Genomic DNA, 288,358 nt, shown 5'->3' with positions numbered 1-288,358 from the left:
GCCGTTCTGCACATCGCTGTTGTACGTGCGTCATTATTTGCCTGATTCTGGCCCACCTGTTAGCTTGCACAATTCTTGCCATTCCCCTTCAACCTCGCATTAACGAGCTGTTTTCACCCCCACAGGACTGCCACTGACTTTATGTTTTTTGTTTGACGCACCATTCTCAGTAAACACTGTCATGCATGAAACGTTCAGGAGGCCAGCCATTTCTGTCTTACTGGAACCGGTGTGCCTGGCAGCGACAATCATACCAAACTCAAAGTCACTTAGAACAGTCGTTTTGTCCATCCTAACGTTCAATCAAACAGTAACTAAATGCCTAGATTCCTGTCTGCCAGCTTTATATTGCAAGCCACTGCCACGTGACTCACTGTCTGTAGGAGCAAACTATTTTTGTGAACGGGTGATGTACCTAATAAACTGTCCACATGACCAAGTATGGTTGACCAAGTATGGTTGTAATTAACTGTGTTGTGTGCTTTGTAGCCCACAGAAGAAACATAATAGAGTCTACTTGGCTGAAAAAGGTTGTAGAGGAGGTGCTTCACGAGGAGAACGATTGGAGTGAGCTAGAGCTTTGATACTGTCTCAATGTACTGTCCATAGTAAGTGATCCTGTCTAGGTATTATTACTGATCTATGCTCTGTCATAATGAGCTGGTGTCTGAGGTGACTGATGAGGAGCTCGACATCACCGAGGGCATCCCTGTGGCCTACAACATCCCTGAGAAGGTCAGTACCAAACAACACTTTTAAGAATACTGTATGGTGAGCACTAGCCACATCGCGAACAAGGCTTCCCTAAAATGTGAAGCCTGGGGAAGTTCCATTGCAGTAATAAAATTATAGAGGGGACGGAACCCTGTGTAAATCAGTGACGTTGTTGTTAGTCGCAACAGTTTACGTGAGGACAAAAATGTCAACAAAACAAGCCCTGGTGACAAAACATTTTTGAATGTTTGCAGCAAGCTGGTTTTCACAGCATTTCTCTTATTTTGAGATGAGCCAAAGCTACAGCAAGAGGGGAGAAATGGTCAACAATGCTGGCCATATCAATATTTAAAAAAAAGTTTCTTTAGAGATATTTGGCTGTAAAGGCTAGCATGAGGGACACAATGAGGTTTGTTTTGAGAAAAGTCTACTGACCTTGTAAGCTACCTAGGTATAACTAGCTAGCTACCAGCTAGTTCTATTTTTCCCATGATTATAAAGCCAACAGTTTTTATAAAAAAGCATATCATTGACCTAAAAGGATAGTCATGTTCACCCAGTCCCTAGTTTATCCATATGTAACAGCTGTCCAGGTAAGACAAGAAGACTGGTCTCGGTACCAGTGTAACAGATGTGATCGTACTTCCTAACTCTCTTGTGTTGTGTTTTTTAAAGAAAGGACTGTCCAGCCAGCAAGCCCAGCTGATCTGTAGTTTATTCAAGCACAAATACAGTATTTAATTTCAAAGAACAAATTTGTAATAGTTCCTATTATGCAATTGTTTCTATTCGCCACCAGATGACAATATATCCCCACAACCTGATGATGTTGATTAATTTCCTTATATGAACTGTAAATCAGTAACATTTTTTAAATTGTTGTGTTTATATTTTTCCTCTGTGTACATGACAATATTAAATTGTCCTTATAGTTCACAAAATGTTTGGTCCCACAGGCTGTCCCAATACATAATGACATGAAAGTTAATTCTGACAGTGTAAAATGCCCTTAGTTGAATCTAAAATGTTGTAGTCTATACCCATCTGAAGAAAAACAAAGTTATTAATGTGTTCAATAAGATTTAAGAATCTCTCAGGTGACCCTATTTACATTTTAGGGGACCCCAAGTTTGGGAACCACTGTATCACTAACCTCTCTCATTGCTTGCTTAAAAATGCTTCCTCTCTCTGTGTATCTCCTTTGCCACCTTCATTGCAGCCTGACTATTTTGTTATGAGAACTTATAGCAGACCATCAGTCGATTATAGCTAACATAACTTCAGTCAACTGCTCTTGCTGAGGCCAGGCTCCGTTCAAAGTTAGCTTCTAACTTCATCATTTTAGACAGCTAGTTATAGCTAGCTACCTGGCTAACAGCGAGAGACCTTGAGCTACCTAGCTAGCTAGCTAGCTATCTGACTGAACTATCAGCAGAAATTTACCAGTTGTACATTCATTATCTGAGAGTCAGAGGGGTTTTGTTTGAGGGATGTCTGTTGACACGGCAGGAGTCGAGGGATATTAAAAAAATCCCATAGTCACCAACATCTCTCTCTGCTACCAAAGTAGGTCTCAGCTGAGGTAGTTTGTTTCACCTATTGGCCCGAGTCGTGGGCAGAGTTTCCCATTGAATGGAGTGGTGAATGTGGTGCTAACAAGGCAAATTCAGGGGAGAAGGTGAACATAACATTTTTTTACCTTTATTTAACTAGGCAAGTCAGTTAAGAACAAATACTGACTTACAATGACAGCTTAGGGACAGTGGGTTATCTGCCTTATCAGGGACAGAATGAGAGATTTTTACATTGTCAGCTCAGGGATTCGATCTAGCAACCTTTCAGTTACTGGCCCAACGCTCTAACCAATAGGCTACCTGCCGTCTACATGAATCATTCATGATTTCACTCGTTCGAAAAGGTAGGTGCGATTAGAACTCAGATCTAGAAGCCTTCTGGACATTGATCAATGCTGGGAACTAAATAATATGTGGGTAAATTATAACTAACAAAATAACTAAGGTGAGTAAATGTTATTTCACAAATAAAAATGTGCATAAATGGCATTTACGTGCATTTACCCTCCACAACATCCCTGGATGGGTCTGGCAAACCCATTCATAAACATCAATATCCTGCCAGGCAAGATTGAAATAAATTTGCATGGCATTTTAGCTATCAATGTGATAATTTGGCGGCAGTTAGTTCTGTACCTACCTTGTTGCAGTGTGGGTGGAATGAGCAAGCTAGCCTGGCAAATCATACATCAGGGAAATCTTGAGGGAAGGATGTTCATATGATAGGTAAGATAAACAAAATCTTGCAGAGAGCCTAGCCTACTCTTTAAAAAATATATAAACTACTGGAATCAAGACTTAAAAATAACTGATATTGGTAAAAGATGGAGGGAATGTTAGTAATGTTCTAACTCATTTGGAATTAACGAAAATGTACAAAAGAAAATGTACATCGGTGGGACAATAAGGTCTGTTTTTTATTTTGAATACATTTTCTATATGTAGAATTGTATTTTTTGCTATTGTGGGGTATTGTGTGTAGATTGCTGAGGATTTTTTGTTGTTGATTTAATACATTTTTTAATAAGGCTACAACGTAACAAAAGGCACTGTGTGGAAGCAAATACTGTAGGTGTCTAAATGTTCATTTTAAATGCAAATTACATCGACAGCTATATTCTACCATGCATAGTAACAGAGTAATGGCATTTTGGAAACATTTGTGAATGTGGAATAAAAACTTGGTGTTGATGTCCTTTCATATTCTTTCATAATATTAATAATACATGTTTACACTAATAATATGTATTTGATTTTTTATTTTTTTTTTTTACAAAATAACCACCTTAACAAAACAGCCATTGAACAGCCATTATTAAATAAAGCATAGTCCATATTTCCATAAAGGCAGTTAGCTACAGTACACTTGACAGGTTTACAGGTAACTCCACTACACTGTTCCATCTCAAAGCAGCATCAGGAATACTGATTGTGAACCTTGGGTGACCCTCGTCTGTAATTCGGTGATTCCTCATGTCATCTCTCCTTTCCCTCTTCCCAAAATCTGGGAGGAGGGAGGAAAGGAAGATGACAGAGAAAACAAGATATGGGGTTGATGACAAGGATGATGTTGAGCTCATAGTGCTGAACAAAAATATAAACTCCACATGCAACAATTTGAAAGATTTTAGTTACAGTTCAAATTGTGACAAACCTCTTCAAGGTTAGGAGAGTATGTCACAATTAAGCAGGAGACCGTCACCAAAATCACCTACAAACCTGACTCACAAGGAATCGATGACAACACTTGGTATGTAAAGCATAAACAACACATTTTCATTATTATTTAATTTACCTCCAACATGATTGGCACTCTGTGGCTTGTTTGGAATACCACAACAAGTCAACTGCTTGATTGATGAAGGCATGTCATCCAGCAAAGGCAGCTACGCAGTCATCAACTACATGCACTATTTCTTCACCAACTACGGAGTTGTGGAAACACATGTGGACCTGAATTGACAACTGCAGTGCCCAAAACAAGAACAAGTTTGTGCTCTGATATTGTGCCTGGCAGATCATGCACAAGCTTCACCACAGTCTAGATATACAGCAACTGAGACCAAGACATTAAGGAAGATAAAGATGTGAATGGACTTGGGCACACAAGTCTGACCTCAGGTTACAATCATGAGAGGGAATACAAATTACCACAGCATCATGTGTAAGATATTCAAATAGAATTCTCTGTTCTTTCCCCTGTCTCCCAGTGTGAATGAAATATTGACTCAGTTGTCTCCTCTCTCATTAATGTAATAATGATGTGGAGGAGAGAGGCCAACACAGACTTTAATATCCCAGGAGAATTAAGAGTAATGTTTATTTAAACTAGTCAATTATTACTGCATGTCCATTCATATTCCGGGTAGCCATTTGATTAACTGTTTAACAGCCTTATAAGCCATAAGACTGCTGAACAATTAATCAAATGGCTACCCTGTAGAAGCTGTAAAGTAGCCTTTTGATGCTAGACTTGGCGTTCCGGTACCACTTGCCATACGGTAGCAGAGAGAACAGTCTATGACTTGGGTGCTGAAGTATTTGACCATTTTTTTGGGCCTTCCTCTGACCTAGTATAAAGGTCCTGGATGGCAGGAAGCTTGTCCCCATTGATGTACTGGGCCATACGCCCTAACCTCTGTAGCGCGTTATGGTCGGATGCCGAGCAATTGCCATACCAGGCGGTGTTGCAACTGGTCAGGGTGCTCTCGATGGTGCAGCTGTAGAACCTTTTGAGGATCTGGGGACCCATGTCATGTCTTTTCAGTCTCCTGAGGGGGAATAGGCATTGTCGAGCGCAAGACTGTCTTGGTGTGTTTGGACCATGATAGCTTTTTGGTGATGTGTACACCAAGGAACTTGAAACTCTCAACCTGCTCCACTACAGCCCTGTCAATGTTCCTGTAGTCTACGATCAGCTCCTTTGTCTTGCTCACTCTGAGGGAGAGGTTGTTATTCTGGCACTACACTGCCAGGTCTCTGACCTCCTCCCTACTGGCTATCTCATCGTTGTCGGTGATCAGACCTACCACGGTTGTGTCGTCAGCAAACTTAATGATGGTTGTGGAGTCGTGCTTGGCCACGCAGTCATGGGTAAACAGGAAGTACAGGAGAGGACTAGGTACGCACCCCTGGGGGCCCCGTGTTGAGGATTAGCGTGGCAGACTTGTTGTTGCCTACCCTTACGACCTACCCTTACCACCTTTTGTCCAGGTGGGAAAGGGCAGTGTGGATTGCAATTGTGATTGCATCATTTTTGGACCCAGTCAAGTCAGCTGCCTGATCTAAAGCTTGGTCATAGAGTTCTTGTAGGAAATTACATTGAGACTTCATTTGGTTTTTATGATGTCCCCCAATCCTTTACCTCCTCTTTCTCCCAAAATAATTACACCCCCCTCCCACACACACGCACACACACACGCACGCACACACGGTGAAACCTTAGCCAGGTGGCTGCTATTTCCATGAAACATCCCAAAAATAAGTCTTCTCATAAAATCGTCTGTAGCGTCCGAACGGTTTGGCCTACAAACTATGACCTCTCTATTAAAAGATGAGACTCTCCGGAACGTGTACGTGTACAGCCTCAGAAGACTCGTCTAAAGGTCCCCCGGTACCAGTAAAAAAGATTTATGGAAGTACACTAATCAAATCAAATCAAATCAAATTTATTTATATAGCCCTTCGTACACCAGCTGATATCTCAAAGTGCTGTACAGAAACCCAGCCTAAAACCCCAAACAGCAAGCAATGCAGGTGTAGAAGCACGGTGGCTAGGAAAAACTCCCTAGGAAGAAACCTAGAGAGGAACCAGGCTATGTGGGGTGGCCAGTCCTCTTCTGGCTGTGCCGGGTGGAGATTATAACAGAACATGGCCAAGATGTTCAAATGTTCATAAATGACCAGCATGGTCGTATAATAATAAGGCAGAACAGTTGAAACTGGAGCAGCCACACGCCCAGGTGGACTGGGGACAGCAAGGAGTCATCATGTCAGGTAGTCCTGGGGCATGGTCCTAGGGCTCAGGTCCTCCGAGAGAGAGAAAGAAAGAGAGAAGGAGAGAATTAGAGAACGCACACTTAGATTCACACAGGACACCGAATAGGACAGGAGAAGTACTCCAGATATAACAAACTGACCCTAACCCCCCGACACATAAACTACTGCAGCATAAATACTGGAGGCTGAGACAGGAGGGGTCAGGAGACACTGTGGCCCCATCCGAGGACACCAAAGCACAGCCCCCACACCACTAGAGGGATATCTTCAACCACCAACTTACCATCCTGAGACAAGGCTGAGTATAGCCCACAAAGATCTCCGCCAACCCAAGGGGGGGGGGGCGCCAACCCAGACAGGATGACCACATCAGTGAATCAACCCACTCAGGTGACGCACCCCCTCCAGGGACGGCATGAGAGAGCCCCAGTAAGCCAGTGACTCAGCCCCTGTAATAGGGTTAGAGGCAGAGAATCCCAGTGGAAAGAGGGGAACCGGCCAGGCAGAGACAGCAAGGGCGGTTTGTTGCTCCAGAGCCTTTCCGTTCACCTTCCCACTCCTGGGCCAGACTACACCCACTGAAGAGATGAGTCTTCAGTAAAGACTTAAAGGTTGAGACCGAGTTTGCGTCTCTGACATGGGTAGGCAGACCGTTCCATAAAAATGGAGCTCTATAGGAGAAAGCCCTGCCTCCAGCTGTTTGCTTAGAAATTCTAGGGACAATTAGGAGGCCTGCGTCTTGTGACCGTAGCGTACGTGTAGGTATGTACGGCAGGACCAAATCAGAGAGATAGGTAGGAGCAAGCCCATGTAATGCTTTGTAGGTTAGCAGTAAAACCTTGAAATCAGCCCTTGCTTTGACAGGAAGCCAGTGTAGAGAGGCTAGCACTGGAGTAATATGATCAAATTTTTTGGTTCTAGTCAGGATTCTAGCAGCCGTATTTAGCACTAACTGAAGTTTATTTAGTGCTTTATCTGGGTAGGCGGAAAGTAGAGAATTGCAGTAGTCTAACCTAGAAGTGACAAAAGCATGGATACATTTTTCTGCATCATTTTTGGACAGAAAGTTTCTGATTTTTGCAATGTTACGTAGATGGAAAAAAGCTGTCCTTGAAATGGTATTGATATGTTCTTCAAAAGAGAGATCAGGGTCCAGAGTAATGCCGAGGTCCTTCACAGTTTTATTTGAGACGACTGTACAACCATTAAGATTAATTGTCAGATTCAACAGAAGATCTCTTTGTTTCTTGGGACCTAGAACAAGCTTCTCTGTTTTGTCTGAGTTTAAAAGTAGAAAGTTTGCAGCCATCCACTTCCTTATGTCTGAAACACATGCTTCTAGCAAGGGCAATTTTGGGGCTTTGCCATGTTTCATTGAAATGTACAGCTGTGTGTCATCCACATAGCAGTGAAAGTTAACATTATGTTTTCGAATAACATCCCCAAGAGGTAAAATATGTATATAGTGAAAACAATAGTGGTCCTAAAACGGAACCTTGAGGAACACCGAAATGTACAGTTGATTTGTCAGAGGACAAACGATTCACAGAGACAAACTGATATCTTTCCGACAGATAAGATCTAAACCAGGCCAGAACTTGTCCGTGTAGACCAATTTGGGTTTCCAATCTCTCCAAAAGAATGTGGTGATCGATGGTATCAAAAGCAGCACTAAGGTCTAGGAGCACGAGGACAGATGCAGAGCCTCGGTCCGATGCCATTAAAATGTAATTTACCACCTTCACAAGTGCCGTCTCAGTGCTATGATGGGGTCTAAAACCAGACTGAAGCATTTCGTATACATTGTTTGTCTTCAGGAAGGCAGTGAGTTGCTGCGCAACAGCCTTTTCTAAAATGTTTGAGAGGAATGGAAGATTCGATATAGGCCGATAGTTTTTTATATTTTCTGGGTCAAGGTTTGGCTTTTTCAAGAGAGGCTTTATTACTGCCAATTTTAGTGAGTTTGGTACACATCCGGTGGATAGAGAGCCATTTATTATGTTCAACATAGGAGGGTGAAGCACAGGAAACAGCTCTTTCAGTAGTTTAGTTGGAATAGGGTCCAGTATGAAGCTTGAAGGTTTAGAGGCCATGATTATTTTCATCATTGTGTCAAGAGATATAGTACTAAAACACTTGAGTGTCTCTCTTGATCCTAGGTCCTGGCAGAGTTGTGCAGACTCAGGACAACTGAGCTTTGAAGGAATATGCAGATTTAAAGAGGAGTCCGTAATTTGCTTTCTAATAATCATAATATTTTCCTCAAAGAAGTTCATGAATTTATCACTGCTAAAGTGAAAGTCATCCTCTCTTGGAGAATGCTGCTTTTTAGTTAGCTTTGCGACAGTATCAAAAAGGAATTTCGGATTGTTCTTATTTTCCTCAATTAAGTCAGAAAAATAGGATGATCAAGCAGCAGTAAGGGCTCTTCGGTACTGCACGGTACTGTCTTTCCAAGCTAGTCGGAAGACTTCAAGTTTGGTGTGGCGCCATTTCCGTTCCAATTTTCTGGAAGCTTGCTTCAGAGCTCGGGTATTTTCTGTGTACCAGGGAGCTAGTTTCTTATGAGAATTGTTTTTAGTTTTTAAGGGTGCAACTGCATCTAGGGTATTGCGCAAGGTTAAATTGAGTTCCTCAGTTAGGTGGTTAACTGATTTTTGTCCTCTGGCGTCCTTGGGTAGACAGAGGGAATCTGGAACGACATCAAGGAATCTTTGTGTTGTCTGTGAATTTATAGCACGACTTTTGATGTTCCTTGGTTAGGGTCTGAGCAGATTATTTGTTGCAATTGCAAACGTAATAAAATGGTGGTCCAATAGTCCAGGATTATGAGGAAAAACATTAAGATCCACAACATTTATTCCATGGGACAAAACTAGGTCCAGCGTATGACTGTGACAGTGAGTGGGTCCAGAGACATGTTGGACAAAACCCACTGAGTCGATGATGGCTCCGAAAGCCTTTTGGAGTGGGTCTGTGGACTTTTCCATGTGAATATTAAAGTCACCAAATATTAGAATATTATCTGCTATGACTACAAGGTCCGATAGGAATTCAGGGAACTCAGTGAGGAACGCTGTATATGGCCCAGGAGGCCTGTAAACAGTAGCTATAAAAAGTGATTGAGTAGGCTGCATAGATTTCATGACTAGAAGCTCAAAAGACGAAAACGTCATTTTTTTTGTGTAAATTGAAATTGTAAATGTTAGCAACACCTCCGCCTTTGCGGGATGCACGGGGGATATTGTCACTAGTGTAGCCAGGTGGTGAGGCCTCATTTAACACAGTAAATTCATCAGGCTTAAGCCATGTTTCAGTCAGGCCAATCACATCAAGATTATGATCAGTGATTAGTTCATTGACTATAATTGCCTTTGAAGTAAGGGATCTAACATTAAGTAGCCCTATTTTGAGATGTGAGGTATCATGATCTCTTTCAATAATGACAGGAATGGAGGTGGTCTTTATCCTAGTGAGATTGCTAAGGCGAACATCGCCATGTTTAGTTTTGCCCAACCTAGGTCGAGGCACAGACACGGTCTCAATGGTGATAGCTGAGCTGACTACACTGACTGTGCTAGTGGCAGACTCCACTATGCTGGCAGGCTGGCTAACAGCCTGCTGCCTGGCCTGCACCCTATTTCATTGTGGAGCTAGAGGAGTTAGAGCCCTGTCTATGTTGGTAGATAAGATGCGAGCACCCCTCCAGCTAGGATGGAGTCCGTCACTCCTCAGCAGGTCAGTCTTGGTCCTGTTTGTGGGTGAGTCCCAGAAAGAGGGCCAATTATCTACAAATTCTATCTTTTGGGAGGGGCAGAAAACAGTTTTCAACCAGCGATTGAGTTGTGAGACTCTGCTGTAGAGCTCAACACTCCCCCTAACTGGGAGGGGGCCAGAGACAATTACTCGATGCCGACACATCTTTCTAGCTGATTTACACACAGAAGCTATGTTGCGCTTGGTGATCTCTGACTGTTTCATCCTAACATCGTTGGTGCCGACGTGGATAACAATATCTCTATACTCTCTACACTCGCCAGTTTTAGCTTTAGCCAGCACCATCTTCAGATTAGCCTTAACGTCGGTAGCCCTGCCCCCTGGTAAACAGTGTATGATCGCTGGATGATTCGTTTTAAGTCTAATACTAATACTTTTGAACAATGTGTATTTATGGAGACTGTTTAGTACCAAAAATAAGGGGTTAAATACATGTCCAAAAAAAATAACAAATGTTTTCTGATCTTACCACTCGAATATGGGACAGGCACTTCATAAAAAATTCCTTTCGATATTTTGGGGGGACTGTTGTTCCATGTGGTGAATTAATATGTTATTCAATGCGCTTGTACGTGCTAATAACAGTAAGGTCAAATTACATTTTTCATAATTGTTTTAAATAAAAAAATGTATACTTCAAGGGGTCTTAAAATTGAAATAGCTAAATGATCCTTGGCATGACTAGCCGGCAATTCCATATTGCTTATTGACATTCCTCTTGTCAAGATGTGATAGGGCAGTGTGAATGAGATGGTGATTTGCGTCATTGTTGGATCTGTTGGGCTGATATGCAAATTATAGTGGGTCTAGAGTGTTGGGTATGGTGTAGTTGATGTGATCCTTAACTGGCCTCTCAAAGCACTTCATGATGACAGAAGTGAGTGCTATGGGTGATAGTCATTTAGTTCAGTTAACTTCTGTGTGTCTATCATAGACTCTGCTTGGCTAATTCTCATTGAGTTCACTGGACATATTAATCTGATGATGTTCAGTACAACCCCTTTACTTGGGAGTCCGTGTAATTATTTTTAATCGCAGCTTTTTTTGAACTGGTGCAAAAGCCGATATGAACGAAACCCAAGCTATGCTGCTGCCACCCACCTACGGGACATCTGAAAAGTGCCTGAGGGCAGGATGTTTAACTGATACCTCCTCCTTCTGTATGTTCTTTAAAACCCTAGGTTATCATTGCTTTTTTAGATGTTTTTTATGGAGGTGGTGTTCTCTGGCAGAAAGAGGTTAAGGCCCATTCCACACGCTTCACAATAAACGGCATGCTTTGGTGTAAACATAGGACACCTCTATATCATGGAAAAGGTTTACCGGAAAAGCACAGTGTAAAAAGTGTGTGTTCAGTTTGTTCAGCCATAAGATACTATTTACTGGAAATAGGTGCTGGAAAGCAGCCTTAAACTAGCCTTCAGGGAGCTGTTTTATAGTCCATGTTCAAACATGAATGAAAATAGCATAGTTTAACTGAAGTGGCAAAGACAAAATCACTGAAAAGCATGGGTAAAGTATGGAAGATTTATTTTTACCCCCTAGAGTTGATTGACACACCGTTCTGTCAATCTTAGTTATATAAGCAAAAAGATCCCAATCAGAATCTGTCAGTTGAAGCAACAGATATCTGGGGTTTTTTGCATTGGAAGTGTCTCGTTCCATTACATCTGCTAGTGTCACAGTGAAAGGTGGCAACTGGAGCGGTGTTTGTCTGACCATGAGACATCCCGAAAATCTGTCTTCTTGCGTAAACGTCTGTAGCATCCGAACGGTTTTGCCAACAAACCTTTATGACCACTCAATGGAAAGGTACTTTATCTCTTGACACAATGATGAAAATAATCATGGCCTCTAAACCTTCAAGCTGCATACTGGACCCTATTCCAACTAAACTACTGAAAGAGCTACTTCCTGTGCTTGGCCCTCCTATGTTGAACATAAACGGCTCTCTATCCACCGGATGTGTACCAAACTCACTAAAAGTGGCAGTAATAAAGCCCCTCTTGAAAAAGCCAAACATTGACCCAGAAAATATAAAAACTAATCGGCCTATATCAAATCTCCCATTCCTATAAAATCTTTTGAAAAAGCTGATGCGCAGCAACTCACTTCCTGAAGACAAACTATGTATACGAAATGCTTCAGTCTGGTTTTAGACCCCATTATAGCACTGAGATTGCACTTGTGAAGGTGGTAAATTACCTTTAAATGGCATCAGACCGAGGCTCTGCATCTGTCCTCGTGCTCCTAGACCCTAGCGCTGCTTTTGATACCATCGATCACCACATTCTTTTGGAGAGATTGGAAACCCAAATTGGTACACACGGAAAAGTTCTGGCCTGGTTTAGATATTATCTGTCGGAAAGATATCAGTTTGTCTCTGTGAATGGTTTGTCCTCTGACAAATCAACTGTAAATTTCAGTGTTCCTCAAGGTTTCGTTTTAGGACCACTATTGTTTTCACTATATATTTTACCTCTTGGGGATGTCATTCGAATGTTAACTTTCACTGCTATGCGGATGATACACAGCTGTACATTTCAATGAAACATGGTGAAGCCACAAAATTGCCCTCGCTAGAAGCCTGTGTTTCAGACATAAGGAAGTGGATGGCTGCTAACTTTTTACTTTTAAACTCAGACAAAACAGAGATGCTTGTTCTAGGTCCCAAGAAACAAACAGATCGTCTGTTGAATCTGACAATTAATCTTGATGGTTGTGCAGTCGTCTCAAATAAAACTGATGGACCTCTGCGTTACTCTGGACACTGATCTCTCTTTTGATGAAGATATCAAGACTGTTTCAAGGACAGCTTTTTTCCATCTATGTAACATTGCAAAAATCAGAAACTTGTCCAAAAATTATATCCATGCTTTTGTTACTTCTAGGTTAGACTCCTGCAATGCTCTACTTTCCGGCTACCCGGATAAAGCACTAAATAAACTTCAGTTAGTGTTAATTGGCCCAAGCAGCATTATTACTGCTGTCCTTTAGTAGTGATTTCTTTGCAGCAATTTGACCATGAAGTTCTGATTCACGCAGTCTCCTCTGAATAGTTGATGTTGAGATGTGTCTGTTACTTGAACTCTGCGAAGCATTTATTTGGGCTGTGAATTCTGAGGCTGGTAACTGGTAGTGTCGTGGTTAGAGTGTTGGGCTAGGAACCGAAAGGTTGCTAGATCAAATCTCTGAGCTGACAAGGTAAAAATATGTTGTTCTGCCCTTGAACAAGGCAGTTAACCCACTGTTCCTAAGTCATCATTGTAAATAAGAATTTGTTCTTAACTGACTTGCCTAGTTAAATAAAGGTTACATTTTTTTAATGAACTTATCCTCTCCAGCACAGGTAACTCGGGGTCTTCCATTCCTGTGGACTTCCTCACGAGAGCCAGTTTCGTCATAGCACTTGATGGTTTTTGCGACTGCACTAGAAGAAACTTTCAAAGTTATTGAAATTTTCTGTATTGACTGACTTTCGTGTCAGGGGTGGGCATACAGTCCTTTGGGGCCTGATTGATGTCACATTTTCACCCCAGACCCAGCTATCACAACTTACTCCAATAATCACCAAATCATGATCTTTAGTTTAGAATGTAATTTGATTAATCCGTTGTATTTACTAGGATGGAGAAAAAGTGTGACACCAATCAGGCCCTCAAGGAGGATGGACTGTCATTTATCTGTGCTCATTTGAGCTGTTCTTTCCATAATATGGAATTTGTCTTTTACCAAGTAGGGCTATCTTCTGTATACCCCCTACCTTGCACAACACAACTGATTGGCTCAAATGCTTTATTAAGAAGGAAATCATTTCCACAAATTAACTTTGAGAAGGGCACACCTGTTCATTAAAATTGCATTACCGGTGACTAACTCATGAAGCTGGTTGAGAGAATGCCAAGAGTGTGCAAAGCTGTCATCAAGGCAAAGGGTGGCTATTTGAAGAATCTCAAATTCTCTGTTTAACACTTTTTTTGGTTACTACATGATTCCATATGTGTTATTTCATAGTTTTGACGTATTCACTATTATTCTACAATGTAGAAAATAGTAAAAATAAAGAAAAACCCTTGAAAGAGTAGGTGTTCTAAAACCTTTGACCGGTACTGTATATTTCCTAGATTTCGGACAGACACTTTAAAACCTTGTGTCTTATGATTGATTTTATGACTGTCCTTTTTCCCATTCATGAATGTGTTCATTGTGTTTCTACGGGATTTAGTAGTATAAAGACCAAAATCAATATATATATGGTTTTTTTTACATAGTTGTTTTATTATTTTTTTTATTATATATTTTCTATACCTAAAGGGGTCCTAAAAATCAAAAGTAAAATAGATAAATGATCCATAATAGAACCATCTTAAATCAACTCCTATGTCAGCTTAGCACCCCCCCCCAACGCCTTACTCTAAATAATTAAAGATCACATTTACTTTTAGACTAGGCTGAACTCTCAATGGAGTGGAGTTAAAATTGGATTTGATACATGCCCATTTTGCTATTGAATGACTGGAGCGCTTTGATCTCTTTGGTAAGATAAGCTAAATCAGTGTCATATCTAATATCTATTCCCCCTGCATAGTGCAGTACTTTAGACCAGAGCTTGAGGGGGTTGACTAGAGCTCACAGTATAGGACAGTGCATCCTATCATTATTTCCTATCATCATTGCATTCTTCAGAGAATCTTCTGTCACTGAATGTCAAGCAGGCAGTTGAAGCCCACCCTTGTTCATGAGGTGGGGAAAAACATTGTATTTCATGGGTGCACTGGCTGCTGTGCATGAGCACTTAAAAGTTGACCGAAAAGGATCTGTATAGAAATAAGACAGATCGCATTTTGATCTGTATGGTCATTCGTTCCTGTGTGAAAGTTTGGGGATGGATCTGTACCTCTGAGGATCACTGGTCTCTCAGACGTGAAAGAGTAACCCTTCTAATAGATCCATAGTCTCTCACTATGGACTATCTCAATGTCATGCAATAAAATGCTAATTCATTTCTTAAAAATCGTACAATGTGATTTTCTGGATTTTTTTTAGATTCCGTCTCTCACAGTTGAAGTGTACCTATGATAAAAATTACAGACCTCTACATGCTTTGTAAGTAGGGAAACCTGCAAAATCGGCAGTATATCAAATACTTGTTCTCCCTGCTGTACATAGGCATTTCATCATTAAGTCCTTAAGGAAATAATGTCTGCAGGGTGAAAATACAAAAACATTCTCTTTTACTCAGAGTATTATTAATATCATCTCCCCTGTCTGATATCTTAACTTTCTCTATACCACAAAATCTAAACGGTAGAAATGTCATGCTTTAGGTCATTAAAATGTACTGTGACTAGATAATCCCTGTTGTTTCTCCTGATTGAACTTTTATGGTCACTAATTCAGCCCACATGGACATTTAATAATGTAAATAATATGGGTGGTGTAATTTATTTGGAACCGTTTTCCTGTATGTGGGTGGCAGAAATATTCACACTTCATCATATTGTTGCTCTGTGCGCATCTGCATTTATAGCTACCATTTGGAAGAGGGCGTAAAAGAGCCTGGCTGATTGTCTTTTGTGGCTGGCAGTTGGCATGAACATATTTATCGCGTAAATTATGACCTCTCCTATACACAATAAGTGGTGGATTTTTAAATACAGCCTGGCAAAACTGGGTCCAATGATAACATATGCCAGTGTTTCTTGACCGGATCTCCCACTTTTCGGGAGTTCAAATTATATGTGGTTGTGAACATTACGGAGTGTTCTTTTGCTTTAGCAGGTCTTTTTTGTAGCAGTTCATCTTGTGTTTTTCCCAATGCCAAATTACGAGCTTCATCCACACATTGTGGCGAAAAGCCTCTTCTTAGAAACCTAATGCGCATCTCCGCTGCTTTTTCTAGATAATCCTCTGTGGCGTGTCATATACGGGGCAGTCTGAAAAACTGGCTTCTTGGAAGTCCTCTTTTTAATGGCTCAGGATGGAACCTGTCCCCCTGTAATAGAGTATTTCTGTCCATTTCTTTTCTATACAGAGTTGTTAACAGGGTTCCATTTGATTTCTCAATCCACATATCGAGGTAATGAACACGTTGAGTGTCACATTCAATAGTGAATTTGAGATGTGGGTCAATGTCATTAAGTAGTGCCATAAAATCTGACAGCTCTTTTTCCGTTCCTTCCCATAAGCAAAAAATGGCGTCAATATATCGATACCACTTCAGGACTTTATTCAAAAATAGATTTTTGATTTCATTATTAACAAAACGTTCTTCACAAAGACCCACATAAAGGTTAGCATAACTCGGAGCGAATGTGGAGCCCATCGATGTTCCATTCGTTTGGAGGTAGTATTCATCATCAAACTTAAAATAGTTATACGTCAAAACATATTCAGCCAGCTCTAGAATAAAGTTTGTTGGTGGATATTTGTTATTTTCTCTGTCTCCCAAATAGTGAGCTAGGGCTGCCAGCCCTCCCACATGGGGAATGCTGGTACATAGACTCTCAACATCTAATGTGAACAAAATACAGTCTTCTGTTAAACTCGTTATTGGTGAGATATTGTTTATGAAGTGTATAGAGTCTTTTACATATGATGGCTGTCACGACCCCTATCGAAGGTGGCTCCACTTCCTGTTCGGGTGGCACTCGACGGTCGTCGTCACCGGCCTACTAGCTGCCACTGATCCCTTTTCCCCCTTTTCTTTTTCTTTTTTGCACCTGTGTTTAGTTTAGGCTAATTGGTTGGGCTTTATTTACCAGCCGGCCCGCCTGCTGGTTGTGCGGGATTATTTTCAGTGTACATGTGTACACGTCCGTATGTCACGGTTGTCCGTGTGTTTGGATTTTGCTGGACTGTTTAAGTCCCCCGTGTTTGGGGCATTTGTTTGGGTTGGCGTCTGTTCACCGTTGTGGTGCATTAAAAAGTAGCGCTACCCTGAACTCTCTGCTTCCTGCGCCTGACTTCTTCCCCATTACACCCCGGGCGTTACAATGGCAATGCACATGAGTTTTAATAAAAGAGTCTACAACGTTCGACAACAGCTCTAGCTTTGAGCCTATTCCTGCAACCACTGGTCTGCCTGGATAATTGCCTTATTTTTTTAGATTTGTGTAATTTCGGTAAAATGTACAGGTATGGACGTGTGGCACATTTGCAGCAGAGATATTCATATTCAGGTTTTGAGATAAAGTGGTTTAATAGGGCTTGCTTGAGATTAGAGCATATTTCCCTTTGGAATACCTGTGTGGGATCAACACTCAGTTTTCTATAGAAACGTTCATTGCGGAGTTGTCTCTGAATTTCTTCTTTATATTTGTCATAGTCTAAAACAACCACAGCACCCCCCTTATCTGCAGGTTTAACAACCAAAGATGAATCTTTCATTAATTCATTAAGTTCCTGTTATTCTGTTCTAGTGAGATTCTTCTGAATGTAGTTTGTTTGTCTCATGTATACTGACATGGCTTCTTGTTTGACTAACCTATAATAGGTATTAATCGAGGAGTTGTTAACCATAGGACAGAATTTGCTTTTGGGCTTAAAATGGGTACCAGTTCTTTGATGTGTTTCTATGCCCGAAACAGTGTTTGCAAAAACACATGCTTAAGTTTAATCTTGCGAAGGAATTTAAACAGATCTACTTTCGTATCAAATGGTTTATCTGTACATGTGGGTACAAAAGAGAGGCCCTTAGATAAGACTGAGACTTCAGCGTCAGTAAGGTCTTTTTTGGAGATGTTAATTACCACGTCCTGCTATAGCTCCGTGTCCACGGCCTCTGTTCCTGGTCTCCTCTTCGACCACTTGCCTCTCCTACATCGTTTCTTTTCTTTCGTGGAGCCTTGTGTTGCTTCCGGGCTAAAAAAAAAGTGACTGTGTGCCATGGTAGCTGGAGTCACTATCTGTAGGGAATTCGCTCTCAGTGGATGCCTCTGTGTCCAAGTTTACATGTCCTCCCGCTGCTGCGTATCTGCATCCCCCAATCAGTGGTGCGTCCCTACATCGGCCTCTCCGGGCTCCTGTCCTTGGGCCTTCCATGCATACACCTGGTTGAGCTGGTAGTCCTCTGTGTCTCACTGATATTTTTTTTATCTTTGTTGCTTGTTGCTTATTTCAGGATTTCAGAGTGAAAAACAGTAATTCAAAAACTCACAAAAGCTCTGAAGAAGGCCATGAGGCCGGTACATTCGCTTATTAAACATCAGCGATACTCTCAAGAGCAGTGTGCTGTTTTCTTTTTCCTTCATCTTATTATTACGAGATAAAATCACATTATAACATCACGTTATAACTAAATAATCCATTATCTTATTACAAGAAAGATAACGTTATAATGAGAAAAATGTCGATATTACGAAACAATCCGATGTGCGTTATTATGAGCAATAGCCTTCATTATGCAAAAACGTGAGGATAGGCTACTTTGCAAGATTGGCTTCTTCTCAAGAACAGGTTGAAATTATGATCGGTTTGCTTGAGTTGATCAGCTTTTATTCTCTCCTCAGTTTGAGGCATTGGGAGATATGTGTCACTGAGCAATATAGATGGTGTTGTCATTAGTTTATTCACAGTACATTACAGAGAATTCTGAGTTCTCTACGGATCTATAGACATAAGAATACTATCTGACCTCCTTGACATAGCGTTATTCCTTCTTGAGCAACTGGGCTGACATGGGAAGCTTCATAGATACAAAAGAATGCATCTTACATGTATCCAAGCGGGATATGTGGTGACCCTAAACACAGTCAGGTGTTTAGTCTCTGAGAATGAGATTAGCTAGCTACCTTAACTTCACAACCAAGGGGATATAGAGGAACAGTTTAGGTAAGTGTCCTTTTTGTAATATTTGGAAGGTGCATTGAAACAATTAGCTATCATGATAATATAATTTCTAGAGCAGCCAACTATCTGGCTAGCTACTGTATATGAACAATGCACTGAAATGAGCTACTGGGGGTTCACTATGGCAGCTAGAAATGACTTTTCTCAAGAACAAGCAAGCCCCTATCTGAGAAGCATGTCCGACTGATCGAGCATTCTACTCGATGAGTCAGTGAGCCCTGATTTGATCAAAGTGCTTTACAGTGGCTTGGAAATACAATGACATTGCAAAAGGAGGTAAATAATTAGAAGGAAAACCTTTTGTCATAATTTTGATGTCGCCAGATTGACTTTAAATGCATTATAATGTTAGCTAGCTAGCTTAGATTGAGAGACCACCAATTGTAGCTAGGTAATGTTAATATTGCAAGCTATTTTTGATTAACTTTGCTAGCTAATGGCAACATTGCCATCGATTTCAGGACACGATGATAATGATGGCAAAGTTTATTCCTAATAAACATTTGCCTACTTTAGCAATGCCATCAGATTTCCAGGCCACTACAGTGTTATTTAGACAAAACAGTTGTTAGCCTCCATCAATCACAACCTTTGGGCACCACTATAGTGATGCAAGCAGAAGACAGCTTGAGAACGTTCATGACAATGGCTTGACGTGACCCAGTGATGGAGATGCAACCTTTGAATAGCAATATTTGTTTAGCATTATCTTATCTATTTTACCCAGCTCTCACACTGTGTGTGTCTGTCCGTCTGTCTGCCTGCTAGTCTGTCTTTCTTGGAGTTCCCAATGTGGTTGAAGGAGTGGTGGTAGCCACTGGAGGGCAACTTTAATACTGGAGCACATGGAGGAGCTCATTGTCAAGCTGTAGGAGCCAAGTTCATCGCCAGTCAACCAGTGGAGGCTCCTCAGAGGAGGAAGAGGAGGACCACCCTCTTCAGGGGAAGGGGAGGACCATCCTCAGTGAATTTCATAAAAATAGTGAAACATTAAAGTTATCCTTTTTAGATTAAACTATACTAAATTTATCTGTTTCACCTGTCTTTGTGCTCGTCTCCACCCCACTTCAGGTGTCGCCCATCTTCCCCCTATGACTGCGGGATCAGCCTTCTCCCAGGCACCGCCCTGGGAATGACTGTACTCTCTGTCGTGTCTGGAGACCAAGGTTATGGAGACCTACAACGAGGACTCTGTAGCTGCAGGGTGTATCCATCCATATTTTGGTTAGGTCAGGGTGTGACTAGGGTGGGTACGCTAGTTTTTTTATTGTCTAGGGTTTTTTGTATGTCTAGGGTTTTTGTAGGTCTAGGTGATTTGAATGTTTATGGTGGCCTGATATGGTTCCCAATCAGAGGCAACTGTTTATCATTGTCTCTGATTGGGGATCATATTTAGGTAACCATTTCCCTTTGGTGTTTGTGGGATCTTGTCTATGTGTAGTTGCCTGTCAACACTCGTTTGTATAGCTTCACGGTTTGTTATTTTGTTAGTTTGTTCAGTGTTCATTCTTTGAATAAATAAGAATGTACGCATACCACACTGCGCTTTGGTCCGATCCTTAAAACAAATGTGACAGAGGCCTCAATGACATCACTGTGGAGAACCGCTACCAGCTACCACTCATAGCCTCGGCCTTCGAACCGCACCAGGGGGCCACCATTTTCTCCACGTTGGACCTGCGGAAGGCCTACCATGTGGTGCGAATACGGGAAGGGGACGAGTGTAAGACTGCCTTCAACATAGCTATGAATATTTAATCATGACATTTGGCCTTACCAACGCTCCAGCTGTGTTCCAGGCCCTGGTCAATGACATTCTCCACAACATTTTGAACTGGTTCATCTTTCGACTACCTTGACGACATACACGTTTTCACCTACTCAGCCCAAGAACACGTGCTCCACGTCCGACAGGTCCTCCACTGCCTCCTGGAGAACGAGATTTTAGTGAAAGCGGAGAAATGTGAATTCCATCGCTCCACCATCCCCTTCCTTGGTTACATTATCGCTGCTGGGAATGTACAGATGGATCCCAGGATGGTGAGAGCCGTGGTGGATTGGCCCCAGCCTACATCCATGCAACTGCAACATTTCCTGGGATTTGCCAATTTATCCAGGGTTACATTCACATGGTCCCAAGCTGTGGACCGGGCATTCCGGGACCTCAAGCACCACTTCACAACAGCTCCCATATTGGTTCATCCTGACCCGTTCCGTCAGTTCGTTGTGGAGGCCGTTGCTTCGGATGTCTGAGTGGGGGCTGTACTGTACCAGCATTCTGCCCTGGACCTCAAGTTACACCCCTGCGCCTTCCTCTCCTATCACCTCGGCGCTATGGAGAGGAATTACGATGTGGGGAATCGTGAGCCTTTCATGGTGAAGATGGCATTGAAGGAGTGGAGACACTGGTTGGAAGGGGAAGAACATCCTTTCATTGAGTGGACAGATGACAAGTACCTGGAAAATCTCTGCACCGCCAAGCTTCTCAATTCCAGACAAGCTATGTGGGCCATGCTTTCCACCCAATTTAACTTCTCCCTCTCTTACTGACCAGGATCCAGGTATATCAAGCCAGATTCAATGTCACGCCGCTATTGCCCCGCGGCTACACCCTCGGACCCCAAAACCAAACGTCCCACCTCGTGCCTGGCTGATGGCAGTCAGATGGGGAATAGGGAAGCAGGTCCGTGATGGGCAGCGTTCCCAGCCGAACCCCGGGGGGCGCCCAGATAACCGGATTGTTGTTCCTGACATTGTCCATCCCTTGGTCCTGGTGTGGGCCCACTCCTCCAGGCTTACCTGCCACCTGGGCTCCCGTCGGACCCTGGCCTTTGTGCGGCAACGCTTTTGGTGGCCTACCATGGTCCCGGACGTCTCCGTGTTCCTCGTCGCCTGCACGATCTGTGCTCAAAACAAGACTCCTCGGCGAGCTCCTGCTGGTCTCCTTCAACCACTGCCTGTCCTTCACCATCCCTGGTCTCACATATCCCTGGACTTTGTCATGGGTCTCCCCCGTCTAATGGCAACACTTCCATCCTGACAGTAGTGGGTCGGTTTTCCGATGCTACCCACTTCTTTTCTGTCCTTAAGCTACCCTCTGCCAAAGTGTCGGCCCAGCTCTTGGTGCAGCACGTCTTCCGGATCCATGGAGCTCCAACGGGGTTCCTCAGTTCTCATCCTGTTCCTGGAAGGCATTCTCATTGAGTCGTTGGCCAGCCTGTCCTCCTGGTTCCACCCTCAGTCCAACGGCCAGTCAGAGCGAGCTAATAAACCTGGAGATGACCCTTCACTGCCTTGTCTCTGCCCCACCAGCTGGAGCCAGCAACTCGTATGGGTTGAATATTCCCACAACACCCTCCCTTGCTCTGCCACTGGGCTCTCTTCTTTCGAGTGTCCCCTGGGTTATCAGCCCCCGCTCTTCCCGGGGTAAGAGGAAGAGGTCAGCATGCCCTCTGTCCAGATGATTGTCTGCCGCTGTCGCCGTATCTGGAAGAGAGCCCGGTCGGCCCTTCTCAAGACCACCTACAGTTATTGACGACAAGTGGACCGCCACCAGACCCCGGCATCGTCTCAGGCAGAGGGTATGGCTGTCCACTCAAGATGTTCCGCAAACTTTCCCCCCATTATATCGGCCCTCCCCATCTCCAAGATTACTGTCCCCTCAGCTGTTCGTCTTCTGTTGCACCGTACCCTCCGTTTACATCCCACTTTTCATGTGTCTAGGATTAAACCCATTTATCACAGCCATTTGTCTCCTGTTTCTAGGCCCACCTCTCTTCCCCATTTCATCGACAGCCAACCGGCACCTCCCGAAGGCTCGACCCAGGGACAGGGGATTCCTGGTTGACTGGGTCCCTGCTAGGGACATCCTGGACACAGGCCTCATCACTCAGTTCCAAAGCCGGTAGGTAGGACGCCAGGTGACGTCCCTGGAGGGGTGGGTACTGTCACACCCTGATCGGTTTCACCTGTCTTTGTGCTTGTCTCCACTCCCCTCCAGGTGTCGCCCATATTCCCCAGTGTACTTATGTGTTCTGTTTTTTTTTGTTTCGTCAAGCCTAACAGCGTTTTTCCCATGTTCCTGTTTTCTAGCTTTCCCGGTTTTGGCCTTTCTGCCTGCCTGCCGTTCTGTACCTTTCCGAATCTGCTCTTGACCTGTCGTTTGCCTGCACCCCTGTTCCTGCAATAAATGTTAGTTACATTGAAACAGTCTGCATCTGGGTCTTCTCCTGAGCCTTGATACTAAATATATTTACATGTCAACAAATAATTGATTAAAACACTGTTTTGCAATGAAGGTCTACACTAGCCTCAACAGCACTCTATCGTGGCACCATGGTGTAGCCAGAAGACAGCAAGTTGTTGTCCCCCTCTGTGTACATTGACTTCAATACAAAATGTTGGAGACTCATTGTTTTCACCCCCTTCCATAGACTTACACAGTAATTATAACAACTTCTGGAGGATGTCCTCCAACTATCAGAGCTCTTGTAGCATGAACTGACATGTTGTCCACCCAATAAAATATCAGAGAATGGATCTAGCAGTGAAAGCATAAGCTACCTAGCACTGCAGTTCATAAAATATGAGAAGTTGACTCATATTAGAATAGAAAGAAAGTAGTTGAACAGTTTTGAACAAATGCATTTATTGAAAAATGAAGGAGAAGCATGAGAGCGAGAGAGCCAGCTATATTTCAAATTAACCTCAGTAGGGTAGGGGGCACTATTTTCACTTCCGGATGAAAAGCATGCCGAAAGCAAACTGCCTGCTACTCAGGCCCAGAAGCTAGAGTATGCATATAATTAGTAGATTTGGATAGAACACTCCCATTTCTAAAACTGATAAAATAATGTCTGAGTATAACAGAACTGAAATGCCAGGCGAAAACCTGAGCAAAATCCATCCAGGAAGTGGGATTTTTTAATGTTTGTTATACAGGTTCCATTGACTTAGGACTCAAATAGCACTTCCTATGGCTTCCACTAGATGTCAGTCTTTAGAAATTGTTTCAGGCTTGTATTCTGAAAAATTATGGAGTAAGACCACCCTGAATGAGTGGACAATGCAGTGTCCCAGAGATTTTTCATGCACGTGACCGAGATCCCACCATTCTTTTTTACGTTTATATTGATGAAACTTTTGTCCTGTTGAAATATTGATTATGACTAAAAACAACCTTAGGATTAATTATAAACATCGTTTGATGTGTTTCTACGAACATTACTGGTACTTTTTGGATTTTTCATCTGCCTGTTGTGACTGCCTTTGAGCCTGTCGATTACTGAACAGAGGTTTTTGGATATAAAGAGGTACTTTATCGAACAAAACAAACATTTATTGAGTAAATGGGAGTCTGTGAGTGCAACCATATGAAGATCAAAGGTAAGTGATTAACCTCTAGTGACACCCCATCCTGTGAACGGGACCGTTGTCGTCATCTGACACTAATTAGCATAACGCGACAGACATAAATATTACTAGAAAATATTCCTATTCATGAAAATCACAAGTGAAATATATTGAGACACAGCTTAGCCTTTTGATAATCACCCTGTCATCTCAGATTTTCAAAATATGCTTTACAGACAAAGCTAGACAAGCATTTGTGTAAGTTTATCGATAGCCTAGCATAGCATTTTGTCCAGCTAGCAACAGGTAACTTGGTAATGGAAATCAGAAAAGCAATCAAATTAAATCGTTTACCTTTGATGAGCTTCGGATGTTTTCACTCACGAGACTCCCAGTTAGATAGCAAATGTTCCTTTTTTCCAAAAATATTATTTTTGTAGGAGAAATAGCTCCACGTTTGGCTGAGAAATCGCCCGGAAATAGCAGTCATGAAAACGGCGAAAAATATTCCAAATTAGCTTCATAATATTGACAGAAACATGGCAAACGTTGTTTATAATCAATCCTCAAGGTGTTTTTCAAATATCTATTCGATAATATATCCATCGGGACAATTTGTTTTTTCAGTAGGACCGATTGGAGTAATGGCTACCTCTATTTTACGCAAAAATCTCTCTGGGAGCATCAGGTGACCACTTGCGCCTACGGGTATTCTTCAACAGAAATGCGTAAAACTACGTCACAATGCTGTAGACACCTTCGGGAATATGGAGAAAGAGTAATCTGGTTGATAGCCCATTCACTGCTCAATAGGGACACATTGGAACGCAGCGCTTTCAAAACACTTCCGGATTAGATTTTTCTCAGGCTTTCGCCTGCAACATCAGTTCTGTTATACTCACAGACAATATTTTTACAGTTTTGGAAACGTTGGAGTGTTTTCTATCCTAAGCTGTCAATTATATGCATATTCTAGCATCTTGTCCTGACAAAATATCCCGTTTACTACGGGAATGTTTTTTTCCCAAAAATGAAAATACTGCCCCCTAGTCACAAAAGGTTAACCTGTCTAGGACTGGAACCCCATTCCGCTAGCGGAACCCCTCGCCAACAGCCAATAAAATTGGCATCATTCAGACAGTTTTAGAAACTTCAGAGTGTTTTCTATCCAATACTAATATGCATATATTAGCATCTGGGCACGCTATTCATCCAAAAGTGAAAATGCTACCCTCTATCCCAAACAAGTAAATTTTTACTCTACTTGGCTGTTAACTGTTTGTAATGATTTGTCTGCTGGGCACTGTTCTCAGATATTCGCATGGTATGCTTTTGCCGTAAAGCCTTTTTTGAGATCTGACACGATGGTTGGATTAACAAGAAGTTAAGTGTTATACATCAGTTTAAAGATTAAGTTTTATGAATTTTTACAATGTGTATTTCTGTTTTTGAATTTGGTGCTCTGCAATTTCACTGGATGTTGGCCAGGTGGGACGCTACCGTCCCACACCTCCTAGAGAGGTTAACACTTTCCCAGCAAGAGGTAGTTCTAATAAGGGGAATTTCACCCTGGCTCTGTCACAGCATATAGTCATTACTATATTAACATTACGTTTTTATCATAAACATCACAATTATCCAAATCACAAGCTAGAACTCTCACATTTTCATTTTATTGGGTGAATAGGGAAGTTTCGACTCCCTGTGTATTTGTCTGCTCATAGTGAACCACAAAGTCTGGCATTCATAGCAAAAACTGATACCGCCCGCTAGGTAGAGGGGGCATGCCCACAAACGTGAATAAAGAATAAATACTCCAACCCCAGTTGTAACTAACCTGATTCATCTTACCAACCTGCTAATTAGAATCAGGAGAGGTAGATTATAGAACTGGGTATACAACAAGAATGTTATTTGGTCAGAGTAACATACCAAAAAAAGTCTGAGTGTGTCTCTACGTGTAGAGACCACAAGTGCAGAGATGATAATATCGGGTACACTTTGACCTGGTACAGAACCTCAGTGTACTCCGAAAGCTGCACGCTAGGAGCTGGAGGGGGTAGGCCTACGCTTTCTTAACTGTGCGTGTGTGTGTGTGTGTGTGTGTGTGTGACTTAGAGAGGAGGAAAGGGAGAGAGGAGGGGTGGAAAGAAGGAGGTAGAGAGAGAGGCTCCCCTCTCTCTCTCCCCCCTCTCTCTGCACATTTTAAAACCTCAGTGAAGAGTGTCTCTTCGATTCACGCTGGGATGTTTAAAAATACTCTTCCAAACAGCGCTTCGACCTTTGCAAGGGAAATATTAGATGACAAACTTGAAATGAGTCCACCTCCTCAAAGAATATTGACTTTTGCTATTTCAAGAGTGGGGAAAAGTCAGTATTTTCAACTAGATGGAAGCAGAGACGACTACATTTCGTCACATTATCCATCTTGCCAATGAGTCAAGGGCACGATTCCTAGAATCCTCTGAGCTTTATAAATGGTTTATTTGAGGATATTGAGGACATGAGAAAGTGGGTAAAATTCCTAATTCCATCTTCAGCATGAATGTGATCCCATACAAATGTTAAGAATATGAGAGAATATGCACCTGGCAAGAGTGAAGTATTTGTGGAGTAAGTCATTTTTCACAAAAAAGCAACATGCTGGGGCTAGAGACCACAGTTCAATGATAATGACGCATTTAAGTTGCATAGTGCTTTTCAAGAGACAAAGCTTTAGAGGATAGGTGTGACATATGTCATTTTCAGGTGTTAGATATTTAAGTCTGTGATTCAGTCAGTCCATGGTTCGGTGTGTTGTAGAGCCTCGCTGGTAAGCAGGCCAGTGCAAACATTTAGAGGGAGATGACACATGCAGCAACTGTATATCATCCAACTGCCGGTGCCCAAAATAGCCCAATTGGCCTCATTGAGGTCTGTTACTATGCATGGCACAAAGACCTAGCGATGCCACCAGATAGAGGTTAGTCATGCATGCCATGCAGGACCCTGGCATTCTGGTGACTGCCCACCTTCTGGTTGTCTTTCAGTGGTTGTCAATTGCGGGTAACATTATGCCAGGCAATGCTCTGGTAAATTCTCTACAGAAATAAGAACCAAGGAGAAAAAGGCATTCACACCCTCACGCGCGCACGTGCACACACACGTGCACACACACACACACACACACACACACACACACACACACACACACACACACACACACACACCCACTAATACATAGTCTACATGTTTTTCAAAATGAGGGCAACTGATGCTACTGAGCCAGATGTCTATGTGTGAGGGGAGAAGCTCCAGGTGGTGTCCGATTTTAAGTACTTAGGCATCATAATTAATTCCAACCTCTCTTTTAAAAGGCAGGTGAAAAAGGTAACTCAAATAACCAATTTTAACCTAGCTAATTTCCAATTTGACTACAAACTGTTCTTTAATGTTCTGATACTTCACAACTTAACATACCGCTTGACTAGTTGGGCCAAGCTTGCTGTACAACATTAAAACCCTTTTTTACATGTTTTTATTTAACTAGCCAAGTCAGTTAATAAGAACAAATTCTTATTCACAATGACGGCCTACCCCGGCCAAAACCTCCCCTAACCCGGGCGACACTTGGCCAATTGTGCTCCACCCTATGGGACTCCCGATCATGGCTGGTTGTGATACAGCCCAGATCGAACCCACCCCTCTAGCACTAGCGATGCAGTGCCTTAGACCGCTGTGCCACTCGGGAGGTCCAAAATTCAGTCTATCTACAAACAGGCTCTCAATGTGCTTGATAGGAAGCCCTATGGCCATCATCACTGTTACATCCTCAGAAAGCACAAGTGCCTGAGTTGAAAAAATATTGTGCAATACATACACCGACGCATGTCTTGTATTCAAGATCCTAAATGGCCTAGCTCCCCCTCAACTTAGTACTTTTGTCAAACAGAAAATCCAAACTCATGGCAGCAGATCCACACAGTCTGCCATGCGAGGTGACTGTATAGTTAAAATCTCTCTGTGATATGTGGGATGCAGACTTTGTGGATCTGCTGCCATGAGTTTGGACATTCTGTTTGACAAAAGCCAAAAGCCAGGGAAAATGCAGAGTGCCAAATTCAAATAAATTACTATAAAAATCAAACTTTCCTTAAATCACACATGCAAGATAGTAAATTAAAGCTACACTTATTGTGAATCCAGCCAACATGTCAGATTTCAAAAAGGCTTTTCGGCGAAAGAAAATTATGCTATTATCTGAGGATAGCACCTCCGTGAACAAAGAGAGAAACCATATTTCAACACTGCAAGTGCGACACAAAACGAAGAGATAAAAATATAATTCATGCCTTTCCTTTGACGACCTTCTTTTGTTGGCACTCCAATATGTCCCATAAACATCACAAGTGGTCCTTTTGTTAATTCCGATTAATTCCGTCGATATATATCCCAAAATGTCCATTTATTTGGCGCGTTTGATCCAGAAAAACACCGGTTCCAACGTGACTGCAAAATATCTCAAAAGTTACCTGTAAACTTTGCCAAAACATTTCAAACTACTTTTGTAATACAACTTTACCTATTATTTAACGTAAATAATCGATAAAATTGAAGACGGGATGATCTGTGTTTAATACAGGAGGAAACAAACTGTAGCTATCTTTCTGGTCACGCGCCTCTATCTAACAGTACACTTCAAGTAACCCTCGTTCAAGATGGCCGTACTTCTTCATTACACAAAGGAATAACCTCAACCAATTTCTAAAGACTGTTGACATCCAGTGGAAGCGATAGGAACTGCAAGAAGGTCCCTTAGAAATTTGGATTCCCAATGAAACCCTATTGAAAAGAGAGTGACCTCAAAAACAAAATCTGAATGGTTTGTCCTCGGGGTTTCGCCTGCTATGTAGGTTCTGTTATACTCACAGACATGATTCACACAGTTTTAGAAACTTCAGAGTGTTTTCTATCCAAATCTACTAATAATATTCATATCTTATCTTCTGGGGATGAGTAGCAGGCAGTTGCATTTGGGCATGCATTTCATCCGGACGTGAAAATACTGCCCCGGTCACCAAGAAGTTATAAGGAAAAGCACCTTTAACCAATCTGCTTTCTCTGCTTTCTTTGTGAGAGCTTCCCATATCTGTAACACACTGCCATCAGACACACACAACTGCACCACCTATCGCACCTTCACAAAAAATGTAAAGCCATGGCTAAATCAGACTTGTGAACTTAATCTCTAGCTGTGTATTGCCACTTTCCATGGTATCTGTTGTCTGTTGCTTGTGAGGTGTGTGAACACTTTGTTGCTTTTATGGATTTTGTTTTGTTGCTTTTTGTGCAATTGCTCTGTCTGCGTGACACGTGTTGCTTGTCATATGTTTGTCTGAATGTGCTTACTGTTCATTGTTTGTCTGTACTGTTACTGCCCAGGGACTGAGGTTGAAATTAGCCTGCTGGGTAATACCGGCACTTTTACTGAAATATTGATTAATTAAAATAAAAATAAAACTCAACTCACACACGTGCACAACAGTGGAGGCTCCTCAGTGGAGGAAGGGGAGGACCATCCTACTCAGTCAATTTCATAAATTAAAAATAGTGAAACATTTAAAGTTATCCTTTTAAGAAAGGACTATACTCAATATATTCTCATGTCAAATAACTCATTTAAACACACTGTTTCACAGTGAACATTACAGTAGCCTCAACAGCCCTCTGTAGTGTAGCATCATGGTGTAGCCAGAGGATATACTGTACTCTATATCATCTACTGCATCTTTATGTAATACATGTATCACTACATGTAGGGTAGCCTAGTGGTTAGAGCGTTGGACTAGTAACCGGAAGGTTGCAAGTTCAAACCCCCGAGCTGACAAAGTACAAATCTGTCGTTCTGAACAGGCAGTTAACCCACTGTTCCTAGGCTGTCATTGAAAATAAGAATTTGTTCTTAACTGACTTGCCTAGTTAAATAAAGGTAATTTTTTCAAATTAAAACTAGCCACTTTAACTATGCCACTTTGTTTACATACTCATCTCATATGTATATCCTGCACTCAATACCATCTACTGTATCTTGCCTATGCCACTCTGTACCATCACTCATTCATATATCTTTATGTACATATTCTTTATCCCCTTACACTTGTGTCTATAAGGTAGTAGTTTTGGAACTGTTAGCTAGATTACTTGTTGGTTATTACTGCATTGTCGGAACTAGAAGCACAAGCATTTCGCTACACTCGCATTAACATCTGCTAACCATGTGTATGTGACAAATAACATTTGATTTGATTTTGATTTGCTTCCATCCTCCTCTTGGTACATTGACTTCAATACAAAACCTAGGAGGCTCTTGGTTCTCACTCCCTTCCATAGACTGAGAAAGTTATTATGACAACTTCCAGAGGATGTCCTCCAACCTTTTGAGAGATCTTGCAGCATGAACTGACATATTGTCCACCCAATCAAGGGATCAGAGAATTAATCTAGTACTGAAAGCATAAGCTACAGCTAGCTAGAGCTGCAGTGTATAACATGTGGTGAATATTTGACTCAAAGAGAGAGAAAGACAATAGTTGAACCGTTTTAACCAATTCATTTCTTTAACAATGTAGAAGCTAGAGTGAGAGAGTAAAACGAGAGAACTAACTATATTTTGTTGTTTTATTTTTCACTTTCACTTAGCTAGCAAATGCAGCTAGCTAGTTTAGCCAAACACCTGGCTCAAACAGAGAGGGATACTATGTTAGCTAGCTGGCTATGGCTATCCAACACTGAAACTTTTCCAAGTCAAGGTAAGCTTTCTTAATTTATTGCCACCGGGGACCGCCGGTGTAACTGCTAAACTGCTTGCTTACACTGTACTGCAAGATTGTAGTGGGTTTACTAATGCTTTAGTTATTTTAGAAATGTTGACTTTGACATCAGCTAATATGGTGACAATGATGTAGGCTGTGTATAGCGGTTTTCAATTGATTCTTTGGCTTGGAAAGTTTTTTTGCCTGGTCACAGACAGCTGATTTGTACTGAAGTCCACAAGCAAATGAAAAAGGTGAGAGGAGAGTACATAAATGCAAGAAGAAATGATACAACAAGCAACATGATGATGCTGTTTGTGTGTGGCTGCTATGAATGTGAACTGTGTTTGCGTGTGATCAGGGGTGTATTCATTCTGCCAATTCTGTTGAAAACAAAATCTTAAATGGAAGCAAATAAAACAAAACCAGGATAAACATACCTGAATTTGTCCAACAGAATCTCCTATTTGCAACTGTTGGACTAATGATTACAGCCTAGATCAGCTAGATGCAGGCAATAGTGTTCAAGGCTGCTGTCATGTTCTGACCTTAGTTCCTTTGTTTTGTCTTTGTTTTAGTATGGTCAGGATGCGAGTTGCGTGGGCAGTCTATGTTTGTTTTTCTATGTTGGTTTTTGTGTTCGGTCAAGTATGGTTCTCAATCAGAGGCAGGTGTCGCTAGTTGTCTCTGATTGAGAATCATACTTAGGTAGCCTTTTTCCACCTGGGTTTCGTGGGTGTTTATTTCCTGTTTAGTGTTTTGTCATTCGGGACTGTTCGTTTGTTGTTTATTGTTTTTGTTCAGTGTTCATTTTGCCTCATTAAATTATGGACACTTACCATGTTGTGCTTTGGTCCTCCTCTCTTTCTCCCGACTACAACCGTTACAGCTGTATTTAATGTGTCACCTTGATCACTCAAATTTTTCTCTCAATCTGTGCACCGAGTGTACGTTGTATTCTTTCATTCATAGGCTAGGTTGTAGCAACCTCATGATGGGTATAGGGCAATTTGAGTATCATGTAGTAACCTAACTCTTATATCTAACATTGAGCTGGGTGAATGGAATAGGAATGACAGTCATCCAATATGCGTTAATAGAAATAAGGCCATGCTCATTAAAAAAATTTGCGTTCGCCCTCATCTTAAACGGCACAGACGACCACTTGTGTGCGCGCACACACACACTCCTCTGTGGCAGAGCAGTTGGCCAATTTCTGAGGGCAGCTTTTTCAGACAAACAGGCAGGAGCAGGAATAGAGAAACCTCTATCTGTTGGTTAACCTACCTAGTAGACAACAACTCTGCATTCCAAATGTCACCCATTTCCCATTATTTATTTTTATTTATTTATTTATTCACCTTTATTTAACCAGGTAGGCTAGTTGAGAACAAGTTCTCATTTACAACTGCGACCTGGCCAAGATAAAGCAAAGCAGTGCGACACAAACAACAACACCGTTACACATGGAATAAACCAACATACAGTCAATAATACAATAGAAAAGTCTATAGACAGTGTGTGCAAATGAGGTAGGATAAGGGAGTTATGGCAATAAATATTCCATAGTGCCAAAATAATTACAATATAGCATTTAAACACTGGAGTGATAGATGTGCAGAAGATGAGTGTGCAAGTAGAGATACTGGGGTGCAAAGGAGAAAAATAAATAAAATAAGTAATAGTCTGGGGATGAGATAGTTGGATGGGCTATATACAAATGGGCTATGTGCAGTGTGCAGTGATCTGTGAGCTGCTCTGACAGCTGGTGCTTAAAGTTAGTGATGGAGATGTGTCTCCAGCTTCAGTGATTTTTGCAGTTCGTTCCAGTCATTGGCAGCAGAAAACTGGAAGGAAAGGCAGCCAAAGGAAGAATTGGCTTTGGGGGTGACCAGTGAAATATACCTGCTGGAGCGCGTGCTATTATAGTGCACTAATTGTTACCAATTTTGCACTACGTAGGAAATAGGGTGCCATTTGGGATGCATTAATATATTCTACAATGGGAGGCTAAACACACACTTCTAAACACACACTGTTGCTCAGCTTTTATATACGGTACAGCATAAAACCTATAATGAACCCCTAGCCACTGGCAAGCTCTGTTCCCATAATTCTTTACCATTGGTCGTAAGACAATGATATGGGAGTTTTTTAGTGGCAGTTGTGCTGCTGCTGGTGCACATCACTAAGGCTAGCAAGGTCAGACTGTGATCTTGAGGAAAGAGAGGGAGGGAGAGAAAGAGGGAGAGAGAGATAGTGATCAAAAGGGATAGAGAGTGAAGGGAGTAGAGGGCGATATAGAGTGAAAGAGAGGGGGAGAGAGGAGTAGGGATGCAAAGGGAGAGAGAGTGATAGTGAGAGAGGGATGCATGGAAAGAGGGGGTAGTAGAGAGAGGGGTGGTATAAAGGATGAGCAAGATGGGGAGGGAGATAGAATGCGGTGTACATTTGTGACTGGTGGTGGGTGGCGGAGATGGTGATGTGTTAAATGTGCTATTTACAGGCATCCCCTGGCCAGCGGCTCCTGCTGTTTTATGACTAATTAATCTGATTTATCAAATTGCTCGGTGGCAAGGCGAGGCAGCTTGATTGTAGTCAAATAATTGTATTCTTAATTAACCTGTGGGGGGTGGAGAGAGATGGAGGCTTTGATGTGCTTCCGCAGACCTATTAAGTGGCCAGAGTGTGAAGGGAGAGAGGAGGAGAGGAGAAGCAAGTCTAGCAGAGCTGGCTTCTCCGAAGGGTGCGAGATGCACGTGTAGGCCGCGGCAACGCCAGCAGCTCGCAGGAAATTGGGTTTTGCTGTGTACTAGGCAGGGGGAACATGACCAATAGCATGAAAACAACCTTAGATTTGGGGTTATGATGGGGTTAGACAGTTGAACTAAGCTCATGAGGCATTTATAAGTGATATTTTTCAAGAATCAATGAGTATAGTATCAAAAATATGACCGCCCGGCTCAAATCACCATTTGAAATTGTGTTTTTTACATTGGATAAAAGTAGAGACTCCTAGCTAGAAAATTGGATATCATACACTACAGTTGAGGAACAATGGTAAAGTAATTCTGCTTTGAAAGTTGATAAACTTGTAACCTCACTTTTGAAAAAATGGTCTTGGAATGTTTTGGTACTACTACTAGAGAGCCCTTCTTTGTCTACACCCATTCAGCATCAACCCATCTCTTTAGGTGGATCTGAGTGTTCTGTCCTAACAACAGCATTCAAGCACTGAAGCTAACTGGCTAATGTTGGATAGCTTGCTAGCTACTTCCAGACACGTGAGAGAACAGCTCACTGACCATTTTACTCGCCCTAGCAGAGCTGGTTAGACTGTTTTTATGTTATCCAGAGCGTTGGTAACGGCAACTGTGCTACCGGCAACAATAAATAAATACAAATTTGCTGACACAGGCCATATTCAACGGGTGTTGAACGTTCATAAATTCGTCAGTTGTTCTTCACTCTTCACACTCAAGGCGAGAGTGCTCTGAAATCAGAGTAGATAGCTAGCTACATCTATCAACAGTTTTCGCAGTGACATCATTTAAACCTCTTAAAGATCCCCCCCCCCCTATTTTTTTTTGTTGACGCTTTGCCTGTTTGATGGTTTTTAATTATCCTTTCTAAGGCAAGCGTCCTGCTTACAGAACCCCTCGACAACTTTCCGCTGAAAAGGCAGCGTGCGAAATTCAAAAATATATTTTTATATTTTTTAAATATGTAACTTTCACACATTAACAAGTCCAATACAGCAAATGAAAGATAAACATCTTGCTAATCTACCCATCGTGTCCGATTTCAAAAATGCTTTACAGCGAAAGTACAACATATAATTATGTTAGGTCATAGCCAAGTCAAAAAAACACACAGCCATTTTTTCCAGCCAAAGATAGGAGTCACAAAAAGCAGAAATATAGATACAATTAATCACTAACCTTTGATGATAGTCATCAGATGACACTCATAGGACATCATGTTACACAATACATGTATGTTTTGTTCGATATTTGCATGTGCATATTTATATCCAAAAATCTCAGTTTACATTGGCGCGTTACGTGCAGTAATGTTTCAATTCCAAAATATCTGGTGATTTTGCAGAAATACTCATAACAAACATTGATAAAAGATACAAGTGTTATTCACAGAATTAAAGATAGACTTCTCCTTAATGCAACCGCTGTGTCATATTTCAAAAAAACTTTACAGAAAAAGCATAATCTGAGGATGGCGCTCAGAGCCCAAAACAGCCAGAGAAATATCCGCCATTTTGGAGTCAACAGAAGTTAGAAATAACATCATAAATATTCACTTACCTTTGATGATCTTCATCAGAAGGCACTCCCCGGAATCCCAGTTCGACAATAAATGACTGATTTGTTCCATAAAGTTCCATAAAGTCCATAATTTATGTCCAAATAGCCACTTGTTCAGCCCAGTAATTCATCTACATGAGGCGCAGGCACTTCGTCCAGACAAAAACTCAAAAAAGTTCCATTGCAGTCCTTTAGAAACATGTCAAACGATGTATGGAATCAATCATTAGGATGTTTTTTTTACATAAAACATCAATGATGTTCCAACCGGAGAATTCCTATTCCTGAAGAAAAGCAACGGAACAAGAGGTAACTCTGTCGGGAGCGCACGTCATGAGACCAAGGCACTATGCCAGACCACTGACTCAAACAGGTCTCATGAGCCCCTCCTTTATAGTAGAATCCTCATTCAAGTTTCTAAAGACGGTTGACATCTAGTGGAAGCCGTAGGAAGTGCATGTTTATCCATATCCCACTATATATTCGGTAGGCCAAGCTTGGAAAAATTACAAACCTCAGATGTCCCACTTCCTGGTTGGATTTTTCTCAGGTTTTCTCAGCTGCCATATGAGTTCTGTTATACTCACAGACATTATTCAAACAGTTTTAGAAACTTCAGAGTGTTTTCTATCCAATACTAATAATAATATGCATATATTTGCATCTGGGACAGAGTAGGAGGCAGTTCACTCTGGGCACGCTATTCATCCAAAAGTCAAAATGCTGCCCCCTATCCCAAAATAGTTTTAACCTAGTTTTGCTAAACAAAACAAAACATTGCCCAGATGGTACATGTTACAAAAAAATGTAATTTTCCTATAATAACCGCAGCTCCATGCCTACTGATAACAATCAGAAAATACCCATTCGGGGGAAAAATAATTTCTATTTAATTCTGTTATATTCCATCACATTCTTACTGTAAAATATACAGTCCCTTCGGAAAGTATTCAGACCCCTTGACTTTTTTTCCACATTTTGTTATGTTACAGCTTTATTATAAAATTGATTAAATTCTATTTTATTTTATATAAATCTACACAAAATACTCCATAATGACAAAGCAAAAACAGGTTTTTAGACATTTTTGCTCATTTATAAAACCTAATAGAACTAAAATATTACATTTACATAAGTATTCAGACCCTTTACTCAGTACTTTGTTGAAGTTGGTAGCGATCTTGGGTATGATGCTACAAGCTTGGCACACCTGTAGTTGGGGAGTTTCTCCCATTCTTCTCTGCAGATCCTCTCATGCTCGGTCAGGTTGGATGGGGAGCATTGCTGCACAGCTATTTTCAGGTCTCTAGAGATGTTCGATCGATCAGGTTCAAGTACGGGCTCTGGCTGGGCCACTCAAGGACATTCAGAGACTTATTCAGAGACATTCAGAGACTTCATCATATATGCATAGTCACTTTAACCATATCTACATGTACATATTACCTCAATCAGCCTGACTAACCCGTGTCTGTATGTAGCCTTACTACTTTTATAGCCTTGCTACTGTATATAGCCTCGTTACTGTTTTTCACTGTCTTTTTACTGTTGTTTTTATTTCTTTATTTACCTATTGTTCACCTAATACTTTTTTTTGCACTATTGGTTAGAGCAAAAATAAATGTTCTATTAAGGTATCTTTACCTGTTGTATTTGGCGCACGTGACAAATAAACCTTGAATTTGTTTTTTGTTTTTGATTCATCCCGAAGCCACTCCTGCGTTGTCTTGGCTGTGTGCTTAAGTTCGTTGTCCTGTTGGAAGAGGAACCTTTGACCCAGTCTGAGGTCCTGAGAGCTCTGGAGCAGGTTTTCATCAAGGATCTCTCTATACTTTGCTCCATTCATCTTTGCCTCGATCCGGACTAGTCTCCCAGTCCCTGCCACTGAAAAACATCCCCACAGCATGATGCTGCCACCACCATGCTTCACTGTAGGGATGGTGGCAGGTGCCACGTGACGCTTGGCATTCAGGCCAAAGAGTTCAATGATAATTTCATCTGACCAGAGAATCTTGTTTTGTCATGGTCTGAGAGTCTTTAGGTGCCTTTTGGCAAACTCTAAATGGGCGGTCATATGCCTTCTACTGAGGAGTGGCTTCCATCTGGTTACTTTAGAATAAACGCCTGATTGGTGGAGTGCTGCAGAGATTGTTGTCCTTCTGGAACGTTCTTCAATCTCCACAGAGGAACTCCAGAGCTCTGTCAGAGTGACCATTGGGTTTTTGGTCACCTCCATGGCCAAGGCCTTCCTACCCGATTGCTCAGTTTGGCCGGGTGGCCAGCCCTAGGAAGAGTCTTGGTGGTTCCAAACTTCCTCCATTTAAGAATGTTGGAGGCCACTGTGTTCTTGGGGACCTTCAATGTTGCAGAAATGTTTTGGTACCCTTCCCCAGATCTGTGCCTCGACAAAATCCTGTCTCGGACCTCTACGGACAATTCCTTTGACCTAATGGCTTGTTTTTTCTTCTGACATGCACACTCAACTGTGCAGTGGTGAAAAAGTACCCAATTGTCATACAGTAAAATACTGCTTGAGTAAAAGTTTTAAACTATTTGGTTTTAAATATACTTAAGTATCAAAAAGTACATGTAATTGCTAAAATGTACTTAAGTATCAAAAGTAAAAGTACAAGTATAAATAATTTAGTATTCATTATATTAAACAAAGCAGACAACCACATTTACCAGTTTTTATTTATTTACGGATAGCCAGGGGCACGCTACAACTCTCAGACATAATTTAAAAATGAAGCATGTGCTTAGTGAATTTGCCAGATCAGAGGCAGTAGGGATGACCAGGGATGTTCTCTTGATAAGTGTGTGAATTTGACCATTTTCCTGTCCTGCTAAGCATTCAAAATGTAACAAGCACTTTTGTGTGTCAGAGAAAATGTGTGGAGTAATGAGTACATCATTTTCTTTGGGAATGTAGTGAAGTAAAAGTAAAAGTTGTCAAAAATATGAATAGTAAAGTACAGATTCCCGTAAAAACTGCTTAAGTAGTACTTTAAAGTATTTTTACTTAAGTACTTTACACCACTGCAACTGTGGGACCTTATATAAACCGGTGTGTGCCTTTCCTATCCAATCAATTGAATTTACAACAGGTGAACTCTAATCAAGTTGTAGAAACATCAAGGATGATCATTGGAAACAGGATGTACCGGAGCTCAATTTCGAGTCTGATAGCGAAGGGTCTGAATACTTATGTACTCTAAATAAGATATTTCAGTTTATTAATAAATTAGCACAAAAACAAACAAAAAACTGTTTACACTTGCCATTATGGGGTATTGTGTGTAGATTGCTGAGGATATTTTTTTATTTAATACATTTTAGAAAAAGGCCTGAATATGTTCCGAAGGGGTCTGAATAGTTTCTGAAGGCACTGTATGTGTGACTATGGCAGGGCTGGGGAATATATGTGTGTAATTAACAAGTTAATTTCATTGACATGGTGTAGCCATAGCCTCAGCTACTATAGCATAGATGAATAAATATTAAAACATGCTATTATTTTCATTTGAAATAAATAGTCTTAGAATGTTATGACATTCCTATACAAAATACATTTCTTTGTGATTGTGTATATTACATTTATTGGTACGCTACTCGTTGAGTCTCGGCTATTCTATTGTTAATATTGCTTGTGGTGCATCAGACCATGATGGCGCTTTGAAGATTAAATTCGCAGAAGGTTTTTGATATTTATCTCAATGTAGGACTACTGCTAGAGTGTAAAATACACATTTTTAAGAAAATTCAGGGACAGATGGGTTCAAGATTTTTATTGAAATAAAATTGAAATGACATGGAGCTGTAGGCCTAAGAGTCATGTCTACAGTATCTGTCTTAACGTAACTTACTTATTGGCCTAAAGGCCTACTTCAATATATGCAACATAATAAAAGGGATGTGGACACCTGCTTGTTGAACATCTCATTCCAAAATCATGAGCATGAATATGGAATTGTTATAACAGCCTCCACTCTCCTGGGAAGGCTTTCCACTAGATGTTGGAACATTGCTGTAAGGACTTGCTTCCATTCAGCCACAAGAGCATTAGTGAGGTCAGCACTGATATTGGGTGATTAGACCACTTCATCCCAAAAGTGTTTGAAGTCAGGGCTCTGTGCAGCAAGTCAATTTCTGTATGGACCTTGCTTTGTGCACAGGGGCATTGTCATGCTGAAACAGGAAAGGGCCTTCCCTAAACTGTTGACATAAAGTTGGAAGCACAGTGTTACGAATCCCTTTTGGCCCGAGGGGGGATGGTAATGAGACCCGTAACATAACTCATGCAAATTATTATTGTGACAAAGTAAAAGTGTGAACGAAATAACCACGACAACAGAAATCTACCATCAAACTCCAGGTTTATTTATAAACACACGGTAATGGGGGAGGGGAGGGGGGAGCAGGAAAAGGGGCTGAGCTGGACCCAAGGAAAGAAACAATAAATATACAAAAAACACCCCTAAGCTAGCCTACTTTAACAACAGCTAACTAACCAAAAATACAGTGGGTGGTCCGCCCAGTTCTAACTAGTGTATTTAACAAAGTTCACCTACGGGTAGTGTATGCCCATGGGCGACTTGTCTTGGTTTCCCCCTTTTCCCACCAGCAATAAACAAACACCATAACCAAAAACAATACTCACAGGAGATGACAAAGTGATTTGGAGGTGCTCAAACAAAAGAGAGGTTAAGACACAAAGCGAGAGTGAAACACAGAGACCTACAGACATGGCATTTACAGAGAGATTGAGCTCTAGAGCAAACAAATGATGGGGTTTTTAAACCAAGGGAAAGGAACTGTGATAGGGTAGGAAATAGGAGGAGGTGTGTCTTCTGATTGATGATTGATTGTTGTCTGATTGGGGAGTGATGATTTTCACCTGTGAGGGGAGAAGGAGAGAAAAGAAACACACACACAGGATACACACACACACAGGATAACTGTATCCGTAACACACAGAATTGTCTAGAATGTCATTGTATGCTGTAGCGTTAAGATTTCCCTTCACTGGAACTAAGGGGTCTAGCCCAAACCAACAGCCCCAGACCATTATTCCTCCTCCACCACACTTTACAGTTGGCACTATGCATCAAATCAAATAAAAGTGTATTGGTCACATACACATATTTAGCAGATGTTATTGCACGTTTAACGAAATGCTTGTGTTCCTAGCTCAAACAGTGCAGTTATACTTAACAATTCACAACAATACACACATCTAAAAATAAAATAATGGAATTAAGAAATATATAAATATTAGGATAAGCAATGTCAGAGTGGCATTGACTAAAATACAGTAGAATACAGTATATACATATGAAATGAGTAAAGCAGTATGTAAACATTTTTAAAGTGAGTGGTGTAGCATTATTAAAGTGCTACAGAGGATAAGTTGATTAGAGTTACCAGCCACGGAAATTGCAGCCCAAATAAATTCTTCACAGAGTTCAAGTAACCGACAAATCTCAACATCAGCTGTTTTGAGGAGACTGCGTGAATCAGGCCTTCATGGTCAAATTGCTGCAAAGAAACCACTACTAAAAAACACCAATAAGAAGAAGAGACTTGCTTGAGCCCAGAAACACGAGGTTTTGACATTAGACCGATGAGTCCAAATTTGATTTTTGGTTCCAATCGCTGTGTCTTTGTGAGACGCAGAGTAGGTGAACGGATGATCTCCGCATGTGTGGTTCCCACGGTGAAGCATGAAACATGGCGGAGGAGGTGTGATGTTGTGGGGTTGCTTTGCTTGTGACCCAGGCTCCCAAGTGGCGCAGCAGTCTAAGGCACTGCATCTCAGTGCTAGAAGCGTCACTACAGACACTGTTTAGTTTCCAGGCTGTATCACAACCGGCCGTGATTGGGAGTCCCATAGGGCGGCGCACAATTGGCCAAGCATCGTCCAGGTTAGGGTTTGGCTGGGGTAGGCCGTCAATGTAAATAAGTTAACTTAATTGCCTAGTGAAATAAAATACAAAAAAATATGTGGATTATAATACATATACATATTTGTTGGTTTTGATGCATTTGTCATTGTTTCTGGATGGCCAGATCACCAATCACCAATTTCAATCACCAATTAGCTATTATGACTGTTTCGGCTGGCTAGTGTCCAATTTAAAGGCTCATCTATGTATGGACTGTGACCGATGTCCATCACTACTGTCAATAACTCTTATTCGAACAATAAAAACAGCATCAGAAATATATTTAATTTGATTTTAAAAAACTGTTTCAAAATGCATATGCTTATTAGACAAAACACAAGATAATTATATTTTTACTGGAGCCAACTGTATGCCTAATTCTCGAGATATGGGAGAGCAGACCATGTCCACACCTCAAGTCTTCATTAACTCTGTCTTTCATGCTTTTTTTCAGGTTGCATCACTCATGGACAGAAACCTCTGAGACACATTACAGATGATGAACACTCTGAGGTTCACTGGTAAGCTAAATTTACTTAAATGCCTTGTATCATATTACGCTGTACTTACTATAAAGTCAGAAACCTTTGGTTATTCATAACGCATACAGTTGAAGTCGGAAATTTACATACACCTTAGCCAAATACATTTATACTGAGTTTTTCACAACTCCAGACATTTAATCAAATCAAATGTATTTATATAGCCCTTCTTAAATCAGCTGATGCCACAAAGTACTGTACAGAAACCCAGCCTAAAACCCCAAACAGCAAGCAATGCAGGTGTAGAAGCACAGTGGCTAGGAAAAACTCCCTACAAAGGCCAAAACCTAGAGAGGAACCAGGCTATGAGGGGTGACCAGTCCTCTTCTGGCTGTGCCGGGTGGAGATTATAACAGAACATGGCCAAGATGTTCAAATGTTCATAAATGACCAACATGGTCAAATAATAATAATCACAGTAGTTGTCAAGGGTGCAACAGGTCAGCACCTCAGGAGTAAATGTCAGTTGGCTTTTCATAGCAGATCATTGAGAGTATCTCTACCGTTCCTGCTGTCTCTCGAGAGTTGAAAACAGCAGGTCTGGGACAGGTAGCACGTCCGGTGAATCCATGTAAAATTGTCTTATGTCAGTTAGGATCAACACTGTCAGAATAATAGTAGAGAGTGATTTATTTCAGCTTTTATTTATTTAATCACATTACCAGTTGGTCAGAAGTTGACATACACTCAATTAGTATTTGGTAGCATTGCCTTTAAATTGTTTAACTTGGGTCAAACGTTTCGGGTAGCCTTCCACAAGCTTCCCGCGATAAGTTGGGTGAATGTTGACCCATTCCTCCTGACAGAGCTGGTGTAACTGAGTCAGGTTTGTAGGCCTCCTTGCTCGCACACGCTTTTTCAGTTCTGCCCACAAATTGTCTATGGGATTTAGGTCAGGGCTTTGTGATGGCCACTCCAATACCTTGACTTTGCTGTCTTTAAGCCATTTTGCCACAACTTTGGGAGTTTGCTTGGGGTTATTGTCCATTTGGAATACCCATTTGTGACCAAGCTTTAACTTCCTGACTGATGTCTTGAGATGTTTCTTCAATATATCCACATAATTTTCCTGCCTCATGATGCCATCTATTTTGTGAAGCGCAACAGTCCCTGCTGCAGCAAAGCACCCCCACAACTTGATGCTGCCACCCCCGTGCTTCATGGTTGGGATGGTGTTCTTCGGTTTGCAATCCTCCCCCTTTCTCCTCCAAACATAACGAGGGTCATTATGGCCAAACAGTTGTATTTTTGTTACATCAAACCAGAGGACATTTCTCCAATGTACGATCTTTGTCCCCATGTGCAGTTGCAAACCGTAGTCTGGCTATTTTATGGTGGGTTTGGAGCAGTGGCTTCTTCCTTGCCTTTCAGGTTATATTGATATAGACTCATTTTACTGTGGATATAGATCCTTTGTACCTGTTTCCTCCAGCATCTTCAAAAGGTCCTTTGCTGTTGTTCTGGGATTGATTTGTACTTTTCTCACCAAAGTATGTTCCAATCTAGGAAACAGAACGCGTCTCCTTCCTGATAGGTATGACTGCTGCGTGGTCCCATGGTGTTTATACTTGCATACTATTGTTTGTACAGATGAACGTGGTACCTTCAGGCATTTGGAATTGCTCCCAGTGATGAACCAGACTTGTGGAGGTCTACAATTTTGGGCAGATTTCTTTTGATTTTCCTTTGAGGTCAAGCAAAAAGGCACTGAGTTTGAAAGTAGGCCTTGAAATACCTCCACAGGTACACCTCCAATTGACTCAAATTATGTCAATTAGCCTATCTGTAACGATTGTCTTCCTCTTCTGATGAGGAATAGGATAGATCGGACCCATGCGCAGCGTAGTAAGTGTTCATGTTATTTTATTTAAACTGAACACAAAAATAACAAAGGAGAAAACACGACAAAAACAAAACAGTCCTGTAAGGTGCAACAAAAACACTAAACAGAAAATAACCACCCACAACCAAAAGTGGGAAAACAGGCTACCTAAGTATGGTTCTCAATCAGAGACAACGATTGACAGTTGCCTCTGATTGGGATCCCTTACCAGGCCAAACACATAGAACTACAAAACATATAATGCCCACCCCAACTCACGCCCTGACCAACCTAAAACAGAGACATAAAAAGGAACTAAGGTCAGGACGTGACACTATCAGAAGCTTCTAAAGCCATGACATAATTTTCTGGAATTTTCCAAGCTGTTTAAATGCACAGTCAACTTAGTGTATGTGAACTTCTGACCCACTGGAATTGTGATACAGTGAATTATAATTGAAATAATCTGTCCTGTAAACAATTGTTGAAAAAATTACTTGTGTCATGGACAAAGTAGATGTCCTAACTGACTTGTCAAAACTGTAGTTTGTTAACAAGAAATTTGTGGAGTGGTTGAAAAACGAGTTTTAATGACTCCAACATAAGTGTATGTAAACTTCTGACTTCAACTCTATGTATCTTTTTAGAATATATTTTCCTTCATTATTCCCTGCAAACCGTAACACCCCTCTCCCAATTGGATTAAACTAATAAACAATAGCACATAGCCTTCTACTTCCAGCATATAGATACTATATACATTTTACAGACACAATCTATTTTACAATAGTTCTATTTTGTTTGTATTTTGTCCTTCCTCTATTTCCGATATCCATCCAGTTTATTCCTATTTGTAACTGTGCTATTTCACAAAAGTTCTGAACCTGTATACATTTTACAGACCTCGTATGTTTTACATTAGTTATCTTGTTGTTTTTACGCCCCACCCTTCAGCTCCATACAACCCCTCCCATCTATCTCTTAACACCATCCATTTTGGATTTCTAATTGCCATATATTTTCAACTGTGCTGTGATGCTTCACAAAAGTACTGAACCTTTCCATTCGCATAGATTCTACAGATTGTAAATTAAAGATAAACATATTTGCTAAATTAATTATTATATCACTGATCGATTGACGATGACTTTTCAAATCACCCAGTTTTGCGATCTTCAGCGTTAACTCTAAGTAAATGTTGCAATTCTTCAACCATTCCTGGACCTGTGACCAAAAACAAGCTACATATGGACAGTACCAAAATAAAGTATCTAATGAGTCTGCCTTCTAGCAGCAAAATCTGCAGATCTGGGAAGATTGTATCCCCCGTATATATAACATTCTATTGGTTGCAATTTTGTATCATCATTTAAATGGAAAAATTCTATGTTTTGAATCCGGCATTGTTTTGCGTGTCAATTCATAAACCATGTGCCATGGAATCGGTACATTGAAAATCTCTTCCCAACTATTTTGCAATTTACATGTACAGCTGTCAATTTTAAGGTCCTTAAATGAAACTGGTATATACTTGTATTATACTTCTACTTTATTATACTTTTATTTATCACAATTTATCACAATTATCACAATTTTCTTCCTTCCCTTTTCCCCCTTCCATTTGCCTCTTCCAATTTTGGTCTTTAATGCAGGGCTGACAGACAAGCTCCTTCCCTTTTCCCCCTTCCATTTGCCTCTTCCAATTTGGGTCTTTAATGCAGGGCTGACAGACAAGCTCCTTCCCTTTCCCCCCTTCCACTTGCCTCTTCCAATTTTGGTCTTTAATGCAGGGCTGACAGACAAGCTCATTCCGTTTTCCCCCTTCCACTTGCCTCTTCCATTTTTACAGTAGTGCTGCAATTAGTTGTTTGTAATTTTGGGTAGAGCAGACATTTCCATATGTCTGTGTTAGCTGCATGGGTGGCATAACTCCACCAGTCCTGTTTATGATATCATTTACACAGATTATACCTTTTTTTAAATCTCAAAAATATAGTTTTATCAATTAGTATAAATAACTTATTTGTTTTTTGCTGTCCACAAGTGGGTACTTGATTCGCGAAAACATCACGTGTGATTACTGCACTTCAGAAACACTGCCAACCAAACAACAGAGCAAGTTTTATTGATTTTTCCCATACCTCAAAAGTCATCTCCTGGTGTGGTTTAAGCATTGCTGTAAACACAGAACATCTCATTTTTTCTATTAAAAAAAAGTGTTAAATAAAAAAGTGTGTGAAAACCAGAAAAAAATTGGTGAAATCTGAAACCTGGAATAACAAAACCGAGTAAAGTAAACTCAGCCAAATAATAAACGTCCTCTCACTGTCAACTGCGTTTATTTTCAGCAAACTTAACAGGTGTAAATATATGTAAGAACATAACAAGATTCAGCAACTGAGACATAAACTGAGCAAGTTCCACAGACATGTGACTAACATAAATTGAATAATGTGTCCCTGAACAAAGGGGGGGTCAAAATCAAAGGAACAATCAGTATCTGGTGTGGCCACCAGCTGCATTAAGTACTGCAGTGCATCTCCTCCTCATGGACTGCACCAGATTTGCCAGTTCTTGCTGTGAGATGTTACCCCACTCTTCCACCAAGGCACTCACGAATTCCCGGACATTTCTTTGGTGGAATGGCCCTATCCCTCACCCTCCGATCCAACAGGTCCCAGAAGTGTTCAATGGGATTGAGATCCGGGCTCTTCGCTGGCCATGGCAGAACATTGACAGTCATGTCTTGCAAGAAATCATGCACAGCACTAGCAGTATGGCTGGTGGCATTGTCATGCTGGAGGGTCATGTCAGGATGAGCCTGCAGGAAGGGTACCACATGAGAGAGGAGAATGTCTTCCCTGTAACACACAGCGTTGAGATTGCCTGCAATGACAAGCTCAGGCCGATGATGCTGTAAATCACCGCCCCAGACCATGACGGACCTTCCACCTCCAAATCGATCCCGCTCCAGAGTACAGGCCTTGTTGTATCGCTAATTCCTTTGACGATAAAAGCGAATCCGACCATCACGCCTAGTGAGAAGAAACTGTGACTCTTCAGTAAAGAGCACTATTTTGCTAGTCCTGTCTGGTCCAGTGACGGTGGGTTTGTGCCCGTTGTTGCCAGTGATGTTTGGTGAGGACCTGCCTTACAACAGGCCTACAAGCTCTCAGTCCAGCCTCTCTCAGCCTCTGTGCTTTCCTGGTGTAACTCGAGCAGTTGTTTTTGCCATCCTGTACCTCTCCTTGTTGCCATCTCCTGTACCAGATGAGATGTTCGACTGTACCGATCCTGTGCAGGTGTTGTTACACGTGGTCTGCCACTGTGAGGACGATCAGCTGTCTGTCCTGTCTCCCTGTTGCGCTGTCTTAGGCGTCTCACAATACGGACATTGCAATTTATTGCCCTGGCCACATCTGCAGTCCTCATGCCTCCTTTGCAGCATGCTTAAGGCACGTTCACGCAGATGAGCAGGGACCCTGGGCATCTTTCTTTTTGTGTTTTTCAGAGTCAGTAGAACGGCCTCTTTAGTGTTTAGTTTTCATAACTGTGACCTTAATTGCCTACGGTTTGTAAACTGTTAGTGTCTTAACGACCGTTCCACAGGTGCATGTTTATTAATTGTTCATGGTTCATTGAACAAACATGGGAAACAGTGTTTATACCCTTTACAATGAAGATCTGTGAAGTTATTTGGATTTTTACAAATTATCATTGAAAAACAGGGTCCTGAAAAGGGACGTTTCTTTTTTTGCTGAGTTTATTTGACTGCGCATGACTGCACTTTAGTGTGTCATCCTGCAGCACAGCATTTTGGGGAAAGTTTAGGTCAGGTCCAATATTGGCTATGCACCCAAGAGGGCCATCCTAGAAATGTTTTAAAGTAATAGAATATAATTTAGAAACTGGGTGATTCGAGCCCTGAATGCTGTTTGGCTGACAGCCGTGGTATATCAGATCATATACCACAGGTATAACAAACCATTTATTTTCACTGCTCTAATTATGTTCGTAACCAGATTATAATAGCAATAAGGCACCTCGGGGTTTGTGGCATATGGCCAGTATACCACGGCTAAGGGCTGTGTACAAGTACTCCGCATTGCGTCATGCAATAAAAACAGCCCTTAGTCGTGGTATATTGTCCATATACCCCCCCCCCACACACACACTTTTATCCAAAGCGATTTCAGTTGTGTGTGCATACATTTTTGAGTATGAGTGGTACCGTGAATCTAACACACTATCCTGGCGTTACAATGCTCTTCCAAGAAGCATGACAAGGTTTTAAATTCATTGTGAAGCCTCAATTGAATATGATTTATAAATGCTTTATTCGGCGGTGCTTATGCCACCCTTTATAAAGCACAGGTTTATGTCATATTTAAGATAGTGGGTTTTGTCACATTTGGCTAGCAGATACCCATAGACTTCCAGTCATTGTGCTAACGCTAGTTAGCATTGGCTCACAAAACCACCTCAAACTTCCTGCATACTTGATACAGAGACATACAAATGGTATCTACAAGTTCATCTGAATCTGGGGAAGTAGATACAAGGCCTCATTGCCAAAATCATAAAGTATACCTTTAATCCCCACATGAAATAAATTCTTTCTCCACTCACATCAGCAAGAGAACCTGGAAAAGGTCTACATTTTTCTATATATACATATATATGTATGTATGTGTATGTATTTTATTTTTTATTTTAATTTTACCCCCTTTTCTCCCCAATTTCTTGGTATCCAATTGTTAGTAGTTACTATCTTGTCTCATCGTTACAACTCCCGTACGGGCTCGGGAGAGACGAAGGTCAAAAGCTGTGCGTTCTCCGAAACACAACCCAACCAAGCAGCACTGCTCCTTAACACAGCGCGCATCCAACCCGGAAGCCAGCCGCACCAATGTGTTGGAGGAAACACCGTGCACCTGGCGACCTGGTTAGCGTGCACTGCGCCCGGCCCGCCACAGGAGTCGCTAGTGCGCGATGAGACAAGGATATCCCTACCGGCCAAACCCTCCCTAACCCGGACGACGCTAGGCCAATTGTGCGTCGCCCCATGGACCTCCCGGTCGCGGCCGGCTGGGACAGTTTTCTATATTTTTTAACCTATATTTAACTGTGATTGAGGCACCCTTACCAAAAAATAGGCTTCTGGCAAACAATTGTGGCAAATATTTAGCCAATTTGCCCCAAATTTGCGACAAGCTCATATTTTCCCATGCAAATTAGTTTTGTGGCAACATGATTCCATATGTGTTATTTCATAGTTTTGATGTCTTCACTATTATTCTACAATGTAGAAAAGAGTAAACATATAGAAAAACCCTGGAATGAGTTGGTGTGTCCAAACATTTGACTGGTACTGTATCTACGACAAAAAAAATCCATGTGTACGTGTGTGTAGAGTGCGTGTCTTATCATGTGTATGTGTTTCTGTGCCTGTGTGTGTCTGTGTGTCTCTTCACAGTCCCCACTGTTCCATAAGGTGTATTTTTAACTGATTCTAGTGCTTTCATCAGTTACCTGATATGGAATAGAGTTCCATGCAGCCATAGCTCTATGCAGTACTGTGCGCCTCCCATGAACTGTTCTTGACTTGGGGACTGTGAAGAGACCTTTTGGTGGCATGTCTTGTGGGATATACATGGGTTTCAAAGCAGCTAGTAGTTTGAACAGACACCTTTTTACATTCAATATGTCAACACTTCTTATAAATACAAGTAGTGATGAAGTCAATCTCTCCTACACTTTGAGCCACTAGAGATTCACAGTAAATCCATATTGTTAATGTCAGCTCTCCATGTACATTTAAGGGCCAGCCGTGCTGCCCTGTTCTGAGTAAACATTGGAGATGGCAGACCTGTGGAAGTACTTTGTCTAAAGCTTGTTGAATGCAGGGCACTGAAACAATCAGAAAACACAAAACAAAAACAACATTAAGATAGAGAAAACAATTACTCAAAACATGTTCTATTTTGGCATCTTGAAATGTGGACTGGGAGGCTAATGGGCAGGTTTGGCTTTGGAAAAGCAGGGTCAGCTGTTAAAAAATTGCACTGATGTTGCTATGCTTCTCACTTAATAAATTGGCATTCTATATATTTTTCAGCATGGAAACAATTGTATCAATGCTATATAAACAAACAATTTAGCTAGCAGAAACTGGGATTTAGGCCTACTAATTTTACATTTAAATGTGTACCTAGAGAGCCACAGTATACACAAATTTTCTCCAGCCGAGCCTCAACACAATTGATTCAAATGGATCAACTAATTATGATCTTCCGTCTAGACTGGGGACGACATCATCAAGAGCCAGTTGTCTACTAATTGTCTATTCTTCCTGACTCCAGTGTATAAGGCTTGGGTGGAAGAAAAGCTAAATAAAATGTTATGTTTATGGAAATTGATATTACTTTTTCAAAAAAGTATTATTGTTAACTTACATCTCAAGGACATGCATGCAAGAAGTATTAACCCTGTGCACCCATATTTCTCTGATCCTCACTTTGATTGAAGGCCTCAATTTGTATTTTTGCCTGGTAACTGCTTCTAGAAAGAGCAGTTGGTTCAAAGAAAATGAGTTGGCTACAATTATGAGAATAATACATGCATTTGCTTACCTTATCAAGACGATACACAAGTGTATCACAACAAAGAGTGTTTTGAGTGAGTGCACCACAAACATCTTTACAGGGTGTTGATGTGTCCTCATTCCCATGCAACCTCTTTCAACACCATGGGTAGGGAAAAGGTATCCATCTGCAAAAGCAAAGTTTTGCTTTGATGTCAAGTCAGCTCATATTGTTGCTACCTTAGCTTTTGTGCTAGCTAACATGCTACTCAACACTGAGACAAGGATATTAAAATGCATATACAAAGCCTTCAGAAAGTATTCACATCCGTGAACTTATTCCACATATTATTGTGTAACAGTTAAAATTTATTAAATATAGATTTGTTTGTCAATGGCCTACACACAATAACCCATAATTTCAAAGTGGATTTTTTTTATTCTGAATGTTTACAAATTCATAAAAATTTTAATCTGAACTCTTGACTCTTGAAGAACAATCTGGCCTTAATAGCCATGCGCTCTTTTAATTTCCATCCAGCACAGCCTGAAGAGGACTGACCACTCATCAGAGCCTGGTTCCTCTCTAGGTTTCTGCTGATGTAAGAAGGGCTTAATAAATACATTTGATTGATTGATCGAGTCAATAAGTATTGAACCCCTTTGTTAAGGCGAGCCTAAATAACTTCAGAATAAAATAGTTGCTTTAACAAGTCACCGAAGTTGCATGGACTGACTGTGTGCAATAATAGTGTTTAACATGATTTTTGAATGACTACCTCATCTCTGTACCCCACACATACATTTATCTGTAAGGTCCCTCAATCAAGCAGTGAATTTCAAACAAAGATTCAACCACAAAGACTAGAGAGGTTTTCCAATGGCTCGCAAAGAAGGGCACCTATTGGTAGATGGGTAAAATACAAAAAGCAGATATTTAATATCCTTTTGAGCATGGTGAAGTTAATTAATTAATTACACTTTGGATGGTGTATCAATGCACCAAGTCACTACAAAGATATGGGGGTCCTTCCTAACAGTTGCCAGAGAGGAAGGAAACAGCTCAGGGATTTCACCATGAGGCCAAAGGTGAATTTAACACAGTTACAGAGTTTAATGGCTGTGATAGGTGAAAACTGAGGATAGATCAACAACATTGTAGTTACTCCACAATACTAACCGAATTGACAGAGTGAAAAGAAGGAAGCCTGTAAAGAAAAGCATTCCAAAATAAGAATCATGTTTAAAATATAACTTCAAAAAAATGTGGCAAAGCAATTCACTTTTTGTTCTAAATATAAAGTGTTAAGTTTGGGGCAAATACAATACAATACTTTACAGAGTACTACTCTCCACATTTTCAAACATGGTGGTGGCTGCATTCTTTTTATGGGTTTTCTTCTAATTGTCAAGGACTGGTGAGTTTTTCCAGAATAAAAAAATAAACAGAATGGAGCTAAGCACAGGAAAAATCCTAGAGGAAAACCTGGTTCAGTCTGCTTTCCACCAGACCCTGGGAGATTACTTCACCTTTCAGTAGGACAATAACCTAAAACACAAGGCCAAATCTACACGGGAGTTGCTTACCAAGAAGACAGTGAATATTCCTGCATTGCCAAGTTACAGTTTCGTCTTAAATCTACTTGAAAATCTATGGCAAGGCCTGAAAATTGTTATCTAGCAATGATCAACAACCAATTTGACAGAGGTTGAAGAATTTTGACAGGAGTAATGGGCAAATGTTGCACAATCCAGGTGTGGAAAGCTCTTACCCAGAAAGACTTACCCCGAAAGACTCAAATTGATTCCAAAGGGCCATGTACAAAGGGGTGTGAAAACTTATGTAAATTAGATATTTGTGTATTTAATTTCCTATAAATGTACAGACATTTCTTAAAACATGTTTTCACTTTGTCATCAATGGGTATTGAGTGCAGATGCATGATTTGTTTATTTTTTAATCAATTTTGAATTCAGGCTGTAACACAACAAAATTATCAAGTGCTATGAATACTTTCTGAAGGTACTGTAGGTTTTAAAAGACAGCAACGTCTTCACCAAAAAATATGTGTTGAAAATATTCAGCAAATCATGAATTCGCAAGCTAGCTATCACATGCAAATAAATATACGATAACTAACTTTAGCTAGTTAAGCGCTAGATACTAGCTAGCTAGCCAGTCAGTGGCATTGACAGTGTCACGTTCTGACCTTTATTTCCTTTGTTTTGTCTTTATTTAGTATGGTCAGGGCGTGAGTTGGGGTGGGCAGTCTGTTTGTTTTTCTATGTTTGGTTTCTGTTTCGGCCTAGTATGGTTCTCCATCAGAGGCAGGTGTCGTTAGTTGTCTCTGATTGAGAATAATACTTAGGTAGCCTGGGTTTCACTTTTGAGTTGTGGGTGTTTGTTTCCGTGTGAATGTTTGTTGCCACACGGTACTGTTTCGGTTTTCGTTCATGTTCACGTTTATTGTTTTATATTTCATAGCGTTCAGTTATGAATAAACGTTATGGACACTTACCACGCTGCGCATTGGTCCGCCGATCCTTCTCGCTACTCCTCCTCAGAAGAGGAGGAAGAATGCCGTTACAGACAGGTTGAAACTGATATAAAAATATGTGTTTCACTCTATCCCATGAAACATGACATTGCTAACCAGGCATTAATTAGCTAACACATTAAAAATGTATTAGGAAGTTTAATTAATAAGGTTAGACACTCCCCGGACAACATTGCAAGGTAGCTATATCCTTGGTCTCCATTAGCAACATATTTTTCTTTTCCCTCTGACTCATCGTCAATGGTTACTGGTTTGGAACACGTGTGTTCACCAGAGACGTCTTCTGGCAAACTGTTTGCTACTAGTGGCAATAAATATTGTTGCCAAAGGTATGCCACAGATTAAAATATAATCTTGAGAGAATTGTTTGCAAAAATTGTTTGGCACCAATAATATTTATTGCCAATAGAGGCAAAGTTTTTCTGGCAACATTTTGTGGCACACTATTTAGTTTGTATCAAATTTTCCACAAACATGTGGTAAATTTTCAGCAATTTTGGTAAGGACACTGCTTATGTGTTAAAATCAGTTTACTTAAATATGTCTGCCCGATTGAGCTATCATCAAGCGTATGGGGTAATTACCTCAGTCATTCTTTGAAAGACTTTTTGATCCATACGTCTCCATTTAACACTGCAGCTGTCATGCCTGCTCCCACTATCCCTCCCTGGTGCGCGGCAAGGCTCCCCAGCATTACGCACTCCTGCCACCTGCCTTTCCCCGTCACGCACATCAGCGTATTATTTGACTCAATCACCTGTTTATTACTTCCCCTATATCTGTCAGTTCCCCATCCCTGTTCCCCGCTGCTGCATTAATTGTAATTTGTCCTTGTATACCAATGTGCTGACTCTGCTCCTGTCCTGTTCTCTGTCTATTCCTCATTAAATGTCAACTCCCCATACCTGCTTCTCGAATCCAGCATCGGTCCCTACAGTAGCTAAATTCCTATCATTGTCAGGGTGAAGTCAGGGGTCATTGGGATCGACATCACTGCATAGTGAGCACAATAGCACGGGACTGTTCTCTTGGAGGTTGATTTGAAGCCCGAGCAATGACCCATCATACCCTCCCCAACACACCTCTCCCCCTTCAAGCCTCCTGCCCAGGCCCAAACCACAGCCTGTCATACACCCCTCCTCGTCTGGTGATGGAATCGCAGTGATTAGAAATGTACTCCTACGGTTCTCTGAGCTCACCCCCCAGTCCAGAATGGCCCTCACTTAACTCTCTGAGTGAAGTAAGAGGGTTTGTCAGGAGTTTAGCATAGGACTGGATTGGTCAGGCCCCAGCCCAGAGGTTGCAGCAAAGCAGCAGCCTTTTCACAGTTGACTTGGCAGCATGGTTATAAAAATGCCACATGACCTTACCGGGTCAGAACACCAGGGCTTGCCTGAATAGGCCCCATCTAGTCCAAATACTGTACAAGACAGGGACACAGTGCTTTGTAGAATGTTTACGATCTCTGCCCTTGCCATTGACTTCTTCTGCTTTGTTCTCCACCTTCCTTTCTCTCTCCCTCTTTCTTTCCACAGAGTCCTCTGTCATTTACAAGAGAACATCAGAGGTTCCTCAAAATAGCTTTTCCTTGTGCTTAGATAAAAGTGAACCTACTGAACAGTGTCCCAGAAATCAATGATCTGTCTGCAATTATGACTCACCATGGTCGCTTTGATTGAAGTTAGATCATCGATTTCTGGGACTGTTCAGTAGGTTCACTTTTATCTAAGCACTAAGGAAATGCTCTTTTGAGGAACCTCTGTTCTCCTATAAATGACAGAGGACTCTGTGGAAAGAGAGAGAGAGATAGAAAGAGAGGTCAGGTATATGCTGGAATATAACAGTAGGTAAAGGCATTCATGAGATGCAGAAGTCAACTGATATTCTATTGTGTGTCATCTGTAATTATGACTCACCTTGGTCGCTTTGATTGAAGTTTACAGACGATAGAATGTTGCATCTCATGAATGCCTTTACTTACTGTTCTCTTCCAGCATATACTGTACCTGTCTGTGTCACGTGTGCTCCCCCTCAAGCCTCTAGGTCACCAGGCTGCTCGTTAAGGCGCACACCTGTCACCATCGTTACACGCATTAGTGCAATATTACACTATTACCTGCAATATTACACAATATTACCTTGATTACTTGCCCTATATATATATGTCACTCCCCTTGGTTCATTTCCCAGGCATCATTGTTTCTGTTTCATGTCTGTGCGTTGTTCGTATTTCTTGTTTTGAGTTATGTTGCGTTTTTTCATTAAAACACTCACTCCCTGAACTTGCTTCCCGACTCAGCGTACAATGTTACAGTCTGTGTCAAACAGTACTATAATTATAGCAACGATTAACATTGACACGGACATCCATCTCAGTTGTTTGTGTACTTGCAATATTTACATTACGTTTTATAGTTATGTTGAAATTGAAATGGGGCTCAGGTGGTTTTTAAAATGATTGCTGGGAATATAAAGTTGTCAATCACATCAACATTTATGTAGACGCAAATCATTCAAATCACAAGGAAAAGTTCTCCAAGTTTCAGGAAGACAATGTGGATATTTGTGATTTAGGGCTGATGCACATAGTGGTCAGTGCTGAGGGTAGTAGAGCATTATGGCAGGGCAGAGCACAGAGAAAGCTGCCGATACTGTTTATATAAATTATATACATTTTTATGTATGGTCCTGTGTGGTTCAGTTGGTAGAGCATGGCACTTGCAGTGATAGAGTCGTAGGTTTCATTCCCCCCTGTGGCCACCCATATGAAAAAATCTTTGCATGCACTTTATTTAGTAAGTCACTTTGGATAAAGCATCTGCTAAATGGCATATATTATATAAATAATCAAAGTAACTGGTTATCACCACACACAGATCTTACAGTTGCTGCAATATTATCATATTATGTCTATATTAACATGACCTTCGATTGGCATCATCAATCTCAAATTCATTCAAGTCTTCTTACAAAATCGAATGTCCAAATAACTATTATGATTTAACGTCGGATAAAACAAGTGTTTAAAATACCCAATTACAAAGGAGCTATTCATTTATTTTATGCGACAATAAAATATCAGAGCTTACCAGTGAGAGCTAAAATCAGCGGGAGGAGTAACATTTGTAAGCAGATGAGCACTCACATTTCTATACAGTCCCTCTGCATCATCTGAGATGGTCAAATACAGCTATATTACCAAACAAAGCATTGATTCACTTTTAAGCATTGTATAGCCGCACTTCATCAATTTAACAAAAAATGCCCTCCCACCCCATAAAAAAACATCCAAAGAGCAGTATTTTCACAAACTATCCACTAATCCCTCTGACAGTAGAAAAAGACTAACCAAGCCTTTCTCCTCCAACCTTGGGCTGTTCCTTCAACGTTGCGACAGGATATTTGAATGTGTTATAGCTCATCTAGTGGAGAAAGTTAAGTTTGGAGCAATGATATTGGTCAGGGGGATGAGGGGCAGAGGGGAAAGGGAACTCTTGGTAATCGGCCAAGCACACACACACCTTTCACAGTCCCTCCACAGAACTTTGAGGGAATGTTGCACCTCACTCTCCAAGGCTAATTTCAGGAGCCTGTGTCATTCAGTCACACTCTGTGTGTAATTGTCGAGTCTGACTGAGCAATTGTCAGCGATGGCTCATGTGTTATTATCACTATCTCTCTTCAGCGAAGATGTGCTGCGTTTAATCACAACGTTCATCTCTATTAAAGACTCATCACCAAGGGGATACTAATATATATATATATATATATACAGTGCCTTGCGAAAGTATTCGGCCCCCTTGAACTTTGCGACCTTTTGCCACATTTCAGGCTTCAAACATAAAGATATAAAACTGTATTTTTTTGTGAAGAATCAACAACAAGTGGAACACAATCATGAAGTGGAACGACATTTATTGGATATTTCAAACTTTTTTAACAAATCAAAAACGGAAAAATTGGGCATGCAAAATTATTCAGCCCCCTTTAAGTTAATACTTTGTAGCGCCACCTTTTGCTGCGATTACAGCTGTAAGTCGCTTGGGGTATGTCTCTATCAGTTTTGCACATCGAGAGACTGAAATATTTTCCCATTCCTCCTTGAAAAACAGCTCGAGCTCAGTGAGGTTGGATGGAGAGCATTTGTGAACAGCAGTTTTCAGTTCTTTCCACAGATTCTCGATTGGATTCAGGTCTGGACTTTGACTTGGCCATTCTAACACCTGGATATGTTTATTTTTGAACCATTCCATTGTAGATTTTGCTTTATGTTTTGGATCATTGTCTTGTTGGAAGACAAATCTCCGTCCCAGTCTCAGGTCTTTTGCAGACTCCATCAGGTTTTCTTCCAGAATGGTCCTGTATTTAGCTCCATCCATCTTCCCATCAATTTTAACCATCTTCCCTGTCCCTGCTGAAGAAAAGCAGGCCCAAACCATGATGCTGCCACCACCATGTTTGACAGTGGGGATGGTGTGGTCAGGGTGATGAGCTGTGTTGCTTTTACGCCAAACATAACGTTTTGCATTGTTGCCAAAAAGTTACATTTTGGTTTCATCTGACCAGAGCACCTTCTTCCACATGTTTGGTGTGTCTCCCAGGTGGCTTGTGGCAAACTTTAAATGACACTTTTTATGGATATCTTTAAGAAATGGCTTTCTTCTTTCCACTCTTCCATAAAGGCCAGATTTGTGCAATATACGACTGATTGTTGTCCTATGGACAGAGTCTCCCACCTCAGCTGTAGATCTCTGCAGTTCATCCAGAGTGATCATGGGCCTCTTGGCTGCATCTCTGATCAGTCTTCTCCTTGTATGAGCTGAAAGTTTAGAGGGACGGCCAGATCTTGGTAGATTTGCAGTGGTCTGATACTCCTTCCATTTCAATATTATCGCTTGCACAGTGCTCCTTGGGATGTTTAAAGCTTGGGAAATCTTTTTGTATCCAAATCCGGCTTTAAACTTCTTCACAACAGTATCTCGGACCTGCCTGGTGTGTTCCTTGTTCTTCATGATGCTCTCTGCGCTTTTAACGGACCTCTGAGACTATCACAGTGCAGGTGCATTTATACGGAGACTTGATTACACACAGGTGGATTGTATTTATCATCATTAGTCATTTAGGTCAACATTGGATCATTCAGAGATCCTCACTGAACTTCTGGAGAGAGTTTGCTGCACTGAAAGTAAAGGGGCTGAATAATTTTGCACGCCCAATTTTTCAGTTTTTGATTTGTTAAAAAAGTTTGAAATATCCAATAAATGTCGTTCCACTTCATGATTGTGTCCCACTTGTTGTTGATTCTTCACAAAAAAAATACAGTTTTATATCTTTGTTTGAAGCCTGAAATGTGGCAAAAGGTCGCAAAGTTCAAGGGGGCCGAATACTTTCGCAAGGCACTGTAGGTATTCCTCTTCTTCAGATGAGATAGGGCAGCGTGCAGTGCAATCACGATTGCATCGTTGGGGTGGTAAGAACATTGAAGTGGGTCTAGGGTGTCAGGTAAGGTAGAGGTGATATGATCCTTGACAAGCCTCTCAAAGCACTTCATGATGACCGAAGGGAGTGCTACAGGGCGAAAGTTATTTAGCTCAGTTACCTTTGCTTTCTTGGGTACAGGAGCAATGGTGGCCTTCTCGAAGCATGTGGGGAAAGCAGACTGGGATAGGGAGAGATTGAATATGTCCGTAAACACTCCAGCCAGCTGGTCTACGCATTCTCTGAAGATGCGGCTAGGGATGCCGTCTGGGCCGGCAGCCTTGCGAGGATTAGCACTCTTAAATGTCTTACTCACGTCGGCCACAGAGAAGGAGAGGTCACAGTCCTTGGTAGCGGGCCACATTGGGGGCACTGTGTTATCTTTCAAGTGGACGAAGAAGGTGTTTAGCTTGTCTGGAAGCAAGACGTCAGTGTCCGATGTGGCTGGTTTTCCCTTTGTACTCCTTGATTGTCTGTAGACCCTGCCAGATATGTCTCGTGTCTGAGCCATTGAATTGCGACTCCACTTGCTCTCTATACTAACATTTTGCCTGTTTGATTGTCTTACAGAGGGAATAACTGCACTGTTTGTATTCGGCCATATTTCCAGTCACCTTGCCATGTTTAAATGCAGTGGTTTGCACTTTCAGTTTTGCGCAAATGCTGCCATCTATCCATGGTTTCTGGTTAGTGTAGGTTTTAATAGTCACAGTTGGTACAACATTTCCTATACATTTCCTGATAGACAAATACACCGACATGGTGACTGAGTTTATATGTAATGCTCGGAAGCTACCCAGAACATATCCCAGTTTGCATGATCGAAACAGTCTTGAAGCATGGATTCCAATTGGTCAGACCAGCAATAGTCCTTAGCATGGGTAGTTCCTGTTTGAGTTTCTGCCTACAGGAAGGGAAGAGCAAAATGGAGTCGTGTTGAGATTTGCCAAAGGGAGGGTGGGGGAGGGGGCCTTTAGCCATTCCGGAAGTTGGAGTAGCAGTGGTCGAGTGTTTTAGCAGCGCGAGTGCTACAGTCAACGTGTTGATAGATTTTTTTGTAAAATGTTCCTCAAATTTGCTTTGTTAAAATCTCCAGCTACAATAAAAGCTATCTCAGGATATGTGGTCTCCAGTTTGCATAGTCCAGTGAAGCTATTTTTAGGGCCGTCGCGGTACTGGCTTGAGGGGGAATATACACGGCTGTGTCTATAACCAAAGAGAATTCTCTTGGGAGGTAATACGGTCGGCGTTTAATTGTGAGGTATTCTAGGTCACGTGAACAAAATCACACCATGAGTAGTTAATCATGAAACATACACCCCCGCCCTTCTTCTTCCCAGAGAGATATTTATTACTGTCTAAGCGATGGACTGAGAAGCCACCTGGCTGTATTGACTCAGACAGTACTGTATATCCTGAGAGAGCCATGTTTCCGAAAAAACAGAGTAAGTTACAATCCCTGATGTCTCTCTGGAAGGAAATCCTCAGCCTGAGCTCGTCAACATTACTATCCAGAGACTGAACATGAGCGAGTAATATACTCGGAAGCGGGTATGGTAGTATCGCTGGTATGTGCGCCTCCTGAGTCGAACTCCAGCGCACTCCAGGAAGTCCACTCCGAATACCTCCTCTCCGCCGGTGTTCTTTGGGATCGGCTTCTGGAATCATTTAAATTTCCCTGGGGGGTACGAACAAAGGATCCGATTCGGGAAAGTCGTAATCGTGGACATATTGCTAGAAATGCTTGTGAGTTACCGCCACTCTGATATACAAAAGTTATTCTCAGCTGAATGCAATAACACAAAAAAAATCTGAGATAGTAATGTAAGAAATAACACATAAACAAAAATACTGCGAAGTATTGAAGCCAAATACATCAATTTGAAGTGGTGTCCACATACTTTTATATATTCAGTTGAAATTGTAAGTTTACATATACCATAGCCAAATACATTTAAGCTCAGTTTTTAACAATTCCTGACATTTAATCTGAGTAAAAATTGACTGTCTTAGATCAGTTAGGATCACCACTTTATTTTAAGAATGTGAAATTTCAGAATAATAGTACATAGAATTATTTATTTCAGCTTTTCAGAGTGCTGTTAATTTCAGCTATTTCGTTCATCACATTACCAGTGGGTCAGAAGCTTACATACACTCAATTAGTATTTGGTAGCATTGCCTTTAAATGGTTTAACTTGGGTCAAAGGTTTCGGGTAGCCTTCCACAAGCTTCCCACAATAAGTTGGGTGTATTTTGGCACATTCTTCCTGACAGAGCTAGTGTAACTGAATCAGGTTTGTAGGCCTCCTTGCTCGCACACGCTTTTTCAGTTCTGTCCACAAATTTTCTATGGGATTGAGGTCAGGGCTTTGTGATGGCCACTCCAATACCTTGACTTTGTGGTCCTTAAGCCATTGTGCCACAATTTTGGACGTATGCTTGGGGTCATTGTCCATTTGGAAGACCCATTTGTGACCAAGCTTTAACTTCCTGACTGATGTCTTGAGATGTTGCTTCAATATATCCACATAATTTTCTATCCTCATGATGCCATCTGTTTTGTGAAGTGCACTAGTCCCTCCTACAGAAAAGCACCCCCACAACATGATGCTGCCACCCCCGTGCTTCACAGTTGGGATGGTGTTTTTCGACTTGCAAGGCTCCCCCTTTTCCTCCAATCATAACGATGGTCATTATGGCCAAACAGTTCTATTTTTGTTTCATCAGACCAGAGGACATTTCTCCAAAAGTACGACCTTTGTCCCCATGTGCAGTTGCAAACTCTAGTCTGGCATTTTATTCCGGTTTTTGAGCAGTGGCTTCTTCCTTGCTGAGCGGCCTTTCAGGTTATGTCGATATAGGACTCGTTTTACTGTGGATATATATACTTTTGTACCTGTTTCCTCCAGCACATCACAAGGTCCTTGGCAGTTGTTCTGGGATTGATTTGCACTTTTCGCACCAAAGTACGTTCATCTCTAGGAGACAAAACATGTCTCCTTGCTGAGCAGTATGATGGCTGCGTGGTCCCATGGTGTTGATACTTGCGTACTATTGTTTGTACAGATGATTGTGGTAGCTTCAGGCGATGAACCAGACTTTTTTTAAAGTCTTGGCTGATTTCTTTAGATTTTTCCATCATGTCAAGCAAAGAGGCACTGAGTTTGAAGGTAGGCCTTGAAATACATCCACAGGTACCTCCAATTGACTCAAATGATGTCAATTAGCCTATCAGAAGCTTCTAAAGCCATGACATAATTTTCTGGATTTTCGTAGCTGTTTAAAGGCACAGTCAACTTAGTGTATGTAAACTTCTGACCCACTGGAATTGTGATACAGTGAATTATAAGTGAAATTATTTGTCTGCAAACAATTGTTGGAAAAATGACTTGTCTCATGCACAAAGTAGATGTCCTAACTGACTTGCCAAAACTATAATTTGTTAACAAGTAATTTGGGGAGTATTTGAAAATCTAGCTTTAATGACTTTAACCTAAACTTCCGACTTCAACTATATAGTGTATCTGCAGACATACATGGAAAGCAAATTTGCTAAATCATAGTTAAAGTGTGGGTCTGGTCTGATGTGACATTTATGCTTAAATCCAAAAATGACCAAAACATGGGCTGAAACATCATATTCATAATCAGTGAAGACATCTCATGGATACATTCACAACCTAAAATTGACACTACTCCACATGGCACACAAGAATTCTAAAGGAAAACACACAAAATCCAATTTAATTTGTTTCATCTTTCAGTCCAGACCTTTAAGGCCAGGCGTCCCGCTAAAGAGACAACTTCCGATTAAAATGGAGGGCCCGCAATTCAAATAAATAATCATAAAAATTATGGATATTAAACATTTAGGAACATACAAGTGTCTTATATTGGTTAAAAGCTTATTATTTTTAATCTAACTGCACTGCCTGATTTACAATACGCTTTACAGCGAAAGCATGTAAAGCATTTTTTTGCCCTGCGATTGTTTGAGAACGGCGCCCCACATCAAAATATTTTTCCATCAGCACAAGTTTCACAAATTCACAGATAGTGGTTAAATATTCACTTACTTTTTGAAAATCTTCCTCTGGTATGTCATCCAAAGGGGCCCAGCTACAACATGTTGTGTCGTTTTGTTAGATAAAATCCTTCTTTATATCCCCAAAAGTCTGTTTAGTTCGTGCCATCTATTTGAGTAATCCACTTTTTCAACATGCAAAGAAAGGAATCCAAAAAGCTACCGCTAAACTTTGTTAAAACAAGTCAAAATACATTTCTATGTAATCCTCAGGTATCCTAAAATGTAATTAAATTATACTATTTCATATGGAAAGAAGTATGTTCAATAGATATTAGCAGCTGCGCGTCATCTTCGTCACGCATGGATAGACTGATTTCCAAAGCTGTATCCCAGTACTAAAACTCATAATTCCTCTTTGGGAAGAAACCAGCCTGAAACATTGAACAAAGACTACTGACATCCAGTGGAAGCCATAGGAATTGCATACTAGGAGCTAGATAAACATTTTTCCCTATATGTTCTAATGGAAGAGCATGGGCTCTCAAAAAAAAAATTGGGTTGGTTTTCTCCTCCCATATCTACTGTGTTATAGTCTCCTACATTATTCTAAAATTTCTACAAACTTCAGAGTGTTTTCTTTCCAATGGTACCAATTATATGCATTTCCTGGCTCCAGGGCCTGAGCAACAGGCAGTTTACTTTGGGCACGTCAGTCAGGCAGAAATTAAGAAAAATAGACCCTAGCCTGAGGAGGTTTTTAATGCTCTGATTTCTCCACTTTCACAGGACATATTCTATTCAATAATTTTGAATGGTGTAAAATGTTTTTGAATGAGACACAGGACATGTCACATGTATCAGTTTGTAGCCTATTGTTGATTTATGTATTATTTATTTTATTTAATTAATATCTTATCATATAGGCTATATCTCATATGCGGGTTTGGATGAGGCTGGGATACCTTGTTAGCGTCCCAACTATCTGACCATCAGATGCATAATCTCTAACACGTTATCACATCAAGATCACTTATTTTGTCATTAAACCGCACATAAGGGCACGGCGCAGTCAAGGAGAAAAAGTAGGACAACCGTCTGGTAAGGTAGTACAGTAGCCCCCTGAATGCTGCGGGTGAGCATGCGTAGAAAGATTGCAACCCAACATGAATCACATCGCCGTCCAACATTTGGAGCGAACAACAACGCACCGTTATCATCAGGTTTTGACTCGGCATTCCACTGGCATCTGTTGGAAAATTTGCCTATCACTTGTCCGCAGGTAAGGATATATAACGTTTATTTAAATAGCTTGACAAATGCAGTGCGCAAGTTTTGTACTTACTTCTACCCTGGCTGTTGATCGGAAAGAGTAACTTTAATGTCAAAGAGAAATGTCAAGCAGCGTTTTTAATGTATGTTATGGCTGTTTTGTTCAAGAGCGAATAATCTGTCCGTGCACAAAGAAATCATATGATAATGTGCCTGACCTGATACACTGTTCAAACTTATCCGGTCTATTTCAGGACATATCCTACCTGGTAATACATTAAGACAGTCTACAGTAGTGCATTTTGTTCCACCCAAGAATTGGGATCTTGGTTATAGTTGACAGCATGATGATATATGTTCTGGTATTTCTGGCTTTGTGAACCTTTGGCGTCATAAAATCGAAAAGCTATCAGTTTGTTTTGTGTAAGAGCTCAATTATGAAAAAAAGGTGTTTTGCGACACTCAAACTTTTCACTCAATGGGGGGATTCAGATACTGTAGATTTCAGCCACGTTTTGAGTTTAATCCTCTCTGGTCCATCTCAGTCTGGTCTATCTATATAGTATAAATATGTATCCAGATACATACCTTTCATTAAAAGCTTTCCTGCTGTGCTTGGACACTTGGACCAACCTACATTATCAGGAGTGCTGTTCTCTTTGTATTTTGTAATTGACAACAAGTGTGTGTCAAATTTAGCACTCACCAGTCCATTGAGAGCGAGAGAGAGTGTGTAAAACGTAACACCTTTTTAAACAGATTACAGTTGTCCTCACAAAAGAAAGAAGAAAATGTTCTACTTTGGTGAAGGTGCCAAGTTCACATAATTCCACTGTTAGCTGGTTATGTGTTGCTATTTCTTCGGTATCAAACAAGTCACACATGGAAAAAATGACTCATTTAACATATCTCAAGCACTGTGTCAGAAGCATTCAGATCATTGAAGAATACTAATGTAATGCAGCTCATGCTGTTTGGTATAGAGGGCAAACACCTCTTGACCTCCCAAGAGGTGTTTGCAAATGTGTGAATATGGAGCAAGATTCATATTTGTATTACCAGGTAAGGATCTGTTTTGTATATATGTTATGTAGATCATTAGTAGGTTTGTAATGCTGCCAGAGCGCAGGGCAGCGGATCTCCCTTCATTTTTTCAATTTGAGAATACATGAAGCTGGTAAAACTATTTACTTAAAAATGATAGAATGACAAACTAAATAAATATGTATAGCAGCCAAGAGGTAGGCCTAGCTACAAGGTGGTTTCTTCCTTGTCTTCTCTATGGTGGTGAAGGGAATGATGAAGAACTATAGGCTATTTGTGTGAACTGCGGAGGCCCGTCACATGCTTGACCACTTTGGCCAATCAGAACGTTGATAAAAAGCTGCTGTTTTCGGGGCGTTCCGACATGTGGGCATTTCTGCATCTGCAGTAACCCCTCTTTATACTTCAACTGGCTAATTTTTAATTTAGGACAGGTGGGAGGAGAGGGTGTTCCAGTACAGTAAGTGGTGTTAATGCACAATAATGTTGGATGCCAGCCACCGATAAACCCCAGGCTCTGTCGTAACCGGCCGCGACCGGGAGGTCTGTGGGGCGACGCACAATTGGCCTAGCGTTGTCCAGGTTAGGGAGGGGTTGGCCGGTAGGGATATCCTTGTCTCATCACGCACCAGCAACTCCTGTGGCGGGCCGGGCGCAGTGCGCGCTAATCAAGGTTGTCAGGTGCACGGTGTTTCCTCCGACACACTGGTGCGGCTGGCTTCCGGGTTGGATGCGCGCTGTGTTAAGGAGCAGTGCGGCTTGGTTGGGTGGTGTATCGGAGGACACATGACTTTCAACCTTCGTCTCTCCCGAGCCCGTACGGGAGTTGTAGCGATGAGACAAGATAGTAGCTACTAAAACAATTGGATACCATGAAATTGGGGAGAAAACGGGGTAAAAAAAAAAGAAAAGAAGAAAAAAAAGAAGGGGCGGAGGCGACTACGGTAGCTAGCTTTCTGTACACTGGTAGACAGTGTCCTTCGCCCCTGCCTGTCAGGCACTGTTTTCCCACAGTTCTGTTAACAACAGCGAGGGCAGGTGCTCGCCACGCGGGAGCGAAGGACACTGTGTGCTAGCTTAGCCAGCTAGTCCTAAGGAGGACTCTAGTACACAGCAGCTGGGAGGTGAGCAAGCTAACAAGCATACTGTGTCACTAACTATCAAGCTAGCTAGTATACGGTGTTGCCCAAGCCTCGTGTGCTAGAGGGAGACGGTGATGACCTGTAGACAGTGTACTTCACCCCCGCCTGTCGCAGACAGTTTTCTCTGGTACACAGCAGGCAGGAGCGACACAGTGTGCTAGCTAGCTAACTAGAAAGCTAGCACGCTGTGTCGCTAACTAGCAAGCTATCTAGTAAACTAGCATACGGTGTCACCCTAGGCTCCTGTCTGCTGTGCTAGTGGGAGGCAGGGACGACTGGAAGAGAGTGTCCTTCGTCCCAGCCTATCGTGCACTGTAATTCCACAGTTCTGTTAATGACTGAGGGCAGGTGGGAGGGAAGGACACTGTCTACTGGTGTCGCTCCTGCTAGATAGCAAGGAGGACTCCAGTAGGCAGGGGCGAAAAACTCAGATAATACTTTTATTTCCACACCATTCTGCTGAGGACACCCACACCGGAGTGATCACATCAAAGCCCAAGGAGCCTGAACATCTCTGGATGTTGCTTGGGATATTTAGCCTATATTCACTATTGGTTGAGATGCAGGCCCTGTTCTAGCTTGTTATGTTAGGGTGGGCAATTGAAAGTGTGAATGCATTTAGGTTATAGAACAACAGGTTTTTACCTCATCAGCTCGGGGATTCGATCCAGCAACCTTTCGGCTCCTGGCCCAACGCTCTAACCACTAGGCTACCTGCTGCTCCAAGATTCGTTCCCATACCAGGAGTCGAATCTGGGCCGCCAGGGTAAAAACCACGAATCCTAACCGCTAGACCATATGGGAAATGCATGAATACACCACACCAAAAGCTTGATTTTTATGGGTGTTTTAAAACGATTTTCCTGCAATTCTATGTCGTAAAGATTTATGTTTACTACTTGGCCAATTGATTTGATAGGTGGGAAATGTTCTTGTTACTTATGCTCATGCTAGTCACATTAGCTCAACAGTCCCAAGGGTGAAACACCAATCTGTAGAGATCCTTAAGAGGATTTATTAACCTCTAAAGGATCATTGCCCCCTAAAGCGCAACTCTAAATTGCGCGTAGATTCCTAAGTCATATTGGCCTTTCTCATGCATTTCAAAGATGATGGAACAAAAAATAATGCATGTTTTTGTCTTTGTATTATCTTTTACCAGATATGTGTCATTCTCCTACATTCATTTCACATTTCCACAAACTCCAAAGTGTTTCCTTTCAAATGGTATCAAGCATATGCATATCATTGCTTCAGGTCCTGAGCTACAGGCAGTTAGATTTGGGTATGTCATTTTAGGTGACATTTTAGAAAAAGGGTCCGGTCCTTTAAACAGTAACAGCAGCATAGGTGATGAGTCAAAATAGTTAGTGCAAAAAGGGTAAATGCAGATAGTTAACTATTTAGCAGTTTCCATTCCAAGTGGTGATGCTGCACGTCAAGATGCTCTCAATGGTGCAGCTGTAGAATGTTTTGAGGATCTGAGGGCCCATGCCAAATCTTTTCAGCATCCTGATGGGGAAGAGGTGTTGTCATGCCCTCTTCAGGACTGTGTTGGTGTGTGTGAACTAGGGCCGGGTGATATGGCCAAAATATCATATCTCTTTCTAAATTTAGTTTATGAATAGTGAGTGACCCTAGGGTGGCAGCACATACATTCTAAGTGATTCCAATGTGTCTTTTTCCATTCTGATTGTTTTATACTGTTCAGTTCAACTTCAACTGAAAATATTTTTTTGCATTTTCATCAACTTCTGCATTTCGGGCACTCATTTCAGTTCATTTCCACACTGCCACGTAGGGCTGCACGATATGGCCAAACAATCTAAGCTGTATTTCTAACCAAATGTTGCAATTGCGATGTTAATTGCGATTTAGAGCAACACACTTGGGTAAACTGTTGAAATAACGGAAATAGAATGATAATTCAAATTCTATAGTTAGAATATAATAGTGGGCATTTTCAATAGTGTTTGACATGACAACGAATGAAAATGAAGAGTAGGAAGCAAAGTGTTGATAAGCGTTTCCTTGTGGACTCTATAATCTTTGGATACATTTCATGTTTTCTCTTAGATACAAGATGTAGCTGAGATATTCTTGCTTCGCATATTCCTCTTTGATTTAGAAGATACTGTTGCAAAAACATGCTGATTTAGGTCAACACCATCACTGGTATTATCAGGCTGTATAGCTAATTGGGTTCGCTCTGACTCAGTACAAGTATTAGCTAGCTAGCAATTAGCATTAGCAATTAGTATGGACTATTAGCGGCTAACAATATTGTATTCGGCAAGTTGGGCATCAATCTAGCTGTTTCCAGATGTAAGAAGTCACAAACTAATAGTGTAATTACAGAATGCTAGTGGATTTACCGTTGAAGTCAGAAGTTTACATATACCTTAACCAAATACATTTAAACTCAGTTTTCACAATTCCTGACATTTTAATACTAGTAAAAATTCCCGGTCTTAGGATCACCACTTTATTTTAAGAAAGTGAAATGTCAGAATAATAGTAGAGAGAATAATTTATTTAAGCTTTTATTTCTTTCATCACATTCCCAGTGGGTCAGAAGTTTACATACTCTCAATAAGTATTAGGTAGCATTGCCTTTAAATTGTTTAACTTGGGTCAAACGTTTTGGGTAGCCTTCCACAAGCTTCCCACGATAGGTTGGGCCCATTCCTCCTGACAGAGCTGGTGTAACTGAGTCAGTTTTGTAGGCCTCCTTGCTCACACACGCTTTTTCTGTCCTGCCCACACATTTTCTATGGGATTTAGGTCGGGGCTTTGTGATGGCCACTCCAATACCTTGACTTTGTTGTTTTTAAGCCATTTTGCCACAACTTTGGAAGTATGCTTGGGGTCATTGTCCATTTGGAAGACCCATTTGTGACCAAGCTTTAACTTCCTGACTGATGTCTTGAGATGTTGCTTCAATACATTCTCAGAATTTTCCGTTCTCATGATGCCATGTATTTTGTGAAGTGCACCAGTCCCTCCTGCAGCAAAGCACCCCCACAACATGATGCTGCCACCCCCGTGCTTCACGGTTGGGATGGTGTTCTTCGGCTTGCAAGCATTCCTCTATTTCCTCCAAAAATAACGATTGTCAAACATTTCTCCAAATGTACGATCTTTGTCCCCATGTGTAGTTGCAAACTGTAGTCCGTTTTTTGAGCAGTGGCTTCTTCTTTGCTGAGCGGCCTTTCAGGTTATATCGATATAGGACGCATTTTACTGTGGATATAGATACTTCTGTACCTGTTTCCTCCAGCATCTTCACAAGGTCCTTTGCTGTTGTTCTGGGTTTGATTTGCACTTTTCGCACCAAAGCACATTAATCTCTAGGAGACAGTACGTGTCTCCTTGCTGAGCAGTATGATGGATGCGTGGTCCCATGGTGTTTATACTTATGTACTATTGTTTGTACAGATGATTGTGGTACCTTCAGGCATTTGGAAATTGCTCCCAAGGATGAACCAGACTTGTGGAGGGCTACACATTTTTTTCTGAGGTCTTGGCTGATTTCCTTTGATTTTCCCATGATGTCAAGCAAAGAGGCACCGAGTTTAAGGTAGTCCTTGAAATACATCCACAGGTACACCTCCAATTGACTCAAATGATGTCAATTAGCCTATCAGAAGCTTCTAAAGCCATGACATAATTTTCTGGCATTTTCCAAGCTGTTTAAAGACAGTCAACTTATTGTATGTAAACTTCTAACCCACTGGAATTGTGATACACTGAATTATAAGTGAAATAATCTGTCTGTAAACAATTGTTGTAAAAAGTACTTGTCATGCACAAATTAATGTCCTCACCGACTTGCCAAAACTATAGTTTGTTAACAAGACATTTGTGGAGTTATGACTCCAACCTAAGTGTATTTAAACTTCTGACTTCAACTGTCGTTAAAAGTGAAGACAGTTTGTTATGTGGTGATTTATGTGGGCACACAATCCAATTGGTTCGGATGTTGTAGATCAGTGTTTCCCAAACCTTTTTATAGTCCGGTACCCCTTAAAACATTCAACGTCCAACTACGTACCCCCCAAGCACCAGGGTCAGCATACTCTTAAATATATATTTTTTCCATCATTGTTAGCCTGCCACAAACACACAATACACTAAATGTATTTAACATAAGGATGAGTGAGTTTCTCACTTCCCACGCCCCGGATTGTGACAAAGAGCTCTTATAAGACCAGGGCACAAATAAGAATATAAATATTATCAATAATTTTGCTCTCTTATTTAGCAAAACCTTACTTGTTTATCAATAATTGTGAATAACTCACCACAGGTTAATGAGAAGGATGTGCTTGAAAGGATGCACAGAACTCTGCAATGTTGTATTGGAGAGAGTCTGTCTTAAATCATTTTCCACACACAGTCTATGCCTGTATTTAGTTTACATGCTAGTGTGGGTCGAGAATCCACTCTCACATAAACTCAGCAAGAAAAGAAACTGCCCTTTTTCAGGGCCCTGTCTTTCAAAGATAATTTGTAAAAATTCAAATAACTTCACAGATCTTCATTGTAAAGGGTTTTAACAATGTTTCCCATGCTTGTTCAATGAACCATAAACAATTAATGAACATGTACCTGTGGAACGGTCATTAAGACACTAACAGCTTACAGACGGTAGGCAATTAAGGTCACAGTTAGGAAACTTAGGACACCAAAGAGGCCTTTCTACTGACACTGAAAAACACCAAAAGAAAGATGCCCAGGGTCCCTGCGTGAACATGCCTTTGCATGCCGCAAGGAGGCATGAGGACTGCAGATGTGGCCAGGGCAATAAATTGCAATGTTCGTACTGTGAGACACCTAAGACAGCGCAACAGGGAGACAGGACGGACAGCTGATTGTCCTCGCAGTGGCAGACCACGTTTTACAACAACTGCACAAGATCTGTAAAAAAATAAACGCAGGTGACAGTGAGAGGACTTTTTTCTTTTTTTGCTGAGTTTAGGCACGTGGTTGCAAAAAGCATGTGTCATTCACTTCATTGGGATAGGGGTCAGCATTTTCACTTTTGGATGAATAGCGTGCCCAGAGTGAACTGCTTCCTACTCAGTCCTGGATGCTAATATATGCATATTAGTATTGGAATACAAAACACTCTGAAGTTTCTAAAACTGTTTGAATGATGTCTATGAGTATAACAGAACTCATATGGCAGGCAAAAACCAGAGAAGAAATCCAAACAGGAAGTGGGAAATCTGAGGTTTGTAGTTTTTGAACTCAGCCCCTATTGAATTCACAGTGGGATATGGGTTATGTTGCACTTCCTAAGGCTTCCACTAGATGTCAACCGTCTTTAGAACGTTGTTTCAGGCTTCTCATGTGAAGGGGGGCCGGATGGGAGCTGTTTGACTAAGGGGTCTGCCAGCAGCCTTGTTCTCAGTCACGCGCATTTCACATGAGGTATCTCTCGTTCCATTGCTTTTCTACAGACAATAGAATTCTCCGGTTGGAACATTATTGAACATTTATGATAAAAACATCCCAAAGATTGATTCTATACTTAGTTTGACAAGTTTCTTCGAACTTTTTGTCCGACTGCATCTGAACGCGCTTTTGGTATTGTTTACCAAATGCCCAACAAAAGAAGCTATTTGGACATAAATGATTAACATTATCGAACAAAACAAACATTTATTGTGGAACTGCGATTCCTGGGAGTGCATTCTGATGAAGATCATCAAAGCTAAGTGAATATTTATAATGCTATTTTTTTACTAATATTGACTGCGCAACATGGCGGATATTTCTTTTGGCTGGTTTGGGCTCTGAGCGCCGTTCTCAGATTATGCTTTTTCCGTAAGGTTTTTTAAAAATCTGACACACTTCTCCTTAAAGCAACCGCTGTATCTAAAGTTCCATGCGTAACACTTGAATTTTCATCAATGTTTATAATGAGTATTTCTGTGAATTCGTGTGGCTCTCTGCAATATCACTGCATGTTTTGGAACTACTGAACATAACACGCCAATGTAAAATTTACCAAACAAAACATACATGTATTGTGTAACATGAAGTCCTATGAGTGTCATCTGATGAAGATCATCAAAGGTTAGTGATTTAATTTTATCTCTCTGTGCTTTTTGTGACTCCTCTCTTTGGCTGGAAAAAATGGCTGGGTTTTTCTGTGAGCTGGTGGTGACCTGACATAATTGTTTCTGGAGCTTTTGCTGTAAAGCATTTTTGAAATCAGACACGGTGGCTGGATTAATGAGAATGTTATCTTTAAAATTGTGCCTAATACTTGTATGTTTGAGAAATTCGATTTATGAGATTTCTGTTGATTTGTATTTGGCGCCCTGCAATTTCATTGGCTTTTGGCGAGCGGAACCCCACTCCTGGACAGGTTAACAGTGCGATTTGCCAAGGCAGGATACTGAGCGCAGCCCAATCCAGAAATCAGGCAGTGGCTTCTGATTAAATACAATTTTCACAGAACCGCTTGTTACAATTTCGATGAGGCTCTCTTGTTCAGATATCGGTAAGTGGACTGGAGGCAGGGCATGAAAGGGATAACTAATCTCAGACAGAGAAGAGCTCCAACTTCTTAATCATAGCCTCAATGTTGTCCCGCACATTGAATATAGTCCCTCTAATCCTAGATTCAGATCATTCAGGTGAGAAAAAAGATCACGAGATAGACCAGTCGTGTGAGAAACTCGTAATTTACGCAAGTTGTTAGACAATTGAAAATTATGGTCAGTAAATAACTTTAAGCTCGTCTCTCAATTAAAAAACTTTTCCCCTTGATAACCAGCATTACATGGTTACTGCCGATATCATTGCATTGTGCAGAAAATACTTGAGAGTTCAGGTACTTTGCTTTAAACAAAGTTAACCAATTTCACTGTAGTGTCCAAAACGTCTTTCAAGCTGTCAGGCATTCCCTTGGCAGCAAGAGCTTTTCAGTGGATGCTGCAGTGTACCCAAGTAGCGTCAGGAGCAACTGCTTGCATGTACAGACACCAACACATCTTGACCACCAAATTCCATTTGATGTCACAAAGCTGTCCAGTACTTTAAAAATAACGTCCTGGTTTCCAGTGGTTTGCAGAAGAGGATGTTTTCCTTAATTGACCCCCCATAAGTGTAACGGACAAATACCAGGAGCTGTGCCAAGCCTGCCACGTCTGACTCATCCAGCTGTAACGCATATAATTTACTGGCTTGTATGCGAAGCAGTAATTGTTTCAAAACATCTCCTGCCATGTCACTGATGCGTCGTGATACAGTGTTGTTTGATGAAGGAATTGTCTGCATAGTTTTTTGTGCCAGCCATATTTGTGGCAGTAGGAATATTTTAGTCCTCCACAAATCAAATCAAATTTATTTGTCACATACACGTGGTTAGCAGATGTTAATGCGAGTGTAGCGAAATGCTTCTAGTTCCGACAATGCAGTAATAACCAACGAGTAATCTAACTTAACAATTCCAAAACTACTACCTTATACACACAAGTGTAAAGGGATAAAGAATATGTACATAAAGATATGAATGAGTGATGGTACAGAACGGCATAGGCAAGATGCAGTGGATGTTATCAAGTACAGTATATACATATTTTTTCTTTATTTAACTAGGCAAGTTAGTTAAGAACAAATTCTTATTTTCAATGACAGCCTAGGAACAGTGGGTTAACTGCCTGTACAGATGCAGAATGACAGATTTATACCTTGTCAACTCAGGGATTAGAATTTGTAACCTTCCGGTTACTAGTCCAACACTCTAACCACTAGGCTACCCTGCCGCCCCAGGGTATGAGATGAGTAATGTAGGGTATGTAAACAAAGTGGCATAGTTTAAAGTGGCTAGTGATACATGTATTACATAAAGGTGCAGTAGATGATATAGGAGTACAGTATATACATATATATATGAGATGAATAATGTAGGGTATGTAAACATTATATTAAGTAGCATTGTTTAAAGTGACTAGTGATATATTTTACATCAATTCCCATTATTAAAGTGGCTGGAGTTGAGTCAATCTGTTTAACAGTCTGGTGGCCTTGAGATAGAAGCTGTTTTTCAGTCTCTCGGTCCCTGCTTTGATGCACCTGTACTGACCTCGCCTTCTGGATGATAGCGGGGTGAACAGGCAGTGGCTCGGGTGGTTGTTGTCCTTGATGATCTTTATGCCCTTCCTGTGACATTGGGTGGTGTAGGTGTCCTGGAGGGCAGGTAGTTTGCCCCCGGTGATGCGTTGTGCAGACCTCACTACCCTCTGGAGAGCCTTACGGTTGTGGGTGGAGCAGTTACCGTACCAGGCGTTGATACAGCCCGACAGGATGCTCTCGATTGTGCATCTGTAGAAGTTTGAGTGCTTTTGGTGACAACCCGAATTTCCTCAGCCTCCTGAGGTTGAAGAGGCGCTGCTGCGCCTTCTTCACGATGCTGTCTGTGTGGGTGGACCAATTCAGTTTGTCTGTGATGTGTATGCCGAGGAACTTAAAACTTACTACCCTCTCCACTACTGTCCCATCGATGTGGATAGGGGGGTGCTCCCTCTGCTGTTTCCTGAAGTCCACAATTATCTCCTTTGTTTTGTTGACGTTGAGTGTGAGGTTATTTTCCTGACACCACACTCCGAGGGCCCTCACCTCCTCCCTGTAGATCGTCTCATCGTTGTTGGTAATCAAGCCTACCACTGTAGTGTCATCCGCAAACTTGATGATTGAGTTGGAGGCGTGCATGGACAGGCAGTCGTGGGTGAACAGGGAGTACAGGAGAGGGCTCAGAACGCACCCTTGTGGGTCCCCAGTGTTGAGGATCAGCGGGGTGGAGATGTTGTTACCTATCCTCGCCACCTGGGGGCGGCCCATCAGGAAGTCCAGTACCCAGTTGCACAGGGCGGAGACCCAGGGTCTCGAGCTTGATGCCAAGTTTGGAGGGTACTATGGTGTTAAATGATGAGCTGTAGTCGATGAACAGCATTCTCACGTAGGTATTGCTCTTGTCCAGATGGGTTAGGGCTGTGTGGTTGAGATTGCATCGTCTTTGGACCTATTGGGGCGGTAAGCAAATTGGAGTGGGTCTAGGGTGTCAGGTAGGGTGGAGGTGATATGGTCCTTGACTAGTCTCTCAAAGCACTTCATGATGACGGAAGTGAGTGCTACGGGGCGGAAGTCGTTTAGCTCAGTTACCTTAGCTTTCTTGGGAACAGGAACAATGGTGGCCCTCTTGAAGCATGTGGGAACAACAGACTGGGATAGGGATTGATTGAATATGTCCGTAAACACACCAGCCAGCTGGTTTGCGCATGCTCTGAGGGGGCGGCTGGGGATGCCATCTGGGCCTGCAGCCTTGCGAGGGTTGACACGTTTTAAATGTTTTACTCACGTCAGCTGCAGTGAAGGAGAGTCCGCATGTTTTGGTTGTGGGCCGTGTCAGTGGCACTGTATTGTCCTCAAAGTGGGCAAAAAAGTTATTTAGTCTGCCTGGGAGCAAGACATCCTGGTCCGTGACGGGGCTGGTTTTCTTTTTGTAATCTGTGATTGACTGTAGACCCTGCCACATACATCTTGTGTCTGAGCCGTTGAATTGCGACTCAAGTTTGTCTCTATACTTACTTACTGACTTTATTGTCCCCATGGGGAAATGTTGTTGCAGTGTCATGTACACATTTTAATGTGGCATTTAAATACAAAAAAAATATATATATATATCTGCTGAGGGGTGCCCTATACCTGCACCCAGAGGGGAGTAGTTCAAAGTCCAGGTACAGGGAGTGGCTTGGGTCTAAAATGATTTTGTGAGACTTACGGAGGGCCCTGACCTTAAAGATCTCATCCAGGCCTGACTGTTTGACTCCAAGTACCTTGCTTGTTGTGGTAATAATCCTTCTCAACATATTTCTCTGGCTAACAGTGGCATTGCCAAACCAACAAACAATACAAAAAGTTAAAATACTCTCATTCAAATATTTGTAAAAAAGAGTCAAAATAGTACAGTCTACATTAAAAGATCACAGCTTTTTGAGAAAGTACAGTCTCTGTTGGCTCTTTTTGTAGATCAGGTCTGTACATTTACTCCACTGAAGCTTATTGTCCAAAAGGACACCCAGATATTTGTATTCCTCTACAATTTCTATATTCTGACCTCTGACAGATGTTGCAGAGGTAGGTGTTGTTTGCTTCCTGAAGTCTCTGCACATCTATTTGGTCTTGTTGGTATTGAGGACCAAGTGTGATTCCTCACACCACTCTACAAAGTCATCTAGGACCGGGCCATGGTGTTCTTCGTCATCATGCAACAGGCTGATCAAGGCAGTGTCATCAGCGAACTTAACGAGGTGTCTGTCCGTATGGGAACTAGTACAACTGTTACTGTACAGGAGTGGGGACAAAACATATCCCTGAGGAGAGCCTGTGTTGTTATTGCGTATATCCGACACGCGGGGACTTATTTTAAGCGTTGGCTCAGGAACTCCAACAGCCACAAAACCAGGCCCCCATCTAAGGAGACGTCCCGAATGACATTCTGGCACAGAGACTAAGGCTGGATTGTGTTGAAGGCAGAAGAAAAGTCAACAAACAGAACCCTGACATGGGATTTGGACCCTCTAGATGTCTGTAGACCATGTTAATTAAGGAGGGTAAGAATGGCATCATCAACTCTGCTAGGCTGATAGGCAAACTGAAATGGGTCGAGAAGCTTCTGGGTGACACTGAGTATGACTTTTCACAATTTTCTCAAGGCATTTCATTACTAAGGATGTCAAAGCGACAGGGCTGTAGTACAGAGGGATTAGATGCTTTAGGAAATGGTATAATTATTGAGTTTTTCCACAATACTGACACGTGTTGCTGGTCGAGTGAGGATTGGAAAATGTCTGTTAAACACCAGCCAATTGTTCAGCACAGTGCTTTACCACACGTCCACTTATTTTGTCTGGGCCTGGGCTTTTGTATACGTTAAATCCCCTGAACAACATTAAAACGTCAGACTGTTTAACAACAACTCTCTCAAACATTTGTAATGATGCTTCCATTTGTTTTTGTTTTTACCTCCGACACAAAGTTGTCCGATTCAAATCTTGAGAAGAAAACATTCAGTTCATTAGCCATGTTCTGGCCCTCATATCCCCCAAGGTCAGCACTGGTTTTTTCCCCCTGCCTATGTGGGGGGTACTAGCCATGGATTTAATCCCTTGCCAGGCCACCCTTGGGTTTCTTGAGAGGGTCCTCTCCACCCTTTGCTTGTATGCCTCCTTGTCCACCAGTATCTGTCTTTTGATCTCACATTGTATATCTCTTAAAGCCTGTCTCTCACCTACAGCATAAACTGCCTTCTTCCTAGCAAGTAGTGATTTGAGATATTTTGATACCCAAGTGTTATTGTTAGGGAAGACTTTACAGGTTTTAGTAGACACAACTGACTCAACACAAGTTTACGTAGTCTGAAATAACATCTGTGAGTTCATCAAGATCAGAGGTGCTGTGCTCAAATACCTCCCACATTGTACAGTCAAAACACCCCTGGAGACAAGTGATACTGTTGTCATTCCAGATCTGGACAGTTTTAACTGTGGGTTTCTCCCTCTCCAGGAGCCGACAATAGATTGGCCTGAGGTAGACCACATTGTGGTCTGATGTCCCCAGGGGAGTTCTGGTGGTGGCAGAGAACGCATTTGGTATTGTCCCATAGCACAAATCAAGAGTCCTATTTTTGCTAGTGTGACATTTCACATACTGGTGGTATGTGCGCAGGACTTTGCAAGGTATAGTTGTTAAAATCCCCTAAAATAAATTTGGGAGCGTCGGGGGAGATGGATTCCAGTTTATGTGACAGATTATAAATAATCTCTGATGCCTTTTTTATATTAGCTTTCGGTTGAATGTGCACAACGGTAACAAACCATTGGGGGAACTCACAGGGCAGATGGTAAGGTCGCAGTGATACAGAAAACATTAGTATGGGTCTTGCCTGTCCTAGCCACTCTGGGGCTCACCATCTAACGCTTCTAGCCCCTTCTTATTAATGGTATCTGTTGCTTTTATACATTTCTTGCTACTTGAAAGTTGTCTTAATTCTCGCTCAAAAAGCATCTGTGGTTTATTTTTCAAATTGGCATGTTTTGTTTCTAAATTTCTTCATGAGTGAAGGTTTCATCGAGTTGTGAGATAGTACTTTTGCACATATAACACACTGTGGCTGAGGAAAGGCACTACTCCCAATATAAGTGAACCTCACATGTGGAATTACTAATGCTTGCATTGGATGTGGTCGTGGAAGCAGAATAACTTGTTTCGTCGACACGTGCAGGTGTAGAACTGCTGGTAGAAGCAGTACTACCACCAGTACAGCTGGTATGTGTCTCTATGGATGCGGGCATTACTTCTTTTTTTTTAACCATTTTATCTATTTTTGAGCAAAAAGAATGAGCAGCAGCTACGTTTGGCTACATACGGAACGTTAGTGGAATTCCCGCCAGAGAGTAACGGTTAATGAGATTGGATTATTTATTTGACTAGGCTACCTGTATTTGATGTTGTTATTTCGCTGACCACTAGATGTGCGTACCCCTGGGAGTGTGCGTACCCCTGGGGGACACGTACCCCAGTTTGAGAATACCTGTTGTAGATTACAGCATGCCCTTGTTTTGCTGTAAATAAGCACACTGTTCAAAGGAATAGGATATTAGCTGCGTATCCCAACTCCCGAAGTGACTTGGCTATGTTTTAGAAATGACTGGGAATCTGTTCAAAACAGTCCATGTATTTCAAATTGGAAATCGGAGGTGGATACTTTGAAAACAGGGTTGTGTTAAGTTGGCACCAAACAGTAAAAACGGTGAAATTGAGAGGTATCTCTAATTGTCAAATAAGAAGTGCTTGTTTTCATTTTCTGAAACATTTTGCTACAGTATGCTCTCGTGAACATGACCAAGGCCTCCTGGTAGATACAGGCCTCCAGGGTTCTCTATATGGGCCTGCGCATGATTGAGAAGATGGTGTGGGAAGATTCATACTGTTTGTGAATGTGCCATTTAGGCAAATCCCACTCCCATGAGAAAAGTGCAATCCAGGTGAGCTGTGCTGACTCTAGCCCTGAGGTCAACCTCCATCCCCCCCTATCCATCCCCACTTCCCCCTTTCCCTCTCTCTCCCAGGTGTGCACTGCCTACTAGATAAGAAAGCGTCAGGTGCACCATGGGAAAATAAGTCATAAATCAGCAGAATAGGCCTGGGAAAAATTATAGATGCAGGGCTATGCACGTGAAATGCAGAAACACAAAAAAACACTTTGAATGCAAACTATGAACTTGACTTGATACTTTCGTGTTGATATGTTAGAATGGACCCGGACGATGTTGGGCCAATTGTGTTCCGCCCTATGGGACTCCAATCACGGCCCGATGTGATACAGCCTGGATTCAAACCAGGGATTGTAGTGACACCTCTTGCACTGAGATGCAGTGCCTTAGACCGCTGCGTCACTCTGCAGCAACCCCGTAATGGGTTGCTCTATGATCGCTGTGAGATCCTATACCATCTTTTGTTTACTGTAGTGGTTCTCATTGACTGGTATGAGACTGGACTGTTGTGCCTTTTTACTGTGAGGGTGGGGTTCATTAGGCACTAGACAGAGAAACTGACAGACAGCCAGGGACCACCTGGACCTGTAAGAAATGCTCATTTACATGTTCTGTTGATTGCCCTCATGAACACAACACTGAAGTAGAGTGTTTTTGCACAGTAGTGGGGATAAGTAGTTCCACAAGCTAGAATTGGGAATACTATTTGAATGAGCATTTGAGTTGAAGTATCCTGAAGGCTACAATATAGAAATCAACAATTGTTAATGTCAATAGGTAAAATGTATGCAACATTGGAATGCTTTCATAACCTTAACATTTTACATTTACATTTAGCAGGCGCTCTTATCCAGAGCGACTTAGTTAGTGCATTCATCTTAAGATAGCTAGGTGAGACACCCACAAATCACAGTCGTAGTAAGTCTTTTTTTTTCTCTCAGTGAAGGAGTTATCAGCAAAGTCAGTGCTATTACGAAAAGACAAGTGCAGTAAAAAACAAACATTTATGGGGATAACAATGAGATGTCTTATTTAAGATACTCTTTGAATAGGTAGGGTTTCAGAAGTTTTCAGAAGATGGGCAGTGACTGCTGTCCTAGTGTCAGGGGGAAGCTTGTTCCACCATTGGGGTGCCAGGACAGAGAAGACCTTTAATTAGGCTGGGATGGCCAAGAGACCAGACGTGGCAGAAAGGAGTGCTCCCGTTGCGGTGTGGGGTTTGAGCATAGCCTGAAGGTAGAGAGGGGCAGTTCCCATTGCTGCTCCGTAGGCAACCCTCATGGTGTTGTGGTGGATTCAAGCTTCGAATGGAAGCCAGTGGAATGTGCAGAAGAGTGAGGTGACCTGGGAGAACTTGGGAAGGTTGAACACCAAGTGTTCTGAATAAGTTGCAGGGTTTTGATGGCACAAGCGGGGAGCCCAGCCAACAGAGAGTTGCAGTAGTCCAGACGGGAGATGACAAGTGCCTGGATTAGGACCTGTGCCGCTTCCTGTATGAAGAAAGGTTGTACTCTACGGATTAAACTCTATAGTATGTACCGATCTTTGAGTTTGCCACATTATGTTGCTCTAACATTAGTAAAAAGGTGTTGAGATTTATTTCGAGTCCAAATCTAGACCCCACTATCAGCATAAATCAGAGAAATGAGATTCAAAGCTACAGACTACATTGTTATCATGTGGAGTCCCCCCCCATGTACTTTACCATTGTCTTTGCATTGTGGGGCCCTGTGTTCACCATGAAATGTACATGTTTATACGACACTCGACAGAGCCTGCCATAGAGGTTGCTGGGTAGTGAACTGCACATAAATAAATTGGCTCCCTGTCTCCGGTGTCTCGGCGGACCTAAACAAATGGTCGCTGTGGAGATGAACTAGGATATTGGGAAGGTCAGCTGGTTCCAGCAGTTAGCTGCAAGGATACGGAGAGTGAAGGGGTCTAGGTCTACGTCCCAACTGGCACCCTATTCCATATGTAGTGCATTACTTTTGATCAGGCTCTTGTCAAAAGTAGAGCAGTATGTAGTAGAGGTCGACCGATTATGATTTTTCAACACCAATACCGATTATTGGAGGACAAAAAAAAGCAGATACCGATAAATTGGCCGTTTTTTAAAATGTGTGTGTGTGTGTGTGTGTGTGTGTGTGTATATATACACATTTTTGTAATAATGACAATTGCAACAATACTGAATGAACAATGAACACTTTTATTTTAATTTAATACATATGAGCTTTTGGATGGGTGTTCTTTAAGGGGATTCCACAGGTTGGTGGTATTGTTTGATTTAGCCGTTGCTGACCCCATGCTTACATCTTTATCACAAATAAGACACCTTGCTTTCCCTGGTGACAATTCCATGTAATAGTCCCACACTGGTGCTCTGTTTTTCTCTGCCATCTGTAAAACACACATACAGCTCTGAAGTGACAATGATACTGAAGAGTCTGCTTAGGAGACAAATACTCTCAACTGTTTGAATGAAAATAGAGTTTAAGTTACCTGTGATGAATGTTGAAAACAAAAACTGTAATTTCTACGTGCAGGAAATCCTATTTTATTTTAATAATGGACATGGTAAGAATTGACTACCAAAGTGCGAGTCATAATTCCCATGACACCTAGCAAAATCTGAAAAGCGGTTCCTTCATTCATTTATTCCATAGGATATTTTTTAGATTCACTTAAAATAAGGTCTGTGTTTTGTGTAGGCTTACACCACCTTGCCAATTTTATAACTGTGTAGATATCCATAGGACAAGGTAACTCTGATCAATATTGGCTAAATATAAGCGAATATCACAGACCTTATTTGAAGTAGATCAAGACATTCTCTATGTAAGACATGAACGGTAAAATAACGAAGGAACCCCTTTCAGGTTCAGCCGCAAGTTATTACAGGAATTATAACGCGTCGACTATTTCTCTCTAAACCATATACCTTTGACTATTACGAGCCTGCTGCTGCCTACCACCCCTCAATCAGACTGCTCTATCAAATATCAAATCATAGACTTAACTATAATAAACACACTGAAATACGAGCCTTAGGTCAAATCCGGAAACTATCACCTCAAACAAAACGTTTATTCCGTTCTGTATTTTATATTACGGGTGGCATCCATGAGTCTAAATATTCCTGTTACATTGCACAACCTTCAATGTTATGTCATAATTACGTAAAATTCTGGCAAATTAGTTCGCAAAAAGCCAGGCGGCCCAAACTGTTGCATATACCCTGACTCTGCGTGCAATGAACGCAAGAGAAGTGACACAATTTCACCTGGTTAATATTGCCTGCTAACCTGGATTTCTTTTAGCTAAATATACAGGTTTAAAAATATATACTTGTGTATTGATTTTAAGAAAGGCATTGATGTTTATGGTTAATTACACATTGGAGCAACGACAGTCGTTGATTGATTTGTTTTTTATAAGATAACTTTAATGCTAGCTAGCAACTTACCTTGGCTTACTGCATTCACGTAACAGGCAGGCTCCTCATGAGGCAGGTGGTTAGAGCGTTGGACTAGTTAACTGTAAGGTTGCAAGATTTGATCCCCCGAGCTGACTTGGGAAAAACTGTCGTTCTGCCTCATTCCTAGGCCGTCATTGAAAAAAAGAATGTGTTCTTAACTGACTTGCCTAGTTAAATAAAGATTAGATAAAGGTGTAAATAAAAATAAATAAAAAAATAAGCAAAATCGGCGCCCAAAATACCGATTTCCAATTGTTATGAAAACAACTTGAAATCGGCCCTAATTAATCAGCTATTCCGATTTAATCGGTCGACCTATGTAGGGAATAGCGTGCCAGTTAGATGCAGCCTGGGAGCTCGGAGGGGCGGTGCAAGAAGACAGGAGGGCTGGGGAAGACCCCTACTGTTGGGTGATTCATTCATCATTCCTGTCAGGTACAGAGCTATTATGGGTAGAGAACAGAGGGAAAAAGAAGGAGTTCTTGAACAGCAATGGTCTATGTAAACTCATGTCATTAGCACACACACACCCACCCCCCCAAAAAACACCTACGTCTATCCGTTGGCCTTCTCGCAGATGGGTGAGGAGAAGGCAGGCAAGTAGAGGTATGTTGTGAACCGTAGTTCATCTCAGGTTGCCAGTGATTATATGCTAGCCCATCTTGTGTAAGGTTCTCTTTATTGGTTTGGTCATTTTGTCCTGCTCTGCCCTTCAGTTGAGCTGTAGAAGCTACCTCTGCACTCCCCCACTCTGCACTTCCCCCATAGATTAAAGATGCCAATCTAGGCCCCTCTCTGGCTGTCAGATCTGGAGGTCACGTCCCCCACAACATCGACAGCCCTTAGATGTGAATGTGTGATAGTGCAGATGTAAATGTGTGATAATGCACTCAATGCCCATCAAGGGCAGAGTGAAGGAGAGGAGCTGACGCATATTTGACTGCTGGAGTGCAGAGCAAGAGGCTGCCACCCTCCTCTCTGTTACCTCACCCTCTCCACACTCTCTGCTCTAGCGAAGGCTATTATGTAACTCCAAAACATGGCTCATTCTCCCTTGTTTTCGAAGAGGTATAACTATTCCCTGGGCTGCCTTCGCTTCATTAAACTGAGGTCAGGTTACGTGGCATGTTGAAGCTCTGCCAGTCATCGGGTCTGTTTGGAGAGGCAGTCAGATGGAAAACACTCCTCACAACAAGGCACTGGTTGCAAACGCAGCCCTGTCTCCCACACAATACTTCAACTCAGTCCAGTAGTATTTTCATACCTACAGTAGCATCTGGGTCATATTCATTAGTGCACACTGCTTCAAACCCTTTTGCAACGGAAAAGGAAAACAAGCGTTCAGGTAGATCCCTCTCTGTTACATTGTGTTTTTTAAATTTGGTACCTGATTAACAAAACCCAGTCAGCAGATGATTCTCTGAAGACCACAAGGACCACTTAACAGAAGTGATGTCATGGAGTAAAGGTCTACAGAGCCAAAATAGCTTCAATCAGTCCACTTAATCCTATGTTGTGCCGGAATACTTACAAATCAATGTTTACAATCAATATCAAATTGATTTGTCAGCCTGTTTAAGCAACGACTAACTTCATTAACTGATTATCTTAAATACAATGAATTACAGGCAAACTGAATAGCAGTCAGTCCCATAAATGCCCTACATTTATTAATATGTTTCTGAACAGGGGTCACCTCAAGGTCACCTCAAGTAAGGGGTCACCTCTTGAGGTCACCTCAAGTAAGAAAGTAAAGAGTTATTGCATAAAGTAGATAGAAAGAAGGTAGAGGTCTCTTCAGTAAGGTATAGGAGCTGAAGGCACACACCCAAACACGTAACTGGTGCAGACCAACCTCATAAGGTTATGATTATATACTGAGTTAACCTTTAGTACCTCCCAGTGGTGTAAAATACTTCAGTAAAAATAATACTTTTAAAGTACTACTTAAGAAGTTGTTTTGGGGCATCTGTACTTCACTATTTATATTTTGGACAATTTATACTTTAACTCCACTACATTCTTAATGATAATAACACTTTTTACATCATACATTTTTCCTGACACCCAAAAGTTATATTTTTTATGCTTAGCAGTACAGGAAAATGGTCCAATTCACATGCTTATCAAGAGAACATCCTTGGTGATCCCAACTGTCTTCAATCTGGAGAACTCTAAACTAAACACACATGCTTCATTTGCTAATTATTTTGGAGTGTGCCCCCTGGATATCCGTAAAAATAAAAAATAAAAATTGTGCCATCTGGTTTGCTTAATATAAGGAATTTGAAATTATGTATACTGTTACTTTTGACACATGAATACATTTTAGGGATGACATTTACTTTTATACTTAAGTATATTTAAAACCAATTACTTTTAGACTTTTACTCAAGTAGTATTTTACTGGATGACTCACTTTTACTTAAGTAATTTTTCTATTAAGATATCTTTACTTTTACTCAACTATGACAATTGGGTACTTTTTCCACCACTGAGTACCACACATTACTTGTAGCTGAAATGTTTTTTTAATGGATTTTTTTAATGACATGAATCAGCATTAGCTGGGGGGAAAAGACACTTCAACAGTCTTTAGTTTCACCTTTAGTACCCGCAGTGACTCTTTATCAACTCTTTGCTCGTAAATGGCAGAATGAAATCCCTCTACTCCTTAACTGTGTCACATCCTCCAACAGACACTTCCTCATTTCCACTATGGCGGAGAACGAGAGAGAGGGGAAAGGGCTCCAGTAGATTATGTGTTTAATTACTTCCACAGTAGGAGATTCACAGGCCGGCAGAAAGCCCCTCTACAGCTGAGACCATAATAATAGAATGATTTAGAATGGACAATCCCATTCAAGTGAATATCCTATGATTGGGAGGACAGGCACCCATATTGATTTGAAGATATTCCTGGAGGATTAAGTGGACTGAAGTTTCTTTTGGCTCTGTTGACCTTTCTCTATAGCAACACTTCTTTTAAGATGACCTTGTGATCATTAACATAGATTAATCTGTATCTCAACCTGGGTTGTGTTCATTAGGCCCCAACCAAAGAAAATGGACAGAGACAGGAAGGGAGTACCTGGACAATAAGAAACGCTCCATTCAAGTAAGAAAATACAAGTAAAGAGTTATTTCATAAAGTAGATAGAAAGCAGGTAGAGGTCTCTTCAGTAAGGTAGCACACACCGAAACACAAATAACAGCCTAGCCTTAGTCAAATGCAACGCCCACTTCCCATTGGTCCAAATCACAAATAGGGCTAAGAACTAGAAGCTTCATCATAATCATCAATATTACAAATTACCTTCAAATCAGTATTACAAATGACCTTATTGGAAAGTCAGGACAGAGATCATACAAACCCTTCAAAGAAGTTTCTTAAAATATTAGACTAATTAGACTAACATTTAATATCCCAGATTTCCAGTAAGTTCCCAGTACATGTCTTATCAAAATAATTCACGTGTTCAATTAAAACTCAAAAAAGAAAAACTTCCATGTGTGTGCCTCTTTAAGATACCTTGGCATGAAGACAAAAGGAAAACTCACTAAACACAAATGAAATAGAACACTCACAATAAATCAAATGTAGTATTTTAAAAACACCAACAAATTGTCATATCAGGTGTGTTGTGTGTGAGTATTTGCAAAACTAAAGGTAAAGACAAACAAAAATGGTCAGGCCTTATTTAATTTGGCAGTTTATGGCCTTAATCTCACTCACTACTCTCCCCAAGACCATAGCCCCAGGAAACATTTCAAAGAGAGAAAATGACTACCCACATTATCCTGGATTTTTTTTTTTTTAATTCAATTTCATTAGTATTCACTATAATAATATCAAAATCAGTAACCCAAAGGTTCATGATAAGTCCATTGTACTCCCTCAAATCATTAATCGTTTGTTTTAATGTACCCTAGCGCTTATGTGCGCTCAATTTAGCATGTGCTACCCTTAGACTCTGTGGCGAGATACATTTTGCTGTGTATAACAATTCACTCCCATATTATATGACTGGTCTCTTTTTCATAACCATATAACATTATTCTGGTATCGTTACTAAATGTACTACTTTTTTAACTGTCGCAAATCTCAATTTCTCAGCGTAAGGAATCAGTGATATTTGATCCCAGGCATCTATTAAAGTAGTTTGAGACATGGTCTCCTACGTCTCCCTTAACGGGATTGATATGACAACAGCCAGTGAAAGTGCAGAGTGCCAAATTCAAACTACAGAAATCTCATTATTAAAATTCCTCAAACATACATGTATCTTATTTCATTTTAAAGGTAATCTTGTTGTTAATCCCACCAAAGTGTCCGATTTCAAATAGGCTTTACAGCGAAAGCACCACAAACGATTATGTTAGGTCACCGCCAAGTCACAGAAAAATTCAGCCATTTTTCCAGCCAAAGAGAGGAGTCACAAAAAGAGAAAATTAATCACTAACGTTTGATGATCTTCATCAGATGACACTCATAGGACTTCATGTTACACAATACATATGTTTTGTTCGATAAAGTGCATATTTATATTAAAAAAATCTCAGTATACATTGGCGCGTTATGTTCACTAGTTCCAAAAACATCCGGTGATATTGCAGAGAGCCACATCATTTTACAGAAATACTCATTAATGTCGATGAAAATACAATTGTTAGACATGGAAATATAGATACACTTCTCCTTAATGCAACCGCTGTGTCAGATTTCACAAAACTTTACGGAAAAAGAAAACCATGCAACAAAGCAGCCAAAAAGATATCCGCCATATTGGATAGTCAACATTAGTCATCAATAGCATTATAAATATTCACTTACCTTTTGATGATCTTCATCAGAATGCACTCCCAGGAATCCCAGTTCCACATTAAATGTTTGATTTAGTCCGTGGAAACATTTTGTCCGTAGAAACATGTCAAACGTTGTATGGAATCAATCTTTAGGATGTTTTTAACATAAAACTTCAATAATATTCCAACCGGAGAATTCCTATGTCTGTCGAAAAGCAATGGAACGAGAGCTAACTCTCTCGTGACCGCGCCTCAGAGCCTGTGGCAATCTGCTAGAGACCTGGCTCAAACAGCCCTTATGAGCCCCCACTTCACAGTAGAATCCTAAAACAAGTTTCTAAAGATGGTTGACATCTAGTGGAAGCCTTAGGAAGTGCAACACAACCAATATCCCACTGTGTATTCAATAGGGGCTGGGTTGAAAATCAACCAACCTCTGACTTCCCACTTCCTGTTTGGATTTCTTCTCAGGTTTTTGCCTGCCATATGAGTTCTGTTATGCTCACAGACATCATTCAAACAGTTTTAGAAACGTCAGAGTGTTTTCTATCCAATACTACTAATAATATGCATATATTAGCAACTGGGACTGAGGAGCAGGCCATTTACTCTGGGCACATTTCATCCAAGCTACTGAATACTGTCCCTGCAGCCATAAGAAGTTAATGAAACAGTATTATCTGATGTGTTTTGAGTAGGATTCTTCCTTCCAGGACTGATGGAAGTCCCCTACAGTATGTATGTTAAGTGGAATTGAAACTTAAAATAAACAAAGCAATTGTTTATTATGTCAAGCAGCTACGGATCCAGGAACAGTTTCTATGTGTTCAGCGCGATGTCTGCTTTCAAATGGCACGTTCATTGTGAGAATCTCGCGCGCCCTCGTCCTTTGGCGGGCTAAATCGTTCGGGTCACTCTCAAATACATGCACTCTATTGCGCGCGGCCGATTTGGGGAACGTTCTTTTCCAAGATACACCAATTGAAGCCGGTTTGTCTGTTCGTGCTGATCATTGTTTTACATGTTAAAAACATCATAAAGCTCGATTCTGCACATAGTTTGACCAGTTTAGTCGACATATAATATGTAATTTTGAAGTTTTGATGCGCAAGAGTGCGGGACCAGAAGTCATTTTGGGTGCATTTCAGCTGAAGCTGTTAGCATATGCTAATACAAAGACACACAACTTGAAACCAAACGATGTATTGGGTAAGTATGACTCCTTCTACGTCTTCTGATCAAAGAACATCAAAGGTAAGGGAATATTTATGTGGTTATTTTGGGTTTCTGTGGACTCCAAACGTAGAGGAGACATACTGTTAATATCTGAGCGCCGTCTCATAGCATAGCCTAGTGAACGAATTCTGTAACGTTAAAAATAAATGCAACACAGCGGTTGTATTAAGAAGAAGTGTATCTTTGTAACTATATGTAGAACATGTATATTTAGTCATGTTTATTGCTTGTTATCTGACGTTATCTGTCGGAGCTATCATCATTTCTCCGGATATTTGAGTAGCATTTTTTGAAATGTCGTCATTGTAAACAGAGATTTATGGATATAAATGGCATATTATTGAAAAAATAAAATAATGTACTGTGTAACATGTAATATTACTGTCATCTGATGAAGATTTTCAAAAGGTTAGTGAATTATTTATTTTTTAATCCTACTTTTAAATTGTATATTTTCTGGGACAAAATGGCTGCCGCTTGTCTTTTGTTTCGGTGGTGATCTAATATAAATATGTGCTATGTTTTCGCCGTAAAACATTTTAGAAATCTGACTTGCTGGGTAGATGAACAAGGTGTTTATCTTTCATTTGAGCTATTGGACTTGTTAATGTGTGGAGGTTAAATATTTCTAAGAATATTTTTTTGCATTTTGCGTTATGGTAATGAGCTTGAGCCGTAGTCACGATCCCGGATCCGGGATGGGTAGCATCAAGAGGTTTTAACTAGTTGGATATAGGGGGCGCCCTTTTAATTTTTGGATGAAAAACGTTCCCATTTTAAACAAGATATTTTGTCACGAAAAGATGCTCGACTATGCATATAATTGACAGCTTTGGAAAGAAAACACTCTGACGTTTCCAAAACTGCAAAGATATTGTCTGTGAGTGCCACAGAACTGATGTTACAGGCGAAACCCAGATAAAATCCAATCAGGAAGTGCCACATTTTTTGAAACCGCCTCATGCCAATGACTCCTTATATGGCTGTGAAGGAGCTAGGAGTCAGCTTACATTTTCCACGTTTTCCCCAAGGTGTCTACAGCATTGTGATGTCTTTTTAGGCATTTCCATTGGAGAATGGCTGTAAGAGACCATATAGGGCGAGAGGTCGCATGGTGTCTCCCGGAGAAAACCTTGCGTAAAATACTGAGGTAGCCATTTTCCAATCGTTTCTTATGAGAAACCAACTGCCTCGACGGATATATTATCGAATACATATGTTAAAAACACCTTGAGGATGGATCCTAAACAACGTTTGCCGTGTTTCTGTCGATATTATGGAGCAAATTTTGAAAAAAGTTTGGCGTTATAGTTTAAGTATTTTTCGGTCGATTTCTCAGCCAAGCAGGATGAACAAGTTTTTCGCCTACAAAAATAATATTTTTGGAAAAGATATTTGGTCTTGTTCATAGTGGAGTTTGTAGTGTAGTTGAGTTCGTAGTGGAGATTGGAGTGTGACTGTTTGAGGTTGTGGACAGGTGTCATTTATACTGATAACAAGTTCAAACAGGTGCCATTAATACAGGTAACGAGTGGAGGACAGAGGAGCCTCTTAAAGAAGACGTTACAGGTCTGTGAGAGCCAGAAATCTTGCTTGTTTGTAGGTGACAAAATACTTATTTTCCACCATAATTTGCAAATATATTCATTAAAAATCCTACAATGTGATTTTCTGGATATTTTTTTCTCATTTTGTCTGTCATAGTTGAAGTGTACCTATGATGAAAATTACAGGCCTCTCTCATCTTTTTAAGTGGGAGAACTTGCACAATTGGTGGCTGACTAAATACTTTTTTGCCCCACTGTATATATTTTATGACCCCCAATGAGCTTCCCTCTGGCTCCCCTGTGGAATGTCCATGGTCCTCTGTTTGTTAAGCCAGATGTCAGAATCACAACCCTGTCCATCTTCTGTTCTGGGCCTGACCCTGCTCTCTGATCCTCTTATCTGATTAGGTCATGCTTTCTGAATTAGCATGCACACAGTTTCATGGCCTAAACTCCATTAATACTCACAGTAATCATTCACTAAACAGGATACAAACTACATTTTTTAACTTGAAACATGTTACATTTTAATAGAATCCATCAGTCCCCCCTAGTAAAGACACAACAGTTTAATATCATTAACTGAAGACTAGATAGTTTTTATCAAAGATTCTCTGTAATTAGTTATTATGCGATTAGACTGATTAATCATGTAACCGTAATTACTAGGAAGTCGGAGCACCAAGGAAAAATATTCCGATTACAAAGTTATCATTTCCTAAAATAACTTTTCAGATATTTTATCTGATCAAATAGTCTTCGAATTAATTAATAATTTACTTTACCTCACGTTAGTCTCATTCCAAACGTCGTAAATTGTTGGTTATCTGCACTAACCCAGTCTTCGCTATGAGTCATCCATACATCAATTGTCTTAAATCATTTATTTATCATTATAAATCATTTATTTATTACTAACTAAGTAATTCACAGAAACGCATAAACAAACAAACAAGGTAAATGTGGTTACATGAAATGAGAGGAGAATGTGCCCTAGTAGGCTGAACCGGTATGGCGGCTTGTTAGACAAAAGGGGAAGTGGGGGTCGACTAAAGTCACTACAAAGTGATAATTATAGCAATTGAAATGCTAATCCTTTGCACATGAACGCTCACTCATTCGGGAACAATTGCAATCAGTATATATATTTACGCTCAGTGTGTCGTCTTGATCGCTGGTGAAAAGTTTATTTATTTTGTAGAATTGGCCATCTCGCTCCCTCTCTCTCGGTTGTGGTTAGAGGGGATTGTTCAGAGTGACATTCGTTATAGAATAGATGTTTTGGCGGTTGTCGTTCTTTTCTTTGTTCAATGATACCGAATTCCTAGCTGCAGACTAGTAATTAATATCAAAGACTTGTTCTTATTCTGTCGGTATCGATAGTCTAAGAGTTTAACCACGTGGTATGGTTAAAAGATTCAGCAATGGTCTACAACCTTTGTCCTCCTAATGGAGAAAAACACGGTCTTCAACCTTTAGCCATCTTGTAATTGAGGTAAGCTCGGTCTGCTGATAATTTCTCAAAGTTGGGTTTTATTCGGAATGGCAGAAAAGGGGCTGTCCCAGGAGGCCTGACCCTAACTGGGCTCAGGGGCGGTCCTATGATTTAGTTCAAATCAAAAGGGAATTCGATTTTTCTTCATTAAACAGTCAAATCATATTACACAATTATACAAACAGTATCATACTCATTCATCTTATTTAAACAACAATTAGATGTAAACCTCATCTGAGGCTATTATATAAATAGTGTTATGGTAATGTGGCCACACCGTCTCTCATGAGCTTCCCCAAGTTGTGACAAACGGACCAGTTCGTAGCTGGATTCTTCACCGATCTTTTATACTTTCTCCGGAACATGAAATTTGTTCGTACCTCAAGTTCTGTGAGGTGGAAGGATTTCCTTTGTTTTCCATGAAAATCTACTCTCTATACTGTGTGTCCATGAGGAGATTCTCAGGAATTTACGACATCTCTCTGACCACAGCAACCTAGCTGAAGGAGGAAAGGGGGAGGCAGGGAGAGGGGGATGGGCTTGCTATACCCAAAGAGGCCAACGTCATGACAAAACCATAAACACATTGTTTAATATCACTAAACAATCATTCAACTGCTGTTAAGGCTTTCTTCCGTCGAAGGAGAGGCGGACCAAAATGCAGTGTGGTTATTTCGATACATGTTTAATAAAAGATAAACATGAACAAATACAAAACAATAAACGTAACGTGAAAACCTAAACAGCCTATTCTGGTGCAAACTAACAGAGGCAGGAAAATCACCCACGAAACACTCAAAGAATATGGCTGCCTAAATATGGTTCCCAATCAGAGACAACGATAAACACCTGCCTCTGATTGAGAACCACTCCAGGCAGCCATAGACTATTCTAGACAACCCCACTAACCACAATCCCATGGCCTACAAAAACCCCAAGACAAAACACACCACATAAATAACCCATGTCACACCCTGGCCTGACCAAAATAATAAAGAAAACACAAAATACTAAGACCAGGGTGTGACAACTGCCTGCTGTAGACTTTCTTCTTTGGTTTTCTCCAGACCGGAGAGTGTGATAGAATCAACAGACTTGATAGAGAAAAAAAAATACTAAACACAAAACAGAAACAAAAAACAATCATGAGTTAAAACAATCCTACATTTTACTGATTATCATAAGCTTCTATGTAGATACATTTATAAACTAAATCTCTGACCGCAGCTTGAAGAACCCGACTGACGCAATCTCCTGCTACCCATGAACACTATGCCCACTGATATGCTTTTCTGCGAAGGTCCACAAAGATGTTTTTCAGCCAAGTCCTCCTCACTGCGTCCACCTCCTAAAGCTACCCTGAAGACGCGAGCCGGAGCCTGAATCAATTTCACCTCCTACTGTGGCAGTTCCTCACTATAGATGCGTTTCAACAACAAAGCTTTTACTATATGGATTCCTAACAATGCCATCAGAGCTACCTCGTAACTGCCAATGCGGCATAATCCAAAATCCACCTTATTTGATTAATAGTCCAATACCATGCTGTTCCTACAGCATCTTCCACAAACTTAAGTGTATTTTGTTATTACTCCCAACGTAACTGCAGTAAGTATTGTTACAGCTGTAACTCTGTCACTGTCAGTAACTTTCATCACTGGCTTTACCGCTAGATCTATGATTGAGTTTGTGAGATATTCTCTGCCTTTTTCCCAGTCCTCTCCTAATGTTTTCCTGACCTTCTCATCTATTGCCTCCTTATGTTGTGCTATAGTAGGGACTGGTGGGTAATAATTGGTAATAATTACCATTACTCGGATCTGGATCACATCTCTCATCCCATGGCATACCTATCCCCCAACCCCTTGTGGAAACCCTGTGTGTGACATAGATTTTAGGGCCTAAAGGTTGTTTTTCCACAATCCCTCTACAAATTCCTATTCAACCATGTTGGTCCCAGTTCTCTGGGAGGTATGTCAATGGATTATCTGCTCTTTGATATGGAGGAGAGAGCAGTGGGTTTGAGAGTGTGTCCAGTTCAACATATCTCTGAGTCACATGCTTCCTGATTGTCCGCTGCAACAGATGATCTGCCACAACTACTGCAAGCTTTTTCCTCTGGGAATACAGCTTCCTGTATACATGGGTCTGTGGCAACCCTCTCAATTGTTGTTCCCTCATCAGTAAAACCGTCACCATATGTGGATATTAAAGTCTGAAATGACAAAACTATTTCAGCGACGGTTATGATCACTCTCCTAGAGTCCTCCTTGTTGAGCTTATCCTCATAGTAGTCCTTCCACTCAGTGGAGTGGTATCATTCTCTAATGAGTCTATCCCCCATTTTCTTCATTTATAGGCAAGTCACATTTATTCCTCTATTTCCTGTCCCTGTAAAGACTATGGCCTTGGTTTTCAGAATACCCTGGAGAGGCCTTACATGGGTTACCCCCACATCTGACATCAACACTCCATATAAATGTCCAGTACTTCCCAAATTCTGCCAACGGCATTGGTGTATATGTGTCTCATGAACTAAAGTAGGGCCTAACCGAGCCTGTACATGAGCCTTCATCTGCTCATATCCCTCACTTTGCTCATGCCGTTTAACAATAAGGACTATCTGGTCATTATACTCTCTTTGCATAATATCATCCAGGGTCTGATTACCCCAACAAGTTATTTCTCACCAGGTCCTTAGCCTCTCACTATCTAAAATCTTCCCAGACCATTTCATTCCTGTTGGTGTTGGGTAATACGGGGTGACAGGTATGTAAAACCTCTTGCTCCGATATAATCTCCTCTTTTGTTTCTGTAGCTTCACCTGGCTTGACGTCCTGTGTCGTGTAACTCTCAAAATTGTTGTCCTCTGCCCACACTAACTTGAAGTTTATTCATTTAACTGCTGTTCTTTTTATCTGGAGTCTATCGCACACAATGCCAAGTTGAGGGAGGGTCGAGAATCTGGTTTCATCCCTCAAACTATCTGTTCCATTGCGCTCTTTACAAATGCATGTTTGTAAGAGAACCGTCCTCTTATCAGAACATCCTACGTCTAGGACACTAGACCTATTTTCAAATGGAGCCTCCCATATCCCCATGCCCTTATTAGTCACGCTCATGGCTTCAGCAACTTTGGATGTTACCCTCTCCCAATGAAACCGAGTATCGAGCTATCCACTCTATATGAAGTGGTATTTGATTTTCTCCCCTTGGAGTAGTAGTGATAATAGCAGCTGCCACAAAAACTACCCCAACTAAAAATGTCCCTAGGCCCCACATTAATGCCCTTCTACAGTGTGATCTACACTCCTTTTCCATTATCACCTCTATCAAATCTTGCTCTAGCCTCTCCCAATTTTGACTCCCATCTAATTTCCCGTGACCCATCCAGCCTTTCATCAATTCATTAAATCTATTTCAAAATATGTCTCACAAGATTAAAACATTTCCCCCAATGTTTTCTGAGTTTGCAAGGAGTATTTTCCCATTCCGATTCTAACTTGTTACCTTTTATCCTCCATTGTCTTTGATTCTCGCAAGGATTTTCCAACCCCCCCCCCCAATTGGCTCCACTTCCATCCATGTCAAATTCTTTGGGTATTGTTACTGGATCTATATTCAATGACATGGTTAATAGCTGTATCACCTTAGATTATGACAATATTACCCTGCTAAATTACGTTGTTTCCTGTCGCAATTGTAGCATATATCTTATCTTATTTAATCCCTGGCGTCTTAAAATGTTGCGTGAGACGTGTCCTCCCACGTCTCCCTTCACGTAACTCTATGATCTCTATGAACCACTATTGATTGAACTGAGGCCATACAACGCTATTTAAAAGTGTTCTGCTCCTCTGCCTTTAACAGTTGCTCTGTTCTTTGGTTAAAGATGTAAACACTTGCATTGCTGCATTCTCTCCGAATGCACCGGGTGTAGTCGGCTCCATTACTACTCTACACTCATTCTTCCAATGGCCCCACATCTAAAACAGGGATCTATCACCTTAGAATCCAGCTCCCTGGTACCTTATGGAACAGAAACACCAACTCATGCTATGGAATGCGGTCACCCAAAGCATCGTAAATCTTCTGTCAGCATTAAGCCCCCCAGAGGCCCACTTTCAGTTCACACAGACACAATAGAGTTATAAGAACCATTGATGTTGCATTAAACAACCATTGATGCAATACAGTATTATAGGAATCTTGCAGGCCATCATAAGGTTCTGATTGTATAGAATTAACTTTCAGTACCAGCAGTGTTAAAACATTTAGGTAAAACTTGAGTTCTACTTACGAAGTTGTTTTGGGGTAACTGTACTTTACTATTTATATTTTGTGTTCATTAGGCCCCAACCGAAGAAAATGGACGGAGACCGGAAGGGAGTACCTGGACAATAAGAAACACTCCTTTTCATTTTCCGTTGCAAAGCTTCCTGCCCTAATGAACATGACCCAGGTGATTTGATTTCTTAATGTACATAATGGCAATCCAGCATAGAGTCCCCACAGGGTAGGCTATGCCGTCTGCGTATTTGTGGAAATTAATTGGACTTTATTACTGCAATCCCTGGGGTGGAAATTAAGAGCACACAAACATAATAACAACACATTATAAACAGTATTGGTCCACTCCACTCTCAGTGATGTGTGTGTGTACCATCATTGACATGTCCACCTCAATGTATTGTTTTATTGACAGCTAAGTCAGAAGGTAGAGAGTAGGGGCTGAGGTGAGGTCTGGAGTCGGCAGTACAACTAGACCAGACTTCGGCACGGTTGTGTTTATGTGAGTAAGAGAGAGTCATACAGTCCTACTGACATTGGTTTTGCATGCAGCAAGTGTGTCCGTCAGAGTAATGATATCATGCTCAGCCGGATGCTGTGCTGAGCAGGTGCATACACCGCAGACACTTTGACCTCTGCCACTCCACATGCCAGAAGGCAGATGGAGGAGAGTTTAGTCCTACCCCCCCAACCCCCCTCCTCCCACCGACCGACCATCATCACCTTGTCCACAGCCCTCCGTGGAGAAACTAAATGAAATGTTCGGTCACTGTGTTGGCGCTGCCTCCTCTTCTCCTGGTTCCCTACCTGGCCATTACCTCACAGCCCTGTGTCGGCACAAAACCTGGCTACATGCATAGCACGAGTCTCACTAAGTACCTCCCTATGGAGAGACAGTATGGCCAAACCGCTAGGGAAAAAGACAAGGCATCAAAAGGATGCTGATTCAAGCCCCTATTTGGGATTTGAAGCCCCTTTTGGGATACATAAAAGTTTTATACAATTGTTTGTTTGTTGTTTATCACAGTGAATATATATATATATATATATATATATTCTCGCTTTCATCCTTTGTTTTCTGTTTGGAACAGAGGCATTGTGGACTTGTGAAGACTAATTTGCTGAATGAAAAAAAAAAAACCTGAGGCAAGTACTGACCTGGATGGGAGAATTAAGAGTTGTTGTCTCCAGCTGTTACCCTCCTCATAGGGATTGTTAGCAAACACAGAGGTTGAGTCCTGAATGGAACCCTGTTCCCTTTATGGTACACTACATTTGACTAGGGCCCATAGGGCTCTAGTCAAAGTAGTGCACTATAAAGGGAATATGGTGCCATTTGGGATGCATACAGAAGCACTGGAGAGATTAGTCAAATAAGATTATTTAACTTGATTTGGAAAGATGAGTAGAAAATGTTTTGTACCTTTTCAGAAATATACAATACAACTGTATTGTCCATATGTTACACCGCTGAATGATGGACATTTGTCTTCTGCTCCATTCTCAACCCATGCATCCCTTTTGATATTTTAAGTAGACATTGTGCACCAATATTGAATTATAAAAGCCTGTTATATTAAATGAATTGCCTTTTAATATAGACCACATTCATAATTAATTTGAATATGAATAAAGGCTTGCTAAAGTGCCAACAATCTGCATTTTGACATGTCCCTAATGTTTTCCGATTTCTAGGAAGATTTGTACACACTTAACAAAAATGAATATCATTGTAAAGTTACCTTGCTACCATTTCTGAAGATGATTATTAATTTCACGTGATTCATTTTCATTTGTCCTTCATTTTAAGGTCAACTCTGTCACGTGAACTGAACTCTTGTTTTAATATGGTGAAAATATTCCTTTTAAAATTGTTTTTTTTCAAACGAAACATTAAACATCTAATAGTCAAATCATTATGTAATGGCCAGTGAGCTGGTTCTACTCTTTTTGGCAATTTTCTGGTGTTTTGTGGTGGAAAACTGAGCGGGTCGAGCACAACATGTCAACTCTGTTACCCATAGACAGATAGGCCATTTGAGTTTTTTGTAAAACTTGCATTCAATTGCCCTCCCTGTTGCATACAACAAGCTTCCATTTCCCCTGTCACTATGGGATTTATGACCGATTTAAGATTACGTCAACCCTGTTACTTTAATTGACACCAGTGGACATGGGAAATCAGCAAATTATGTCACAAATTGGCTTAATCTACGATGCATTGTTTTGAAAAATTCTTTCAACTGTTAATTTTTATCTGTCCCTAGTCTATTCAAAACATCTATTTGAAAATGAAGACAGAAAATATTCAAGTTAGATACATGTTAACTTAAGTGGGAACTGACTCCCATTGAATAATTACCAACCTTTGAAAGCAGTAAGGCAATTCCAAGGTAACATAGTGACACTAAGACTTAGATTTGTCCAGGGGCGCGCCATTCACTGGGGACATAATCCCCCCACATTCTGAAATTGCATTTTTGTCCCCGTCCCCTGGAGTTTAATCATTGCACTGTGATACAAAAAGCGGAACCGGGGTGCCTTAGGACCATGCAGACACCTCAGAGTGGTTGGGTAGGCTGTTTGGTGGTTTTCCCAGACTGGATTTAGGTTGGCGCGGATACCACAGAGCGTGCGAACAGAGGCAGCTGTTGTCTATGTGTGTTTTGCTTTTTATCAGAGTTGTAAAGCAAGCAGAGCAGAAACTGGCTACTCTTTGGCTGATATAGCTGGCAAGGTAACTGCTGTTTGACTTAACAGGAAACAAGTGTTTGCTCTGTGCTGAGCTGGTAGTGTAACAGACATGTAAAGTAAGCTAATGTTTCATCCCCTCTTGACTGATGTTCTGTCTGAAGTGAATGAACTAGCTAGCTAGCTATAACAGCCAGTTCAGCCAGTTCAGCCTCTAGCTATCTGCGAGGTAGCAGTATCTAACAGCTGTTGTATGTATGGAAATGTTTTGTAGCCTTTGTTTTGTCCCCTTTCAACAGAAGTAAATTGATGTACCATTGGTGCGAGCCAAAAGTTGGTTAACCTTAGATGTTATTTTTTATTCAATCAGTCAGGATAGCAATGTAACATTATTGGTCTGTCATTTTCCCAAGATAATTCCTGACTTTACACACTTGACACGGTATAAACAGCTCTACGGGCTTCACTTTCATGGTGCACAGTCAGTACACAACACTTTGCTCATTATATCTTAGCAGGATCAGATGGTGACAGGTGTCCCAGCAGGGTCAGACAGCTGCCAGAGAAGACCAGTCTACAGAGCTCAGGTGAATTTTGTAGTATATTATCGCAATCAGTGAATGAAAACAAAGTTCCATCTTGAGTTGATGGGTAGGCTACAGTCTGGGATCTGGGAATAATGGTAATTTCAATTATTGAACTATTAATTATATTCTTGGATAATATAATGTAAAAATGTATACTAAGCTAATTCTTTGTCATGCCTCATCTGAGCAGGATAAGATGGTGACTGGTCTCAACAGGGTCAGGCAACTAGGGAAGACCAGTTTGTGATGGCGCTGAGGGGAACTCTAGGAGATGCAGCAAACACTGGACAAGCTAGAAACTTCAAAGATTAAAACTATTTGCAGGCAGTTTGACAAACTTCTAAAGTTGATTTCCAAACTGTATTAAGAGGCTTTTCCCGATGACACAAAACATGTAAAACAGAAATGTGAGGAAGATCTAGGAGACACTACTGATGATTGGATACAGTCATGTTCATATAATCTCAGACATAAATTACTCCAGTTTAAGACCCTCCATAGACTGTACTATATGCCAGTGAAACTGAATATCATGCTTTCAGAAATGTAATTCCTCTGCTGAAGGTGTAAAACACAAAAGAGGACATATTTCAGTATGTTATACTCTTGTGAAGGCTGGCTGAATTCGGGCAGTGTTCTTTTATCTCAGCATGTCTACAGATTCTCCCTTCTCCCTGTTTTTGTTTGCTTGGGAATGTTGATACTGGAGACTCTTACCTGAAGAATCTCTGTAACCAAGCATTTATGTCTAAGAAATGCTTTGCAATTAATTAGATGGTTGGTTATCCTCCCACGATGTATGGCAGAAATGTCAAGTTATGTATCACTAGATGAATTACAAGATTAAGAGTACACTGTGCAACTTTCATAAGGTCTGGATGCCTTATATAGAATACTGTAAGACAAAAGGAGTCTGTATTGAAAACATGCCCATGTCAGGGGAGATACCTATTTAGGCAATCCCTAGCTGCTGGGCTGTTCAGTCCTGGCTCAGGGGGTCTGCCGTACTGTCACTCTGGCCTTGGCCTAACACACCTGAAACCGATAATGAATGTTTCACTAAGATCCTAAAGCAGACTGGGGTGTTTGGTTGGGGCGGTGGACCCCTGAGGGCAGGACGAGATGATCCAGCTATATTGTGTACAAGTAAAAATAGCTCTACAGTAAGATTAGGCCTATGGTATGAATGACAGTGCCCTCTGTAATTATTGGGACAGTCAAGCATTTTTTTTCTAATTTGGCTCTATGCTCAAAGTTTGGATTTGAAATTAAACATTGACTATGAAGTTAATGTGCAGACAGTCAGCTTTCATTTCAGGGTATTTTTAAAATCAATATCGGGAAACTTATTTCGAAATTACAGAACGTTTTGTACATAGTTCCCCCATTGTAGGGAAGCAAAAGTATTTGGACAAATTCACTTATGTCTATTAAAGTAGTAAAAAGTTAAGTATGTGGTCCCACATTCCATGCACACAATGATTACATCAAGCTTGTGACTCTACTAATTTGTTGGATGCATTTGCTGTTTGTTCATCCCGACTGAATAGTGATGAGTGAGAAAGTTATACGCACAAATGTCATACCTCCAAGACATGCTAATCTCTCACCAATACAATAATAGGGGAGGTTAGCATTTTTGGGTGGTATGATATTTGTGCGTCTAACTTTCTCACTCATCATCATTCACGATTAATTCAGGATGATCCATAATCATGGTAGCATCCACATTCATGTAAAAGCGTTTAGAAACACATTCTTATTTGTAATAAAAGTGATCCCAAAAGGGTCATATTAGATTGTATCAATGCAGGAAATTGGCTTTAGATGCCCCAAAAATTCTGGGGGAGGACCCCAGAGCCCTACCAGGTTGTCCCCATGTCTCCCCCACTTCTAAAACCAAAGTTGCACCCCTGGATTTTTCACATTAAAATATACAGTACCAGTCGAAAGTTTGGATACACCTACTCATGCATTCCAGGTGACTACCACATCAAATTATATTTATCACGTGACGAAAACAACGGTGAAATGCTTACTTACAAGCCCTTAATTAAAGAGCAGCAGTAAAATAACAGTAGTGAATACAGGGGGTACCGGTACAGAGTAAATGTTCGGGGGCACAGGTAAGTCAAGGTAATTGAGGTAATGTAGTTAGAGTTAGTGGCTATGCATAGATGATATACCCAGAGTAGCAGCAGTGTACTGTATAAGAGGGGTCTGGGTAGCCCTTTGATTAGTCTCCTGAGGGGGGAATATGCTTTACCGTCCCCTCTTCAGGACTGTCTTGGTGTGTTCGTACCATGATAGTTTGTTGGTGATGCAGAAACCAAGGAACTAGAAGCTCTCAACCTGCTAGACTACAGCCCCGTCGATGAGAATGGGAGCGTGCTCGGTCCTCCTTTTCCTGTAGTCCACAATCATCTCCTTAGTCTTGATCACATTGATGGAGAGGTTGTTATCCTGGCACCACACGGCCAGTCTCTGACACATAGGCTGTCTCATTGTTGTCGGTGATCAGGCCTACCACTGTTGTATCATCGGCAAACTTAATGATGGTGTTAGAGTCTTGCCTAACCATGAAGTCATGAGTGAACAGGGAATACAGGAGGGGCCTGAGCAGGCACCCCTGAGGGGCCCTCTTGTTGAGGATCAGCGTGGCGGATGTGTTGTTACCTACGCTTACCACCTGGGGGTGGCCCGTCAGGAAGTCCAGAATCCAGATGCAGAGGGAGGTGTTTAGTCCCAGGGTCCCAGTAGTCATTTAGGCAGGTTACCTTGGTGTTCTTGGGCACAGGGACTAGGGTGGTCTGCTTGAAACATGTTGGTATTGCACACTCAATCAGGGACAGGTTGAAAATGTCAGTGAAGACATTTGCCACTTGGTCAGTGCATGCTTGGAGTACACGTCCAGGTAATCCGTCTGGCCTTGTGAATGTTGACCTGTTTAAAGGTCTTACTAACATCGGCTACGGAGAGCACAATCACAGTCATCCGGAACAGCCCTACAAGCCCTGCCACAACCAACAAGCGTCGGCACCGGTGTAATACGATTCAATCAAAACAGTTCTGTAGCTGAGCATCTGTGTCATCTGACCACTTCTTTACTGACCGAGTCACTGGTGCTTCCTGCTTTAGTTTTTGCTTGCAAGCAGGAATCAGGAGGATAGAATTATGGTCAGATTTGGAAAGACAGTACCGTGCAGTATCGAAGAGCCCTCATTGCTGCTTGATCATCCTATTTTTCCAACTTAATTCTGGAAAATAAGAACGATACGGAATTTCTTTTTGATACTGTCGCAAAGCTAACTAAAAAGTAGCATTCTCCAAGAGAGTATGGCTTTCACTTCAGCAGTAATAAATTCATAAACTTCTTTGAGGAAAATATCATTAGAAAGCAAATTACGAACTCCTCATTAAATCTGCGTCTTCCTCCAAAGCTCAGTTGTCCTGAGTCTGCACAACTCTGCCAGGACCTAGGATCAAGAGAGACACTCAAGTGTTTTAATACTATATCTCTTGACACAATGATGAAAATAATCATGGCCTCTAAACCTTCAAGCTGCATACTGGACCCTATTCCAACTAAACTACTGAAAGAGCTGCTTCCTGTGCTTGGCCCTCCTATGTTGAACATAATAAACGTCTCTCTATCCACCGGATATGTACCAAACTCACTAAAAGTTGCAGTAATAAAGCCTCTGGAAAAAGCCAAACCTTGACCCAGAAAATATAAAAACTAAAATTGGCCTATATCAAATCTCCCATTCCTCTGAATAAAAAATAAAAAACTGTTACACGGCAACTCACTGCCTTCCTGAAGACAAACAATGTATATGAAACGCTTCCGTCTGGTTTTAGACCCCATCATAGCACTGAGACTGGACTTGTGAATGTGGTAAATTACCTTTAAATGGCGTCAGACCGAGGCTCTGCATCTGTCCTCGTGCTCCTAGACCTTAGTGCTGCTTTTGATACCATCGATCACCACATTCTTTTGGAGAGATTGGAAACCCAATCTGGTCTACACAAGTTCTGGCCTGGTTTAGATCTTTTCTGTCAGAAAGATATCAGTTTGTTTCTGTGAATGGTTTGCCCTCTGCCAAATCAACTATAAATGTCAGTGTTCCTCAAGGTTCTGTTTTAGGACCACTATTGTTTTGACTATATATTGTACCTCTTGGGGATGTCATTCGAAAACATGTTAACTTTCACTGATATATGGATGACACACAGCTGTACCTTTCAATGAAACATGGTAAAGCCCCAAAATTGCCCTCGCTGGAAGCCTGTGTTTCAGACATAAGGAAGTGGATGGCTGCAAACTTTCTACTTTTAAACTCGGACAAAACAGAGATGCTTGTTCTAGGTCCCAAGAAACAGAGATCTTCTGTTGAATCTGACAATTAATCTTGATGGTTGTACAGTCGGCTCAAATAAAACTGTGAAGGACCTCGGCGTTACTCTGGACCCTGATCTCTCTTTTGACGAACATATCAAGACTGTTTCAAGGACAGCTTTTTTTCCATTTATTGCAAAAATTGCAAAAATCAGACATTTTCTGTCCAAAAATGATGCAAAAAATTAATCCATGCTTTGTTACTTCTAGGTTAGACTACTGCAATGCTCTACTTTCCGGCTACCCGGATAAAGCACTAAATAAACTTCAGTTAGTGCTAAATACGGCTGCTAGAATCCTGACTAGAACCAAAAAATGTGATCATAATATTCCAGTGCTAGCCTCCCTACACTGGCTTCCTGTTATGGCAAGGGCTAATTTCAAGGTTTCTCTGCTAACCTACAAAGCATTACATGGGCTTGCTCCTACCTATCTTTGCGATTTGGTCCTGCTGTAAATACCTACACGTACGCTACGGTCACAAGATGCAGGCCTCCTAATGCTCCCTAGAATTTCTAAGCAAACAGCTGGAGGCAGGGCTTTCTCCTACACAGCTCCATTTTTATGAAATGGTCTCCCTACCCATGTGAAGCTCCATTTTTATGAAATGGTCTGCCTACCCATGTGAGAGACACAGACTCGGTCTCTACCTTTAAGTCTTTACTGAAGACTCATCTCTTCAGTAGTGGGGGCTGTGCTATGGCAAAGTGGGTGGGGTTATATCCTGCCTGTTTGGCTCTGTCTGGGGGTATCATCGGATGGGGCCACAGTGTCTCCTGACCCCTCCTGTCTCAGCCTCCAGTATTTATGCTGTAGTAGTTTGTGTGTCGGGGTGCTTATCTGGTCTTATCCGGTGTCCAGTATGAATTTAAGTATGCTCTCTCTAATTATCTCTCTCTCGGAGGAGGACGACCTGAGTCCTAGGACCATGCCTCAGGACTACCTGGCATGATGACTCCTTGTCCCCAGTCCACCTGGCCGTGCTGCTGCTCCAGTTTCAACTGTTCTGCCTGCGGCTATGGAACCCTGACCTGTTCACTGTGATTACTATTATTTGACCGTGCTGGTAATTTATGAACATTTGAACATCTTGGCCATGTTCTGATATAATCTCCACCCGGCACAGCCAGAAGAGGACTGGCCACCACTCAAAGCCTGGTTCCTCTCTAGGTTTTGGCCTTTCTAGGGAGTTTTTCCTAGCCACCGTGACTCTACACCTCCATTGCTTGCTGGTTGGGGTTTTAGGCTGGATTTCTGTACAGCACTTTGATATATCAGCTGATGTAAGAAGGGCTATACTGTGGGGCAAAAAAGTATTTAGTCAGCCACCAATTGTGCAAGTTCTCCCACTTAAAAAGATGAGAGAGGCCTGTAATTTTCATCATAGGTACACTTCAACTATGACAGACAAAATGAGAAAAAGAAATCCAGAAAATCACATTGTAGGATTTTTTATGAATTTATTTGCAAATGATGGTGGAAAATAAGCCTTAGAAGCCCATGCGCAATGCCAATCTTCGGTTGGAGTGGTGTAAAGCTCACTGCCATTGGACTCTGGAGGAGCAGTTGAAACACACTCTCTGGAGTGATGAATCACGCTTCACCATCTGGCAGTCCGACGGGCGGATCTGGGTTTGGCAGATGCCAGAAGAACCGCTACTTGCCCCAGTGCATAGTGCCAACTGTAAAAAAAAAAAAAAAAATTGGGGGGGGGAGTAATGGTCTGGGGCTGTTTTTCATGGATCGGCCTTAGTTCCAGTGAAGATAAATCTTAATGCTACAGCATACAATGACATTCTAGGCGATTACCAACCTTGTGGCAACAGTTTGGGGAAGGCCTTTTCCTTATATCAGCATGACAATGCCCCCATGCTCAAAATGAGGTCCATACAGAAATGGTTTGGAGAGTGGAGGCTGGTATAGCAAAGGGGGACCAACTCCATATTAATGCCCATGATGTTGGGATGAGATGTTCTACGAGCAGGTGTCCACATACTTTTGGTCATGTTGTGTGTGTGTATATATGTATATATAAAAAATTCATTTTCTTATCATATGAGCATTAATGATTCATTGAACTTGGTTTATTCTGGCACAAAGAACCAAATCAAATCAACCTTTATTTATACAGCCCATTTCAGACATGGACTGCAATGCACTTCACAATATTTTTTTAATAAAAAACATTAAAATAAAAACAAATATTTTCTACAGAACATAAGAGGATAAAAACAAAATAATAACAATAAAAACTGAACGACTACAAGGGACCCTAAAGAAAAGCAAAGCTAAAAAGTTGTGTTTTAAGATCTCTTAAATATATCCACATTTTCAGCCCTCCTCAGGTTCTCTGGCAGGCTATTGCAAAGGCTGGGGGCATAATAAATAAAGGCTGACTCTCCATGCCTCTTGGTCCTAGGCTTTGGGATATTTAAAAGGTCAGTGCCAGAGAACCCTTTGGCCACATCTCCAACAGAACATGGGAGGGGTCTTGGCTGGGGACTGACTGTTGTTGATGGTCTGGCTTGGGTGACTGTTTGGGTGTCTTTCTTTCTCGGGTTCATATTGCTATTGGCATTCTCTGTCCTTCTCAAACTGCTGTCCCAAGCGAACCAGTCCATCGACAGTGGTGACTCGTTCTCGGAGTTGACTGGCTAGTAGTGGGTTGATGTTCTTCAAGATCAATTTAATGACCTCTTCCTCCTCAATGCCAGGTTTCCACCTTCTGCACAGGGAGTGGTAACCGTATGCAAAGTCACGGATACTCTCTTTCTCTCTTTACACTCGATTCCTGACTCTGTCTGCTAGCTCATCAGTGTAGTCCTCAGACAGAAATGCAGAGGAAAACTTGGCCTCAGTCAGCACAGGAGGTCGTGGTGAGACGTGCCACATCCCACCAGTCTCGAGCTGTCCCATGCAACACATTCCTCAATGTGGCAAGGAGTATTCGTCAGCCAGGGGATTGAGGGCAAGAAAGTCACGACATCTTTCCAGATACATTAGCTGATCAGGACTGTCATCCTTTTTCTCCAAAGGTTTGAAATGGCAATTTAATGGGCATCGCACCCACATGACGTCTACTCAAATCACAATGAACAAAAGAGCTAGGAGGGATTGAGGAGGTAGAGGGGAAGGGAGTTATCGGACAATGAAAATGAACACCAGGATACATGGTGGATTGCATCCTGCAAGGGGTGGCTGCAGCATGGCCTTGTCTTAGCTGTTCTGAGGTGCCAGCTTGGCCAGTGGTCTGAACAGAAGTGGACACCAGAGAAGCTCTGTGCAAGGAGTTGTGCCTAATGGAGGCCATGTCAACAGACACGTCATCCAACATTAACACAATTAGAGCTCTGTCTGCAAGTGGTCTACAGTGTTAACCAGAGGAGAAAAAACAGAATTAACATCCTTGAGGACCTCAGTGTGGTGATGTTGCAGGCGCCGCTGGAGAGTGGCAGTGAGTTGGTTTTGTTGGTAGTCAAACTGCCTGTCCATGGCACCAGTAATATCCCATCTTCGAACTCTCACTGAGCTCTGTCAGCATGGGAGTTAGAGTGGTCAGTGAGTTTCTGAAATCCATTGCACTCTGTTGTTGGTCTTCACTCAGACATTTGAATTTATGGTGGATTAGAGTTTGGAGATGTTGAGTCCGACGAATATCAAGGAGGTCACCTTGAAGTTGTAAGACTGCAACCTCTGGGAGATAAACCGGACCATGGAGGAAGATTGGGTGTCAGAGGGAGGGCTAGCTCAGTAATTCCACACAGATCCCTGTCAATAAGTGAGTAACTGGTTAGACCTCCTGTGGTCCAGACCGAGCATTCGGATTCCCAGGGTTCAGACAAATTCAGGGCCGTCACAACAGGAGCATCAAAACCTCTACTACCAGGTTCAAGAATAGCTTTTAACCCAGTGCAATCCGCCTGCTAAACCAAGCAACCTGAGCTGGGGGTTTTTTCATCCTACTTTTAGCACTTTGGCACATATGACTGAACTGTTTTTATGACCTTACCACTTAGCACCTTTAATTGATGTTATTTTTATTATATTTTTACAGTATATGTGTATGTACTGTCCTGTATGTGAGAGAGCCCCAACAAAGATTTCCAATGTATTTATTACTTCTAATGCCTGCAAATGTTAAAGAAACTACTTGAACATTAACGTGTGTGTGTGTGTGTGTGTGTGTGTGTGTGTGTGTGTGTTAATGAAATAGATGTAGCTGCTCTCTTGGGTAAATAAATAAAACTAGCTCCAGAAAGCTAATCGTTTTGAGTGTGAACTGTATTACTGTACTGTATTTTGTTGCTGGATCGAATCCCGGAGCTGACAAGTTACAAATCTGTCGTTCTGTCCTTGAGCAAGGCAGTTAACCCACTGTTCCCCGGGCGCCGAAGACGTGGATGTCGATTAAGGCAGCCGCCCGCACCTCTCTGTTTTATTTATATTTTTTAAATATAATATGGGGCTATTTGTCTAATAAGTAGGCTGACGCATAAAAACCTTTAATAATATTTCCCCTAATGGTATTAGCCTACCTCATTTCCTCTCCATTGTTGCTTCATTCCTCCCTCACTTTCAACAGGTAAATGAAATAAGTTTCGTTATCCATGTCTTCCTCATTCCAATGGCATCCTAGAACAATATAGGACCAGCAGTAGATGGAGATGGCTTTCACTTCTCTTAACAAAGATTGAATGGTTATGCGTCTGAATTGTTAACTGCTGTAGCCTACCGTACTTGCGCGTTCGATCTTCTTTCTTATATATAGGGCTATATCAATCTTGAACAGGATTATCTGTTTTGCTGCAATTTGAATGGAGTTGATAGAGAGAGAAAGACTGCGAGAGGGTCCTCACGTGGGCACCGATTTTTTAAAGCAATGACATTCAAGTGATTAACTGTTATAACACTCTGCAGCTGCAATTCATTTTTGGGGATCTTTACAATTAAAAAACAAGGTGAGCATAGGCTATGCTGCAGCAACTGTAGGCCTTCCTGTCACAAGAAAAATAAGTTACCATGATGAGATGATAGGTCTACATCCATTGTGAATTGCTTTCCATACTGAGATGGGTTGTCTGACCCCACCCTGAGCATTGATTCATCTTGCAGAAGCCGTAGATAAGCAGATTTAGACATTTGCATATAATTGAACAGTTCCATTTCACTTCATGCTGTTCATATAAATCATTTATTATAATTCACCAGCTACTCACAGTTATTTATCCCGGGTAAAGGGAGTGGTAACCGGGTTCCCCGCCATTCAACCCTAGTGTGTATGTGCATGGATGTGCACCTGAATGTTTGTAACTGTGTATGCACGAGATGTGTCGTTGTTTGCATGAGAACGTGTGTATCTGGAAGGTTGCGTTAGCAGTTGATGTTATTCTTCAATAACACACACCCCAAAGCAAATCGTGGGGAGTAAAATATATGTATTCAAAGAGAACAAATCATAGTTGTTATGCTGGAAAGTATATGTTAGATGTTTATTCTTCCCTGTCCTCAGTGTTTTCTCCAGGGAACAAAGAGACAGGATGTAGTTTATACCCAAGCCTGTCACGCCCTGACCTTAGAGAGCCATTTTATTTCTCTATTTGGATAGGTCAGGGTGTGATGTGGGGTGGGCATTCTATGTTTTGTTTTCTATGTTTCTTTATTTCTATGTTTTGGCCGGGGTATGGTTCTCAATCAGGGACAACTGTCTATCGTTGTCTCTGTTTGGGAATCATACTTAGGTAGCCCTTTTTCCCTCCTTCAGTGTGGGTAGTTAACTTTGTTTGTGGCACTTAGCCCTGTAAGCTTCACGGTTGTTTCGGTCGTTCGCTTGTTGTTTTGTTGGTGACATTTTTAAATAATAGGAGAAATGTACGCTTACCACGCTGCACTTTGGTCCACTTATTTTGACGACCGTGACAAAGCCTAGCCTTTGGTTGACCAATTAGAATTCCTTGCAGTAAAATTGGGCCAATGGCAAAATACCAAGTTTTCCATTTCAGGCTCAATGTAAAAACAGTTTAGACCAATGAGAACTTGCCGTGTGTAGCTATGAGTCCCGGACTGAAATTCCTTCACAGATCCAAAATAGATGTTGAACTGAAAAACACACAGTTCCATTGCTCTCTAGCCCTCTTGACCTCTAGTCCTCTGCATTGTGTATTTATATTAGAATATTCTTACAGTAAGTATTCAGGCCCCTTGACCTTTTCCACATTTTTATTCAAACCTTATTTGAACATTTATTAAATTGTTGTATTTTTCCCTCAACAATCTACACACAATACCCCATAATGACAAAGCAACAGCAGGTTTGTAAGAATGTTTGAACATTTATAAAAACTGAAATATATCATTTACATAAGTATTCAGACCCTTTACTCAGTACTTTGTTGAAGCAGCTTTGGCAGATATTGCAGCCTCGAGTCTTCTTGGGTCTGTTGCTACAAGCTTGGAACACCTTTATTTGGGGAGTTTCTCTCATTCTTCTCTGCAGAACCTCACAATCTCTGTCAGCTTGGATGGGGAGTGTTGCTGCACAGCTTTTTTCAGGTCTTTCCAGAGATGTTAGATCGGGTTCAAGTTTGTGATCTGGCTGGGCCACTCTAGGACATTCAGAGACTTGTCCTGAAGACAGTCCTGTGTTGTATTGGTTGTGTGCTTTGGGTCATTGTCCTGTTGGAAGGTGAACCTTCACCAAAGTCTGAGGTCCTGAGCACTTTGGAGTAGGTTTTCAACAAGGATCTCTCTGTACTTTGCTCCATTCATCTTTGCCTCAATCCTGACTAGTCTCCCAGGCCCTGCTGCTGAAAATCATCCACGCAGCATGATGCTGCCACCACCGCGCTTCACCATAGGGATAGTGCCAGGTTTCCTCCACACGTGACACTTGTCATTGAGGCCAAAGAGTTCAATCTCGGTTTCATCAGACTAAAGAATCTTGTTTCTCCCCCTATTGCTCAGTTTGGCCGAGGGGCCAGCTCAAGGTGGTTCCAAACTTCTTCCATTTAAGAATTATAGAGGCCACTGTGTTCTTGGGGACCCTCAATTCTGCAGACATCACCAACGAACTGGTCCAAACACACCAAGACAGTCGTGAAGAGGGCACAACAACACATTTTCCCCCTCGGGAGACTGAAAAGATTTAGCATGGGTCCCCAGATCCTCAAGAAGTTCTACAGCTGCACCATCGAGAGCATCCTGACCTGTTGCATCACTGCCTGGTATGGCAACTGCTCTGCATCTGACCGTAAGGTGCTACAGAGGGTAGTGCGAATGGCCCAGTACAACACTGGGGCCAAGCTTCCTGCCATCCAGGACCTATATACTGTAATTGGGGCGGCAGGGTAGCCTAGTGGTTAGAGCGTTGGACTAGTAACTGAAAGGTTGCAAGTGCAAATCCCCAAGCCGACAAGGTACAAATCTGTCGTTCTTCCCCTGAACAGGCAGTTAACCCACTGTTCCTAGGCTGTCATTGAAAATAAGAATTTCTTCTTAACTGACTTGCCTAGTTAAATAAAGGTTAAAAAAATAAATAATAATAATAATAATAATAATAATAATAGGCGATGTCAGAGGAAACTTGTTGTATTCGACACGTGACAAATAAAGTTTGATTTGATTTTTTGGTACCCTATCCAGATCAGTGCCTCGACACAATCCTTTCTCAGAGCTCTACGGAAAATTCCTTCAACCTCAGGGCTTGTTTTTTTGCTCTGACATGCTTTCAACTGTGGGACCTTATATAGACAGGTCTGTGTCTTTCCAAAACATGTCCAATCAACTGAATTTACCACAGGTGGACTCCAATGAAGTTGTAGAAACATCTCAAGAATGATCAATGGAAACAGGATGCACCTGTGCTCAATTTTGAGTCACATAGCAAAATATCTGAATAATTATGTAAATAAGGTATTTCTGTGTTTTATTTGTAATAAGTTTGCAAAAATGTCAAACTGTTTTAGCTTTGTCATTATGGGGTATTGTGTGTAGATTGATGTTGGTTTTTTAAAATGTAATCCATTTTGGAATAAGGCTGTAACATAACAAAATGGTGGTAAAGTCAAGGGGTCTGAATACTTTCCGAAGACACTATGTGTTTCCCAGGCCTTTCTGCATGTGAATATGTAGATGTGAGTGGAGGTGACCTGGTGTTTACCAACTAGTTGCTAATCCATTTAGAACGAGGAGAGTGACAGTGCTTTGATAAACACCAGGTTCACAACGAGGTTTTACACAACGAGTGTCTGAGAATCATCATTTTTCATCTCCGTCAAAGAAAAATCACTTGACCTTTTGCTGATAGGCAATTTGGCAGTGAGTAATGCTGGGTCTGGGCTATAGCTTTGTCCCAAATCGCACCCTATACCTGGGATAAAAGTAGCACACTGTATAGGGAATGGGTACCATTTTGGATACACGTTTTGTGATGATGGCAGAGCAGAGGTAAAACAAGTGATACTAGTTGATGTGTTGACTAACATTTTTTGAGTGGAACTCAAAGGTAATGGCATGTGAAGACTTTGTGCAGAAGGTGACGCTAAAAAAAATGCAAAATAAGTTGTGAATATGTGGTTTGGAGAGAAGACTTTTCTCCCTCTGCAATTACCGTCCTCATATTTTTTGCCTGTATCTAGGCTCTTGGTGTTACCTGAGGAGTTTTGCTACGAAATCCCAGCCGTTTGCACCCGAGTTGAAAACTGAAGGGCAGCACACTGTAAGATGTCTAAAGAAGACCTTGCCAATTCTGTACCTATTACTCATCTCTTGACTCACCCTGTTCCCCCGCTGTGTTAATTTCTAGGTATGAAAAGGCCTCGGAGTCCATCCCAGTTGCTGCAGAAAGGCAGTGGCGGCGGCCATGGCGGAGGCGTGTGCTTGCCCTTCAACCTGTGTGGCGAGCTGCTACAGGAGCCCGAAGAAGGACACCCAGATGGCCCTCAGCAGAAGAAAAGGCTGCTCTACTCCCTCTGCGAGGTGTGCAACCTCCAACTCAACTCAGCCGCCCAGGCCCAGGTCCACTACAACGGCCGTTCCCACCTGCGCAGGGTCAAGCAGCTCAACAATGGAGAGCTCCCCCCGAGCACAGGCAGCGGCACCAGTCCAGCACCGGCCGGCACTCTCACCTGCTCCAGCACAGGTAAGCTGGGACAACTCGCCATTCACCAATTCACTGGAACATAGAATAAAATAGAATAATATGTTATTAGTCTGTCTACTGAGACATAATTATTCTGCTCTACTTCCAACACCCAAAGAGTTGTTTGTCTCTGTTCATCTGTCTCTCTCTCTCTCTGGGCGTGCATGTGTGTGTGTGTGTGGGCACTGTGCACGCATGCAATTGTGGACGGAGGTGTGTGTGTTTTTGTGAGTGAGAGAGAAAAGTACATTGTGTCCTGTGGGTTACTCATGGTGAAGAGATTCCCTGCCCCCCATGGTTGATGAGGCTTGTGATGGGCTGTGCCCTCTCTCTCCCCTGAATTAACCCAGCTGGAGATGCCTGGTTAGGGCCAGAGTCTGAGCATCATGCACCCGCACACCCTAGAGTAACGAGCTCTCACGGAGGAGAGAAGCCATGGAGCTGGGGTTGGAGCTCGGCTAGAGCTGGAGATTGAGGGTCAGGCTGGAGCTGAGGCTGTGGGTCAGTTGATGCTGAGGTTGGAGCCCGAAGTCGGGCTGGGGCTGGGATTGTGGGTCGGCTTGGGCTGGAGTTGGAGGTCGACTGTTGCCTGCTCATGGCAGAGCTGCAGCTCAAACACCACTCTCAGTGTATTATTGGTGAGAGAGCAGGGAAGAGAGAATGAGAGGATTACATAGGTCAGGTGCAGTGGGGCAGAGGAATATAATCACAGTTACCAGGGCAGATGTACTGTAAACAGCATGGAAAGAGCACTTGCGGGTGAAACACCATTTAATAACACTGATGTTGTAGAGGGATGCATTGGGGAAACCAGATGAAATCCTTACAAGTAGAGTAGGTAAGGTTACATGTTATTAAAAACATTGAAGCGATTTGCAGAAACATTTAAATGGAACACCACTAGCTAAACAGTAGCTCAATAACTCTCCTTTCAGTCAGGAGGTCCACACTGCTGTTGTGTCTTTGTAGAGCTGTCTGAGCCAAACAAATGTAATTACAGCAGACTCAGGCTAGGACTGGAGATCCTCCTCAGTAATACTATATCATCCTAATCAGGAAGCGATGCAGAGCGCCTGGAAATCTCCTAATGTCACCACACACCTTGTAAATAACTGCAGGTCCATTGGTCCGTGAACCAATAATTGTGCCAATTGGATGTATTGATGTCTGATATGGCTATGGTTCACATTGGCAGTAGAATGGCTTTACTGAAGAGCTCAGTGACTTTCAATGTGGCACCATCATGGGATACCACCAACAACATTTCTGCCTTACTAGCGCTGCCCCGGTCAACTGTAAGTGCTGTTAATGTGAAGTGGAGCAACAACGCCTCAGCCGCGTAGTGGTAGGCCACACAAGCTCACAGAACGGGACCACCGATTGCTGAAGCGTGCAGCATGTAAAAATCATCTGTCCTCGGTTGCAACATTCTAGTGTATGAGTTCCAAGTTACAAACTGCCTCTGGAAGCAACGTCAGCACAAGAACTCTTCGTCGGGAGCTTCATAAAAGATCACCATGCGCAAAGCCAAGCTTCGTCTGGAATGGTGTAAAGCTTGCCACCATTGGACTCTGGAGCAGTGGAAACATGTTCTCTGGAGTGATGAATCATGCTTCACCATCTGGCAGTCCAACGGACAAATCTGTGTTTGGTGGAAACGCTACCTACCCCAATGTATTGTGCCAACTGTAAAGTTTGGGGGAGGAGGAATAATGGTCTGGGGCTGTTTTTCATGGTTCGGGCTAGGCCCCTTAGTTCCAGTGAAGCGAAATATTAATGCTACAGCATACAATGACATTCTAGATGATTCTGTGCTTCCAACTTTGTGGCAAAAGTTTGGGGATGGCCCTTTCTTGTTTCAGTATGACAATGCCCTCGTGCAAAAAGCAAGGTCCATACAGAAATGGTTTGTTGAGATCGGTGTGTAAGAACTTTGAATGGCTTGTACAACCCTGATCTCAATTCCATCGAACATCTTTGGGATGAATTGGAACACCGACTGCGAGCCAGGCCTAATCGCACAACATCAGTGCCCAACCTCACTAACATGCTGACCACACCTCTCGCATCGCATATACATTTACACCTGTTATTTAATTATTGCGCCCACACTGATCGTGCTTGTCAACGAGCATCTGCGTAGCCAGGCGCTAAAATAGAACTTGATTATTTTTTTGACGCTTGATGCTCTGCAAGTCCCGCCTCTCCCATCTCCTCATTGGGTTTTAGGAGCATATACCCACGTGAGTGACTGAAAGATGAACTGAGGTCCACACTCCATTCCTGTTGGTGGTGGTAATGCACCTTTAAAGTTGTTTGCCAACCTCCATGAAGTCCAAAGAAGACGAAGAAGCCTGAAGGAGGAGAGATTACTAGAAACAAACTTGGTTTATCCTTTTTATCTATGGATAAATTGTCAGAGTAGAGGACCTACCCTGACGTAACCCAATGTTTATCCCAGGACAAATTAGATAGCAACAGCAAGTTGGCTAGCTAAATTGACGTAAATCTTTAATGCTTTTTGTTCTGTCCCCAAATTAAAAAATTTGTTTCAGAGTTCGTTTTGATATTTCAACCTGCGTGTCGTGATTGCGTCTGCTGTGGGTGGACAAAATCCTCATGCGTGCGATGGTGCAAATGAGCAGCCTGGTCAGCATGTAATTCTCTTGTGCAACAATGTACCAACATCCAGTGGAAAGCCTTCCCAGAAGAGTGAAGGCTGTTATAGCAGTAAAGGGGGGACCAACTCAATTAATGGCCATGATGCTTCTGAATGAGATGCTCAACGAGCAGATGTTCACATACTTTTGGTCTTGTGGTGTAGGTAGCCTAAACAGTACCAACTACCAGCCTACAGGATCCAGATAACACTGGCCTCACCACTAGATGGCAGTGCTGACAAAAAGCAGTAGCCAAGACACTGCACCATAGATGAACATAAAATAAAACTATTTGCACAGTAGCTCTTTTTTTCCCATGGTCGATTTAAAAAAACAAATAATTGTTGTGGGGACTTGAAATACTACTACTACTACTACTACTACTACTACTAATACTACGACCACCAACAGGTAGACTCCCCTCACAGGTATATGCTTCCAGTGATCAGTAATTTGTAGACAAAACAATTGCTATGGGGTTTGAAATTCTAGCAATTCTTTGAATTTCACCTTTCATGTTCATTGCATTTATATGTCATTTGTAAATACAACATTGAAATGTCTCTTTGATGAGAGCTCAATAATAAAAATATAGGAACGTCACCGTGCAAATGGTGGGCAACATCATCCGTATATACAAAAATAGTATCTGAAAGTACAAATGCAATTGTCTTATGTGCATGTATTTAGGCTACACACAGCACTGAGGTAAAAACTGTTCTGGTGCTTTGGTAGGTTCCTGAGCTCTGAAGCTATTGTACAAGTAAAATGTAAAAGAGTCATGAGTGAGCAACAAAGCACATTTTCACCCATAGTCGATTTGCATCACCTCGAGATTAGTAAGACAGAACCAATGACCTTATCAAACCTAGGCTGGGAGCATAACTGTTTGGAAAGTTAATTACTTTATTAATTAATTAATGTGTTGTGTCTCTTGGGCCATGCTGTAAATATAATCATGTAATGGGATCTTGATTACCAACAACGACGAGACGGCCTACAGGGAGGAGGTGAGGGCCCTCGGAGTGTGGTGTCAGGAAAGTAACCTCACACTCAACGTCAACAAAACGTGTGTGTATGTGTGTGCATACGTATATGCTCGTCTATACATCGAACAACACGAACAAACACACGCACAAACACATCCCTCTGCCTGTCCCTGAGGACAGTGTTTCCGCAGTGTTTTGTCCTTCTCTTCTGATATAGTCATCGAAAAGACTTTCTGAATCGCACCAGTGACTAATCAGTGACTAATTCATTATTCCCCAATTGCACTTCCCAACCAGTGTTGCAATCACATGGTACTGGTACTGTATAATTCAAACTCATTTGTTCGCCTCTTTATTTACAATTGTAACGGACACAATTTGAAATCGCCCTTCGAGCATGAAAGCAGACATTGGCAAGATGCCAAGTTGGCCCCCTCTTGGTGATAATTGAAGGATTTCTCCAGATGCTATGGCAGAGTCATAAATAGCCCATGGGCTCTGGTCAAAAGTAGTGCACGATTTTGGGGAATAGGGTGCCATTTGGAACGCAACCTTTAATTGATTTACTCACCAGTGAGGGCAATCAGACAGGCTTTATTTGTTTCTGTACTTGGCACGGTCACTGGAGAAATGAGCTGCTAGCTAGGTCAGGGAAACTGCTGACACGTCATTGTGGAGCATCAAGATGCTATTGGGACAGATTGCACAGAGGACATTGGCACTCACTCAGACACACACACACTCTTGTGTGCACACATACTCGCACGTGCACACACACACACACAACACACAGATGACGGCAAGAGCAGTACAGCATTCCGGGCTGTGGTGTGGGATCTCTCTATTAACTTTCCATTAAGGACAACTTCTGTTTAGGTTAGAGAAATAATGCACATGAAAAGTGATCACATTTTGGTGTGAGTGGCATCCAGTGCCGGTGATTTGGTATTCAGGCACTGTCAAACTGCCTCCTGTCAACAGAAGTAGAGCAGTGCTAACACGGCAGGTTAGGGGGAAGGGAAGCGGGAGGAGAGGGGCGAGGACAGACTGATTGGGCTTTGGGACCAGTAGGACCTCTAGAGAACGATCTTGAGAGAGCTAGATGTTTGACTGACATTTCTGTTGCTCCTGTCCACCAAGCTCCTTCCTCCCTCTGCCTCAGCAGACTCCACTCGGAACACAAGGTTGTTTTCATTAGGACAGGGTATGGAGTACAGCTGGTCCAAATTGCTCCCTATAACCCCTCAATGTGGTTAGCATGTCTGGATAGGTATAAGCAGTGTGGTAGTAAAGCTTCCACCATATTGCTTCCTGCAAGGATTATGGCCAAGTAAAGTGATAGGGAACAAACTGGGACTAGCTTGTTGTGTAGTGTACCCAAGTATAGCGTAGCATTGTGTAGTGTCGGGGGTTGTGGCGGACTGCTGTGCATGCATTGCTTTCACACGCCAAGGTCACTTTCACACTCTTTACGTAGCACGTTATTGTCTGCTCTTGTAGATTGACATGAGAGAGAGGTTGAAATATATCCCACATGAAAAAAAGTTGTTTGAATCAGCGACACCCCCTATGGCTACTGTCCTTGTATTTCATCATTCTCAGTATTACTCCTGGCCAGCACCATTGACTTGGCAGCACACAGTATATTTGAGGAGCTTTACATAGCCAAGATCTTTTCAGAAGCTTTGTTTTATTTCGGCCATAGTACATCCCTCATGTTTTTCCCCAAGGCTCGAGACATATGTTTGCTATATCAGAAGGTGGAACATTTGTGGCGTTTTGGCACATGTTGAGGCTCTCACTCTGTGTCAGTGAGAACACATGCTCTGTCTCTGTCGGGAGCTCAGTGTTTGTAATTCTAGTCCGTCATCTCTCTCTCTCTCCTCTCTTGCTCTCTCTCTATTCAATTTCAATTTAAGGGACTTTATTGGCATGGGAAACGTGTTTACATTGCCAAAGCAAGTGAAATAGATAATAAACAATAAAAATGAACAGTAAACATTACACTCACAAAATTTCCAAAAGATATTTCAAATGTCGTATTATGTCTGTATACAGTGTGGTAATGATGTGCAAATAGTTAAAGTACGTGTTAAAGTATTAGAACATAAATATTGGATGTATTTACAATGGTGTTTGTTCTTCACTGGTCACCATTTTCTTGTGGCAACAGGTCGCAAATATTGCTGCTGTGATTGCACACTGTGGTATTTGACCCAATAGATATGGGAGTTTATCAAAATTGGATTTGTTTTCGAATTCTATTTGGGTCTGTGTAATCTGAGGGAAATATGTGTCTATAATATGGTCATACATTTGGCAGGAGGTTCTCTCTCTTTCTCTCTCTCTCTCCCTTTCTCTCTTGGCACAGGCCATGCCATCACACTGTGGCCACGGCCAGGCTCCCTGGTGCTGTGTGCCTGGCTCTCCGTGCCAGTCCTGCTTTATATATCCCATGCCTGGACCGTGCCAGGCCCTGCTGACGCCAGGAAGACCCCAGCCCTCCCACTCCTTCATACAGGGATTAAACTTGGCAACCACTAATAGGGACTCACAGGCACTGAAGGTTCAGAGATTAAAAAGGAAATGCCAATAGGTATATGTCAGTTGAAATTTGATGGAGATGTCTTCTTCCTCTTTAAAAATGTGTATGTGTGTGTGTCACCGGCATACCACGTTTGCTCGCACCTTGCGGGTGGCCCCGTGAAACTACGTGCACGTGTGTCATTTGATTTCTCTCACTTTAAACCGTGTGTGCATACATGTGTGAGAAAGATGACAGAGACTAACAAGAGTAGACAGGCTATCGGCTTGTTAGCTGCTTGGTCAGATAGTGAGAGGAATGTTATGTTATAACATGTTCTGAACGTCAAACACACACTCTCTCTCTCACACACACACACACACACACACACACACATTCACACACATACATACACACACATACACTTATTTACAACTTACTCAGAAGTGTCACTGTGAACTAGTCTCTCTTCACCTCATTTGTTATCTCTAGTGGCATGGCTTATCTGTGTTTGTGTGTACGTGCATGCGTGTGTGTGCCTGTGCACATGTGCGTGCCAGCTTGCGTGTGTGTGTGTGCGCGTGTCACTCTCTCTTTCTTCCCACTGAGTGAAGGGTTTTGCTCAGGGGGAAATCAGCCAGTGTCTAGGGAGCTGCGGAGGTGTGCTGATCTTAAAGTGTGTTGTCACACTGACGATAAGGCTCAGAGGCAAGGCGCACTAGTTCTTCACCACTCAACACAGTGCAGCATTTCTTTCTCTCGCTCACTCTCTCTCCCTTTCTCTCTCTCCCTCAGCTCTCTCTTTCTCTGTCTGTTCCTCTCCCTCTTCCCCTACTCTCTCTCTTTCTTAGTCCCCTTCTCTTTTCCCCTACTCTCTCTTTCTTAGTCCACCTCTCTCTCCTTCAATCTCCTTCTCTCTGTCTCTCTCTGCCCCCCCTCCACAAACACACACACACACGCGCGCACACACACACAGCGCGCACACACACACACACACCTACCTCTCTCTCGATCTCTCTTTTAACATAGGAGGACACAGATTCTATTCAGCATTGGGAGGGAGGAGTTGTGTGTGTGTGAATATGTGGACCAGTCTACTGAGCCGAGGTGAGCGACGCTGTTCCGTTGTTGCTGATTGTTTTCAGTAGTGCTGTGCTTGAGAGAACTCGAAGCTGGTAACAGTACAGCAAATGCATGACTTTGACATTTCTTTCAGTTTATTGATTTCATAGTAGTTGTTCCCTGCTTTGAGTGAATACGTGTTTGATATACAGTGTCTCTGTTAGGTTACAGTATGCCAACAGATTTTTTTTGATTGATTGTCTTTTTGTATTGACATTTGAGAAGCAATTTTTTATGATGTTTAGTATTTTGAATACACAGTTATGGACAACTCTTTATAGCACACTGTAAAGAGGATGTCGTGAATTTGACAGTAACTTACAGGCAGCTAGTGGTAAGTAAGTTACTGTATTTCATATTGGAGTACAACTACTGTAATCTAAATGCAGTATCAAAGCAAGTACTGAGTAATGACACACAGTAAAAAACACTGTAGAATTGACTGTATTATACTGTTTAAAAAAAGGTAAATGCTAATGTAATTGTATAGAATGAATAGCTGAATTAGTTAAATTCTTTAAGGGCGGATGGGATTTGTATTTCACAGTATTATACTGTAATTACATGGGATTGGTGCAAGCAGGTTGGCTGATAGCCAATGTGTTTACACATTACAGCATATCAATTCATATTTGGTATGTTAAATCACTTGCACTTCTAGAGGTCTTATCAAATGCTTTCAAATTGGCTGCGACTACAGGGCAAAACTGACCAAAAGGACATGTCAAAATGCTCAACAAGGTTTAAGACTTGATGCCATTCCAATCTGTCCCCTATACATTTTCATTTCATGGGGCGCTACTACTACATACCAGTTAAATTGGTGCAGCATTGTTTAAATATGTTAATGTGCCAGAAACAGCAATACCATGCACCCACTGTTGGTCAAAATGGTTTTGGCACTCCAATAACACGGTACTGTCCTGTTTTCTGTGGGAAGGAATTACTGCACACAAACCTTTCCCACAACGCATCATAAATTACAGTATGCTTCAGTAAATCTTTTTACACTATTTTACTGTTGATAATACCCCAAATTACCAGATAAATTACAGTTTTCCATTCGTGTGTCTGTGTATGTACTCCACTCATCTACTTGGGAATCAGAAGGTGTGTGTGTGTGTGTGTGTGTGTGTGTTTGCATACAGCTTGTGACCATAGATTGTTGATACTAGAATAAGGGCTGTTGTATTCTGTAACAGTCAATCATGACTGTGTGTGTCTGTCTGTGTGAGGGTTTGTGACTGTGTGTGTATTTTCTTTGGTTGTGCATCTGTGCATGCGTGACTGTGTGTGTTTGTTTGCTGAAAGAGCTATATGGAGTCTGGAGTTTTCTCCTCTGTCATTATGCAGAAAGCTCATTCAATAGGTCAATATCACACCGTCTATCTATGTCTGCATGTCTGCCTGTCTGTCTCACCATGGGCCAGCAGAAATGAGTGTGGCTGCCCTGCACCCAGTATATTGGACAATTCTAATGCCTGTTGATTTGTATTTATTGGTGTTGTCTGGATTTGAATGTATGCCCAGCATTATACATTATGTTCTTCCAGCTTATGTACTTCAATTACTGTAGATCAATAGACACAGTATTAATGTGGAGAATAGCTTTAAATCAGCTTTACGGTGGTAGGGGGGGGGGGCTCCATATCGCCTTCTCACACCATGTCACTCTGCTTAATACTCGGCCTTAGGCTCCCTTATATTGGGTTGCGTTCATTAGTGTACGCAGCAAAAAATCCTTTAGCATTTTGCAAGGGAAAACGAAAATTAACATTTCTATTGGACAAATCCAGGTAGTACCTACCTGTTTTACTCCATTTCCCTTCATTTCGGACCACTTTCTTCTGTTTCTTGCCTAATGAACACGACCCTGTTGGTGTGATGCTTTAGCCTCGCAGTCCACTGCTCCTCCACAGTATAACCAGCTCATAGTCTGGAGGAACAAAGAATGGGAATTTGTCCTGGTCTTCCTCCCCACCTGAGAGGAGAGGTCAGCTGTCAGCTGAAAATGTTATCAGGATGAGCCCAGGGCCAACGAGATACGCCATATCCCGGGTTGATGACATAAAATCCTGATTTGAACTGTTTGACAGTCAATTGAAACTATAGTGATCAACATGACCAACTTGGAGGGGAGACACGTTTACAAAGACAACTGGAAGTAGGTAGACCAGACAGATGTTCAAGCATACGTGGGTCTCTTGATTTTGGCTGGCGTGTACAGGTCCAGAAACAATCTACCACCAGTTTATGGGATGCAGAGTCTGGTCGTGCCACTATGTCATTTCAGACATTTCACCCGTGTTGTCAAGGGTGATTCGCTTCGACAACCATGATACATGACCAGGCCGCCGTCAACCAGACAAGCTGGCAGCAATCAGATAGGTTTGGCACAAGTGGGTGGAGAGCCTGCCACTCATCTATAACCCAAGTCCAGGCACATGCAACAACCACCACGCATTTTCCAACATGTGCATGAGAACACACAAAATGTTGATTGACAGATTGTGAACATTTTAATGTTTGTTGTTCTTTAGTGCGTTCAGACATACATTTTGTAATATGGTAAAGTTTTCAAGTGTGGTTTTGGGCCTATGTCCTTTCTTTACGAATACATTTTGACCGGGAACTCAAACCAATGTTAATTTGTGCCACTATTTAAAATGTTGAAATGGTTTCAAAACAAATGTCCTTAATACACTTTGACACAAAGTGATAAATAGCACAATATGTTTCATCTGAGTATTTGTTATAGTCAAAATAATCCAAACATTATGCATTTTTTTAAAACTCAAAAACAAGTTGTATGAGCTCAGGTCAATGAGGCCTACAGGCCATAAATAACAAATAGAAGTTCAAAACTTGTAATGTTCACAAGAACTTAAGTTGATAAAAAGATCTAACACAACATTAGGTGATAATATATGTATAATTATGGATTTATAATCAGCTATAATGGGGTGGTCATTTAGGACAAGGAACACAGAATGAATTAACATGAAACAAACACAACAGGAGGGTTAATTGAATCTTTGAAGTCTCTTCTGTGATGTTAAGCCCTGAGAACAACTAAGGGGTTGGGGTGGGAAAAATGTAATGTAATACACTCATATTCATAGACGGAGCAATGGATGCAAGGATCAATGGCACTATATCATTACTTTGCAATTGCAATTTCAGTACAACTGAAGTGGGTACCTTTTGGAAATTTGTGCGTCTTTGCACGTTAATATGAGAGTTCAATGCTATTTAATTACTTTTAGTCAAGTCAACTCTAACAACCGACACATTGCTGATTTAGTGTTGTACCAAGATCAAATATTAGATGAATAATGTGAGGAATGTCTTTGGAGATCAAATAGTAGCTTTGGTATTGCCAGTAGCGGTGCGTGGGTAAAATCAATGGGGGGAAAAAGCCATTTAACAACCTATGTGGTGTTATAATTGCGTTGGTTGCTCTATAACCGGTTAGTTTATATGCCTTGCAACCGTGATATGTAGGCCTGAGGCCAAAACAATAAGAATACACAGTGGCAGAATAAATTTAACCACACCTTGGCTTCATCACGAAACCAGAGAGCAACCTCTGTCTGGTAAGGTCTGTTTCAAGCCAAATACAATCAATGGGCAATAGAAAGTGTGTGTCTGCTTTCTGAAAGGTTATAGTTAGTCCTAAGCAATTAGTACTTTTCTAGCTCTGTTCGGTTTCATTTTGATTATTCAGTTTTGCGGACCCCGACAAGTGTCAGGGGACTCATATAAAGGTAACCGTACTGGTTAAGGAAATGAGCCTCCGCCGAAACCTCCAGACGCTGTTCACGGCCCGGAACCTCCACCGGCTGTTCACGGCCCGGAACCTCCACCGACTGTTCACGGGCCGGAGCTTCCAGCGACAGTCAACGGTCCGGAGCTTCCAACGACGGTCAACGGTCCGGAGCCTCCAGCGACGGTCAACGGTCTGGAGCCTTCCTCTGCGCCGGTGCCCAGTCCAGGCACGGCGTCCAGTCCCGCTCCATGGCTGGCGCCTTCCTCTGCGCCAGTGCCCAGTCCAGGCATGGCGTCCAGTCCCGTTCCATGGCCGGAGCCTTTCTCTGCTCCGGGCCGCCACCAACGCTAGTTGCCCACCCTAACCCTTCAGGTTTTGCGGTCGGAGTCCGCACCTTTGGGGGAGGGGGGGGTACTGTCACGCCCTGACCATAGAGAGCCCTTGGGGTCAGCAACCGCTGAATAGCATAGCGCAACAGTCAAATAATATTACTAAAAAATATTCATATTCATGAAATCACAAGTTCAATATTGCCAAACACAGCTTAGCTTTTTGTTAATCCACCTGTCGTCTCAGATTTTGAAATTATGCTTTACAGCGAAAGCAATCCAAGCGTTTGTGTAAGTTTATCGATAGCCTAGCATAATGTACACTTAGCATCAGGAAGCTTGGTCACGAAAATCAGAAAAGCAATCAAATGAACCGTTTACCTTTGATCTTCAGATGTTTTCACTCACGAGACTCCCAGTTACACAACAAATGTTCCCTTTGTTCCATAAAGATTATTTTTATACCCAAAATACCGACGTTTGTTTGTCGCGTTATGTTCAGAAATCCACAGGAAAGAGCGGTCACGACAACGCAGACGGAAATTCCAAATAGTCTTCATAATGTCCACAGAAACATGTCAAACGTTTTTTATAATCATTCCTCAGGTAGTTTTTAAAATATATATTCGATAATATATCAACCGAGTGTGTAGGTTTTTCAATAACAGCGGGAGGAACAATGGCGGCTTTACTCTGTAGTGCAAAAACTCACTCTAAGAGCCCCCACCTATCCACTTACGCAATGTGATCTTTCACGCTCATTTTTCAAAATAAAAGCCTGGAACTATGTCTTAAGACTGACACCTTAGGGAAGCCAGAGAAAAATGAATCTGGTTGATATCCCTTTAAATGGAGGATAGGCATGCATAGGAACAGAAGGGTTTCAAAATAAGAGGCACTTCCTGATTGGATTTTCCTCAAGGTTTCGCCTGCAATATCAGTTCTGTTATACTCACAGACAATATTTTGACAGTTTTGGAAACTTTAGAGTGTTTTCTATCCTAATATGTCAATTATATGCATATTCTAGCATCTGGTCCTGGGAAATAGGCCGTTTACTTTGGGAACGTTATTTATCCAAACATAAAAATAGTGCCCACTAGCTTCAAGAGGTTCACTTTTTTTGGTTACGACATCATTCCATGTGTTACTTCATAGTTTTGATGTCTTCACTATTACTCTATGGTGTAGAAAATAGTTCAAATGAAGTAGATGTGGGTTAAAAATAGAAAAAGTAGGTTCAAATGAATAGGTGTGTCCAAACTTTGGACCGGTACGGTGTATATGTATTTTTTCTATAGTTTTTTGCCATTTATGAATGTGTTATTCAGTGTGTTTCTCTGGGCTACAGTAGTAAAGTCCAAATTCAATATATTATCCCCAAAGAATTATCCCTAAAGGGGTCCTAAGATTCCAAATCAAATAGTTCAATGATCCATAGTGTGACCACCTTAAAACATTTCAATATGTCAGTTTGGTAACCCCCCCCCCAACGGCTTCGACTTTTAAAACTTAAGGATTAGCCCCTTAAGTTTTTAGCACACCATATTGGAATAAGGTGCATTTTGGGACACACCCAGAATGCCAAAGCCTAGGCACCAGATCCTGAGATCAAGAAGAACCCAATGTAAGTTTCAGAAGGCTCCCACCCAATTACTGGCATTATTCAAATCCCAAGCTTGCTAAACACTGCATTGATAAACGGTGCATATATTTATTTTATTTCAAGAGCTTGAAGCTCCCACCTCTGACTGGTTAGACTGAGACATTGAAGGTATTATTTTGTTGTGAATGGTGCCAATAAAAATAATGGAATGGTGGACTTGTTACTCTTTGAACTTGTAATTATACAGCACTATAGGTCAAAACACACAGCATTGTAAAAATGCCTTCAAATTGGTTGTTAGCACTGGCCCAACCACATTTCTTTGTTTGATAAATCCTGACATTTTGTGTGGTTTGGGTTTCGTTGCACTGCACAGCACACCTATTGTTGGTCTACCTGTCTACCTGTCTGTCTACCTGTCTGCCTGCCTGTTTGTCTGCCTGTTTTGTCTTTCCTTTGGTCTATTCTCATCTGGCACTGTATGAAGCAAAGCAAAACTGCACTTTTACCAACCTCTTTCCACAGTATGTTCCGTCAGCTCAAATGACAGTGACAGTTGGAGAGCGATGACTCCATTGCCTCATTCACGCTGTCACACATACAGCACCCCCACCAATGCTAAAAGGGTATTTCAGCACAAAGATTACCTGGAAGGTCTGTCCCGTTCTACTCAATGTTAATGATGTTGTGAACATTGTGGAAATTAAAGCTGGAGTGTATGAACTGTGATTGATGAGTGTGTCAGCTGTTTGGGATGAAAGGCCATTATCACTGGGAGATACAATTATAGATCATGACACAGTTGAATTTCACTGTTACTTAAGTCTAGTAGCTTAGTCTACACACAGCACCACGCTAGTTGTGTTGAGGGGAATACTCAAGCGTTTGTATTGGTAAGGAGACAGGACAGCATTATGTTAGCCTCAGAACATCTTTACTAAGACAATACCGGATATGGTGTAGAGAGCATATGGGTTCTGTAGCATAATGCTTCAGCTCTGGTTAATGGTATGATGGTGTGAATAAATAAGAGGTGCTTGTATATGCTTCAATTCAAGATGTCTAAGTCAGGGGTGTCATTGACCCCCACCATATTCCCTATTTAGTGCACTTCTATTTTAACCAGGGCCCATTGGACTCGGGTCAAAAGTAGTTTAGGTAATAGGTTGCTAATTGAGACACATACCTATAACGCATCCAGGGCGAAACCAGGATGCAGACACAGGAGGCAGATGGTATTTATTGAAATACAATGGGCAGGTCGGGTACAGGCAGAAGTTCATAAACCAGGTCAGAGTCCGAAAGGTACAGTGGGGGTAGGCAGGCTCGAGGTCAAGGCAGGCTGATTGGTCAGGCAGGCAGGCTCAGTGTCAGGGCAGGCAGAAAGGGTCAAAACCGGGAGGGCTAGAAAAACAGAGACTAGGAAAACAGGAGCACAGAAAACACGCTGGTAAGCTTGACAAGACCAGACGTACTGGCAACAGGCAAACAGAGAACACAGGTATAAATACACTGGGGATAAAGAGGAAGATGGGCAACACCTGGAGTGGGGTGGAGAGAAGCACAAAGACAGGTGAAACAGATCAAGGTGTGACACACCAGTTTTACAGAAGACAAGAATGGAGCGCCTTGGCCACGTTTTATGTTTGGGACCTTGGGAGAGCAAAGACAGCTGCTGTCATCACTGTGGTTTACCCATGGCATTACGATGGTGGAGTTACAGGCTGGGTTGGTTACACAGGATAGCATTTATGCCACACCTGACATAGGTTCTCCAATCTGACCAACCATTCAAAATATATAAGCCTGCTGTTTGTGTGAGAGTATATAACCTACACATTTGTATAGGGCCTTTTGTGAAAATCTGACAAATTTGAGGAGTTGCTTGTGAAGGAAAACCAGATCTGTTTGTGAAATAAAGGACACACAGCATTGTATGACCACTACAAACTGGAGAATGGAGTTGCTTAGCAGGTTAAAGGTGACTTATTAGCTTATTTCTGATTTACCAATAGGATGATATAATTGTATTTAATTTCAAGTTTGTTTCTCATGTTATGCTTCCCCTTCCACCTCTCGTTCCTCATACTTTTCAATGCACCGCAAGCTGATTCAATCCATTTCCACTAACATTGCTACATGTTCAAAACATTTTTCAGAAAGAAAGTTAAAAGTCAAAAGCAGTACATATGCTAAAAATTCACACATGGTGAACTATCCCTTTAACTCCTTTCTGTTAGACTTGAAAAACCCTCAGGTAAACTTATTTCTGATAACAGAGAATTCAATCTGTATGTGTCTCTCCTTTTTGCAGCCATGGGCTCTTCTCTCTAAAGAGAGATGTTAAATTTAAATATGAGATTCATTTCAAAGGGGATTCAGGATTCCAACAGCAGCACTGAGCACTTTGTCTCTGTACACATATTTGACTTTCTTGTTTGGTACTTCAAAGGCATCATTGTGCTTCTGGCTTGGTGTTCACCAATCGTGTATTCTAGTCCTGAGGTTTCTGTCTCGTACCGAATTGTTATTGTGCAAGTAAGTCCTTGGAGAATAAACTGAATGGTGTGATATCATACAAGATTCAATATTCTTAATGTGAAACCACATTTTCCTATTTTCTGCAAAATTAAGGATTTATGCTCTTACCAAGGGGGGAGGGGCCGAGAAACAGACTTCAATTTGAGGTAAACCCCACTACAGCTTTGATATTCTTCTTCAAATACTGCTGTCAGGAATCCACAGGGAACCATATGGATTTGAAGGTTGAAAATAGCGCAGTTTATTATAATTGCCACTCAAGTTTCCCTTTATAAGACAGTCTGAGGACTCCCAGTTGAAGTCGGAAGTTGACATACACCTTAGACAAATACATTTAAACTCAGTTTTTCACAATTCCTAACATTTAATCTATGTAAAAATGTTCTGTCGTAGCTCGGTTAGGATCACCACCTTATTTTAAGAATATGAAATGTCAGAATAACAGGAGAGAGAATTATTTATTTCAACTTTTATTTCTTTCACCACATTCCCAGTGGGTTTGAAGTTTACATACACTCAATTAGTATTTGGTAGCATTGCCTTTAAATTGTTTAACTTGGGTCAAACGTTTCAGGTAGCCTTCCACAAGCTGAATTTTGGCCTATTCCTCCTGACAGAGCTAGTGTAATGGAGTCAGGTTTGTAGGCCTCCTTCCTCGCACGCGCTTTTTCAGTTCTGCCCACACATTTTATATTGGATTAAGGTCAGGGCTTTGTGATGGCCACTCCAATACCTTTAATTTTTTGTCCTTAAGCCATTTTGCCACAACTTTGGAAGTTTGCTTGTGGTCATTGTTCATTTGGAAAACCCATTCGCGACCAAGCTTTAACTTCCTGACTGATGTATTGATGTTGCTTCAATATATCCACATACATTTCCAGCCTCATGAAGCCATCTATTTTGTGAAGTGCACCAGTCCCTCTTGCAGCAAAGCACCCCACAACATGATGCTGCCACACCCATGTTTCACAGTTGGGATGTTGTTCTTCGGCTTGCAAGCCTCCCCCTTTTCCCTCCAAACATAACGATGGTCATTATGGCCAAACAGTTCTATTTTTCTTTCATCAGACCAGAGGACATTTCTCCAAAAAGTACGATCTTTGTCCCCATGTGTAGTTGCAAACCGTAGTCTGGCTTTTTTATGGTGGTTTTCGAGCAGTGGCTTCTTCCTTGCTGAGTGGCCTTTCAGGTTATGTTGATATAGAACTTGTTTTACTGTGGATATAGATACTTTTGTACCTTTTTACTCCAGCATCTTCACAAGGTCCTTTGCTGTTGCTCTGCGATTGATTTGCACTTTTCGCACCAAAGTAGGTTCATCTCTAGGAGACAGAACGCGTCTCCTTCCTGAGCGGTGTGAAGGCTGCATGGTCCCATGGTGTTTATACTTGTGTACTATTGTTTGAACAGATGAACGTGGTACCTTCAGGCGTTTGGAAATTTCTCCCAAAGATGAACCAGACTTGTGGAGGTCTACAATGTTTTTTCTGAGGTCTTGGCTGATTTATTTTGATATTCCCATGATGTCAATTAAAGAGGCACTGAGTTTGAAGGTAGGCCTTGAAATACATCCATATTCCTGAAAACCTGAAGTAAACAGTGGCCAGGGGGTGCTAGGGCACCCAGGTTAAACTATACCAAATTATTGGGGACATTGCCCTGTGTAGGGTGCCGTCTTTCAGATGGTATGTTGAAAGGGTGCCCTGACTCTGTGGTCACTAAGATCCCATTTAACCAAGCAAGAAAAATAAATGTTCAATCAGTATTGAGTGATTGAACAACGACATAAGTGTCCTGTTATTACCATACTGTCCGTATAAAGTGTGTCAAGATAATGCGTTCATGACAGGGTTCATAGCGTAAGCGTTAACGCCACCGCCATGGGATCTGAAGAGTTACCACAGTCACAAATTCACATATTTAAAAAAGACATACTTTAAGGTTAGGGTTAGACATAAGGTCAACAGTGTGATTAAGATTAGGGTTAAAGTTAAGGTTAGATTTCAAATCTGATTTTAAGAAGATACATGGTTAGGAATAGGCAGGGTTCATAACATTATGGCTGTGTTAACTAGACCAATCTGAAGGTCCTGGGTTCGCCTCTCAGAGGAGAAATTTGGACCATTCTGTTATGTTTATAGTTTTGACACCCCCTGCCAATCCCAACACACACACACTGGCCTGCACAGGCACGGTGTGTGCGTATTTTCAAATATTAGGTGGCCATTATTAAAATACCATTGTTGAGTGACAATGGACAGGGACTGTGGTGTGTGTACTACTACACCCGTCTTGCCAATAGTGTGTGATTGCGGCCCACTTCCCATTGGTCCTCCAGTCTTGAGCACGCCCCTGCCAATCCCGAGGGGGGGGGGGCGGTCTATGCATATTTGTAAACAACAGCTGGTGCACGAAATCTAAGGAAGTCTCTAGATTTTGCTCGCCTGAGTATATTGTGATAAATTGCAGGCCACACTACTTGCCTAGAGAGTTTTCAGCTATACTTTACGTGGCTGTTTATTTACCACCACAGACAGATGCTGGCACTAAGCCTGCACTCAGTCAGCTGTATAAGGAAATAAGCAAACAGGAAACCACTCACCCAGAGGCGGCGCTCCTAGTGGCCGGAGACTTTATTGCAGGGAAACTTAAATCAGTTTTACCAAATTTACATCAACATGTGAAATGTGCAACCAGAGGGGAAAAAAATTCTAGATCACCTGTACTTGACACACAGAGACTCATACAAAGCTCTCCCTCGCCATCCATTTGGTAAATCTGACCACAACTCTATCCTCCTGATTCCTGCTTACAAGCAAAAATTAAAGCAGGAAGCAGCAGTGACTCGGTCTATAAAAAAGTGGTCAGATGAAGCAGATGCTAAAACTACAGGACTTTTTTGCTATCACAGACTGGAACATGTTCTGGTATTCTTCCGATGGCATTGAGGAGTACACCACATCAGTCACTGGCTTTATCAATAAGTGCCTGACAGATTACCAGGATGTGTGCTCCAGGCATGTGCTGACCAACTGGCAGATGTCTTCACTGACATTTTCAACATGTCCCTGATTGAGTCTGTAATACCAACATGTATTGACCAGCATAGTCACTGTGCCCAAGAACACAAAGGCAACCTGCCTAAATTACTACAGACCCGTTTCACTCACGTCTGTAGCCATGAAGTGTTTTGGTAATGGCTCACATCAAAACCATTAACCCAGAAACCCTAGACCCACTCCACTTTGCATACCGCCCAAACAGATCCACAGATGATTCAATCTCTATTGCACTCCACACTGCCCTTTCCCACCTGGACAAAAGGAACACTTTTGTGACAATCCTATTCATTGTCTACAGATCAGCGTTCAACACAATAGTACCCTCAAAGCGCATCACTAAGGTAAGGATCCTGGGACTAAACACCTCCCTCTGCAACTGGATCCTGGACTTCCTGACAGGCCAGCCCCAGGTGGTGAGGTTAGGTAGCAACAAATCTGCCACGCTGATCCTCAACACTGGAGCTCCCTGTTCACCCAGGACTGCATGGCCAGGCATGACTCCAACACCAAGTTTGCAGACGACATAACAGTGGTGTAGGCCTGATCACCGACAACGACGAGACAGCCTATAGGGAGGAAGTCAGAGACCTGGTCGGGTGGTGCCAGAATAACAACCTATCCCTCAACGTAACCAAAACTAATGAGATTATTGTGGACTACAGGAAAAGGAGGACCGAGCACGCCCCCATTCTCATCGACGGGGCTGTAGTGGAGCAGGTTGAGAGCTTCAAGTTCCTTGGTGTCCACATCAACAACAAACTAAAATGATCCAAACACACCAAGACAGTCATGAAGAGGGCACGACAAAGCCTATTCCCCCTCCGGAAATGAAAAAGATTTGGCATGGGTCCTGAGATCCTCAAAAGGTTCTACCGCTGCAACATCAAGAGTATCCTGACTGGTTGCAACACTGTCAGGTACAGCAACTGCTCGACCTCTGACCGCAAGACACTACAGAGGGTAGTGCATACGGCCCAGTACATCACTGGGGCTAAGCTGCCTGCCATCCAGGACCTCTACACCAGGCGGTGTCAGAGGAAGGCCATAAAAATTGTCAAAGACCCCAGCCACCCCAGTCATAGACTGTTCTTTCAACGACAGCATGGCAAGCGGTACCGGAGTGCCAAGTCTAGGACAAAAAGGCTTCTCAACAGTTTTTACCCCCAAGCCATAAGACTCCTGAACAGGTAATCAAATGGTTACCTGGACTATTTGCATTGTGTGCCGCCGCCCCCCAGCCCCTCTTTTTACACTGCTGCTAATCTCTGTTTATCATATATACATAGTCACTTTAACTATACATTCATGTACATACTACCTCAATTGGGCCAACCAACCAGTGCTCCCACACATTGGCTAACCGGGCTATCTGCATTGTGTCCTGCCACCCACCACCCGCCAACCCCCTCTTTTACGCATCTGCTACTCTCTGTTCATCATATATGCATAGTCACTTTTACCATATCTACATGTACATACTGCCTCAATCAGCCTGACTAACCGGTGTCTGTATGTAGCCTCGCTACTTTTATAGCCTCGCTACTGTATATAGCCTGTCTTTTTACTGTTGTTTTATTTTTTACCTACCTATTGTTCACCTAACCTACCTTTTTTTTTGCACTATTGGTTAGAGCCTGTAAGTAAGCATTTCACTGTAAGTTCTACACCTGTTGTATTCAGCTCATGTGACAAATAAACTTTGATTTGATTCATGCTTGTGTGACACTTGAATTTGTCTATGCGATTATAATGTGGGTCAAAAGAAATGGGAAATAAAAGTATTACTTGAGTTTTTCGGGGATGGACACTGTCTAGGCATCTACCGGTGTCATCCCCACCTCCCACCTGCTGTGTAAAGGTGTCTATCACACAGTGTCCTTTGCTAACGCCACCTTTGTGTGTCTGTGTGTGTCTGCTCGCCATACACAACTAGACACACAGCAAAAGAGAGGCAGTGGGTCAGCTCTGATTGAAGTCCTATTCTCTGGGAAACGAACTCCAGGAGCGGAACTTATAAAACTTAAGAATTTGTTCTTAATTTACTTGCCTAGTTAAATAAAGGTTACATTTAAAAATACATATATATTTTCCTCCTACTGTCACTACACCTTATATCTTACCTCCTAAGCTGGTTGATCTCCTCCTACCTCTTACCTCCTTTCACCTACTGTAGCTCTTACCTCCTACCCCTCTACAGTCGCTCACTATTACCTCTTACATCTTACCTTGTAACTTATGCGGTGCCTGCTCCAACCGCTTACCTCCTACTGTAACTCGTACCTTCATAGCTCCTACACCCTACAGTAACTGTTCCTACCTAGTACTTCCTACATATTACAGTTTACCTTCTACCTCCGCTGTGGCTGCTGCGCCACTGACAGCTGCTTTATTGTCTGGGTGAGTCCGGCAGTTAGTGCACCAGCCACCTCTTCCCCCCACCGCACCCCAGCGTGTGTTCCCCTGTCCTCACAGTAGAGCTAGCAGTGACAGCAGAATGCCAAAGTGGACCAGGAGGGGAGTTGCATGGATGTACTCAGGCGTATTCACGATCACACTACATAGTGCAAGCATGCTTTTAGGTGAGTTGGACCGTTGGATTCCTTTTGATTTGATGGGAGCATGCAGTGTGTGGTGAAGGCGTCTGTTGACATGGTGTAGGCAGTTTGTGCTGATATCAGAACACTCCTGTGTCTGTAGAATTGTCTGGAATTAATTGTTTGTTTGATCTAAATTTGAAAAGGTTTTTGAAATGTGTAAATGTCTTAATTGAAGACAATATCTGTGCTCTCCTCTGTTACATAATACTTGGTTGTTGTTGCATTCTTATGTCTTTGAAATATGCGCTGTGCTCCTACTGTCACCGTGACAGTGTTCCTCAAGTGAGCAGCCAGCAGAACAGAGGATGTTGAAGTGAATTGTGAAGGTGTTTGAAAGAGCATTGATGATCCTACTTCTGCTTCAAATTCTAGATGGCATTGAGCTGAGAAATCAAGCTAAGAAATTCCCCTCCTGCTGTCAATCCCAGATAGGAGAGTACATCTGAAATTCCTGTCAACTTAAATTGAATGATAACAATGCGCCACTCTGAATATAGCAGAAATCATCTGTAACATCACCCTGACTGAATGACTGAACTGTCACTTGGCGACTCGATGAAATGGTGTTCGCACCGCTATTGAATAGCTGGTGTAACATACTACCCTGCTGTCCTAGTAGATCTGTTTCCACTGCTAACAGTGAAAGGATGTATTGTGCGTGTGTGTGTGCATGTGTGCGTGGTTGTGTTTGTACATGAGCATGCGTGTGTGTGTGCTTGCGTGTGTGTCTCTGCTTCTGCATACCAATGTGTGTGTGTGTGTGTGTGTGTCCTCACAGGGCCCTGGAGAACACCAATGGGGTCTGTACCAGACTGACCCTGAGACAGAGCACTGCTGGGACCACTTGGCCATTCTGGCAAATGGTCCAGGGGGCTAACAGTTGCTCCTTTCAGACACTGCTTGGTTAAACTGAGGTATAAATGCCAGCATGTTCAACTGCAGTTGTACAGTTTTGAGCTCATGGCAATATGAGTGTATTACAGTATCTACTTTTATATAGTCTGTTTTGTTACTAATTAAAACTTTGCAGCAGTAATTACATTGGTTGTGTCTCCACCATCTAGGACATAACTTAAGATCTGTGTGTGTGTGTGTGTGTGTGTGTGTGCGCGCGTGCTCCTGTTCCACTGTCAGGAGAAAATTAAGGGAAGTTCCTCTCCTTATGTAGGCCCTTTGTTTCCATGGAAATCTTAAAGCTGAAACAACAAGAACATGCCCCTATTAAAATCAGTAAATTGAAGTCGATTTTTTTACACAGCTTACACTGTTTTGTGATGGGAATTAATTGATTGCTGTAAGCATGTGCTTGCCTATTTGTTTTCTTTGTCAAACCCCTTTGTTCAGAATTTAACATTTGGTTAACTTTGGGAAAGGTGGGGCGCTAGCTCCCCATCTCGACAACATCCGGTGAAATTGCAGAGCGCAAAATTCAAAATACAAATATCGTAATATTAAACATTCATGAAAATACAAGTGTCTTACATTGTTTAAAAGCTTAACTTCTTGTTAACCCAGCCGCTTTGTCAGATTTCAAAAAGCCTTTACGGCGACAGCATACCATGCGATTATCTGAGGACAGCACCCTACACAAAAAAGCATTAAAAACATTTTCCAGACCAGCAGAGGCGTCACAAAAGTCAGAAATAGTGCTAAAATAAATCACTAACCTTTGAAGATCTTCCTCTGTTTGCAATCCCAAGAGTCCCAGCTACATAACAAATGGTTGTTTTGTTCAATAAAGTCCTTCTTTATATCTCAAAAAAGTCAGTTTAGTTGGCTCGCTTGATTCAGTAATCCACCTGTTCCACTCATCCAAAATGCATACAAAGGAATCCCAAAATGTATCAATAAACTTTGTCCAAACAAGTCAAACAACGTTTCTAATCAATCCTCGGGTAGCCTAATATGTAAATAAATGATCAAATTTAAGACGGAGAATAGTATGTTCATTACTGGAGATAAATAACGAAGGGCAGGCCCTCATCCACGCGCGACAAAACACTACAGTCAAAATGAGAACCACCTAGAAAAACTATAAATTCTAGCTTATTTTTCAAAAAACAAGCCTGAAACTGTTTCTAAAGACTGTTGACATCTGGTGGAAGCCCAAAGAACTGCAATTCCTTTGATTTTCCCATAGACAGGCATTTTAAATGATGGTCACCTCAAAAAATTCAGGATGGATTCTCCTTGGGTTTTTGCCTGCAATATCAGCAATATCACTTCAGAGTGTTTTCTATCCAATACTACAAATTCTATGCATATCCTAACTTCTGGGCCTGAGTAACAGGCAGTTTACATGGGCACCTTCAGTCATCCGAACTTCCGAATACTGCTCCCTAACCTGAAAAAGTTCTAAGGTTAGCTCAGTGCATTCAATGAATGCAATGTTAGGCTATGGCATTGTGCTTTATATCTTTACATTGTGTTTCATGCCAGCTTGTGAAAAGTGCATCTTGGGCATTTTGTTGATTCCTTCTGGTAATATGTGGTCTCAAAATAGTGAAGAGAAGGCAATTTCATTTGATCAATTTTATTGTGTATGCTACTGTATTCAGCATCTCATTTACAGTGTGAGTCATACAACTGTTTTGTGTTTTGTCTCGTGTTTTTCCCATGTTGAGTGGACTTTTCAAGGGCTTAAAGTGCCTTGATATTCATCCAAATGAACGATTTCACTGAGATACACTCTGTGTGTGAGACTAATAGTGTTGTTGGCTGCTAAATGGAGACGGGTTTGCGTTTAGCTACAGCTTAGATGTGCCTGGATTGGTGTCTGCAGTGGTTTACCTGCATGTTTGATTCATTGGGCATCGTCGCCTCTTCCTGTCCTCATCTTGTGAACTTCACATCTAAGCATTACATTTTCATGTACTGTATGTAATTTCATTGTATTTGTCACTGTTTAATGCAATGACTGGTAACAATGATACTAGGAAATAATAGTAGAATAAAAACCCAATACTTTTTTATTATCCAAAAGTTTTCGAGCAGATGTCACAGACCCACACTGACTGGTTCTCTACCACCTGTGTTCTTTAAGTTAGGCCTAATTGCAATGGTAGATTCTATTTCTTATAAAAGCATTACTGTAGCCTGTTTTCCAATTGTTCTGCCACTGGCTTTGACTTATGAAGGCTGTCTATATTTATTTCCCATGTGGAATCTGGACTTTCTTTTTCTGTAGAGCAGCATTTCCCAAACTCGGTCCTGGGGAACCCAAGGTTTGCATGTTATGGTTTTTGTCCAAGGACTATACAGCTGATTTTAAATAATCAACTCATCATCAAGATTTAATTATTTGAATCAGCTGTGATTTGCTAGTGCAAAAAAAATAAACCTGCACCCCTTAGGGTCCCAAGGACCCGAGATTGGGAAACGCTGCTGTAGAGAGAGATCCCAGGTACTCCCGTATTTATGGTTTCATTCACACTAGAAATTACTAATATCTTCCACGTTGAGATGAACCACTCTCCTTTCATTTTATTCCAACATGTTGGATTTGTCTTTGCATTTGTCCATATTAGCAAGCAATATTTAATTATGACTTAATTATGTTGAATGTAGCCTCAGTGTTATACACAGATGCTCTGAAGTTTACATTTTTTAAGGAAGTGGAGCATATTTTCTGTTTAGTGACCCTGTTCACTGCTCTAACCCAACTCTGCCTTCTGACTGGCAGGTCTCTACTTATTAGCCTCTGCTCCCACCAGGTCATCTGCCTCTGCAATTGAATTAGTCCTCCCTGGCATGCGGACCCAAGTTTGTGATAAGCCCTAATTTAATTTCACCCAGCCTGCATCAGGTGCTTCTAATAGAAGGGAACCTTCAATCTTCTCACAAAATCGTCTGTAGCATCCGAACGGTTTGGCCTACAAGCTATTATGACCCCTCTATGGAAAGATGAGACTCTCACGAACACGTTTTGCTCTACGACCCCCACATGCATCTTAGGACTCCGTCTGACGTCGGTACAGCCAATCTGCCAACTTCTGTCTGTAGCGCCCGAACAGTTTGAGCTACACACAAATAGACTCTCGCGAGACTCTCACGAACGCGTACATGTTGGTTGTTTTGCTCTAGGATGTCCACAGACCTCAGAAGACCCGTCTGAAGGTCCACGGGTACCAGTTGAAAAAATGAATGGAAGTACAGAGCCTTCGGAAAGTATTCAGACCCCTTGACTTTTTTCCACATTTTGTTAGGTTAGATCCTTATTTTAATGTCAGTAGTCTGCAAAGCTGTCAAGGCAAAGGGTGGCTACTTTGAAGAATTCCCCCAAAAATGATATATTTAATGTTTAACACTTTTTTTAGTTACTACATGACTCCATACAGTGCCTTGCAAAAGTATTCACCCCCATTGCCATTTTTCCTATTTATTTGCATGACAACCTGTAATTTAAATATATTTTTATTTGGATTTCATGTAATGGACATACACAAAATAGTCCAAATTGGTGAAGTGAAATGAAAAAAATCACTTGTTATCAAAATAAATAAAAAACGGAAAAGTTGCTTTCCTATGCTATGAAGCCCCTAAATAAGATCTGGTGCAACCAATTACCTTCAGAATTCACATAATTAAGTTAAATAAAGTCCACCTGTGTGCAAACTAAGAGTCACATGATCTGTCACATGATCTCATTATATATACACCTGTTCTGGAAGGCCCCAGAGTCTGCAACACCACTAAGCAAGGGGCACCAGCAATCAAGCGACACTATAAAGACCAAGGAGCTCTCCAAACAGGTCAAGTTGTGGAGAAGTACAGATAAGGGTTGGGTTATAAAAAAATATCCAAAACTTTGAACATTCCACGGAGCACCATTTTAAATCCATTATTAAAACATGGAAAGAATATGGCACCACAATAAACCTGCCAAGAGAGGGCCAAAACTCACAGACCAGGGAAGGAGGGCATTAGTCAGAGAGGCAACAAAGATACAAAAGATAACCCTGAAAAAGCTGCAAAGCTCTGTCCATGGGACCAGTTTAAGCCTTACACTCTGCTGGGAATTACGGAAGAGTGGCCAGAAAAGAATAAGCAAACATGTTTGGTGTTCACCAAAACGCATGTGGGAGACTCCCAAAACATATGGAAGAAGGTACTCTGGTCAGATGAGACTAAATTTAAGCTTTTTGGCCATCAAGGAAAACGCTATGTCTGGCGCAAACCGAACACCTCTCATCACCCTGAGAAATACATCCCCACAGTGAAGCGTGGTGGTGGCAGCATCATGCCTTGGGTATGTTTTTCATCAGCAGGGACTGGGAAACCGGTCAGAATGATGGATTGCGCTAAATTCAGGGGCATTTGTGAGGGAAACCTAGAAAATAGTGCCAAAAAGAAAAACCCTGGAATGAATAGGTGTGTCCAAACTCCATACTTTGTTAAAGTGCTTTTGGCAGCGATTTCAGACTCGAGTCCCTTTGGGGATGAAGCAACAAGCTTGGCACACCTGTATTTGGGGAATTTACCCCATTCTTCTCTGCAGATCTGCACTTAACCAATCTCTGTCAGGTTGGATGGGGAGCATTGCTGCACAGCTTTTTTTAGGTGTCTCCAGAGATGTTCGATCAGGTTCAAGTCCGGGCTCTGGCTGGGCCACTCAAAGACATTCAGAGACTTGTCCCGAAGCCACTCCTGCATTGTCTTGTCTGTGTGCTTAGGTCGTTGTGCTGTTGGAAAGTCAACCTTCGCCCCTGTCTGAGGTCCTGAGTGCTCTGAAGTAGGTTTTCATCAAGGATCTCTCTGTACTTTTCTCCGTTCAAACTTCATGTCTGGAGGAAATCTGGCACCATCCCTACAGTGAAGCATAGTGGTGGCAGCATCATGCTGTGGGGATGTTTTTCAGCAACAGGGACTGGGAGAGACTAGTCAGGATCGAGGGAAAGGTGAACGGAGCTTAGTACAGAGAGATCCTTTATGAAAACCAGGTCCAGAGCACTCACTACATCCAAACCACTTGAAAAATGATCATGTAAATCTGAAATGTCAGACTACAAATTGCAAAACAGATCGCTTTAGGGTAAAATGTTATCAGAATGTGTAATTTGTCCTATTAAACACAAAAAATATGTTTCAAGTTAAAATTAGGCAGGTCTGATGCCAAAATAGAAAGTAATTTATTGCTTACTTCCCCCATATTGTATTTTCTTTTAGCAAAAAGCAGTGTGTAGTTCCCATAGTTAGCTACACCTCTACATGTCAAAAAAAGTTATTAACCACTGAAAACACTACCTATATTTGAATTAAGTTCAACTACCACCAAGCTACTGCAAAATGTAGTTACATTACTAGTTGAACTACAGTACATATCACTACTCTCAAACACTGTCACTAAAGACAATAATTAGACCTTTGATTTTTATCTTTCTCTAAAGCAATTTAAGACTTGGGGTTACATCCCTCGAATTGGAACAATGTGTCTGCACTTAACCAGTGGCAGCCAATAATTGGGGAAGGATGAGGTTGTGGTAATGTGGTGGCTGTTTGTCTTTTTAACAGAGCTTGGGACTTAATTGTAATAGATGACGCACTGGCTATTTAGCGAACATTGCCATCTCTGAACAACCAACTGACCAGCATTTACAATTCTTGTCATTTTTAGGTTCCCTCTAGCCTGGTCCCAGATGTTTTTTTGCTCTTGTCAACTCCATTGCTGCCATTGTCAAACCATGCTTTTTGTCATGACAATGAGTGACAAGGAGTTGGCATAATGGCACAAACAGACTGGCACTCAGGCTATCTTCCATATCATATGAGATAAAATGTGACCAACCGGCTCTATTCTGTTTTATGCAGCAAAATTTGAAGTTGTGATTTTTACATTGTATAAAAGTACAGTCAGATCTACAAAATGGTATATCATACACTACAATTGAGGAACAATGGGAAAGTAATTCTGCTTTGAAAGTTGAGAAATTTGTTACCCCACTTTTGAGAAAATGGCCCTTGAATGTTTTGGTGCTGTCACGCTTGCTCCCGCTCTTCCCCCCTGGTGCTCGAGGACGCCAGGCTCCCCAGCATTACACACTCCTGCCAGCATCATTACGCACACCTGCCTTCCCCCATCACGCGCACCAGCGATTATTGCACTCACCTGGACTCAATCACCTCTGTCATTACCTCCCCTATATCTCTCCGTTCCCAGCTTCAAAATTGATTGTCATATGTCCTTGTATACCCGTGTGCTGGCGCTGTTCCTGTCTTGTTCCATGTCTGTTCCAATTAAATGTTTGACTCCCTGTACCTGCTTCTCTACTCCAGTGTCGGTCCTTACAAGTGCACCTACTGGAGAGCTCTTCTTTGTCTACACACATTCATAATCGTCACACACCTAAGCCTTATGCCCACCCATCACTTTAAGGATTCACATGTGAGGCCATGTGCTATACAGAGTAAGTACGGTTGTGTACTAAACAACCAAAGATTTCAAGATTAAAGGCTGGTTTATAATATGTCTATTGTCATGTCTGTAGACAGTTGTTGCAGTGACATTATGAACATTCTAGTGTCGTCCGACATCCAACTTGTCGTTGTCTTGATGAAAAAGTATAAACACAAAAATGATCAGGGTTGGTAGTCCAACATATCATAACTGGTGTATTTTAACACGAATAAATCCATTATTGTAAAAATTAATTTTGTGTAAGTCAATCTAACAAACCAATCAACTAAAACCAACTCTCGAAACAATGTTTTGGTTAGTTTCTAGCTTGTTAGCTAGAACCCCACTTTTTTTTGGACCCTAACATAAAGCTGACAACGTCTTAACTTTAGCTAATTTGTATTTGTTATTAAAGGAAAATAAACTCGCAACAATAGTTAACGGCGAGCTAATTACAGAAAATAGCTTACAGTTGTGAGTGTGAAGAAATAAAACGAAGGCATTCTACCGGAGAATTTTAGAACTTAGACAATGTCTCATTGGCCTAATGCTATATCCTAATTTGACTTTGGTGCAGTTCATGTTGTTCTTCACATTACCATTAACAGTGACACTGAGAAAAATGGCTTTACAGATTTTTTTCTAGCTAGCTAGTAAATATGTTGTAAGAGAAAAATGCACTGATTTCTCATCTTATTATTAAGTAATGTTTATCATATAAACCATGACTACTGATTTGACCTATGACCCTTTAAATGCAGATACTGCACTCTGCCTTTGTATTACCTTAAAAAACTACACTGAGTGCACAAAACATTAGGAACACCTGCTCTTTCCATGATATAAACTGACCAGGTAAAACCAAGTGAAAGCTATAATCCCTTATTGATGTCAATTGTTAAATCCACTTCCATCAGTGTAGATGAAGGGGAGGAGACAGGTTAAAGAAGTATTTTTAAGCCTTGAGACAATTGAGACATGGATTGTGTGTATGCCATTCAGAGGGTGAAAGGACAAGACAAAAGATTTAAGTGCCTTTGAACAGGATATGGTAGTAGGTACCATGCGCACCGGTTTGAGTGTATCAAGAACTGGAATGCTGCTCTGGGTCAGGAGACAGAGGAAACCAAAGGCTACCCTCTGAACTGCACGAACAAACCATGCAATCTGGAGTGAAAATGTCAAAGCTCTTGGCAATGACAAATCTGTTCTTTGCCACCAATTTAAGGGAAACTCTCCCAAAGTGGTCTGAAATCAGACTGAACTACTTTTTTTATTGTATTACTATACATCAGTCATTATCCACCAGTCAGCTGTTTACCTATACAGGATGAAGTATAGTGGTTTGGCATAGTGGTCTTGTGTGGCTAAGCTAGTAAGATTTTGGCGCTAGCAATTGGTTGTAGGTTCAACTCCCGCAAAGATCACCATCATGTACATACTGTACGTAAAATGTATGAACTCAGTACTGCAAGCCACTTCAGCTAAATGGATAGGCTAAGTGGCGTGTATAATTATTCTATTATATATTATCAAATATTACTCTGAATACAAGTGAGCACTCACATTTGGTGTGCTAGAGAGTGGAAGTATTTCTCTCTTCTCACTATTTCACCCTCAGTTGATGCTCTTGGGCCTCATGTAAAGGCCGCAAGATGAGGGTTCTTTTGTTGCATCTTTGTCCCAAATTGAGGGAGTAGGTTTGGGTCACTTCCATTTCAATTCGGGGATTGAAAGGTCTGCACAAAAATAAATGTGTAATTTCCTATTCAACCATTGAAATGCAATGTACAGTGGTTCCTCCTTTAAAAGTTGTGAGCTTGCACCGTGGAACTTAGAGGTACCCAGCGTCATGGCTTCATTGCTCCAGACCACCACAAGGGGGAGTTAGAGCACTCGTTATGCATTTGGGTCCCAAGATTTTTATATGACTAATCATATCGAGTGGTTCCAATGATGAATTTTGACACAATACACCCGTCCCTGGGTAAAGATGGCTGACAAAACATTATGGTGGAACCAAATGTAAGTTGTTATAACGTCATAACGAGTCAAGCAAAACATGTACAACTGAGAGGAATATGTTAGTTAACCTGTTGCGTCGAGCCATCCCGGATCCGGGATCGTGAATACAGCCTCAAGCTCATTACCATAACGCAACGTTAACTATTCATGAAAATCGCAAATGAAATGAAATTAATATGCTAGCTCTCAAGCTTAGCCTTTTGTTAACAACACTGTCATCTCAGATGTTCAAAATATGCTTCTCAACCATTGCAAAATAAGCATTTGTGTAACAGCTAGCGCACCTAGCGTAGCATTTAGCGTTAGCATTATCAGGCAACCTCTTCACAAAAAACAGAAAATCATTCAAATAAAATCATTACCTTTGAAGAACTTCAGATGTTGTCAATGAGGAGACTCTCAGTTAGATAGCAAATGCTCAGTTTTTCCTGAAAGATTATTTGTTTAGGAGAAATCGCTCCGTTTGGTGCGTCACGTTTGGCTACCAAAAAAAAACGAAAATTCAGTCTTCAAAACGCCGAACTTTTTTCCAAATTAACTCCATAATATCGACTGAAACATGGCAAACGTTGTTTAGAACCAATCCTCAAGGTGTTTTTCACATATCTCTTCGATGATATATCGTTCGTGAATCCCAGGAGAAAATGCCTGTGGCTGAAGATTACGCACCAATTTACACAAAGGAGACCGGGCGGACCCGTGGTAAATGTAGTCTCTTATGGCCAATCTTCCAATGATATGCCTACAAATACGTCACAATGCTGCAGACACCTTGGAGAAACGATAGGAAGGGCAGGCGCACTCATTCCCGGCGCATTCACAGCCATATAAGGAGACAATAGAAAACAGAGCTTCGAAAATTCTGCCCATTTCCTGGTTAAAGTATCATCTTGGTTTCGCCTGTAGCATGAGTTCTGTGGCACTCACAGATAATATCTTTGCAGTTTTGGAAACCTTAGAGTGTTTTCTTTCCAAAGCTGCCAATTATATGCATAGTCGAGCATCTTTTCGTGACAAAATATTGCGCTTAAAACGGGCACGTTTTTTATCCATAAATTAAAAGAGCGCCCCCTATATCCAAGAAGTTAATATAGAAAATTGCTATTAGCCAGCTAGCTAATGCTAGGATAATGAATTTGTAATTTGTGTTGTTTAACAGTTAAAGCGAGGCGTCCCTCTCAGTGTCCGCCACCCCCCCGTTCAGCTGAAACCGTCCCTCAAACCAGGGACCCTCTGCACCCAAAGACAACAACCACCCTCGAAGCATTGTTACCCATCGCTCCACAAAATCCGTGGCCATGGCTCTTGCAGAGCAAGAGGAACAACTACTTCAAGGTCTCAGAGTGAGTGATGTCACCGATTGAAACGCTATTAGCACGCACCCCGCTAACTAGCTAGCCATTTCACACCAGTTACACCCGACTTGAAAAAAAACAAAGGTTACACAGTGAGATATTTGGTGAAATAGACTGGCATGCCTCTCCATAGGAAAACAATGGGGAGAGCTCAGCGTTCCAAGGGCAAAAAGTATTTAGGGGCTAGCATTTGATGACAACCGAGCTAGCTGCCCAGGCTTACGTAATTAGAAAGAGGAGATTCTCATGATTAAAATGGCCTCCGTCTTGAAAATAGTCCAAATATACACATTGCGAGATATTTTGCGAAATAGACAGACATGCCAAAATTTCCGCCATAGGAAACAATTGAAAGACCGCAGAATTCCAATATTATTTTTGTTGTTTACATTTTAACTATAAAACAACGTGAGCAGGTTTCATTTCCAACAATACCGAAGCAGGCATTGTAATGTTGAACAATAAGCTGGGAATAGAACTTTCGGATGGCGAGTTGATGCAATGGTGCTCAATAGTACTAATCGGAGCTGGCAGGGTGAAAAATGCAGATGTTCATTTAGTTATGGATCCATAACGAATTACTTTGGGAAAAAATATTGCTGATTTACAGAAATATTGGAACAAAGTTGTCTAATGAAGGCAAACAATTTAGAATCCTCCAATCCTGTAGCCTACTCCCGACAATCACGTTGTACAGTGCCATTTTCCATTCGAAATTCAAGCAAACAAATACAGGTCTCAGTAATAGTAAGAATTTTGCACAGCTATCTTTTGAAATGTAAGGCTATATTGCCTGAGATGGCTTTCTCAGAGAGAGATACACAAATTCTGTTCGTGTGCCTGCATATGTGCATGTTTTTGTTTCACCTTTATTTAACCAGGTAAGCTAGTTGAGAACAAGTTCTCATTTACAACTGCGACCTGGCCAAGATAAAGCAAAGCAGTGTGACAGAAACAGTGTGACAGAAACAACACAGAGTTACACATGGAATAAACAAGTCAATATGTCACGGCCTGACCTTAGAGAACCTTTTATTTCTCTATTTTGGTTAGGTCAGGGTGTGACTAGGGTGGGTAGTCTAGTTTTTTTATTTTCTATGTTGGCCTGGTATGGTTCCCAATCAGAGTCAGCTGTCTATCGTTGTCTCTGATTGGGGATCATATTTAGGCAGCCTTTTTCCACCTGTTGTGTGTGGGATCTTGATTTTGTATTGTTGCTTTTTAGCCCTACAAAGCTGTACGTCTCGTTTGTTACTCTTTCTTGTTTTGTGCCGGTTATCATAAATGAAAAATGATTAACCTACGACCATCCTTCCAACAACAATCGTTACACAATAACACAATATAAAAAAAAGAAAGTCTATATACAGAGTGTGCAAAGGGCATAAGGAGGTAAGGCAATAAATTGGCCATAGTAGCAAAGTAATTACAATTTAGCAGATTAACACTGGAGTGATAGATGAGCAGATGATGATGAGTAGATGATGGTGTGTAAGTAGTGATATTGGTGTGCAAAAAAACAGCAAAGTAAATAAAAGCAATATTAGGATGACGTAGGTAGATTGGGAGGGCTATTTACAGATGGACCATGTTCAGCTGCAGCGATCGATTAGCTGCTAAGATAGCTGATATTTAAAGTTAGTGAGGGAAATGTAAGTCTCCAGCTTCAGCGATTTTTGCAATTCGTTCCAGTCACTGGCAGCAGAGAACTGAAAGGAAAGGTGTTCAAATGAGGTGTTGGCTTTGGAGATGACCAGTGAGATATACCTGCTGGAGCGTGTGCTACAGGTGGGTGTTAGCGTGACCAGTGAGCTGAGATAAGGCGGAGCTTTACCTAGCATAGACTTATAGATGACTTGGAGCCAGTGTGTCTAGCGACAAATATGTAGCGAGGGCCAGCCGACTAGAGCATACAGGTCGCAGCGGTGGGTGATATAAGGCGCTTTGGTAACAAAACGGATGGCACTGTGATAGATTACATGCAATTTGCTGAGTAGAGTATTGGAAGCTATTTTGTAGATGACATCTCCGAAGTTGAGGATTGGTAGGATAGTCAGTTTTACTAGGGTAAGTTTGGCGGCGTGAGTGAAGGAGGCTCTGTTGCTGAATAGGAAGCCGACTCTAGATTTGATTTTGGTTTGGAGATGTTTGATATGAGTCTGGAAGGAGTTTACAGTCTAGCCACAGACCTAGGTATTTGTAGTTGTCCACGTATTCTAGGTCAGAACCGTCCAGAGTACTTCAGAACATCTGTGATCTGGATTTGGGTGAAGGAGAAGCTGGGGAGGCTCGGGCAAGTAGCTGCGAGGGGTGCGGAGCTGTTGGTTGGGGTAGCCAGGAGGAAAGCATGGCCAGCCGTTGAGAAATGCTTGTTGAAATGTTCGATTATCATGGATTTATTGGTGGTGACCGTGTCACCTAGCCGCAGTGCAGTGGGCAGCTGGGAGGAGGTGCTCTTGTTCTCCATGGACTTTACAGTGTTACAAAACTTTTGGGATTTAGAGCTACAGGATGCACAATTCGGTTTGAAAAAGCTAGCCTTTGCTTTCCTGACTGACTGTGTGTATTGGTTCCTGACTTCCCTGAACAGTTGCATGCCGTGAGATTGGGAGCATCTAGCTTAGATTGTAGGACTGCTGGGGTGTTAAGCATATTCCAGTTTAGGTCACCTAACAGAACAAACTCTGAAGATAGATGGGGGGCAATCAATTCACATATGGTGTCCAGTGCACAGGTGGGAGCTGAGGGAGTCTATAATAGGCGGCAACAGTGAGAAACTTATTTCTGGAGAGATTAATTTTAAAATTAGAAGCTCGAACTGTTTGGACATAGACCTGGAAAGTATGACAGAACTTTGCAAGCTATCTCTGCAGTAGATTGCAACTCCTCCCCTTTTGGCAGTTCTATCTTGACGGAAAATGTTGTAGTTTGGTATGGAAATCTCAGAATTTTTTGGTGGCCTTCCTAAGCCAGGATTCAGACACGGCAAGGACATCAGGGTTGGCGGAGTGTGCTAAAAGCAGTGAGTAAAACAAATTTAGGGAGGAGGCTTCTGATGTTAACTGTCATGAAACCAAGGCTTTTTCAATTACAGAAGTCAACAAATGAGAGTGCCTGGGGACACACAGGGCCTGGGTTAGCCTCCACATCACCCGAGGAACAGAGGAGGAGTAGGATGAGGGTAAGGCTAAAGGCTAGCAAAACTGGTTGTCTAGTGCTTTGGGGACAGAGAATAAAAGGAGCAGATTTCTGGGCGTGGTAGAAAAGATTCAGGGCATAATGTGCAGGAAGGGGTATGGTGGGGTGCGGGTACAGTGGAGGTAAGCCCAGGCACTGAGTGATGATAAGAGAGGTTGCATCTCAGGACACGCTGGTTATACTGGGTGAGGTCACAGCATGTGTGGGAGGTGGGACAAAGGAGGTATCTAAGGCATGTACAGTGGGACTAGGGGCTCCGCAGTAAACTAAAACAATGATGATTACCCTAAACAACAGTATACAAGGCATATTGACATTTGAGAGAGGCATAAAGCGAGGCATAAATCAATCACAGGTGTTGATTGGGAGATTGCTAAGTCATCAACGGGTAAGACAACAAGATCTAATCAGCTAAGACAACAACAGGTAAAATGGCCATTTATGGGCAGAGAGGGTCGGTTAATTACACACAGGGTTAACTACACACGGTTAACTACACACAGTTCGGGGCACCGTGATAAATGAACAGTCCAGCAGGCATCAGCTATGTAGCCAAGTGATCATAGGGTCCAGTGTACAGCAATAGATGAAAAGGCAAGCCGCTAGGTATTTGTTACTACGCTAGCACGCGGGAGACACTGCGTTTTAAGTTAGCAGTCCGGGGTAAGTAGAAGCGTCTGCTCAGTCGTCCGGCAAAGACCGGTTGAAAGCACAGCTGATGGAAATATGTCTGCGGGCCACATGTGGTGGGGCGGGGCGCCGGGCCAGATGGCGAAAGAGGTAGTGTAGTTGTGGTAATGTTGTTTGCTAGCCGGGAGATGCGCCTGGATCAGGGCTAGCTTCGGGGCTGGGTCACTCAGTGGCAGCTAGCTAGATGTGATGATCAATGGTCCAGGGTTTACGGCAGGAATCTGGCGTTGTAGTGGAGAAAAACGGTCCAAGGCTGGCAGGTATTATCCAGGCTAAAAAAATGGTGTGTGCGTGCTGCCATTAAATAATTTTGTTTTGGTATTGTAATTTGCTCAACATTTCTTTGAATCGTCATTGTGTTTCCTTAGTGACTATTTCAGATTTCAAATTGCCTTGATGTTATTCAGAACAGAGTGTGCCGGCTGTTTTTGTCTCTCTCCAGTCTGGCTGTGGAGCTGCAATCACTGCTTTGAATATTGATGAGAGTTCAAAGAGATTGTTAGCATACGTTTCTTTCTGATTACAGCATCACTAATATGACCAGTGTATATCTGCTACTTGTGTGCTGTGCTATAATTTATATTGATATTTGAGCATAATCTCTCAATCATGTTTTAATGAGTAAAATTATACCTGCAAAATGTTACTGTCCATCCATATTTTATTGTTTGACAGATATAGTATGAAATGAAGGGGAGATAAAGAGAAGGGAGCTGCAGTGTAGGGCCGGTAGATGCTGAGATTTGTACCATGGCAGGCAGAGGAATCATATACATGCTTTAACGACAAGGCCAGCCTCAGGCACCAATAGCTTTTGTTCAAAACATTTTTTTTTCTATGGCCTGACATTGTCAAATGAATATTTCATCAAAAGAGATGAGAGGGATGCTCTATTGCATCGAGAGTTTGGTATGACCTTAGGAAAGAGGATCTAATTGTGGTCGTTAACCTAAAGCTCTGGATTAAGCTGTCAGTTAGCCTGCTCCATGTTTTCAATAAACACTCTTTACGTTGACCTTATTCCATGCAGATGTGCATGAGTTATTGGTTCCCTTAAATGACACGGCATGCTTTTCATCCACTTCAACGGGAAAGGCAACTGGAAAATGTTAGATGTCTCAGAGACTTACCCAAAAGGTTGGCTGGTCTTCATTAAAGTGCCGTAAATCACTTCTGTATTCCCTTTTTGTTTGCTAAGCTCTACTGACCTTAACTTTGCTGTTAAAATATAAATTTAATTATAAATTTAATTTTAAAGCACCTCATACCTGGAACGGATCGGCGTCCTGTCAACGGGTCAGTTGTAAATCATGCAGCGCCTTGTGTCACGATCGCAGGTTTTAGAGAAGCAATAAATGTCGGTACTTATAAGTGTCTTATATCGGCTGAAAGCTTAAATTTTTGTTAATGTAACTGCACTGTCCAATTTATAGTAGCTATTACTGCGAAAAAATGCCATGCTATTGTTTGAGGAGAGCTCCTAACAACAAAACACTTTTCACGCACATTAGGTTTGATAAATTCACCTCTGAAGGTGAAACGTTCTGAAATCTATCATCTAAAGGGTCCCAGAGATAACATGAGTTGTTGTTTTGTTAGATAAAATCATTTTTCATATTCTAAAAAGGTCCATATAGCATGCGCGATCGATTTTTGTATTTCCACTCGTTCAATTTGCAAAGAAAGGAATCTGTGAAAATCTAACCCTAATAAACGTTGTGTCAACCAGCCAAATCACGTCCGCATGTATTCCTCAGAGATCCTAGAATGTAACCAGACTTCACTATATCATTAGCGGTGTAGTATATCCTATAGGACACTATATTTGGTCACAGAGCGACGCCTTCATGGCATGCCGATGACGCGGGCGGTCTTCACTTGAACGACTCTAACTTTGTCAAATAAGCTCCCATCAGGGTTAACAAAGCTAGCTAGATAGCCAATGAGCTGGGCGTTACGGGAGTATCCGGGAACCCTATATGTGTCCGAAAATGTAGCTACTAACCTTGTACAACAGCATGCCTTTTCCTTTTGGACAAAAATTATAATTAATATTAAAAGTTATGATGTTATAAAAATTGGTTGCAAATGTTGAACTTATAATATGGCTACTAATACCGGAAAAGCTAAATCAAAGTCCAAGTATACAGATTTGACAATATTCTTGCAGAAAAATGTCATATGAATGCAAATGTCTCCTTCACGATTTGCCCAAATGTACCTGGGTGACTTCACACTAGATGTCATGTAGTTCGCTCATACTTCAAGTTATCTGTCTGAAACTTTGCACATACACTGCTGCCATCTTTTGGACACCATCAGACTTGGAGTGATTGCTAGAACTGGGACTTTTCTCTTGCATTTCAAAGATGGTTGTTGTATTTTCTTCCACCAGATCTATTGTGTTATATTCTCCTACATTCAATTCACATTTACACAAACTTCAAAGTGTTTACTATCAAATATGTAAATATACATATCCTTGCTTCAGGGCCTGAGCTGAGATAGATTTGGTATGTCATTTTAGGCGAAATTGAAAAAAAGGAGGCTATCCCTAAGAAGTTTTAACTCTTGAGGTTCCTCAGGTCTCCACCAAACTAGGTAAATCCACATTTAATTTTAAAGCACCTCATTGCTGGAACCAACTACAAAAGACATTACAATGGAATGTTTTTGTGCCGCTTGGGCAATTTAAAATATTGATTGGGGACCTTCTTATTGAGGAATGTAATTGTTTTCTTGTAAATGTGTGTTGTGTGGTATTTTACTTGTTTTATATTGTATTTGATTTGAGATTTTCTCAAATGAAATTGTAGATGCAGGGCTTCCTTGTGAAAGAGACCCTTGTATAAATAAACTCCTTGCTTAAATAAAGGTCATATAAAAAAATATACCTTAACGTTGCCTCGAGGATCCTCTGTTCCTCCAAAACCACATTCCAAAGTGTGTGTTTTTATCTGAAAAGATATTGAAAATAAAGTTAGACACGTTTTCTGAAACTCTGCTGTGATGTATTCGTCCTGTTGTGATGTATAGCTGCCAAAATTGCAAACTCATTATTGATTTATTGTTGTCGTTTGCATTTTAATTGGATTTCATCAGTTATACGCTTTCATAGAATTCTGTCTGCTTAAACATCATCAATAATGGATTATGTGATGATCTAAGTCAAGAGCTATGAACTACAATGTTATTATAAGATATTGCAAGTTACATTTCAGTGTGTATTAGTCTGTACGATGCTTTTGATAAAACCGTCTGCTAAAATGGATGTACTATGCTATATACTATGATGTGTTGGGTTATTTTGAGTGGGACTGTTTTTTGGAGATTCAGCATGTATGTTCGACTGGATTGATGTGGGATTGTATCAATTGTTAAGTGGGCGCAGAATTACCATGCTGCCTCAGCACAGGTGCATTCTAGTCCCTTGGTGCGTCGTACTGTATGACATGATTGTCTGTGAGGGGATCCAAAGCATCCAAAGCGGTCTAAAGCATTGTAGGCTGTCATTGTAAATACGAATGTGTTTTTAACTGATTTGCCTAGTTAAATAAAGGTTAAATAAAATAAAATACTTATCCACGCTCCATCTCCTCTTCTTCCGTCCTCTTGATGCCGTCCGTAGGAATGAATTACATGTGTGTGCAAGCACTGTTGCAGATATAACCATGGTTTCCTGTGAGTTTGGAAGACATTTACGTATCTAATTTCTCTCTGTCTCTTCCTCCACTCTCTATCGCTTTATCTCTCTCTACTGTTGCTAAATTGCGTTCTCTCTCTCTCTCTCTCTTTCTGTAGGAAGTGCCTTCCATAGCAGCTGTCTCCCGGCGTTGGTGCGGAACCCTCCTGTTATGATGCAGTCCACTCTGGATATGAAGTCCTTCATGTCCTTCCCGGTGGACACCACATCAGCAGTGGGACTCTTCCCCAACTTCAACACAGTGAGTCTCCTGCTATCACTTCCTATCTCACTGAACTGCTCTGATCTGAATTGATAAGTGATGCTTTGGGCTGGACAATTAAAGCAAAAGTTGGTGATTGGTACATCCATTTTGGGACTTTAAAATTAATACAAACTAATACAACCTATATACAAATGGCTCATAAGCTTGGATCGACTGTCTTACCCCATCAAAAATGTCTTGTTTTTAGGAGCATTTATGTCCACTTGTTCTCATGTCTTTTTGGTCTCATCTCTTTCACTTCATTCTGTGCTTTGCACACCTTCCCATTTACTCACAAACGCCAAGCCTCTTTCCCTGCCACTCACAACAACAAAGGTGAAAGATCACTTCTTCCTTTCTGACAAGCGGTTTCAACTCGCCATTTGCATTTGAGGTTTGGTCCAACAAAATCAGTCATAAGGACACTGAAAGACATTTAGACATTATTTGTTAACCTTTCTAACAATACCCTTTTTATGTCTCAACTCCTCAAATTGCATGCAAAGCAGACACTACTAAAACAGCACTATTAATGAAAATTGATCCTGGAAAATTCATGCTCAGTTTGTCGTGCTGTACCAAGTACAGCTTGTCGTGCAGTACCAAGTACAGCTTGTCGTGCAGTACCAAGTACAGTTTGTCGTGCAGTACCAAGTACAGTTTGTCGTGCAGTACCAAGTACAGTTTGTCGTGCAGTACCAAGTACAGTTTGTCCTGCAGTACCAAGTACAGTTTGTCATGCTGTACCAAGTACAGCTTGTCGTGTGTGGCATTGCGGTACCAAGTACCACTAGCAGCATTTTAGCCAAAGACTGTTATACTAACTGTTATACTTTGTTTAGATGTTGAAATCAAGTGGCCTCCCAATTCCTTACATAATTGCAATTTATGCTTATTGCGCCTATGAAATAACACATATAACACAAATGATAGTCCCACGAAGCCCAAACCAGATGGCATGGTGCATTGCTGCTGAATGCTGTGGTAGTCATGATGGTTAAGTGTGCCTTTAATTCTAAATAAATCACAGACAGTGTCACCAGCAAGGCCACACCATAACACCTCCTCCTCCATGATTTACTGTGGGAAATACACTTGCAGAGATCATCCGTTCACCAACACCGCGTCTCACAAAGACAGCGGTTGGAACCAAAAATCTCCATTTTGGACTCCAGACCAAAGGACAAATTTCCACCGGTCTAATGTCCATTGCTCTTGTTTCTTGGCCCCAGCAAGTCTCTTCTTCTTATTGGTGTCATTTAGTAGTGGTTTCTTTGCAGAAATTTCGACCATGAAGGCCTGATTCACACAGTCTCCTCTGAACACACGCACCCCTGGGGAGCTTCAGTGTTGAGGATCACCGTGGTAGATGTGTTGCTACCTGATCTCTGTTTTAACCAGTTAATTAAAGATACCTTTTTCATGATTTTGAAAATTTGAGAAAAAATATGTCATATAACCAGATGACAACCAGATAGACAGCCTTTTCTGGCTGCTAGAAATATGTTATCAAAACGTCCTTATATGACAGGTATACAACCTGACCATGCGTTGTAAAATAATATAGCGTTGTGGTGGAGTGTAAGAGATACTCCGCTGCCCTGGCATGAGGTCAGCAGTGTCCATGCATCTTTCATGGGAACAGCGAGAAGTTGTCCATAGTTATAATTCGCAGTGGTTACTCGTTTTCCGAGCGAAGAGAATTGGCAGGGCAATAGGTGGCATAGTATTGTGCTCACCCAATCTAGCCCCTGCTCTCTTAACAGAAGGTCATATCCCATCGATAGGCCTCTATGCCTGTGTGTGTTTGCAAAAGCAACATTTTCTGAAGACGGCGCCCCACACACACACACACACACACAAGTATTACTAGCATTTTCCAACCAAACATTAGCGTCACGAAAGTCAGAAATAACAATAAAATAAATCGCTTATCATTGAAGACCTTCCTCTGGTGGCAATGCCAAGTGTCCTAACTACCCAGTGAATGTTCGTTTTGTTTGATAAAATCAATTTTTATAGCCTAACACAAAACATTTGTAAACCGGTTGCGTCGTGATTTCTGTCTCATTAAAGTTTGGACGAAGCGTTCGTGGTATTTACACACACTAAACAAACGTTTATCCAGTCATGGTTGGTTTCATTGCAATCCTCTGGTTGTTATTAACACAACCATACATGATGGTTATTTTCCCGGGACGTATTGACCGAAACAAAAACGATTTGAAGACACCAATCAATGACCTCATTGCGCACCAATGGTAGGACCGGACTATCGTTGATTGACTGTATTTTGGCCCAATGACCACTGATCCTATTGAAATCTAGCTTGGAAGATAAACAATGAGCTGAGGTAAACGGCAATATGTAATGGTTATACATTCGAAGACCAGCCTTTGTCGTAAACTCTGTCGTAAAAGAGGTTCCTTCGCCATTGCAAATCCTACTTGACGGAGCCACGAGTGTTACGCATAGCAGTACATATTCAATAGCATTTTCAACAAGTTTATATATTTAAATTATGGCGAATAAATCAGGAAAAGCTAAAACAAAATCTAGGTATACAGATTTAACCCAAATTATAGAGGAAATTGATCGAGACAGCGAGACCGAATTTCTTCAGGAAGATTAATCTTTCAGCGAAGCTAGTTTTGACTCCCAGGCGGAAAAAATATTTCTGCACGGAGAGGATGCCATGCTGGATTGGTAAGTTCTAATGCTAATGTCATTGTTTGAAATGAATATGAAATATTATTCACTTTACATTTTTTTTTTAAATTTTCTTATTTTATTTGCAATATATAAATATATATTCTGTAATGAAATGTGTAAAGTACACATTGGCAATACTGTGTGTGTGTGATATATTTTTTAAATGTATTTTACATAAACATGGAATGGAACAGCACTTCACCATAGTGATTATGTTCCCTGTACTCTATATATATATATGTTTATTTTATGTGTTGATACAGGGCTCATACATGAAAGTATTGTTACTGATTTTTAAAATATTTCAGTGGCAGTGATTCTGATTATGAGCCGCCAATGTCTAGGTGTCCATCTCCCTCTGAAGCTGGTTCATCCAGCCGGACCCCCGCTGTCTCCGGCTCCACACCTACCCGGCCAACTAGAGTTGTGAAGTCAGTGACAAAGAAGAGGAGGTGGGGAAGAGAGAAACCTGCAGACAGAGGGCCAGATGGTCGTTGGCACTCTGTGTTAGAAGATGATGTGGAACCAAATCCACCAGTTTTTAGACCCAAAAGGCAGCCAGGACCTCAACTAAACATGACTGCAAAGTGCAGCCCCCTTCAACTTTTTCAACTGTTTTTCACCTCGTCAGTTGTTGATTCCCTGGTGGCTAACACCAATAAGTATGGGGCTAAGAAGCAGGCAGGAAAGAAAGAGGCATGGAAGACCATTTCCATGTCAGACCTTTTCTGCTACTTTTCAATGGTCATTTACATGGGGCTGGTGAAGTTGAAAACTCTAAGGGACTACTGGAAAACGTCAGCTCTCTATCAACTGCCTTTCCCCATGACTGTCATGTAAAAGGTTTCTATCTCACGGGCGCTTCACATCAGTGACCCAGAAGTTGATGGGGAGAATGACAAGAAGAGAGGCACACCAAGGTTTGATAGGCTCTGTAAAATAAAACCTCTCTACCCCAGCATCGTTGATGCCTGCAAGACTTATTTTCAGCCCACCCAGAACCTGTCCATCGATGAGAGGAAGGCAGCCTCAAAGGAGCTTTGGCTGATTCTGTGTGTGCCTACACTTGCATTTTTTTTTATGAGGGGAAAAACAGTTTTGCTACCGGTAATGGACTGAGTTATGATTCTGTTATGGAGTTATTGGATTTTCAACTGCTGGGGAAGGGCTACAAACTGTTTGTGGACAACTTCTACACAAGCCCTACCCTGTTTACAGAGCTGAGGAAGCAGGAGGTGTCGGCTTGTGGCACCATTCGTACCAACCGGGTGGGATTTCCAAAGACCAAGGTGAACGACATGCCTAATCGGGCTGAGCGAGGGACCATGCGATGGATCCGTGAAGATGGCCTGCTGTTTGTGAAGTGGATGGATACCAGAGAGGTGGTCATGTGCTCCAGTATCCACAAGTCCTTCAGTGGAGATCACGTCGACAGGCGTGTGAAGGACGGTGCCGGGGCATGGACCACAAAAAATGTCCCCATTCCAACAAGAGCATGGGGGGTGTGGACCTGTCAGATGCACTGATAGGATACTACAATGTTCTTCACAAGAGCATGAAATGGTACAAAACATTTCTTTATCATTTCATTGACATTGCTGTGGTGAATTCCTTCATCCTCCAGAAGGAAATGGCCAAGAGCTGTGGATAACCCCCCATCTCACAGCTAGCCTTCAGGGAGCTGCTCATCTAGGAGCTTGCTAGCTACAGCAAGTCCACTGCAGCACCTGCTGCTCGAACCAGTGGTGTTCACCTGCCCAGATTCAGCTCTGCAGGCATGAATGTGCCTCTGGGCAAAAAGGGCACAGTAGGGAGACGTCGTTGTGTCCTTTGTCACAGGAAATGCCTAATCACCTGCACCAACTGTTCAGTAAGCCTCTGCTTTACAGCAGAAAGAGACTGCTATGGGCCATGGCACCAGCAGCACAATATTGTGTAGAGGACTGAGGGTCCTCCCAATATTGTAAATAGAAAATGTGTAAATAGTTACCCTTGTTATTTGTATGTTTTGTATGTATGCTTTGTATGTTTCTATGTTTTGTTTGGTCAGGGTGTGATCTGAGTGGGCATTCTATGTTACATGTCTAGTTTGTCTATTTCTATGTTTGGCCTGATATGGTTCTCAATCAGAGGCAGGTGTTAGTCATTGTCTCTGATTGGGAACCATATTTAGGTAGCCTGCTTGGTGTTGGGTTTTGTGGGTGATTGTTCCTGTCTCTGTGTTTGCACCAGATAGGGCTGTTTTGGTTTTTCACATTTCTTGTTTTGTTAGTCTATTCATGTATAGTTTCTTTATTAAAGAACCATGAACAATAACCATGCTGCGTTTTGGTCCGCCTCTCCTTCAACTCAAGAAAACCGTTACAGAATCACCCACCACAACAGGACAGGCAGCGGCAGCAGGAGCTACGAAGTCTGGCTTATACGACTTGGGAGGAAATAGACAGGTGGGCGGTCGACCCAGGGAGAGTGCCAGAGCCCGCCTGTGATTCGCTGGAGCAGTGCGAAGAGTGTTATAGGAGAATGGAGTTGGAGAGACGAGCACGGCGGCGCGGACGGAAGCCTTTGGGGGGGGGGCACAGGGAGAGTGTGGCAGAGTCAGGAGTCAGACCTGAGCCAACTCCCCCTATTTATCGTGAGGAGCCAAGGAGGAGATCAGAAGCAGAGCTGGTGTTGGAGGTGAGCGAAGCAGAGACTGTGAAGGAGTTAAATGGGGAAATTGGAGGAGCGAGAGATGAGGGAGTTGCTGGTTTGGTGCATGAGGCACGACATTTTCCTTACGGTGCGTGTCAGGAATTTGATGCCACCTGGGTCAGCTCTCCATTCTCATCCTGAGGTGCGTGCTAGTTGTCTGGTGAAGACTGCCAGCCTCACGCACCAGGCCTCCTGTGCATCTCCCTAGCCTTGCACGTCCTGTGCCATCTCAGCACTACAGTGCTCCTAGCAGTGCTAACCGTGGCGGGCGTGGTACTGGTCAGGCACTGTGTTATGTGGTGGTTCGCACGGTGTCCCCAGTACGCGTGCTTAGCCCGGTGCGCTACATCCCAGCTTCCCACATCTGCCGGGCTAGGGTGAAGATCCAGCCAGGGCGGTTGGTGCCAGCCCTGCTCTCAAGATCTCCAGTACGCCTTCACGGTCCAGTCCATCCTGTGCCACCTCCACACACCAGCCCTCCGGTGGCAGCTCCCCACACCAGGCTTCCTGTGCGTGTCCTCGGCCCAGTAACACCAGTGCCAGCATCAGGCCTACAGTGCGCCCCGCCTGCCCGGCGCTGCCGGAGTCTCAAATCAAATCAAATCAAATTTTATTTGTCACATACACATGGTTAGCAGATGTTAATGCGAGTGTAGTGAAATGCTTGTGCATTTGTGCATCTCCCGCCTGTCCGGCGCTGCCGGAGCCCCTCAGCCCAGAGGCGCCAGAGCTTCCGCCCCTCTGTCCCGAGCTTCCGCCCCTCTGTCCCGTGGGGTTATTTAGCCGTGGTTAGGAGGCCACGGAAGCGGACAAGGTGGCGGACTAAGTCTATGGTGAAGTGGGGGCCACGCCCAGCACCAGAGCCGCCACCGCGGACAGATGCCCACCCAGACCCTCCCCAATAGGTTCAGGTTCCGCACCTTGGGGGGGTACTGTCACACCCTGACCATAGTTTGCTTTGTATGTTTCTATGTTTTGTTTGGTTAGGGTGTGATCTGAGTGGGCATTCTATGTTACATGTCTAGTTTGTCTATTTCTATGTTTGGCCTGATAGTCATTGTCTCTGCTTGGGAACCATATTTAGGTAGCCTGTTTGGTGTTGGATTTTGTGGGTGATTGTTCCTGTCTCTGTGTTTGCACCAGATAGGGCTGTTTTGGTTTTTCACATTTCTTGTTTTGTTAGTCTATTCATGTATAGTTTCTTTATTAAAGAACCATGACTAATAACCACGCTGCGTTTTGGTCCGCCTCTCCTTCAACTCAAGAAAACCGTTACTATTTTATTTTTCATATATATATATATATATATTTCTTGGGGGGGGGGTATTAGAATAGCCTTTATGTATTTTGTATATACATTTTTGAAGGAAAGCTCTATCACTGTACCAATTCGGCCACTTGGGTACATTTGTGTGGGACACCTGGGTGACTTCATGCTCAATGTCATGTAGCTCGCTCATTTTTGAAGTTCTGTCTAAAACTTTGCTCAGCTATTGTTGCCATCTTATGTTCTTCATTCAAATCATCCACAGTATCCTATCTGTATGTTTGGCTGTTCTTGGCTATTTGAAAGATGATGCGGCAACAATAAACAGAAAACGTATGTTTATTTCCTTGTATTTTATTATACCAGATGTATTGTTATATTCACATTCCCACAATTCAGAGTTGTTTCCTTTCAAATGATAACAAGAATATGCATATCCTTACCTCTGGGCCTGAGCTACAGGCAGTTTGATTAGGGTATGTCTTTAGGTGGAAATTGAGAAGGGGGGGGTACCCCAAAGAAGTTAAGGTTAGAATTAGGGTCAGGAGCTAGGGTTAGTTTTAGGGTAAGGGTACGAGTTAGTGGTTAGGGAAAGTTTACCTGTACAAGAGAGAGTGGTTGTGTGTACTGGGATTAATGTTTGAACACACCAGACTATAACCTATACACATTATGTCTGTTCAGAAAGTGAAAGCCTTTGATTTTCTGGTTGATCTACTGTATCTCTGTTAGTAATCTAAAAGGGCATTCTGTGTGTGACTGTGTCTGTGCACACATAAATATATACACACACTACTTCCTGTGATGAATGATTAGGCAAGACTTCATTAGAACGATTCCGCGTACCCATCTATCAGGCTGATTAGTGGGGTGTGGCTGGGCATGCGGAAAATTATTTCTACATGATTGCATCATAGCCCCAGAGCCGGTGCGTGCCCTCCATTCTGAGACTGTGTAATCAATACTTGTTGGAAAGCAAACACAGCAGATAATGTCTGCGTTCCAAAGGGTAGCCTTTTCCCAATATAGTGCACTTCCTTTGACTAAAGCTCTTTGGACCGTGATCAAAGTTGTGCACTAAATAGGGTGCCATTTGGGACATAGACAATGGGCAACTAGAGGGCAGCCAGGCCAAAAAAAGGCCCTGATCAAAAATTTTACGGACACGATTCAACTGTATCCAGGAGCTAGGTAAGGCAAGAGGTGCTAACTTGACTGATGCTAACTTGACTGATATTATTGGATGGACAATAAACAAGGTAATAGACAAACACACTCACACACACTCATCCATAGACCGACAGATACCAAAACAAGCAAACACTCACAATAGCAAGCCAGCGACAAACCAGCACGTGTGAGTGACAAGCCTGAACACACCGACAAGCACATTCGTGAGTGACCGTTACAAAATACCTCACATGGTGCCATGACTATTGCCACCGCTTGATCAAATTAGTTTTTCTTGTGCATGCCGTGTCGGAATATATTTGTCTTGTTCCGAGCATCTGTTACAGTCAGGTGTGTGTTAGGTTGAGCCTATTAGGCTTTAATGGTCTATAACACTGCAACAGCGAGAACCACAGCTTTGTATGCGTGTGTGTGCGTGGGCATGTGCGTGTGTGCATCTGTGTCGTTAGTTGCCTTTTCCTGCTAGTGTATGCTACAGCCTGCATCTTCGTTTGCTGCTCATGTTTTATGCATCCCACAGCACACAACCTCTTTGTTCCCGCGCCAGGATATGTAAAACTGGCGAGCCTCAGCTCTTCATGCCAAGCATTCCTGGCTCCAGACTTGACATTTGCCACACAGGACCTCTCAATGCCTGTTAAGTCAACAAACACTCAAACACTGCACCTCGCCTGTAATGGGGTGCGTGCTGGTGGCAGGGAAGTCAGGCGCAGGAGAATGAACTTGGTATAAACGAAGCAGTTTAATAAGTACTCAAACTCCGTTAACCAAAATGTACAAAATAAAATGGGGTGAAACACCCGTCGCGCACCAGAACATAATCTTGCACAAACATACAACAAACAATCACCGACAAGGACATGAGGGGAAACAGAGGGTGAAATACACAACATGTAATTGATGGGATTCAAACCAGGTGTGATGTAAGACAAGACAAAACCAATGGAAAATGAAAAATGGATCAGCGATGGCTAGAAGGTCGGTGACGTCGTCCGTCGAACACCGCCCAAACAAGGAGAGGGACCAACTTCGGCGGAAGTCGTGACATCGCCACTTGTCTTAAACATTATATTCTCTCTCTCTTGCTGCTTTGCTCTGCCCAAATTATAAATTATTGCTCCTACACATACCCTTATAAGGTGTTTGAGTTAGAACCAGTAGTGGAAAAAATACCCAATTGTCATCACCCAGTAAAATACTACCGGAGTAAAAGTATTTGGTTTTACATATACTTAAGTCTCAAAAGTAAATGTAATTACTAAAATATGCTGAAACCTTTGACGCGTATGATCACGTATTTGTTGAGTGGTCCCTGCAGCGTATGCTCTCAAATATGTGACTGGAACAGTAGCAACAGAATGTACGACACAACAAACGCGTCTAAACAGCATCTAGTATCTAAATGTTTTTTGTACTGATGGAAAATTAAGGTCTTAAACTTTATTCCTCAATTTGACCTTTTATTATAAAAGCAACAGAACATAAAAGATAAATGCAAACTTCATCATCCAAGAAATCACACGGAACACATCCACAGTCAAACTCATTCTATAAACTGTAATGAATACTCAGAGAGAAAAAGGTGTAGATTCACGCGCAGAGGGCGGCAGGTGTTTATTTCACCCTCGCAGAACGCATGAATCGTGGTCAAATGCAGGCAAGGCAACAGGCAGGTGAATCAAAACTAGGACTGAAGACTATAACTGGTTCGCACAAACGAGCTAGGAAAAGTCTTAGTTGAGTCAAATTGAACAATACCTCACAAAGGCACAAACAGAATGAACTGAACTGAATAAGGAGCTGATGAGACCAGGTGGGTAACTAACACAGGTGAAATCAATGAACAAAAATGAAAGACAGGGCTACGTTCAAGAACACAAAAGAAACAGAACACAAGGTTGACTTGCCGGACCTCACCCCCGAGGTAGCCCACCCCCCCTTCAAGCCCATAACCTTCCCAGTCTGCTAGATAGTGGATAGGGCTCTCAGGTGTTTGAAATCAAGGATGGCCTGAATGGCGTAGGCAGGTTCCCCTCCGATGTCCAACAGTGGGGGCGCACTGTGGGTCGAGACTGGAGGATGAAGAGGACTGTAGGTGACCAGTTTTAACAGAGATGCATGGAAGGACGAGGAGACTTTATATTGACCGGGTAACTGGAGGGGGTATGTGATGCGATGGGTTATCTTGAAGGGACCAATGAAGCGAGGACAGAACGTTTTGCAGGGGAGGTGGAGCCGGATGTCTCTGGTAGAGAGCAACACATGCTGTCTGGGGTGAAAGAGTGGCGTAGGTTGGCGGCGTATGTCGGCAAAGCATTTCTGGGTATTAGAGGCTTCCTGCAGATGCCGGTGAGTGGTCTCCCATATCCGCTACTACGCCAAAACCAGTCATCGACAGCTGGGACAGTACCAGGCTTCACCTCCCAGTGGAATATGGGGGGTTGGTAACCAAGTGAAACGGAGTAAGGTGGAAGGATGAATGCATGAGTGAGTTCTGAGCGTATTCGGCCCAGGCCATAAAAAGTGTGGAGAGGCAGAACATTGTTGGCTGAGGTACTTCCCTATTTCTTGGTTCAGGCATTCCGTCTGCCCGTTGGTATGGGGATGGTACCTGGATCAGAGTCTTTTGGCTGGTAAGGGCAGTAAGGGGAGCGGCAGTATAACAGAAGTTACGAATGAACCGGCGATAGTAGTTTGAGAACCCAATGAAACATTGGAGTTCCTTAACGGTGGTGGGTTTGGGCCAGTTACTGGTGGTGGTGACTTTGTTCTCATCCGTGCTGACCCCTCCAGGTGTCAGTACGAAACCGAGGAAGCTTACCGAGGTTACATGGAAGGTGCTCTTTTCAGTCTTGACATAAAGGTTATGGTCAAGGAGCCGTATGGTCAAAGAACCTTTTGCACATGCTGTATGTGTTCCTTCAGGGAATGGGAGTAAATCAGGATGTCATCAATGTAGATGATGAGAAAGCGGTTGATCATATCCTGGAAAACCTTGTTCATAAAGGATTGGAAGACGGTGGGGGTGTTAGTAAGGCCGTAGGGCATGACCAGGTAGTGCCCAAGTGCGGTGATAAAGGCCGTCTTCCATTCCTCGCCTTCACGTATACGGACAAGGTTATATGCACTTAGTAGGTTGAGTTTTGTGTAGATGTTGGCGCGGCCCACTTGTTCAAGGGTCACTGGGATCAGAGGAAGAGGGAAACGGTTCTTGACCGTGACGTCATTCAGGGAACGGTACTCAATACATGGACGAAGACCACTGTCCTTTTTTCCAACGAAGAAGAAGCTGGACGCAGCCGGGGAAGAAGGATGATGAATGAAACCATTGAGTGTTTCGATTTTCGAGTGTTTCATCAATGTAGTTCTCCATTGCCTAATTTTCCGGGATCGATAGGGGTTTAACACAGCCCTTTGGTGGGGACACTACAGGGAGTAAGTCAATAGCACAGTCCCCTGGGCAATGTGGAGGCAGAGTGGAGGCCTTGATTTTGCTGAAGACATTGCTGTACTGGGCATATTCAGATGGTATGGTGGGTGGCACTGCAGGGTAGGCTGAGACAACTCGTGAAGCAGGTAGAAGACCAGAACAGTAGTTCACCTTATCGCCATGAGACGGCAGGGTCGTGACGACAAGGCCAGGGGTGTCCGAGGATGAGTAGCTGTTTGGGGGATGAGAGTTCCATGAGTTGAATGGTTTCGGTGTGGAAGACTTCAATCTGGAGGGTGAGGTTGACTATGAAAATAAATAAAGAACCTTTTATAAACCAGTCTAAATAACAGGTTGCGCTGACAAAAAAAAACACAAGTTAGCGACCTAACAGCTAGACTTGTTTACAATGTACCACATCTCTGGTGAGCACAAGAGCCTAATGTAATGTTGTGTAGAAAATATGATGGCAGCCATGTTTGTTTATGTTTCACTTGGCGAAAACTCCATAATCCCAGAATGCCATTCACTATGAGACGCAAATAAAAAGTCAAAAACGTCTGCGCTCATTTCCTGAAAAATATTAATTTAATTTAGCCACTTTTCAGCATATCATCGGTGTACTTGTTACAGTGTATACAAGAACCGGAGCACATGATTTGACAAGTCATTTATACTTTTTTTGACATCATAAAGCAAATAAAATATTTTCACCTCACAGCTCATCACATCAAATACAAGCCTACTGCCTAGCCTAACCGTAGTGCAAAAGCTAAACAGGGATTAAACTATTCTAGGGGTGTTTGTGAGTGGGGTTCATTTCATTTGTAGGGGGTTTTCAAGTCCATGGGGGTAGAAATGGGGGAAGGTATCGTGGGGGGATATGCTGCATGAAATATTACTATGATGGAGGATTTATCAATAAATGGGGGGCAAACACAGGATAAGTTTTTACACCAAATATAAATAAAAACCCTGGAAAGGGGGGAGGGTCTGAGCTGGCAACCCTGTGGTACCAAAGTTACAATCTGATGCCATGTTCAAAACAACTGGGAACTGGGAAATCTCTGACTTCCGACTTCAGTACGTTTAAGACAACTGGGAACTCGGAGAAAAAACAAGCTCCGACTGAGAAAAATAGTTTGGAACAGCCTTCCAACTCGGAATCCCAACTCTGGAACTCGGACCTCTTTCTTGAGCTCCGACTTTCCGACCTGAAGATTATTGACATCATGATTTGACCTAGTATTTTTCCAAGTTCACAGTTGTCTTGAAAGCACCATAAGTCAGTCAAGTGAACTATCCCTTGTTATAACATCTTTGGTCTGACAGACGCTTACATGACAACCAGAATGCATTGTATGATGTCAACAAACATGGCGCCACATATAGCCGGAAAATAGCTTTGCATTAACTCCTCATAATCAGTACAACATTCGAAAAAGTAATGTGTCTGTTACAATCTATACAAGAATTGGAATGCATGATTTGTCACCAGTACTTGAAAACATTTGAATAAAACAGTAAATACATTATGATCCACATATACATATGGTGTGCTACAGCAGAAACGACAACACAATATACAGCAAATAAGCCACTTACTTTGATAGGAACGCACACATGTCCAAGGTCCAATGTGTAAGGAAAACAACCATGAAGGTAATGCGGGCGCCAGCCAGAAAATGTGCTGGTGGAAGACATTTGTGCAAGGCCTGTTCTGACTAGAGATGTTCAATGTTTTCATACTTGATCTGTGGAAACACTAAGGAAGTACTCAGACTCTCAATGAAGAGAGAATTTTATCCTCTCTGTAAAGCCTCAAACATAAATTGTCCGCAACAGTGAAATGGGCCACTTCTTATGTGAATTAACGAGGAGGCGGAACACACCTCAATTCAAACTGTTTTTAGAAAATAAACTTGTTAGAAAATAATTTGAAAATAACAAATTGAAGCATAGCCTATGGATAATTAGCAGGCAGCGTGCCTTGGTTTGAGGGCAGCGCGGGTAGCTGTCCTGTTGCTGAACAATCACATTTTGGAACAGTGATAGCATTCTGGCAGGAGCGACGGTTGATATATTTGGAACTCAAGCGTGAAAAGGTTAAAGGAACATTCCACCCCAAACTATCTTTTTTTAAATTTCTTTCATTAGTCCATTGTTGACATACTCCCAACGTGTTTTGCTTGTCAGAAATCAAAGTTTTCCAGACATGTAACTTTTAAAATACAGAAATCATCCCCGTTTGGTGCATTTTGCATCATGTGATTTCTGTATTTTGAAAGGTACATGTCTTTATAACTTGATTGCTCACAAGCAAAACATTTTGGGACTATGTCAATAATGGACTAATGAAACAAATACCAAAAGATAGATTTGGGGTGGCGTTTTCCTTTACGTATCAAAAGTAAAAGTATGAATAATTTCAAAATCCACAATATAGCAGGGGTGTAAAACCCCATAACATACTCTATATATTTTTCCAGCAGCATACTATGATCGATAATGTCAAAAGTCTAACAAAATAGCTCCCACAATATTTTTATTATCAATTTCTCTCAGCCAATTATCCGCCATTTGTGTAAGTGTCGTGCATATAGAATGCCCTTTCCTATAAGTGTGCTGCAATTCTGTTGTTAATTTATTTACTGTAAAATAGCATTGTATCTGGTCAAACACAATTTTTTCTAAAAGTTTAATAAGAGTTGTTAACAGGCTGATTGATTGGCTATTTGAGCCAGTACAGAATGCTTTACTATGCTTGGGTAGTGGAATTACTTTTTCTTCCCTCAAGGCCTGAGGGCACACACTTTTTGTAAGCGTAGATTGAAAGATGGCAAATAGGAGTGGCAAAATCATCCGCTATCATCCTCAGTCATTTTCCATCCAAGTTTTCAGACCTAGGTGACTTGTCATTGTTGATCGACGACAAAAAAAATCACCTCTTCCACACTTACTTTAAGGATTTCAAAATTACAATGCTTGTCTTTTATAATTTTGTCAGTTAAAGTTAGATGTGAAGGTTCGGTGTTTGTTGCTAGCATGTCATGCCTAAATTGGCTAGTCTTGCCAATTAAAAAATGTGTAATTGGCAATATCAGTGGGTTTTGTGATGAATAAGCCTTCTGATTCAATGAATGATGGAGCTGAGTTTGCTTTTTTGCCTAAGATTACATTTAAGGTGCTCAAAAGCTTTTTACTATCATTCTTTATATCATTTAGCTTTGTTTCATAGTATAGTTTCTTATTTTTGTTGTTTACTCACGATTTCTCAATTTGCAGTAGGTTTGCGAATTGTTTATGCTGCCAGACTTAATTGCCATTCCTTTTGCCTTATCCCTCTCAACCATAAAATGTTTTAATTCCTCTTCAACCATGCGGATTTAACAGTTTTTCCAGTCATTTCCTTAACTTTCCTAATATTCTCTTGATAAGTGTGTGAATTGGACAAATGTCCTGCTAAATATTCAAAATATAACTAGTACTTTTGGGTGTCAAGAGAAATAAATGGACTAAAAACTATATTATTTTCTTGAGAGTGAAGTGAAAGTAAAAGTTGTCAAAAGTATAAATAGTAAAGTCCAGAAGATTAAACTACTTAAGTTAATTTCCCTAAAATGTTGTGCACAAAATTGAGTGAGAATTTCTCCTTTGTCAAGATAATCCATCAACCAGACAGGTGTGGCATGTCAAGAAGCTGATTTAAACAGCATGATCATTACACAGGTGCACCTTGTGCTGGGGACAATAGAAGGCCACTCTAAAATTTGCAGTTTTGTCACACAACACAATGCCACAAAGTTTTGAGGGAGCATGCAATTGGCATGCTGACTGCAGGAATGTCCACCAGATCTGTTACCTGAGAATTGAATGTTAATTTCTCTACAATAAGCTGTTTTTTTTTGTACCTTTATTTAACTAGGCAAGTCAGTTAAGAACAAATTCTTATTTTCAATGATGGCCTAGGAACAGCGGGTTAACTGCCTGTTCAGGGGCAGAACAACAGATTTGTACCTTGTCTGGGTTTGAACTTGCAACCTTCTTAGTCCAACGCTCTAACCACTAGGCTACCGTGCCGCCCCAGGGTAGCCTACTGTGACGGGATCATGAGGCCCATTGTCATGCCATTCATCCTCCGCAATCACCTCATGTTTCAGCATGATCATGCACTGCTCCATGCTGCAGGATCTGTACACAATTCCTGGAAGCTGAAAATGTTCCAGTTCTTCCGTGGCCTGCATAATCATCAGACATGTCACCCATTGAACATGTTTGGGATGCTCTGGATTGGCATGTACGACAGCGTGTTCCAGTTCCCACCAATATCCAGCAAATTCACACAGCCATTGAAGAGGAGTAGGATAAGCATTCCACAGGCCACTGATTAACTTTATGTGAAGGAGATGTGTCGCGCTGCATATGGTGGTCACACCAGATACTGACTGCTTTTCTGATCCAGGCCCCTACCTTTTTTTAAGGTATCTGTGATCAACAGATGCATATCTGTATTCCCAGTCATGTGAAATCAATAGATTAGGGCATAATGAATTTATTTCAATTGACTGATTTCCTTAAATGAACTTTAACTTAATAAAGTCTTATAAATTTTTGCTTATTGCGTTTATATTTTTGTTCAGTATAAGTACTGTACAGTCATGGCCAAATGTTTTGAGAATGACACAAATATTATTAATGTCCACAAAGTTTGCTGCTTCAGTGTCTTTAGGTATTTTTGTCAGATGTTACTATGGAATACTGAAGTATAATTACAAGCATTTCATAAGTGTCAAAGGCTTTTATTGACAATTACATGAAGTTGATGCAAAGAGTCAATATTTGCAGTGTTAACCCTTCTTTTTCAAGACCTCTGCAATCTGCCCTGGCATGCTGTCAATTAACTTCTGGGCCACATCGTGACTGATGGCAGCCCATTCTTGCATAATCAATGCTTGGAGTTTGTCAGAATTGGTGGGTTTTTGTTTATCCTCCCGCCTCTTGAAGATTGACCCCAAGTTCTCAATGATTTTCCTGGCCATGGACCCAAAATATCGATGAATTGTTCCCCGAGCCACTTAGTTATCACTTTTGCCTTATGGCAAGGTGCTCCATCACGCTGGAAAAGGCATTGTTCGTCACCAAACTGTTCCTGGATGGTTGGGAGAAGTTGCTCTCGGAAGATGTGTTGGTAGCATTCTTTATTCATGGCTGTGTTCTTAGGCAAAATTGTGAGTGAGCCCACTCTCCTGGCTGAGAAGCAATCCCCCTTATTAATGGTCTCAGGATGCTTTACTGTTGGCATGACACAGGACTGATGGTAGTGCTCACCTTGTCTTCTCCGGACTAGCTTTTTTCCGGATGCCCCAAGCAATGGGGTAAAGTCAGAGAAAATTACTTTACCCCAGTCCTCAACAGTCCAATCCCTGCACCTTTTGTAGAATATCAGTCTGTCCCTGATGTTTTTCCTGGAGAGAAGTGGCTTCTTTGCTGCCCTTCTTGACACCAGGCCATCCTCCAAAAGTCTTCGCCTCACTGTGCGTGCAGATGCACTCACACCTGCCTGCTGCCATTCCTGTGCAAGCTCTGTACTGGTGGTGCCACGATCCCGCAGCTGAATCAACTTTAGGAGACGGTTCTGGCGCTTGCTGGACTTTCTTGAGCACCCTGAAGCCTTCTTCACAACAATTGAACCACTCTCCTTGAAATTCTTGATGATCCGATAAATGGTTGATTTAGGTGCAATCTTACTGGCAGCAATATCCTTGCATATGAAGCCCTTTTTGTGCAAAGCAATGATGACGGCACATGTTTCCTTGCAGGTAACCATGTTTGACAGAGGAAGAACAATGATTCCAAGCACCACCCTCCTTTTGAAGCTTCCAGTCTGTTATTCGAATTCAATCAGCATAGAGTGATCTTCAGCCTTGTCCTCATCAACACTCAAACTTGTGTTAACGAGAGAATTACTGACATGATGTCAGCTGGTCCTTTTGTGGCAGGGCTGAAATGCAGAGGAAATATTTTTGGGAGATTCAGTTGATTTACATGGCAAAGAGGGACTTTGCAATTAATTGCAATTCATCTGATCACTCTTCATAACATTCTGGAGTATATGCAAATTGTCATCATACAAACTGAGGCAGCAGACTTTATGAAAATTATTATTTGTGTCATTCTCAAAACTTTTGGCCACAACTATAGACCACTGGTTATGACTCATAGCCTGAGGGGTGCCTGGGAATGGTTAGGCCGGGCAGATGCATTAAAAGATGAGGCGTGACACTCTTTACTATCAAATATACACTCAGTGGCCAGTTTATTAGGTACCCCACATTTACATGCCTCTAAGAAATCAAGCTATTGTGGAGGAAAAGGGGGTCCAACCCAGTTCTAGCTGTACCTAATGAATTGGCCAACTGAGTGTAAATAGTTTATTGTATAACCAAACTTATAAACATACTGTGAAGATCACACCTCACCTTCTAATTCATTGTTCGATTATTTAAGGTGGCACCAGCAAACACCAGTTTTCTCCTAGCCGAGGATGATGGGAATAGGCTTTTATTGGCTTTGGTACAGGAGTGGAGAGCTGGATGGGGAACATATCTACTATTGAAGTCTGAAAAACACTGAAACCCTGGATAGTACAGTATCTGGCAATAATACATCCCTGGATTATGTTCTATATGATGACAAAGTTTAAATTGATCCAATTGAGTAGAGCACAGAATAAGATCATTTGACAAGGATCGACACAGTGCATCCTCCCAATCATCATTTGATAAAGGATATATCATCATTGGAATAACATGAATAACATTTTATTAAGAATAACACCACAACATACTGTGTACATATAACTCATTATTATGGCATTTAGTGTGGTTTAAATATTGCATGCACACACACACATACACAGACTCACTGCGGTAGGGAGCTAACAGATTGGCATCACTCATGCATATCGTGAGTGGTAATTATCTTCTTATATGAAGAGTGGCAGCTAAGGTAGTATGAAGAGAAATGAATGTTGTTTTTACACAGGAATAGAAACAATTAGTCACATCCACTAATCCCCACAGTTTGTGTGTTTGTGTGTGTTTGTGTGTGTGTGTGTGTGTGTGTGTGTGTGTGTGTGTGTGTGTGTGTGTGTGTGTGTGTGTGTGTGTGCGCGCAAACTCACAACCATCCATTTCTGTGTCCATGGCGACAGTACATCTAGATCTCAGGAAGGCAGTAGCAACATACTAAGCTAACATATGGACATGTTTTAAGATGGTCATACCAAGGATCATTTAGCAATTTAATTTAGAAATTTAAGGACCCCTTTAGGTATAATATAAATACATCCATTCATTATTACCATTCATTGTGTAACAATGAGCATTGGGATTGCAAACAGAGGAAGATCGTCAAAGGTAAACTATTTATTTTATTGCAGTTTGTGATTTTGTTACGCCTGTGCTGGTTGAAATAGTTGTTTTTTTATGGGGCTCTATCCTCAGATAATCGCATCGTATTCTTTCACAATAAATCCTTTTTTAACTCTGACAACGCAGTTGGATTAGCAAGATTCTAGGCTTTCGAAACATGTGAGACACTTGTATTTTCATGAATGTTTAATATTACTATTTATGTAGCGATCACCATATGTTGTCGAATTTCGCTACCGGGTTCAGTGCGCAGAGAGGTTAATCCATTTTGCCACAACTTTGGAAGTATGCTTGGGGTCATTGTTCATTTGGAAGACCCATTTAACCCAAGCTTTAACTTCCTGACTGATGTCTTGAGATTTTGCTTCAATATATCCGCAGAATTTTCCATCCTCATGTTGCCATCTATTTTGTGAAGTTCACCAGTCCCTCCTGCAGCAAAGCCCCCCCACAACATGATGCTGCTACACCCGTGCTTCACGGTTGGGATGGGATTCTTCGGCTTGCAAGCCTCCCCCTTTTTCCTCCAAACATAACGATGGTCATTGTGGCCCGAACAATTCTATTTTTGTTTCATCAGACCAGAAGAAATTTCTCCAATAAGTACAATCTTTGTCCCCATGTGCAGTTGCAAACCAAACCTGGCTTTTTCATGGCGGATATGAGCAGCGGCACAGTGAATTTAGTGTATGTAAACTTCTGAACCACTGGAATTGTGAAATAGTGAATTATAAGTGAAATAATCTGTCTCTAAACAATTGTTGGAAAAATGACTTGTGTCATGCACAAAGTAGATGTCCTAACCGACTTGTCAAAACTATCGTTTTTTTAAAAGACATTTGTGGAGTGGTTGAAAAACAGGTTTTAATGACTCCAACCTAAGTGTATGTAAACTTCCGACTTCAACTGTGCACACACACACACACACACACACACACGGAACCGAACCAGGGTCTGTAGTGGCGCCTCCAGCACTAAGATGCAATGCCTTAGACAGCTGCGCTACTCGGGAGAATTAAGAACAATATCTTCTTATTTTCACAATACAATGTGGCACATTGAGAACTCAAATCGCTTTGAAAAAGAGCCTTCTAATTAGGCTTCATAACTAATGTTAGCCTTTCAGAACATAACAAAACAAGACCTTTACGTTCAATATAGAGATAATCAAATTTAAACTTCAATTGAAACTTAAATAAACAATTCCCAGAATCGAATAGGCTATAGGCTCAATCTTTTATCAGCCGCACAGGTTTAGTCTAAACTTTATATGGCCTGCTTTATGGTCTAAATGAGCGAAACCCTGAATTAACAAAATGATTAACTGAATTATCGTAATCAAATAGGCCTACCTCCTTGCACGTTTTGCAGGCTGTGTATCCATTTACCTGGTTGTTGGCCTCCACAAAGACTCCAAAATTTCAACATTTCACTCACACAGCACCTGTGAAAAGCCTGTTATATTCAGTGTGCCCTTTAATATAGACTAGATGGAGAATTACTCTAAATCCGATTTTTTTATTTGAATTAAGACTTGTTAAAGTGTAACATTTCTGCATTTTCGCATATTCCTCCATGTACCTTCTGTAATTTCTATGAAGATTTTAAACTAAACCTCAACATTTCTTCAAGTTTTCACTATCATTGTAAATAAATCCCTAGTTATTTTGTTGTTTTGACAAGGTCATTTCTGAAGAGTATTATTTAGTTAATGTGATTTAGTGAAATAAATAATAACCTGCCCCTCATTTTAAGGTCAACCCTGTTACGTACTCCTGTTTTAATATGGTAAAACTATTTATTTTAAAAAATCTAAAGAAACATTGAACATCTAATAGTCAAATCATAGTGTCAAAGCAGGTGGGTTGGTTTTTCTCTTTTTTGCCATTTTCTGGTGTTTTAGTGGTGGAAAACTAAGTGGGTCGAAGCATAACACATCAACCCTGTTAGCTAGACAGCTTTTTGTGAAGCTTGATTTCAATTGATCCTCCCTGTTGAACACAACAAGCATCCATTCCCCCTGTTACAAGGGGATTTATGGCTGATACAACATGAAATCGTCAACCCTGTTACTTTATTTGGTGCTTAATAGGCACTTTTTATTTTTATCTAACCTTTTGAGATGGGAAAACGTGTTTTTCATTGCGTTGAAGATGTGGTCTTTGACAGAATGTCAAATAGTTGTGAACTCATACAGGGTTTTTTTCAAGAAGTTTAACATATCAAAAGGCACCGAATTGGTGGATATACCCGGTGCACTAACTAGGGAATAGGATGCCATTTTGGATGCACCCATAGTCTTTGATGCCCAAAAGGGTTATGGTGGTACTGTATCATTGCTTTTATGGGTTTTTAACAAACACCCACTTTCTTTTGTTCTTCAATATGGTTTCTCGCTATTCAGTTTCTTTACTTTGAAGGTGAGATCTAAGACAGTGGAACAGAGAGACTGGGACTTTGATTCTACTCTTGTCAAGTTAATGTTAATTCTATTAAAGGATAAGCATTGTGGATTAACACATTTGATATTGATCGCTGCTCTGGCATTCACACAGAGAATCAATGACTGCTGATTTTCCACCTCTCTGCCTCCCTGCTGTTTGCTTTCATCCCTCTAGTGGTTCTAATGGTTTTACTTACATAAACAAAAACTGTTGGTTTGACTTGATATCCCCTGTTTTCCTGTATACACATCTGTGTACATCATCCTTTTTCACCCAAACTCTCTCGCTCTCTTGCTGTCTCTCTCTCTCTCTCTCTCTCTCTCTCTCTCTCTCTCTCTCTCTCTCTCTCTCTCTCTCTTAATCTCTGTCTTTCTCTCCATGCTCTTTCCCTCCCCTCTCTCTCTTTGTCCCATTTCTATCACACAGCGGTGCAACTTTGGTTTTAGAAGTGGGGAGGGGGAAGATCAGCTTTAACATTATCATAAATTAAATTGTGAATTTTAATGCTTGGTTGCAAATCCTTTGCAGGCAATGACTGCCTGAAGTCTGGAACGTATAGAAATAGACAGCTGGGTTTCTTCTCTGATGATACTCTGCCAGGCCTTTACTGCAGCTGTCTTCAATTCCTGCTTGTTCTTGGGGCGTTTTGCCTTCAGCAAATGAAATTTATGATCAATTGGATTCAGGTCAGGTGATTGACTTGGCCATTGCAGAACATTCCACTTCTTTGCCTTAAAAAAGTATTGGGTTGCTTTCGCAGTATGCTTCGGTCATTGTCCATCTGCACTGTGAAGCACCGTCCAATGAGATTTGAAGCATTTGGCTGAATCTGAGCAGATAATATATAGCCCTAACACGTCAGATTTCATCCTGCTGCTTTTGTCAGCAGTCACATTATCAATAAATACAAAGGAACCAGAATCATTGGCAGCCATACATGCCCATGCCATAACACTACCTCCACCATGCTTCACAGATGAGGTGGTATTTTTCAGATCATGAGCAGTTCCTTCCCTTCTCCATACTCTTCTCTTACCATAATTCTGGTACAAGTTGATCTTTGTCTCATCTGTCCATAATTTCTGTTCCAAAACTGTACACGCTTTTTAGTTGTTTTTTTGGCAAACTCTCTAATCTGGTCTTCCAGTTTTTGAGGTTTACCAATGGTTTACATCTTTGGTAAACCCTTTGTATTTGGGTCAAAGACGTATAAGGTTTTCAAAGTAGCAAAAAAATACAACAGCAATTACAAAAAGCCATTTAAAGGATTTTTTTATGTTCATTCGAGTGTCACCTATGCCTTTATTTTAGGTATATTCAAGAATAAAGCCAATAATTCATTTTTATTGGGATTCATATGAATGTACCTTAGTAAAAGTGTTGTTTTTTAAAATTCATTTTATGCCCATTTTTTATAATCACAAGGTTATATACACATGCCTAGAGTGGCAGAAATATAACTACGTAGAAAAAATGACATTATTTTATTTTGAATACCACATATTTGATGTATCACGTGTACAACTCAAAATTTGTTGAAGGTTTTTTACAAAAACTTCCTGCCTTACACTGAAAAAAATGAAAATATCTTTCACCTCATCCTTTGAGATGTTTTTGTCTCTCTGAGTCAACAAAACAAAGTTATTGTACTTTAATATAAAATACTGATGTTAATACTGTATGACAATATTTTGTTACCCTGAATGACACATATCACTATGGCCCACAAATATTGATTAAATGTGATTCCTTCAGCAATAACAATAATGATCATATGAACTATTATTAATAGCAGCAATAGTATTTTTCTTTTAGCAATTATTTAGTTGTTATAAAACTATGTAAAAAACAGGATAAGATGTAATAAAATGTGCAGGCTAGCTGGTCACTTCCATACTAGAGAGAGAGAAATGACCCATATGCCACACACATAAAAAACATGGGTTTTACTATGCAACACACATCGTTTTTACTGGCACATGAGGTACAATTTCATTCACGTAGGATTAAATCAGCATGGAACATTTAAAACAAAGCATTAATTTAACATTGTGCAAAAAAACTGTAGTTTTGCTTAAAATCATCACGAAACAGTGGATATCTTTCTCAAATCATATCAGTCATTTGAAAGAAAATGCATAAAAAGTATTCCACCAACATCAAAACAAAACATTTCTGTATTCTGAACATCAGAATATTAACCAAATCCATTGTCTGAACATCAAATGGAACTCATCAACATAACTTGGAATTTGGACTAATAAAGCTCTGTAAACTTTTCCCAGTCAGAGTTGCAGAGTTTTGAATTCCTTCGTTTTAAATGGCTCTGGTTCCTTAACTTGAGGCCACGCAAATTAATTATTTATTTCAGCTGCTTGTTGCATGCAACATCAGATTGTCTTATTGTATGGATTGGTGAATGATCAGGATTGACATCCTTCTTTCTTCTCCGAAAATGTCATAGTTATGACACAGAATAGGATTCGCATCCATTAAATGTTATTAATAGTCTATTGGTAGTAGGCTATACAATGATAACACTAAAAGTTTAAAAGTTAAATCAACTCCATCTCCCTTTCTCTCTCAAACATGTTTTGTTACTATTTCATTGCTAATGTTAATAATAATCACTTTACAATAATTTGAGCCTACGGCAACACTTTCCGTTGCATTGAGTTGCATTATTACACGATTATTACATGATAGTTAGTTATAATTATGCATTGTTACACTAACTGGTAAATATGCAGGTACACAAATGCAATTTCAAGATACCTACACAAAATGGCTACATAAAATGCCTATCAAACTCCTTCAATTCAAACTTGTACAGTCTTGATTTTTCATAAAGTGCCCAAAATGTGAGCAGCTATTAACTAATATAATTCATAATCCATTCTTTTATCCATAAGTGTGTGTGTGTGTGTGTGTGTGTGTGTGTGTGTGTGTGTGTGTGTGTGTGTGTAATATTATATTAACTAATATAATCCATCAATTATACCTTACCAGCAGTGCAATAAAACATTTACTACAGTGTAATAGTGCAACTTAAAGTTAAGTTTTATCCACCCATCTTTATATCCTATTGTATCCTATTCTGTTGCTGACAGTAGCATGAAACCATGAAAACAAAACCTTGCTTTTCTTCTGGCTAGTCTTTCCCCCTTCTCCTTACTAGACAATGGCATCTACAGTATAAAGATCATGTGCCTTGAAATACCTTAAAATGCCATGAAATAGTTTAAAATTATATTATTCAGTATTCACACAACAAGTAAATATGAATTGCATGATTAAATGTTGTAAACTAGTGAAAACATGGAAAAACAAAGCTACTGTCATTCAGCATAATGGTGACGTTGTGGTATTACATTAAACTTTTGTTGTGCTGAAGGACAAAGTCTAATACTGAAGAACGGATTTCATACGTAAACATATTTAACAGGCAGTTCCTTATAAAGTAATGATCTTGACCTATAAAGACTATCCTTACTTTTCATCTTTAATCTTGATTTTTATAAAATAATAACATAAAAAGTATGTTTTCTGTGTTGTTGTTACAAAGGTTACTAGACGGTGAAAAGGTGAAATCATCAAATATTTCAGAGCGATTTACTCACCTCATCACAATCATAGAGCGTCTTCAATGGGTCTTCCTTGTGATGTCACACACTGTCACATGGTTACCATCATGTGATATGCTTTAAAATGGCTTTTTTCCTTTGTTATACTGAATGACATGGATAAAGCACAAAAGTCCGGACAAAAGTTATTCAAGTTTTTAAATATTTTTTAGGTAATGTATGTAGATACTGTAATACAATAATGCCATGGGTGTTCATTTATATTTTTAGGATGAATTTCTACATTTTAAAAACACATTTGTCATTCTAATTTTAACCCGGACAGTTACACTAAAGGACATTTTGACACTTTAGACCTCAATAACTCCCTTAATTTAATAGTTTGCAAAACAAATATTTCTGGGTCAAAAGAAGGGTAAGAGTTGAGTGATTTAATATTATATTTATACGTATTTATATTTTCATGTTAAATGAATGGACTTCGGACACCAAATGTACATGTCTCGTCTTTAACCTATTTACTCTGGTGAAGTCTTCTCTTGATTGTTGACTTTGATACAGATATGCCTACCTCCTGGTGGGTGTTCTTAATCTGGCCAACTGTTGGAAGGGTTTATTCTATCATCCACCACCATTGTTTTCTGAGGTCTTTCGGGCCTTTTGGAATTGCTGAGCTCACCATTGCGTTCTTTCTTAGGAATGTACCAAATAGTTGATTTGGCCACACCTACTGTTTTTGCTATCTCTCTGGTGGGTTTGTTTTAATTTTTCAGCCTAATGATGGCTTGCTTCACTGGCAGACTGCTTCACTTCACATCAGACTTATTGAGGGTTAACAGCAACAGATTCCAAATGCAAATGGCACACTTGAAATCAACTCCAGACCTTTCATCTGCTTACTTGTAAATGCACTAATGAACACACACCTGGCCATGGAACAGCTGTGCAGCAATTACTTTTGGGTGACAGCTAAAATAATAATAACTTGGTGAACGTCCAAATATTTATGGACCTGGCTGAATGTTTTAGAAAATATATACAGTATCAGTCAAAAGTTTGGGCACCCCTACTCATTCAAGCGTTTTCCTTTATTTTTACTATTTTCTACACTGTAGAATAATAGTGAAGACATCAAAACTATGAAATAACACATATGGAAACATGTAGTAACCAAAAAAGTGTTAAACAAATAAAAAATATATTTTAGATTGTAGATTCTTCAAAGTAGCCAAGAGTGTACAAAGCTGCCTTGGTGACAGCTTTGTACACTCTTGGCATTCTCTCAACCAGCTTCACCTGGAATGCTTTTCAACAGTCTTGAAGGAGTTCTCACATAAGCTGCTTTTCCTTCTCTCTGCGGTCCAACTCATCCCAAACCATCTCAATTGGGTTGAGGTCGGGTGATTGTGGAGGGCAGGTCATATGATGAAGCACTCCATCACTCTCCTTCTTGGCCAAATAGCCCTTTTTTTCTTTTTTTTTTACCTTTATTTTACTAGGCAAGTTAAGAACAAATTCTTATTTTCAATGACGGCCTGGGTTAACTGCCTGTTCAAGGGCAGAACGACAGATTTTGTACCTTGTCAGCTCGGGGATTTGAACTTGCAACCTTTCGGTTACTAGTCCAATGCTCTAACCACTAGGCTACACTGCCCTAACACAGCCTGGAGGTGTGTTGGGTCATTGTCCTGTTAAAAAACAAATGATGGTCGACTAAGCGCAAACCATTTGGGATGGCGTATCGCTGCAGAATGTTTTGGTAGCCTTGCTGGTTAAGTGTGCTTGGAATTCTAAATAAATCACTGACAGTGTCACCAGCAAACCACCATCACACCTCCTTCTCCATGCTTCACGGTGGGAACCACATATGCAGAGATCATCTGTTCACCTACTCTGCATATCACAAAGACACGGTGGTTAAAACCAAAAATGGCAAATTTAGACTCATCAGATCAAAGGACAGATTTCCACTGATCTAATGTCCATTGCTTGTGTTTCTTGGCCCAAGCAAGTCTCTTCTTCTTATTGATGTCATTTAGTAGTGATTTCGTTCCATGATTTTGACCATGATAGCCTGATTCATGCAGTCTCCTCTGAACAATTGATGTTGAAAGGTGTCTGTTACTTGAACTCGGTGAAGCATTTATTAGGGCTGCAATTTCTGAGGCTGGTAACTCTAGTGAACTTATCCTCTGCAGCAGAGGTGACTCTGGGTCTTCCATTCCTGTGGCGGTCCTCATTGAGAGCCAGTTTCATCATAGGGCTTGATTGTTTTTGTGACTGCACTTAAAGAAACTTGCAAAGCTCTTGAAATTATCCGAGTTCACTGACCTTAATGTCTTAAAGTAATGATGGACTGTTGATTATCTTTGCTTATTTGTGCTGTTCTTGACATAATACGAACTTGGCCATTTACCAAACAGGGCTATCTTATGTATACCAACCATACCTTGTCACAACACAACTGATTGGCTCAAACGCATAAAGAAGGAAAGAAATTCCACAAATGAACTTTTAACATGGCACACCTGTTAATTGAAATGCATTCCAGATGACTAGCTCATGAAGCTGGTTGAGAGAATGACAAGAGTGTGCCAAGAATCTCAAATATATAAGTATATTTTGATTTGTTTAAAACCTTTTTGGTTACTACATGTTTCCATATGTATTATTTCATAGTTTTGATGTCTTCACTATTATTCTACAATGTAGAAATTAAAATAAAGATAAACCCTTGAATGAGTAGGTGTGTCCAATCATTTGACTGGTACTGTATACATTTGAAGTTGGATGTTTACATATACACCTGAGCCAAATATATTTAAACTCAGTTTTTCACAATTCCTGACATTGAATCCTAGTGCAAATTCCCTGTCTTAGGTCAGTTAGGATCACCACTTTATTTTAAGAATGTGAAATGTCAGAATAATAGTAGAGATAATTATTTATTTCAGCTTTTATTTATTTTATCACATTCCCAGTGGGTCCGAAGTTTACACAAGCTTACCACAATAAGTTGGGTGAATTTTGGCCCATTCCTCCTGACAGCTGGTTTATCTGAGTCAGGTTTGTAGGCCTCCTTGCTTGCACACACTTTTTCAGTTCTGCCCACAAAGTTTCTATGGGATTGAGTTCAGGGCTTTGTGATGGCCACTCTAATACCTTGACTTTGTTGTCCTCAGGCCATTTTTCCACAACTTTGGAAGTATGCTTGGCGTCAATATCCATTTGGAAGACCCTTTTGCAAACAGGCTTTAACATCCTGACTGATTTCTTGAGATGTTGCTTCAATATATCCACATATTTTTCCCCCCTCATGATGCCATCTATTTTGTGAAGTGCACCAGTCTCTCCTGCAGCAAAGCACCCCCACAACATGATGCTGCCACCCTCGAGCTTCACGGTTGGGATGGGGTTCTTCGGCTTGCAAGCCTCCCACCTTTTCCTCCAAACATAATGATGGTCATTGATGGTCACATTTCTCCAAAAATGTCCCCTTGTGCAGTTGCAAACCGTAGTCTGGCTTTTTTAAGGCAGTTTTGGAGCAGTGACTTCTTCCTTGCTGAGTGGCCTTTCAGGTTATGTGAATATAGGACTCGTTTTACTGTGGATATAGATACTTTTGTACCTGTTTCCTCCAGCATCTTCACAAGGTCCTTTCCTGTTGTTCTGGGATTGATTTGTACTTTTCGCACCAAAGTACTTTCCAATCTAGGAGACAGAATGCATATCCTTCCTGAGCGGTATGACGGCTTTTACCTGCGTACTATTGTTTGTACAGATGAATGTGGTACCTTCAGGCATTTGGAAATTGCTCCCAAGGATGAACCAGACTTGTGGAGGTCTACAATTTTTTTTCTGAGGTCTTGGCTGATTTCTATTGATTTTCCCATGATGTCAATTAAAGAGCCACTGAGTTTGAAGTTAGGCCTTGAAATACATCCACTGTTACACCTCCATTTGACTCCAATGATGTCAATTAGCCTTTCAGAAGCTTCTAAAGCCATTACATAATGTTATAGATTTTTCCAAGCTGTTTAAAGGCACAGTCATCTTAGTGTATGTAAACTTCTGACCCACTGGAATTGTGATGCAGTGAATTATAAGTGAAATAATCTGTCTGTAAACAATTGTTGGAAAAATTACTTGTCATGCACAAAGTATATGTCCTAACTGACTTGCCAAAACTATAGTTCGTTAACAAGACATTTGTGGAGTGGTTGAAAAATGAGTTTTAATGATTCCAACCTAAGTGTATGTGGACTTCATCTGTATATATTTATATATATTTATACTTCTGATAAGTCTCCAGATTCAACATTTCCAAGCAAACAAAAAAAGGGAGAATCTGTAAACATGTTGAAATAAATGAACATACTCTTTGCCAGAATTCAGCCAGCCTTCACAAGACCACAACATATGCAAATATGTCCCCTTTGTGCTTTAAACCTCAAGCAGAATAATACAATTCCTGAGTGCATGATATTCAGTTTCACTGGCATATAGTATAGTCAATGGATGGTTTTAACTGCAGTAATTTATGCCAGAGATTACTGCAGTTTAAATTTAAACTGCTATCCTGTAGCTACTGTAGGTCTACCCATCAATTCGATATGGAACTTTGTATCATTCACAACATATACTGCAAAATTCACCTGAGCTCCGTAGACTGGTCTTCCCTGGCTGTCTGACCCTGCTGCGACCCTGTCACTATCTGATCCTGCTAAGACATGATGAGCATAGTGTTGGGTACTGACTGCACTAAAGGGCTGCATTCCCAAGGGATTCCTGCGGGACCTGCGAGTCCCCACAGAGATCATTGCGGGGCGGGCAGCATTTTTCATGCTGCAGGCAGGTGAGGGCGGTCAGACAGACAAAAATGAAAAATGAAAATAGTTTTGTTGTCCAGCAGATTATTTTTTGAAAGGGTCCTTTTTCTGCTTTCGCCTAGCTATTGTATTAAAATCACGTATTTGTCGCACTATTCACACACTCAGAATGCCCAGCTTCACCTTTAGTAGCCTGCCTCTCCCTAGTTGGGCGTGAGAGCTCATGTGCGCCTAGAATGTGTGGTCTCAACTACGTTGTAGTTAAACCTGAATTGGAAATGAAGTTAAATATGATTAGACTGTACTTTACTAGTGTCTGTAAATACATTTTGATAATGAAAAGAAGCGGAGGGCGCTCACCCAACGTGAGTCAAAGTGAAATTCAAAAAATGTAATCATAATTGAAAAGGAAAAGGCACAACGCGCACATAAATTGGGCTTCTATGGTGAGCGGAGTGTTGCGCCTTTTCATTTTCAATAAGTATGGATTACCCTAATATTTGTCTCTGCCTGTAAATCGTACTCCTAAAAGGTAGGCTATATCATACAGGATTATGCAAAACGTCACAGGTGTCGCTGTCATAATTCTCGCTGCTTCCAGTTCAGTAGCCATACTTACGAGATCAGGTGCGCGTTTGGTCCCAATTAAATAGAGTAGGCTATAGACCGAGGTAAAGGGAGTTTCAAGTTGGATATTGGATGGGTATTCGCGCTTTCAACCTCAATAGCTTTCAAACCAATTGAGCCACAGACTTCAAATAAATATCATGATGTTTGGACATTAATTCGCTTTCCAAAGCTAATAAACATAGAAATGTGAGCAGCATTTTGTATTCCTGGTTGAATTAGTTAGGGAGGGTAAACAAACTTTTTTTACATTACATTTTTTTAAACATTCAATAAGTCCTTGCTCATGTGACCTACTTGACTCAAACAAGGTTCAGAATATCCACTGACTACCCTTCTATATTGCACACCCTTTGGTTTGTCCATTTTCATCTCACACGTTTTTTACATACATTTTTCAAACATTCTAATTTCAATAGCTCCTTGGTCATGTGACCTACTGACTTCAAACACGGTTCAGAATGTCGACTCAGTGGTCCTACACATTGCACACCCTTTAGTACTATTAAACTATTACTATTGAAATTTTAAATTTAGAAAAATTCATGTAAAATGTGTGAGATGAAAATGGACAAACTAAAGGTGTCCACTGAGTGAACATTCTGAACCTTGTTTCGATTCAATAGGTCATATGACCAATGAGCTATTGAAATTCAAAAATGTAAATAAATAATTAAAAATAGTGCGAGATGTAAATCGACAAAACAAAAGTGTGGAAAATGTGTTTCTATGCCATTGGGTTAGCTACAACCAGTTTTGAAAGTTTTAGGAGTAATGATTAAAGAGCTATTGAAATTAGAACATTTTGATTTGTCACTATGTTGACGGTCCCTAACTGCTGTTGGTGGCCATAAGGAAAGCTACAGGCAAATATCAGTCGAATATCCAACCTGAAACACTCTTTACCTCGGTGGCTATAGCCTGTGTATACATGGGCAGAGAAGCACAGGGCAGTTATCCTAAATAGGCCCATGGTTAGGCTATAGGTTAGGCTATAGTTTACTACATTGAATAGTAATAGGCCTAAATATTGATCACACATATTTCACCATCTGAAAATCTTCGCACTCCTAAAGGATAGGCTATGAAAATAGCTCAAGAGAAAGTGCAAGTGTCTCCAATTCTGCTCTCTTCAAACCACATCTACACATATTTGGCTGATATAGCCCAGTAATACAATGTAAGGGCTATGTCAGAATCTCTGGTATTTTAACTTATTTCTTAAGTTATTTTTGCACATTTGATATTGCCTATAGGGCGCAAAATCCCTGGGAACATGGCAGGCAAGTGAGCTAAGTCACATATGGCTAAAATAACATTGCGGGACTGCGGTTGGGTTTGAGACTAGTTCTTGCAGTAGGGAGTGGGAGTCCGACAGAAAGCCAGCAGGTGCGGGCGGGAGCAGGATGAAGAAATCGGTCCAGCGCAGATCACTACTGTGCACCATGACAGTGAAGCCTGTAATGTTAGAGCTGTTTTTTACTGTGTCAGTGTGAACAGTAGGGAATTAGCTTGGGAAACTGACAGATCAATAACGTTACATTGACATACTGACTAATATAACTCGCATTGCACTGAAAAAACATCCGAATATCAATCTTCGATTGTATGGCTGATGGTTTCATCGTTTGATTCAGGTCTAGTTTGATTGAGGCAAAAATGATGGTACATCAACTGGCGAAAACTTGCCAGGTTCATTTACTTCTGAAACATGACAACACAAAGGCTACAAAACTTTTCCATACAAACAACTGCTGTTAGATAACGATATGAGGTGGTTATTCCAACGTCATGACACTACTATCTGACAGATAACTACAGGCTAAGGCTGATCTGGCTGTGGTGGCTACTGTAATTTATTCATTCACCTCAGTCGAAAGGGGATGAAACATTAGATAACGTTACATGTCAGTTACAATACTAGCTCAGCAGCAGTTACCAGCAGTTACCTTGCCAGTTACATCAGTCAACTGAAGAGTAGCAAGTACACACTGATTACTGGGGGTAATTGGGGGGGACATTTCCCACCCGTTGCCAGTCAAAGTTGCGCCCCTGCTCTCACACACACATACTCTCTCTCCTTTTCTCTTTCTCCCCCTTTATTTTTTATCTGGTCTCTATGTGCTCTGCTTATTTTCCAGATGGACCCTGTGCAGAAGGCTGTAATTAATCACACATTTGGAGTCTCCATCGCGCCGAAGAGAAAGCAAGTTATTTCCTGCAACATCTGCCAACTGCGCTTTAACTCAGATGTGAGTACATGGGAATCCCTTCTCTCTCTCTCTTTCTCTCATGGACAGCTTTGTGCATTGTCATTTGTCTTCAGGTAGCTATATTAAGTGGTGTGAAGTGTGTGTTCCCCAGACAGTCTACTCTAAAGGTTCAGGGAGTACGATAATGTATGATTAATACAATTAATGATATCAAGACATCTATTTGCTGGCATCCATATTAGGATAAATGTAAGTTGTCAGTAAGTTCTCTGACAGTCAATCAACTCTATAGGATGTTATGGATCATGCAGAAGGGGAATTTTTTAAATGTGTTCTTTATTTAACTTTTATTTAACGAGGCAAGTCAGTTAAGAACAAAATCTTATTTACAATGACGGCCTACCCAAGCCAAACCCTTCCCTAACCTGGACGACGCTGGGCCAATTGTGCACCGCCCTATGGGACTCCCGATCATGACCGGTTGTGATACAGTCCGGTATCGAACCAGGGTCTGTAGTGATGCCTCTAGCACGGAGATGCAGTGCCTTAGACTGCTGTGCCACTCGGGAGCTAAAAACAGTGGGGTGGACCACTGTCTCTATTGGGGCGATTTGCTATTTGTTAACATACTGCTTGTTGTGTCTCCTGTTTAATGCCTCTTCAATTGACAGCAGCTGGTCTCTATTGTCCTCGGTCCAAGTGTTTTCCTCTCTCATACTCTCGCCAGACATGTGAAATGACTGAGGGTGTTTGAGACTGTTGTAGACAGGCAGCGTTCAGGAGAGCTTAAGTGTTGCAGTGTTTAAGTATTGTGGAGTTGACATTCTCTGCCCTGTGTAATTAGGTAGCAGGCTCATCAAATAGATGCAGTCAGAGAGAGAGACAGTGACAGAGAGAGGAGGAAAAAAGAGTGAGATCTTGTGAAATAAGCCCTACTGTGGAAGAGGAGGGTTCCACTGTCCTCCACTCATCATGGTCATAAAATCAAACAAACCACAGCACTATGGGCGAAACAGGACTTGGATCATTGACTTTTAAGTTTCCTGTACCTTTGGTACATAATGGAAGTTTCAAGGCAGGGTTTTAGGGGAGGTTCTTTCTTGTCAGTGCGTTTCAATGATTATCCAAGAATCTTCCGTTTCTACTGAACTGTAGTGCTGAACTCTTATTCCTGACCTCATCAGTGTTTCGGAGCAAGAGTGCTGATCTAGGATCAGTTTTGTATTTTCAATCATGATGAATTAGATTACATGGACATGGGGGGACCTGATTCTAGATTAGCACTCTTAGTCTGAAACGCTTTATGAAAAAAGTTGGTTACTATGTGCCATGGTTACTGTGTGATTGAGAGCATAGCTGATTCAATATCAACAACATTGCAGAGGCATTCCACGCCAGACTACCCAAAATATAATTATGATGTTTTACGTCTTCCCCAAATTAAATTCATAGAAAGGTCCGGGATTCAATCCGCAATGTACATTTTAAAGGCAATGTTCCCGTGTTCGCAGAGACCAAATTCACAGTAAATGCTGCAAATGGCAGATTTGGTCACTGATAAGTGCCTAAATTGGAACGTAGTGGCTGTAACATTCTAAACAGTACATGATGTTGGAGCCCAGGGTCTCCACTTTACAGCTCTGTATACTATTCAACTGACAGCTGTTCTAAACTTGAGCAGCAAGTGCAACAAGAAGATGCCCCCATCCTCACAGCAAATTGGGTTACTTTGGCAAATATTTTGTTGTCTGAGTGAGGGGAATGTGCTCTTCACATTTCCGTATTATAAAATTCATGTAATTTACAGTATCAATGTTTATGATCACTATGTTTGATGCACAGTTACAAGGATGACATGGCATTTTTCCTGTGTTGTTCTGAACAGAATGAGCCTATGTTTGTCGTATTTTGGAGAAGATTTGCCATGGAACACTCACTTGAATGCACTCATGACTCCATTCTGTGAGCACCAAACATGTTATCTCTGAAGAGCCTTGTGAAAGGCTATCACTGTAAGATCGTATTTTATAGCTAGTCATGTCAGCAATTGAATAAGCTTTCAAATGTTGCCCACCTGACCCAGATTGCGATTTATAGTGGGCTGTTTTTGGATTGCGTAAACAACAGTAATTGCGTGATGGTGGGGATGCAGGGCTGTGTTCCAAACAAAAAACTACAATAATGCTTGCTTCAGTTCCTCAATGGCACTGCTAGACGAGCAAAAAAATCACATATTAATTACATTACTTAACAACTGTGCACACTTTGGAGAGTTGTGTGGCCACTTGGAGACACCAGTGAGACCTCTAATTCAAACCCTTGTCATTTTTTGTCTTATGTTGCACCTACCCTAGATTTCTATGAATTCTTATTATATTACTGAATGTATCCAGAGTATTTTCAGATTTCATTATTGACAAATGCTGTGAAAAGTACAGTAAATGTAAAATGCACATTAAACCAACCGTGTAATGTGTGATGTCTGGACTATCATTAAATGTGAAGACGTATTTAAATCAAATCAGTTCTCTAGGTTTAATTATTACGTGATTAAACTAATCCAGTAAACATGAATTAACTAGGAAGTCGGGGCACCACGGGAAAATGTTTAGAGTTAGAGTTATCATTTCCCGAATATAACTCTAATTACAGTCTTCCATTAATGATTACTAATTGTTACCTTCTATCAGTCTCATCTGATCGTCGTACAATTCTTTATCTGCACAAACCCTAGTTTCAATAATGAATCAGCAACATACAAATTGGTTTAATTATGTATTTACTAACTAACTAAATAATCACAGAAATACATCAAAAACAAACAGTAGATATTGGTTACTAACAATGATAGAAAGTCACTAGTGAGCTAAGTCGATATGACGGCTTGGTAGACAAAGGGAAGGGGTTGTGGACTGAGAAAGAGCAGGAATTACAACATGGATTCACTACACACAGTCTATAATTATATTAATTGAAATGCTAATCCTTTGCCCATGAACGTCCGCTCATTCAAAAAGAAATTGCAATTTATACCTACGCCCATATCTCGTTGTTGTTTTCTCTGTTGGAATCCTCGATTGTCCTGTAGGGTTTATCAGAGTCTCTGGTTAACTTTAATTGAAGTCACAAAGTATTTTGTGGTTGTAGGCGGTTAGAATGTATACTCCAGATGTTCTCATGGAATAGATGCTTCGACGGTTGTTGGTATTCTCGTCCTAGGTTTACGTAATTTCTAGCTGCAGTCTAGTAATTTGTGTCGTCTAGAATTTCTCACTTATTCTGTAGTGAATCGATAGCCTCACAGTTTAACCATTTCCAGCTGTGTAGCCAGTACTCCATGTGGGATGGTTTTCTAGTCTTATCGTTTGTAGGGGTCTTAACCATTCACAACCACAGCTCATGCTGGGGTTTGCTTAGTCTGATGTGAATTCGGTCATCCCTCTCCAACCAATGTCTCTTCACTTGGGTGGGGCCACTGAGTCAGCATAAAATTACTTCTGAAAACAATTCTCTCATTTAGAAGGCTAACATTACATTTAATCCTTTCACAATTAGTTTCATATTTAAACATTTCAATTGCACAACAATTCCATGTGAATCTGAATGTGAATCTGAACTAGAATGTGTAGACTTTCCAAGATATAATTTATGTTGTCCTATCATCAGATATTATGTCCCAAACAACAACTGATCTGACATCATATTCTTTAAGTACCAACGGACACTTTCAACTGGTTGGATAATTTCTATAATAGAAATATTACTCCATTCCACAACATTTTTATGTCTCTCTCTGTGGTAACAAAGGATTTTCGAAAGTCTATCCTATAGTATGGAGAGAGAGAGTTTTGGTATTTATGGGGGGGGGGAGGAGTGGAGATGGAGAAAGTTGGGTTTATGACCCTCACCCAACAGGGCAAAGTCATGACAAATGTTTGGATTCAGTCTTGTGTCAGGTGAACTGTTGTGTCCTCACCTTTTGGTTTAATAATTTCTCCATAATCTCCAAAGTGATTCCTTTCAATTGCTACCATGGTTATTTCAATTTGACCCTTTCCAATACTCACACTCATATTACAGATGGCGTCCTGAGTAAGGCCAAAATGTTTTTAACTTTAATGAATTATTTCTCAAATTATTTTGGATACAGATTTCAAATGTATGCCAAACACCCTTCCCTCCAAGGACCTTTCTACAGATTTTAAAGAATATCCAAAACATCATGATTATCATTTGGCCAAACCGGCATGCATTTGCCCTGCATTATTGATCAAAGAGAATTAAAAATATATATATAGAAAGTCAGAGGCTGGAAATATATAACTAACTAATACCATTTCTTAAGGATGGAAGGCTCTCTGTGTCACTCTGAATGGGCTTTGTCAGTTTCTGTATGAAGTCTATAATCAATGGCTTTGTCAATTTTATATCTCCATGCAAAACCATGTCATTTAATATTGCCTCGCCCCACTTGCGATTCAAACCCCACAGGCTGTGTGGTGGACTCTTGGAGGCAGGTAGAAAAAACAGAGGTACAGTGCATTCGGAAAGTATTCAGACCCTTTGACCTTTTCTACATTTTGTTACATTACAGCCTTATTCTAAAATTGATTAAATTGTTTTTTTCCCCTTCATCAATCTACACACACTACCCCATAATTACAAAGCAAAAACAGGTTTTGAAAATGTTTGCTAATTTCTAAAAAATTAATATTGAAATATCACATTTATATAATTATTCAGAGCTTTTACTCAATAACATTGTTGAAACACCTTTGGCAGTGATTACAGCCTCAGGTTTTCTTGGGTATGAAGCTACAAGCTTGGCACACCTGTATTTGGGGAGTTTATCCCATTCTTCTCTGCAAATCTTCTTAAGCTCTGTCAGGTTGGATGGGGAGCATCGCTGCACAGCTATGTTCAGGTCTCTCCAGAGAGGTTTGATCGGATTCAAGTTTGGGATCTGGCTGAGCCACTCAAGGACATTCAGAGACTTGTCCCGAAGCCACAATTGCATTGTCTAGGTTGTGTGCTTAGGGTCAGTGTCCTGTTGGAAAGGGAACCTTCACCCCAGTCTGAGGTCCTGAGAGCTCTAGAGCAGGTTTTCATCAATGAGCTCTCTGTACTTTGCTCTGTTCATCTCTCCCTCAATCCTGACTAGTCTCCCAGAAACTGCCACTGAAAAACATCCCCACAGCAGGATGCTGCCACCATGCTTCACCGTAGGGATGGTGCTTGGTTTCCTCCAGACATGACGCTTGGCATTCAGGCCAAAGAGTTCAATCATGATTTAATCAAACCAGAGAATCTTGTTTCTCATGATCCGAGAGTCTTTAGATGCCTTTTGGCAAACTCCAAGGGGGCTGTCATGTGCCTTTTACTGAGGAGTGGCTTCCGTCTGGCCACTCTACCATAAAGGCCTGATTGGTGGAGTGAGGCAGAGATGGTTGGCCTTCTGGAAGGTTCTACCATCTCCACAGAGGAACTTTAGAGCTCTGTCAGAGTGACCATCGGGTTCTTAGTCACCTCCCTGACCAAGACCCTTCTCCCCCAATTGCTCAGTTTGGTCGGGCGAACGGCTCTAGGAAGAGTCTTTGTGGTTCCAAACTTCTTCCATTTAAGAATAATGGATAAATGCTGCAGACATTTTTCAGTACCCTTCCACAGTATTCAGACCCTTTGCTTTGGAATCAAAATTGGGCTCAGGTGCATCCTGTTTCCATTGATCATCCTTGAGATGTGTGCCTCGACACAATCCTGTCTCTGAGCTCCAAAGACAATTCCTTCGACCTCATGGCTCTTAAATGCACTGTCAACTGTGGACATTATATAGACAGGTGTGTGCCTTTCCAAATCATGTACAATCAATTGAATTTACGACAGGTGGAATCCAATCTATTTGTAGAAACATCTCAAGGATGATCAATGGAAACAGGATGCACCTGAGCCCAATTTTGATTCCAAAGCAAAGGGTCTGAATACTTACGTAAACAAGGTATCTGTTTTTTACATTTAATATATAATATAATATATATAATTTCAAAAACCTGTTTTCACTTTGTCATTATGGGGTATTGTGTGTAGATTGATGAGGAAATTGTTTTATTTAATCAGTTTTAGAATAAGGCTGTAACGTATCAAAATGTGGAAAAAGTCAAGGGGTCTGAATACTTTCCGAATCCACTGTATTGTCATATTTCTGAGGTGGAATGACAGGTGATTAGGGTCAGTTTCATTAGGACACACAATGGAAACCAAAAATGAGCTTTTCTTATTGGACGAGTAGTCCCCCTAAGTAGTCCCTCCCTATTTCAGGCTGTTTTCTTCAGTTTGGTGCCTAATGAACATGACTTTGTTTCAGAAAGAATGCATGGAGGGACAGAGACCTGTTAATTAAAGTAGACAGCTAATGGAGGAAACACAACCAAACAAAAAATTCAGTAGTGTTTGCAACTTCCTGACATCCCACAAGTTTGCCTCATGTGCTTTGGTTAGGACTGAATATAATTACCTTTGACACTGAAATATGACACTGTGTGTATGTGTGCCCGTGCGTGTGTGCTTACATGCATGTGTGCGTGCATGCATGCCAAACTTGGTTAAATACTTTTGAAATCATTATAAATACGTTAGCTGGGTTTTGAGATTGCCTGGCACAATGGAACCAATAGAATAGTCACTAAAGTGCAAACTGCACCTTCTGCACTTGAAGTAGGCTAAAGCAAATGCTAAAAGTATTTGAAGAGTTTCAAATAGTATTTGAACCCAGGTGTCTGGCGCTCGCGTGCGCTTCTGTGTTTGGCACTACAGATTAAAATGTGATTGATATAATCCGGTTCCATGTATGTTCCCCTCAAGGCACGTACTCTGAGTGAAGATCTAACCCCAAGAATATTTCCCAAATGAAGCTAGTGAAGTTAGATAGCAATTTACAGCATTAAATCCGCTGCCACTGTTATTGTATTTTTGGGGGTGAAGCATTAGTGAATTGAAAAGGAATAAGATAACCACGAACACTTTGATGTATTACTTCTATGTCTGAGTCCCACATGGCACTCTATTCCCTATTTAGTGCAAGACCAATGGGTTCTGGTCAAAGGTAGTGCACTTTATAGGGATAGGGTGCCATTTGGGACGATACCTAAATCTAGACGGCAGAGAATAATCAGATAGGATAGAAGCTGATTCATTGAAGAGAAGGAAGAAGCTTTTATTCACTGAAAAGAGGATCCATTGTTCTTTCTAAGGAAACTTTATTGAGTAGTTTTATATGTAGGCTTCTACTATACCTGTAGAGTCTCTAAACACTACAGCTATAGTGGCATCCAAAGAAATACATTCAGGACCCTGTCTTTCAAAAATAATCCATAAAAATCCAAATAGCTTCACAGATCTTCATTGTAAAGGGTTTAAACAATTAATGAACATGCACCTGTGGAACGGTTGTTAAGACACTAACAGCTTACAGACGGTAGGCATTTAAGGTCACAGCCATGAAAACTTAGGACACTAAATAGGCCTTTATACTGACTAAATAGGCCTTTATACTGAAACGCACCAAAAGAAAGATGCCCAGGGTCCCTGCTCATCTGCGTGAACGTGCCTTAGGCATTTAAGGAGGCATGAGGACTGCAGATGTGGCCAGGGCAATAAATTGCAATGTCTGTACTGTGAGACGCCTAAGACAGCGCTACAGGGAGACAGGACGGACAGCTGATCGTCCTCGTAGTGGCAGACCACATGTAACAACACCTGCACAGGATCGGTACATCCGAACATCACAACTGAGGGACAGGTGCAGGATGGCAACAACAACTGCCCGAGTTAAACCAGGAACGCACAATCCCTCCATCAATGCTCAGTCTGTCCGCAATAGGCTGAGAGAGGCTGGACAGGACTTTTAGGCCTGTTGTAAGGCAGGTCCTCACCAGACATCACCGGCAACAACGTCGCCTATGGGCACAAACCCACCGTAGCTGGACCAGACAGGACTGGTAAAAAGTGCTCTTCACTGACGAGTTGCGGTTTTGTCTCACCAGGGGTGATGGTCAGATTGCCGTTTATGGTCGAAGGAATGAGCATTACACCGAGGTCTGTACTCCGGAGCGGGTTCGATTTGGAGGTGTAGTGTCCATCATGGTCTGGGGCGGTGTGTAACAGCATCATCAGACTGAGCTTGATGTCATTGCAGGCAATCTCAACGCTGGTCGTTACAGAGAAGACATCCTCCTCCCGCATGTGGTACTCTTCCTGCTGGCTCATCCTGACATGACCCTCCAGCATGACAATGACACCAGCCATACTGCTCGTTCTGTGCATGATTTCCTGCAAGAACGGAATATCCGTGGCCATGGCCATGGAAGAGCCCGGATCTCAATCCCATTGAGCACGTCTGGGACCTGTTGGATCGGAGGGTGAGGGATAGGGCAATTCCCCCCAGAAATGTCCGGGAACTTGCAGGTGCCTTGGTGGAAGAGTGGGGTAACATCTCACATCAAGAACTGGCAAATCTGATGTAGTCACTGAGGAGGAGATGCACTGCAGTACTTAATGCAGCTGGTGGCCACACCAGATACTGACTGTTACTTTTGATTTTGACACCCCCCCCCTTTGTTCAGGGACACATTATTCATGTCTGTGGAACTTGCTCAGTTTATGTCTCAGTTGTTGAATCTTGTTTTGTTCATGCGAATATTTACATTATGTTAAGTTTGCTGAAAATAAACGCATTTGACAGTACGAGGACGTTTCTTTTTTTGCTGAGTTTAGAATCAAGATTCTGTTTCTATGGTGGCAGCTATAACAAGGCTGAAGTGGCCTGTGCTTACACATTTGGTACAAATCAAGGATTATGCCACGCCACCAATAGCCAAGTATTGCCAGGTGTACAGGGTGAAAGAGGGTAGGAGGTAGCATGAGTTTGCTCTGGAGCACTAGACTGACAAGTGATTCAGATGGCCATGCAAAATCAGGGAGGTATATAGTATAGAGGTAGCCTGGTCCCAGATCTGTTTGTGCTGTATAGCCTTACAGCACAAACATACCTATAGCACAAGTATATATGGGACCAGGCTAGAGTTGGGGGATCTTTACTTGCAATGACTGTGATATGGTTGTCTTACTTACCTTAGTTAAATGCACTGACTGTAAGTTGCTCTGACTAAAATGTCAAATGTAATCCTAGGTCTTCCTCATGTCATGATATTCTCTCTGTAAACCAATAAGGAAACTGTAGTTTTGGGCATGTGTAGGAATGTATTCTTTCTCTGATATTCTGCCCAAACTCTGTATGCCATGGGCTCTCCAACCTTGTTCCTGCAGCTACCCAGTGCATAATTTGGGAAACCAAGTGAAATCTGTTCAGCAACATCGATAGTAACATGTTTTCTCCACAAAACCCATGTCATTTAACTGTAGACAGCCCCTCTATATTGTTGTACTTTGTACCCCTGATAGCCAATTGGCAGTCCCATCGCTGCAACTCCCGTGTGGACTTAGGAGAGGCGAAGGTCGAAAGCCATGCGTCCTCCAAAACACGACCCTGCCAAGCCGTACTGCTTCTTGACACACTGCTCGCTTAACCCAGAAGCCAGCGGCACCATTGCGTCAGAGGAAACACCATACAACTCCAAAGTCAGCGTGCATGTGCCCGGCCCACCACAAGGAGTTGCTAGACCGCGATGGGACAAGGACATCCCGCCCTGCCAAACCCTCCCCGGATGACACTGGGACAATTGTGCACCACCTCATGGGTCTCCCGGTTGTGGCTGGCTGCGATACAGCCTGGTATTGAACCCGGGTCTGTAGTGATGCCTCATGCACTGAGATGCAGTGCCTTAGAATGCTACACAAATCGGGAGGCCCAGCCCCTCTCTCTGTGCTCTTGAGGAAGGAATAAAGGAGAGAGGGGAGAAGATGACCTTATTAGGTCAGTGCACTACTTTCACGTTTCGATGTTGGTTTATTGTTTTGTTTTGGAGTTTCACCGAAATAAAGATGTGGAACTCTACACACGCGCCTTGGTCCATCTCTCCTCACAATCGTGACAGGATCAAGCAGCGTGTGACAGAGGTAGTTTTGGACCTGGGAAGAAACGTTGTGAGGTTGTGAGACCCTTCCTTGGAAGGAGACACAAAGGAAGGTGGAAGGACAGCGATGACGCCGGGGACCGTGGCCACAGTAACCCCAAGATTCTTTTTTTTGGGGGGGGGGGCACAAGGGGTGGTCGGCGGAGCAGCGGAGAGTGGAAGAGCGGGGCATCAGCCATTTGTGCCAGCTCACCGTGGAGAGCCAGAGACCGTCAGGGAGGTGATGGAGAAGTTGGGAGAGATGAGAGAAATGTTGTGTAGGTGTGTTCTGCACGGCATCTGACCTGAAGAGCCTGTCAGCAGTCTGGTGAGTCCTGTGCCAGTTCTCCGCACCCTTCCTGAAGTGCGTGTCACCAGTCCAGTGCCACCTGTGCCGGATCCTCGCACCTGGCCTCCAGTGCGTCTCCCCAGCCCGGTACTTCCGGTGCCAGCTCCAAGGCTGGTGTCTTCCTCTGCGCCGGTGCCCAGTCCAGGCACGGTATCCAGTCCCGCTCCAGGGTAGGAGCCTTCCGCTGCGCCGGTGCTCAGTCCAGGCACGTCCTGTGCCAGCTCCCCACACTAGCCCTGAAGTGTGTGTCACCAGTCCGGTGCCACCTGTGCCGGCTCCACGCACCAGGCCTCCAGTGCGTCTCCCCAGTCCGGTACATCCTGTGCCAGCTCCCCGCACTCTCCCAGAAATGTGTGTCACCAGTCCGGTGCCACCTGTGCCGGCTCCACGCACCTGGCCTCCAGTGCGTCTCCCCAGCCCGGTCCTTCCTGCGTCGGTGCCCAGTCCAGGCACGGCGTCCAACCCAGCTCCAGAGCCAGAGCCCTCTGGTCAAGGCACGGCGTTCAGCCCGGCGTCATGGCCGGAGCCTTCCTCTGCGATGGTGCCCAGTCCAGGCACAGCGTTCAGCCCGGTGCCATGGCCGGATCCCAGGTCTGGGGGGCTACGACCCGCACAGGAGCCGACACTAGACACCCCCTAAACCTCCCATTTCGTTTCAGATTTTGTGGCCGGAGTCCGCACCTTTGGGGGGGTACTGTCACGCCCTGACCCTTGGTTTTCTATGGTGTAGTAGGTCAGGGTGTGACTAGGGGGTGCTCTAGTTCAATATTTCTATTTTGGTGTTTTGTATGGTTCCCAATTAGAGGCAGCTGGTAATCGTTGCCTCTAATTGGGGATCATATTTAGGTAGCCATTTTTCCCACCTGTATTTGTGGGATATTGTTTGTGTGTGTGCTAGTTTCACGACGTATGTTACGTTTCGTTGCTTGTTTATTGTTTTTTTTTAAAAGTTTCACTGAATAAAATACATGGAACTCAGAACACGCTGCGCCTTGGTCCGTCTCTCATAATGATCGTGATAGATATTCTGTAGCTAAAGGTAATGTGTCAGCCTATCAATTATGAAAACATAAAAATGCCCTATTACTAGGCTATTCAAAATCAAATACAAATTTGGTACAATTTTAGGGTAACTCTGTAAATCGTCCTGCACAATCAATAAACCAACAGCTCGCCTAGGCCTATACGTTCTCTCCCAGACTCATGGATAAAACATTTGGAGTGTAGTATAAGGTAACTAGTCCATCCAATATGCATTATAATACAGTCCACAGTCAAAGATGATTACTAGAATTTGTTTAATTTTGGAATATATGCTAAACCAATTATGTAACAAAGACATCTTAAATCATTTTTCAAATTTGTATTTCTGCTTTGCGTAATATGCTGTAGGCTAAAGTTGTATAACATCACAGTCATTATTTTAATTTGTGGTTTGAATGGGTGTTTTGAATTAATCATCACCTTTCATTTTGTTAGGCTTTGAAACAACATCCACTTCGTTTCAACCTGTTGTTCAACTTCTTTCTTCAAATGAATCAATCACAGTGAGGTGAGTTGTTAAAGCACATACTATTTTGATGAGTGGCACAGCGGTCTACGGTACTGCATCTCAGTGCTAGAGGTGTCACTACAGACCCTGGTTCAATTCCAGGCTGAATCACAACTGGCTGTGATTGGGAGTCCCATAGGGCCGCTCACTGTGATTGGCCCAGCATCATCCGGGTTAGGGTTTGGCCGGGGTAGGCCGTCCTTGTAAATAAGAATTTGTTCTTAACTGGCTTGCCTAGTTAAATAAATGTTAAATAAAATAGAGCCCTGAGTACTAGGTCATTAGCGACCTGATGATTGTTAGGGAGTTGGGTTGTACCAATGTATGTCCAGAGTGCATTAAAGGAGATTACTGTGACTCAATGGTCACATGTAATTGTACTCCGGTCATAACTTATGACTGCCAGTGTGGCAGTAACAGCAACAGCCTTAGGGGGAAATGAACAAGTGTGTTCTTGTACACAACCATTGGTTTAGAGAGTGACTGCTGGGTGTACACTTTGGAAGTGTGTGTGTGTGTGTGTGTGTCCTCAGTGCACCACACTTCTCCAGTGTGTGTGTGAGCCATATGATGAAATCACATAAATTTCGCTTTCAAGTTCATTATTTTTGTTTCCAATACTAAGAATTTTGTTCTCGACTTCAGACGTTTTGCTTGATATGAATGGCACAAAAGTAATTCAGTCTAGAGGATTGCGTCGTATAATAACACTATCACTCTACTGAAGGTATTTATAGTGGCAATCCTTAATTGAAACATTAACTAAGTGTACCCAACACCACAGTTTCAGTAAAGAGCTGAAGGATGTGGCTGGAGAAATGCAACCACTCTCAAATTCATACACTAAATCAAATCTAATCAAATTTTATTGGTCACATACACATGGTTAGCAGATGATAATGCGAGTGTAGCAACATGCTTGTGCTTCTAGTTCTGACTATGCAGTCAAATCTAACAAGTATCTTACAAATTCACAACAACTACCTTATACACAAATGTAAAGGGCTGAATAAGAATATGTACATAAAAATATATGGATGAGCGATGGCATAGGCAGATGCAGTAGATGGTGTAGAATACAGTATGTACATGAGACGAGTAATGTACATACTGGCGTTATTTAAAGTGACTTGTGATACCTTTTTTAAGTCGGTTTATTTAAGTGGCCAGAGATTTGAGTCTGTATTTTGGCAGCAGCTTTTCTATGTTAGTGATGGCTGTTTAACAGTCTGATGTCCTTGAGATTGAAGTGGTGACATTGAGACTGTGGCTGTGCCTCGACCTAGGTTGGGCAAAACTTAACATGGCGGTGTTCGCTTTAGCAATCTCACTGGAATAAAGACCTCCTCCATTCCTGCCATTATTGAAAGAGATTGTGATACTTCACATCTCAAAATAGGGCTACTTAATGTTAGATCCCTCACTTCCAAGGCAGTTATAGTTAATGAACTAACCCCTGATCATAATCTTGATGTGATTGGCCTGACTGAAACATGGCTTAAGCCTGATGAATTTACTGTGATAAATGAGGCCTCACCTCCTGGTTCCACTAGTGACCATATCCCCCGCGCATCCCGCAAAGGCGGAGGTGTTGCTAACATTTATGATAGCAAATTTCAATTGACAAAAAAACAAAAACATGTTCGTCTTTTGAGCTTCTAGTCATGAAATCTATGCAGCCTACTCAATCACTTTTTATAACTACTGTTTACAGGCCTCCTGGGCCATATACAGTGCTCCTCACTGAGTTCCCTGAATTCCTATCAGACCTTGTAGTCATGGCAGATAATATTCACATTTTTGGTGACTTTAATATTCACATGGAAAAGTCCACAGACCCACTCCAAAAGGCTTTCGGAGCCATCATCGTCTCAGTGGGTGTCACGACTTCCACCGAAGTCGGTCCCTCTCCTTGTTCGGGCGGCGTTCGGCGGTCGACGTCACCAGTCTTCTAGCCATCGCCGCTCCACCTTTCATTTTTCATTTGTTTTGTCTTGTTTTCCTTCACACCTGGTTCACATTCCCTCATCAGACTAAATGTATATTACCCTCTGTTTCCCCATGTCTGTGTGTGTAATTGTTCTTTGTGGAGGGGGTTGCGCTACAGGCTGGCTTGCGCTATGTTTGTTTCAAACCTAGGTTTGTTTGTTTTGTTTAATCCGGTTCATGTTACCGTGGTGGTGCTTTGTACTGCCTTGCCTGTGCCTTTGGGCTAGGTTGTATATTAAAGTTCTCCTGTTGTCACCCATCTCTGCTCTCCTGCGCCTGACTTCCTGGCAACCAGTCACTCACCCTGTTCCAGTGGTTTTTGTCCAACATGTCTCCGGACCTACTCACTGCCACAGTCATAATCTGGATCTAGTTTTGTCCCGTGGAATAAATGTTGTGGATCTTAATGTTTTTCTCATAATCCTGGACTATCGGACCACCATTTTATTACGTTTGCAATCGCAACAAATAATCTGCTCAGACCCCAACCAAGGATCATCAAATGTTGTGCAATAAATTCTCGGACAACCCAAAGATTCCTAGATGCCCTTCCAGACTTCCACCGCCTACCCAAGGACGTCAGAGTACAAAAATCAGTTAACCACCTAACTGAGGAACTCAATTTAACCTTGCTCAATACCCTAGATGCAGTCGCACCCCTAAAAACAAAAAACATTTGTCATATGAAACTAAATCCTTGGTATACAGAAAATACCCGAGCTCTGTAGCAAGCTTCCAGAAATTGGAACAGAAATGGCGCCACACCAAACTGGAAGTCTTCTGACTAGCTTGGAAAGACAGTACTGTGCCGTATCAAAGTATCACTGCTGCTCGATCATCCTATTTTTCCAACTTAATTGAGGAAAATAAGAACAATCCAAAATGTATTTTTGATTCTGTCGCAAAGCTAACTAAAAAGCAGCATTCCCCAAGAGAGGATGGCTTTCACTTCAGCAGTGATAAATTCATGAACTTCTTTGAGGAAAGGATCATGATCATTAGAAAGCAAATTACAGACTCCTCTTTAAATCTGCGTATTCCTCCAAAGCTCAGTTGTCCTGAGTCTGCACAACTCTGCCAGGACCTAGGATCAAGGGAGACACTCAAGTGCTTTAGTACTATATCTCTTGACACAATGATGAAAATAATCATGACCTTCAAGCTGCATACTGGACCCTATGCCGACTAAACTACTGAAAGAGCTGCTTCCTGTGCTTGTCCCTCCTATGTTGAACATAATAAACGTCTCTCTATACCAAACTCTGTACCAAACTCAATAAACGTGGCAGTAATGAAGCCTCTCTTGAAAAAGCCAAACCTTGACCCAGAAAATATAAATACTATTGGCCTATATCAAATCTCCCATTCCTCAAAAAAAAGCTGTTGTACTCACTGCCTTCCTGAAGACAAACAGTGTATACGAAACGCTTCAGTCTGGTTTTAGACCCTATCATAGCACTGAGACTGCACTAAATGACCTTTTAATGGCGTCAGACTGAGGCTCTGCATATGTCCTCGTGCTCCTAGACCTTAGTGCTGCTTTGGAACCATTGATCACCACGTACTTTTGGAGAGATTGGAAACCCAAACTGGTCTACACGGACAAGTTCTGGCCTGGTTTAGATCTTATCTGTCGGAAAGATATCAGTTTGTCTCTGTGGATGGTTTGTCCACTGACAAATCAATTGTACATTTTGGTGTTCCTCAAGGTTTTGGTTTTGGGACCACTATTGTTTTCACTATATATTTTACCTCTTGGTGATGTCATTCAGAAACATAATGTTAACTTTCACTGCTATGCGGATGACACACAGCTGTACATTTCAATGAAACATAGTGAAGCCCCAAAATTGCCCTTGCTGGAAGCCTATGTTTCAGACATAAGGAAGTGGATGGCTGCAGATTTTCTACTTTTAAACTCGGACAAAACAGAGATGCTTGTTCTAGGTCCCAAGAAACAAAGAGATATTCTGTTAAATCTGACAATTAATCTTGATGGTTGTGCAGTCGTCTCAAATAAAATTGTGAAGGACCTTGGCGTTACTCTGGACCCTGATCTCTCTTTTGATGAACATATCAAGACCTTTTCCATCTACATAAAATTGCAAAAGTCTGAAAAGTTCTGTCCAAAAAGGATGCAGAAAAATGTATCCATGCTACCCAGATAAAGCACTAAATAAACTTTAGTTAGTGCTAAACACGGCTGCTAGAATCTTGACTAGAACCAACAATTTGATCATATTACTCACGTGCTAGTCTCTCTACACGGGCTTCCTGTTAAGGCAAGGGTTGATTTCAAGGTTTACTGCTAACCTACAAAGCATTACATGGGCTTGCTCCTACCTATCTTTCTGATTTTGTCCTGCCATACATACCTACACGTACGCTGCGGTCACAAGAAGCAGGCCTCCTTATTGTCCCTAGAATTTCTAAGCAAACAGCTGGAGGCAGGGCTTTCTCCTATAGAGCTCCATTTTTATGGAATGGTCTGCTTACCCATGTGAGAGACGCAGACTCGGTGTCAACCTTTAAGTCTTCATTGAAGACACTGGCTAACTGGTGCTCGTCCATGTCATCCCTAGGAGGGGTGAGTCACTTGAGTGGGTTGAGTCACTGACGTGATCTTCCTGTCTGGGTTGCCCACCCCCTGCGATATTTTCTGATGTGGCCACAGTGTCTCCCGACCCCTTCTGTCTCAGCCTCCAGTATTTATGCTGCAGTAGTTTGTGTCAGGGGCTAGGGTCAGTCTGTTATATCTGGAGAATTTATCCTGACTTATCCGGTGTGAGTTTAAGTATGCTCTCTCTAATTCTCTCTTTCCTCTTCTTTTTTTTCTTTCTCTCTCTCTCTCTCTCTCGGAGGACCTGCGACCTAGGACCGTGCCTCAGGACTACCTGGCCTGATGACTCCTTGCTGTCCCCAGTCCACCTGGCCATGCTGCTGCTCCAGTTTCAACTGTTCTGCCTGCGGCTATGGAACCCTGACCTGTTCACCGGACGTGCTACCTGTCCCAGACCAGCTGTTTTCAACTCTCTAGAGACAGCAGGAGCGGTAGAGATACTCTGAATGTGATCGACTACGAAAAGCCAACTGACATTTACTCCTGATGTGCTGACCTGTTGCACCCTCGGCAACCACTGTGATTATTATTATTTGACCCTGTTGGTCATCTATGAACATTTGAACATCTTGGCCATGTTCTGTTATAATCTCCACCCGGCACAGCCAGAAGAGGACTGGCCACCCCTCATAGCCTGGTTCCTCTCTAGGTTTCTTCCTAGGTTTTGGCCTTTCTAGGGAGTTCTATCCACTGTGCTTCTACACCTGCATTGCTTGCGGTTTGGGGTTTTAAGCTGGGTTTCTGTACAGCACTTTGAGATATCAGCTGATATAAGAAGGGCTTTATAAATAAATTTGTTTTGTTTTAGATAGAAGCTGTTTTTCAGTCTCTCAGTCCCAGCTTTGATGCCACTGTACTGACCTCGCCTTCTGGATGATAGTGGGGTGAACAGGCAGTGGCTCGGGTGGTTGTTGTCCTTGATGATCTTTTTGGCCTTCCTGTGACATCAGGTGCTGTTGGTGTTTTGGAGGGCAGGTAGTTTGCCCCCGGTGATGCATTTTGCATCACTATTTTGCACACTATCCTCTGGAGAGCCTTGCAGTTGAGGGCGGTGCAATTGCCGTACCAGGCGATGATACATCCCGACAGGATGCTCTCGATTGTGCATCTGTAAAAGTTAGTGGGTGCTTTTGGTGACAAGCCAAATTTCTTCAGCCTCCTGAGGTTGAAGAGGCGCTGCTGCGCCTTCTTCACCACGCTGTCTGTGTGGGTGGACCAATTCAGTTTGTTCGTGATGTGTACGCCGAGGAACTTAGAACTTACTACCCTCTCCACTACTGTCCCATTTATGTGGATTGGGGGGTGCTCCCTCTGCTGTTTCCTGAAGTCCCCGATCATCTCCTTTGTTTTGTTGACGTTGAGTGTGATGTTATTTTCCTGACACCACACTCCGAGGGCCCTCACCTCCTCCCTGTAGGCTGTCTCGTCGTTGTTGGTAATCAAGTCTACCACTGTAGTGTCGTCTGCAAACTTGATGATTGAGTTGGAGGTGTGCATGGCCACGCAGTCGTGGGTGAACAGCGAGTACAGGAGAGGGCTCAGAACGCACCCTTGTGGGGCCCCAGTGTTGAGGATCAGTGGTGTGGAGATGTTGTTACCTACCCTCACCACCTGGGGGCGGCCCGTCAGGAAGTCCAGTACCCCGTTGCAAAGGGCGGGGTCGAGACCCAGGGTCTCAAGCTTGATGACGAGTTTGGAGGGTACTATGGTGTTAAATGCTGAGCTGTAGTCGATGAACAGCATTCTCACATAGGTATTCCTCTTGTCCAGGTGGGTTAGGGCAGTGTGCAGTGTGGTTGCGATTGCGTCGTCTGTGGACCTATTGGGTGTTGTAAGCTAATTGGAGTGGGTCTAGGGTGTCAGGTAGGGTGGAGGTGATATGGTCCTTGACTAGTCTCTCAAAGCACTTCATGATGACGGAAGTGAGTGCTACGGGGCGGTAGTCGTTTAGCTCAGTTACCTTAGCTTTCTTGGGAACAGGAACAATGGTGGCCCTCTTGAAGCATGTGGGAACAGCAGACTGGGATAAGGATTGATTGAATATGTCCTTAAACACCAGCCAGCCAGCTGGTCTGCGCATGCTCTCAGGACGCGCCTGGGGATGCCGTCTGGGCCTGCAGCCTTGCGAGGGTTAATACATTTTAATATTTTACTCACATCGGCTGCAGTGAAGGAGATTCCGCAGGTTTTGGTAGCGGGCTGTGTCTTTGGCACTGTATTATCCTCAAAGTGAGCAAAGAAGTTGTTTAGTCTGTCTGTAAGCAAGACATCCTGGTCCGCGACGGGGCTTTTTTTCTTTTTGTAATCCGTGATTGACTGTCGACCCTGCCACATACCTCTTTTGTCTGAGACGTTGAATTGCGACTCTACTTTGTCTCTATACTGACGCTTAGATTATTTAAATTGGGCAGGGGAGGGCATTATATGCATTCTGGAAGTTAGAATAACAATGATCAAGGGTTTAACCAGCCCTGGTAGCACATTCGATATGCTGATAGAATTTAGGGAGTCTTGTTTTCAGATTAGCCTTGTTAAAATCCCCAGCTACAATGAATGCAGCCTTAGGATATGTGGTTTCCAGTTTACATAGAGTCAAATCAAGTTTGTTGAGGGCCATCGATGTGTCACTTGGGGGGGAATATATGCGGCTGTGATTATAATCGAAGAAAATTCTCTTGGTAGATAATGCGGTCGACATTTGATTGTGAGGAATTCTAAATCAGGTGAACAGAAGGACTTGAGTTCCTGTAGGTTGTTATGATCACACCACGTCTCGTTAATCATAAGGCATACCCCCCCCGCGCCCTTCTTCTTACCAGAAAGATTCTTGTTTCTGTCGGCGCGATGCATGAAGAAACCATCTGGCTGTACCGACTCCAATAGCGTGTCTCGAGTGAGCCATGTTTCCGTGAAGCGAAGAACGTTAGTCTCTTATGCTACCCTTGCTCGGGTTTCATCAACCTTGTTGTCAAGAGGCTGGACATTGGCGAGTAGTATGCTCGGGAGCGGTGCGCAATGTGCCCGTTTCCGGAGCCTGACCAGAAGACCGCTTCGTCTGTCTCTTTTACGGCATCGTTGTTTTGGTTCGCCGGCTGGGATCCGATCCATTTTCTTGGGTGGTGGGCAAAACAGAGGATCCGCTTCGGGAAATTCGTATTCCTGGTTGTAATGATGGTGAGTTGACGTTGCTCTTATATCCAGTAGTTCCTCCCGACTGTATGTAATAAAACCTAAGATTACCTGGGGTACCAATGTAAGTAATAACACTTAAAAAAACAAAATACTGCATAGTTTCCTATGAATGCGAAGCGAGATGGCCATCTCTGTCGGCGCCGGAAGTGCCCATTCCTCCTGACAGAGCTGGTGTAACTGAGTCAGGTTTGTAGGCCTCCTTGCTCGCACACGCTTTTTCAGTTCTGTCCACAGATTTTCTATAGGATTGAGGTCAGGGCTTTGTGATGGCCACTCTAATACCTTGACTTTGTTGTCCTTAAGCCATTTTGCCACAACTTTGGAAGTATCCAAAGTTGCAACCAAGCTTTAACTTCCTGACTGATGTCTTGAGATATTGCTTCAATTTTTCCACATAATTTTCCATCTTCATGATGCCATCTATTTTGTGAAGTGAACCAGTCCCTCCTGCAGCAAAGCACCCCGACAACATGATGCTGCCACTCCCGTGCTTCACGGTTGGGATGGTGTTCTTCGGCTTGCTAACCACCCCATTTTTCCTCCAAACACAATTATAGTCATTGTCGGAAAACAGTTCTGTTTTTGTTTCATCAGACCAGAGGAAATTTCTCCAAAAATTACAATCTTTGTCTCCATGTGCAGGTGCAAACCCATAGTCTGGCTTTTTTATGGCGGTTTTGGAGCAGTGGCTTCTTCCTTGCTGAGTGGCCTTTCAAATTATGTCGATAAAGGACTCGTTTTTACTGTGGATATAGATACGTTCGTACCTGTTTCCTCCCGCATCTTCACAAGGTCCTTTGCTGTTGTTCTGGGATTGATTTTCACTTTTCGCACCAAAGTATGTTCATCTCTAGGAGACAGAACGCGTCTCCTTCCTGAGCGGCATGACGCTAGGTGGTCCCATGGTGTTTATACTTGCGCACTATTGTTTGTACAGATGTATGTGGTACCTTCAGGCATTTGTAAATTTCTCCCAAGGATGAACCAGACTTGTGGAGGTCTACATTTTTTTTCTGAGTTCTTGGCTGTTTTCTTTGATTTCCCATGATGTCAAGGAAAGAGGCACTGAGTTTGAAGGTAGGCCTTGAAATACTGCCACAGGTACACCTCCAATTGACTCAAATTATGTCAATTAGCCTATCAGAAGCTTCTAAAGCCATGACATCATTTTCTGGAATTTTCCAAGCTGTTTAAAGGCACAGTCAACTTAGTGTATGTAAACTTCTGACCCACTGGAATTGTAATACAGTGAATTATAAGTGAAATAATTGTTGGAAAAATTACTTGTGTCTTGCACAAAGTAGATGTCCTAAACGACTTGCCAAAACTATAGTTTTTTAACAAGAAATGTGTGGAGTGGTTGAAAAATGAGTTTTCATTCTTGCGACGAGCAAACCCGTATCCGGGAGCGTAATCATAGCCTCAAATGCATTAGCATAACGCAGCGGACATAAATACCCCTAGAAACTTTTCATATTCATGAAAATCGCAAATGAAATGAAATAAATATATTCAAACACAAGCTTAGCCTTTTGTTAACACTGTCATCTCAGATTTTCAAAATATGCGTTACAGCCAACGCTAGACAAGCATTTGTGTAAGTTTATCATGGCATAATGCTATGCTAGGCTCTGCTGGCAGCAGGCAATATTTTCACGAAAATAAGAAAAGCAACCAAATTAAATAATTTACCTTTTGAAGAACTTCAGATGCTTGCACTCAGGAGACTCCCAGTTAGATAGCAAATGTTCCTTTTTTCCAAAAATATTATTTTTGTAGGCGAAATAGCTCCCGTTTCTTCATCATGCTTGGCTGAGAAATCGACTGGAAAATGCTACAACTATAACGGCAAACTATTTTCAAAATTTGCTCCATAATATCGACAGAAACACAGCAAACGTTGTTTAGGATCCATCCTCAAGGTGTTTTTAACATATATATTCGATAATATATCCGTTGAGGCAATTGGTTTCTCATAAGAAGCGATTGGAAAAATGGCTACCTTAGTATTTTACAAGAGATTTTCTGCAGGAGACACCATGTGACCACATGCTATATATGGTCCCTTACAGCCATTCTTCAATGGAAATGCCTAAAAAGACGTCACAATGCTGTAGACACCTTGGGGAATACGTGGAAAACATAAGCTCATTCGTAGCTCATTCACAGCCATATAAGGAGTCATTGGCATGAGGTGGTTTCAAAAAATTTGGCACTTCCTGGTTGGATTTTTATCTGGGTTTCGCCTGTAACATCAGTTCTGTGGCACTCACAGACAATATCTTTACAGTTTTGGAAACGTCAGAGTGTCTTCTTTCCAAAGCTGTCAATTATATGCATAGTCAAGCATCTTTTCGTGACAAAATATCTTGTTTAAAACGGGAACGTTTTTCATCCAAAAATTAAAATGCTCCAAAGCACCTCTCGCTCACGTGGCTCTCTCAGATATCTCAAATCTTATTAGCCAATGTCAGTCACATGATCATTTCAGCTAAGAAGTAGGTAACTAGTGAATGAAGACAGACACATCAGGGATGCAACTGCGTGTGTCCCTCTTATCAAATTCCGAAGAGCATATTGAAGATGTTAGAAGTGTCCACATTTATCCTACTTTTCATCAGCCTACAAGATGAGTTGGCCTCACGAACAGCAAAAGCACTAGCCTATGTCAATCTACTATTCCCCCATAGTACAAAAGTTGATCTATTCTTGTAGTCAACTTGTCCTTCTGTGCAATAAATTAATATTCCAAACATACTCGCATCAAAAAAACGTTTAAAAGCATTGAGGCTGATGTAACAGATCAGAACCGTTTAGCTTAAAATGTTGATAAACGATTAGGCTATTTCTTCACATTATAAGCGCATCTATGCGCACAAGGCAGTAGGCTATAAATGTGAATATTACAAAATAAAATTAATTAGCAGTAATACACTGTTCTCGAAAGTAACAGCAAATGCAATTATGCATGTAGTGCTGTATTATAAAGGTGCATTTTTTTGGTGAAAATTATCTTCCCCAAACTTGAAACTCACATGCAGCCTATGTACAGATGCCAGTTAGGCTCTACACCGGTTATAAAGCAGACTAATGTGCTTAATTTTAAGAAGCTATTTGGCCACAATTGTGATACAAACCTTATCAAAACATATAGGCCTATGGTCTAGGCTACATAAGGTGTGTGACTATGATTTGAAAAAGTCGCAATGCTCTGTTTCTTGCCTTACTGTACAAGCTGGGCATCATTCACAAGTTAAGATATATAATTCACAAGTGATAGACCAATATTGTCACCCCATCAGACTCTTATTAATTTAATGTTGTCTTTACATATACTAAATAATATATGTGTGTAATAATCATATTAATATTAGGACAGTTGATAAATGAATATAGTAGGCCTAGCCTATAGAAAGCTGATGGGATCATCCTCTTTTTAATAGAGGCTTTCAAAACTCTGTTTTCTCATGCAATTACATAGCCTATAGAATTGTTGTGCAACATGAGGTCATGGGCTCTCATTAAGGGTTTGATAAATATTTTTGAGTGATGAGTGGGACAATAGAGTACCAGGCAGTTAGCAAGTCTGGTAGGCTACTAATGACCATCAGTAGAATCAGAGCTTAGAGAAGCCTAGTTACCGTCACGTGGAATTTGACCGTGGTCATCATGACTCGTGACTGCTGGTGTGGCGGTAATAAGGTCACATTAACAGCCCTTGGCCTGCGTGCATGCGTGCGTGCATGTGTGTGTGGCGGTAACCTCTGTGTTAGAAATGAGCCTGACGGAACAGTTAATTTCTTCCCCTTTGTAGAGCCAAGCCGATGCACACTACAAAGGCAGCAAACATGCCAAGAAGCTCAAAGCGCAGGAGACCCCTAAACATAAGACCCTGAAAAACAACAGCCCACCCAGCCAGGACAGAGGAAAGAGATTCATATCCTCCACCACCTCCTCTTCCTCCTCCAGTATCGCTGTCACTGCCTGCAGCTCTGAACAACCAGGTTAATAGCTCATCTTGTTTAAGGTTGAGTTCCAAATGGCACCGTATTCCCTCCATAGTGCATTACTTTTGACTAGAGCCCTATGTGGGCTCTGGTCAAAGGTAGTGCACTATATAGGGAATAGTGTACCATTTGGGACAGGCCCATTGTCTACTCCGAATATTTATGCTGCATGCTCTATACAGCCGTTGTCTTATTGGTCTTTGTCTCAAGCGTTTGGACTTGTGATGATGTTAAGTGTGTTTGTGAATGTATGTATGTGCTTCTCTGTGCGTTATTGTTATACCTCAGCTTAGAGGAGCTTGTGAACATGTGTCAGGGTCATTTGAATGTGCTGCCTACATCAATGTGCCGCGTTGGATTGCTAAAGTCACTGACCTATGAAAGTGGTGTTGGATTGCATACCCATTGATCTGAGTTGGGAATGGTAGGCTACGCTACCACCTGGACTGTTGCTTGGTTTAATGATAGATGTATTCATGCTGGATAAGTAGTGGTGGATCCCAATATCAATCATTTGTTATGATATCGATATGAGCAAGGCATATTGTGAATAAGTTTAACCCCGCTACAGCTTAGGGATGTGGCTGGATAAACGTAAGCACCTGCAAATTCATAGACAAAGCTATGGATACAGGGAATGACCATCCATGATATCAACATTATAGGCAAAGTGGCCATCAACAGTTACATTGTTTACAAACAATGGAGTAAAACAAGCTTATATTTTGGGTTCTGATCGGTCACGACAGTTGAATTAAGCTCATGTGGCATTCAGAATTTACTGTGTATTCTTAAAGAATCAATGGAATTGCAGATTGCCTGTAAAAAAATATATATATTTTTAAAAAGCACCAATCATCATGTGTACGGTCTGTACCTCCGCAGGTCAGCTCAAATTTACTGGCTAATTCATAGTCACGAAAAGGAAGAAATCGGTCCAAAATGGGGAGTCTCTGACTCATCAATCCTGAACAGATGGAAGTCAGATGACATTAGGTTTGATTAAGGTTAGATAAAACCATAGAGGGAGTCTTCTCTTATGGTAACAAAGGCATGTATCAGTACCTTACAGACATGCAATTCAGACTAGTTTAATACCTTCGAATACATGCAATTCAGACTAGTTTGAGAGAGAAAAGGCTCTCAACTCATTCATTCAATTGATCACAGATTGCGTGTATCAATGCCAATTCTGTGGCCTGTCGGGGTCAAGCGGTCTAAGCCGCTGCCTCCAGAATACAGCCACTGTATCCGTGCAAGCGTGGTTTCGAGCTAGTGTCCTATCTAATAAAACACACACACCAAAAAAGCCCAATACCCCTACTTACTAACTCTGTAGCACAACACTTTGTTAAGTGGGTTATGAGGTGGTTTAACTGTTGTATCTGTTTGATTTTCTGTTAAAATAGAGTTACATCCAAACAATCTCTACACCATGGCGTCTTCAAAATCATTTTCCCCAGCTGCTGGCCTGGCATTGGCGCCCTCATCTATCCTGTTTAAACCTCTGTGTGAGCCCACACCTGCCAGTCTGGCCCCAGAGATGTCAAAGCCCACCCTCACTAAACCAACCCCAGTGCCTGCTGTGCCTGCTGCCTCCGCCCCGTGCAAGCACTCCGACGAATCAGAGGAGGAGAAGGCCAAGAAGCTTCTCTACTGTTCGTTATGCAAAGTGGCCGTCAACTCCCTCTCCCAGCTTGAGGCCCACAACACAGGTCGGCTAAATGGAATCTACTAGTTGCTAATTGTTCACGTGGAACTTTGGCTATGGTTCATATACTGTACATATAATGTAATAATATGTGTATTGTCTGGGGAGGTGTAATTTCTGTCCATCTATGGGATGTGCCCCTTTTGGCTCAAGAGCACCCTTTATACGTGACGAAAAACCTCTTTAATTTGCTTGCTTGTTATTCCACATCCTTACCAGGTTCCAAGCACAAAACGATGCTGGAGGCGAGGGATGGAGCAGGGCCCATCAAAGCCTATCCCAGGCCAGGGGCTAAGCTCAAGGTCCAGGCCACCATCACCAAAGGGTCAGGCCTGCAGAATAAGATGTTTCACTGCGAAATCTGTGATGTCCACGTCAACTCAGAGATCCAGCTCAAACAGGTAAAGAAATAGACAATCTCAACATTTATTCATTGAATTGATCACAAATCCAAAATAATACATTTTACCTCTGTACAACAAGTGGATTGAGTTGGCAGAACAATTGCCTCAGTGTGTGTGCAACACAACACTCCGTCTTTGTCACAAAATCCTGTACCGCGGTATAGTTTTTTATTTCTACAACTTTTTGTGTATGTGCCATGCCATTGCCTGTGTAGTCAAATTACATTTGAAATGTCTATAGTATGATATGTCATCTTGCAAAGTTGATCATATGAAGTCTCTAATTCATAGAATATGGCCTCCATGAGTCAAACACTAGGCGGGTGGCTTTTATATTTTTCTCCCACAGGTATCTCATAATTACACTGTCAATCTCCACCAAAATTAGCAGTTAATAACTTCACATTTATAATGAACAGGCGTAAGGCATGGGTTGTCATTTTTGGGATGGCCGCAGTATGTGCAGGCTTTTGTTCCAAATGTTAAAAAACCTGATAAACTAGTCTTGATTTAAAATGTATTATTTCAATCAATCATGTGTTAGTACTGGGCTGGAATAAAAGCCTGCACATACTGCGACCCTGTAATACCAGAGCTTCCCATCTCTGAGATATGTCCTACAATCAACTAGATCAAACTGATTAGCTCTGAAGAAATACGAAATCAGTGCCAGTGCATTTTCTTACGTCGGCCATATTGAGTTTGTATATACACTATGTTTCAACTGAGTATGAACGACTTTGAAAGGTAATATTTCATGCACCTACAGGACTTATGTCAACCCTTTTTTGTACTTGTTTCAGCACATTTCCAGTCGGAGGCACAAAGACCGAGTGGCCGGGAAACCCTTGAAGCCCAAATACAGTCCTTACAGCAAGCAGCAACACAGCACCGCCACCACCACACTAGAAGTAAGGCAGTATTATCATCAGTCATTTTCCTCAGTTTCGGTGGAGATTTGTCAAATCTACACTGAGTGCACAAAACATTAAGAACACAGCAGGTAGCCTAGTGGGTAGGAGCGTTTGCCTGTAACCGAAAGGTTGCTGGATCAAATCCCCAAGTTGACAAGGTAAAAATCTGTCATTCTGCCCCTGATCAAGGCAGTTAACCCACTTTTCCCCGTGCGCCATTGATGTTGATTAAAGCAGCCCCCCGCACCTCTCTGACTCAGTTGTTCAACTGACTAACTATTTCCTTTCCACCTTCCTCATACTCCACCTTCCACCTTTCCACCTTCCTTTTGCCCTCAGAACAACTTCAATTCGGCAGGGCATGGCCTCTACAAGGTGTCGAAAGCGTTCCATAGGGATGCTAGCCCATGTTGACTCCAATGCTTCCAACAGTTGTGTCAAGTTGGCTGGATGTCCTTTGGGTGGTGAATCAGTCTTGATACACATGGGAAACTGTTGTGTGTGAAAAACCCAGCAGTGTTGCAGTTCTTGACACACTCCAACCGGTGCGCCTGGCACGTACTACCATACACCGTCCAAAGGCACTTAAATATTTTGTCTTGCACATTCACTCTCTGAATGGCACACATACACAATCCATGTCTCAATAATCTCAAGGCTTAAAAATCCTTCTTTAACCTGTCTACTACACTTCATCTACACTGATTGAAGTAGATTTAACAAGTGACATCAATAAGGTATCATAGCTTTCACCTCGATTCAGCTGGTCAGTCTGTCATGCTAAGAGCACACTCAGTGTATATACACTATGTTTCCAGATGAAAAGAGAATAGCAACTCACTGAAATAATATCCAGTATCCTGAGATAATGTCCTGAGATAATATTTGTATTAATTCAGTTGACAGTGTACATAATTAACTGTATTATCTCACCCGGTGGCTGTTCTCTTTTAATTGAAATTACACATTGCCTATGGGTAGTCTGCTTGAGCAGAGAGGCTAGAATCATGTCTCTGATGGATTCGTTTACAGATTTATTTGTTGACTAATCAGTCAATTATAGAATTGGGTAGCATTTACACACCTTACCCCCATGTGAATTGTTGTGTCTCATGGAGTTGCTCTCTTCCCCTCAGGCTAAACTGGCATTCCAGAAGGACCTTCTGAAGCCCCTGTCTCAGGCTTTTCTCTCCAGCCCGTTCATCCCTACCACAATACCCTCCATCTCCCTCCACCCGCGGCCCAACACCTCCATCTTCCAGAAAGCCGCCCTCCCGCCCTCTTTCCTGCGAGCGGCTCCTGGCCCTATCCGGCCAACAGGAGGGTCCATCCTCTTCGCCCCATACTGACCCCTCATCCCGACCACCTGAGCACCGAGGGAGGTCCAGCTTCGTGTGTACAGTGTCCATATTATGACAGCCTCAGAGTCACAAGTAGTTGGTGTCAAACTGTTCCTCAGAGAGCTCTGAGATGTGTATGAGAGGTGTTACCATGGCAATGTTCACACTGGTGCAGTCAGGATTACGGAGCTTGACCCGACAACATGTTTCTCCTAAACCTGCTGAACCTTAACCGAGGGGAGCATTGAACTGTCTACACCCTGATTGACTTGAATTACCGCGGTTTCTCGGCACAATGTAAGGACAACACCAGTCATGTGTACGGTGACCTATTAGGACAGCCTCAGTGTCAGGACGTCTTTCAATCTCACCTTACACATGATCGGTGTGAATTTGTGGTAGTGCTGTACAGCAGAGGAAGTGCTGTGCTGTTTTAGACCGATGATGGGGGCTAGCTTGTCTCCAGTGTTTGTATGGTGGAGAAAGCTATGGGATACAGTGCCATGATTGACCTCAAATCAGGCTTTTTTCTAACTCTTGTGGGCTGAACAACTGACACCAGCTGCGATTAACTCTTTCAAAACTACAATAAACATCCCTGCAAAATCTGGGATGTTTTCCTTCGGTCCTTCAATTTCAGTGTTATTATAAGATAAACAACTGTTTGTTTTTCCAAAGACAAAATGGAGAATTGCACATTAATGCTGACCTGCCTGTTGTCTGGCAGGGACGTCATGGGCATTTGATTTCTATGTGATGTCAACGTTTTTGTCAGGGCACTGTATTGTGACCCCTTAATGCAATAATGTACAGAGTTTAAGATACGTGTACAGTATATACAAAACTATGTTAGGTAGTATTGTAACAGAGTACTAGAAATAGAGTTTATGCACACATTGTGGTTAGGAGAGTTTGGAAAATACTGATTTAAACTTTTTTTTAAATCAAGAAACGAGATATGAATGTTATAGTTGTGCTCCTTTAAGTACGGAATTGTGAGCTTAGGATCAAAATTGAAAAACTGCCATCTCTGGATGATACAGTGATGTCCTTTGCTATGCAAGAAGTTGATAACTATTGTCACCACATTTTAAGAAATATTGTGTACGGTTTTAACTGCGGCAACAACAGCAAGATTTAACCTGTATGGTGTTAATATAGCGACACCCTCATTCTCAGCAGGTCTTGTTTCAATCTTAGCAGGACTTAGGTAGTCCTAATATAGACACCGTCAAAGAGAGTTGATTACAATAGAAGATGGCTAGATGTTTATCCATAGGAATTCTTTGAAGGTATGCCTTCAGAAATTATTCACACCCATTGACTATTTCCACATTTTGTTGTTAGAAAATGGGCTTAAATTGGATTGAATTGTAATTTTTGATAACGATCTACACAAAATGTAATGTGAAAGTAGATATCTTTTTTGAACATTTGTAAAAACTATTCATGAAAAATAAAACACTAATATATCTTGATTAGATACAGTTGAAGTTGGCAGTGTACATACATCTTAGCCAAATACATTTAAACTCTGTTTTTCACAATTCTTGACATTTAATCCTAGTAAAAATTCCCTGTCTTAGGTCAGTTAGGATCACCATTCAGAGAAAATGATTTATTTCAGCTTTTCTTTATTTCATCGCATTCCCAGTGGGTCAGAAGTTTACATACACTCAATTAGTATTTGGTAGCATTGCCATTAAATAGTTTAACCTCGGTCAAACATTTCGGGTAGCCTTCCACAAGCTTCCCACAGTAAGATGGGTCAATTTTGGCCCATTCCTTCAGACAGAGCTGGTGTAACTGAGTCAGGTTTGTAGGCCTCCTCACTTTTTCAGTTATGCCCACAAATATTCTATAGGATTGAGGTCAGGGCTTTGTGATGGCCACTCCATTACCTTGACTTTGTTGTCCTTAAGCCATTTTTCCAGAATTTTGAAAGTATGCTTGGGGCCATTGTCCATTTGGACGACCCATTTGTGACCAAGCTTTAACTTCCTGACTGATGTCTTGAGATGTTAGCAAGCCTCCCCCTTGTTCCGCCAAACATAACGATGGTCATTATGGCCAAACAGTTCTATTTGTGTTTCATCAGACCAGAGGACATTTCTACAAAAAGTACAATCTTTGTCCCCATGTGTAGTTGCAAACAGTAGTCTGGCTTTTTTATGTTGGTTTCGGAGCAGTGGCTTCTTCCTTGCTGAGCGGTCTTTCAGGTTATGTTGATATAGGACTCGTTTGACTGTGGATATAGATACGTTTGTACCTGTTTTCTCCAGCATCTTCACAAGGTCCTTTTCTGTTGTTCTGGGATTGATTTGCACTTTTTGCACCAAAGTACATTTATCTCTAGGAGACTGAACGCATCTCCTTCCTGAGCAGTATGGCAGCTGCGTGGTCCCATGGTGTTTATACTTGCGTACTATTGTTTGTACAGATGAACGTGGTACCTTCAGCCGTTTGGAAATTGCTCCCAAGGATGAACCAGACTTGTGGAGGAGGTCTACAATTTTTTTCTGATGCTGATTTCTTTTGATTTTCCCATGATGTCAAGCAAAAAGGCACTGCGTTTGAATCTTCTAAAGCCATGACATCATTTTCTGGAATTTTCCAAGCTGTTTAAAGGCACAGTCAACTTAGTGTATGTAAACTTCTGACCCACTGGAATTGTGACACAGTGAATTATAAGTTAAATAATCTGTCTGTAAACAATTGTTGGAAAAATGACCTGTGTCATGCACAAAGTAGACGGTGGCAGTGTAGCCTAGTGATTAAAGTGTTGGACTAGTAACTGAAAGATTGCAAGTTCAAATCCCCGAGCTGACAAGGTACAAATCTGTCGTTCTGCCCCTGAACAAGGCAGTTAACCCACTGTTCCTAGGCCATCATTGAAAATAAGAATTTGTTCTTAACTGACTTGCCTAGTAAAATAAAAAGTAAAAATATGTCCTAACCTACTTGCCAAAACTATAGTTTCTTAACAAGAATTTTGTGGAGTGGTTAAAAAATGAGTTTTAATGACTCCAACATAAGTGTATGTGAAGTAAGTATTCAACCCCATGAGTCAAAACATGCTAGAATCAACTTTGGCAGCAATTACAGCTTTGAGTCTTTCTGGGAAATGCTCTAAGAGCTTTGCACACCTGGATTGTACAATTTCTGCACATTATTTTTTTTTAAATGTTCAAGCTCTGTCAAGTTGATTGTTTGTTATTGCTCGACAGCCATTTTCAAGTATTTTTAAGTCATAACTGAAACTAGGCCAATTAGTAACATTCAATGTCATCTTGGTAAGTAACTCCAGTGTGTGGCCTTTTGTTTTAGGTTTTTGTCCTGCTGAATGGCGAATTTGTTCCCAGTGTCTGTTGGAAAGCAGACTGAACCAGGTTTTCCTCTAGAATTTTGCCTGTGCTTAGCTCTATTCCATTTATTTTTATCCTAAAAACTCCCTAGTCCTTGCTGATGACAAGCATACCTATAGCATCATTCAGCCACCACTTTGCTTGAATATATGGAGAGTGATACTCAGTGATGTGTTTTATGGATTTGCCCCAAACGTAATGCTTTGTATTCAGGACAAAAAGTTAATTTCTTTGCCAAAATGTTTACAGGTTTACTTTAGTGCCTTATTGTAAACAGGATGCATGTTTTGGAAGATTTTATTCTGTAAAGGCTTCCTTCTTTTCACTCTGTCAATTAGGTTAGTATTGTGGAGTAACTACAATGTTGATCCATCCTCAGTTTTCTCCTATCACAGCCATTAAACTATGTAACTGTTTTAAAGTGACCATTGGCGTCATGATTAAATCCTTGAACAGTTTTCTTCCTCTCCTGCAACTTAGTTAGGAAGGACGTCTGTATCTTTGTAGTGACTGGGTTTATTGATACACCATCCAAAGTGTAATTAATAACTTCACCATGCTCAAAGGGAGTTTTAATGTCTGCTTGTCCCTTGTCTTGTGGTTGACTCTGTGTTTGAAATTAAATTATTGACTGAGGGATCTTACAGATAATTGTATGTGTGGGGTACAGAGATTAGGTAGTCTTGCAAAAATCATGTTATTGAGTCCATGCAACTTATTGTGACTTCTTAAGCAGATTTGTACTCCTGAACTTATTTAGTCTTGCCATAACAAAGGGGTTGAATACTTATTGACTCAATACATTTCAGCTTTTCATAAAAATATTTTTTGTAAAAAGCTCTAAAAACATAATTCCACTTTGACATTATGGGGTATTGTACAAAGGCCAGTGACAAATTTAATAAATTTTAAATTCTGGCTGTAACACAAAAAAATGTGGAAAAAGTCAAGGGGTGTGAATCATTTCTTAAGGCACTGTGCCTCTATGGGTCCACAGTGGGATTTGTAATATGGGGTGTTAACCAGAATGTACAAAGTCCTCCTAAAAAAATTGGTACCATACATGGGTATTTCTAGAATATTAAGTCATTTACACTGCTCAGATGAGACAGAGGTTATTTGTGAGGATGTGGGTACTTGATGTATAAGTGTATAAGATGTATGTATGAGAAAAAAGTATACATTGAAAGTATTTCAATAAAATAATATATTTGTTTCACAACCACCTCAATGTTATTGTTTTTTACTGCACATTAACAATACTTCTCACCTGAATACAGTATGATCATCCCTGAATTTGAGTGTAAATAGAAATAAATAAAACTGTGTTTGGGAAAGGCTTTCGACTCAGTCAATCACCACATCCTCATCGGCAGACTCGACAGCCTTGGTTTCTCAAATAATTGCCTCGCCTGGTTCACCAACTACTTCTCTGATAGAGTTCAGTGTGTCAAATCGGAGGGTCTGCTGTCCGGACCTCTGGCAGTCTCTATGGGGGTGCCACAGGGTTCAATTCTTGGACCGACTCTCTTCTCTGTATACATCAATGAGGTCGCTCTTGCTGCTGGTGAGTCCCTGATCCACCTCTACGCAGACGACACCATTCTGTATACTTCCGGCCCTTCTTTGGACACTGTGTTAACAACCCTCCAGGCAAGCTTCAATGCCATACAACTCTCCTTCCGTGGCCTCCAATTGCTCTTAAATACAAGTAAAACTAAATGCATGCTCTTCAACCGATCGCTACCTGCACCTACCAGCCTGTCCAACATCACTACTCTGGACGGCTCTGACTTAGAATACGTGGACAACTACAAATACTTAGGTGTCTGGTTAGACTAAACTCTCCTTCCAGACCCATATCAAACATCTCCAATCCAAAGTTAAATCTAGAATTGGCTTCCTATTTCGCAACAAAGCATCCTTCACTCATGCTGCCAAACATACCCTTGTGAAACTGACCATCCTACCAGTCCTCGACTTTGGCGATGTCATTTACAAAATAGCCTCCAATACCCTACTCAACAAATTGGATGCAGTCTATCACAGTGCAATCCGTTTTATCACCAAAGCCCCATATACTACCCACCATTGCGACCTGTACGCTCTCGTTGGCCTCTCCTTCCAGTTCTCTGCTGCCAATGACTGGAACGAACTACAAAAATCTCTGAAACTGGAAACACTTATCTCCCTCACTAGCTTTAAGCACCAACTGTCAGAGCAGCTCACAGATTACTGCACCTGTACATAGCCCACCTATAATTTAGCCCAAACAACTACCTCTTTCCCAACTGTATTTAATTTTAATTTATTTATTTATTTTGCTCCTTTGCACCCCATTATTTTTATTTCTACTTTGCACATTCTTCCATTGCAAAACTACCATTCCAGTGTTTTACTTGCTATATTGTATTTACTTTGCCACCATGGCCTTTTTTGCCTTTACCTCCCTTCTCACCTCATTTGCTCACATTGTATATAGACTTGTTTATACTGTATTATTGACTGTATGTTTGTTTTACTCCATGTGTAACTCTGTGTCGTTGTATCTGTCGAACTGCTTTGCTTTATCTTGGCCAGGTCGCAATTGTAAATGAGAACTTGTTCTCAACTTGCCTACCTGGTTAAATAAAGGTAAAATAAATTAAAAAAAATAAAAAATGTAGGAGATAATCAATTAAACTACCATCATTATCCACTTATCGGGTGCAATGGAACACGAAATTGGATGATTGGTCTTTTCCTCTTTTGTCCTATTTGCTTGACAAAAATGTCAAGGCAAGATTTATGAAGATTTACTAAGCATTTGCTTCAGGTGCAAAATTACAACTGTTTTTTCAACAAGTGAAAAAACATCAAAAACAATGCTAAAACATGAAACTGCATTATTTACAATTTCCTTTAGTTTTATTCTTTCTCGTAACTATTATTTTACTTGTTTTGCTCTGTCCTCAATGTTTAATTCCAATTTGAATATTTTTCAATATTGGCCCTATGTGAGTGTAAAAACATCATACTGTACAGTGGCTTGCGAAAGTATTCACCCCCCTTCGCATTTTTTCTATTTTGTTGCCTTACACCCTGGAATTAAAATATATTTGGGGGGGGTTGTATCATTTGACTTACACAACACGCCTACCACTTTGAAGATGCTAAATATTTTTTATTGTGAAGCAAACAAGAAATTAGACAGGAAAAAATGAGAAAGTCAATACTTTGTAGAGCCGCCTTTTGTAGCACTTACAGCTGCAAGTCTCTTGGGGGTATGTCTCTATAAGCTTGGCACATCTAGCCACTGGGATTTTTGCCCATTCTTCAAGGCAAATCTGCTCCAGCTCCTTCAAGTTGGATGGGTTCTGCTGGTGTCCAGCAATCTTTAAGTCATACCACAGATTCTCAATTGGATTGAGGTCTGGGCTTTGACTAGGCCATTCCAAGACATTTAAATGTTTCACCTTAAACCACTCGAGTGTTGCTTTAGCAGTATGCTTAGGGTCATTGTCCTGCTGGAAGGTGAACCTCCGTCCCAGTCTCAAATCTCTGGAAGACTGAAACAGGTTTCCCTCAAAAATGTCCCTGTATTTAGCGCCATCCATTAGCGCCATCCATCATTCTTCTGACCAGCTTCCCAGTCCCTGCCAATGAAAAACATCCCCACAGCATGATGCTGCCACCACCACGCTTCATTATGGGGAAGTGGTTCTCGGGGTGATGAGAGGTGTTGGGTTTGTGCCAGACATAGCGTTTTCCTTGATGGCCAAAAAGCTCAATCTTATCTGACCAGAGTACCTTCTTCCTTATGTTTGGGGGGTCTCCCACATGCCTTTTGGCGAACACCAAACATGTTCGCTTGTTTTTTTTTTGGGCCACTCTTCCGTAAATCCCAGCTCTGTGGAGTGTACGGCTTAAAGTAGTCCTATGGATAGATACTCTAATCTCCGCTGTGGAGCTTTGCAGCTCATTCAGAGTTATATTTGGTCTCTTTGTTGCCTCTCTGATTAATGCCCTCCTTGCCTGGCCCGTGAGTTTTGGTGGGCGGCCCTTTCTTGGCAGGTTTGTTGTGGTGCAATATTCTTTACATTTTTTTAAATAATGGATTTAATGGTGCTCTGTGGGATGTTCAAAGTTTCTGATATTTCTTTATAACCCAACCCTGATCGGTACTTCTCCACAACTTTGTCCCTGACCTGTTTGGATAGCTCCTTGGTCTTCATAGTGCTGTTTGCTTGGTGGTGCCCCTTGCTTAGTGGTGTTGCAGAATCTGAGATCACGTGACAGATCTTGTGACACTTAGATTGCACACAGGTGGACTTTATTTAACTAATTATGTGACTTCTGAAGGTAGTTGGTTGCACCAGATCTTATTTAGGGACTTCATAGCAAAATGGGTGAATACATATGCACGCACCACTGGTCCATATTTTTTTATTTCGAATTTTTAAAAAAAGTTTTTTTTTTTTTTCATTTCACTTCACCAATTTGGACTATTTTGTGTATGTCCATTATAATGCAACAAAATAGGAAAAACCCCAAGGGGTGTGAATACTTTTGCAAGGCACTGTATGTCATATGGGTTTATCCACAAATGTAAGTATTAGTGTGACTCATGCGGCAGCAAGATTTCGTTATGCAAGCAGGTTATGTAAAGAACATGTGTGTCTTTTGATCCTCCTGCCGAGTGCTGTGTAAGAAGCTCAGCATCACTCCACTGACACCACATCTAGCTTATACTCATGTTTACATAAATCACTTAGTACAGGCTACACTGCATGAGAAAAGCATGCAAGAACAAAAATATGCAATGGCTGAAATGACCAGTTGTGTTTTCAGCCATATCAGCGAAATCACCGGACATTTCATATTTAAACTATTTACACATTATCTACATTGGCCATGTTGATCATTTAGTTCTGCAGTATAGTTTTGAGCCTTAATGCTGCTGTTATGACAGGCAAGTCGTACCACATACGTCAAAGAACACAATCTAACCCTAGAAAAGCTTTAAGAAATCTTAGGAAAGTATTTTAGCAGTGTGAAAGACTCAAGTCCTCAAGTCTTTTCCCCCTTTTCCTTTGAAGTGAATGCCGAGGTTAAACCGTGGTTGTCATAGTATTATGAAAGCCTTATGTCAGCTTATCTACTCTTTTCACTCGCGCTTGATGCGGTTGATCCCACTTAAACACCCAGGCCCCATGCATAATGTTGAAAGCAAGTCATTACAGTCAAGAGCGCTGAAAGAGGAACACAAGTGGAACAAGTGTCGCAAATCTCCCTTGATTGCAGTTAATGCCAGATTTAGAAAGCATAGTTCTCTCCCTTCATATTTTTTAAATGTCAGTACTTATTAACTTGCACAATTGATCTGATAGGCATGGTTAGCTGGTTTGTGCTACTGTAGAGTAAGAATTAATAGTAAATACTAAATAACAATAACACTGGGTAGTTCTCATCATTTTATGCTTGGCCCTACATGAAAATGACCTTGCAAATAATCCAATAGTAAATCATAGAAACATGTACAGTATGTAGGCTACTGAATATTAATGCTATGCCTGTAATGAATACAACAGGAGACAGAGAGCTGGTTTCAAGCACATACAAATCGTAAAAATCCAGACAGAAAATATTTACACAAGAAGCAATCTAATATCACACAGTCAAAACTCACCGTCGTTTAGTTAGGTTCACCAGGTGTTTATTTGTAAAGGACTACAGGAGGAGGCAGGTAGCTGGGTCCAGGGGCAGGCAGAAGGTCATAAACAAGGGTCCAAAAGGGCAACAGTACAGGCAGGGAGAAGGCTACAGACATAGTCCGGGAGATCAGGCAAGAGATTGATGACAGGAAATCCAACAGGCAAAAGTACAGGCAGGGAATAGGCAAAAAGGCGTGGTTAGTGAGGATGGCCAAAACTATGGTACACAGGAGGACTAACACGGGAAAACCCAGCACTCCAAGTAGACATGTGTATCAACACAAACAATTCCTCACAATGATGGGGTGCTAGGTAACTGAACTAAATAGTGTGTGTAAATTACATACAGGTCTGTGAACAGGTGATCAGAATTCAGGTGATTGGGATCTGGAGAGTGAGCTGCGTTCAGGGGATCTATGTGTTTGAGAGTGTGAGTTGGAAGCAGACGTTACAATGCCCTGAAACAATTTCTGCCTTCTATGAAAAGGACTCCAAATGGCAACATTTTCTCTATATAGTGTACTGACCAGAGCCCTATAGACCCTGGTGAAAAGTAGAGCTTATATAGAGAATAGGGTGCCATTTGGGATGCAAGCACTTTGTTAACAGTCTGCCTGGAGTGCTTTATATGCACAACCATTAGTCTGTTAATCCTTGTGAGACTGGGAGCAACAGCTCGACTCTAGCCTTCTGTTATGAAAGATGACACCATGGAATCTCTCAGTTTCTCTCAGAGCTAATATCACACTGACATGACTGAACATACCAGAGTATGATACCATTCAGGTAGGAAAGGGAGAATGGACCTCTGTTAAAAACGATTGGGAAAATAAATACAGTAGTTTGCATATGGACATAAACATTTAGAAGAGCATCACTACTTTCAGTTATTCTGGGCTGGCTGCTCACTTCCTCCTGATATATAGAAAGCTCTGTGTTAGTCTTATTGAGTTGGCCCTGGCATCCTCTCTGCAGGGAAGCCCCATTTTGTTCAGTAGTGAGTAATCCAGACAGAAAACATTTACACAAGAAGCAACCTAATATCACACAGTCAATCTCTCAGTCATTTAGTAAGTTCACCATTCTGCGATTCTCACTGTTAAACATTGCCTACTACCAATGTTCATCAATGCTCAGAAACAACCCCAAGCCCTCCTCCACCTTAGACACTTGAAGATCTGAGAGGATATGCTAATAGCTCTACCTTACCCTTGTTGTGTCTTTGGCTATGCCGGATTCAGTGATATGGCATGCTATTCTATAAAATAATTTATCCGTAATTAATATCACCTGATTGAGCTAATCATGTAAATGTAATTAACTAGAGAGTCAGGCACCACAAAATAATATTAATAGAGCTGTTATCTTCCGAATAAACTCTTAAAGACCTAGTAATATCTCCCGGGTGACGCAGTGGCTAAGGGCACACATTGGCGCGGCTGGCTTCTGGGTTGGATGGCGCTGTGTTAAGAAGCAGTGCGGCTTGGTTGGGTTGTGTATCGGAGGATGCATGACTTTCTACCTTCGTCTCTCCCGAGCCCGTACGGGAGTTGTAGCGATGAGACAAGATAGTAGCTACTAAACAATTGGATACCACGAAATTGGGGAGAAAAAGGGGTAAAAATATAGATAAAAAATTAAATACATTTTTATAAATTAAAAGACCTAGTAATATTTTACATCAATAGCAGTCAATATTAACCGTCATCTTATTTCAGTCTCATCTGAAAGTTGTAAATTCTTGGTTATCTGCACGAAGCCTGGCTAACAAGTTGAATCAGCAATACAAAATTGGGGTTAATTATTTATTTTACTAACTAACTAATCACACAGAATTACATATACAAAGAATGAATTATACCTCGACTACAAGGAAAACCTCCCCGCGGGCGGAACAGATATGACAGCTGGTTGCACAAATGAAAAGAAACTGGGGTGAAACTTTGAGTGAAAGAGCGGGAAGACTGAGGGACACAGGGAGAAGCTGTGCTATCCTAAATACAGTATCTTAACAGTATGTTAACCAAGGGTTTTGCAAATGTAACCTCAGTAGGGTAGAGAGAGGAAAAATGGGGGAAGAGGTATTTATGACTGTCATAAACCTACCCCCCAGACCAACGTCATGACGCCCTCTTATAGGCTAGGTGGAATAAACAACTGTGCAATCCTCTCACATCTCCACAAGTGCCTAGGCCAGGGGGTAGTAGCGGGCACCTATGTGAAGGTAGCCACAATTAGGATTAGCCACAATAGTAGAATCACTAATTGAAAGTGATGCAAATGGTTACAAATAGTGTTATCAAGACATATTTGGACTAGGTAGGTAGCCTCAAGGTTAGAGCATTAGATCAGTAACTGAAAGGTTATTGGTTCAAATACCAGATCCAACAAAGTAAAAAAAGAAAATAGAAATCTGTCACTGTGCCTTGCCTAATTTCTGTACAATGGTGCTGTGAGTGTCACTGAGTAGGCTGATACCAACTTCATGGGTGCACAATCCATAGCTTAGGCTGTACTGTGCATATAAGTACGCCCCCAATGCAATTCTAAATCCACAGTGGGATTTTAACCAACTTTAATTTTTTTGTTGTTTTAAATGAACTATTGTCATCTGTTTAATATATATAACAACATTCCAACCTTTGCATTATCTAGTCCAAATATGATTCCATTATTTTTAATTAGTTTGAATCATTTTCAATTGGGCACTTTTATTTTGGAGGCGATTCTCAAATTCCACCATTGTAGCTAATCCTTATTGTGGCTAGCTTCACACCGGTGTGGCGAGCAAGGAGTTGTTTCTGGATAGGGCCTATAAACCTTTATTCTAAAAGCCTAAAGAGAAGCACATGACTTGTTGCCAGTGTAAACTAGCTGATAAATCACTTCGGGGCAGCAGGAAGCCTAGTGGTTAGAGTGTTGGACTAGTACCCGACAGGTTGCAAGATCAAATTCCTGAGCTGACAGGGTACAAATGTGTTGTTCTGTCCCTGAACAAGGCAGTTAACCCACTGTTCCTAGGCCATCATTGAAAATAAGAATCTGTTTTTAACTGACTTGCATAGTTAAATAAAGGTTAAAAAAAAAGTTGAAACATCTATGACAGTTTATTACAGCTCTCAGATGAATGTGTGGCTGATCATTTTGTGAATTCATGCATTTAATGACATCACTCTGTGTTCCACATTTGTTCGATGATGGCTCCTGATTTGGAGCAATTTACAGCCAATCAGTACAATGCAATTCAAAGTGAAAAGCTTTGCAGGCTCATTTCTCCTGAACATAGTCCAGTCAAACCATTTCCATTTCACATTCTCTACACTCAATTGCTCCACAGTGACAGTAAGCAGTGAGGTGAGGTGTATATGATAGTACAATGACAACAGACTTTTCTTCAGTTCAAATGATCTTGTCACACCAGAATTACACCACATCTCAACTGCAAACGAGAATGATTTTGGAACTGGGCCCTGAACTTGTTTTCATGATAGTATGGCGCCCTCTACTGTTATATGTGATATAACAAAAGTGCATTGAATTTAAAAAAATGTTTTGGACATCCCTTGTGTTTTATGATCTTTTATTATTCCCATTTAATGCTTCTTGTTTGCTTTTACTTCTTTTCATTTTACTATTTTACTGTAAAGTGTGCTGCAATTTTAAATGCACTTGCAATTATAAATGATTTTAAATGCACTTTAAAGTTTGATTTCACTTTTAATTTGACCATCTTTCTGTACTAACTACAGGTGGTAGATCTGATTTAGAATGCAAATAGAGCATTTATCACCACAAAAATGACCAGCCTTTTGTCATGACGTGGCCCTTTCTGGGTATAGATCGTGGCATCCCCCTCTCTATCTCCTACACCCAGGTTCTGTTATCTCAGGTTGTGCATTTCTGGAGGAGACTCTCTTCCTTTGGGAATGCAGAAAGAGAGCCACATAGAGAGAACAAAGGATTTCAACATGGCGAACTCCTAAATTCCCAAAATGGGAATTTGATACAAAAGGTCCACTTGTGAGAAGGTGGGAATGGTTCGTGGACACTTAAGGAACGAGTGTGTTTCATTTGGTGCCCTCAGAGAGGACAGGAAACACACATAACTATATCTCTGAATATGTACATTTCTCAATTATGGGGTTTGCATCTAATTCTTGTATAAAATGAATGAGTAAAGATTAAACTATTTGTGAAATTATATAAGGTTTCCTTTAAAGTTTAACTAAGTCATTGGCCCTCCCCCATGAGCACAGACATGATCTGGCGTCATGGAACAGTCCTTTTCTACTGTTACGAATAAAACCACCTCCTGAGGAAATCCTCTTCAGACCACAAAAACAGTATAAGCTAAGGTTGTAATGGTTGTTGAATTCCTAACCATACCACATGAAGCATTGGCTACACGGCTGGAAATGGTTAAACCATGAGAATATCGATTCCTACAGAAAAATAACAAATCTTAGATAATAATTACTAGTCTGCAGCTAGAAATTATGTCAACCTGGGATGCGAAGATAGACAACCACCGAAACACCTATTCTATGAGAACATTTCTAAATGGTACTCTGAAGTAACCATTCTAACCATAAAATACTTTGATCTTCAGGGAAGCAGAGAGAGCGACGATGATGAACTGACTCCAACAGACGGACCGGATTCCAACAGAAATCACGACGACACACTGGGCGTAAATATATATTGATTGCAATTATTCCCAAATGAGTGAGCGTTCATGTGCAAAGAATTAGCATTTCAATTAATATAATTATCAACTGTGTAGTGATTCCTTTTTGTCTTTCCGGCCTGTTCTCAGTCCACACCCACTTCCCTTTGTCCACCAAGCCGTCATATCAGCTAGCCCACTAGGGAACCTCCCCTATCATTTCCTTGTAACCATAACTGTTGTTTGTTTATGCGTTTCTGTGATTATTTAGTTGGTAAAAAAATGATTAAGACAATTGGTGTATGGATGATTCATAGTAAAGGTTCGTGCAGATAACGACGTTTGGAATGAGACTAACGTGAGTTAAAGAATAATTCATTAATTAGAAGGCTAATTGATCAGATATTAAAATATCTGGAGAGTTATTTTAGGAAAATTATAACTTTGTAATCTGAAGATATTCCTTGGTGCCCCGATTTACTAGTTAATTACATTTACATGATTAGTTTAATCATGTAATAATAATTACAGAGAATTGATTTGATAAAATAAGTCTTCACTTTCATGATGCCAAAGACAAAACACTTTCTTTGAAGGAAAGAAGTTCCAGTAAGTGACGGTAAAACAATAAGGATCTGTTGGTAATAAAATCAAATGGAAAATCAACAAGGAAATGAATCGAATTGACAGCAATCACTTTTTTTCCCTCTGCACTACATTTTGAGAGTTACAGAATGTTCAGTTCACTTAATTGGCCTTTGTGGGTGTTTGACTCACATTTCTTAGAAATAAAATCAACTGTTGTCAACTATGTGTCCTAAAGACTAGTCTCTCATGACAGACGTTAACATAGGTGTAATTCAAATATAAAGGTGAATAAAAACACATGGCTGACTGACTGTTTGCTATGATGCTGCAATCAAGAGACAGTTCAGACCTCTTGAGCTGGCTCACCTCGTGATTGACAGGAGGACTATCCTTCAACCACTCCGCTGTCAGGAGGGCAGAAAAGGAACACAGACACCTTACTGTCATAGGATCTGGCCTGCACATGATGCACAGCACTCTGGGCCAGGCCGGGACGCTGCAAGACATGCGGTTCAGCTCGGGATCCGACACAACCTTCTGAGATGAGCCTGGACAGTCAACCTCCCTCAGGATCATCAGAGGGGTTTCTGGGGTCGACACACAGGATGGACTCCCAGAGGAATTTAGCCTTGCACCGGTCAGCAGTTCCTGCACGGTGAGTGACTTTGAATTCGGAACCAAGAGATGAAGCTGTAGCCGGGTTGTTACCATTGGAGACTTGAGCAGTATGCTACTGTTACTAGAGACTGAGTTGCATCCTGTGGTAACCTCAGATCCAAGAAAATGCATTGTCTGTCACAAGAGACTATTCCTATGGATTCCTGAAAAGTGAGGAGAGTATTTGGAGATTACAAACTAGGCCTAGTTGAATTTACACTACTTCTAAATGAACTGACATGTTGAATTGAAATGCTGTGAGAAATGTTTTTTTTTTACATTTTAGAACTGCTTTTAGGCATAAGCGACAGAAGCTGTAAGTTCAAAATTTGGTTGTGCAGCAGCAGTTTTTCTTGTTTTGTCGGTCACTGACAGTCACACAACAGTGCTTTCAGAAAGTATTCATACCACATGTTGTTGCGGTGTGAACAAACGACTGTACAATTCCTAAGCTATCATTCATTACATTAACACGTAGACCTAGTTCCATGTCAGTGATGCTTTGACCTGCTTGCTTTGACTCTTAAAAGGATCACTTTCCCAAAAAAATCATGTTTGGATATAAGTCCGCTGTTGATATGCTCCCAAAAATGTAGCATGTCAGCAGGAAGGTTTATATGAGAGATTTTTTGAGTAAAAAGAAGTAAAAAAGCAACCAACATTTTTTTGAGTAAAAAGCAAAAAATTGGAGATGCAACATGCACCATATTATTGTCCATGGAAGAACGGGCCACAGAGGTCATCCTCAGTGTGGGACCCTTACAGTCACTACACTGACATAGGGAGAATTTCAATTGCATTTCCTTGATTCCTTGCATCCTCTCGTTGCCTCCTTAAAAACCATTGGATGAGATCAGAAAGGAGGGACCTCCCTTCTGATCTTTCAAACCCCAAAAGGAGGCCGAAGGACACAAGGAAAGGCAATTGAGATTCTCATTGTGTGACATTTAGTAAATTGGTCTCCTTCACAGTGGCAGGTGCGTGCTACCCTGGAGGTCAGGTGCTTGAAATGGGTCATCAATATGTCAGCAGCACCCCCTGCTGGCATAGATATGTGGCTGTGTCACTTCATTGTCGGTTCTCTCCGAGAAGCTTAAAACTGACTGGCATCTGAAATTCTTTCACAGATAATGAATGCATTGCATAATTCATCTTATTCTTAAAATGAAAAGGGGTTAGGCTATTTGTGACAGCCTTTCAGAATAGACACACACAACTGTCCAATATGACAGGTTTCTGTCAGATACACCAAGAGGGCGATATTCAAAAGACATTTTAGACTAGTAGTACTGATCTAGAATCGGCAAACTCCTACCCATATAATTTGATTCATTATGGTCTAAAATGCTAAACTGATCCTAGATCAGCACTTCTACACTGAGGCACTATGAAGATGAGCCCTGCTTCTTATTGCAACATATTTCTAAAGGACATTTTCATAGTGCTAAATAATTGTGGGAAGGGCAAAAATTGCCATAACCCTCTTTATATAATCTGGCAGCATACTTTAATTAGGAACTTTTCTTCAACAATGTGTGTTCTAAAAAAAACTTATGTACTCACCTGCAAGATGAGGTTGACAGTAATTTTGGACATTGCACAATTCTTTTGCACTACGAAAACATTGACCTTTGTCTTCTGTCAGATTTAACAGTATTATGATACAATCAATGTAGAAATGATATACAAACAAGTGATTTCATTTCATTTTTAAGACACATCTTCACATTTCAAACATCAACATCATACAGTCACATAACTCCTTCCATGCCCAGAATCTCTGTTAAGGCATTACTCTTTTTTGGTGGATGTAATGAATGGCAAACATAACTTTAAAAAATAACAATAAAAAGTGTCTGTCACATAGCAATATGGTGAACACTGGGGGCGTGCCAAATTTGAAATATTGGGCAAGTTTGTTTTGCATCTCCCAGTGACTTGGGAGGGTGGAGATTTCACTTTAGGACCAATGGAATGGTCTAAAATAGACAAAACTCTGCCCATCCGGGGTACCAGGAGATGCATGTGAACTCAGCCCATTGATGAAAATGTACCCACATTCACACATTCTGAATTGGTCCTTGGCACAGTTAGCAACCCTAACATTTAAGGGTTTTGGTTAAAGGCTAATATGTCCCACCTCTGTGTTTCAAGGACAATTTTTCATTCCATAGTGAATGAACAGTAATGTTGCATATCAAACATTTTATTCTGCAATAATAACATAAAACTTCCTGGAATAGTACAAACATTCAAAAAGGACTTTGTTTTGATCCATAATTCTTAAAGTGCAAAGCAATGCTTCCACAGGATAAAATACAATACTTTTTGAAAATACCATTAACGCATTGCCAAGCAGTGACTGCATTGCAGTATGTGAGCAATAAAAGCTGGGGAGTGTTCATTAGGCACTGAAGGGAAGAAAATGACAGGGAAGGACAACTAGAGTTGTTCAATAAGAAACACTAATTTTCTTTTTTAGTTTTAAAACTTTTTTCCATTGCGTGCCCGAATGAACACAACCTTAGTAACACCTCACATTACAGTAGCCTCAGATCAGTCTAACTTCAGTAGAGTAACTGAAGTACCTGATACATTCAGCTATTCACGCTTTAGCCAAGTCATTATTCAGAAAAGATAGACAGTACTATGCCTACAAGTTTGCACAGGCCTACTGACCAGACAGACCAGTCACTTGACAGCCGACGACCAATCTCAACTCCAGGACCTGGATTCACAAAACACTTCTAAAGTCTCTTTATCTGAAGATACTGCAATGTATTTGGTGAGTGACAGGACAGGTCAGATGGACAGGTCAGTATCTGGAGTGTCTGACATAGCTCGGGGACTGGTAGGACTGATGGCACCACACTCCTCGGGGATACTGTGGGAGGAGTCCCCGTTCACACTGGCATTGAGACACAGCACAGCAGTGCCTGTATGGATGAGACAAAAATGGAGACCAGGCTCATTTTCAGCAGGAGAATACAGGAAAGTATTTTGAAATGGAGGTGCCTCGTCATACATGAACTTGTCCAATTAGAACCCAAAGTGTTTAGGTACGTTGTGCCCTCCCCTACTACACACCAGCCCCGACTAACAACTTAGAAAAAGGGAATGTATGTGTGCAAGAAAAATACTGAACTAACATAACAAAATGCTAAAAAAATACAGTTTTTATTTATGTCACCTTTATTTACTTAACCAGGTAGGCTAGTTGAGAACAAGTTCTCATTTACAACTGCGACCTGGCCAAGATAAATCAAAGCAGTGCCAGACACAAACACAGAGTTACACATGGAATAAACAAACATACAGTCAATAACACAATAGAAAAAAGTCTATATACAATATGGTGTAAATTAGGTAAGATAAGGGAGGTAAGGCAATAAATAGGCCATAGTGGCAAAATAATTACAATTTAGCAATTAAACACTGAAGTGATAGATGTGCAGAAGATGAATGCAGAAGAACAGATACTGGGGTGCAAAGGAGCAAAAATAAATAACAGTATGGGGATGCGGTAGTTGGATGGGCTATTTACAGATGGGCTATGTACAGGTGCAGTGATCTGTGAGCTGCTCTGACAGCTGGTGCTTAAAGTTCGTGATGTGATTTTTGCAATTCATTCCAGTCATTGGCAGCAGAGAACTGGAAGGAAAGGCAGCCAAAAGAGGAATTGGCTTTGGGGGTGACCAGTGAAATATATCTGCTGGAGTGCTTGCTACTGGTGGGTGTTGTATGGTGACCAGTGAGCTGAGATAAGGCGGGGCTTTACCTAGCAAAGACTTGTTGATGACCTGGAGCCAGTGGGTCTGGCGACAAATATGAACCGAGGGCCAGCCAACAATAGCATACAGGTCGCAGTGGTGGGTAATATATGGGGCTTTGGTGACAACGGATGGCACTGTGATAGGAAATTGGATGCAGTCTGAGTAGAGTGTTGGAGGCTATTTTATAAATGACATTGCCGAAGTCAAGGATCGACAGGATTGTCAGTTTTACGAGGGTATGTTTGGCAGCACGAGTGAAGGATGCTTGGTTGCGAAATAGGAAGCCGATTCTAGATTTAATTTTGGATTGGAGATGCTTAATGTGAGTCTGGAAGGAGAGTTTACAGTCTAACCAGACACATATTCTAAGTCAGAACCGTTTAAAGGCAGAACCGGCATTGAAGCTCGTCTGGAGGTTAGTTAACACAGTGTCCAAAGAAGGGTCAGAATTATACAGAATGGTGTCGTAAAGCATAGAGGTGGGATCAAGGAATCACCTGCAGCAAGAGCGACATCATTGATATATACAGAAAAATGGGTCAGCCCGAGAAGAGACTACCACACCGTGCTTCTACAACTGCATTGCTTGCTGTTTGGAGTTTTAGGCCGGGTTTCTGTACAGCACTTTGATATATCAGCTGATGTAAGGGGGGCTATATAAATAAATTTGATACCAGAGGTCCGGACAACAGGTCCTCTGATTAGACATGTTGAACTCTATCTGAGAAGTAGTTGGTGAATTAGGCGAGGCAGTCATTTGAGAAACCAAGGCTGTTGAGTCTGCCGATAAGAATGTGGTGATTGACAGAGTCGAATGCCTTGGCCAGGTCGATGAATACAGCTGCACAGTATTGTCTCTTATCGATGGCGGTTATGATATCGTTTAGGACCTTGAGCGAGGCTGAGGTGCACCAATGACCAGCTCGGAAACCAGATTGCATAGCAGAGAAGGTACGGTGGGATTCGAAATGGTCGGTGATCTGTTTGTTAACTTTGCTTTTGAGGACCTTAGAAAGGCAGGGTAAGAATATGAATAAATAAAATGAAAACACATGGAAGATGTCTTGTATGTGAATTCACAAACGTAGAGTCTGAGAAGTGACATAATTTGGTAATTACTGTAATGTTTGAGGGGAGCAGTGTGCATGTATGTGTTTGTTCGTTCAAATATCTCTTACGGTCCATCTCATAAACACAGCTGTCACTGTGAGCCTCTGTGTCCGAACAAGTCCGTATCCTCCTCTGGGTTGACCTTTGATCTGATAACACACCCTCCTTTGGCGGGAGACCAGACCTGGAAATGACAACGGCTTCACTTAGAAACACAGCTCCAGGGTGAATTTTCCCCTAGATACAGATCTAGGATCAGCTTCCCCAACCCTAACCATTAGTGGGGGAAATATAAAACTGTCCCAAGATCAGCGTCTAAGGGCAAATTCACTCTACACCTAGAAGCACACTGGTAATGACAAGGACCTTTGTAGTAGAACCAGTGGAATGTTTTCTATACGCAATAATACCTGTCGAAGTTGTACGTGCCCGGGTAACTTATGGACCGCTTCATCTGCAAATGAAAAAAGGAAATGGACACCGTTAGTACCTGTGCCTATCACTGAATATCAAGGACTTTAAAATGACAAAATATGATTCCTATATTGAGCCTATTCACAGCAGCATAAAAGTGAACATCCGTAATTGTGGCATATTCCAAAACAGGTGTATAAAAAGTAAGTAGCATAGGAAACTAAAACAGTCTCTGATCAAGTCTACAGAAGCAAAAACAATTATAAAATGTACACTCTTGGAATTCTCACTAGAACGACTTAGTATCTTGTTCAAGCAACTTTTAGTATCTTTTTCGAACAATTATCTAATTTGTCATTCAAACAGTGGTACCTATTTTAAACATATTAGTATAATTATTATTATTATTAAATTATATTATTAAAGACAGAAAAATACATGTAAAAGCTTAATTACATAAAGGAATATTAGTGAGAATATAGACAAGAGAAAGTAATATATTTGAAAAGCTTCAAATTGAAAAAAATGCATTGATAAAGCCGCCGCCGTGTGCGGATGCTATTTAAAAAATGTTTTATTGCATTTAAGTAGGGACCGGCACAGAGTTCAGCAGGACCGTGTCAAAAGGCTGCATCGTCGTAGGCCTACACTTCACCACTGCTGGAGGGAATACACAGTCGTCCTTGACTGTGAGCTAGAATTAAAATGTTGAATTAAATGTGTGCGACACTACACGTAAACAATAGAATCAATGTAGGGAGGTAACGTGATATAAGGAAATTGCTTTAGACTGCATTTACCGGTAGGACTAGTTATCTTACGCGCTCTGGCAGAGAAATAGCCTGTGAGTTCTTTAACAGTAGCCTAAAATACATTAAAATATATATTAAAATAAAATATATTTATATTTAATATCACTGGAATAAAATGAAGCGATAGTAAACTTTCATGACATTTAATTTAATCTTTTGGCTAATGTGTTGGCTAATGGTTTACTGAAACATAAGGAAGCTATCTGATTTTCAATAGCACCGATGACAATAACCTATTAACTTGATGGAAAGGCAAAAAATATATATTGATTTGAAAGCATCCTTGAGAAGGAGCACTTGAGAGGGAGAACCATGTGTAATGGATGGAGTGTTGCTAAATAAATCCTTGCATTGCAGGGATCCACTTGATTTTTGAATGACTACCTCATCTATGTACCTCACACATACAGATAATTGTCCCAGAGTCGAGCAGTGAATTTAAAACAGTTTCAACCACAAAGACCAGGGAGGTTTTCCTATGCCTCGCAAAGAAGTGCACCTATTGGTAAATGGATAAAAACATTTTTTTTTTTAAACAGACATTGAATATCCCTTTGAGCATGGTGAAGTTATTAATTACACTTTGGATGGTGCATCAACACACACAGTCACTACAAACATACAGGCGTCCTTCCTAACTTAGTTGTCAGGGATTTCAGAACAAGGCCAATGGTGACTTTAAGACAGTTACAGAGTTTAATGGCTGTGATAGGAGAAAACTGAGGATCAATCAACAACATTGTAGTTACTCCACAATTCTAACCTAATTGACAGAGTGAAAAGGAAGCCTGGACAGAATAAAAATATTCCAAAACATGCATCCTATTTGCAACAAGGCACTAAAGTAATAATGCAAAAAATATGGCAAAGCAATTCCCTTTTTTCCTGATTACAAAGTGTTATGTTTGGGGCAAATCCAATACAACACATTACTGAGTACCACTCTCCATATGTGCAAGCATAGAGGTGGCCGCATCATGTTATGGGTATGCTTGTAATCATTAAGGACTGGGGATTTTTTCAGGATAAAAAGAAACAGAATGGAGCTAAGCACAGGCAAAATCCTAGAGGAAAACCTGGTTCAGTCTGCTTTCCACTAGACACTGGGAGATTAATTCAACTTTCAGCAGGACAATAACCTAAAACACAAGACCAAATCTACACTGGAGTTGTTAACCATGTTCATGAGTGGCCGAGTAACAGTTTTTACTTAAATATGCTTGAAAATCTATTGGCAAGACCTCAAAATGGTTGTCTAGCAATGATCAACAACCAATTTGACAGCATTTGAAGAATTTAGAAAAGAATAACGAGCAAATATTGCACAATCCAGGTGAGGAAAGCTCTTAGAGACTTACCCAAAAAGACTCACATCTGTAATTGCTCCCAAAGGTGATTCTAAGATGTATTACCTCAAGAGGTTGAATACTTATCTAATCAAGATATTCGTGTTTCAATTATGAATCATTTTTTACAAATGTTATAATTTTTCTTCCACTTTGACTTTACAAAGTATTTTGTGTCCATTTTAATCCCACTTTGTAACACAACAAAATGTTGAAAAAGTCAAGGGGTGTAAATACTTTCTGAAGGTATTGTAATTAAACAGTATATTAGGGAGTGCAGATTACCAGCGTAGAGCTGTTTTTACACAATAATCTGTGTTCTCTTTTGGTGATATCACCATTGCGCATGCCCTTGGTGAGTGTGTTAGATTACAGCCAAACATTGTTTTGTCGAGTTAGTAGTGAGTCTCTTATAGAACTTGGATAATTAAGTTGCCTGAGTAATTCAGTTTTATAGACAGGATATTCTTGTACAGTAAAAGCACCTCCCTTGTCCACTGGGTGGAAGGTTATAGAGGTGTCATTCGGCGGGTAAAGTTATTCCTAACATGGGGAATATGAAATGCAAATCTTTGAAATTGTTGCATGTTGAGTTTATATTCTTGTTTAGCATTCATAGGGGACTGTATAGCTGTGCTTTGGATCAAGTCAAGCAAGGATGCAGCAGATAAGAAGAGATAAGAGACAAAAAGAGATGACATATCTGGGTAGTGTTCATTAGGCACCAAATGGGAGAAAACGGATTGAAACGGAGTGACAACCTGTAATTTTCCAATACGAAATGCTCATATTGCAATATGTTTTATAACGTTGTCTGTTGCATGCCCTAATGAACACCCCTGTGATGAAGCTGTACAGAGTATGGTGAAGTTGCCCCTAGACATTGATCATGGGTGAAGTTTTGCATTTGCCCCACCAATTGGATTGGGGAGGGGAATCTGATCCAAGATCTGTACCTAGGGGAAACTTCACTCCGGAGCTAGACAGTACATTGAATACCATCCTACCCGGGCCATCTGTATTGGGGACGGAGAAACAGGGGACATCATCATGTCATCTGGAGGGTTCAACAGGACCATGTCTGTCTTGAACTTGGAGTTGGCCATCTTCATACATTCTTCCAGTGTTTTGATGAAGGTGTTACAAGTGGCACTCAGTAAAGAGGAGGCCTCATTCAGAGTCTGGAGCAACAAAGAAAAGACAAGGAGAGGTGAATCAGTCAACTACAATTGGAGATAGGGCACGGACGAAAATAAAATACATAAATATACACAATATTAAGCCTAATATATTACTACATGGGCCTCAGGCTTTCTTAGGTGGTGTGAAGAAACTACTCCTTAAATTGGCAACACAATTTGTTACTAAAAAGGGCTTGAAGAGTTTACAATGCTCCAAACTACAACCATTTAGTCACATTTCACGACCCTTTGACTTGGTTGTGAAGGTTACATTTTTAAAATTGGACATACCGGTGAGAGTTGCACATTTTAGCTGGTCACCTCAATCAAAACCTCAAGATGTTTTGGGTGGATAAACCCATGCTTTTGTCAAACAGTAAAGTGCATTATCCTCATGGTTCCTGTAATGAAATTGTCTGCCCTGCCACTGTGCCTGTTTTGACGGGGCTGGCTGATGCAATGAGTGAGTCTCTCACACGCTCTTCTCCCCCCTCGTGCACCCCGAAAAATGCATTATGATTGTATAACATTAAAAAATGCAATAGCGCGGGTAAAACAACTTTGGAAGCAAGCCGCTGTCCATGCAAAAAAGAGAGGAGGAACTCGGCTTTCTGTAGGTATACTTTTTATTTCTCAACTCTCAATATTTAGCTCAAAGCACACAGTTTTACAATCAAGATGTCTGATATGGCTTTGAAATACGGAGCACGCGAACTGCATATCGGCCATCACAAGTGCACTAGGCCTCATTGGCAACATTTAATATAGTGTTAGATTAATACATGGAAACAATAGCAGTAGGTGTTATATTTTTAGTCAGCAACCTAGCTAATGTGTTTGAAATGTTCACTTCCTTAGGTGGTGAATTAGTACCAATTTAATTCTGGAGTCCTATTTTGACATTAAAACATAATAATTATCAACCCCAAATTCATGACAATCGCTGGATTATGTTACATATGAAAAATATATTGAATTACGCATTCCTGCTTGGACATGTTATATGTAACAACGTATTTATTGAATACTATAACAGTGCATTACACTAGCATTGTACATCTAAATTACTTTCTATTACGTGACCCCGCAAAAATGTTGTGGTGCGACCAAATTGCTGCTAGTGCCACCAACTGAAAAAGTTACTGGCTCCAGTGCCACCAGGGGGAAATGTTAATAACATAATTAACTTAATTTCTGTACTCATCAAAACAAATATATACTTTTGTTGACTGTTTTTAATTCCCAACCCTGGGCTTCCAGACACACCACACCAAACACACACGATGAGTGCCTTGCTCAAGGGCACAACTGCAGTACCAGCTTGCACCAAATATTTTCTTGCCAGCCCAGGGATTCACACCGGCACCCATCCAGATCTTGGCCTGTCGCTCTGATCTCGAGTACAGTGGCACTACCAAGACTTAATTTGGCGTAGATGAAGAGTAAAAGAGCAAATGGGGAAAGGTGGATACCTAGTCAGTTGTACAGGGAGGGGGAAAAAGTATTTGATCTCCTGCTGATTTTGTACGTTTGCCCACTGACAACGAAATGATCAGTCTATAATTTTAATGGTAGGTTTATTTGAACAGTGAGACAGAATAACATAAAACAAATCCAGAAAAACACATCAAAAATGTTATAAATTGATTAGCATTTTAATGAGGGAAATAAGTATTTGACCCCCTCTCAATCAGAAAGATTTCTGGCTCCCAGGTGACTTTTATACAGGTAATGAGCTGAGATTAGGAGCACACTTATAGGGAGTGCACCTAATCGCAGCTTGTTACCTGTTTAAAAGACAGCTGTCCACAGAAGCAATCAAGCAATCAGATTCCAAACTCTCCACCATGGACAAGACCAAAGAGCGCTCCAAGGATGTCAGGGACAGGATTGTAGACCTACACAAGGTTGGAATGGGCTACAAGACCATCGCCAAGCAGCTTGGTGAGAAGGTGACAACAGTTGGTGCGATTATTCGCAAATGGAAGAAACACAAAAGAACTGTCAATCTCCCTCGGCCTGGGGCTCCATGCAAGATCTCACCTCGTGGAGTTGCAATGATCATGAGAACGGTGAGGAATCATCCCAGAACTACACGGGAGGATCTTGTAAATGATCTCAAGGCAGCTGAGACCATAGTCACCAAGAAAACAATTGGTAACACACTACGCCGTGAAGGACTGAAATGCTGCAGCGCTCGCAAGGTCCCCCCTGCTCAAGAAAGCACATATACATGCCCATCTGAAGTTTGCCAATGAACATCTGAATGATTCAAAGGACGACTGGGTGAAAGTGTTGTGGTCAGATGAGACCAAAATGGGGCTCTTTGACATCAACTCAACTCGCCGTGTTTGGAGGAGGAATGCTGCCTATGACCCCAAGAACACCATCTCCACCGTCAAACATGGAGGTGGAAACATTATGCTTTGGGGGTGTTTTTCTGCTAAGGGGACAGGACAACTTCACCACATCAAAGGGACGATGGACGGTGCCATGTACCGTTGGGTGAGAATCTCCTTCCCTCAGCCAGGGCATTGAAAATGTGTCGTGGATGGGTATTCCAGCATGACAATGACCCAAAACACATGGCCCAGGCAACAAAGGAGTGGCTCAAGAAGAAGCACATTAAGGTCCTGGAGTGGCCTAGCCAGTCTCCAGACCTTAATCCTATAGAAAATCTGTGGAGGGAGCTGAAGGTTCGAGTTGCCAAACGCCAGCCTCGAATCCTTAATGACTTGGAGAAGATCTGCAAAGAGGAGTGGGACAAAATCCCTCCTGAGATGTGTGCAAACCTGGTGGCTAACTAGAAGAAATGTCTGACCTCTGAATGCCAACAAGAGTTTTGCCACCAAGGACTAAGTCATGTTTTGCATAGGGGTCAAATACTTATTTCCCTCATTAAAATGCAAATCAATTTATAACATTTGACGTGCTTTTTTGTGTTTTTTTTGTTGTTATTCTGTCTCTCACTGTTCAAATAAACCTACCATTAAAGTTATAGACTGATCATTTCTTTGTTAGTGGGCAAACGTACAAAATCAGCAGGGATTCAAATACTTTTTTCCTTCACTGTATAACTGAATGCATTCAACTGAAATGTGTCTTTCACATTTAACCCAACCCCTCTGAATCAGAGAGGTGCGGGGGGGCTGGCATAATCGACATCCACGTCTTCGGCACCTGGGGAACGGTGGGTTAACTGCCTTCTTCAAGGGCAGAAAGACAGATGTTTTACCTCGTCAGCTCAGGGATTCGATCTAACAACCTTTCAGTTACTGGCCCAATACTCTAACCACTAGGCTACCTGCCGCCACGCTGGCAATTCCTGACAGCCAACACTAGGGCTGCATCCCTATGGCACCCTATTCCATACAGTGCACTACTTTTGACCAGGGCCCATAGGTCTCCGGGCAAATTAAGTGCAGTATGTAGGAAATAGGGTGCCATTTGGGACACAGCCTAGCTAAAACTTTGCAGGTATAGTTACCTCCGAGCTGGAATTGGAGTGGTCTCTTTCCTGGTCCTCCTGGCCCACAGACTCCTGTATCGTGTGGACCTGCTGCATTAGCAAGTCACAGTAGAGACGCAGCTCGGACATCTTCGTTTTCAGAGATTCTGTCGTCTCTGTTATTTCTTCCAATAAAAAAACAGAACACTTATGTTAGTGAGAGGACCTTTAAGGTAAGGTACTGTAACTCTAGCCTGGTCAGTGGTCCTAGATCTGTTGGTGCTCTTCAGTTTCCCACTAGGATTTCTTTCCAGCAGCAGTGTCAGAGTTAGCAGTGAGGGGGGGGGTCTCCCTTCGGGGGAGATGGGTTCTTTCTTGGGCATACATCTATACATCTCCATATATTTTTTTACCATTGCGGCCACGATTGCGATATGCTTGAAGGGGAAACACTGCTATTTCCAACTTAATTTCCGTCATTTGGCATCACAATTCCATAAGGAGTAGTCAGCAAGAGAGCATAAACAGACTGGCATCCAGGCAAAGGTAACACATGATCACTCATCTAAGGGTGTTTTTAGAGTCGGTTCCCTTTTTAAGGGCATTGTGAACATAAAGCTCCCCAGGTTCGCTTGTCATTATTCCCGCACCACACAGACTACTGCAACACTGTTTCCCCTGCCCCTCACATTGGTGCCACAAAACAGAGATGATGATGTGAAAGTTCGTGGGAAAAACGTGTGCCGTTATTGGATATTGATTAGCGATTTTCAAATATGTGTAGAGAGTTGTACTGGCACGATAATATGTTATTTGTTTGCAATATGTGATATACTCCAATGTAGATTTGGCCATGTGTTTTAGGTTATTGTTCTGCTGAAAGTAAAATTAATTTAAGCAATTATTTTACTCCTGAACTTATTTAGGCTTGCCATACCAAAGGGGTTGAATACTTACTGGCTCAAGACATTTCATTTTTAATTAATTTGTAAACATTTCAGAAAAACATAATTCCACTTAGACATTATTGGGTATTGTTTGTAGGCCAGCGAGAGAGAAATTCAGGTTTACCCTGGGAGCTTGAGTGTGCGGCTCTCTTTATCTATTTTTATAGCCTACAAATTAATGATGTAACACAACAAAACATGTAAAAAGTCAAGGGGTGTGAATCCTTTTGAAGGCACTGTACATGAATGATCCCAATTTAAGTTCAAAGATGGCGGCAATTAGGAAAAAAATTAAAAGGTAGATTGTGCTGATTTATAGGTACATTGAATGAACCTTATCACGTCATAGATTAAAAAGTCTGTGGATAGTGGCCAAACAAAGAGGTCATATCTGAATTCCTCCATCTTTATGCACCTTCGCCATAACAGCATTATTTAATCTGCAGTATTCTTCTGCTATTTATTCTGTTACCAATAATATGTACATGCTAATATGTTCTGATTAGAATTGTCTCATCTTTTAACTAAATGCAATCTATTAGCTTCCAAAATGTTAGTTTGAAGTTTTATTAGTTATATTTACGGAATACATCGTCCAACGAAATGCTTACTTGCAGGTTCCTTCTCGACAATGCAACAATAAGAAATAATAAAATAAAGTAAGTAGCTCAGTAGAATAGAATAAACATTTTAGCATAGGTATAATACAGGAAGGGACAATTTATAGTCAAATATTTACACGTGTATTGTGGAAGGGGTGGGGCAGTGTATAATCTGAGCAGTATAATAAAAGCCTGGTAGCAGCAGTTGTGAAGTGTGTGTAGCATGAAAGTAAACTCAGCAAAAAAAAGAAACGTCCTCTCACTGTCAACTGCGTTCATTATCGAATGATATATATGTGTAAATATTCGTACGAACATAAGATTCAACAACAGACATAAACGGATCAAGTTCCACAGACATGTGACAAACAGAAATAGAATAGTGTCCCTGAACAAAAGGGGGCTCAAAATCAACAGTTAGTATCTTATGTGGCCACCAGCTGCATTAAGTACTGCAGTGCATCTCCTCCTCACAGACTGCACCATATTTGCCAGTTCTTGCTGTGAGATTTTACCCCACTCTTCCACCACGGCACCCTGACATTTCTGGGGGGAATGGCCCAAGCCCTCACCCTCCGATCCAACAGGTCCCGTTGAGATTGCCTGCAATGACAACAAGCTCAGTCCATTGATGCTGTGACATACTGCCCCAGATACACTCCACCTCCAAAGCGATCCCGCTCCAGTGTATAGGCCTCGGTGTAACGCTCATTATTCTGACGATAAACGTGAATCCAACCATTACCCCCTGGTGAGACAAAACCACAACTCTTCAGTGAAGAGCAGTTTTTGCCAGTCCTGTCTGGTCCAGCTACAGTGGGTTTGTGTCCATAGGTGACATTGTTGCCAGTGATGCCTGGTGAGGACCTGCCTTACAACAGGCCTACAAGCCCTCAGTCCAGCCTCTCTCTATTGCGTACAGTCTGAGCACTGATGGAGGGATTGTGCGTGCCTGGTGTAACTCGGGCAGTTGTTGTTGCCATCCTGTACCTGTCCCGCAGGTGTGATGTTCGGATGTACCAATCCTGTGCAGGTGTTGTTACATGTGGTCTGCCACTACGGGGACGATCAGCTGTCCGTCCTGTTTCCCTGTAGCGCTGTCTTAGGTGTCTCACAGTACGGACATGGCAATTTATTGCCATGGCCACATCTGCAGTCCTCATGCCTCCTTGCAGCATGCCTAAGGCACGTTCACGTAGATGAGCAGGCACCCTGGGCATCTTTGTTTTGGTGTTTTTCAGAGTCAGTAGAAAGGCCTCTTTTAGTGTCCTAAGTTTCATAACACTAACCTTAATTGCCTACCGTCTGTAAGCTGTTAGTGTTTTAACGACCATTCCACAGGTGCATATGTTCATTAATTGTTTATGGTGCATTGAACAAGCATGGGAAACAGTGTTTAAACCCTTTACAATGTTGATCTGTGAAGTTATTTGGATTTTTACTAATTATCTTTGAAAGACAGGATTCTGAAAAAGGGACGTTTCTTCTTTTAGCTGAGTTTATATGCATAAGTGAGTTTGTGTGTGCTAAGGTGCAGAGAATCAGAGCAGGTGGTCAGTCCAGTTCAAGTGTTCAACAGTCTGATGGCTTGTAGACAGAAATTGTCTCTGAGCCTGTTGGTATCAGACTTCATGCTCCATTCCCTCCCTTACCGTAGGGCAGATGGTAACAGCTTGTAGCTGGGGGTGTGTGGGGTCCTTGACGATGGGGTCCTTCCTCAGGCAACATTTTGAGTAGATGTCCTGGATGGGTGGGAGTACGGTCCCAGTGATGTATTGGGCCATCTTCACCACCTGCTAGAGGACATTGTGGTCGTGGACGGAGCAATTAACGTACCAGGCCGTGATGCAATTGGTCAGGACGCTCTCGAAGCGGTAAAAGCCCTGGCCTCAATCCCATAGAAAATGTGTGGGCAGAACTGAAAAAGCGTGTGCGAGCAAGGAGGCCTACAAACCTGAATCAGTTACACCAGCTCTGTCAGGAGGAATGGGCCAAAATCCACCCAACTTATTATGGGAAGCTTGTGGAAGGCTACACAAAATGTTTGACCCAAATTAAACAATTTAAAGGCAATGCTACCAAATACTAATTGAGTGTTTGTAAACTTCTGACCGACTGGGAATGTGTTGAAAGAAATAAAAGCTGAAATAAATAATTATTTACTATTATTCTGACATTTAACATTCTTAAAATAAAGTGGTGATCCTAACTGACCTAAGACAGGGAATTTGTTTTAGGGATTAAATGTATTTGGCTAAGGTGTATGTAAACTTCCGACATCAACTCTACCTCCTTCCTATAGGCTGACTCGTCGTTATTGGTTAAAAGGCCTACAACCTTTGTGTCGTCAGCAAACTTGATGATGCAGTTGGTGTCGTGCAAAGCCACACAGTCGTGGGTGAATGGGAAGTACAGCAGAGGACTGAAGAGGGGCCCCTGTTTAAGAGTCAGTGTAGGGTAGGTGCTGTTGCCAATCCTCACAGCCTGTGGTCTGGCCATCAGGAAGTCTAGGATCCAGTTGCAGAGAGTGGTGTTCAGACCCAGGGCTCTACGTTTGGTGTTGAGCTTGGAGGAAACAATATTGTTGAATGCTGAACTGTAGTCAATGAAGAGCATTCTCACATAGGTTTTTCTCTTGTCTTGCCGTGTGAACAGCGATGGAAATAGCATTTTCCGTTGGATCTGTTTGAGTGGGTCCAGTGTGCCTGGCATGATGGCCTTGATGTGGGCCATGAACAGCCTCTCAAAGAACTTCATGATGACAGAGGTTAGTGTGACGATAGTCATTTGGGCACGTCACCTTGTTTTTTTAGGGCACTGGGACCATGGTGGGCTCCTTAAAGCAGGAGGGGACTACAGTCTGGGACAGGTTAAAGATATCAGACAAGATGCCCGCCTGCGGGTCAGCACACACTCAGAGAACAGGACCAGAGATACCATCTGCGCTGACAGCTTTGTGAGTATTCACTATTTTGAGAATTTTCTTCACGTCAGCCTTGGATTGCGAAAGCACCTGGTCGTCCGGAGCAGCGAGAGTCTTCCTGAATTGCGGTCTCGAAGCGAGCAGAGAATGTGTTCAGCTCATCTGGGAGGGAGGCTTTAGTGGGCACTGCACAGCTGGATTTGCTGCAGTCGTCTGTGATAGTCTGTAATGCGTCGCGAGTCTGAGTTGTCGAAAATGAATTCATGTTTGAGTCTGTATTGTCTTTTTGCATCCCTCGTAGCTGTAAGTATGTATATCACACTATCCGATAACCCGATCTGATGGAATTGCTTGTCCTGCACTTTGTAAAAACCCAAAATGCATCGATTGAATGTTTGAAAAATATCCTGGTTCCTTTCTTAACATAGGAATGGAATGCAAAGAGGACTCGGACCATAAAATAGATGAACTGGAGTTGAGTCCTCAATCAAAGGCAAGGGCAGTGTGAATACAAAGAGAACGGAGTTATTTAGCTTTTTTCTTTTCTTTTTTTACCCCAAAGTTCACTTTAAAGAGGACTGCGATTGGTTATTTTAAAGAGGACAATATGTGAAAACACCCTAAAGGATAGGCCTATACAGTACATGTTCAATTAGGACACTGAATGACAACGCACGAGGGTCAATGTGAGAGGGAGACAAGCACAAGGGAGATTAATGACGAACAAAGAAAACACTGCTGGGTCAGTACCTTTTTCTTTATTGGCCCTCGTGTCAGCAAGGCCAGCTTTGGAACTTCCAAGTGCCACAAGCCACTTCTGTCGTTCGGCAGCATTGACAGCTTTGACGTAAAAATGCTGCTCTCCTGGTATGATCAGTTCCAGTCTGTTATTGTCGGTGGGGTGAACTAATGAAAAATATGTCAACACAACCCTTCAGCACAAGAATCAACCATAAATTGAGATTTCAATAGCAAATACTTCCTGTACTGAGATTAGAGGGGTTTAACTGTCAATCTGGGATTTAAAACAACAATGAAGCAGAAACCCTGCCAATATTTGGGAAAACAAGCTGAGGGATGGGAGTTGAGAAATGTCACCACTATCAAATTCATAGGGTGAGTGGCACAATATAGGCCTTTCAGAAACAAATCATACCTTTGATTTCACAGACGGACATCTTAATACTTCCTTTGCTCCCTTTGCAGACATCATCTTGAGAATCATAGTAGGAAATTATTCCATCGTCTAAAACAAACCAGCGTGGCTGCCAACCTGTAATCATTTCAGATAAGCTAGGTTAGTTCTTCTTGCACTGACAACTTCTGTTTTTACAGGTTGGTTCTTCCTGTGCAGACAATTGATGAATCAAGCTAGCTAGATATCAACACAACCAACCAGTATTACCAAGAACACCTAGTGAAACACTCTCTTCCAGGTAGCCTAAACTCAACTCCACAATTTACGATGGAGTTGAGCAGTGACTAGTGTGAGAAGGGGGCAATTGCGACCTGCAATTTGGGACAGAATTGCACGTGGGCATTCTTGCATAAGCAGGAATCCCTCATTATACTTATATTGGTCCATTTTAAGCTAGAATTCCAGTACACAAGCGGGAGGTGGGGGCGCTCCAGTACAGTAGGTGGCAATAATGCACCATAACGATGGGATGCCAACTGACGATAAACTCCACAGAAGAAAAGACGGGGCGACAACGGTCGCTAGCGATGGTAAACAGTGTCCTTCACTCCCGCCTGTCGTGCAATGTTTTCCTGCAGTTCTGTTAACAAGGGCAGTTCTTCGGCAGGCATTTAGGACAATAGGTGCTAGCTAGCTAGCTAGTTAGCAAGCTAGGACTCCGGTACACAGCAAGCAGCAGGCGGGATAGGTAGCTAGCTAGCACACAGGTAGACAGTATCCCTCGCCCCTGCCTGTCAGACACTGCTTTTCCGCTGTTCTGTTATCGATGGTGAGGCCAGGTGTTTGGCAAGAGGGAGCAAAATACACTGTGTGCTAGCTAGTTAACTGGTTCATTCCTACATTGCGGTGCCTGTTCTGTCGCCAGGAAATATCAGTTCTTATTTAGTTTAAAATGTGAATCCCAAAAACTTTAAATATGAGATCAGGTGTCCTTTACCTTAAAAACACCAAAATATGGCTATTGAAAGGGCATTTTATGCATTTTGAATATTTTTTCTGTGGATTTGGGTGTTTTTGCCATGTACCCAGGTGTTATTCATCAATTTCTAATAGAAATATAAGCCATAAACCCCCCCCCCCCTAAAAAAGAAAATGTGTTCATTATTTTATAGTCCTAGTTAATAAAATCTCTCAAATGTTTTTTTTCATGATTGTATTTATTTTTATTGCATTTAAAATGTTCTGTGTCCTTTATCACTTTCCACCTTGTTAGTTTGTCGTAATTCTCCTTTAAAGCTGTAATATGTAACTGTTTGGGTGATCTGACCAAATTCACATAGAAATGAGTTATAGAGATGTAATTGTCATATAAAGAGAGTCTATGTGCACTATTTCTATTCTTCCCATTCTTAAATTTAGTTTTGGCCTCGGTTTTGTACACCAGCTTCAAACAGCTGAAAATACAATATTTTTGGTTGTGGAAAATATATTTCGCAACAGTTTAGATGGTACAATGATTCTCTATAACAACCTTGCTTATTTTGTCACATGAACTGAAAATAGCCCATTCTATTAGAATTTTAGCAACCAGAAAATGACAGAGCAATTTCTGCATAGCACATCTTTAGACTTGCTTTCAATGACAATGTCATATCCATAACACCTATTTCTATGTTCATGTTGTTGTTTGGTGGGAAAACAATGGTGCGAAGCTAAATAAATAAAACACTCGGTTTGATTTATTTTCCCATGTTTCATGATACTTGTCTGTCTCACACATGCATTTCCACCCTATTAGGCTAAATTAGAGAAGATTTAACACATTTTCTAAATGTTAAATAACATTTCATATAGAAGTTCAAAACCTGTTCAAATTTTTACCATTATGCTAGTTTAATCTCAATCACCCACAGAGTTACGGCTAATTAAGGCTACACATTTCCACCCTGTTAGGTTCTACCTTGCCTAAATAATCACTGTTTCCATGGTTAATTATGAATATCAGTCTGAAAGTCGCTGTAAAAAAAGAGGCAATGGTCTCTACAAGGCAGAATGTTAAATAAAATGACATTTACACTTACTTTACTGGTTGTACATGCTATTGGTTCTTTTGGCGGTAGGAGGTGGAGATGGGGTATCCACAGGTAAGTGTTGTTTACCCCACTTTTTGTGGCGCCGGTGGGTTCTGTCGCTTGTGTTTTTAATCTGTTGACGCATTGCACGTGATGCTCAATATGTTAAAAAAATAGCCGAACATAACCGAATGTAGTAGACCGAAGCACATTTCCTCACAATCAGCTGGAAGTGTTTGCCTGTTCGGTTAGGCTCGGCCATATGTAAGTGTTTGTCACATGCGAATTGCATCAGTATTGAAAATAAAAACCAGAAATACAAACGATAAACATACCAGCATAGGCCTACTTAATGTCTGGTTGATAACACTACTCTGTGAATATTTTGGTCTCACATTCCTATCTGCAAAAGGACCAACCGGTGAAGTATTTTATTCAGCATTCTGTCTCAGAGGTTGTGAAAGGAAACTTTCCTGGTCCAAACGCTAATTTCTGTCTAGGGTCTTTAGGCTAGGTTCCACCCTGTTATTATTATGCAATACGTATGGGATTATGCACCTAAAATAGATCAAGTGCCTTAGTTTGACCAATATGTTTTTCTGAAAGTCAAATATGTGCTTTTTCTGAATAAAAATACAAATATTTGTTTTGTATTCTAAAGTTATGAGGTCCAAAAGGTACTGTAATGTAGGAATGACCCAGCTAGGAGGACTCCGATACACAGCAGGCAGGAGATAGGGTGACACCGATAGATATCTAGGACACTTGTATTTCCCTTTTGACAACATTTTAAATCGCATAGACAATCAGGGGAAATCCAGAATATCAAAAGTGTCACAGAAGCATGAAGGGGGCCCCCCACACGCAGGAACGCCCCGAATTGCAGGTCGCAATCATACACAATTGACTAGTGTGAGCAGACTGGAACATCAACGTCACATTAAAAAAACGACTGATTTCAGCACCCAAAGAACAGCCCGCAATTACACACGACATTGGTAATGGTATGTGACAGCTCAAGTCCGCCCACAAGCACAGCTCCATCGTAAATCGTTGAGTTTAGTCGGTTAGTGCATAAGTGTAGGTTGTAAGTTAGTAAGCATCTTATAAGTTAGTTACCTTACACATATATCAAATGACACAGCAAGGGCTGTGAAGGGCAGACAAGCAGGGGTAGGTTGTGTATCTAAGCTAACGTTAGCTAAATTTAATGTCAATGTGACAGCTATGCTAACGAGATAGTCAAGCTAGCTAGCTAAACTATGGACCAAACACATTAAATGCATAACGTTACCTGTCATATAATTTGTCCACTTATAGAGAACTCCTTCCATAATGAGCTTGCAGAAATACCACACGATCCACGTCCCCAAAAATCTCGTCAATAGTTAATACTGATATCGTACCAAAGCTAGTAAGCAATTTAGCTTGTCAACTTCATGATGCTAGCTAGCTAAAACCAAACTAAATATGTATGTTAACCTCAAAGTATATAGTGCCATGTGAATGACTATGCGTCAGCCAACAACACAGTGTGAATTCCGTTCATGTTGTTATCTTGTTGTAATTGAACTGGCGTTGAATAAACAATTGCCAGCGGATTGCTTCTTAGGTAGCTAGCTAGCTATATTTGTAAACAAAAATAACGTCACGTCCGTTTTGAGACTTCAAAATACAAGCTCCAATTTTATTTAGATGCTTTCTTTACAAGCACAACTTTACACCCCATAATTATCCTACATGGAAGAGAGAAATAGTAATAGCGTCTTTTTGTATGTGTTTTAATAAACTACGAAAATAAGTTATGTTCTAAACACACGTTTAGATCTTATACTTTTTCTTCTATGCGTTAATTTTCACTTTTTGTGAATTTTGATGAATTTATGTTAAAAAAAAAGCACAAAGGCTTATTCATAAAGGTAATGTTAACTGACTAATATTATCTCATACAACAAAAAGTATAACATCTCATAAACCTGTGTCAAACTCAGACCTAATTTTCGGCATTTATTCCAAAGGGATGGTTGAACAAACCAGAGGTTACTAATTTCCGGGTTCTAGGACTACAAACTGGCGAGCTCTATAATCGCTGTGATTTCATGCCCCCTGCTTTTGGTGAGATGGGGTAACTGGCAGTTAATCCAAGAAAGAAGACAAGTAGGCTGCCAGTCCATTGCAATAAAAACGATTTATCTTAGCTTCCCCTGTAAACTAAAGTGCACTTTAAAATGCTCAATAATATTTATCCAGGCTTCGTTTCAACCTTGGCCAAAACTGCGGACCATGCATATTATTCTCCTGTACCTTCACCCAAACATGCTGGACTCCTCTTCAAGACTGGTTTGCGCTTTATTTTTCGAGATATTATATCATATACTGTATATGGGGCTATTATACAATATTCAAATTCGGAATTTCTAACCAATACAATAAATATTGGCGATTTTTTATCGACAAAGTGACATTTACGAAGACTAACCCCAACTCTGTTTTCCAACATGAATTCCACATTTATACGGAATCCCTTAAATTGCTGAAGAACAAAAAAGTATGTAAACTTCAGACAACTGTTATGGATGCAAATCCGATTTTATGAGAACCCCTGCTACAGTATGTATTGTTGTCCTACTCTTTAAAAAAAAAAAAATGTATCCTGTTATTTTCATTGTAAATCCTGCGCAGGCCTTTGTTTGTATGATATTGTGAAACTATTGTGCCTATTGTTGTAAATTGAATTATTGTGAATATTTTTTCTTCTTCTTAAAACTTCTCATTTGATTAGAAGACATTACAATTTTACATAAAATAATCATGTTCACAGTTATTGTTTAAATCATCAAATGTAATTATGATTAATACAAATGAAATACAATAATAACACATTTTTTGACATAATAAATTACCAGACAGTTATTTGGACTGATTGAAACTAACATCAAAATGTTAATTTCAAGGTCCCTAAAGAAATAAAATAACTTACTACAACAAATTCAAACAGAAAGTTAGCAAAAATAGATACGATTTTGCTACTACGGTAAGGATGTCTATTTGTGGAAAAATCACCATGATTCATTCTTTAGTCACATCCCAGTTTACCTATCTTATATATGTCCCGGCACATGGAAAACAATTTGTCTTTTAAAATAATTTAAGCAAAAATAATTTCCCTTTATTTGGAATGGCAATCCAGACAAAATAAAACATGCCTATTTGTATAATGAATATGAGTTTTGGGGGCTTAACTCAATGAAATATTAAAGCATTAAACCGCTCACTAAAAGCATCAGGGCTCCAGAGTGGCGCAGCGGTCTAAGGCACTGCATTTCAGTGCTAGAGGCGTCACTACAGACCATGGTTATATCCTGGGCTGTATCACAACCGGCCGTGATTGGGAGTCCCATAGGGCAGCGCACAATTGGTCCTGCGTTGTCCAGGTTAGAGTTTGGCCGGGGTTGGACGTCATTGTAAATAAGAATTTATTCTTAACTGGCTTGCCTAGTTAAATAAAGGTTCAATAAAATGAATTTTAAAAACCTGTCATAGAAAAGTTATACTTAAACCTGAACTTGTTCTCCAGTAGATTAGTAAAAATGGAACATCCCTTGTTCAAAAATTGCCTTTTTCCCTTTATCCAGATTACAACCTCTCATTTTCAGTTAAATGAAATGGAACCTTTTTCTAAAATATTTCCTTTTCTAAAACAAGCCACACAAAGCTGGTTGCTATTCCAGTTTCATCCTCGAGAAAAGACAGATCAAATATTACAACAACTAATATGGTTAAATTCAAATGCACTACACTGAACAAAAATATAAACGCAACATGTAAAGTGTTGGTCCCATGTTTCACAAGCTGAAATAAAAGATCCCAAAATGTTCCATAATTATGCACGAAAGGCTTATTCCTCTCAAATTGTGTGCATACATTTGTTTACATCCCTGTTAGTGAGCATTTTAGCCCTTGTCAAGATAATCCATCCACCTGACAGGTGTGGCATATCAAGAAGCTGATTAAACAGCATGATCATTACACAGGTGCACCTTGTGCTGGGGACAAAAGGCCACTCTAAAATGTGCAGTTTTGTCACACAACACAACACAATAATGAGGCTATATACAGGGGGTACCGAAACCACATACCAGCAGGGGTAAAGGTTAGTCGAGGTAATTTGTACATGTAGGTAGGGGTAAAGTGACTATGCATAGATACAGTTGAAGATGGAAGTTTACATACACTTTGGCCAAATATATTTAAAATCAGTTTTTCACAATTCCTGACATTTAATCGGAGTAAAAATGTATCGTCTTAGGTCAGTTAGGATCACCACTTTATTTTAAGAATGTAAAATGCCAGAATAATATTAGAGAGTGATTTATTTAAGCTTTTATTTCTTTCATCACACTCCCAGTGGCTCAGAATTTGACATACACTCAATTAGTATTTGGTAGCGTTGCCTTTAAATTGTTTAACTTGGGTCAAATGTTTCAGGTAGCCTTCTACAAGCTTCCCACAATAAGTTGTGTGAATATTGGCCCATTCCTCCTGACAGAGCTGGTGTAACTGAGTCAGGTTTTTAGGCCTCCTTGCTCGCACACGCTTTTTCAGTTCTGCCCACAAATTGTCTATGGGATTGAGGTCAGAGCTTTGTGATGGCCACTCCAATACCTTGACTTTGTTGTCCTTAAGCCATTTTTCCACAACTTTGGAAGTATGCTTGGGGTCATTGTCCATTTGGAAGACCCACTTGCGACCAAGCTTTAACTTCCTGACTGATGTCTTGAGATGTTGCTTCAATATTTCCACATAATTTTCCTTCCTCATGATGCCATCTATTTTATGAAGTGCACCAGTCCCTCCTGCAGCAAAGCACCCCCACAACATTATGCTGCCAACCCCGTGCTTCACGGTTGGGAGGGTGTTCTTCTGCTTGCAAGCATCCCCCTTTTTCCTCCAAACATAACAATGGTCATTATGGCCAAACAATTCTATTTTTGTTTCATCAGACCAGAGGATATTTCTCCAAAAAGTATGATCTTTGTCCCCATGCGTAGTTGCAAACCATAGTCTGGCTTTTTAATGGTGGTTTTGTTTTACTGTGGATATAGATACTTTTGTACCTGTTTGCTCCAGCATCTTCACAAGGACCTTTGCTGTTGTTCTGGGATTGATTTGCACTTTTCTCACCAAAGTACGTTCATCTCTAGGAGACAGAAGACGTCTCCTTCCTGAGCGGTATGACGGCTGCGTGGTCGCATGGTGTTTATACTTGCATACTATTGTTTGTACAGATGAACTTGGTACCTTCAGGCATTTGAACATTGCTCCCAAGGATGAACCAGACTTGTGGAGGACTACAATTTATGTTTTGAGGTCTTGGCTGATTTCTTTTGATTTTCCCATGATGTCAAGCAAAGAGGCACTGAGTTTAAAGGTAGGCCTTGAAAGACATCCACAGGTACACCTCCAATTGTCTCAAATTACGTCAATTAGCCTATCAGAAGCTTCTAAAGCAATGACATAATTTTCGGGAATTTTCAAAGCTGTTTAATTGCACAGTCAACTTAGTGTATTTAAACTTCTGACCCACTGGAATTGTGATACAGTGAATAATAAGTTAAATTATCTGTCTGTAAACAATTGTTGGAAAAATGACATGTGTCATGCACAAAGTATATGTACTAACTGACTTGCCAAAGCTATAGTTTGTTGACATGAAATTCGTTGAAAAACGAGTTTTAATGACTCCAGCCTAAGTGTATGTAAACTTCAGACTTCAACTGTTGTAAACAGTGAGTAGCAGCAGCGTAAAAACAAACGGGGGTGTCAATGCAAATATTTGATTAATTGTTCAACAGTCTTATGGCTTGGGGGTGGAAGCTGTTAAAGAGGCTTTTGGACCTAGACTTGGCGCTCCGGTACCGCTTGCCGTGCGGTAGCAGAGTGAACAGTCTATGACTTGGATGATTGGAGTCTGATATTTTTGGGCCTTCCTCTGACACCACCTAGTATGTAGGTCCTGGATGGCAGGAAGCTTGGCCCCAGTGATGTACTGGGATATTCATTTTTGTATTTTTTTATTTCACCTTTATTTAACCAGGTAGGCTAGTTGAGAACAAGTTCTCATTTGCAACTGCGACCTGGCCAAGATAAATGGTAGCAATTTGACACATACAACAACACAGAGTTACACATGGAATAAATAAAACATACAGTCGATAATACAGTAGAACAAAATAAAACAAAAAGTCTATATACAGTGAGTGCAAATTAGGTAAGTTAAGGAAATAAATAGGCCATGGTGGCGAAGTAATTACAATATATCAAATAAACACTGGAATGGTAGATCGGCAGAAGATGAATGTGCAAGTAGAGATACTGGGGTGCAAAGGAGCAAAATAAATAAATACCAGTATGGTGATGAGGTAGATAGATAGATGGGCTGTTTACAGATGGGCTATGTACAGGTGCAGTGATCTGTAAGCTGCTCTGACAGCTGGTGCTTAAAGCTAGTGAGGGAGATGTGAGTCTCCAGCTTCAAAGATTTTTGCAATTCGTTCCAGTCATGGGCAGCAGAGAACTGGAAGGAAAGACGACCAAAGGAGGAATTGGCTTTGGGGGTGACCAGTGAGATATACCTGCTGGAGCATGTGCTACGAGTGGGTGCTGCTATGGTGACCAGTGAGCTGAGATACGGCGGGGCTTTACCTAGCAGAGACTTGTAGATAACCTGTAGCCAGTGGGTTTGGTGACGAGTATGAAGCGAGGGCCAACCAACGAGAGCGTACAGGTCACAATGGTGGGTAGTGTTTGGGGCTTTGGTGACAAAACGGATGGCAATGTGATAGACTGCATCCAGTTTGTTGAGTAGAGTGTTGGAGGCTATTTTATAGATGACATCACCGAAGTCGAGGATCAGTAGGATGGTCAGTTTTACGAGGGTATGTTTGGCAGCATGAGTGAAGGATGCTTTGTTGCGATATAGGAGGCCGATTCTAGATTTAATATTGGATTGGAGATGCTTAATGTGAGTCTGGAAGGAGAGTTTACAGTCTAACCAGACACCCAGGTATTTGTAGTTGTCCACGTATTCTAAGTCAGAGCCGTCCAGCGAGAGGTCCGGACAACGGGTCCTCTGATTTGACACACTGAACTCTATCAGAGAAGTAGTTGGTAAACCAGTGTCGTGGCAGAATCAGAATTCTTTAGGTAACATTTATAAATAAGATGTTTTATTCATTTTATAGCATGCTTATGTGGAAAAAGTTACTTGGGCCCAGAGAGGGGAGAGGTCTGGTTATTCTTATCTGTGAATGAGTCATGTGTAAATGTATCTTTTAAACCATATGAAGGGATGATTGAGGGGGAACCAATTATCTCTTGGCTCCACAATGTCTGTGTGCCAGTCACTGTCTCTCTGTGATCTTGTCCAGGAGCGGGTGTATTTAATATATGCCATTGGAAGAGGTAGTGTTTTTGGTTATGAGTGGTACCAAGAGCGAGATAAGAACATAGTTTAGGAGACCAAAGCTGAACGATAATTTATAGCCAATGCTGTCTGGCTATGCGTGTCTTTGCTATAAAGGATCTCAGTTGCAATGTGTAAGCACTCTCAGATAATTCATTTATAGACACTGAATTGATCTGAGAGTCACAGGGTTGTGATGGAGCTCATATAATTAAAGATGGACTTTATGATAACTCTGTCTTGTGTGTGGTTTGCTCTCTTGTGATTTGGTAATACAGGAAATTTCCACTACACCAGGTGAGGCAATCATTTGAGAAACCAAGGCTGTCAAGTCTGCCAATAAGAATGTTGTGATTGACAGAGTCGAAAGCCTTGGCCAGGTCGATGAATACGGCTGCACAGTAATGTCTCTTATCGATGGTGGTTATGATGTCGTTTAGAACCTTGAGCGTGGCTGAGGTGCACCCATGACCAGCTCTGAAACCAGATTGCATAGCGGAGAAGGTATGGTGGGATTCGAAATGGTCAGTAATCTGTTTGTTAACTTGGCTTTCGAAGACCTTAGAAAGACAGGGTAGGATAGATATAGGTCTGTAACAATTTGGGTCTAGAGTGTCTCCCCTTTGAAGTTGTCTAGCCCAGCTGATTTGTAGGGGTCCAGATTTTGCAGCTCTTTCAGAACATCAGCTATCTGGATTTGGGTAAAGGAGAAATGGTGGCGGCTTTGGCGGGTTGCTGTGGAGGGTGCCGGGCAGTTGACCGGGGTAGGAGTAGCCATGTGGAAAGCATGGCCAGCCGTAGAGAAATGCTTTTGAAATTCTCAATTATAGTAGATTTATCGGTGGAGACAGTGTTTCCTAGCCTCAGAGCAGTAGGCAGCTGGGAGAAGGTGCTCTTATTCTCCATGAACTTTACAGTGTCCCCAAACTTTTTTGAGTTAGTACTACAGGATGCAAATTTCTGTTTGAAAAAGCTTGCCTTAGCTTTTCTAACTGCCTGTGTATATTTGTTCCTAACTTCCCTGAGAAGTTGCATATCACGGGGCTATTCGATGCTAATGCAGAACGCCACAGGATGTTTTTGTGCTGGTCAAGGGCAGATAGGTCTGGAGTGAAGCAAGGACTATATCTATTCCTAGTTCTATTTTTTTGAGAGGGGCATGCTTATTTAAGTTCGTGAGGAAGGCACTTTTAAAGAATAGCCAGGCATCATCTACTGACGGGATGAGGTCAATGTCATTCCAGGATACCCCGGGCCAGGTCGATTAGAAAGGCCTGCTCGCAGATGTGTTTCAGGGAGCGTTTGACAGTGATGAGGGGTGGTCGTTTGGTCGCAGACCAATTACGGATGCAGGCAATGAGGCAGTGATCCCTGAGATCTTGATTGAAAACAGCAGAGGTGTATTTAGAGGGCGAGTTAGTTAGGATGACATCTATGAGGGTGCCCGTGTTTACTGATTTGGGGTTGTACCTGGTAGGTTCATTGATAATTTGTGTGAGATTGAGGGCATCAAGCTTAGATTGTAGGTTGGCTGGGGTGTTAAGCATGTCCCAGTTTAGGTCACATAGTAGCACGGGCTCAGAGGATAGATGGGGGGCAATCAATTCACATATGGTATCGAGGGCACAGCTGGGGGCAGAGGGAGGTCTATAGCAAGCGGCATCAGTGAGAGACTTGCTTCTGGAAAGGTGCATTTTTAGAAGTAGAAGCTCAAATAGTTTGGGTACAGACTTCGATAGCCAGCAGAGTTCTGTATTACGATCTTTGCAGTAGATTGCAACACCTCCCCCTTTGGCAGCTCTATCTTGGCGGAAAACGTTATAGTTAGTGATGGAGATTTCAGGGTTTTTGGTGGTTTTCCTAAGCTAGGATTCAGACACGGCTAAGACATCTGGGTTGGCAGAGTGTGCTAAAGCAGTGAGTAAAACAAACTTAGCAAGCAGTTAGCAGGGGCTAGCAGTTAGCAGACCGGGCAGGCAAGCTAGCAGTTAGCAGACCGGGGCCGGCAAGCTAGCAGTTAGCAGACCGGGTTAGCAAGCAGATAGCAGGGGCTAGCAAGTTAGCCTTTGGGGGACGTCGCAATGGGGGTAAGTCTGTTTTTGCCTCTTCGCGCGGTGACGTCGATAGAATTAGTAGGGTTCCAAGTAGCTCTAGGTAGCTAGCAGGCCTAGCTGGTTAGCAGAATGGGTCTTCAGCGGGCGTCGCGCCTGAGGGGCCTGTTGGAGGCCTCGGGCAGATTATGTCGGTATTCCAGTCGTAGGGGATCTGCCGGGTTCCGTGCCCCATACCAGCTATAGAAGGGTTCCGGATATTGTAGCCCAGGAATATCCTTCGGTGGTATTACAGGAGCCCTGGCTGAGCTAGCTTCAAGCTAATCAGTGCTTGCTCTGGGATGGAAACGCTAGCCAGGAGTAGTCATCCGGGATTGCGGTTAGCTAGTTGTGAAGATCCAGATGAAAATGTTCAGTTTGCGGTAGGAATCCGGGGATAAAAATAATAGGTCCGTTATGCTCTGGTTAGAGTCACGTTGCTCGAACTGGCGAGAGCTTTCCGAGCTGAAGGTTAGCTGATGACCGCTGGCAATGGTTTGCTGACTGATAGCTGGTAGTTAGCTGGCTAGCTTCAGTTGACGGATTCCAGATCCGAAGTAAATATAAATACTTTTGGAAAAAAAGCAGATCCACGCCACATTGGGTGAGGCGGGTTGCAGGAGAGTATTTAGAAGTTGAGGTTTAACAAAATATTTTAAAAGTTGTGCGAAGAAAAAGATGTAAAACGATATATACAAGGGACACGACAGGACAAAGACGTCTGACTGCTACGCCATCTTAGATCAATACGCACTACCCTTTGTAGGGCCTAACGGTCGGATGACCAGCTGGTACCATACTAGGCGATGATGCAACATATCAGGATGCTCTCGATGGTGCAGCTGATGAACTTAATTTTTTTTAAAATAAATGTAAATTTTACCACGTTTTCTCCCCAATTTTGTGGTATCCAATTGTTTAGTAGCTACTATCTTGTCTCATCGCTACAACTCCCGTACGTGCTCGGGAGAGACGAAGGTTGAAAGTCATGCGTCCTCCGTTACACCACCCAACCAAGCCGCACTGCTTCTTAACACAGCACGCATCCAACCCGGAAGCCAGCAGCATCAATGTGTCGGAAGAAACACTGTGCACCTGGCAACCTTGGTTAACGCGCACTGCGCCCGGCCCGCCACAGGAGTCGCTGGTGTGCGATGAGACAAGAATATCCCTACCGGCCAACCCCTCCCTAACCCGGGCGACGCTAGGCCAATTGTGCGTCGCCCCACGGACCTCCTGGTCGCGGCCGGTTACGACAGAGCCTGGGTGCAAGCCCAGAGTCTCTGGTGGCACAGCTGGCGCTGCAGTACAGCGCCCTTAACCACTGCGCCACCCGGGAGGCCGCTGATGAACTTTTTGAGCATCTGGGGACCCATGCCAAATCTTTTCAGTCTCCTGAGGGAGAAAAGGTGTTGTCGTACCATCTTCACAACATTCTTGGTGAGTTTGGACCATGATAGTTTGTTGATGATGTCGACACTAAGGAACTTGAAACTCTCGACCGCTCCACTACAGCCCCGTCGATGTGAATGAAGGCCATGTTCGGCCTTCCTTTTCCTGTAGTCCATGATCATCTCCTTTGTCTTACTCACGTTGAGGGAGAGGTTGTTGTCCTGGCACCACACAGCCAGGTCTCTGACCTCCTCCCTATAGGCTGTCTCATCATTGTTGTAGGCCTGAGGAGGCACCCCCGTATTGAGGATCAGCGTGGCAGATGTGTTGTTGCCTACCCTTACCACCTGGGGGAGTCCCGTAAGGAAGTCCAGGATCCAGTTGCAGAGGGAGGTGTTTAGTCCCAGGGTCCTTAGCTTAGTGATGAGCTTTGTGGGCACTATGGTGTTGAACGCTGAGCTGTAGTCAAAGAACATCATTGTCACATAGGTGTTCCTTTTGTCCAGAACAGTGTAGAGTGCGATTGAGATTTTGTCATCTGTGGATCTATTGGTGCGGTATACAAATTGGAGTAGGTCTAGGGTTTCCGGGATGATGGTGTTGATGTGAGCCTTGTCTAGCCTTTCAAAACACTTCATGCCTCCGGGGCAGTAGTTATTTAGGCAGGTTACATTCGCTTTCTTGGGCACAGGGACTATGGTGGTCTGCTTGAAACAGGTAGGTAGTACAGACTCGGTCAGGGATTGAAAATGTCAGCAAAGACACTTGCCAGTTGGTCTGCGCATGCTCTGAGTACACATACTGATAATCCTTCTGGCCCCGCGGCCTTGTGAATGTTGACCTGTTTAATGGTCTTGCTCACATCGGCTACGGAGAGCGTGATTACATAGTCATCCGGAACAGTTGGTGCTGTCATGCATGCTTCAATGTTGCTTGCCTTGAAGCAAGCATAAAAGCAGCTCGCAGATGGGTTTCCCTTTGTAGTCTGTAATAGTTTACATAGCGGGATTTCTTATAAGTGTCCGTATTAGTGTCCCTCCTTGAAAGCAGCAGCTCTAGCCTTTAGCTTGGTGCGATTTTGCCTGTAATTCATTGCTTCTGGTTGGGATATGTACAGTGGGGCAAAAAAGTATTTAGTCAGCCACCAATTGTGCATGTTCACCCACTTAAAAAGATGAGAGAGGGCTGTCATTTTCATCATAGGTACACTTCAACTATGACAGACAAAATGAGAAAAAAAATCCAGAAAATCACATTGTAGGATTGTTAAAGAATTTATTTGCAAATTATGGTGGAAAACGGAAGAGTTGTTGTCTGTCCTTTTGCGTTTTGATGTTGACACTGCCTAACAAAGTGCTGTTAGGATAATAAATGATCCCGTATGAGCTTTGTGTCAAATACATTCAGTTGTTATAGGTGTCAAGCTTATGGGCATGTTGCAGCAGTGTGTAGGAGTGAGGTTCCTAGGTGTGAGAAATGTGCAGAAGGGCATGAGACAAAGGAATGTGTAGCATTGGGGAAAATAGTGGTATTTGTTAATTGTAGGGGTGCCCATGGGGCTGGGGATCAGAAATGTCTGGTGTAAGAGCGGCAGATTGAGGTTTCCAGGGTTAGAGTAGTGCAGAAGTTGTTGTATGCTGAAGCAATGAAGAAAGTAGAGGAAGATGGATCAAGGAGGAGGGATCCTGAGAGGAGTGGTGTGAATAGTACAGCTGTACAAGGATAGGCCAACAAGTGATATGTTTCAGTAAGATTTGATTTTTAGCATTCATAGCAATGGTTATCAACTGTACTGCAGGGATAGAATGTAAGTCGCAGAAAATTTAGGTTGTGGTGGCAGCTGCAGGGAGGTATTTGGATGTGCAAGACTGGATGTCAGAAGAGTTACAGGGTATGTTAAGTGGTGGTATCCCATCCTTTCAGGCTGTTGGCCTGAGGTAGGACTAAATTGATTTAAACAGTTGAGTAGGATAATGAGTTTTTAGTGAGTGTAGGGTTAGATGGTAGGGTATTTATTTATTTGTTTATACGTATTTATTTATTTTTTAATTATCCAGCAAAGTCTAAGGGAGTTATATATATATATATATATATTCCAGTCTAGTAGGTGGCGGTAATGCAACATTTATTGGATGCCAACCGCCGTTAAACCTCATTGACAAAGAAGAAGATTTAACAAAGGACTCCACGACGGGTTTTGATAGAACCAAGCAGCCAAGAAAAAAAACAGTCCGTGTTTTGCGATTCGCGCCAAGTTGAAAGCGCGAGCTCTCATCTCTTCCTTTCCATTGTGTATCACTTGTGCATGTTCATGTAGGGGCGTGCGAAGCGGGTTAAATTCTTGACGACTAAGGCAACTTGATACGGCTACTTTTCTCCCAAACATCTGTACACACCGTATCGCAACCATGTCCGTCAGCGTAGAGTCTGGATTTTCAAACGACGAGGTGCTGAACATTCGTTACCCTCTCCACCGGGCGTGCAGGGATGGAGACGTTGTTGCTTTGTGTTCGCTTCTTCAGTGCACCACAAACCAAGCAGACCTCATCACCGAAGACTCCGTCTATGGCTGGAGTCCCATTCATTGGGCAGCACATTTTGGAAAGGTAGCTTGCAAACATTCTAAAACTAATAGAGAGAGATTATTCATATTGTCACATTGTTAGCAGGCGTAAATCTAGCAAGAAATGCTATTTTCGAAAGAACTGACAGTTAGATTTTCCGATTTGTGATGCTAATCCGATACATTGATACAAATATACATACCATTTATTTAAGTATCTAAAACGTTACAATGTAGCAAGCTGTCTAGCTGAACAGCGATTTACGTCATTTGTCTCAACACTCATAATAATGTTTTCTAATTTTCTCATTGTTAGGTGTTTGTTCATCTCCATAATGTGAAATCAAATGTTATCACCAATGTCGTGAAACGTGCGTGCGTTCACACTTGAAAGCAAAGATTGTGTGAATGTACAGCTATGTAATATCGACATTGATTGTCCTAATAGTGCATTCGGGCTGCTGTTGCTAGTTGTCAGTATTTCAGTTGGGCCATAGCGCTAACGTTAGTCTTCCCGAGAAAGTAGCCAGTCTTCCCTTCCTGTCAGTTTATTTCAGGAAATGTCCAATATTTTATAAAGCACTGCATCGTTTTCTATTGGCTGTGCATGGGCCAATGGCAAACAACCCGCCAACAATATCTACAGTTGAAACAACTTGCACGTACCTGCTCTGCACACTGTGCTGTGCTCATGGAACAAACCATTTTCTCAAAAGTCTTGCATGACTGTGGCATTGCTTTATTCAAACTTTGTTTTACAAGTATATCCCATAAAAACATTACGTAACCCCCCCCAAATATCTTTCAAACTTTTGACTTGTTTAATTGAAATGTACTGACGGGCTCCCAACTGAGAGCACTGGTACTCACAACTTTAAGAAGTTAAGAACGCAACATTACATTTAGGAGCACCAGAATTTTTTATTTGTATCGGTTGAGATATAGCCTACATGAATTCTAGCTACTTCTGGAGCACATACTGTGCCCAAGAAAAACAATATTTAACTGTGTAAAAGCTAAATTTTTAAAAATTAAACAGTAATGTGTAATATGAGGTTTCAACATGTAAAATCACAATTTTTATATTGCAATACATTCTAGAACATTTACACTGTGTCTTTAAGAAGTCAAGTTTCTGATGACAACATGCTAGATCTCCTGAAGAAGCTTTTCCTTTCTTTTTGTGCCCCCCAAATGTAGGGATATACTGGTAATGTTACCAGGTTGTTAGCTAGCTAATGAGGTAACAAACATGACTGAACAATGTGTAAAACAAATGGTTAAACTTGCCAGCAATTAGCTTTAGAACAACCTGTGACATGGTTTATGAATAAAGGGGGTTGTTTTTCTGTCCGGGTTACCCCTGTGGGAAGAATTTGAGCCGGGTGAAATGTGATTGCATTTGTTTTAGAACCGGGCTGCCTGCTGGGGGTGAGCCAGGTGCCATGCTCTGGCCTATGGTGTCTGCTCAAAACTCTGCTCAAAACAAAAGGGAATAATTACAGTGGTTTCAAAATACTTAAATGATACTTAAGTAGTTTTTTGGGGTATCTGTACTCTACTATTTATATTTGACAACTAACTTCTACATTCCTAAAGAAAAGAATGTATTTTACTCCATACATTTTCCCTGACACCCAAAAGTACTCATTACATTTTGAATGCTTAGCAGGACATGAATGCTCTAATTTTTAAACTTATCTATAGATCATCCCTGGTCTAACCTACTGAATCTGATCTGGCGGACTCACTAAACACACATGCTTAGTTTGTAAATTATGTTGGCGTGTGCCCCTGGCTATCCGCAAAAAAAATAAAAATAAGGTGCCGTCTGGTTTGCTTATTATGAGGAACTTAAAATTTATACTTTTACTCAAGTAGTATTTTACTGGGTGACATAATTGAGTAATTTTCTAATTAAGTTCTCTTTACTTTTACTCAACTATGACGATTGGGTGCTTTTTCCACCACTGCGTAATTAAGTGATGAGTAGGATTCTGTTTTCATATGGAAAAGTGATTCATTTTTTAAAAACCGCTGTATCGGCCATTCCAATGATAACTAGTTTTGAAGTTTCAAACATTTATTTAATGGACAATAGATGCATGTTTATGGACGATGCACCATGCTGCCTTGTTGACAACATGACCAAGCGGTGCAGATTTCTGTTTGATTTGTGAATGGCGCTCCTCCCTCCCTGCTTTCGCTCAGTGACATGACGGGCCATTGCTTGGTTCAACCTGGGCCAGCGTAATAGAGCTCACTCAATATAAAATGCATGCCCACAATCCTCGACAGGAAGAAAAAAACATTGCGCTGGTGATATGGGTCAGATCTTTTTAAAGGGATGGTTCGGGATTTTGGCAAGGAGGGCCTTTATCTACTTTCCCAGAGTCAGATGAACTTGTGGCTACCATTTTTGTCTGTTTCCAGTATGAAGGAAGGTAGAGGTCATTTTGTGAGCATTGGCTAGTGCAATGACTGGAAGTCTTTCTGCTAGCATGCAAAACTACCTCTAACTTCCTTCATACTGGACATAGAGACAAAAATGGTATCCACAAGGTCATCGGACTCTGAGGAAGTAAAGGGCCTAATTGCCACAATCCTTGAAGTACAGTGCCTTGGGAAAGTATTCAGACCCCTTGACTTTTTCCACATTTTGTTATGTTAGCCTTATTCTAAAATTGATTAAATTGAATTTGACTCATTCTACACATAATACACCATAATGACAAAGCGAAAACAGATGAAAAAAATATGTTTTCCCAATCTATTAAACATAAACATAAATACCTTAAATAAGTATTCTGACCCTTTGCTAGGAGACTTGAAATTGAGCTCAGGTGCATACTGTTTCCATTGATCATCCTTGATGTTTCTACAACTTGATTGGAGTCCACCTGTGCTAAATTAAATTAATTGGACATGATTTGGACAGGCACACACCTGTCTATATAAGGTCCCACAGTTGACAGTGCATGTCGAAGGAATTGTCTGTAGAGCTCAGAGACAGGATTGTGTCGAGGCACAGATCTGGGGAAGGGTACCAAAACATTTCTGCAGCATTGAAGATCTCCAAGAATACAGTGGCCTCCATCATTCTTAAATGGAAGAAATTTGGAAACACCAACACTCTTCCTAGAGAAGGCCACCCGGCCAAACTGAGCAATCGGAGGAGGGCTTTGCTCAGGGAGGTGACCAAGAACCCGATGGTCACTGACAGAGCTCCAGAGTTCCTCTGTGGAGATGGTTGTCCTTCTGGAAGGTACTCATCTCTGCAGCACTCCACCAATCAGGCCTTTATGGTAGAGTGGCCAGATGGAAGCCACTCCTCAGTAAAAGGCACATGACAGCCTGCTTGGAGTTTGCCAAAAGGAACCTAAAGACACTCAGACCATGAGAAACAAGATTATCTGGTGTGATGAAACCAAGATTGATCTCTTTGGCCTGAATGCCAAGTGTCACAGCTGGAGGAAACCTGGCACAATCCATTCAGTGAAGCATGGTCGTGGCAGCCCCATGTTGTCGTGTTGTTTTTCACCGGCAGGGACTGGGAGACTAGTCAGGATCAAGTGAAAGCTGAACAGAGCAATGTACAGAGAGATCCTTGATGAAAACCTGCTCCAGAGTGAAGGTTCATCTTCCAACAGAACTAGGACCCTAAGCACACAGCCAAGACAACGCAGGAGTGGCTTTGGGACACGTCTCAATGTCCTTGAGTGCCCCAGCCAGAGCCTGGACTTGAATCCAATTGAACATCTCTGGAGAGACTTGAAAATGGCTGTGCAGCGCCGCTTCCCATCCAACCTGACAGAGTTTGAGAGGATCTGCAGAGAAGAATGGGAGAAACTCTCCAAATACAGGTGTGCCAAGCTTGTAGCGTCATACCCAAGAAGACTCGAGGCTGTAATTGCTGCCAAAGGTGCTTCAAAGTACTGAACACTTACGTAAATGTGAGGTTTCTGTTTTTTAATTTTAATAAATTAGCGAACATTTCTAAAACTGGTTTTACCTCGTCATTATGGGGTGTTGTGTGTCGATTGATAGAACAATTTAATCAATTTTAGAATAAGGCTGTAACAGAATGTGGAAAAAGTCAAGGGATCTGAATTCTTTCCGAATACATTATGTATATTTTGTCGCCTATGCGACCAAATTGGTCACACTAGAGCTCTGTGTGTGTCACTGGCAAGGTTCCCCTGAGTGAGGTGGTTTGGAGAAAGTTCCACAGATGTTGGAGAAGGAACAGGGCAGAAGAGGAAAGGAATGAGGCAGTTATTAGTTACTATTGTGCCCAAAGCCGAAACAACAAATTAAACAGCAGCGTTCTCTGCCCCATGTCCACAGCATGGCCATCCAAACTATCGTATCTGCATTTTATCCTAATCATATCGGCACTTCTCAATCTAGAGATGCACGTTTGACAGGAGGGAGGGAGATTGTTTATTTAAGCCAGTCAGGCATACACATTATGAACAGCTGCTTGGATCATGTTTTTAAACTACATGTACTGTATTTAACAAGCCCTGTCTTGAAGTGGGACTTCAGTACAATATCAACTATGACTCATGGCCTGGTCTTTGTTGCAGAGCTATTAGGCTACAGGTCCTCCCAGACAACATTATTTGATATGGTGGGGTTAGTGTCTTTGTTTGCCAGGAAAACTGCAGTGTGTCCCGCCAAAACTGCTTAGGCTGGGTGTGCCCACTCTTCCCACACAGAGGCTGGCCTGAACATAAGTCAGTGGGAGTGACTGCAGTTGAAGCCCCTATACTGTGACCATATATGGGCTTAGGTGTCCTCTTCGGTACAAGAAGCTCAATACAGGGGGAAAAAAGGAGACCAACAAGATTAGGGTTGGGATAATGCCAGTATCGCGATACTCATTACTATCGCGGCAAGGAAACAAAACACGTAGTGTATTGAACTGCTTTAGGAAAACAGCCCTAATGTTGGAAACAAACAATTTGTTGTCATCCAGAGTCACATTTTTAAAGGACTGAATCAATCAAATGTATTTATAAAGCCCTTCTTACATCAGCTGATGTCACAAAGTGCTGTACAGAAACTCAGCCTAAAACCCCAAACAGCAAGCAATGTAGGTGTAAAAGCACGGAAGACTTTGCTCTACGTGTTTTCATTTTTTGGCATGAAAACAATATTGCGATACTGGTATTGTCCAGGCCCTAATAAAGATGCCACTGGTTGGTTAGTGTGCCTTTGGGGTTTACCTCAAACACATTTTCTTTGCTGTGGTTTGGTTTCTGTAATGACATAGAGCTTTGAATACAACAGTCTGTAGTGATAATCCCACTGTGATTTGCGTAATGGCTGTGTGTCTTGTCAATCATTAACTCTGCTCTCAACAGAAAAGCTTTTGTGATTGGTCAACTACAGTATGTTGACTCACTCTCACTTTCTTTACAGTTGGAGTGTGTAATGTGCCTGGTGCAGGTGGGCTGCAAGGTGAACGCCATGACGACGAGGTTTGCCCAGACGCCCACACACATCGCGGCTTTTGGAGGCCACCCAGAGTGTGTGCTGTGGCTGTTGCAGGCAGGGGCCGACATCAACAGACAGGTGGGTCTCAATCTTACAGGTTACAAGACAATGGCACTTATGACTGGATAGACCAAATAACAAGACCGACTACAAGTACTTTCCCTGTTTGCAAAAGTGAGTCAAACCTATGTCGTCTATCTTTTCCATGCGGCCCATGTAGGCCAGAATTATCCTTCTATCTAGGGATCAGGCTTTCTGGGAGACAGAGCTATAGTTCATGCTGTGTGTCGGTTTATCTGAGACTCTCTTCATGTCACACCAGACTGTTTGACTAGAGACTATGTATGGCCTCGGAGTCACAGCATAGAGCCAACAGGCAGGCAGCCGTGTCATGACCACAGCTCAAATAGGGTCTGCCCCGGCCTGCCGGTGCTACTGTTTGTCTGTGACTACCTTTTTTTTAAAAGCACCTAAAGGAAGCAGCCAGGGAAGCTCTGCTCGGGAATTCAGATTAGGAGGTCATGATTGCATAACACTCTACTGCTTCATCCTTTCCACCTGGCTCTCTCCACTGTGACATTTAGAGGTTTTATGGGTCAAGTTCAGCAGTCTGATCCAATGTAATGGGGGTAAGTAGGAGAAGATTGTGATGCCTCAGAGCTATGGGGGAGCGTCGCTACACTGGCCTGCAACAAACATACACACATAAATAAATAGTAGGGATGTGCATCGTTCCCTTAAGACGATTTGATACGTTTCTGGATACATGGCTCCGAAACGATTCAGGAATGGTAAGTTTTAGTTTGAACCGATTCGGTACGATTCCGTTTACTGCGATATGATTCGATGCACTAATATTTGTTACATAAACGCATTCATTTTCCATTCGATGTATACTGAATATACCAAACATTAGGAAAACCTTCCTACTATTGAGTTGTACACCCTCCCCCCTCTCTTTGCCCTCAGAACAGCCTCAACACGTCAGGGCATTGACTCTACAGGGTGTCGAAAGCTGGCCCATGTTGTCTCCAAAGCTTACCACAGTTGTGTCAAGTTGGCTGGATGTCCTTTGGGAGGTGGACCATTTTTGATACACACAGGAACCTGTTGAGTGTGAAAAACCCAGCATGTGAATCCTGTCCTAGTTATGAAATTATCAACTTTACCCTGTGTATCTAAAAATGACCATACATCCTGATCGTTTAAAGCAAAACTACCAGAACTATTGGTGAACCTATAAATCAATATAATTAAAATAAAATAAAAACTATTGTAAGCCCCCCTGTTCAGCGGGTATAGCCAGCTGAGAGTTGTCTCCAGTAGCTTACTTTTATTATGCTAAAACAATTTCACAGCGCATAGACAACAACCACCTAGCAAATTACATAGGGTGTCACTCAACTAATAAAGCCTAATATCTAGCCATTTTTGTGTTTGAATGTTGAAGGTGCCACCCAGATGTGCAAGATCAGGAACAGGCCATGTACTTCACATTGGTTAGCTCGCTAAGCTGCACAGTTTGACTAGGCTAATGATATTCCCTGGGGTTGTTCGGTATGCAAAATGACTTGTAGATCAATGACTGTCAACACAGTAACATGCTTAGTTTGACACTGAAGGTGAAAACGCATCAGTTGTCACAAAAGATTAGGTATTTACGGAAGGTAGAAAAAGTAATGAGCAACAGTTGTTGATTTTTGGACCACCGCAAGCTTAATTTGGATCAGTTTGGGGTCTGCCGAACCATTCAATCATATCTTTAACATTTGAATCAGGGACAGATGCATATCAGTGAATGTTACATCCCTAATACATACACACAGAGCCCCTTATCCCTTCACCACCCTTAACTGTTCACTAACAGTGAAATTGTGCAGCCTGACTTACATTCTGGCTGCATGAAGCAGAACGGGATGGTAGCTGGAGGGCGGATTTGCTGGCAAGAGTGCAATGTGTCAGTTCTCCTTGGCTCGAGGGGGTGTCGGAGAGCTGGGTGAGGAGTTCAGCGGCTGTCTCCAGTGCCCACTGTCTCTGTTGGCAGCAGACACCTTTTCACAGCCTCTCTCTGTGATTAGTCTCTCTGGAGCACTGTTGCTGCTGTGCTCAACTGTTGGAGCATGCCACACAGATAATGGCCCCTTTCAGCAGACACTTAGAGCCTTATTTATGAGTGGCCAATATCAACATAAGCGGCAGGTGGTTAATAGCCTAGTGGTTAAGAGCGTTGGTCGCTGGTTTGAATCCCTGAGCCGACGAGGTGAAAAATCTGTGAATGTGCCCTTGAGCAAGGTACTTGATCCTAATTGCTCCTGTAAGTCGTCTGCTAAATTACTAAAATGTAATAACAATGCCTTGTATATTGATATATTGCAAGCAATAATGTTTTTCCATTCTCCCCATTGTACTGGTTGAGAGCATGATTATGATTCTCTATCACTTTGTATAGTGATATGTTTTTGCCTTGTCTTGTTCCAGGACTATGTAGGTGAGACCCCTATCCACAAGGCAGCCCGGGCTGGTAGTATGGAGTGTGCCAACGCCCTCTTGATACAGGGTGCTAAACCGGAGTAAGTCCCCCACTTCACTGTGCCCGTTTACACCAAACTGTACCACACAATACTTTGTTACCACAGCAACAACATTATTGTTGAAAGGGGAACTCTACCAGATGGCCTCCATTCTGCCCCCCCCCTTGAAGTCAAGGCAATTTAGCTGCGTGAATTTGGCACCCCGTATTGCTCAATGATTGTCTTTGTGCCGCTTCTCTGCTGGGTTGTGTTGTAGAAAATGTTTGTGCCAGTAGGGTGTCTTTACAAGCATGCTTGCTCAAACAAATTATTTTCTGAACCAAATCAGTACAAACATGGCAGAAACTAATGATAAATCTGGTCATTTCTGAGTGACCTACTTCTCTTTTTGAATGTAATCACTAATTGACACAATTGTCACAGCGCAGGTGCCAGATGGCTCTGTAATGAAAGGCCTGAACAGGCTGATGATTCGTTCGGGGTGCTTCTGCAGCAAATGGAGCTTTGTAAGGATTTGGCTGTTAGGCTGCTCCATAAGCTCATTTGCATTTCGGTGGGTGACATCCAAATCCTCTGTGTCCATAAGGTGACTCATGATAAAGCCCCTTTCCCGAGGGGTTGATGAGGAAGTTGTTTCTGTGTGATTTATTAAAAAACAGCTTAGTTGGTGATGGCAGTGCCAATTAGTCAGTTCCCAACCTTCTCAGGAATACTCTCCCTCGCTGCACTTTATCATTACCATGTGCCATCCACTTCAACCACTCCAAATTATGGTCTTGAATTCAAATCTGCCACCACAACCACACTCATACTTATTGTAGTTGACTTTTTGTCCCAGTTGTCTACTGCCGTTTGTGCGATACAAATGGCTTTTGGAGAATGTTTGTTGGTGGCGTTCCTCATCAATAAGTCTGCTGCTGTAGTGGTTATTTCAATGTTTACGTTTCATTGTATTTTATAACTTGGTAATGTTAAATAATGTAAGGTTATGCTAACTGAATGTGTTTAAAATGTCTGATGTAAATATATACTAGAAATATACTATTTAGAGTTAATGTACTTCTCTTAGCAGGGCATAGGGCAAATGCACATTTCCTCCTGGCTTATACGGAGTCTGGATTTCTCTCTCTCCTTGCTAGTGCCATCTAATAATTATCTCACCATGTGAGGGATGTGACAAGAGAACTATAGCATATATGTAGTGTTATCTTAACTTAACCTAGGCCTAACACCTCGATCACACCAATCGCGTCAGTGCATTTTGGTACACCAGAAGTACATTAATTTCCAATGGAACGTTGCGTTTGCCTTGCAGCGTTGCAGTGCGTTCTGTATGGTTCCAATGTATGTGTCAAACTGTATCCGGAGACGGCTTGACAGAAATGGTAGCAGAAGGTGAATGTTGAAGTGTACGTGTTTACTTTGGCGTCTTTTGAACTTATTCAGTTGTCATGTTGAGTTTTTTAATCTGCTTTAAACGGCATCTTATCGGATACTTTTCATTAGTGCAGACGCACGAACTTGTAGCTGGCGCAAACAGTTAGGCCCTGTACTAATTTAGTATGTTTGCTGGTATTAAGGAATGCAGTGTTAAGACGGGCATACCCCTCCTTAAGTGTTGAGTATTTTGTAAGCTTGATAACAAGCATTGTACCTGGACACCTCGCCTAATTGATTTGACCACATTTACTGTCAAGTTTCAGTCGAGCCCATTAGTCACAATGAAGATTTTATTTCCTTGTCATGTTTTTGTCACAATTTCATAAATCTCCACAAGGATTATTTAATCATGAAATAATTGAAAATGAGGAAATGTGCATTTGGTCCATGTTTCCTTCCAAAACTATCAATGAAAAATGATTTGTAAGAAATGTGGTACAAGTCATAATATAACTCTTAGTAGTCTGCATCTGTGTATATTTATAGCATTATGTATTTTCCATGCTTTTTCATGCCTTTGACAGCTACTAAGATCTATTATATTAGTCCTTATGTTAGTGAAAAGTTTAGGTAAAATGTATAGTGACTAGTAAAGTGAAGGAAGCTCATGTTTTGTAGACTATTTTAATTTGCAGTCACTCAAGAAGATGACATCTGAGACTGACATTATCATTACTTTGAGATATTTTCAACCATTTTGAAAATTAAAGATCCATGGTAATTCCTTTAAAGATCCATGGTAATTCCTTTAAAGTAACTTGAATTGGCGCAATACGAGAACCTTAAATCCAATATTTGTTCTACATCCACCAATTTAGAATATGGCTATAAGATAAGAACTCACCATTTCTATGGCTTTCAAAAGCCTGGCAAACATAAATTAATTTCTGTAGCAGGGATTGGTTCTAATTTTAATGGACAATGCTTCTGTATTGACTTCCCCAGGCCAATTGAGCCAAAATACTGGATTAGCGGCTTCCATGAAAAACCTCAGCGTTGATATTGCCTCCAACTTTGGCACAATAAGAGTTGAGGTTTTAAATAATGTCTCTCAAAAGTGTGTCCTTCCTCACCACACTCAATCAGGACTGTAGTGTCTTCCAAAAGATGGAAACTTTTGATTTCTCTTGAATCCCTTATCATGACTTCAAAGATAACACGTACCAACCAAAGCCACCATGGAAAAATTAAGTGTTATGTCCTTGTTACATCATATTTATTCTCGTTCAAAGCCTGGAGATTAAGGCAGATTTTTACTTGTTCACAATTCATTCCACGTTGTGTCCATGGAGAGACCGTTTATATTGATCTTATTGGACATCTCTCCAAATCGTGGGTTTAAGGTTGAACTTTATAAGGAGCTTTTTTTGTGGTAGGATGACTCTGTCCTAGACCACATGATTACTCAGTTTTTCTCTTAAAATAAATCGTAATTCCAAATAGAACATTCTGAGCAGAACAAACCTTTAAATTCCTTACCCAAATTACGCCATTACATTTTTTTATAACACCCTCCTCAACCATACCTGAAAACAACATTGCTTGAACAACTATACATCTTGAAGATGTCATTATCAATAAAACATCACAATAAGGTGCAGAGGATTAGATCTGCCTGCTGTCGGGAAAGGAGACTCCAAGCTCTGCCAAAACCATTGACAACTGCGTGACGTTTTCAAGGGATTGTTAAATAAATGTTAACTATTTGGTTGTAATATCATCACATCTTGAAGAACATAGTCAGAACTACAAATTTCTGATTATTCCGTGCAAAACAATTGCTCACATTTAGCTACAGAAAGTAATGGCATGCTTTAAAAGATCAGTAAACATCCATTTATCATGTCCAAATATTGTTTGTTTTGCTTGCGATCTATAGTGATGACAGTCGTCCGACTGACAACTTCACTAAGACGAGGACTTGCCAATGTCAAGCTCTTTCCAAAGCCTAATCTTTGTTAAAGCAAGCTAAATGACACGTTGCTTAGCTAGCTACATGCCAAATGGATAGGCTACCCATGCGAATCTGAAAATATATCATCAATTGATGTTTAATGATCATGAAAAGCATGCAGTTACTTGCTGTATAACTCTGATGGAGTTAAATGTGAGCAATTGTTTTGCATGGAATAATCAAAGGCCTCTACATTGTTCCAAATTCTTGCATATACTTTTCCGAAATCAAGTTATCTACATGCCAGTGCCTTGATCACCGGGCTGTAGATGGCCTAGCTGTTAGAGCGTTGGGCCAGTACCCGAAAGGTTGCTAGTTCAATTCCCGAGCCGACAAGGTGAAACATATCGACGTGTCCTTGAGCAAGACACTCAGCCCTAATTGCTCCAGGGTTACAGTTGATAATGGCTGACTCTGGCTGTGACGTTATTCTCCAAGGTTGTCTCAGGGGGAGTTGGGATATGCAAAAAACACATTTCAGTTCCATGCGTACAATACACGCTTGTGCATATGCGAAACAGGACTAAGTACCCATCAAATGTTTGTTTATATTTTATTATTAACTACCCCATGCGTTCCAATTCTTTCCATTATTTATACTGCCCGATTCACCTGGACATGGAGCAGTAGTTTTTTTGGTCATTTCTTATCAACTTATTAACAATCCTCCAAATGCCATAATTACCAGATTTTGACTAGACTTAACTTTCATGTCTTTGCAAAAATTACTCATTAATTTAAAGATACATTTTCAAGAGAAACCAAATGCATAGTCCCAAAATTTATACATATACAGTTAAGTGACTGCTATATTATTTTTCTACATCATGAGCTTTCAGGTTGCTGAATTTAGTGGGAAAGTCAGTGAAGGGGTGAAAATAGAGACATGTTAGGACAGCAGCTCTTGCGTGGGTTTAGGTTGCTTACTTATTACAGCATAACTGATTCATTAATGTTTCCATGTTTTATGTAGGATTGTTTCACTGTTTTGAATGTTACTATATTTGATTTAGATCTTTTTGAAATCATTTGCTAAATGGCCATCTAAGAATTGATTGCAAAAAATTGTACTGTCACTAAAAAACAAATCCCCTGCACGTTTCGATGTTTTGCAGCTATTGAATTTGAACTTGAATTTCTCAAGTAATCCCAGAAAGGGGGAGCATTCCAAATAGGCACTGCAGAATCTGCCACAAGTGCTACAGCGAACATCTTACAGTTGTGGCATTGAGTGTTCTCACTATCGCTTGGTTTCTACACACTGGCAAACTGTCAAGGTATTTCTTGCAGTGATTGGTTTTAATGCTAGGATAGCAGTCATGATAGTCATGTCTAGACCTGCATGTTTAGTTTACCTAATTGTTAATCTAATTTTTTTTCAGATACTTGCTAACTAACCATAGGATTATTGGTCAAGCTCAGGATTTACAAATCAGAAATAGTGCAGAATGCAGTCCAATTGAGTCATTAGTATGCATTTAGCAACTTTTGTTACAGGTCTTACTCTCAATGCCAGACAAGAGAAGTAAGCCTAATTTAATACCCAATCTTGAAAGGGTATAAATCCCATAGAGCCAATCAATGTCATTAGAAAAATATCAATCCTTGTTTATAAGAAGCCTGATAAGCATCTTGTTCATTTTATAATCAGACTAAATGACAACAGTAGCCACTGGCATACATACAATGTGTACCAGGCCCAAGTCCATCATAGGATATTGCATATACAGACTTCTCTATTAATAGCAAACACTGTTGCTATATTGGTCTGTTTTCATGGACCCCTGGTATCTGGATGTTAGTGGTGCAAGGCAAAACAGTAGTCCTATTCTTTCCGCGCTGAAAGAAAGCCCAAACAAACATGATTACTGAGGGGTTTTTTTTTGTTTGTTTTTTTGACAAAGACAATGGTGTTTTCCTAACTGATTTTTATTAGGATCTATGGATTTGGTTACAACCCACCTCCATTCAACTGAACACAAATAGGTGAACTGATTGGAAAATAGATGAGCAGACCATTCAAAGGTGATGGGTTAGGGTTCTTCCTTGCAGGTTGCCTGGCATTGAGAGCGACTCTCCAGGTGACTCCCCAATACTAAGTCATGTCTGTTATTAGACAGTTAAAAAAAGAAAATCTGATCATTTTTGGAAACATTTTATTTGTATATAGTGGCTAGCTGGGGTATACTGGGGAAATAGCTGTATGCAAATCTGTTTGTTTAATTTGTAATGTGATATGATTGTGCACTTGAAATTCTAACTTACAACTAATTGCATTTTGCTGTTTATATTACTACATTATTTGAGCTTGTTATACAAGTGATGAGGAATAAAGTAGAGCTTAGGCCTATGTTGCATTTGTCTGAATTCATAAATGATCAATCTCCATAAGTAGTAGTAATGACCAAATTAATGTCAAAGGACCTGTAGGGCCTATTTCAACGAACATTGGTCAGTGCACTAATACAAGATTATCTCCTGCACAGCTGATCTCAATTACAACCATCATTGGCCACCGATTTTACTACTCCCTAAAGTAGATGCCAAGGTTATTTTAGTCCTGATCGCTGCCAACAGTAAGACTTTCGCCCTCTGGTTATTATCATCGGGAAAAATTAATCCTAATTCATCCTAAAAGCGATTTATCAATTTGACAATCATTCCGTACAAATGAAATAAAGTATTTCCTAATTTACCATGGCAAATCTGCTGTGGTAATTTACCCTACATACTAATGGAAAACAAATTTTGGTGCTCTCATGTACATTTTTCATTTCCAATTTATGTAATCCAGTAATTACAATTTGTCTTTGCAAACTAATAATTTCTTATCAAGACTGGGGGGTGGATATCCCTGCACTGTGCATATTTGAAATATGTAACTAAATCAAGTCAATCATGATGAGTTACATATCTTAATTTATCAAATTAAAATAGTAAAAAGTTATTTCAAATGTCACACATTATTTTGCAATTTTAAGATGAAACGTTTGAATGAAGTCTACTACTACTTCTATATTCTTAAGTATTTTACATTCATCAGGCCTATGGTTTCCGATGCTCCTGATAGGTCATTATTTCGTTGATGGGTGGGAATAGAGAACCTGGAAAACAAAAGAGCAGCTAAATCACTAGTTTATTCTTGTTGGTTTTTCGTTGCAATCAAGCTCATTTTTGCACGCATGTGCAGTGTGCTTGTAATCGTCTGGTAGCACGTTTTTCTCTCTTCTCAAAACTATACTAACACAGGGCTCAATGTAAAGTCCCTCGCCTTTGTTGCAATGCACCCAAAATTCTGTTTCGACATTAATATAGGCTGCCATAATGAGCAACCCTGTACAATTGACTGGTGCCCCAGTGTTGGGAGACCATTTTTTTTTAACAATCCCTAATTTCAATGTAATTTCAGAAGCTATCGTCAGCAGGAGAATTTCCCTGACAGAACCAATGTTCTGCCCACAGCCCTCTGAGTGCCAAACCTTCTGATGCCAAACAAGTTTGATATTTAACACCTGTGGAAAATGCAGTGCATTCTGAAAGTATTCAGACCCCTTGACTTTCCCCACATTTTGTTATGTTACATCCTTATTCTAAAATGGATGAAAATATATCAATCTACACACAGTACACCATAATGCCAAAGCAAAAATAGGTTTATAGGCATTTTTGCAAATGTATTAAAAATAAACTGATTACATTTACATATGAATTCTGACCCTTTACTCAGTACTTTGTTGAAGCATCTTTTGCAGCGATTACAGCCTCGAGTCATCTTGGGTATGATGCTGCAAGCTTGGCACAACTGGATTTGGGGAGTTTCTCCCATTCTTCTCTGTAGATTCTCTCAAGCTCTGTCCGGTTGGATGGGGAGTGTCGCTGCACAGCTATTTTCAGGTCTCTCCAGAGATGATAGATCGAGTTCAAGTTTGGGCTCTGGCTGGGCCACTCAAGGACATTCAGAGACTTGTCACGAACCCAGTGCTGCATTCTCTTGGCTGTCTGCTTAAGGTCATTGTCCTGTTGGAAGGTGCACCTTCGCCCCAGTCTGAGGTACTGAGCACTCTAGAGCAGTTTTTCCATCAAGGATCTCTGTATATTGCGCCATTCATCTTTCCCTCGATCCTGACTAGCTTCTCAGTCCCTGCCGTTGAAAAAAATCCCCACAGCTTGATTCTGCCACCACGCTTCACCGTAGGGATGGTGCCAGGTTTCCTCCAGACATGACGCTTGGTATTCAGGCCAAAGAATTCCATCTTGGTTTCATCAGACCAGAGAATCTTGTTTCTTATGGTCGGAGTCTTTTAGGTGCCTTTTGGCCAACTCCAAGGGGGCTGTCATGTGCCTTTTACTGAGGAGTGGCTTCTGTCTTGCCACTCTACCATAAAGGCCTGATTGGTGGAGTGCTTCAGAGATGGTTGCCCTTCTGGAAGGTTCTCCCATCTCCATCGAGGAACTCTGGAGCTCTGTCAGTGACCATCAGGTTCTTGGTCACCTCCCTGACCAAGACCCTTCTTCCCAGATTGCGCAGTTTGGCTGGGCAGACAGCTCTGGGAGAGTCTTTGTGGTTCCAAACTTCTTCCATTTAAGAATGATGGAGGGCACTGTGTTCATGGACCTTCAATGCTGCAGAAATGTGCTCTGACATGCACTGTTCACTGTGTGACCTTATATAGACAGGCGTGCTTTTCCAAATCATGTCAAATCAATTGAATTTACCACATGTGGACTCCAATCAAGTTGTAGAAACATCAAGTACGATCAATGGAAACAGGATGCACCTGAGTGTAATTTTCGAGTATCCTAGCAAAGGGTCTGAATACTTAAGTAAATAAGGTATTTGTTTTATTTGTAATTTAAACAAATTCTGTAACTGCTTTTGCTTTATTATAGGTTGTGTGTAGGTTGAGGAAAAATCTATTTAATCGTTTTAGAATACGGCTGTGACGTAACAAAATGTGGAATAAGTCAAGGGGTCTGAATATTTTCCAGAATGTACTGTATATTGTAATGTTTTTGGCTACCTCTTTTAAATATGAGGTAGACGGGGCCAAAGGAACTGACAGTTTAGGTCAGATGGAAAATGTTCTCTAAACATTTTGTTTACACTGAAACCAAGTAGGGCTGGGAATTTCCAGGGATCTCATAAGACGATATTATCACGATACTTAGGTGCCGATACGATATGTATTGTAATTCTCATGATTCTGTATGTATTGCAATTTGATACTGTGATTATAAAAAAAAATATATATTATTTATTGCGATTCCAAACATTGCTCACCATATGTCTGCTGCAGAGGAACGGGAGCTTTGAATTTATTTTGATCAGTCCTACAAATAAACGTGCTGATAACAAATTGGCTCCCCTTTCAAGAAAGAACAAGCTATGCAGAGTTTTGGCGCAGCTACAGCCAATTAGCTCACAAATAATATTGCAATATTGTCAAATTGATACCATACGAAATATCGTCAAATAATTTCCAAGGGTATTTTAGTCAGTTTCTTCTCAGAACATATTTTCTTAAGTGACAAGATAAAGATCAAGTAATATCTTCTACTTTTCGAACCAGTCATATTAAAAATATATAAGTATTTAATTAGATTTCTGAACATCTTGATGTATTGTGGTACAGACAAACCCATACTAGTGACATGCACTTTATGACATGATTTCTTCAATGAATAGTATTGGGAGGCCCATCATACAAGTGAGTTACGAGACTAATTAAAGGGTTTTGTTCATTCATGAATTCAGACCAGGGTTAGCTCACACTGCAGTGGGAGATGGTCAGGTCTAAGGTGAGGATGCTACAATCCATGTTGATGCTGTGTTCATTCCAAACGGTCACTTGGCCAACATGCCTTTCCTGTGTGTCTCAGGCTGTGTTTACACAGGCATCTCAATTATGGGAATAAAATCTGTATTGGGCTGCTTGTGTTAACACTGCCTTACTACTTTCACATTATTCATTTAGGGTGAAGGAATATAGTTCCTTAACTTCAATTAAACATTATTTTGGTCTCTTCTATGTTCCCTCTTAGACATTCTGAATATCTAACCTTCTAGTTAGCTATGAATATGGACTGAACTTCTAGGCCTATTCAATGCCTGAAATACCATCTGGGATCATGGCTTTGACGCAGATCTACATTCCGGCAGGGCCTTTCACTTGAACATTCTCCTGTCCATATCCAGAAAGCTTGACGATCTTGGCTTCTCTAATGTCTATAATGAAGGGACACCACACCGGGTCTTCACTTTCTCGATGGATCCCACTCTTACTTCCTCTGCAAATTATCATATTTTTCCGTCATCAACCACATCATGAAGATCTGGACTTCGTGGAGCTTGTTGACATGGCATCCTCTTGGAAAGACTATTTGAACATAAGTTATTGGTAGGGCCCAGAGAAATGTTGACTTCTATTTTAACTGGTAGTTTAGTCAACCAGCACCAATAGGTAGCCTACATTCTCAAGTCTGTTCTTAAAAGGATAGTTTTCTTACGTGTTAACTCTTCTTACCATGGAGTCAATGAATGATTAATTGCAACAACCGAGTATTGTAGTGAGTTTCAAAGCAGACACATGCTACATCTTTGAATCCTTATAAACAACTAAGATGCTCTGTCTACATGGTGTGACATTTTACGCAGTCTACCTTGCTATCCAGAAAATATGTAAACGGAACACTTTTTTTACCAATTGGTTTCAGCACAAGGTTTTTTCACAATTATATATTTTTGGGACTGCATTCTCTAAACTCACTTTTGGGTTACTTTTTAGTTGAAGCTCTGGTCCTCTTCTGTCTAGCTGGACCTACTCTATCCACTGAACTACTACGAAAAGTCAAATTATTTCCTGGATTGTCATGTTTAATGCTACCCATAGATGGACATTAATCATCTCTTACTGCAGTGTTGGTTTCTACCATCCTTCGTCTATTTTTGTTTTGTTATTTCAGGATAGGATTTGGGTCAGTTTCAGTGTAACTGAGTCAGTGCAATAAAATGTAGAATGATAGCAGAAGTAGAGCAGACAGGGTTGGATATAGAGGGGGCTGTGTGACTTGTCTTGTACGTGCTTGCTTTAGCTTGGGGAAGTTCCTAACTTTGGTCCCATCTCACCGGGCAGCTTAAGGAACGCTAATGGCTTGACGGCGGCAGACCTGGCCCACGCCCAGGGCTTCTGGGAGTGCGCCCAGCTGCTCTCCAACGCTCAAAACCACCTCAACCAGCTCAATGGTTTCCAATCCAACGGGGCGCTAAACGGCCACCGCTCTCTCAGCCAAAGCCAGGGTCTCCTCAATGGGCTGGCCAATAGAAAGAGGCTTCTGGACGGTGTGGAGCCCAATCACATCAAGAAGGCCAGAACAGACGGTAGGGGCCTATCTAGTCTGTTGCAGGGCCTGAGAAATGTTCAAATGTGTGTATTTATCTTTGCCAATGTGCTGATTCGATATGAATCAGTTGGACTATCTTTCTAGCTCTTACAAAAATGTAATTGCCTGGCAAGTCAGTAGGCATTAAAGTCTGAACGGCAACTCTTATAGATACCATATGAGAACAAAATTTGATCTGTAGACATTCTTATAGTAGGTCCTTAACTATGTCTAATTCCGCTCTGTCTGTCCGTCGTCCCTCAGGTGTGGACCTGCCCAAGTGGATGCAGCATGGCTGCGGGGAGGAGCTGGAGACCATGTATATGGAGTCTGCAGACCCTGTCTCAGGTGGGACTGGCCCCTCCACAGCCCTGAAAGAGCTGGATATCTCTACTGTGGTCTCCATGCAGATCCCATGTCGCTGCACTAACTCCTGCGCCTATTTGTAGTGGCCTTAAGCCAGTTTCACACTCTGAATCATGTGTATGTATAAGCTAGGTTGTTATCGTCTTGACTTTAATATTTTGTCAAGATCAAGGCATCTGAAAATGTTCAATGGTTCAGAAATGTATTAAGCTTCTAGTAATGTTAACTTTCATTATCCCTGAGCAGCTCATCCTACACCTTCTGCATTTCTGGCACATTCATGTTCAAGCTGTAGGAATGCACACAAATCCAGACATGCATATTTTATGCATGGAATCCATTAATGCATTTTCCCATTCTGTGTGTACCCAAATGTCCTTTCCTTACTGTTCAGTTTGAAATATTTCCCTTGTTCTTGATAGGCCTCCACAATATGGTAGTTGTGTGAATGAACCTCATCAAATTACCTTTGTTTTTCACATCAGTCTGTCATCTGCAATTTGGTTATGCCCTAGTCGAATCCTGTGTGGAAAACATGACTATATCCACATCCCTGTGTACCATTTATGCTTTGGCAACAACCAAATGGCAGAATCGCTACCAGGACTGAAACTATAAGGCTTTAATGAATGTATTCTGTAGATTTAAGGTTTTCTTGAAAGATGGTGTTTATGAAGTACATTTTGACTGATTACATGGTATAAGTGTTATTCCAAATTCGCCCCCTCCATATTCCCTTCTGTAAATACTGAGGTTATTATAGTAAACAAAATTGTTTTTCCAATTTTTGTTAAAATAATGAACATTTAGTTTCAGTATTTTTCTATCATTTACTTGGATAACAAATTAAAATAACCATTGCTGTGCCACTTGGAGGACAGTTTAAAGCACTGCTGCGGTGCACAATTAGGCCTAGCGTTGTCTGGGTTTGGCTGGGGGGGGGGCTTTACTTGGCTCATTGCACTCTATCGACTCCTTGTGGCGGGCCGGCCGCCTGCAGGCTTGACTTCAGCCGTCAGTTGAATGCCGTTTTCTCTGACTCATTGGTGCAGCTGGCTTCCGGGTTAAGAAGCACAGTTCGGCAAATCATGTTTCAGAGCACGCATGACTTAGTTTTCTGAATCTGGTGGAGAAATGCTGCCAGTAGATGGCAATGTTTCAAATAGATCTAGCTTGTGCATCACTATCACAACCTAACGGGGAAGAAATCTGAGGGTGAGCAATGGTGGCAGCAAAAGGTAAAGCGCTGTATGGGATTGTTTTGAGTACATTGCTGGAAAGGACCATGTATTATAGTGTCAGCAGTGTGTATGGAACAGAGATAAAAGGGAAGTCCAAACCAATCTCAAAGTTAATCTGAACAGTGCCCACAAAGAATCATACAAACAATTTCAGGCTAAAGACCAGGTGAGACAGCCAGAAGCTACAAGTAGCTGCACGGCAACGTTAGGACAACCAACTAGCAGTTTGAATGAAAAGAGCAGAAACATGGAAACCTCATTCAAATCTGTAAAAAAAATAAACAGCACTGGTTAATTTATTCATCCAGTCTGGCAAGTCCACAAGACTGTGTGCTGAACCAGCCCTCAGACAATTGAACTAAATACCACACTGGGCATACATTGGTTGAAACCATGTTGAATTGACGTCTTTGCCCATTGGGACTTGATCCCAAAATTTAAAACTCCTGCCTTTGCTAGAGTAAACGTGTTGATTGCTTTGCAAATGGATACAGCAACACAAAGTTAAGGACATTCTAAAAGAGGCATGAAAATCAACCCTGTGTGTTGACTGCTGGAGCAAGAAAGGACTGACTGCTTTGTTTATGTGCATATCAGCCTGCTTCTATCACCCCTCCAACAAGACACCACGTGTTGCTCAGCCTCTATTGGATTTAACATCCACACACCGGAGTGGTAATTGACAGCACATTGGACGTATAGGACAGAGAAGAGCCTACTCGTAACTGACAACGGGGCGAACATGGCTATCAAGCTTTCCAAACAGGCAAGAGAATACCCATGAACAAGAACCCCCAGAGCTGGCCATGACTATAAACGGCGTGGCAGAAATGTTTGAATCAGACACCGACGATTATCCTTTTAAATCCAAGTCACTTTAAGTTCCTTTAAACATTGCCAAACCTTCAGCTTGTATTACTGCCCCCAGTGGCAAGATGTGAAAATCCCCAAAAAACAACAAGGCCAACAACACATACAGTGGGGCAAAAAAGTATTTAGTCAGCCACCAATTGTGCAAGTTCTCCCACTTAAAAAGATGAGAGAGGCCTGTAATTTTCATCACAGGTACACTTCAACTATGACAGACAAAATGAGAGAAAAAATCCAGAAAATCACATTGTAGGATTTTTAATGAATTTATTTGCAAATTATGGTGGAAAATAAAAATTTGGTCACCTACAAACAAGCAAGATTTCTGGCTCTCATAACCTGTAACTTCTTTAAGAGGCTCCTCTGTCCTCCACTCGTTACCTGTATTAATGGCACCTGTTTGAACTTGTTATCTGTATAAAAGACACCTGTCCACAACCTCAAACAGTCACACTCCAAACTCCACTATGGCCAAGAACAAAGAGCTGTCAAAGGACACCAGAAACAAATTTGTAGACCTGCACCAGGCTGGGAAGACTGAATCTGCAATAGGTAAGCAGCTTGGTTTGAAGAAATCAACTGTGGGAGCAACAATTAGGAAATGGAAGACATACAAGACCACTGATAATCTCCCTCGATCTGGTGCTTCACGCAAGATCTCACCCCGTGGGGTCAAAATGATCACAAGAACGGTGAGCAAAAATCCCAGAACCACACGGGGGGACCTAGTGAATGACCTGCAGAGAGCTGGGACCAAGTAACAAAGCCTACCATCAGTAACACACTACGCCGCCAAGGACTCAAATCCTGCAGTGCCAGACGTGTCCCCCTGCTTAAGCCAGTACATGTCCAGGCCCGTCTGAAGTTTGCTAGAGAGCATTTGGATGATCCAGAAGAAGATTGGGAGAATGTCATATGGTCAGATGAAACCAATATAGAACTTTTTGGTAAAAACTCAACTCGTCGTGTTTGGAGGACAAAGAATGCTGAGTTGCATCCAAAGAACACCATACCTACTGTGAAGCATGGGGGTGGAAACATCACGCTTTGGGGCTGTTTTTCTGCAAAGGGACCAGGACGACTGATCCGTGTAAAGGAAATAATGAAGGTGCATGTGTCTGCTCAAACGGTCAGAAACAGACTCCATGAGGGTGGTATGAGGGCCCGACGTCCACAGTTGGGGGTTGTGCTTACAGCCCAACACCGTGCAGGACGTTTGGCATTTGCCAGAGAACACCAAGATTGGCAAATTCGCCACTGGCGCCCACTGGCGCAACTCATCGTGTTTGGAGGACAAAGAATGCTGAGTTGCATCCAAAGAACACCATACCTACTGTGAAGCATGGGGGTGGAAACATCACGCTTTGGGGCTGTTTTTCTGCAAAGGGACCAGGACGACTGATCCGTGTAAAGGAAATAATGAATGGGGCCATGTATCGTGAGATTTTGAGTGAAAACCTCCTTCCATCAGCAAGGGCATTGAACATGAAATGTGGCTGGGTCTTTCAGCATGACAATGATCCCAAACACACCACCCGGGCAACGAAGGAGTGGCTTCGTAAGAAGCATTTCAAGGTCCTGGATTTGCCTAGCCAGTCTCCAGATCTCAACCCCATAGAAAATCTTTGGAGGGAGTTGAAAGTCCGTGTTGCCCAGCAACAGCCCCAAAACATCACTGCTCTAGAGGAGATCTGCATGGAGGAATGGGCCAAAATACCAGCAACAGTGTGTGAAAACCTTGTGAAGACTTACAGAAAATGTTTGACCTCTGTCATTGCCAACAAAGGGTATATAACAAAGTATTGAGAAACTTTTGTTATTGACCAAATACTTATTTTCCACCATAATTTGCAAATAAATTCATTAAAAATCCTACAATGTGATTTTCTGGATTTTTTTTCTCCAAATTGTCTGTCATAGTTGAAGTGTACCTATGATGAAAATTACAGGCCTCTCTCATCTTCTTAAGTGGGAGAACTTGTACAATTGGTGGCTGACTAAATACTTTTTTGCCCCACTGTTAATGACTCCTAGCTTCCCACACATGGGCTACTTTCTGTCCATAATACAAACTAAATAATACAAAAAAAAAATAGGTTTTAGACTTAGTTTTATAAAATCATAACTGAATTTCAAATAAAATTTGAAGAACTAATAGAAACTAATACAAAATCACAACTACACTGCTCAAAAAAATAAAGGGAACACTAAAATAACACATCCTAGATCTGAATGAATGAAATATTCTTATTAAATACTTTTTTCTTTACATAGTTGAATGTGCTGACAACAAAATCACACAAATTATCAATGTAAATCAAATTTATCAATCCATGGCGGTCTGGATTTGGAGTGACACTCAAAATTAAAGTGGAAAACCACACTACAGGCTCATCCAACTTTGATGTAATGTCCTTAAAACAAGTCAAAATGAGGCTCAGTAGTGTGTGTGGCCTCCACATGCCTGTATGACCTCCCTACAACGCCTGGGCATGCTCCTGATGAGGTGGCGGATGGTCTCCTGAGGGATCTCCTCCCAGACCTGGACTAAAGCATCTGCCAACTCCTGGACAGTCTGGTGCAACGTGGTGTTGGTGAATGGAGTGAGACATGATGTCCCAGATGTGCTCAATTGGATTCAGGTCTGGGGAACGGGCGGGCCAGTCCATAGTATCAATACCTTCCTCTGGCAGGAACTGCTGACACTCCAGCCACATGAGGTCTAGCATTGTCTTGCATTAGGAGGAACCCAGGGCCAACCGCACCAGCATATGGTCTCACAAGGGGTCTGAGGATCTCATCTCGGGAACCTAATGGCAGTCAGGCTACCTCTGGTGAGCACATGGAGGGCTGTGCACCCCCCCCCCCTGCTGGAGGATGTTGCAGGCAGCAGAACGTTCTCCACGGCGTCTCCAGACTCTGTCACGTCTGTCACGTGCTCAGTGTGAACCTGCTTTCATCTGTGAAGAGCACAGGGCGCCAGTGGCGAATTTGCCAATCTTGGTGTTCTCTGGCAAATGCCAAACGTCCTGCACGGTGTTGGGCTGTAAGCACAACCCCCAACTGTGGACGTCGGGCCCTCATACCACCCTCATGGAGTCTGTTTCTGACCGTTTGAGCAGACACATGCACATTTGTGGCCTGTTGGAGGTCATTTTGCAGGGCTCTGGCAGTGCTCCTCCTGCTCCTCCTTGCACAAAGGCGGAGGTAGCGGTCCTGCTGCTGGGTTGTTGCCCTCCTACGGCCACCTCCACGTCTGCTGATGTACTGGCCTGTCTCCTGGTAGCGCCTCCATGCTCTGGACACTACGCTGACAGACACAGCAAACCTTCTTGCCACAGCTCGCATTGATGTGCCATCCTGGATGAGCTGCACTACCTGAGCCACTTGTGTGGGTTGTAGACTCCGTCTCATGCTACCACTAGAGTGAAAGCACCACCACCATTCAAAAGTGACCAAAACATCAGCCAGGAAGCATAGGAACTGAGAAGTGGTCTGTGGTTGCCACCTGCAGAACCACTCCTTTATTGGGGGTGTCTTGCTAATTGCCTATTTCCACCTGTTGTCTATTCCATTTGCACAACAGCATGTGAAATTTATTGTCAGTGTTGCTTCCTAAGTGGACAGTTTGATTTCACAGAAGTGTGATTGACTTGGAGTTACATTGTGTTGTTTAAGTGTTCCCTTTATTTTTTTGAGCAGTGTATAATAGCATTGTCCCATACCCTGTTTGATCTAAAGAAAATTAAGAGAATGAGATCCAAGCTGGTGCTTTGGTTTAACTTGTAAATCCTTTGTTTAAGAGCCAAAGGGTAGACTTCTTACTCCCCTGACTGATTATACATTTCAAATGGAAGCGATGAGAAATTCACTTGTTTGTACTATAAAATTGGCCAGTTGTGGTTTAATCAGTTCAATGAAACATAATATATTTGTGCTGTGCCACTGTTGTATTTGATAAACATTTGCATGGTATGGTAGTGATTAATCTGACAGTATCTTTCAACTGTACGTTATAGAAATAATTACCAATGTTTATAGTACACCTAGATTTTTTTCTGATTCTGACAGTTGTATTAATGTTTTGTTAGTGTAAGTACAAATCTAGTTTGGCCAGGGGTATGTATTTCTGGTACATTGTCATGTGTTTGAAAGGCACATCGATAGAGAATGTATACTCGAAAGTAATTTTTTTATTAACCTTTTTGATGACCTTGACGTGATGAAATTTCATAGGCATTTATTTACATTGAAATCATCTGTCTAGGGTAAAGTAATTGTCTGGGTCATATTCAATGGTTTATTTTTTGTCAAAGTATCAGAATCGGACAAGGATGTGTTTGCAAAACAAAATCAAGTTGCTTACCTCATATTTATGTGTTTGGAGAGTTGCTACCAAATCCTGTTCATTAACCTGCCAAGTGTGTTCTTTCTATGTGCCATCCAACATTTGAATATGACTAGTCATGTCTTTTTTTCAACAGCAGATGACCCCAAAGCCACCACGGGTCAGACGAACGGCAACAATGGGCCACAGAACGGTGCCATCTCCACCAATGGCCACATGCCAAAACACCTAAGTGGGGACAACCCTGCTGTGCTGTCAACCGGCTTCTCCACGCCATGGGGACTGTCGGCCTTGGCTACTTCCACTGAAAACGGTCTATCGTCATCACGGCTAGCTAATCAGGAGGCGGAGGAGACCCGGCGGCATTCAGCCCACGAGATGTGCGGTTCGCTACACCTGACGGGAAGCCCCAGCAGCTGCGTGTCCCACCGACCCTCCTGGGAGGCCATGGCCAGCGACCTGGGAGACACCCTGCACTACGGACATTACCATGGATTTGGGGACACGGCAGAGGACCTGGCTGAAGAGCACAGCAACTCTGTGTGCGTGGAGCAGTGTTACGACCAGGCCGTGCTCAGTGACATGCACCTCTACCACGGATCCTAAATTGGGGGAGGCTGGCCCTTCCCAAGTAAGTAGTCAGTCTATCTACCTACCCCAGCGGTGACACAACTTTGCATAGAGCCGCTAGCCTGCCTTAAAATCCAATGGTTACCATAACATCATTGTTGCACTGGGGATGGAGTGGAGAGAGACACTTTGGCTCATCTACCAAAGGGAACAAGTACAGTTGAAGTCGGAAGTTTACATACACCTTCGCCAAATACATTTAAACTCAGTTTTTCACAATTCCTGACATTTAATCCTAGTAAAAATGCCCTGTCTTTGGTCAATTAGGATCACTTTATTTTAAGAATGTGATGTCAGAATAATAGTAGAGAGAATTATTTCAACTTTTATTTCTTTCATCACATTCCCAGTGGGTCAGAGGTTTACATACACTCAATTAATATTTGGTAGCATTGCCTTTAAATTGTTTACCTTGGGTCAAACTTTTCAGGTAGCCTTCCACACACTTCCCATAATAAGTTGGGTGAATTTTGTCCCCAGTTTTCTATGGGATTGAGGTCAGGGCTTTGTGATGGCCACTCCAATACCTTGACTTTGTTGTCCTTAAACAATTTTGCCACAACTTTGGAAGTATGCTTGGGGTCATTGTCCATTTGGAAGGCCTATTTGCGACCAAAGCTTTAACTTCCTGACTGATGTCTTGAGATGTTCAATATATCCACCAAATTTTCCTGCCTCATGATGCCATCTATTTTGTGAAGTGCACCAGTCCCTCCTGCAGAAAAGCACCCCCACAACATGATGCTGCCACCCACGTGCTCCACATTTGGGATGGTGTTCTTCAGCTTGCAAGCCTCCCCTTTTTCCCTCCAAACATAACAGTGGTCATTATGGTCAAACTGTTCTATTTTTGTTTCATCAGACCAGAGTACATTTCTCCAAAAAGTACAATCTTTGTCCCCATGTGCAGTTGCAAACTGTGTCTGGCTTTTTTAATGGTGGTTG

At 41.6% G+C, this 288,358-nt stretch overlaps 3 protein-coding genes across 8 annotated transcripts; 2 read left to right on the top strand and 1 right to left on the bottom strand.

Moving 5' to 3' along the window:
- Window positions 1–63,435: 63,435 nt before the first annotated feature.
- Window positions 63,436–214,423, top strand: LOC112220188 (zinc finger protein 385B-like). 3 transcript variants are annotated; one of them, XM_042324151.1, is made up of 9 exons: window positions 63,436–63,616; window positions 112,195–112,530; window positions 152,192–152,334; window positions 184,690–184,800; window positions 208,345–208,534; window positions 210,001–210,252; window positions 210,468–210,649; window positions 211,456–211,563; window positions 212,703–214,423. In XM_042324151.1, exons 2-9 carry the CDS (start codon window positions 112,197–112,199, stop codon window positions 212,913–212,915), a joined length of 1,533 nt encoding a protein of 510 aa, XP_042180085.1. In that variant the 5' UTR covers window positions 63,436–63,616; window positions 112,195–112,196; the 3' UTR covers window positions 212,916–214,423. The 3 variants fall into 3 exon arrangements, with proteins under 3 accessions (XP_042180085.1, XP_042180084.1, XP_024237644.1); XM_042324150.1 differs by having other exon boundaries at window positions 63,438–63,616; window positions 209,947–210,252; XM_024381876.2 differs by lacking the exons at window positions 63,436–63,616; window positions 112,195–112,530 and adding an exon at window positions 119,677–119,810 and having other exon boundaries at window positions 209,947–210,252.
- A 15,146-nt stretch (window positions 214,424–229,569) lies between these two features.
- Window positions 229,570–249,281, bottom strand: plekha3 (pleckstrin homology domain containing, family A (phosphoinositide binding specific) member 3). 2 transcript variants are annotated; one of them, XM_024381879.2, is made up of 8 exons: window positions 248,936–249,281; window positions 245,588–245,704; window positions 245,182–245,337; window positions 239,999–240,144; window positions 236,338–236,511; window positions 233,169–233,212; window positions 232,827–232,942; window positions 229,570–230,811 (listed from the first exon to the last, which is right to left on the bottom strand). In XM_024381879.2, the coding sequence occupies exons 1-8, from the start codon at window positions 248,973–248,975 to the stop codon at window positions 230,678–230,680; spliced, it is 927 nt and encodes a 308-aa protein (XP_024237647.1). In that variant the 5' UTR covers window positions 248,976–249,281; the 3' UTR covers window positions 229,570–230,677. The 2 variants fall into 2 exon arrangements, with proteins under 2 accessions (XP_024237647.1, XP_024237648.1); XM_024381880.2 differs by lacking the exon at window positions 248,936–249,281 and adding an exon at window positions 247,651–247,756.
- A 478-nt stretch (window positions 249,282–249,759) lies between these two features.
- On the top strand, window positions 249,760–287,685 carry ankrd10a (ankyrin repeat domain 10a). Of its 3 annotated transcripts, none has more exons than XM_024399533.2 (6): window positions 249,760–249,981; window positions 266,579–266,731; window positions 269,132–269,223; window positions 279,712–279,956; window positions 280,223–280,306; window positions 286,920–287,685. In XM_024399533.2, the coding sequence occupies exons 1-6, from the start codon at window positions 249,925–249,927 to the stop codon at window positions 287,387–287,389; spliced, it is 1,101 nt and encodes a 366-aa protein (XP_024255301.1). In that variant the 5' UTR covers window positions 249,760–249,924; the 3' UTR covers window positions 287,390–287,685. The 3 variants fall into 3 exon arrangements, with proteins under 3 accessions (XP_024255301.1, XP_024255300.1, XP_024255299.1); XM_024399532.2 differs by lacking the exon at window positions 249,760–249,981 and adding an exon at window positions 260,792–261,194 and having other exon boundaries at window positions 286,923–287,685; XM_024399531.2 differs by lacking the exon at window positions 249,760–249,981 and adding an exon at window positions 260,792–261,194.
- The last annotated feature ends 673 nt before the right edge of the window (window positions 287,686–288,358 follow it).

Source organism: Oncorhynchus tshawytscha, linkage group LG07 (assembly GCF_018296145.1).
Source record: "Oncorhynchus tshawytscha isolate Ot180627B linkage group LG07, Otsh_v2.0, whole genome shotgun sequence".
In the NCBI taxonomy this organism is placed as follows: domain Eukaryota; kingdom Metazoa; phylum Chordata; class Actinopteri; order Salmoniformes; family Salmonidae; genus Oncorhynchus; species Oncorhynchus tshawytscha.
The sequence above is the reverse complement of the archived record's forward strand: the minus strand, read 5'-3'. Positions and strand labels throughout refer to the sequence as shown.

Bases quoted from the DNA above. Each gene is read 5' to 3' on its own strand.
- LOC112220188 (XM_042324150.1), top strand. From the start codon at position 112,197: ATGAAAAGGCCTCGGAGTCCATCCCAGTTGCTGCAGAAAGGCAGTGGC. The intron at 208,535-209,946 runs GTTAATAGCTCA...CTGTTAAAATAG, and splicing joins CTGCAGCTCTGAACAACCAG to AGTTACATCCAAACAATCTC. The intron at 211,564-212,702 runs GTAAGGCAGTAT...TCTTCCCCTCAG, and splicing joins CCGCCACCACCACACTAGAA to GCTAAACTGGCATTCCAGAA.
- plekha3 (XM_024381879.2), bottom strand. From the start codon at position 248,975: ATGGAAGGAGTTCTCTATAAGTGGACAAATTATATGACAG. The intron at 233,213-236,337 runs GTAGGATGGTAT...TTTCATTTGCAG, and splicing joins CCCCAATACAGATGGCCCGG to ATGAAGCGGTCCATAAGTTA. The intron at 230,812-232,826 runs GTAAGAGATATT...TCATCCATACAG, and splicing joins CTGTGTTTATGAGATGGACC to GCACTGCTGTGCTGTGTCTC.
- ankrd10a (XM_024399531.2), top strand. From the start codon at position 260,997: ATGTCCGTCAGCGTAGAGTCTGGATTTTCAAACGACGAGGTGCTGAAC. The intron at 261,195-266,578 runs GTAGCTTGCAAA...CTTTCTTTACAG, and splicing joins GGGCAGCACATTTTGGAAAG to TTGGAGTGTGTAATGTGCCT. The intron at 279,957-280,222 runs GTAGGGGCCTAT...GTCGTCCCTCAG, and splicing joins CAAGAAGGCCAGAACAGACG to GTGTGGACCTGCCCAAGTGG.